Raw genomic sequence first — 259638 nt, forward strand, 5'->3', positions numbered from 1 at the left:
AAATTTCTCTGCCAAAAGAAGAATGAAATTCATGCTCCCATATTCTGCCAGTGAAAATACATATTGGCACAAGCTTTCAGTAATTTAACAAAATATATCAATAACAAAATACTCATATATGTTTTACCAAAATATGTCCCTTGTAGTAATTCCTCCTATGGAGAAAAAAATATCAGAGTATTTTTTTTAAGATTTTATTTATTTAATTGACAGAGAGAGAGAGAGACAGCATGAGAGGGAACACAAGCAGGGGGAGTGGGAGAGGGAGAAGCAGGCTTCTGGCCAAGCAGGGATGCGGGGCTGATGCGGGGCTCGATCCCAGGACCCTGGGATCATGCAGGGCTCGATCCCAGGACCCTGAGATCATGACCTGAGCCAAAGGCAGTCACTCTAACCAACTGAGCCCCCCAGGCACCCCTATCAGAGTATTTTTTTAAGATATATTTATTTTTAGAAAGAGAGAGAGAGAGCCGGGAGAGGGGCACAGAGAAAGAATCTTTCAAGCAGACTCCTCACTGAGCGGGGAGCCACCACAGGACTCCATCCCATGACCCACGAGATCATGACCTGAGCCAAAACCAAGAGTCGGACACTCAACCGACCGAGACACCCAGATGCCCCAGAGTATTTTTTTAAGTCATCTTGTGGTACTATATGTTTTAGAAGAGAACAGAATACCACAACCTACAAGTCTAACAAAATAGACTGATTAACTTACAGCAAGATCACAAAATGTGGTATTATTTGGCCATCAGAAATCATGCTTCAAAAAGAAAACATGTAATGGCACACAAAAATGCAAATAATGTAATGTTAAAAGAGAGTTACAAAAGCATATATACAGCATTATATGTTTTATTTATAAAAGGAAATTTTGCATAAGGAAAAAATTAGAAGGGAGTATCGCAAGGTAGTTATCTCTGGGAGGTAAAATGATAAGGGATATTGTTACTTTCTCTCCCCTGTATATGTCTATTTTTCTCTTTGAAGAAGTATATCTACCTAGACAACCTTGCCTTTTATGACCCATACCTTCAGTCAGGTGATCTCCTCATTGTCCCTCCAAAATACCATGATCTTTCCCTCCTCCACACCTTTGCTGATGCTGATCCTCCTACTTAGAATTCTCATCTCCTTTTCCTCCAAGAGCAAGTCTCAATCTCTCCATCTCTATAAAAGCTTCCCTGACTGTGTTGATCTTTAGCCATCACATCTTTCTGTGGTCAGTCCTCAGTTAGTGGCTTTCTATGCCACTTATCAAGGGCATGAATTAGCTCCTTTAATCCTCAAACCTCCCTGGGAGACTTACATTATTATATCCACTTCGTTGATGAGGATACTGTACAATCCAGAGTGATTACGTAACATGTACAAGAGCACTGTTTCATTACCCTTTAATTATTTCCTGTCTCTACATGCTTTGTCTCTTCACCAAGATTATAAGCACTCTGTGTTCAAGGATCTCATTTTATGCAATAGTGCCTTACTTATCTGGTATCCAGGAATTAGTTTTTGCCATAATTGCACTTCCCAAACAACTGTTTGCTTTAATTATCAAACATTATTTTGTGTTAACCGTGTTGTTATTTTAACAATTCCCTGCCTTTTAAATTGAGTATTATGAGCATAATTAACTTTTTCTCAAATATGTATTGTCAGTCTGAATATCAGGTATGATACGGGGCTGTGTCATAGTCATATTCTCAGAGAATATTGGGGAATAGAAGAATCTGCCTTTAAACCAAACGTCAGCCATAGAATCTTAGCGTGTCTTACATCAAGTATTACCAGTGAGACTCATGTATCTAAATTCTTTTCTCTCTTACCCCATATTAAAATGGACAGGTGAGCTCACTTTAACAAGTACGACTATCATGTCTATGCATTTCTAGCTGTTATCTGTCTGCTGAAGACAGGAACTGAGTACTGAAACACTACCGCTGAGCTAACTGTAGTCGAAACCGTAATGAAAAATCAGTAATTTAAAGAATGGGTCAGATAACAAAAATATGTTCTATTTCAAGAATCCTTGTAGTATTTATACTGAAAATTTCTAGTTCAAATTTCTAGTTAAACTAAATTTCTAGTCCCTTCAGGTAGGGACAGATGGATAGAGAGATGATGATGATGATGATAGATAGATAGATAGATAGATAGATAGATAGATAGATAGATAGATAGATAGATGATAGATAGATAATGCATTGTATTTTTATATCCACTCAGACACATACACTGCAAAGTTTACTGCTACTAAAAGTCTATTCACATTCATTTGTTGTAAGATAAGACTCTCTGAGTTTTCCAGACTTTCTTATGACAATCATTACATAAGGCCCTTCAGAAGTGTTTTATTTAATAGTTTGAAATATTCAGGTCTGAATATTTCAGATCTAGAATCTGAATCATCATGATTCTGTTGACCTGGGTTGGGGCCTGAGAATCTACTCTTTTTTAAAAAGCATTCTGGATAATTTCAAGGTCTCTCTCAAGAATTGGTGTTTGCTGGTAATCTGGTGTGTGGGTCCTTGAATATCAACAAATGTCTTTTTTTTCCTTCATAAAGGAGAATATCTTGGCTGGGTATAGTACCCTTTCCCTTCATTAGACAAATGGAGAGAGCTTAGAAGGGCCTATTCTAGGTGGTAACAATGACATACAAATCCTCTCTTACTGCAGAGCTCATATTCTGGTGGGAGAAAAGATACAATAAACAAACACATAGTAAAGCAGATAGTGGTAAGTGCTATGTAGGAAATAAAGCAGAGTCAGGAAGACAAAGAATGATGGGAGGGGTTCTATTTTATTAAAATACAAGAATTAGGGTTGTTCGATAAGAAAATAATAGAACAAAGACCTGGAGGAAGGAAAAGAGAATATAAGAGTCCAGTGAAGTGAATCCCAGGCCAACTGCAAGAAGGCCATTGTGACTGGGGAGGTGTGGGCAAGGGGCAAGGGGTCATAGATGAAGTGAGAGAAGAAAGCGTTTCAGAAACGGGAACTGTAAGGAGTTTGAGCACAGAAGTGATGCAATCTGACCAATCTTTTAAAAAGGATCCTTCTGGCCACTGTGTGGAGAACAGATTCTATGGTAGGCTGTTGGCAATAATCCGGGTGAGAGACCTGGGTGGCTTAAACCAGCTGTTTGGAACAAAGGTTCACAGGTTTGTTTCTTTCCTCTCTCATATGAATTAGATTACAATAATCTTATCTCTGTCTTCTGTAAATGCTATATTCCACTGTCTTTTAGCTTTCATGTTTCAAAGGGAAAGAACAAGGCCAGTGGGAGTATGTTTACTTTTTTATATAACTTGTTCTGTTTGGAAGTTCTTAGGACTTTCCTGTTTATCTTTGAACTAAGGTTTCCAATGAAGCAGACAAAAGACATATTCAGTGGTGTACCGAAGGATAGAGTTGGGTTGTCAAATCAAGGTCAGAACAACACAAAGTTGGGGACAAGGAAACTATTGGAAGCCCTGGGCCCAGCACCTAGGCAAATGGGTTAAGGGCAGAAAGTCAGCTTTCAAAGAAAGCCCTGGGGGCCTTCCTTACCTGGCTACAGGGTAACGGCCCTTCCCCCACTGGCCTCAAACCAATTAACCTTAGATTCCAGTGGCCAAGCTGAGCTGACGTCCATTCCCATGCTTTTACTATCGCTTTCCTTTGCCACAAGAAAAAACATGGTCAGAATTAAATTTGGAAATATTTCGTTGGCCACATATGTTGCCAACATTTAATTTCTGTATGTCTTCTTTCATCTCTATTCATAAGCATCTGTTCTAGATACTTACTTAGTACATAGATAGATCTAAGTATCTATTCACACATATCTGTGGCCTTAAAAGAACTGGGATATTTATTCAAATGTATAAGTAGAAATTCTGCTTTATTTAGATGCATTTCTTGATTTTTTTTAATTTCATATTTGGCTAAAAGCTGAGTTCATATCTATAAAAAGCTAGTCTCATTTTGGATGTAGGCAGGGAAGAGCCTTGAAGAAAGTATTTATGCCTTGGGCTATTTGGTGGGAGGAGTGGAGCGGATGAGCAGGGAAGCCTGATTGAATACAGGGTGAGACAAGTTCCTCCATCTACTGTGCACGGTGAGGTAGAGTATTGGTTTTAGGAACGATGTCAAGAAATGAGCAGGCACCTAATTGGAGATCACGGCAGGAAAGCAATAGCGTTTGATAATGATTCACAGAAAAATAAAAGTGCAATAAAGACAAACAACTTCTGAATTTATTCTGTGTGTCCTTACCTCCTCTGTTTCCTCGACTATTGAGATTTGTCTTGCTCCCACTCCTTCCCTGTCACCCACAATCACCACAATTTCTCTCTCACTCGTTCTATGAACATCCTCATCTGCTATTTCTGTGTTTTCAGTTGAAGAAACACTTCAGTGCTTGTAACATGCAGCCTAGAAGATGTGTGTGCAATTGTGGATGAAGCTAACTGACCAAGAGGCACCAGGAGGGACACAAAGACCTAGAAATCTAAGTGGGCAGGATGCCCAGGCACTGGACAGAAGACGAAGATGAACAAACTCCAAAGAACCACCTGGAGAACAGATGGGAACCGGAGACCAGAATGCTCTTCCCAAATCAAACGGAAAACAGGAAGGCTGCCCAAAGATTTGGGGGGGCAGGGAGAGTAAACAATGCAGAGGGAATCATGACCAATGAGCTTCTTTCCTAGAGGATATATCTAAAGCAAGTTCCGGCACAAATGGGGGGCAGGGAGGCTTCCCATTAAATGGTTATAACATGCTCAACCAATTCCAGTGGGAAATCTCAAAGGAAGCCACGATTTTCAACCTTAAAATAACCCTTTTCCTTCAATGGGTGTACTTGTTTTTAAGAAGCCAAGTACAATAAAATATTCATTGTGGAGAGTTTTTCGTGGTAAAAGGGTATCCCAGGGGATATCTTCTGGTGCTGCATTGTCACTTTTTGTGGAAATTTCTCTCCCTCACTTCATTCTTCATTAGGTTGGAATTGGGATAAAAGAGCAGAATGGGTCATAAGGTCCTGTTCCAAGTAATTAGAGAGTTTCTTCTTTTATCTAAATGTGCCTTGATAAAGTATATCAGTGTCAGCCAGGTTAATTGGAACTTTAATACATAATTGATGTTAATTTATGGCCCTTTTTGTTCCAGGATGCTACTGCAGACCTTAAAGTCAGGATACAGTTTTCTTGTTATTAATTATATACAGAAAACCAATATCCCTTTTGAGAAGAGACCCATGTCATCTGTAGCTTATTAAAGATACAGTGTGCCAGCCATAGGTCACCTTTACTGCAGAAGTCCTCCCTGAATTCCATATTACTCCATAATAACATCATGCACTAATCACAGAAAGTGAAAATGAAAGTTTTAAGCTAAGGCTCATGCGTACTATATGTTAAGCAATCTAACATACAATGTTAAAGTGTATTCTACTTCCATGGAGTCACTGTATTCCATAGGGCCATGGAATCCTAGTTTCATTTTGGAAATCAGTGCACCATCTTGGAAGCAGAAATGTCTCCAAAAATATAAAAGTGCTAATATTGCCATGACTGAGGCTACCATGAATAAAGAATGCCAAATGAGGTCTATGAAATTTTTATTTTTCTTGCAGAGTTTCCATTTCAATTCTAATTCTTTGTAATCAGTTTTTTCAAGAAAGAGGAGGAAAAATCGTGTGTCTCAAATGTAATAAAAAGCTCTGTTCTACATGTTCTACATGTCTTCCTCTGTGAAAACTAATGCTGACTTAAGAATTTGGCAGACAAAAGTACAGGATTATGCAAGAACTATAAACTACGTAAGCCCATATGTTATCCAAAAGGCCTTAACCGAAATCTCAAGGCAGAAATTGAGGGAAAGACTAAGTCCAATGTATGGACTTACTTGATGAATAGAGTCCAAAATTTGTTGATGGTTAAAAGATGCTGTATTTGCCAGCTTTGCCCAGTGACTATAACATTTTGAAAGAGCAAAGACTGGATGGCTTTATATAAATCTAAAGTACTGGATTTTTTTTCTGATATGTCAACATGTTTTGTTCAACTTATTACCATCATGTGATCAGATATGACATAATGTGATAAAACAGCAGTGTAGTCTCACAGTGGAACATTACACAACATGATGTGTCAAATTTCTTTTGAACTTTTCTTGGGATCCAGTATCAGCCAAAAGGAGGTCATTTTAATTATCAGATGATTAATTAATTAGATAGTTAATTGTCAGAGGTAGATGAATCCAAAGACAATGTGCTTCCGTACATGCATGTTTGTACAGAGGGAAACGTGACATTTTAAAATGTACCTACTAAATGACAAGAAACTAAAGTTCAAGGATTTCAATTATCTTTTATTCAAGTAACATTCATAGTTACTATATATTATATTGTGTGAAGCATGTTCCAAAATAGAGAATCTTTCCTGCCCTCAAAGAGTTGGTATTTGAGTTACAAACACAAAGCCTTCCTAGAAATAATCTGGACATTTAGAAAGTGTTTAATTTGAAGTTAACAATGAAGGAACAAGTTCTAAGGCAATGAATTAAAAAATATGAACTATACTATACTGTAGTACTTTGCTACTGTTTGCGTTTTAGGGGAAGCTACCATATTTCAGAACAAGGGTGACGGGCATAGCAAAAATTTTTTTTTTTAACATAGTAATGAAAACGCCCATATTAAACACACTTAGGCATAACCCAAAAACAAAAACAAAAATAAGATCCTATGTAAAACTTTAATAAATCAGTGTTTTAAAGTTCTTTCCTGCTTTTTCTTTTTCTGAAAAAGGCAGAGAGATTCAGGACATGACAAATATTCAGTTTCACCTTTTTTATCTAACGAAGAATATTTTACCTGTAGGACCAGAAGACCTGGTCCTTGCTTCCAGAATACCTGGAGTATCATAACCCTAATGTAAGAGGCTGCCAATATTATGAGTACCTTTATACATATTTAAAAGGTTTTTTTAGGCAATTGATGGCAATTGATGCATTATGCAGAATCATTGTCAAATACATTTCTTAAGCATTTATTTGTATGAGATTCTGTCCTAGGCATTATACGAAACAAAACAAGCATGTAGTTAGTTAATGATCTGCAATCTAAGATGTAAAGTACTTCACATTATTCTAAATTAATAAAGAGGTTTTTGTTTGATCTTCCCCCCAAATTTGTAATTACCTCCATTGACCTTTGTAGGCCTTGGTCCCTTCATATGCAAAACGAGGATATACTTCCAACTCACAGAGCCCAATGAGTGCCAAAAACTTCTCTAAATTGTGTGTGCTGTTTTTTAACCATACTTTGTTAAAAATCAAAGATTACCAGAATGTTAGGACCAATTTTTAGAGAGGAAAAGAGCACTGGTATACTCCAGTATGTGAGCCAAAATAGTAAGAGCTCTCAGGCCTTCATTTCCATATAGCTGAAGCCATCATAATTTATTGCCTTTTTAGGGTGCTTTTCAAAGCAGTATTATGTTTGATCCCTCCTCCCTTTCCCTCACACCTACTCCTAATCCATCAGCAAGTTCTGAATGCCCTTCCTCCAAAACATGTGATATTTATGCATTCTCTCCATATCTAGCACCACTTCCCTATCCAGGTGCTCAGCATCTCTTGCTGAGAATAACTGCCATGTTCTCTTCAGGTCGACATTGCTCCATCCAACGCATCCCCCACACTGCCACAGAATGATATGCATTAAATACACCACAATGAGTCTACCCAAGACCCTTCATTCTCAGTTGATAAACCTACTTCTTACTTCACTGAGAAAAGAGAAGCAAATTAAAGAGAACTTCTGCAAAGTTCTGTCACCACATCTAGCCACATACCTGTGTCCACACTCACTCATTCTGGCTTTTTTCTTGTCATTCCAGATGAAGTGTTTCTGTGCCTTATCTAAAGGCAACCCTCCAACGTGTCTTCTAGATCCCATCCCTTCTTACCTATTTGATGACATTGATCCAATGATCCTCTCCTCTTCAACATCACCAGTTTTTCCTTCTCTACTGGGTCATCCCCATCAACAAATATACTATAATCTATTATACAATAAAAAGAAAATTCTCTTTAAATCTCGCCCACCCACTATTCCCTCCACACTGAACTTCTCCCTGAACTTCAGATTCATGTATTCAACATTCCATGTAACACCTCTACATGGATGTCTGAAAGCCATCTCAAACTGAGCTCCTAATCTTTCCCCAAACCAGTCCTTTCTGGTATCTTCCTCATCTTGGTGAATGATAACTCTATCCTTCCAGCTTCTCAGATCAAAAAACCTTGATTCCTCTTTTATTCTCATCAGCAAATCCTGTTATTTCACTGCACCTACTTTTGGACTTCTTTTCATCAACTGCACTGCTGGTTTAAGCTACCATCCTCCACCTTTTAAATTATTGCAATAGCCTCCTAATCAGCCTCCCTATTCCTTCTGCCCTTGCTGCCCTTCAGTCTATTCTCAACACAGCAGCTGGAGCAATCCTTTTAAACGTGAGTTAGATGATGCCTCTCCTTTGCTCAAAACCTTGCATGACTCCCTGTCTCATGCAGAGTGAAAGTCAGAACCCTTACAATGGTGTAATATTCCCTACATGATCTGAGCCCATTTATCCCTGACCTCATTGCCCTCTGTTCTCCTCTATATGCATCTCACTCCAGCTATACTGCTCTTGCTATTTTTTAAACATGCCAGGAATGCTTCTGCCTCAGGATCTTTGCACTTGCTCTTCCCTCAGCATGGAAATTTCACCCCTAGATATCCTCAAGGACCACTTTCTCACTTCTTAAGGTCTTTGCCCAAATTTACCAATGGGACCTTGCCTGATGCCCTATATGAAATTGCACCTTCTCCCTACCCCACAAACCAAACACTCTGTATCTTCCTGCCCCTCTGTAGCAACTGCATCATCTAACATACTCCATTTTAGCTTTATGAGCAGGGAGATTTTTATCTGTTTTGTTCACTGTTATACCCTCATGCCTACAATAGTGCCTGATCTACAGTAAGTACTCAAAAAGTTTTAGGGGAGTGAGAAAAAGAATTTTCAAAAACTAATGTCCAGTGTCAGTGAGGGTAAAGGGAAAAAGTTACTCTCATATTCTGCTGATTAACATACAAATGTTAACAACTTTCTGGTGACTCAATTGGGCAGTAAGGATCCAAAACTCCAAAAACATTGCTATTATTCAATCCAGTAACTATAGTTTTATACTGAGCCAAAGGAAACTTTTGTATAAGAATGTTTATTGCATCACTCACTGCAATAACAAAAATATTGGAAACAATAATAAATGTCAAACAAGAAAGATTTGGGAAGATAAACTATAGTATAGTACACCTATATAATGGAATTTTATTCATCTAGTCATGATAATATTTTAGAAAAATAGATAATGATGTACATAGCTGTTAATAGATGCTATACAATAAAATTAAATTTTGTAAGATAACAGTATATGCAGAGAAAATGATTGGGAGTAGATATCTCTTTTTATCTCAGGATGAAGGAATTATGCATGATTTTTATTTCCTTTTGTTTGACTGCATTTTCTTACTTGGCTATAACAAACAGGTATCACTACTATAGTAAGAAAGTGTTGTTAATGACAATAGTTAACATCTACTGAGCATTTGCACTATGCCAAATACTTCATATGCACAATCTGATTCAGTTCTCAAAGAGGCACTATGAGGTATTGTTTTAGTTTTGGTTGCGACAACAAAAATACCATAGACTGGGTGGCTTACAAATAACAGAAATTTATTTCTCACAGGCCTGGAGGCTGGGAAGTCCAAGATTAAGATGACAGCAGATTTGGTGTCTGGTGAGAGCCTTCTTCCTGGTTAAGAGACACCATCCTCTCACTAAGTTCTCACATGACTAAAAGGGACAGGGATCTTTCTGGGGTCCCTTTTATAAAGACATGAATCCCATTTGTGACCTTTATCCTCATGACCTAATCACCTCCCAAAGGCCCCACCTCCAAATATCATCACACTGGAGGTCAGGTTTCAACATATGTGCTTTGAGGGAACACAAACATTCAGTCCATAGTAGGTATGAACTATGATTATCCCCATATTGCTGCTTTGGAAATTGAGGCTTTAAGAGCTTAAGAATTTGTTCAAGGTCCCACAGTAAGTGGCAAAGTCCTGACTGGGAATGCAGTTATTTCTGAGACCAAAATCTGTGCTCTTAGTTATTATAGGGGTATGATAGATAAGAAGTGAAATATTCTCCTTTCTTTTATGACCCAAAGCAGACACACCCTCACAGCCAACCAGAAAAGGGATCAGAAGTTTCTAATTCTAAATTTCCATGTGACTGCTCCCCCTTCAACTCTTTTAGCAGCTATTGTAAGTCGCTAACCTCCCTCTTTCCTCACCTTCCAAAGCAGCAGCTTCTTCTATCACCCCAGGCCTTCACCTAGTGTTAGCTAGGGCCAATATCATAAGCAATTACTGTGAATATCTCAGGATCTACCCAAGCACCTCTGTGGTTAAGGCTAATGAATTAGGAGACTCCAGAATTACAACCATATAAATAGAATATGCAAAAATGAAGGTTATTTATAGTGTACCAACTAAAGATGGAGAGCTCTGTCATCACCCAGTAGAAACCTAGCAAAAGTGGGCAATTGGTTTGAGTAAGCAAACCTACTGAAGAGTGAAGAAAAGTTCACAAGATGAAATTACTAATCTGTTTTTATATAACTACAAAAGTTCTCCCACATTTCAATTACTATATTAAGTAAGCAACAATGACTAATTTCAAAAAGGACAAAATATTCATTGTAGTGAATTCAAGTTAAGAAAACACCACTTTGAGGGAGGAACCAAGATAGTGAAAAAGGAGACTCCTGAACATACCTCCTCCCACAGACACCCTGAATATACAGCTATACACAGAGCACTTCTCTCTGAGAGTATTCCAGAAACTAACTGACTCCTACACATCATGTGAATTTAAAAAAATAACTACATCAAAATAAGTAAGAAAGACTGAGATATACTCTTGTCATCAATCCCACCACCAGTGTGGCACCATACCATCAGGATGGAATCCTCAACTCCCAGACTCTCCCTGAGGAGCAAAGGGATTTGACTGCACATCTAGCACTGTATTTTTGAAGGATCCCACCTGAAGTATGGGCTGTCAAAATGCCTAGCTCTGAAAGCCAACAGGGCTTGGCTCCACAAGACCTCCAACACTATAGCAAACAAAGAAATAGTTCTTAACAAGATCACGACACTCACCACATGTACACCACCTCCCCCAAACAGAGGACCCAGGCCTCAGTGCAGAGGGAGCAGGCAAAAATGCTTTTTTCCAGTTTTTTCTGGAAGATATCCCTTGCCTTAAATACATTTCTTTCCAGCTACTGTTTGAGGGACTGGCTTCTAATCAGACTGCTTCTAGGTATTGACTGCAATCCTCTCCTTTGGGACACTGATGGATCTTGGTATACCCTCAAATATTGCCTGCTGCTAAGAACAAAGATGGTGGTTGGACAATCACAAAAGTTTGAGAAACAACCAGGAGCTCAGGCTGGGCTAATTGACAAGACTTATCTCCTACATGACACCAGTCTGTTAAGAATGGGAGAGGTGGGGCGCCTGGGTGGCTCAGTCGTTAAGCGTCTGCCTTCGGCTTGGGTCATGGTCCCAGGGTCCTGGGATCAAGCCCCACATCGGGCTCCCTGCTCGGCGGGAAGACTGCTTCTCCCTCTCCCACTCCCCCTGCTTGTGTTCCCTCTCTCACTGTGTCTCTCTCTGTCAAATAAATAAATAAAAATCTTAAAAAAAAAAAAAAAGAATGGGAGAGGTGAGGGGTGCCTGGGTGGTGCAGTCTGTTAAGTGTTGGACTCTTGGTTTCAGCTTAGGTCATGATCTCAGGGTTGTGAGATGGAGCCCCACATCAGGCTCCACACTCAGCTCAGAGTCTGCCTGAGATTCTCTCTCTCCCTCTTCCTCTGCCCTTGCCCCTGATTGTGAGCGCTCTCTCTCTCTTTCTCAAATAAATAAATAAATCTTAAAAAAAAAAAAAAGAATGGGAGAGGTGACTGATTTATATAATGTAGAGAAACCAAGACAGAGAACCAAGGAAAATAAAGAAACATGGGAATGTGTTCCAAACAAAAGAACAAGATAAATCTTTAAAACTGACCTTAATGAAATGAAAGTAAATGATTTACCCAACAGAGAGTTCAAATAATGGTCATAAAGATATTCACCAAGATCAGGAGAGCAATGCATGAACAAAGTGAGAATTTCAACAAAGAGATAGAAAATATTTTAAAGTACCAAACAGAAATCACAGAGCTGAAGAAAGTAATAACTAAGCTATAAAATTAAATTGAGGGGTTCAACAGCAGACTAGATCAGTTGGAAGAAAGGTTCAGTGAACTCAAAAACAGGGCAATGAAATTCATCCAATCAGAGGAATAAGAAGAAAAAGAATGAAAAGAGTGGAGAAAGTATAAGGGACCTATAAGACAACATCAACCAGACCTATAATATTCATTATAGAGGTCCCAGAAGGAGGAGAGAGAGAGAGAGAGAGAGAGAGAGAAAACGGGGCAGAAGGTTTATTTGAAAAAATAATAGCTTAAAAAAATTCCCTAATGAGAGGAAAGAAACAGACATCCAGATTCAGGAAGCATAAAGAGTATTGAAGAAGATGAACCTAAAGAAATACACACATACTAATTACAAGGGAGCTCCCATAAGTCTCTGAGCAGATTTTCAGCAGAGACTTTGCAGGCAAGTAGGGAGTGGGATGATATATTAAAAGTGCTGAAAGAAAAAAGCTACCAACCAAGAAAACCTTACCTGACAAAGTTGTCCTTCACTTCAGAATTGAAGGAGAGATAAAGAATTTTTCAGACAAATAAAAGCTGAAGGAGTTCATCAACACTAGACCATCTTTACAAGAAATGTAAAAGGGAGTTCTTCAAGCTGAAATGAAGGCATGTTAATTAGTAACATGAAAATATGCAGATATATAAAACTAATTGGTAAAGGTAAATACATAGTTAAATCCAGAATACAATCATATTATAATGGTTGTAGGTAAGTTACCTATAATTTGAGTATACAGGTTGAAAGACAAAAGCATTAAAAATAACTATACAATAACTGGTTAATGGATACACAATATTAAAAGATGTAAATTATAATACCAAAAACATAAAATGGGGGTGTGGGGGAGGGTGTAAAAACCTAGAACTTTCATATGCATTTGAAGTTAGGTTGTTATTAGCTTCAGATAGACTGGTACAACTATAAAATGTTTTGTGTAAGCCTCATGGTAACCACAAAGCAAAAACCTATAGCCGAAATACAAAATAAAGAGAAGGAATAAAAACATACTACTACAGAAATACATTAAATCACAAAGGAGGAAAGCAAGGGAGGAAAAAATGAACAAACGAATTACAAAACAACTAGGAAACAATTCACCAAATGACAATAATAGGTCTATACTTATCAATAGTTATGTTAAATATTAATGGACTAAATTCTTCTACTAAAAGACATAGAGTGGCTAAATTGATTTTAAAAACAACAAAAAAGACCCATTTATATGCTGCCTACAAGAGACTCACTTCAGATTTAAAAACATACACAGACTGAAAGGGAAGGGATAGAAAAAGATAGTCTATGCAAATGGAAATTTAAAAAAGAAAAAGGGTAGCTATACTAATACCACACAGAATAGATTTTAAGCCGAAAACTGTAACACGAGGCAAAGAAGATCATTATATAATTATAAAGAAGTCAATTCATCAAGAGAATATAACAATTATATTTATGCACTCACATCAAAGCCCCAAAATGTATAAAGCAAATATTAACAGGTTTGAAGGGAGAAAGAGACAGCAATACAATAATAGTTGAAAATTTCAATATCCCATTTTCATCAATGGATAGATAACCTGGACAGAAAATCAATAAGGAAACATTGGACTTAAACAACACATTAAACCAAATGGACCTAAAAGACACATACAGAATATTTTATACTACAACAACAAAATACACATTCTTCTCCAGTATACATGGAACGTTCTTCAGGATAGAGCATGTGTTAAGCCACAGAATAAGTCTTAATATACTTAAGTTTGAAATCACATCAGGCATCTTTTTCAACCATGATGGTATAAAACCAGAAATCAATTACAAGAAGAAAACAGAAAATTCATAAATCTGTGGAGATTAAACAACATACTCCTGAAAAACCATGGGTCAAAGAAGAAATAAACATGGAAATCAGAAAATATCTTGAGACAAATGAAAATGGAAACATAACATACCAAATTTATGGGGTGCAGCAAAAAAAGTAGTTCTAAGAGTGAAGTTTATAATGGTCAGTGCCTATATTAAGGAAAAAGAATAGTCTCAAAAACAACCTAATTTTAAGTTCAAAGAACTAGAAAAAAAAACAAAAACAAAATAAGCCCAAAGTTAGTAGAAGGTAGGAAATAAAAAAGATCAGAGTAGAAATAAATGAAAAAGAGACTAAAAAGACAAGAGGAAAGATAATGAAACTAAGAATTGGTTCTTTGAAAAGATAAACAAAATTGACAAACCCTTAGCTAGACTAAGAAAAACTGAGAAGGCTCAAATAGATAAAATCAGAAATGAAAGAGGAAACATTACAACAGACAACACAGAAATAGCAGAGATCATGAGAAATTACTATGAACAATTATATGCCAAAAAATTAGGAAACCTAAAAAATGAATAAATTCCTAGAAATATACAACTTACGAAGACTAAATCATGAAGAAATAGAAAATCTAAACAGACAAATTACTAGTAAGGAGATTGAATAAGTAATCAAAAAGCTGCCAACACAGAAAAGTCCAAGACCAGATGGCTTCACTGGTGAATTCTACTAAACATTTAAAGAATTAATAGCAATCCTTCTCAAACTGTTCCAAAAAATAGACAATAAGGGAACATTTCCAAACTCAATTTATGAGGCCAGAATTATTGATACTAACTCCAGAGAAGGACACTACAAAAAAAAAAAAGAAAGAAAGAAAGAAAATTACAGGCCAATAACCCTGGGGAACACAGTTGTAAAATATTAGCAAAATGAATTCAATAGTACATTAAAAGGATCATATACCACGAGCAAGTGGGATTTATTCTAGGGATGCAAGCATGGTTCAACATCCACAAATCAATACATGTGATATACCACATTAACAAAATGAAGGATAAAAATCATATGATCATCTCAATAGATGTAGAAGAATTTGACAAAATTAACATCTTTTTATGATAAAAACTTTTAATAAACTATGTATAGAAGAAAAGTATATCAACGAAATAAAGGCCATAGTTAACATCATATCCAATGATGAAAAGCTGCAAGTTTTTCCTCTAGGAGCAGGAATAAGATAAGGATGCCCACTCTTGCCACTTTTATTGAACATAGTATTGGAAGTCCGAGCCAGAGCAATCAGATGAGAAAAAGAAATTAAAAGTATACAAATCAGAAAAGAAAAAGTAAAATTTTCTCATGTTCGTAATACCATGAAGACATGATATTACATATAAAAAATTCTAAGGACTCCACCAGAAAACTGTTGAAACTAATAAACAAATTCAGCAAAGTTGCAGGATACAAACTCAATATACAAAAATCAGTTACATTTCTATACACTAACAACTATCAGAAAGAGAAATAAAGAAAATAATCTCATATATAATTGCATCAAAAGGAATAAAACACCTAAGAATAAATTTAATCAAGGAGGTGAAAGACACTGAAAACTATAAGACATTAATGAAAGATTTTGAAGACAATACAAATAAATGCAGAGATATACCTTGCTCATAGACTGGAAGAATTAATATTGTTAAAATGTCCATGCTGCCCAAAGCAATCTACAGATTTGATACAATCCCTATCAAAACTCCAACGACATTTTTCACAGAAATAGAACAAATAATCCTAACATTTGTATGAAACCACAAAAGCCCACAAATAGCCAAAGCAATCTTAAGAAGAATAAAGGTGGACACATCACATTTCCTATTTTCAAATAATATTACAAAGCTATAGTATTTAAATCAGTATGGTATTGGCTTAAAAATAGGAACATAGGGGCGCCTGGGTGGCTCAGTTTTTAAGTGTCTGCCTTCAGCTCGGGTCATGATCCCAGGGTCCTGGGATCAAGCCCGGCATTGGGCTCCCTGCTCGGCCAGGAGCCTGATTCTCCCTCTCCTGCTCCCCCTGCTTGTGTTCCCTCTCTAGCTGTCTCTCTCTCTCTGTCAAATAAATAAATGAAATCTTTAAAAAAAAAGGAACATAGATCAATGTAACAGAATAGAGAACCAGAAATAAATTCATGCATGTATAGCCAATTAATTTTTGATAAGAGCAACATGAATATACAATAGGAAAAAGATAGTCTCTTCAATAAATGGTGCTGAGAAAACTGGATATCTTCATACAAAAGAATGAAACTGGATCCTATCTTATACCATATACACAATATGGTATGGACTTGAATATAAGACCTGAAATCATAAAACTCCCAGAAGAAAATATAGGGAATAAGATCCTTACTTAACATCAGTTGGCAGTGATTGTTTTGGATTTGACACCAAAAACAAAGCCAATAAAAGCAAAGATAAACAAGTGGGACTACCTCAGACTAAAAAGCTTCTGCACAGCAAAGGAAAACATCAACAAAATGAAAAAGCAACCTTTGGAGTGGGAGACAATATTTTCAAACTCCATACCCTACATGACTACATATCATACAATATTTTCATTACCACTACAGATTACATGTTTTGTTAATTTACAAAATACAGAAGGAACTCATACAACTCAATAGCAAAAAAAAAAAAACAACAAATAACTCAATTTAAAAATGGTCAAAAGATCTGAATAGGCATTTTTCCAAAGAAGATTCACAAATGGCCCACAGGTACAGGACAAGGTGCTCAACACCACTAATCATCAGGGAAATGTAAATCAAAACCACAATGAGATATCACCTCACACTTGTTAGGATATCTATTATCAAAAAGACAAGATAACACATGCTGGCGAGGATGTGCAGAAAAGGAAACCTTTGTACACTGTTGGAAATGTAAACTGGTACAGCCACTATGTAAACCAATATGGAGGTTCCTCAGGAAGCTAAAAATATAACTGCCATATGATCCAGCAACCCCATATCTGGGTATATAGCCAAAGGAAATGAAATCACTAGCTGGAAGAGTTGTCTGCTTATTGCCAAGCAGCCAAGATACGGAAACAAGTTTAGTGGCCATCGACAAATGAATGGATAAAGAAAATATGATACACACACACACACACACACACACACACACGGTATATTATTCAGTCTTAAAAAAAAAAGATGGAAATTGTGCTATTTGTGACAACACAGATGAACTTAGGGAGCCTTATTCTAAGTAAAATAAGCCAAACAGAGAAAGACAAATACTGAATGATACCACTTATATGTGGAATTAAAAATAAGTTCAATTCATAGAAACAGAGAGTAGAATGGTGGTTGCCAGGGTTTGGAAAATGGGAAATAGGGAGAGGCTGGTAAAAGGGTACAAACTTTCAGTTAGAAGATGAAAACTTGAGGATCTAATGTATTACATGATAACTATAGTTGATAATATTATATTGTATAATGGAAATTTGCAGAGAGTAGAATTTAATTGATCTCACCAAAAAAGAAAAAAGGTAATATGAGGCGAGGTGGGAATCCTTTTACAATGTATACCTGTATCAAATCATCATGCTGTACACTTTAAAAATATTATAATTTTGTCAATTACACTTCAATAAAACTGAAGAAAAAATAAAAAGAAAAGACCATCTCTTCATTACGCAGTAACCTTCTTCCAAGGAGCTGAAATCACTAAAAGAATTTGATTCCACACATTCAAGGCAAATGGCAAAAATGTTGGGCCAATTCTACAACCAAAAATTCAGAGGGTCCTCCAAGTCATGGCAAGTGATTGAGCCCATTATGATGCTAACACTCTTAGAGCCTGTAGGAGAAGAAAAGAAAAAAGAAAGGAAGAGAGGAAGGAGAGGAGACAGGGCAAGTTGCTGTCCTACAGGTGCTTGTAACCAGTACTAGGGGAACCCTCAGAGCCTTAGTTTGGAAATGAGCAAGTGCCAAGATCTCAGTTGGTCCATCTGCCTCCAGTCCTCACTGTTCTCTGTTCTTCAGACAGCAATCTCAGTGATTGCTTATAAACACAAATCAGAGCTTATGCTGAGAAGTTTAAAATCTTCTCATGGGTTCTTGTTTCACTTACCAAGCGGGGGAAAAAAAGCATACTCCTCACCAAAGTACCACAAAGGCTTACATGTCCTGGGCCCTGCCAACTTCTGAGACCCCATCTCCTATCACACATCTCCACTCCCATCAGCATCAGACATACTGCCAAGCTCTCACCTCTGTGCAGGCCAGTCCTTCCCCGATACTGCTGGCTGTTTGTTTTCAGTAAGATCTTGGGTCCTGTATTCACCCCTAACCATCCAGCATCAACCAGCACCTCGCCTCACCTGCAACACTCTCTGGCATGCACTTTCTCCACAACACTTTTCACCATCTGAAATTGCCATACTGACTTGTGCCCTTACTTATTATCTGTTTCCCCCTACTGGAAAGTCGACTCCATGAAAACACAAACTATGCCTATATTGTCCACTACACGTTCTTGGCTTCCATAAATAGTTATGGAATGAGTAAATAAATGAAAGGTAGGCAGAAGGAGTATGTCAGTGTTGACTAGAGTTACCTAAGAAGACTCCAGAAACTCAATGGGCCTCAAAGGACAAATAATGGTAAAACACTCAGAATCTGAATTGGCTAACTCTCCTTCACTGTTTTTCTCCACTGGTAACGCCTACCTCCCTTGGCATCTGCAAAAGTCAGGCAAGTAACCCAGAAAACAATGCTACATGCTTATTGAACTGAATTACTTTATTTTTAAACATTTCCATGTGATGTGTTTTATACCTGAGCAGAAGCAATAAGGGCCAGTATAGGGTTCATAGAGGCTTTTCTAGTTTAGACCAGCAGCGTCCCAGATAGAGGCTGCTCTATGTCTAGAGTAAAGACAAGATGAAGCAGGGCAACAGGTTAACCAAACTGTGTGCAGGTAAGAAGAAAAAAATAATCTACTCCACACAGCAACTTTCCCATCTCTGAGCCTCAAGCCTAACCTAACAAAAGTATGTGGAATGTGCAATCTTAGCTTTTGTGACTTAAATGCTGTAGTGTTTGCCTCAGACAAGTTTTTGGCTTCTGTTATCATGCTTTTATTTCTGGGAATGCTTACACAAAGAAAAGAAAGTTAAGGCTTAATCTCTCTCTCCATTAGATATCCATACTCCCAAAGTTTTAAACCATTACTACGTCAAAAAATGGCACTCCATTTCCATCCCATGGTCCCTAACACTATGTCATTTCAACCACAACCAGGTGGGATACCAAAAGGGATTATGTGTTCAGTGCGGATGAGATCCATGCAGAAAACCCCTTAAGAAGAAAAGATCCTTTTTCTATTCATGTCTTTAATAATAATGAACAAGACAAGAAAAGGGCAAATGGAAGAGCAGCGAGAAGCATTTACTGGATAGTTGTTTGGGAACTAAGGAGTTGACAGATCCTTCCCTAGTATAACAACAGGTCTTGAGCTGGGCGTTTGTAAGGCTAAGACTAAGATTGTGATACTATTTTACCCAACACATTATGTCCTAAAAAAAAAAAAAAAAAAAAACTTCAAGGCCAAGGGAAAACATGGTAAATAAGAAGGAAAATGAGCTGTCTAAAATAGTAAAACTGCCTCAAGTCCTAGATTGCACAGTATTCGCTAGAGCAAATTAATTTGTGTGTGCTAGAGTCACAAATACATACTTTGAGATAATTTTTTTTAACTTCTGAAAATCAAAAAGTACTCACACACACACATAAGCACACACACTTATACTTCGTAAAGGGGAGGGAGATTTGCCACATATGCGACAAAAGTTTAAATCCTTATTACATAAAGCAGTTTGTGAAGTAATAGGAAAGACAACTGTCACAATAATAGAGAAATGAAAAAATACAAAAAAGCACTTGACAAAACAAGAAACTCAAATATCTTACTAACATTTATTCATTCGTTTATTCATTCAATCAGTAAATATTTATTGAGTGCCAAATATGTGTCTGGCATTACACAAGACACCAGGTATATATGGTGATGAGCAAAAAAAAAAAAAAAAAAAAAAATGGCCCTGCTCTGAAAAAGCTCTTAGTACAATATTAAACCCGACTCATAATCAACGAAATTCAAATTAAAATAGTGTTTTACCTATTGAATGCCTTCAATTTACATTCTATAAATTTGGCGAGATACACTAAGAAGCTTAAAATTTTTCATATGCTTTGTCCTGGTAATTCCATTACCTGGGTATTTTGCATCAGAAAGATGCAAAAAGATTTTTGAACAAGGATGTTAACTGGGCTGTTTATAATAGTGGAAGCTGAAAATCACCTCAACGCTCCACAATTGAAAATTTTTTCTAAAATATTTAGTATCATTGGAAAATTCTCAACAAAAAAAGTGTGGTTGAAAAAAATAATGATACAGAACCAGAGATAGAGCATACGGATGTGTGGAGAGAGAGATATATATTTTTTCTACACTTTCTACATTAAACTAATGATTAAGAAACTTTTTAAATAACCGACATGAATGCCTTTGACAACCGTGCCATCATGTAACTTAATTGCCAAATAAGGCGTCTAGATACGCTCCTTTGAATGCTCACAATTTGGATACATTTTGGAGCATGCTCAGCCTAAGAGAATCTTCTTAAAGTTGGAAGCAATACAAGTCGGTCCTCTTTATTACTTGAGCAATAAAATGCTACTTTATTGTTTAAACTGTTTTTAAAGAAAGGTTCAAAGTTTAGCCTGACGTTCATCCTGGGAAACACAATCAACGAAATCACTTAAAACCCCAGACCACCGAGTTTGACTCAGGCCTGGGATCTTCTCGGTTTTGCCCAGATTCACAAAGGTCCCCCCTCGGACTTGCGGTCTGCAGATGGCAGCCTCCGGCGAGAAGCCCCGCAACTCCTCTTCCTGCCTGGGGGCGGCACTTCGGGCCCTCGCCGGGATTTCAGAAACCTGTTCGAGCCATTTCTTGATGGCTGAATGTTCTTTAGTAAATATTTATTTAGTTCTCTGGGGATTCAGCACTAATCACTGCCACTTCTCTTTAAATAATATATGGTGAACTTCAAATGCGGCACAAGTCAACCGACTAATCAGTGCTCGCCGGGAGGTGCAAAACTGACATGAAAGACCGAACATTTCCTGTGCCAGCTCGCAGCGGCCCGGAATAAACTTGAACCAAGCGGGAAGATCGCGGCTGCGGGAGCCCGCTTCCATCTGCCCACCGCCGGGCGAGCCGCCCTTTCCCTCTCTCGCCCCGGGGACCCTCACGGCGCCCGGCTCTCCCTGCTCCACAATCTGGGCTGTGCTCCCTTGGGCTTTCCGGGGTTCCTTTTAAACCGGCTGCTTAGTAGCAAAGCAATTAGCCCTTTCCGGGTGCGCGGGCGAGCGGTGGAGAGCGGCGAGCGGCGGAGAGCGGCGAGCGGCCCGCGCGCTCCTCGCCGGCGGAAACGCGTGGGCTCCCGGCGCTGCGCTTGCGGCGGCCGCGCCTCCGCTCGGCGGAAGGGGGCCAGCGCGCTGGGCGCCCTGTGCGCGGGCGTTCCCGGCTTTGGTCTCCAAAGTCGTTCTTTTCACTAGGAAAGGTAAGAGTGGCCCCTGTGAAGGTTTCATTTAAGAACGTGAAAAACGAATTACAGGGGCCACCCTTATCCACGGGTATCTGCGTCCCTCATCCACTGCTGATTGGGAAAAGCTAACGGGCCTTTGGAAATGTTAAAAGATGTCCGTCCAGGGGCGCCTGGGTGGCTCAGTTGGTTGAGCGGCTGCCTTCGGCTCAGGTCATGATCCTGGAGTCCCGGGATCGAGTCTGGCATCGGGCTCCCTGCTCGGCGGGGAGTCTGTTTCTCCCTCTGACCCTCTTCCCTCTCGTGCTCTCTATCTCTCATTCTTTCTCTCAAATAAATAAATAAAATCTTTAAAAAAAAAAAAAGATGTCTGTCCCAGACACAGGGATGGAAATATTGAATACATGTTGGGATTTTAGTTATAGCTGAAATTCTGTGTATCCAAGATGTAATTTGAATTCTGTAGTGTCCATTCGGATGAAGGCATGAGCGTTTGAGGTAAAGCTGCGTCCATATTTCTGATAAACCTTACTGTAGCTTTAACAGAATTATATTGCCCCCAAATTATTCCATCTTTTGTATGATTATTTCATCGTTGTATAGCGGAGACCGAAACATCTTAAGTGAAATTTACTACATTTCTGTTGCATTTTTAATTGTGAATTCATTTAGAATAGGTTGCTAACACCATAGGGATTGACCTTCAAACGGCCTTGCCTCATTCACACAGCTCGGCCAGTGTACTTTTAACGCTACCCACTTAAAAATCCCTAGGTATGGAGAAAAGATTGCCGGCGCTTGTTCTCCAACCGCTCCCTGAAACAACACAAGCGGGCGTTTTCAGTGATGAGCTTGGAGTGCCCCCCTGTGGAAGGAGATGAGCACTGCAATTGCTTTCTTACAGGTGAGTCCGTCGTTGCCTGCGATCTTGGTAAACTTGTGGTTCTGTACCTCTGCGCACCATGAGGTTAGATGTTACTCTCCCGTTAACAAACATCTGCGAGTTGAATCTCACTCCTTTTCTTACATGGAAACAAATATTTGTTGGAAATAACGAATGAGTGAATCCTTTTGTTTCCTCATAAAGCTTTCCAGCTGATAAAACTCGAGAACATTTGTTTTCTCGCAAAACCCATGGCTGTGATAGTCCCCATTCTGACATTTTGGAGCAGATAGAATAAAGTGACAAGCACAGATAGGTGTTATCACGAGATAACAGAAGGATACTGAGGCCAGGTTTGGGCTCAGAAGGAAAGGTTGATGTGATGAGTGAGCAAGGTGCAGAAAGGAATTTAATCACTCAGTGCCCGAGGAGCAGAAAGCTGTTATTGATTTATAATAGTGCTAGACATTGGCTAGTTGTCACCGAGTTTGTTTAATTTATTTCAGTCTTTGTTTTCATCTCAAAAGTCAAAACAGGGTACTCATCGGATCCCTTTCACTGTGCCTCACAATAAATCCCACTCTTATTTATGTGATAATAAATTATTGCTGTAGCCTCTACCCTGTTTCTCCAAATGCTGACTCAGTCCATCCTTATGCTGTTCTATTCCTCAAACTTACTTTTGATCTGTGCACCTCTATGTGCTAGTGTTCCCCCAACCATGCAGCTTTTGAGCAGGAACTAACAGAGGGGGTAATTAATAATTGTGGTCACATAAACTGGGGCTCTTCTGGGCTAACTGGGGCATGTGGTCACCCTGCTTGTAAACCCTGAAGTTCAAGGGCAGGGTCACTCTGCACTCCTGGAATATACTGAGCAGCTGAGTAACCACATACCTGCTAATCTCACATCTTCATGAATTCCCCTCCATAAATGTTCTTTACAAGCAGTGTGTGTTCAGTTCACTCTTGTTTGCTCAACAGCAGATATGTGTAGCTGCAAATCCCAGACTCTGCAAGCTTCCCACTAACTCCTGGAGGAAACTTAGATAAAAACCATAGAAGGTTGCCCACTACTAGACCCTCTGAAGTTGAGCACAGAGAAGACAGTTAAGTACCCAGGAGCGCAGAACAGGTGTGCTTCCATTTTAAGCAAATGGTATGTCCCTGGAAAAATATACATTTTGACCAACTGTAGGCCAGTGTAACTGTTCTGGGCACGTTTAAGGTATGCTAGGCTAAGCTAGGATGTTTGGTAGGTTAGGTGTATTACATGCATTTTCAAGTTATGATACTTCCAACTTTCAGGGTTTATCAGGACGTAACACCGTCGTAAACCAAGAAGGTCTATACAGTGAAGATAATGCATTGCCTTATATAACTGAAGAGTCCAGCTAAAGTTTCAAACAGAGGTTGATCTAGAGGCTCCAGTAGTGTCACCAAAAGTGTTAGTTTCTTCCCATTTCCCATTTCTCTACTCCGTCTTTCCAGGTATTGGCCTCACCCTGAGGGTAAATGAATGAAATCACCAAGACTGTCATAGCTGTATGAAAGTGGTAGCTGAATGTTCTCCAAGAAGGAATAACGGAAGAAAGTGACTTGAGTCGTTTGAATCAAGGTATTTTTTCATGAAATAATCTGTAGATTAAACAATATTTGAAGGGGAAAAAAAAACTGTCCTTGTTGTGAGCCTGTTGAGGTTCACAGTGGAGGAAGCTCTTCTCTCTTTCGGTATGTTACAGTATTTAGTGTGGTAGTAAGGGGAGGCTGTGATGAATGCCAGCATCCTCCAGGCCTCACATATTACAGGAGGCCAGTGTGCGAGGAGAACCCTTAAAGAACAGTTGGTCCTGCCTCTGTAATGTCCTAGGAAGTAACTAAGACCCAGAGATTGGGAGTGAACATGAACTTCATTTCTTGAGAACTAAAAAGACACTAAAACGTAAATGGGGATCAAGCCTCATTGTTTATTTGTCAAAAAAACAGCACTTGCATATCAGAGTCTTACACAGAACTTTAACCACTCAGACCAACCAGGACCCCCAATAAAGACTCTGTGGTACAGTTTCAGAAAGTGAGCTCGCTTTGTTCTTGTTACCCACAGCTTCCTCTTGCTTGAATATGGTCTTTTCTGAACTGAGACACACCTATGGCAAAGGACACATGGTATACTGTAGGAAAATATAACTGGTATGTCAAGCTCATGATTTCACAAAGATTATTGTTTAGGATGAGATTACAGTTGATGTATTGGTGGTATTCCTCTTTACAGCATCCGTTTTTTTAAGTATAGGAATCAGAAAGGCCTATGAATCTTCTACTCAGTTAACCTTAACCCTTGAAAGCAAATTTACACACTGCTGCATTCATGGAAAATCTGTGAATACTCTGGATGTGTATGACAGTTGAAGAGAAAATTTTTATAAATTTTTAAAAACTGTCAACCTTATTAATGTCAAGCCATTGAATAGTAAAAAAAGAAAAAGTTTTGTTTAACTTTTTAAAGAGATGGAGCTCATTGGCTTTCACTCAGTAATGTTCTCACTCTATTTGTTTTGCGAGAAACTTCAAGTCTCTTCTGTATGTAATCTTCAATCTGCCAAATTGTATGCATGACTTGTGTTGGTGTTAAAAGATAATTGCTCATTTGAACATTCTAAATCTAGCCTTCCATGGCAAGTTTACATTCCACATGCAAGATAAAGCAAATGGGAAGATCATAAAACTGGAGCTATAAGGAACACTGCTTGATCATGATGAGTAAGATAGGTTTTGTTGTCTGAATTACCTTTTTCAAACTCAGCTGAAGAACTAGTTGTAAATATTTTAAACCTTATTAAAGAGGCACTTGAACAAAAAAGGCCTCAAATTTCCACTTCCGGCCATAAAAAAACTAAGTATTCTGAAAGGTCTCCCGACCATAAATAAAGTAGATCCTGGATAAACCATCCTGTATTGCATTTCTGAATTTATAAGAAAGAGGAAAAATCTTCAGGATACTCTCTCCAAAAATAAATTTTAAAAATGCAGGATGGTAAGCTGCAGTGGAAAGAGAAAGGTAGACTGTCCTAAAGACAAAAGCCAGTATCAGAACTGTGAAAGCTGGATTAAGTCTTGGGCTAGAAGCAACTACAACAGTTGAACTTGAGAGCCCCACATTAAGCTGATATTCTCAAAGAGAACTAAAATGTTGCAAGTCCGTAGTCTCCCTGTTTCCTGGCAAAAGCAAAAATAAATGTTTCCTGGAGAATACCATCCCCACTGCATTCCCACAAGATTCCCCACAGATTCAGAGCAAGCAAATACAAGTTTAAAACCAAGATCAGAAAATAGACATAAAAGACACCACTATTGCAAATCATCAGTAATGACAAACAGATTCAAGTCCCCAAGGAAGTCACACTTTGGAATTGTCAGATACAGAATATAAAATTGCTATATACAAACTGATTAAGTAAGATATCCAAAAAATGAGTAATTGCTAAGAGACTGTCAAAACTATTCTGCAGGTTTGAAAAATAAAAACCAAAAACTTTTGGAAATTAAAAATGTGATTGTTGAGAAAGAAAACTTAATGAATGGTTTAGATTGCAGATTAGATGTTAATAAAGGAAGAATTGGTGAATTGGACAATATATCTGAAAGAAATAACCAGGATCCAGTATAAAGAAAAAAAGATGATAAACATTAAGATAGATATTGAAAGATGTGGAGGATAAAATAAAAGACTTTAATATACATCTACTCAGAGTCCTAGAGAAGAGAAGAGGGAGAATGGAGTAGCTGCAGTATCTGAGGAGAAAATGACCAAGAACTTTCCAGAATTGATGAGATACACAAATGATAAATAAAAAGAAATCCACAAAGATACACACTGCAGTGAAATTACAAGCTACAAAAGACAAAAAAAAATATTTTAAAAGCAACATGAGAGAAAAGGAATGATGTTTAGACCCTCAACAGTGAAAATAGAAAGCAAAAGAAAAGGAAATATTAACTTCAAATTGTGGAGAGAAATTATCAACTTAAAATTATATATTCATCAAAACTATCTTTTCAGAAATAATAAGAATATGAAGACATTTTTAGTTGAGCAAAAACCTAGAGAGTTTGCCACCAACAGATCTTCACCATAGGAACTTCCAAAGAATGTGCTTCAGTAAAAAAGAAAATTATTGCTAAGGGAAAGTCTGAAATGCAGAAATAATAGTGAATAAACTGGTTAAGATGTGGATAAATTTAAAATGATATCATATTTATGAAAAAGAGAAGGAAAGGACAAGAAGAGGAAGGGGAGAAAGGGGGGAGGGGGGAAGAGAACTAATTTACCATGTTTAGAAAATAGAGCATATGGGGCTCCTGGGTAGCTCAGTTAGTTAAGCGTCTGACTCTTGATTTCAGCCCAGGTCATGATCTCAGGATCATAGGATCAAGCTCCACTTGGGGCTCCGCACTCAGCCGGGAGTCTGCTGGAGATTCTCTCTTTCTCCCTCTGCACCTCCCCCCGCTCTCTCTCTCAAATAAATAAACAAATCTTTGAAAAAGAAAAAAGAAAGAAAATAGAGCAGAGAACTAAAATTCTAGCCTCCAGTAACATCTAAGTCAGAAGTGAGTAGCTGATGGAAAGTGTTCTAAAATCCTTGTATTTTTCAGGAGCACATTTAATATATTAACTTAATTGAAACTTCCTTAAATTTAATATGTATGATAAAATTTCAGTATTAATTACTAAAAGAAAATAAGGTATTATTTTAACTAGTGGAGGGGGAAAATTTGGTTTAAAAAAATTAGCTAAGAGGCACCTGGGTGGCTCAGTTGGTTAAGCGTCTGCCTTCAGCTCTGGTCATGATCCCAGGGTCCTGAGACTGAGTCCCACATCGGGCTCCCTGTTCACTGGGGAGTCTGCTTCTCCCTCTGACCCTCCCCCCTCTCCTGTGCTCTCTCTCTCAAATAAATAAATAAAATCTTTTAAAAAAATAAATAAATAAATAAATAAAATTTAAAAACTAAAAAACTAAATTAATTTTAAAAAGGCAAGAGGAAGACAGAAGCAAGAGTGAAACAGGAAAATTTAAATTGATAGAAACAAGTCTAAGTGTAACAATAATAACAGTAAATGTAAATGAATTAAGCACAAGTTAAAAGAAAAATATTGTTATACTGTTTATAATAGTCATATCTAAAATATAAAGATATAGAAAGTTTAAAAAATAAAGATTAAAAACAAATACCAGACAAATACCAAAATAATGCAGAGATCACTACATTAATATTAGTTAAAATAGAATATAAGGCAAAGAGCATTACTGGGAATAGAGAAAGTCACTATATAATGATAAAAGTTTTCAATTCACTATGTAACTCTAACAATTTTAAACTTGTATGCACATAATAAAATTGCCTCAAAATCATCATAGGATATTTTAGCCCACGTCGAGTAATTGTTGATGGTCTAGAAGAAAAAAATTAATACAGATAAAGAATATTTAAAGAATATATATTGCAAAATCGCTATAATTAACATAGTTAAAATTGCATGTCTGACAACTACAGAATATGCATTCTTCTCAAGCTTACAGGCAATATTTCCAAAACTCAACCACTTAGCCATAAATCAAGTATCAAAACATCTCAAAGAATCAGTATTCTTTGAAAAGACTGTATTCTTTGGCAACAATATAGTTGAAAGTTAAGGGACAATAATACAAACTTGATGCAGACTTCAAACCATGCATTCAAGAAGTCCTGTGATTCTTAATCAGGGTAACTACAAAGAAAACCATAACCAGCGCATCATAATAAAAGAGCTGAAAACCAAAGACAAGGAACAAATCTTAAAAGCAGTCAGAAAGAAAAGACATTACTTTCAAAGGGACAAGATATGTGGATAAATTTAAAATGATATCATATGTATGAAAAAGAGAAAGAAAAGAACAAGAAGAGGAAGGGGAGAAAGGGGGGAGGGGGAGGAGAACTAATTTACCATTAATAGCCATCTTCTCAACAGAAATTATGAAAGTCATAAGACAATGCGCTAAAAGGGAGTAACAGGAACCTAGAGTTTCATATTCACCAAAAATATCCTTCAAAGTTAAAAGCAAAATAAAGATAGATTCAGACACAAAAATTGGGTGAATTTATCCCCAGCAGACATCCATTAAAGGAAATGCTGAAGGGTGTTCTTCAGGCAGAAAGGCAGATAATTCCAGATAGAAGCTCAAAGATGCAAGAAAAAATGAAGAACAATAGGCTAATATGTAGGTAAATATAAAAGAGTATTATATAAACAGGAAGACTATTGCCTTATGGGGAATTAAATAGATATAGTGATAACACAGAAGTCAACAGAGAAGTAAGTAGAGTCAAAGTGTCCTAGAGTCTTTGTATCTAACACAGTGGTTCTCAAAGTGTAGTCCCCAGGTCAGCATCATGAGCATCACTTAACAAATTGTTAGAAATACAAATTCTCAGGCCTCACCCCAGAACTCCTAAGTCAGAAACCCAGGGCCTAGCAATCTGTGTTTTAACAGATTTAAACCCTAAGGACAAGTCTGGTACGTGCTTAAGTTTGAGAATCACTGGCCTAGGAAATAGCAGTGGTCCTAATTTACATAGAAATTTAATGATTCAAGTAACACACTCTTATCTCTTGGGTAAGCACTGTAAGCTGGGGAGTTAGGTCCCCTTTTTCATGCCTGACATTAGTTAACTCATGTCTTCTCTCTTTTCTCCTCAATCTAACTGGAGGTTTATCAATTTTACTAATCTCTTCATATAACCTGTTTTTCATTTCATTGATTTTTTTCTATGGTTTTCTGTTTCCTATTTCACTGATTTCTGCTATCTTTATCTTTTATTCTGCTTACTTTGGGCTTGATTTTTTTCTTCTTTTTCTAGTTTCTTAAGGTAGAAGTCAATAAAGGGCACCTACTTATATTTAATATCATACTTAATGATAAAAGACAGAATGCTTTCCCCCTAAGATTAGGAATAAGACAAGGATGTCCACCTCAGTGCTGCTATTCTACATCATAATGAAGATCCAGTGGAATAAAGTAAGAAAAAAAATAAAAGGCATACATATTGGAAATAAAGAAATAAGCCTGTCTCTATTTGTAGAAGACCTAATTTTCTAGGTAGAAAATCCCAAAGAATATTAAAAAAAAAAAAGACTATAAGTTTAGCAAGATTGCAGAATATACAGTCAATATAAAAAATATCAATTATAATTCTATATACCATTAGTGAATAATTGGAAATTGAAATCTAAAGGTAGAATTATTTACAATAGCATCAAAAAACAGGAAACGCTCAGGGGTAAATCTAACAAAATAGTTCAAAAACTGTATGCTGAAAAGTATACAGCAGTGTTAAGAAAAATTAAAGAACTAAATAAATGTACTAAATTTCACAGAATCAGAATACTCAATATTGTGAAGATACCAATTCTTCCCAAAGAGATCTACAGATTCAACACATTCCCAGTCAGTATCTCAGCATACTTTTTTAGAAATAATCAAGCTGATTCCAACATTTATATAAAAAAGGAAAAGACTAGAACAACCTATTTCCCCATCAGCCACCAGCAGAGTCCCTATACCCAAGTTTCATACTATCTTATGGTTTAGAGTTTTCCCCTAACCAAATCTGTTTGTCCTATACACTCATTGCTATATCTATTGCACATTGAACAGTTGTATATTCTTTAAACCATATACAATCACATTTTATTAAGAACAACAGTTGGGATGCCTGGGTGGCTCAGTTGGTTAAGTGACTGCCTTCAGCTCAGGTCATGATCCTGGAATCCTGGGATCGAGCCCTGCATCAGGCTCACTGCTCAGTGGGGAGCCTGCTTCTCTCTCTCCCTCTGCCTGCTGCTTTCCCTGCTTGTGCTCTCTCTCTGACAAATAAATAAACAAAATAAAATCTTTAAAAAAAAAGAGCAATGGCCAACATAAATACATTCTATTAAAATAATTTTCCCATCTTGATTGATTTGTTGGAGAAAATCAAGAAATTCATATATCAGTATGTGAATTTACCATATAAGCCTTTTTCTAGAAAATAAAAGCATGTGGAGGTGCCTGGGTGGCTCAGTCGGTTAAGCGTCTGCCTTCAGCCCAGATCATGATCCCAGGGTCCTAGGATGGAGCCCCACCTCAAGTTCCCTGCTTAGCAGGGAGCCTGCTTCTGCCCCCTCCCCCCTGCTCATGCTCACCCTCTCTCCCTCCCTCCCTCCCTCCCTCTCTCTCTCTCTCTCTCTCTCTCTGTCTTAAATAAATAAATAAAATTTAAAAAAAGAAAATCATGAATCTATACTTTCTCACTCATAAGCAATGGAAGTAATGAATATTTTCTTTTCCGTATTTTTCACAGCAGCTTTTGTCACTAACATCTGCTGCTTTTTATATGATGTTTATGTGAACATCAGTTATTGTAAACTCTATCAAAAAGGAAGGTAGGTAGACCATGTGTAAAAAAAAAAAAAAAAAAAAAACCTTAAAATGTGAATAGCAAGACCTTATTTTTAAGCACTACCTATATCATTTGCTCTTACAGACTGAACTGTGTTCCCCAAAATTCATATGTGGAAGCCTTAACCTCAGTGTGACTATATTTGGAGATGGGTAATTAAGGTTAAATTTAAATGACCTCATAAAGTGGGGTCCAAATTTAATATGACTGGTGTCATAAGAAGAAGAAAAGATAGCAGAGGGTCTGGTAAGGACAGTCCATGTAAGGACAGAGTGAAAAAGTGTCCATCTGTGAGCCAAGGAGAAAGGCCTCAAAAGAAACCAAACCCAGTGACACCTTGATCTTGGACTTGAAGCCTCCAGAACTGTGAGGAAATAGACTCCAGTTGTTGAAGCCCATCTGGTCTATGGTATTTTGTGATGGCAGCCCTGGAGGACTGAGACATTGTCCATTGAGCACGTGCCTCTAGTTCTTGCTTCCCCTGTATCTACAGATGTTTCTGTAAAATAATTAGCCAAAATTCATGCCGTTTGGCCTCCTCGCCCCTTACATTCTACCACCATTTGTTTGACACAATCATGTCTCCACCTCCTATGTGTGGCACGGCTCCAAAGCGTCCTAGAAATTCAAGGTTGGTTTCTGCTGCACCTATTTGATTAGCTCATTTTGCAAGTTTCTGGGTGGATGCAGACTATCACAAAGCCTGCTTGGCCAAGGGACAGAAATCAATAAGGAGGGAGACAGCAGGAACAACAGCGTTTGGGTTCAGAAACCTTGCCACACAGTGTGCTGGCTTTGTTGAGCTCCATGGCACAGGCCCGTGTGCTGTAAACTTTTCATCTGCTCACAAATTGCATTTCACAGCAATACTAAAAGGGTGGGTTACTGATGCTGCATGTGGGAGGTATGTGCACAAATCCTGTTATCAGATAATAGGATTAACATGCATGCCTCCTGAGCATGCTTTGAAAGTTTACTCCTAACTCTACATATATAGCCACAGGCTAGCCATTTTATTGTACAACAAATAAAATTGCTGCCAAATCATTTCTAAAGCCATTATTATTTTCCTCATTATTTTGGAAATTATGGGTCTTGAGGAAATTAAGGAGAAAAATCAATAGAAAAAAAATACCAGTTATTTTAGCAACACAGATGAGATGTCTTCTACAAAAATTACAACCAAAAAGTTCTTTGAAATGGTCATTTACCATACCAGGTGTCATCGGCTTCAGTTTAACCCTTCCACTGAGTCTTAGGTTATAAACAGCACAGTTGCAGTTCCCAAAATTTCACGTGCATGAACTTCCACCCTCTTGTGTCTAGGAAGATCTCCTGCTGTACCCCAGCTATACCACTGAGGAGATGGCTCTGCGTGAGGAGACCAGAGTCTCGATCCTCAGCGCTGTGGTGACAGTGGCTCAAAGGCCCTGAACCCACAATCAGAATGCCTGATCTCTTAAAAAATTTCCTCTGAAGTGTGAATTGATTTATTTGGAAACTATCTAAGGGCCTTATGTATATATGATTTATATACATGACTTAATGAGTCGTTTTTACTATAAATTATATGAAGATAAATAGAAAATAAATACAGTTAAAATTTGAATAACAAGAGCATTAGGGAGTGCCGAAGCATCCCCCGCAATGCAGTCAAAAATCCCTGTATAATTTTTGACTCTCCCAAAACTTAACTAACAGTCTACTGCTGACCAGAAGCCTTACCAATAACACATACAGTTGATTAACACATTTTGTATGCTGTATGTGTTATATACTGTATTCTTATAATAAAGTAAGCTAGAGAGAAGAAAATGCAATTAAGAAAATCTTAAAAGAACATATACTTACAGCACTGTATGGTATTTAACGGGGAAAAATATCCATGTATAAGTGGACCCATGCAGTTCAAACCCGCGTTGCCAAGGGTCAACTGTGGGTAATGCAGTGAGCACTGTATCTGTTTCAGGTAACATATGAACACTTGGAATCTAGAGTATTCTGAAATATCTAGGTTGTACGATTAACTCCTGCGCAAGACCCAAGATGAGTCTGAGGACAAATTGTGAAATGAGTAACGTTGTATTCAGTACCAACACTGTAACTCCCACTCTTGTATCCATTCAAGACCTTCAATGGGATTCTTTAAACTGGACAGAGCCTCTTCAGCTGCCCTCTTCCAAGAGGGATCCTGTCTCTTCTAGATTACCATTCCCCCTTCTTGCAAGTCCCCTATCCTGAATCTCATTGCCTCAGGGTTTTACTTCAAATCTGCATAGTAAAAGAGAATTCCATCCCATACCCTTCAGAGGTGTTATATTGTTTGGATTCAAATAAATTTTACAGCTCACTACCCTCTTGACCCTGGGCAAATCCTAATGCCCTGACCCACACAATTCTCTTAAATTTTATCATGATTACCCCTCTGCTTTGCATTATAGTTTACTCTCAAAGTACAAATTCCTAACCAATATAATTTAGTTTGGGCCCCTTTTTTGAACCTTGTTTAAATAGAATATTTATAAAATATGTATTTTTTTGCATCTAGCTTCATTTACTCAAACTTATGTACATAAAATTCGTTCATGCACTTGTGTGCTGTTCCTTCATATTTTTCTTACCGTATAGTATTTCATTTCATGATACTATATTTATTTAACCCTTCTGTTGTTAATGGGTTTTGAGTTGTTTCTAGTTCAGGCCTATTTTGATTAATGCTCTATAAACATTCGTGTGCATGTATCCTGATGAACATAAGCACAAATTTCTTTAGGATATATACTTAGGAGAGGAATTTCTGGGTTATAGGCTATGCAAATCTACATCTTTGCCAACACTTCTCAGGGTTAGAATTTTAATTTCACACAATCTGATGGGTATGTAATTGCACTTGACTGTAGTTTTAACTTGTATGACCTTATTTATGAGTCTGAATGCTAATAATATATATTATGGCCATACATATATTATTTGGACCTCCTCTATTGTGAACTGTCTGTTCAAGTCTTTTACATTTTTCTGTTGTGCTGTTCAGTTTTTTCCTTAAAGGAAATTGAAGGAATTTTGGACAATTTTTATATATAGATGTGAGCCCTCTGTTAGATGTGTTGCAAGTGTTTTCTCCTTTTAGTGACTTTCCTTTTCTTAATGTGTCTTGACTGTGTCTTTTGACACATGTAGTAAAATTTAGCAATCTTTTTTGGTGCCTTATTTAAAAATATCTTTCCCTAGCCCATAAGCATGAAGATATTCTCCTAGATTATCTTCAAAACACTTTGTTTTGCATTTGACATTGAGATCTACTTTCCACCTAAAGTTTACTTTTGTCATGGTGTTAATTATGAGTCCAATTTCTTTCTTTTCTCCTTCTCCTTCTTTTTGCATTTATGGCTCATTTGTCCCAACACCTTTTATGGAAAAAATAGTCCTTTCCCTACTATTCTGTATTGCCTTCCTTGAAATAAATAATGTAACCAATCCACAAATATATGTTTGGGTTTTAAACTGTTATGTTCATTTATATTTATTTGTCTTTCTATCCTTGAACCAAAATGATGCTTCTTAATTACTAATAGTTTTAAGTCTTAATACCAAGTAGAGCAAGTCATGTTGGTCTTCTTCCTCTAGATTATCCTGGCTATTTTTGACTCTATGCATTTCCATATCATTTTTGGAATTATCTTGTCAAGTTTTATACACACACACACACACACACACACACACAGATTGAAGGGGAGGAAAGAGAAAATGAGAGAGAGAGAAAACATGTTGCTATTTTGATTGGGATTAAATTGAATCTGCATTTTTTAAAATGTTGAGTCATCAAATTCATAAACATGGCACATTTATTTAAGTTACTTTTATTTTCTTTAAGTTTTGTAGTTTTCTTCACAAAAGTCTTGCACATTTTTTTTTCAGAGTTATATCTGGGCACATGACTTCTTATGCTATTTTTAATGGTATCTTTTGGTTCCTTTCTAAATATTGAATTCTGGCATCTAGAAATGCAATTAATTTTTATATTGATTTTGTATGCATCGCTCAATTTGGGAATATGTTTAATAGTGCATAATTATTTATTAATAATAATAATTTATAGTGTTAAAATAATTGTAATTTTAATAAGGTATTCATAGGTCCTTTTGGATTTTCTATGTCATAATCATATCATTTTTGAATAATGACAATTTGTTTCTTCCTTTCCAATCTATATAATTCTTATTTCCTTTTCTCATCTACCTGCTCTGACTGGGGCTGAGCTAAAACTCTAAATGGAAATAGTAATAGTGGGCATCCTTATACTTTTCCTAATTCTCTCATTTGTACCTGCAAGGATGTTAATTTATGGAGGTGACCAAGTGATGACACAGAGAGGTTAACGACATAGAAAGAAGAGCTTAGAACTTATATTTCCTAAAAGAAGGGGCTACACCACATCATACAGGACCACTGGGGACCACACATGTGGTCAGGAAGCAGATAGAAGGGAGGGAAAAGCCTACACCCAGAACCTTTATTGGAATTACCATGGAAAAGACAGGGCAGAATAAGCAGTTCAGGATTGGCTAGTTTGAATAATAAATGGTGGGCTTTGGGATACAGGGGTGGTCTCTAGCTTCCTCATACTTGGGGATGATTTCAGCCAAGAGAAAAATATTGGCTCAGTGTATGAGAGTTAGGTAAAGGAGGTGGTTAGCTTGCACAAGAGAGGCTGACTCCCAAGTAAATTATTTACTAATTTTAGGAATTAGCTGGCCCTGAGAGGCCAGCCTCTCTTTGACCAGCAAGATATTTAAGATGTCAAAACATCATAAGAGACAGAAAATTTTAAAAATGATCGATATACTGATCTTAAAGAGGAAGATTCCAACATTCAGTTAGTTCTGTTTTTGTTTTGTTTTCAATATTCTTTATCCTTTATACTTAAAAAGTTCTTTTTTATTCCTAGTTTGCCAACAGTATTTTTTCCAAATTATGAATAGACGTTGAATTTTATCAAATGTTTTTCCTGAATCAATTGAGATGGTTATATGACTTTCCTCATATAATCTGTCAATATAAACATTTACATTTATTGAACTTTTATTGTTAAGCTACATTTTATTTCCTAGAATAAACCCAATTTGGTCATGATGTATTCTTTTTTATGTATTTTTGGATTTGGTTTGTTAACAATTTGCTAAAACTTTTGCAACTATATCCATAAGTGAAATTGGTCTTTATTTTGTTCTTTTTGTGTATGAAGTCTTTATTGGATATCAGTACAGGATTATGCTAGCTAGCTTCCTGATACTAGCTGAAGAATGTATCTTTTTCTTTTATACTGAGAAGCAATCCATGGAATGTTGGCATTTTTTCCCTTGTTAGGTAGAACTCTCCAGTTAAGCTAATCAGGCATAGGATCTTCTTTGCAGGATGAGCTTTAATTAGGGACTTTCTTTCCTTAGTAGTTATAGAAGTATTTAGGTTTTCTATGTTTTCTTGTGTCAGTTTTAGTAAGTTGGTAAGCTTGTGTCAGTTGTGTTAAGTTTGCTACTTTCCTAGGAATCCAAACATTTTATCGGAATTTTCAATATTTTGGCATAAAGTTGTTCATATCCTCTTATAATCTTTTTATATATTAATTATTGATTATTCCTAATCTTTTTCTTCTTGATAAGTCCCACCAGAAGTTAGTAGATTTTATTAATCTTTTCAAATGACTGCATTTTGACCTGGTTTTTTTTTTTTATTGAATGTTTGTTTTTTATTTCATTAGTTCATATTCTCATCTGTTTTATTTTCTGCCTTCTAATTTCTGTGGATTCACATTTCTGTTATTTTCTAACTTCTTGAGATTGATATATGGCTAAGTAGTTTTCAGCCTTTTTTTTCCTTCTTAATATATACAATTTTAAAAAATACTTATTTATTTGAGAGAGAGTGGCACACGCACAAGTGGGGGGGTGAGGAAGAGAAAGAGAGAGAATCTCAAAGCAGACCCCCTGCTGAGCTCAGAGCTAATGGTGGGGGCTCATCCCAGGACCCTGAAATCATGACCTGAACCAAAATCAAGAGTCAGCTGCTCAACTGACTGAGCCACCCAGGTGCCCCTTAATATACGCATTTAAGGCAATAAATTTTCTGCTAAGTACTGATCTAACCCTATCTTAAAATATTGAATTTGTAGCACTTTCACTATTATTCAGGTAAAAATATGCTCTAATATCCGTTGTGATTTTTTTTAGACCTATGGGTTATTTTGATGCATAATGATGAAATTCTAAACATATGGGGATTTTTATTTCTGTTTGTTATTGATTTCTAGCATAAAAACACTATGTTAGAGAACATGTTTTTTATGATTTCAGTTCTTTTATTTTTTTAAAGATTTTATTTATTTATTTATTTATTTATTAGAGGGAAAGGGAGCACAAGTGAGGAGCAGCAGAGGGAGAAGGAGAAGCAGGCTCCCCGCTGAGCAGGGAGCCCTATGTGGGGCTGGATCCCAGGACCCTGGGATCATGACCTGAGCAAAAGGCAGATGCTTAACCAATTGAGCTACCCAGGTGCCCCGATTTCAGTTCTTTTAAATTTGTCAAGACTTTCTTTACAGCTCAGTATAGTGTCAATTTTTTTTTTTAAGAGAAAGAGAGAGCACAAGCAATGGGAAGGAGCAGAGGGAGAGAGAGAGAGAGAGAGAGAATCTTAAGTAGGCTCCATGCCCAGCATGGAGCCTGACATGGGGCTCAATCCCATGACCCTGAGATCATGACCTGAGCTAAAATCAAGAGTCAGACCTTAACCAACTGAGCCACCCAAGTGTCCCAGTGTCAATTTTTGTAAATATTCTGTATGATTTTGGAAAGTGTGCGATAAGCAACTAACTGTATATATTTGGTCTAATGTGTTAATCATATTGTTCAAATCATAGCTTTCCTGATTTTTTTTATCTCTTTGCTTTATCAGTGAGTAAAAAAGATGTTTTCAAATCTTTGCTGTGATGGTGAATTTGTTTCTCCTTCTATCTGGGTTTGCTCTATATATGTTGTTATATTCAGAGCATGCAAATACAGAATTGCCATATCTCTCTGGTGAGTTGGACCTTTCATCATCATGAAACAAAGCCCTTTATTCTAGTAATGCTTTTTCCCTAAAGTCTGTTTTCTCTGATATTAATGTAGCTGTTCCAGTTTTAAAATAAACTGGGCAAGGGGATTTAATATTTGACTTCCTGTCTTTCTTTATCCTAATCTATCATCTTTATCATTAAGTTATATTGCTTGAAAAACGTTTATATGTGTCCAGTCATACACATAATTCTTTAACTGGAGCATATAGTCAATTTACATTCAATATAATTACTATTGTCTTTGAGGTTATATATTACTATCTCACTGTGTGCATTCCACTTGTCTACCAGCCCTATGTTCCTTTCTCTTTCTCTGTTCTCTTGTCTTCTTGTGTAGTGATTTTTTCCTGTGTGTGATATTTTCCCTATTAGTTTGAAATATCTACGCTCATTTTACTTTTGTTTTTTACAAAATGGATTAAACTTACAAAATGGATTAAACTTACAAGGTCAGATGTAATTTTAAAAAGAAAAAAAAGAAAAATCCTCTGTAGAAATAATTTAAGGCCAAGAGTAGGATTATAATCTGCCAGGTGTTGTTTTTATTTGCTTCATTCAGGTATCTAGAGGCAGCAGCAGTTAGGATCACCTTGCCTGGGACCATCTGGGCTGCCTATGTGACCGGAAGGGTATAGAGCATACAAGATCTGACTTACTTCCAGTTCACTTTTACTGCTATCTTTCCAGTCCAAGGACCAGGGGTAGTGTGTTATTTATCGGGACACATACTCTTTGCATGCCCTGGATTATAGTTCCACCATCACTGGCTCAGTAAGACCTCAGCTCAGCCTCATGTCTGCCTCTTCTGAATCAGCAGCAAAAGTGATCAAGTAATGTACTCACATTCTGAGCTCCCATCCTCCGCCAGATCTCAGTCCAATAATGGTTCACTATGTTGTTTGCTCTTCCATGCTTTTTAGAAAAAAAGTTTAGGATATTTCATTCAGCTCTTTCATTCCTGTGCCTTAGAGATTACCCCCTCAGTTCTTGGAGCTACTTATAACCTGGTTACCCATTTAACCACTACTTATTGAGAGCCTACTATGTGCTTGGATCGGGTGTAAAGCCTTGCTCTCAAAACTCAGCAGTAAAGTCTTGTTCTCAAAAAGTTGGCATTCTAGTTGGGGAAAGAGATGATAAACAAGTAAACATAATTGAATATAATGAAGGAGTGAACTATATAAAATCCTGGGGAAGTTTCTTCAGCAGTTGAAACAAGTTCAAAGGCCCTGAAACAGGGAAGAGCTTGGTACTTAGAATAACAGCGGCGGGGTGGGGGGAGGGGGGCAGGGTTCCTGGAGCAAAGGGAGTAAAATGAGAGTAGCAGAGATGATGTCAGGGTAGCAAAAGCCAGATGGCATAGGGCCTTGTAAGGTTTTATTCTAGATACAATGAAAAGCTCTTGGTGTGTTTTGAGCAAGAGAGAAACTTGAGATGACTTGTATTTGTATTAAATTGCTCTCGCTGCATTATGGAAAATAGCCTGTAGATCTTTTCTCTGATTCTGATTTAACACACTCCAATAAATTCCTTTTCCCTCTGAAATTTGCTACAGTCATAAAACAAAACAAAACCTAAGTAACATACCTAGACAGGGGACTGCAGAGCAACGTGAGCTATTTCATTAGACTTGGTGAAAGACAGTGAATACCCCTATTTAGTTCCAGGCTAGGAAACTAGCTGCCCTGGGCATGTAGGACTCAAGCCCTGCTGTCCTGGGTCTGGTCCCCCAAGGGGGCTGCTTCTTATTTGACACAGCTATACCTACAGCAAGAGAGCTGAGAAAAGTCCTGCAGCCCCAGCCCCATGCTATTCGAGGAGCCAGCCACTCCCCTGAAATAATCAAGGTCCTATTTTCAGATAACCAGTCCCGATTTCTCCCTCCTTCATCCCCAGAGGAGGCTGCCACCCACTGCTTCAGCTGAGGTCACCTCTGTCACTCGAGGTGTTCTCAGAATGGAAAGAGATCAAGCAAAGTTAAAACAGTTACAGATGGCACAAAGTAGATAACCACTGAGTAGGAGCTGGACACCCGCTCACTCTTACTGCCATGGAGACAGCAAACTAACAGACGATGGCACAAAGTTCACAGAATAGTTTTCTGACCACTCTTGAAAAATGAATTAGGAGTAAAGCAATGATGGCACAAGTAGGAAAGCCAATGCTCATGGCAAACTCTAAAGAAAATGGTGTCCATTCCTAGATTATGTGTGTGAACAGGCGTTAACTGTGACATATCCAAGATGGGCCATGAAGTCAAAATAGCGATTTTATTCTCACGGATGGTAACATTTCATCTCTTCAGAGCCCAGCTATCTAGCTACCTCAGCTACCCAGCATGCAGAGGAGAAAGGTAGTAGATGAAAATGATCCAAAGAATTCAGATAGATTTAACACGGTTTATTCACTCAGACCCATATCTTTTCTTCAGGGGTGAGCCCCAGGACTCTCTATTAGTGATTCTTCTCTCCTAGTTTGTTCACATTTTTCTTAGTTTTCTTTTCTCTTTATTCTTTTCACCTCTTAGTTATACATAGCATACTGATATTACAGGTGAGAAATGGGCTACCGTATGAAATACATAGAAACAAGTCTGACATCAAGAGACCAGAGTAAAAATTTGAAAATCTGGATGTGATATCTCAAAAAAAATGACAGTTTGGTTTCATTTCGTTTATGGGCAAATGGCGCTACAATTTTGAATTATGGCATTACAGAATCACGACAGCTGAAGTGCATAATGATTTTCCTTACAGATGAAGAAAAGTTAAATTGTTTTCTTAAAAAGAGCAAGAAGAGTGTATTGCACTATAAAGAGTCCCACTAAGACATAGTCAAGATTCAGTTTGAAAACTGAGGGCACACGGGAGTGTAACTCACCTATTCCAAACCACTATTTTATTGTAGAGATTTTTTCACTTCATCTCTGCACATGGTGATTAGATGGCACTCTCAGAAGCCATACGGCTATGTAGTTAAGAACTGGAGCTCTAAAATCAGATGGGTCTGCACTCAGCTATTTAAGAGCTGGATGACTTCAAACAAGTTATGTCCCAGATCTCTAAAAGGAGATGAGTAGCACCTCATAGGGTTAGCACGAGGATGAAATAAGATCAAGCATGTGGGGCACTTAGCCCCACAGTAATTGTTCAGGAAATGGAAACTATGACTTCTACTATCTTAATGCTGGAGACAGTATTGCCTAGTGACTATGGACTCTACAGCCAAAATGCATAGGTTCAAACTTCAAGTCTTGGTTTGGCTATTTACTGTGGGTGAGTTAACCTGAATCTCCCTGTGCCCCCATTTCCTGGTCTTTATGATCTTATTTATTTGAGAGAGAAAGAGGGAGAGCCCTGAGCTGGGGGAGGAGCAGGAGGGAAGGGAGAGGGAGAAGAGGAGAAGGGAGAGAATCTCAAGTGGACTCCCTGTGCTGAGCCCGAGGCAGGACTCGATCCTTCCACCCAAGATCATGACCAGAGCTGAAACCAAGAGTCAGATGCTTAACCCACTGTGCCACCCAGGCAGCCCCCCATTTCCTGGTTTTTAAAACGGAGATAGTGGGGCACCTGGGTGGCACAGTGGGTTAATTATCTGACTCTTGGTTTCAGCTTATGTCATGATCTCAGGGTCCTGAGATGGAACCCCGTGTCAGGCTCCATGCCCTGCCTGCAGTCTGCTTAAAACTCCCTCTCCCTCTCCCTTTGCCCTTCCCCCAATGCTTGCACTCTCTCAGTCTCTCAAATAAATAAATCTTTAAAAAAATAAAATGGAGATAGTGATTGTATCTCCCTCATAGGGTTGTTGGAGAATTAAATGAGTTAATGCATAAAAAGTGCTTAGATCAGGCCTGGCACATAGTAAGCACCATATAAATGTCAACTGTCATTGTCATTAATGACTGGCCATACCATTATTATAAAGCATTTTCCTCCTTCAATTTAGCCATGACTCCCTCGCTCTGTCCTCTCCTGGCAATCATGTCATAATACAGTGTTCTCACTGGGTCATCTTAAGCAAGTCTTAGGACATCCTTGTGACACAAAAAGAAGAATCTGACACAAATGTAAATAAATGCCACACAAATATTTGTCCAAACAAATGTTTAACTGAATCATGAATCCTAGTATCAAACAATTCAAGTATCACAATATGTAACAGTAAATTTTTTAAAAGGAAAGAAATTAACAGTGTATGATTACAAAAATAAGTTCCTTATCTCACTAATTCATGGAGAATTATAACTACTAAGTCTAGTATAGTGAAACCACTCTAAGCAGGTGCAATCCATTCAATTAGCATAAGGTGGCGCCAAAGGATGTTTTAATCTGTGGCACAAGGTGCTCAGCCTAGCTAGAAAGTCTGGGTATACAGAAAGATTCCAAGTTAATTTACGCATCCCGCAAGGAGTCTCAGCTATCAGCTGCTTCCTGAAACCTTCTGTGCCCAAACTTTTGAAATTGCTTCATCTTGGGTAAGACCAGGAAAGTTCCTCTACAAAAGTGTGCCTAAAAGCAACCTTTGGTTATACTGATAGTATTAATCTAGGGCATCCATGTTTGACACCTGCTAGGAAGCTGTGCTATTTTCCCCTTGTTTTTTGTTTGTTTGTTTGTTTGTTTGTTTCATTTCCAGTAAAAAAAAAAATGACATATACATCATGTAGGAAAGCCATCAAATTTTAAATACTAAAAGAAGATAATCACGCGTGATACCACAACACAGAGATAAACACTAACCCCTCTCCAATAGGTTAACCTCCCAAACTCCTTCTTTCTGTCAGAAGTACCAATATTCTCCAGTGGCTAAATTCACAATATTTGATGTGTTTTATTCTTCCCTAACAAAAACAATCCTATCCGCCCAGAGCTTTATTTTTTTCAACAGTGTTTAACTATTAGAGATCTGTTGCACAACAATACTTAACACTACTAAAACTGTACATTTTTTAAAAATGGTTAAGATGGTAAATTTTATGTTGTGTGTATTTTTTATCACAATTCAATTTTTTTAATTTGTAAAAAGGAAAAGAAAAGAAACAAAAAAAATTTAACCATTAACATTTTGGTGCATTTAGTTCAAATTAATTTAAGCAGTCTTGTCCTTATATAGAGAGGTGGTGCAAAATGGGCCAATAAGCAAGCCATGCTAAGGAAATAAATAAAAACCTTGTGACTTGGGGATTCACTGGGCATGTGTTCCAAGGAGCATATACCATGCCTAACACTATGCGTAACAAGAAGGCAAGATAGATGTAGAGGTTAAGAGTCGACCTTCAACTTCAATGTCAACTTCTCCAATGACTTGACCACAAGGTTCAAGTGACCCTGAGCACTTCTTCAGGAAGTCAGATGGTGAGCAAAACCTGAAATGTCCTAGATTAGTCTTTGGCACCCACATGAATTATTGGATGCCTAAGATGTGGGCAAGTAATGAGAGAAAAACGGAGCAAGTTGCTTTTTGTGATTCCACTTGGATTGGAGGCTATGTTGGAGGTGGTGGGGGATGTTGTATGATGGGCTTGAACAGATAGAAGTCATACCAAAGTGGGATTATAGAATCTGCAAAGTTCCAGAGGCAGACTGCGTGGGTTCAAAGCCCAGCTCTGCCACTCACTAGGTATGTGACTAGCTTTGCAGATTACTTTATGTTCCCCTTTCCCCCTTTGTAAAGTGGGAATGATCATAGTAATAGGAGTATGTATAGAATTGATAAGTATATTCAATGAATTAATATGTATAAACCTCTTGCTATGGCACTTGACATACAGAAAGCAGCTGCTAAATGGTAGCTATTAGTACGGATTTTGGAGGGTTTGAAAGTCAGTCCTAAAAGTTTGAGTAGTAAGCAGCAAGGAGACATAGTCTGGAAGGTAGGCTAAACATGATAGAAGATCAGTGTGTGGACTGGGGTAAAACGGGAGAAACAGATTCTCTCAGTAACTGGGGCTTAAGGTTTCAAGGGTTTGGCCTGCAGTGGTGTAGCAGGAAGCAATGCGTATGAGAAATTAATTCATTATCACGAGGAACAGATGGCAGAGGCTTTAGAAATGGAAAGAGCACCCAACTAGGGGCTGGGTGACAGGGCATTGGCTGTGGCTCTCTAAAAGGAGTTTTAATATTTTCTTTCCATATTCAAATGGGTCAGCTTGAATCATTGCTGTAGGAACTGAAGCCCACCTAGAAAACTGTCATGCACAATAACTATCGAGATACAAACCCACTGCTATAGACCAAGACTTATTCATTGACATCACAGAAACAACAGCAATGGTTAGAAAAGCCTTAAGGTAGTAAAAGATGACTACTACTGTAGCCAGAAATCTCAGGTGACTCTATGGACTCTTCCAGGTGGCTAAACAGAACCCTCCCAGATCCCTTCACGCCCCAGCCACTCTCTGGTCCCGGGGCACGTTTGCCTAGCTCCTCCCTAAATGTTCTGATTTCCATGGTTAATGTGTGCAGAAAAAATCCTGAAGTGAGGAATAAACCATAGAAATTCGGACTTTTGTTTAAACTTTCGTCATGAAGAATGTGCCCTGAAGTTGGGGTGGGGAATAGGGCAAATCTTAACTTCTATATTGTAGAAAATTAGTCACAGAAGAGCATCCACCCTCTACCCTCATTGAATCTAAGTTTTCTGTCAGGAATAAGCAACTCCTGGGTTTGCCTGGCATTTGGGGTGTCCAAAGCCTTCCTCCACGAGCGAGAAGGCTCTCTGTAATGTCTTTGGAAGTTACCCCTTCTCCACGGCTTGTCTGAGCTAAGGAGAGAGAGGCTGGCCTGGCAGCGTGGCCCCACTAATGGGGATTTCTTTCTCCTGGACCACAGATGGGTCAGATGTTGCAACAACCAAGAAAATTATAAAGACTTGAAAACAAAAAGAGAAGCACTGAGTTGATAGCGAACACACTTGTGAACTGATTTAACTGCCCACATGACTATGATGTTGGCATTCCTTCCAATGCGATGATTTGCTCCTCTACTTTGTGCTAGTTTTTACTGAAATATTTGTTTGGCTATATGTTTTGTGACTCCCTATATAGAAATGTATTAAAATGTATGTTATGTTGTTACTTACTTTGTGCCCATTTTGATTGATCCATTTAATCTGTCTACATAGACTATGCAGAAATTTATTCTAATGTATTTTGTATTGTAACTCACATTTTAGTACTAGGACTTAATAAAATATAGTCTCATTATCTGCTTTTATAATATGATCTGTAGGGTAGAGGACTTAATTTACCAGTCAATTTGTGATGTTTTATTCTCTTCCAAGTACCAATATTCAATAGCAATTAATATATTTCTTTAGAACTATCTTTTATATTTTTGCAATGTTAGTAGAATATTATCTATTGTACACTATATTATATTTAAAAAACTATATTTCCTCTGTATTTTATATTTATAAAAGCCACTTTTAAATCACTTTTTTTTTAAGTTTGTACTTGACACACAATGTTACATTAGTTTCAGGTGTACAACATAGTGATTTGACCATTTTATACATTATGCTATGCTCACCACACATGTAGCTACCATTTGTCACCATACAATGCTTTACAATATCATTGACCATATTTCTTATGCTGTGCCTTTTATTCTCATGGCTTATTCATTGCATCACTGGAAACCTGTATCTCCCACTCTCCTTCACCCATTTTGTCCATCCTCCCATCTCCTTCCCCTCTGAGAACCACCAGTTTGTTCTCTGTATTTACAGGTCTGGTTCTGGTTTTGTTTATTTATTCATTTGGTTTTTTAGATTCCACATACAAGTTAAATCATATATTTGTCTTTCTTAGTCTTACTCATTTCACTCAGCATTATATCCTCCATCCATGTTGTCACAAATGGTGATCTCATTTTTTATGGCTGCATAATATTCCTGTGTGTGTGTGTGCGCGCGCATGCACGTGCACATGTGCACACACGTGCATGCAAACACTTCCTTACCCATTCATCTGTTGATGGACACTTGGGTCACCTCCAAATCTTGGCTATTGTAAATAAAGGTGCAATAAACATAGGGGTGCATATATTCAAATAACTTTTAATACAAATTTAGAAATAGATCTATTTTGTTTCCTATGTTGCAGACAATTTTATGTAGGTTATTTTATTTAATCCTTAAGGCAACCATAAGAGGTAGGTACTATTATCATCCCCATGTTCTAGGTGGTGGAACTAAGACTCCGTGAGAGGAAGTGATGGGCCCAAGTCATGAAGCCAGTAACAGGTTGTGGGAGGGCACCAGGATGCCTCAGGCCCTGTCCCTATCTGTGCAATCATATCTGCCACAGGGGAATCTCCTGACTTCTGTTGTGTGCTTTGGCCAAGGAAAAGAGCAGGTGGAAATCTGATATTTCCATGCCTGGTGATGTCAGCAGTGAGTTGAAAGAGTCACAAACAAAAGTCAGTCCATTTAGGTTCCATTTGCATGTCTAATCCCACCTCTCCTGCCCAAGGGAACCTAGACAAGTCACCACTTTCTCTGGTCTTGAGTTCCTCAAAGGACAAATTAGGTAGTTTGACTGAATGATCATTGAGAGCTTGTCAATTCTAAGCGGTAGGAATTAACTTCCCCTCCACGTCTACAGGTGGAGGAAAGAGGTGCTGGAAAGCTAAATTTCTTGTAAGTCTGTTCAATCCTATCTTCATAACATCTTCACACCATACCCTTTATTCAGCCACAAAGATCTCTTTTAACAATTATTCAGATCATGTCACTCCTTAGCTTGAGACCCTCCAATATCCTCGCACCCCCCCCCACTTTGGATTCAAACTTAAAACCACTTTATGTGCCCCTCTCCTTCCTCGTTTCTACCTCTTGACACTTGTCCACTGTGCTCCAGCTGCACTGGCCTTCCTTCGCTTCCTCGGACACGCTCAGTTCATTTCTACCTTGGGACCTTTGCACTTACTGTTCCCTTTGCCTGGCAGGCTTAAAGGGTTGTTTCTCATACTTCAGGTCTCTGATTGAATGTTGCCTTTTCCAGATTCCTTCCTGGTTCCCCTCCCCCCTGCTCATCTAAAATACCCTCCCTCCTTCTAGTCATTCTGTTTATTTAATGACAGTTACTTCAAAGAAGTGTGAGCCCAAGAAAGGATAACTCAGAAAGGATAACTGATTTGTTTAAAGACACAGCTGCTAAGTAGTAGAATTTGGAGTGGAACTCAGGTTTACCTCCCTCCAAAGCCCCTACCATGAACTATCACGCTCTCCTGCCTTCTGCAGCCATGCTATGCGTGGGTTCAGTAGGGAGATGGGAGAGATGGAATATGCTGGCAGGGAGCCCTCCCTCTTTTCTACCTACGGCTACAAGTTTGTAAATAGGAATATACATTTAGTATGACTGGTAATCTCTCCAAGTGCCCACTTCCTCCCTCTTCCATCCTCTAAAATGGTTAGGATTAACTGCTCATGAACTACCTGAGAGGATGCAGCACAGGGGACTTAGAAAGACCTGGACTCTACCCTGGCCCCACCACTGATGTGACCTTGGCAAGTACAGATACTCTGTAGAATATACTTGTGAAATAAGATTGAGAATATTTCCTCTGCCTGTGTCACAGGACTGTTACGGAAATTTATTCAGCCATTTTTTCATCCATTGAACAAATATTTGTGGAACATGTAACATGTGAAAGGTACTATTCTGAATGCTAGTAATAAAATGGTGAACAACATAGGTAGAACCCTGCCCTCACAAAGCTTATTTCCTCATAGAGGAAAATACAAAATAAAATGTGAACAAATAAACAGGATAATTTCCGACTGAGATAAGTATTGTAACTTACCTCATATGATCCAACTCCATTATGTCATCAATAGTCCATGATACCAACATGGTTCCAGGTACTTATTCTGCAAGAAAAAAATTATGTTTTCCCATGCTCTTTTGCCCTACAAGCATCAGCTTGGACTTTGTAGCCGACTTCCTTGGGCTCACACTTCTTTGAAGTAACTGTCATTAAATAAACAGAATGACTAGAAGGAGGGAGGGTATTTTAGATGAGCAGGGGGGAGGGGAACCAGGAAGGAATCTGGAAAAGGCAACATTCAATCAGAGACCTGAAGTATGAGAAACAACCCTTTAAGCCTGCCAGGCAAAGGGAACAGTAAGTGCAAAGGTCCCAAGGTAGAAATGAACTGAGCGTGTCCGAGGAAGCGAAGGAAGGCCAGTGCAGCTGGAGCACAGTGGACAAGTGTCAAGAGGTAGAAACGAGGAAGGAGAGAGGCACATAAAGTGGTTTTAAGTTTGAATCCAAAGCGGGGGGGACAAGAATATTAGAGGGTCTCAAGCTAAGGAGTGACATGATATGAATAATTGTTAAAAGAGATCTTTATGGCTGCTTGGAGGAGAACGGATCAGAGTGGAGAAAAGAAGCAGCAGGGACCCAGGAGACTAGATTGAAGGCTATTATTGAAGTCAACAGAGAGATGACAATGGCTTAGCCTTGGGTGAGGCTGGACTGCAGAGGAGAGGAGGTGCACAAGGGTAAGGGAGGAATCGAGAGACAATATTAAGTGCAAAGGATTGCTCAACTATGACACACTGTGCCAAACTAAGGAATTATGGCTAAGGAATTATAGCAGAGAAGATTCCTGATGGGAAAAAGGTAGAGGTTGATGCTCAGAACCCCAAATACAAACTTCTCCTACTCCTTGACTGGCCTACGTCTCACCCTGCTATGTGGAAGTTCTGTTTCAAAGGTTTAAAATGAGAGGCCTGATCAATTTCCAAGCCATTTATATCTCCCCCCCCCCCCACTTGTTTTGCTGATGTCCTTTCTTGTGGTAAAAAACCAAAACAAACAAACAAACAAAAACCATTATATTTACCATCTCAACCTTTTTTAAGTGTATAATTCAACAGTGTTATGTTCACACTGTTATGCCACAGATCCCTAGAACTTTTTCATCTTGCAAAATTGAACTCTATACCCATGAAACACTAATTCCCCACCCCTCTTCCCATTTAAATCTTATTTTGAAGATCCAAACAACTTTATTCATTCTCCACTGACTGAGGGGCCATCCCTTGGTACTCATCCTTCATATTTGAAAACGGCATTGAGGGCGCCTGGGTGGCTCAGTTGGTTAAGCGACTGCCTTAGGCTCAGGTTATGAACCCAGAGTCCCGGGATCGAGTCCCACATCAGGCTCCCTGCTTGGTGGGGAGTCTGCTTCTCCCTCTGACCCTAACCCCTCTTGTGCTCTGTTTCTGTCTCTCAAATAAAATCTTAAACAAAAAAAAAAAAAAGAAAGAAAATGGCATTGAAATTAATCAATGTCTGAAACTCCCAACTTAATAGGATTCTGTTTTCAAAGAATCTGATTCATTAAATTAAAAGCCGTGAAGTCTAATACCATGATTAAGCATTCTCTGGTATCTGTGACTCATTGTTTCAACGAGGTGGTATCAGCCATGTTTGATGAGATCATTCTTTGTGTTGTAAGGCCCGGCCCATGCCGTCAGCACAGGACATTCAGCATCCCTGCCCCCCACCCTAACTAAACACCAGTAGCACACCCAATCATTGTGACAACCAAAAACACCCCTTTGCATTTCCAAACACCCATTCGGGAGTGTTGCCTCATCCCACCAGAGATCCACAAGTTGTACATTTATTAGGTTCCTTGACTCTGGGGAATCTCCTCTATCTTAGTCATATGATCCAACTCCATTACATCATCAATAGTCCATGATACTGATGTGGTTCCAGCTACTTATTTTGCAAGAAAAAATTATGTTTTCCCATGCTCTTTTGCCCTACAAGCATCAGCTTGGACTTTGTAGCCGACTTCCTTGGGCTCACACTTCTTTGAAGTAACTCACATTAACTAAGTAAGTCTTAATAAGAGAGTCCCGCCCTGCTTTTCTCACCTGCTCACCCAGTCCTGCCACCACCTGTGCTTTTTATTTTCTTACACAGATGCAAGGAGGGGTGTGTCCAGGAGCACAGCAGGTGCCAGGAAGGGACAAGGTTAGAGGGGCTTGCATGACAAATGACTATTTCTAAAAAGGAGGACTTGGGTGGGGGCTATCACCACCATCACATGACTGGCACAAGCTGCCTTTTCAGGGCAAAGGGCAATGCCTTGAAGAGCAGCCTGATTTTGTCAAAGGGAGATGGTGGGGGGTGAGGGGGGATGGGAATGCAGCAACTTTTATCAGAGAAGACACAATGACTGGTTCCTGCCCAGCAGGTTTCACCGGTTCTTCTGGTGTTGGGTAGTTTGATCTGATAGTATGAATCAAGGATGGACTACCTCCTGGCTCTGCCTCTGATTCATAGCAGGTCTTTCTTCTTATTGTCAAGGATTATTACTCACCAAAGTAAGCCACAGCCACCAAACTTGAAAACTGGCTTCTCTGGGATCTGCCCAGAGAAAGGAGATATTCCACAGCACACAGTTGTGAAATGTGTGACACCTCCAATTACATCTGTACTTTTACTTCATATAAGTGATGACAAATGGTATGTATCATGTCATGATGAGATTGCATTATCTACCTCTTGTCATGACAAGACAGACAATTGCCCCATTTTCACTGAAAGCTAAAAGCTAAGGTATGTGGCAGACTGTGTATCCTTTTTTTTCCTTAGCTTAAACGGCAGTTTACAGTAACATAATCTTCTGTGAAGTCTCATGGGGAGAGAAGCAATTTGGACATCCTCACTGTAACTTGATTCACAGCCCCTGTTGAATGCAGCAGACACCTCATGTTACTGACTTATCGATCCTGGAAACACATGATAGATGCTTCATCTCCTCTCATTCTGCCTGCAAGCATCTCTCTTTACACCTTTTCTTTCATCATCTCCCCCAGTCTCAGACGGGGGATGTATGGCTTCCTTTCCCATCTGCTCTCCCTGCCACTGTCAATCTTACCTCCCTCCTTCAACTGAACCCTCCTTCTCTCTGGCATCTTCACTCTCTTCAAATTCACTGGCCCTTCTCTTCTGTCTGTCCTCTGAAACAAGCCTCCTCTGTCCTAGTCATAAAACAAAGCAAACAAAAAGCCTTGGCTAAGCTGCTCCATTAGTAAACCACCCTGCTCCTGACCTTCTTTTCCCTGCCAGACTTCTGGTCTCCAGCCACTGCCCCCACTTTTGTATCACCCACTCACTTTAATCTGGTTCTGCCTCCAGAGTTCCTGTGAATCTGCATTCTCCAGTGATGTTCACCTTGTCCCTGCTGTTCTCCACTGCTCACTATCCCCTTCTGCGGAGGTTCTCTTTGCATCCCCAAACAGTTTCCTGATCAGTCCTCTTGTCTCTACTTCCCTTGTTCTTCACTACTTTCATCCCTTGAACCACACCCGCAGAAATCTCACCCACACCCTCAGGTCTTCAACTGCGCAATTCTAGCCTCGCAGGGCACTTGTAAAAATTAGCGCCTGTGCCTACCCAAGCGGCATGTCCCCGTTTCACAAACTTCGCTTCCTGAACTCTCGCAGGGGAGACCAGATATCTGGCAGGGGGGAAAAGGCCTGATTCATTCCTAGCCCTGTTCCCTTCGGCGTCGCTGTCCGCCAGCCCATTGCTCATTTTACTGTTTCAGATTTACCTCCCCCTGCAGCTTATCACATGGTTACATTTGGGCAGCCCATTTACTTCTTAGATCTTGGATCCTGAGTTTTCTCCTGAGGCTTAATTTAATTCTACCTTTTAACTACCTCCTAAATATTTCTACTGGATTTTCTTATCATCAGCTCCAACTCAAAGCCTAGGAATAAATGTATTTACCTCTGAGGGAGTTGAGGGACTATAGTTTTCTTTCTGACTCACGAATTTCTGTCCATGGTACCATCATTCACTGCGTCTCAAATTTCCAGTCATTTTTGCTCCATCTTCCTGTTCTAGTTACCAAGCCCTCTTAGTTATTCCTCCATATTCCTCTTTCCTTTCCTTTCTACTTCCACTGCCAGCGTCTTTGACTTCTGTACCCCATCTGCTACTAGACAAATCTTCATACCCTGTTCACAAACATTTGTTGCCTTTCAGTTGCAAGTAACAAACCCAGTTCAAACTGACAAAAGAAATGTATTGGTGCACATCTAACCAAAAAGGCCAAGGGTCTCTACCTTCAAGCACGGTTGAACCTAGGTACTCAAGCATTGTCATTAGGAATCTTTCTACCTTCATCTCTTGGCTATGGGTTCACGGCACTCTTGAGCACACTCTCCCTAAGTGTGACAAAATAGCCACCACCTCCTGCAGGCTTCAACTGAAGATATGTAGCATCATTAGCAGAAAGGGAGTACGCTTTCTTAATTCTCCAACAGAAGTCCTAACACTGACTGCAACCCTAGAGCCCCGGGTGATGTGAAGCCACCCAACCTACATAGATTCAGAGTGGGAAAAGCATGGTTCCTGCAGAAAATAAGGGTGCTAATGGGTGCCTGAGTGGCTCAGTTGGTTGAGTGTCCGATCTTGGTTTCATCTCAGGTCATGGTCTCAGGGTCATGAGATGGAGCCCCGTGTCAGGCTCTGTGCTGGGCATGGAGCCTGCTTGGAATTCTCTCTCTCCCTTTCCCTCTGCTCCTCTCCCCTCTCTCTTAAAAAAAAAAAGAAAAGAAAAGAAAAGAAAGAAAGACAAATAAGGGTGCTACTGCAATGTGAGGCAATGGATTTTCAGTGGGCAAAGGCAGAAGTTGTCCAATACACTCTCATGACTATATAATAAAGTAAAATTCCCTTAATCCGACATTCTAGATTCTTGTCCCTTAATGTGGCTTAAAGCTTCCTTTCCTATTTTTTCACCCTTATTCAACACAAGCCTTTTCCTTGAGCCAGTCTTTTTTTCCAGCTTTATTGAGATATAAGTGACATATAACACTGTGTAAATTTGAGGTGTACAACATAGTGATTTTATACAGGTATATATTGCAAAATGATTACCACAATAAGGTTAGTTAACATATCCATTACCTCACATAGTTACAATTTTTTAAAAAGATTCTTATTTATTTATTTGACAGCACAAGCAGGGGGAGAGGCAAAAGGAGAGGGAGAAGCAGTCTCCCCGCTGAGCAAGGAGCCCGATGCAGGACTCGATCCCAGGACCCTGGGATCATGACCTGAGCTGAAGGCAGGCGCTTAACCAACTGAGCCACCCAGGTGCCCTAAATTTTTTTGAACCAGTCTTAAGTATTTATTATCCTCTGATATCACCATAGTCTTCCTATCTCTACATTTTTACTAATGCCACTACCCCATCATCTCTTCAAATTCTACCCAAGGTTAGTCCACCCTTTTTTTGATCCACCTAACCATCCAGATTGCAGTGGTTTATTATTTTATCCACTCAACTAACACTTATTGACTACAAGCCTGACCAAACAGGGTATCACTCCAAAATCAGAAGTAGGAGACAGTGTCTCTTGTCAGATTGTGGACACTTAACCAAAAGATTGGTAAAGACAGAAAAAACAGCTGTGGATATAAATATTTATTTAGAATGAGAAGATAAATTACAACTGATTACAAATTTTGAAAAGTTGACATGTCACAAAATCACAAGATCCAAAAAGCAACAATATGTTAATTAATTAACTGCCTGGCACCTCTCTATAATACTTGTGTGGTACATTTTTGGCTGTGTACTCTTCAATCAGCTCTTCATTTGACAATTGTTTTGTAATATTTCCTATTAAAAAATAGAATGACAGTTCAGTATTTCCTCTAGGCTTGCTGAAGCTTTTTGCCTTTTATCACTGATACATTGCAACACTTATTTCAGCTTTGCAGCTCATCTTCAGTAATGTCATGTAAGTATTTCAGATGCTGTTAAATTTGTGGAAAGCCCTATCATCAAATATTTTTTCTATTTATGATGTATAATATTTGGCAAATTTTTTCCACAGACTAGCTTCTGGCTCTTTGTATTTTAACACTTGTTGCCCCTCCATAACACACTGCTTATGGTACTGTGGAACACACATATCTCGTGGTAAGAATCTGGCCCTGTACTTCCAGGTGGAGAGTTCTGGGTGTCAGTCAGCACAGAGGTTAATAGGAATATGTTTCCTGCACTGGAATGACCAGCAATAACTTTACCCATGGACGTGACAGGGAGCCATCTAAATATACCTTACTAAAATCTTCACTAAATATATTTCCAGCTCTGCTTCTGGCTCTGACATTTTGTGAATAGGGGTAAACTTGTGTGCTTTGGAAGGCAGCTTAACCCACACTATGTCAGGCTGAAGTTATAAGGTGGAAAAGCCAAAGAGAAAAACAGGAGTTGGGAAACTGATCCAGTCATATTCAGGATAAGAAAAGCTTCCAGCTCCACCTGGGACTGCAGGGGGTGAGGGGGTATAGCACCCAAGAATCAAATCCCAGGTCTCCTTCAGCAGGTTTCTTCTCATACTCCCTAAATCTGACCAGGCACTCTTCATTGCAGAGTACCTCCTTTCCCAAAGGGGAGAATTCCAGATCAACAACTACAGGTATCCCACTGCCGAGGTTTGTCTAACCACCTAGACTAATTCAAAGAAGTGTGAGCCCAAGGAAATTGGCCAGAATATCTGAACTGTTGCTTATAGGGGCAAAAGGGTAATGCTGTGTTAAAATATAGTATCCTATGCCTACATAAACCAGTTCTCAGGCTGCAGTGGCAGCTGACACCAGCCACCCCACACTTGATCACCGAGGGCATCAACTCCCCTTCCCTTTCGCTAAGCTGAAAAAAAAAGTGGGGTTTTTTTTTCCAAAATGAATTTTAATATATGAAAAGCAAACTAGAGCTGCATTTTTCGTCTTCTCCTATTAGAGATGAAACTCGAGTTTTAGGTGCCATTCTCCTTATGTGGGATAGTGCTTCTTCCACAGAAGAAACAGACCTCAAAGAACTGTGCAAAGGAAGGCCTGGCCTAGAATAACCTGAAGTTTTTGAAAACTGCAGGCTTCCATCCTTGACCCTTGATCATCCTTTTGAACGACTTTAAGGATCAAAATATGTGGTTAATACAAACCCAGGAGAAATAGTGAACTCATAAAAGGAGCCTAATGTTTCCTCTTTAATTCTTTTAGGTTTAAAATGCAGAAGAAAAAAAAAGGAAAAAAGAGAAATGTAGAATACTGTAGTCGAGTCAAAAATTCTCCAGAAGCTTGCAGAAGTACAAGAAGATAAAAACAGGTAACAATGAATGTTACTATGTGTCAACCACTATTATAAGGGCTTTGCTGGGTTCAACATATCTAGATGAGTTGATGGTAAAGGCTGTGTGAGTATTAGCTATCATTTACTCACCTGACAAGGTTGTAAGGATTAGAAAAACAATGTAAAGGCGATCTGGCTGGACATCTGTCACCTCACTGATTGCCAGGGTTGATTCAGCTGATCCAGCTGACTAGGCGGGTGTCCCTTCCTCTCTCTTCCTCTCTCACAGCTCCATGTGCATCCCCACCCCCCACCCCCCGCCTGAAGCTGCGTGCTTGGTGGAGGTGGACGACCTTCCCATTTCTGAAGAAAGCTTGAAATCTGTCCACTTTAATATAAAGTGATTCTTTAATCTTGGGTAGAGGGATGTGAATAAAGGTAATAATTGCCTCTAGTTAGTTGTAAGACTATCAGTCTGAGGAGGGGTGGATTTGTTTTGTGTGGCCCCAAAGGAAGGATAAAAAACTAATGGGTGGATGTTACAGGTGCTGGTAAAAAAGAAAGAGGGAGGAAGTGAGGGGAAAAGGGAGAAAGTGAAGAACAGAGGAAGGATTTGGAGGCTGCCTTGAGAAGTAATGAGCACCCACCTGTTTGTAGGGCTATTCTACAAAGGTCTGTACTGCTCTGCTGTCCTTTGTGTAAAGTTAATAGCTAGTGAGTGGTGGATCCAGGATTTGAACCAGGCAGTTAGCTTTAGCACCAACTCATTTTACTACTAAGGACAGGAGCGCAGTACAGACCTCTGACAAGGATAATTGCAAAGGGAACTCAAGCATCAAATAAAGAGCTGTTTTTACCATCTCAAATCTATACAGATGGCTTGAGATATCAAAGTGAGCACCATGGAGATTTTTCATCAGGCCTCAGCTTCCCAGGACAAAGTTTTCCACCAAATGGAGTTCTGATTCATGAAGCAAAGGATAAGACTAATTCCTATATAAATCAGTAAGTAATGTCCACACCATTTGTTTTTAAAAGCTCCTTGAAATTAACAAGAGAGTAAACTTTTCCCTATCAGCCCAACATTCCTGAAGCCAGTACTCAGGGACATATTTTTCCCCCTTTCTGTTGCCAGAGGCAAGTGGATAATATTTGTAAAGCTTTAGGGAATTCATTAGTTAAATGAATGTGATAATGTAATTCTTAGAAAATGCTGGATCTTTTTTGCAAAGTAAAGAATTGCTCCTCCTGTAATAGCAAATTCGACACCTATAAACATTTTAAAAATAAAACACAAGACAAATATAAGGTGCCATTTTTGCCATTTTTTTTAACAGCACCTTCCTTGACAAAGTGAACTTCATTATAGAAATGGTTTTTTCTCCTTTAAAGAACCAACTTAGAGCTTAAAGAACAAAATCTATGTTAACTGGATAGAGTATATTGCTATATAAAATATTTTATAAAAATGTTATAAAAGTTCATTGTAACATAGTCTCAGAGTCACAATTCTGATTTTTCACTTGATTTAAAATCAACTCTATGACAAACGCAAACCCTACTGAGGCATTTTGTAGAATGTTACATTTAACTCACAGATACGTATCTTAGTGTATAGTTTGGAATAGTAGTAAAATGAGTTGGTGCTAGAGCTAACTGTCTGGTTCAAATCCTGGATCCACCACTCACTAGCTATTAACTTTATGCAAGTTACTCAAACTTTTGTGCCTCACCTCTAAAATAGGAATAATGAGTAACCAGCTTACAGGGTTGTTGCCAGTTAAAACAAAGAAAGCACAGGCATGTAGTAGTCAGTCAAACAGTACTTAATTAGTAGTTAGGTACCACTGTTACTAGTACAAATATTAAAGAAGGAAGAAAATACATTACAAAGATTGACAATGCTGAGTTAAAATACAGTACCTTCAGGAAAAGGTAAAATTCTAATGCCTGCTTACCAAATGATGTTCTCCCCCACCCCAAATAAATACCTATGTTGGCAGGAAAAGTTAACATTTTATTGCAGAGACAGAGATTTCTTGTTTGTTCTTGCATGCAAACATCGAGGCAAGCAGTACCTTTTGCTAGATATGTGAGTGTGTGGGTGTTTAGGGGGTGGATGGGCATCAGAGCCTCGTAGTAGAGTTCCATGTGATTCTACAGTAAGGCTTTTCCACTCTGATGATTGAGATCACACTTAATAGCTCTTCAAGGCAATCACACTATATAACACATGGTGAATTTTCTGAAGTTTCAGTATTATGAGAAGCAAATATGTCAAAAATATCATATACAATACTTTTTAGCAAAAGAATAAGTAATAGTTATCCATAAATAATTGGTAGGATGGATTACATACTGTAATCATTTACAGTGGTACCTCTTTCTATAAAAAATAGTAATAATAGCTAGCATTTACTGAGTACTGAATATGTCAGGCAAAGTTCTAAGTACTTTCTTTACATGTATTTTTTCATTCTGTCCCCACAACAACCCTGTGAAGAAGACACTATTATTATCCTCATTTTATGGAAGTTCTGAGAGATTAAGTAATTTGTTCAACATCCCACAGAAGTTGTGAAGGCAGGATTCAAACACCACAGTGGGATTTCTAAGCCCATATTATTAACCATCTCATCATGGTGTAAAGAGATAAATTCTCAGTCAACTCTTCACTTTCCAAAACAAGTTTCCAAGAATGGTTTTACCCACATATCCTAATACTTTTAAAATATAATTTATAAAATTCTATATCATACATCTGAGGAGCACATCATTTGTATAAAATTATTTTTCATTAGTTTACTCTGGAAAAATAGCATATTATCCTTTTAAGATGATTTTTTTACCTTTAAGTTATCTGGTTAAATACCTTTAAATCAATCTATACATTGATATTTATTTAATATATTTAAAATACAGACCTAAAATAAAATGTAAAATATAAACCCCAAAACATAATCATCTATTTGGATAATGCATATATTTTAAACATAGTTTCCTATGCTAGAGAATACTACAGGGTACAAACAAATTTCAAAAAAACTATGATTAGTACCTTCAAAGAAACAAGATAAAATATTGAATCCATGAAACAAAAACAAGATCTGATGTGTGTGTGTGTGTGTGAAGTTTGAAATGCCTCTAGGAGCTGAAGTAAAAGAGAAAATTCCACAACGCAACACAGAGCAGACCTAAACCTGGTCTACAAGTTCTTCCCAGCTCCAGGAAGCACTGGAAATTTACACCAGAATTGTATATTTATCTTTAGTAGTTTACAACAAACTATATAGAACTTTCATTCCAGAGTAGATTTAATCAAACATAAATGCCTTTATTGTCTTCATGAAATTCTCAAGGTAAAAACTCTTTGAAGGACTGGTATAGATCTGTGTCATAATTTTTTTAAATTATAATTTCCCCATTGTTCCTGTTCTCTCCTCTTTCACTTTCAAGTAAGAAGGAAAGTCCTTTGTAACTTCCTGCCTCGGGAATTTTTACCAAGCTGAAAACATGTACATGGGAAGTCAGAAGTTCTTCTGGTCTTTTGACAAACCTAAGTCCATAGAAGACATAACCCTGTTATGGATGTCTTGGAGGGGAAGAAGAGAGAGAAAAGCATTTTTTAAATCAGAAAAGAGAGAAGTGAGCTGAATTTCTGAGAGATTAGGCAGGGGACAGAGGTCAGTGGGTTCTGTGGAGTTCCTAAGACCTGTGGCACAGCTTGATGGCAGAGTCTACAGGATGAAGCAAGACCTCCGAGGGAAAGATTTATAGTGCTCCTAAGGAGGACAGACCCTATGCGCAGGGGCCAGAAGGATCCCCCAAAATTCTGCTTCTCCAGGCATGGTCCAGAAGCGCCTTAGCCCTCAGACCATGCTGATGAGAAACAGGCATGCCAGCAGAAACCAGGGTGGGCCATTGGTCACTGATCAGACAGTCAGTATCTCCCCGGAAACTTAGCACAGTCCTGTGGCCAGAGCCAAACAAGATGGTGAGTGAATTCTCTGCCTGTTCTGCAGGATGTGGGCAAAGTCAGATTTCAGTTGGTTTAGGGAAAATAAAGAAATGTGATATTTCCTGCACAGCTGTTTGTGACCTGAAATTCATTCCAGTAACAGGCATCTGGAATGGATGGATAGCATCACCTGATTTTCACAGACACAGTTTTGGTGACCAGAAGAAATAAATTCAGGGGCATCTGGGTGGCTCAGCTGGTTAAACATCTGCCTTCGGCCCAGGTCATAATCTCAGGGTCCTGGAGTCAAGTCCCGTGTTGGGCTCCTTGCTCAGCGGGGAGTCGGCTTCTCCCTCTCCTTCTGCTCCTACTCTGCTCCTGCTCTCTCTCTCAAAATAAGTAAATAAAATCTTTTTTTTAAGAGAGAATTTCAAATAACCATTCCCTCTTACAGAATTATATCTTAACAAGTTTAATAAATAAGTGGAATGGAAAGGTTTTTAAAAATTACTGAAAGGAGTGCCTGGGTGACTTAGTCGTTAAGCATCTGCCTTCAGCTCAGGTCATGATCCCAGGGTCCTGGGATTGAGCCCCGCATCGGGCTTCCCACTCGGAGGGGAGTCTGCTTCTCCCTCTCCCTCTCCCTGCTGCTCCCCCTACTTGTGCTTGCTCTCTCCTTGTCAAATAAATAAATAAAATATTTTTAAAAAATTACTGGGAGCAGTTATCATTCCAGTTCTGACTGGTTGGGGAATGTTGTCTAGTGAATTAAACTTCAAAGTATGGAAAAATTGGTAAATTGATACAGTTTATTAACTATGATAGCTCAAATATGGAATATATCCGTATTTACAGTATATATCGTGGGCTTTTCAAGAGACTTATTTAAGAACGTTATAAAGGTAAAATATTGGCTTCTAAGAAAGATCCTTCCAAAAGATTAAAAATCCAGTTTTTGTTTCCAACATACCTCTTATTGCTTAATAACATTACGGAAGAATGTAAGGTATATTCTACATGGGTCAATTTTTACATTTTATTTATTTTGACCCATATGGAAACATTGGTTTAATTATTAAAATCTACATTGGAAAATCAAATATTTCAGTTAGTTACTGTTTTCATGCCTTTTTAAATTTCAGAAGTCATAGTTAGGGAGTTTATTAACATAATAAATTTAAGACATCGAGATTAGTGCATAAGACCAGATATGAGATACTGTCTCTTGATCTAAAATTATATTGATCAGCATGGATCCCTTGCTCAAATCAAGAGAAGCATTAATAATAACACATAATCTGTTAATTGCAGATAAACTAAAACTATTAAATAACCTGAAATTAAATTTTATCTCTCATTCCAGAAACATAAATACTATGATATTTTTGCCATTAAGAGGGAAAAAAGAAAGGAAAGAAGGAAACATAGAAGGAAGAGAGGGAGGAAGGGAAGGGTAAAAGCAAGGAAAGTAGAGAAAAAGGAAGGAAGGGGCAGGCTGTCTAACCTTAAAAATCTCATAATCTAGTTGAGAGAGAAAAACACATCTGAAAATAAAACTCATGAACACAATCACATGCTGGGTTTGATGCCACAATCAGCTGATACATTATAGGCTGAAAAATAAATAACCACTTCACATTTATGGAATATTTTATCAGCTTTTATCAGGTGCCAAATGTATGTCAATATCAAATCAAGGGCAAGGAACCTGGAAAAGAATTGAGGACAGTTGGAACAGGTCATCAAGGAAGCAGTTCTCTACCGATGTCATCAAAACTCAAGGTTACCTTTAATATTTTCATGTCTCTTGTTTTGTTTTGTTTTCATTTTCTACTTTTTTCCCCACTTTTGTCTTCCCCTCCAGCAATAAAAGCCAGTAGGCTTGTGTGGTTTTCAAGTAGTGTAAAATGGGCAAAAAGACGTGAGTTTGAGTCTCGCCTGTCCATTCTTCATTGCTCTTGGGCTGGGCAGTTACCTTCCCTTCATTTCTATTTCCTCACAAGTCAGGGGAGACGACAGTGCCAGCCTCACAGAGTGAGGATAAGGGAAACAGCACTCAAAAAACCAGCACCTGGGGGTGCCTGGGTGGCTCAGTCATTAAGCGTCTGCCGTCGGCTCAGGTCATGATCCCAGGGTCCTGGGATCGAGCCCCACGTCAGGCTCCCTGCTCCGCAGGAAGCCTGCTTCTCCCTCTCCCACTCCCCCGGTTTGTGTTCCCTTTCTTGCTGTGTCTCTCTCTGTCAAATAAATAAAATCTTAAAAAAAAAAAAACAGCACCTGACACGGGGTAGGCATGAAACCAGGGGTGCCCATTATTCTTTCCCCCTTGGAAAAAGGATAAAAAGAGGAGTCTTTGTTTTACAGCACTGCTTCTCAAACTTTAACATGTATATGAAACATCTAAGGATGTTGTGAAAATGCAGTCTGATTCAGTAGGTAGGTCTGGGGTGGGGCTTAAGATTTGGCATTTCCAATATTGCTGGTCCTGGGACCACATTTTGAGAAGTGAAGTTTTAGAGGTAAAAAGAACATGGACATGGTCAAAGGCGAAATGTTAATATGTAGGGAAACAAACCAACATTTACAAAATTCCTACTTTATGCTTAGAAATGTACAGTAGATACATCTTTTTTTTTTTTTAATCCTCAAAATAACTCTGAGAAGTGGGTTTTATTACCATTTGACAGAGCAGGAAAATGAGGATCAGGTATACTGGTTCATAAGAGATTTTGTAATTCCAAAGCTCACACTGACTTGTATACACCTTGAGAGAGGAAAGAAGATCAGACAGATCAACAGAAGGGGGTAAGTACAGGAGTCCACCCAAATGGGGGTGGGCATCAGTGACCTTTAAGGAAAAAGTGAATCCCCTGGGATTTGGAAGTGCATTTAATGGTGAGAGCAGAGAGAAGAGGGCAGGTACGGTAAGACCTTCACTTTCCCTCTGTCTCCCATACTCTTTCAAAAGCCAGAAGAGCTGCTGATCAAGATTCAGCCCTTCACCTTTTCTGTCAAATCATCATTGACAAAGCACTAGTGCAACTATCGCCTTCCATGCAGTGCAGGCGTGGATCTGGACCAACTTCTCCTCTCCTGGTTATTTCTCTGGTTACCAAGACAAGAAAGAAAATGCAAAGATGTCAAAAGGAGGAAAATCAAGTACATTTCTGAAGGGAATTTTTTCAACCACCGAGTTTAGCAAAGAGTTCATATCTAATCTACAGTTCACATTGCCCTAGCAAACAAGAGCTGGAGCCAAAGAACAAGTCTATGATTATAATGAGGTCTAACAGGTGACAGTCATATGACAAGAAAAACATACCGCCATAAATGTCTCATTGTAAGGCAGCAAGTATTGAAGTATAAACTGTGGACCTCAGTACAGAAACAAAAAAATAGAACTCTGTGATAAACTCTAACCCAAATAGACTCAAATTGGTCAATTTCTTTAAAATTTTCATGAAACCTATAATTGTTAAATAGCAATAATTCAAGTGATGTGTTTTATTATAGTACCAACTCCTTCCCCTGAGGGCATAGGACCTGAGAGGAATTGCATTGGATGAGTCTGCTTCCTTGTCTTCATGGATAAGATCCGGATAAGATGATCTCCCAGGCCAATCTTGATCAAGGAATCAAAATAATACCAGGAAAATGGTAAAGGGAAATGGTCAAGAGAAAGCAGAACCAGCTTTATGACAAGGGAAACCGACATGTATTTAGTACCATCTACATAGGTTAATTTTATTTCATCTTCACAAACCCGTGAACAGGGTGGTGATATGACCATTTGGTAGATACTAAGACTGAGATTTAGATAAATTCAAAAAAATGAAATAAAATAAAATAAAAAGAGATTTAGATAAATTCATTAACTTGCTCTTGGTCATACTACTGGCAAGTGGCAGAGTCCAGATTTTTAAAAGAAAAAGACAATGCCCTTACAGAGGATGTGGGGGTTGTGGTAGAAAGTGATGATTGCCTCCCTATATCAATTCTCTTCTTCCTTAACAGAATCTCAATTTTTATCTGGGAGCACTGTTACTTGGAATAAAAGACTATTTCCCAACCTTTTGAAGCTAATTGCAGGCAGGTGCCTACATTCTGGACAACGAGAGGTTAAGTGGAAAGGTTACATGGGACTTTGGGAAGTATTGATAGCCATCTCTCCAGTGTGGTCATCCTGACTCATTGGCCTCCCTTGCGAGTCCCTGGTTCTTAGTTGTCAGGCCACTTCCAGTAGGACTGGACTCCAGCTGTGAAATCCCTCACAACTAGCTGAAACCTTTATCCTTTCCCAGCCCCAGCTTAATTTTTACCTGTTCTTCCCCTGGGGATAATGCTCATCTGCTCCTCTGAACTCCCCATGATGAAAGTGAATCCTGGACACCACGTGAGCACTAAGGACCCTCTATTCCTATCTAGTTTCACCAAAACCAACCAAGGTTCACAGCTGGTCCTTGGTGCCTTATCACAACCCCCTCCTGAACCTCTGCGGATCAGAGCCCAGCCCCGGACCTCAGCAAGCTGGCTGGGGAATTCACTATCTCCTGGCTGCTGCACGCTCTGTTTCCAGGGCTGGCCCATGGTATGCCTCACCTCATTACAAATGCACCTCTTGGCTTTACAGTCTTCGGCCCCAGAACATCTAGAACCAGTGCTTCCTGCTCTTCCCCCTTCAAATCAGATCCCCTTTGGCCACTGACGCCTGCCTGAAACAAACTGAACTTTGCTTCATGCCACCACTCCACCCTCAACAAGATATTCCTAAGCCATCATGCCTTCCACAGAGCAAAACACCACATATGCTTCCTAGTTGGTATATTCCTGGCCAGGAAGTTACAGATCTGTCTCAGCTCAAAATGTTTCCTCCTTTCTTAGTGTTATCATTCAGAATGCCATTCTGTGAGGGAAGGAGAGGGAGCAAGGGCCAGAAACCCTTCTATGATAATGACATACACCTAACCTAAACTCTCTAGATCTTATCTATATATAAATATATAAAATTAGGTCAGTTTTAAATCATAGAAGTATGCCTAAAATCTGACCATTATTTTCTACTCTCTTGTCAATAGATGCGAAAATGTATTCTAATATAAAAATTCTAAATAGATCAAGAAAGGTACTAGGAGACACAAGTTGGCAAAGGGTCTAATTTGAAAGCATTGTCTAAGTTGCAGCATGCAATGCCATAATTAAATTTGTTTTTGATTGAACAAATAGACATAAAGGGCTGCTTGTAAACTAATACTTGTCTCATTAATGTCAAAAGATCTAGCTTTTAAGTATGAATTCCCAGGGGTGGCTCATGAGGAAAACTAATCCTGCAAAGGAAGGAAAGTAGAAGAGTTTATTGTTAATTATTTTAAACAATTTCAAAATCCTTAATTGCATTTGAGGGTAGAAAAACCAATGGGGAAATGAATCATTCTTTCTGCTAGTGAAGTGAGAGAGTGACATTATTGATCTGGAGTATATGAGAGAAAAAGGGTTGCAACTCCATTTTGGACATGCATAATTTCATTTAGCATAATGCTGCTCTGAAACCCATCTTCCAGGATTTTCTAGAAGACAGAAAGAGAAAAAAATGAAATTGAGTAGTAAAACATGACTCCCCTGCAGGTATTGAGTTAGACTCCTTAATAACTGTAGAACTAGGTTCGGAAGGACATTCAGCAAGAAAAAAAGTAGGATCAGGAGTCCTTTTATGTTGATGTAATGTAGATCTTGCCTTAAGTAAAGATCTGAAGGTGAATCAGTCTGTGATGACATAACAAAATACATTTTTAATTTTTAAAACTATTATTCTGCTATGTTTTCTTGAGTCTCTTGAACATTTAGGCACTACTTCTTCGCAGCCATTGCTGTTGGGACACACCTCCAATACAGTAGGTGTCATCATACTGTAATGGCTTTAGCTTATCTGGCTCCTTACTAAGATTATAAACTCCTGGGGATCAGGAACTATTTTATCTGTGGATTTTCAGTGCCTGGCATGGGAGCTGCCAATATGTATTGAATTACTAATAACCTTATTCCATAAATTAGAAGTACAAGACCAAAATAAGGTCAATATTTCTACCAATACAATAATTTTGGGGGGAAAATGGTGATGACAAGACTAAAACTTGTTTCCTCTAGTCTTTTCCTCTAAGAAAGAATCAAATATCACAAGTAGGATCATCTGTTCATGACTTTTAGAAGCACATTTTCAGGAACATAATTCACTGGAAGAAAAGACCACTTTCATATAAAATCATGAGGTCAGTGTTACCAAATCTGGTGGTAATTTAAACACTGCTTCTTTCTATTTGGGTTTTTTGAAATACATTTGTATTAGGATTCTCCAGAGAGAAAGAGACTTATAAGAAATTGGCTCACGTGATTATGAAGACTGGCGAGTCCAAATCTACAGTGTGGGCTGACAGGCAGAGACCCAGGAGAGCTGATTGTGCAGATGAAGTCCAAAGGTAGTCTATTGAAGAATTCCCTCCTATCTGGGGAAGGATGAGTCTTCGCTCTAATCAGGACTTCAACAGATTGGATGAAGCCCACTCACATTATGGAGAACAATCTTCTTTACTGATGAAAAATGTTAATCTCATCCAAAAACACCCTCCAGAAACACCCAGAATAATGTTTGGCCAAATACCTGGTCATCCCATGGCCCAGTCAAGTTGACACATAAGATTAACCATCATACCATGAATGTGGCAGTGTCTATATAGGCACTGTTCACTATACATTCTTTGCACAGTGAAGGTTCAGAGTAAATCTCACTAAATAGACTACTATTAGTTTTGTGTAACTGTGCAGAGCATGGGCTTCTGTTTCACAGAGACCTGGGGTTCAGGCCCTTTTAGGCTAATCTCTCTGGGTGATGCTGAGTATGTTATCTTGAGATTGCACACATATTTTAGAAAGAATAATAATAATAGTACCTACTTCATGAAGTCATTATAAGGATTAATATTAAATGCATGTAAAGCACTTAGCTCAGTACTGGGCACAGAGTAAGAGGTCAATATATGTTCATTATTGTTATAGTGATTTCCACATGATGTTCTCCCCCAATTGAATGACCAATTTCTCAAAACAGAGAATTTATTTTTAATCTCTCTCAATCACACTCCATGCTTAATCCATCATATACATCTGATAAGTATGAATGGGTTTAATTGGTCTCAAATTCTATGATTTGCCTTTTATGTTGAGGATGCCAGGGCAGAACTACATTTTAATAACAGAATTTCTGCTCAGTTTTTTTTTTTTTTTAAGAAACAAATGTGGGAAATAGTTCATGTGTTATTGAAGTAGTGGGGGAAGCTAGACAAAATCCATGAAGCAGAAATAAGCTCTCAATAAGCTCTGGTGAAAAAAGATAAGGTTCTTCAAAGGAATAAATATATTTATAAATGGAAAGGTTTGGAACACATGTGCACCATTCCACAGGCTTCAGGCACATAACTAAAGTGATGTGAGTTCTATTTGAAGAAACTCTGGATTATTTGAAGCAAATCCAAGATACCATATCATTTCTTCTACATATATTTCAATTTGAATCTTTAAAAAAAAGGACTTCCCTTTTAAAATAGCCTCGGTATTATCAGTCCCTCCCAAATCAGAAAAAAAATCCTTAATACTATTAATACCTGGTGCTTATATTATCCTTTTTAAATGCCTTTTTATTTTTTATTTTTTAAATTTTATTTATTTATTTGAGAGAGAGAGAGAATGAGCAGGGGGGAGGAGCAGAGGGAGAGGGAGAAGGAGACTCCCTGCCTAGCAGGGAGCCCGAAGCCGGGCTGGACGCAGGGCTGGATCCCAGGACCCTGAGATCATGACCTGAGCTGAAGGCAGCCGCTTAATTGACTGAGCCACCCAGTTGCCCCTAAAGCCTTTTTTAAAAACAGTTGGTTCAAATCCAGATACAAACAAGATCGCTATATTGTTATTAACTGATATATATGTATCTTGAGGGCTTTTTTCTTTAATCTATAAATTTCCTCCTGGATCTTTTTTTTTCCTTGCATTTAATGTTGAAGAAAAGTCACGGTCCCACAAATGGCCTCACTGCCTAGATTTTGCTGATTGAATATCCATGAACTCATTGAACACATTCCTCTAGCCCGTGTATTTTCTATAAATTAAAATCTAAGATGATCATTTTTTAGAGTTTTTTTATCTTTGTTTATTGATTTACTGTTGGTGGAGGACAAAACTACCTCGTAGGTATTTGTATGGTACCATCAGAAAGTATGTGTCCAGTTGTCTCCCTGAATGCAGGCAGCCATTACTGAGCAACGCCTCTATAGTAATATTATAATTCTACTGTTTCTTCCTAATTTATTGGCTATCATATTATAAAAGAGAAAACTTCCCTCATTACTATTGGTCATTCTGAGGTATACAGGTCACAATAGGACCATCAATTATTGAAACTATACTTTCATTAAAATTTTAATAATTAAATTTTATAAGTTTGACATTATTGCAGAATCAATCATTTCTCACCACCGTCAGCTGCTGGATTGTGTCTGGAGTCTGTGTGCACACATTTATATCATGAAATAGATGCTTATTTTCAGTTAAGGTTGATGAAAAAATGTGGTCCCTAGTTTTTAAAGACGATCCACCAAAATTTTAATCTATACCACTAATACTGATTACTTTGTAACAATGTCTTGTTGTGAATAAAGAGATGATGAATGTACTCATCTTTTTATTTCTTTTGAATTATTTTCTTGGAATAAATTTCTCAATGGAACAAAGGGCTTAATTTTATTTATGTCAGTCGTTCTTTATTACCATATTCCTTTCTAAAAGGACTGTGGTAACTTACAGGGCCATCAAGAATGAGTACATAATTTCACTTCAACGTTAACAATTGTTATAATAAAAAGCTATACTTTTTTGCTATTTTAGTAGATGCAAAATACTATTTTAAAGTTGCTTTCACTGGCATTTTTTTAAATTACTATCAAGGATGAACATTATTTCCCATGTATTTGTTTACTAACTGTAGTTCCTCTTGGGTTGAAGAGATATTTTTCTCAAACTATTAAAAGGCATGTCTGAACAATATAACTATACAGCAAGAGCAGGGAATTTCAGAATCTGGTGAATTCTCACTTCTCACTGGCTTCCTACGAGTAGATATAAATATTTCTGATTTTAATTTACTTCTTTGTAAAGTTGGACTGATTAACCACAACAGACGGTTGTTCAGAAAATTCAGTGAGTTTACATACCTTAAATCTTATGAAAAAAAGGAATATCCAATCATTATTTTTAGTATTTTAAAAAACTATGACTTTAAAATATGAATTTAACACTACAAAAAGAAATGTTAATCCAGGAACAATCCTGAATCTTAGTACACTCAATTATATCACTAAACTTGGGGTCAGGAATTTGCTCTAAATAACAAAACTATTTGCCTTTATACATTCCTATTTAGGAAAAAAAAATAGTGTGGATATAAGTTAAAAGTTCTTTAAAAACCAGTTCTTCTGAAAAAATCTATTTAGTTAGCCAACAGTAATTAGTACCTTGGGTTTCTTGAGGATGGGAGCAAGGAGTACTGTTTTGAGAAAGAAGCTTCCCTGAGGGTTTGAGTATATGATGATATCCACCCCCCCCCCCCCGGTTTTGTTTTTGTTTTTGTTTCCATCAGAAAACCCAGAGGATTTAACAACCAGCCGTGTGGACATCCAGAAACAAGTCAGTGTAAGGCCTGCTTTCCTGAGAAACTGACTTTCCAAGCTGAACCGTGGTTCTGGTCTAGTCCAGAAGAGCAAGAAGAGTAGGAGGCTCTGAAGAAAGCATTCACAGAGTAGCTGGCGTGACCTGGCTGTGGGCTAGACCTTGTGTACTCATCAGGGTTCTCAGTTTTAAGCAATCAAATTGACTAGAGTTGATTTAAAACTGACAGGGATTTTTGCGTATCTATTTTGAATGGTGTAGCAATCTTTTGTACCATAGTGTCTCTGGTACAAAATTCAGTGAGAGAATGCACAGGTGACTGTGATTTTACAGAATATTTTATATCTCCCATGGATTTTACTTCTTGGAAATTTACATCAATTGTTTTCCCTACTTTACGATAGACTCTTCTTCTTTTAATTGGCACCTTAGTGCCCAATTAAATAAGCATACTAATTAGAAGAGCAATAATAACATACAATTAACTTTCAAAAACTAGTGAATTTATGAAAGGGTTCAGCATTAGGAAATCCTAATTTTAAACCTAGCTTGTTAATGATGCACTCTATCTCCATGCTTTTTATTTCTTCCATTTTTGAAACTAATGTGAAACTGGAAATGATGTCAAAATAAATAACAGCTAGATGTTCCGTAATCACTCCTATAAGTAGCACATGGGTAAGGAGATATTCTCGAAGAATAGGAAGATTGCCCTCTGGATGTTAAACCAAAAATCAACACTGAGATGCACCTTACAGAAACAAAATAGCCTGCCACCTAATTAATATAGTGAAGGTGAGAAAAGTAGAGACATGATCTGCCACAAAATATAGGAAAATGAGATTCACAGTGTAACATTTGCAGAGCCCAGTTAATTTGTGTCTTAAGGAAAGGGAACCAAGCCAGCTTCTACTCAGTACCTGCTCTGCCTAGTAGGTATTTCCTTAGAGCAGAAATTCATGTTTGGGCTCTCTTAACGTAATGCCATTAAATATAAGTCTCTCTTAAGTACCTCCTCTTCTAAGCCTACACTCCTCAAGGTATCAGCTAATAGTTTAGATTCTTCTGGGGTTTCAGTTCAGACAGTGAGTGGAAGAAAAATGGAAGAGTAGCCTCTCTGATCCCTAAAGGTTTTATTTCTCATTGTAAATTAATAAAATACCTTTCTGGTTTCATATGTCGGTCCTTTGGGAGGTTTGCTAAACTGAACATACCCAGTTTGATCAATTTCAAAATATCGATGAAACATTTTCTAATCTGTGATATTTGGAGCAGACTCTATGGAACAGTTAGGTCTCCAAGTCTTCCCCAGGTAATCCCCTCCGCATCGATGAATATCAAGGAAATCTTTTCTATTCCAAAATGTCTACACGCCTACCAGTGAGCATGGTGCACTCCAGGCCACACTTCAGCCACAGAACATAAACATAATGGTAGAGGCACAGGGATGACATCCAGAAGTTAATTCTTCTATTTCCTTCTGGTGAAACAGGCTTCAATTGCCCCATCTCCTTTGAACGATATAGTGGCAAATATAACTCCTAGCACATAGTAGGGCCTCAATAACATGCGTTGAAATGATGGCTGCCCTTGTGCATGGTTGATGCTCTCACAAAAGATAAGAGGAAGCTTGCCATTCTTTGAGCTTTTCCACGACTATGTGTGAATGGAACATTTAGTCTCAGCGTGCGGCCCTGAAGACAATAGATGTGACCACAACTCGTGTGTTTTGTTGTTGTTGTTTTGTTTTGTTTTATAGACACTCTTCAGGTCCCAGGGGAAAAAAACAATTGAAAGAAATGAAAACAGCATCATCACCAGTTCAGGCCCTCTCCAGGGTACTCTCTAGAGATTCGGCCCTCCCCTTTCAGGTCCCTTCTGTCTTCCATCAGGGTCCCAGGGGATTCCCAAGCCCTCCTTGCTCCAGTCCTCCACCATCACAATAGCTCCTCCCTTGGCTGCTTCCCACCAATCCCAATCTCCCTGAGTGGTGAAGAATAACTCCAGCTTCAGGTGTGATCCTACAGCTCTCTGAGCTCAGATCCTGGCTGCAGCCCAACTTGAACCTGTGAAAAGGTAACCATGTGGCAGGCTGCATTCCTAAACTAAATGCTACCAAAAGTCCCAGAGTTAACCATCGCCAGAGAACAGTGTGGCCACAGCCTTAGGGCCCTGGGTGTTGCTCAGGGCCCAGGAGAGGTAACAGATGGATATCTCATTCCTGCCACTGCTTTGGGGTGAGGTTGCTTGGTTGCTATGGGCTACCTCACCATTGGTCCCAGGAGTTTCAAATAGAGCCCAAAGCCCCCCTGTGGACTTGAACGGGAAAGGAGGGATAGGCACAGACTACTGTCTCAGAAAAAAAGCCAGACTGGGGCCTCCATTAGGAAAACTTCTTGGCCCTGCCCCTAATGCCAAACATACCTGCCAAAGGTTTTTCCTGCTTATTCCCTCTCCCAGTGCTACCTATGGATAAAATATAGTACTTCTCCTACCACATCCAGAGTATTTCCGCTTTCTGCAAGTCAGATTTTTGTTTTGGTGTGTAGATGTGGCATACCCAATTCTGGGAGGATTATCGCGTTTTGTTAAATAAAAGTAAATTTTGTAGTTGGCAAATTTGTTGATTTGTGTGCCGGTGCTGAGTAACTACCTTTAAAAGATACATAGCTGTGTAATAATAGCATTCAAATTTCCTTTAATACTAGCGATGGGGTTGTATGAACAATGTGGACATTTATGTATGCTAAATTGGAGGCTAACTTTTTATTAGAAATGGAGAAAGCCATGATAGACAAGACACAGAAGTAGAAAAGCAAAGTACAATGCCAAGGATTTCAGCCTTCGGTATTAGGACTTTGGGCCCTAAAATAATAAAAGTAAAGTATATAGTTTAAAAGTATATAAAAATGACATTTTTGTAACTTTTAATTCTTGGTTAAGCTGAACGCCAACGTTGCTATATTGGGGACCCAGTAATAAAACGAATAAAATAATTTCTACCTACAGAGAGATTATTGTAAATACAACATTGGCTAAATCAGTGAATATGGGCTTGTTGGCAGAATGATGCAAAGTAATATCCATCATCTTAGTACTTCCATGCTCATTATTATGACTGGGAATCAGGAGAACAGTATTCTCACAGCTTCAAGGTAAATACTAAAAACACTTTGAAATTTAAAATTCACTATACCAGTCATCAGACACAGGGTACAGAGTTCCAAAGCTATTCAGACTAGAAAGTCAATATCAAAAGTCAGCTGGATTTCGCCATCTTTTAGTACAGTGTAGTAATTAAGAACAGGGCTTTTATCTTTTGGAAGACCTGGGTTTGAATTCCGACTCTGACACTCCCTAGGTAGGTGGTCTTGGGCCAGTTGCTTAACTTTTATGGACTTACGTGAATTTTCCAACCTGCAAAATGGAAATGATAATACATACATCCCTGCTAACAGTCACATTACTTAACAACTTGTACAGCTTGGGCAGCAACCAGTCAGAATAGACTCTGGCCTTAGCCCTGGAGCAAAGTCCCGAAGGGCGCCTGTGCCCAGTGTTACCTCTTCAGTTTCTAGATTTGAGAAGGACAAGGTTGAGTGACCCCAGAAGAGCTGGGCAACCAGAGACACAGGGTTGAAAGGGCACTTGGGGAACTGAGGGCAGCAACTCTTCACTGCCCACTATGAAAGTATTTCAGTGTTTTAACAACAGTGTTTGGCCATACAGCTGTGTAACTTCATTATGCAGAGTTAATGTGAGGATTAAATCATATAATATACGTAAGGTACTCAGCACATATTAAGTTCAATAAATGGCAGCTATAATAATAATAATAATTAATAATAATAGTGTCATAATACGAATAAAATTTTTTTAAAGATTTTATTTATTTGAGAGAGAATGAGAGAGAGAGAGAGCACATGAGAGGGGGGAGGGTCAGAGGGAGAAGCAGACTCCCTGCCAAGCAGGGAGCCCGATGCGGGACTCGATCCAGGGACCCCAGGATCATGACCTGAGCCAAAGGCAGTCACTTAACTGACTGAGCCACCCAGGCGCCCATAATACGAATAAAATAATACCAAACTCAGGATTACAGTGAGGATTAAATAAGAAAATGTGTCATTTAGTTCCAGGCTTGGCTCCTAGTAAGTGCTTAACACATAGTAGGCATTACTATTGTTGTTATTACTATGATTATTATTATTATGTAATGCCTCGTGTGGGGATTAAATTGGATGCAGTAGGTTAAATATTGCACATATCAAAACTTTTCTAGCTAGTAAATAGATGACCGAACTCATGTTGTTAAGATTGTGGGAAACAATAAGAAAAACTCGTGAATAATTTTAAGGAAAAAAAAAGAGTAACTCCTACAAAATATGAGAATATGCTTAGTTTGTCAAATAGGGCAAGGGAAAATTAAATTCATAAACATAATTGCATCTGACAAATTATTGACCATAAACCCAGAGAGGGCACCATAGAAAGGAAGTGACAAAATGACCAAATCAATTCTAGCATACTTGAAGCAACTTGAATCTTGATTGTTATCGAGAATTTAAAATTCAATCATATATTGTTTCTTTCTGGAAGTTTATATTAGAGATAAATCATATTTTTGGCTAAATTAGGAAGCAGGTAATGATTTTTCCTTAATGAAATACATCAGCTCAAATCTTGAGAGCCTTCTGAAAGCTTTCTCAGACTATGTAATTTACCAGTTCCTCAGCTGGTTATGCAGAATGAAATAGCTACTTTAAAATCATCTGCTTATTCTTCCTAAAATAGACATTCAAAACAGGATAATTTAATAGATTTGGGGTTTGTGGGTTTTGACCCTCAATCGTGTCTTGGCACTCAATATTAAATCAATTAATTGCCAAATTGCTCTCATTTTACGATGACCTTAAAGACTCCAGTGAACAGTTAGTGGTCTAGCAGTTTGGAAACTGTGGGTGAGAGAAAGTGAGACTCTATTGAGCTTACCTACAACTAAAATGAACAGTATTTTCTTCTCAGTGACTTTATTTCAGTATGATACAAAGGTCGACGAATTATTTTTTAACTCCATAAGGTAACAATTTTCGTCATTGTTCTGAAGGTTTGTCTGAGAATGTCAACCACATAAAGAAACCCAGAGCCGCAACTGAGGGTCATACTCTCAGTTTTGATTCAAAATTTTTTTTTTCACATTTTGATGGTAAGCTCAAAGCTAATTCACATTACTGATTACTCAAAATCATCCCCCATGTTCTGCGCTAGCCTTGAAGGGATTTTTCCACTCGAGTCATCTTGAGAGAACAGAGGTTGCCATCACATAAACTCTGTTTAGACAGACAATTCTTTTTTAAATTGTACTCACAGTAATCAGATTGCACACCATTATTAAACATACAGTGTACATACATAATTTTCAGGCTTCTGTTGATTCGCTAGTTTTCAAAAGGCTCATTCCACCTGAATGAGGAAATAAAGACAATTGCTTGCAGAGAAGGATGCTGAAACCAATTGGGGACACAGAGAAAAAAGATAGGTTAAGAACAAGATACTGAAGATCTGCTATTACCCACAGAATGATATCGTTGGAGAGAAAAGTAGAGAGAAGTAACACTGACTCTGAACCCCCTGCACTGTATATCCACAAAAGACATCTTTCATTCCACAATTATTTTCTCTGAGCACCAAATTGGAGAGACCCCCCTATTTATTAATAATTAAATTGGTTATGAAGAAAACTTGTGTATTATTTACAAGAATGTATAGCATTTAATAGTGTGATTATTGCATCACAGTTAAATTGCATATTTCTGTAAGTAGCCAAATTTAATTTAGTTAAATATACTTTTACTCTCAGTCTGACATTCAATCAATGGAAATTCAAGCCAGGTGAATAAAGAGGTATTAAAGAGCAGGCTACACTTGCTCACCTCTGGTAATTATTACTAATAATATTTAATAAAATATTAATGTTTAAAAATCATCAAAGTTCTATTAAAACAGGTGATTAATAGCAGCAAATGCCCCACTGTGAAGAATGCAAGTACTTTCTGTTGTTCTCCCACATTGGACTCAGGGATATGTCTCCTCAGACTCTGACTCAAGGGCCAGGGAGCCGCTGGGAGCTAGGATGCTGAAAAAGGGCTGAAAGGGCAAGAGGAAGAAAGGAAATCCAGAAAAAAAGAGAACTCCAGGTTTCGAGTGGAGATAAATTCCTTCTATATGTTCTACAAAGAGCTCCAGTGAGAATGGTTAAGACTCTGAAACACTTGTGTGTCTCTAATCTGGCCTCAAATAAGAACGGGTTCTTTCTGGCACTGGATCAGCACACCCACTCTGACGCTGAGAAGCACAAGAGCATGATTAGGGGTTAGTAATGGAGTAATCATCTTAGAGAAGCTACGGGACAATATTAAAACTACAAACTAAGTACTGTATCAGATTTAAATAGCGACTTGATAAAACACAGCAGATGGAGCTAAACGGATGGATGCAACCTAAACTGGCATCTTTCTCGATATACTATTTAATTAATTAACACAGAGAAAAGTTGCATTTTCTTGCCTGACATATCAAAACAATTCAATGAAGTAAAAATAAGATGCCATTCAGAATTCTAATGCAAACTTGTGGAGCTCTTGCATTCACTGATGTTATCATTAATTACTGAGTTGGACTAAGGCCTATTAATTAGAATTCACACTCATATTTTTCAAGGTTAAATTATATTTGCATCTTTCTGTACAGGTACACATATAATACTGAGTGAAATATGCACATATATGTGTGCTTGAAAAGTTGTTTACTTTTCCTATTGTGATTATGAGAGTTTCTTCCTCTTTTTTCTCCACAGGACAGTGGAAGGTCACAGAGTGATGCATCTAACAGTAATCTCCTCCTCTTTATTTACAACGATAATATTGATCCACCATTATATGTTTGAACTGAATTTCTGGTCATGTCATGCTCATGATTCCACTGAGTTACCTGCTCTCTCTTGTCCTATTTTGGGGCTGGAAGTGCAAGCTATGGTATGGGACAAGTTTTCCTCTGTGTAAAGCTAACGACCACCTCTGAGGGTTGAGACTACAATTTTACATTCATTAATCATTCTGGATAAAAATCAAGTGAGCTAATAAAGCATACACACATCACCTCTCTATGTCTTCATATACATGCATAAATACACACACACACACACACACACACACACACACACACTGACAACACCATCACTCCTGCTTTGTGTAGATGAGGTGCAATCTCCTTTTCTACAGACAGGATGTTTCCTCATGCAAGGTCACTGAGTGTGCATATGCTGATTGGCAAGAAATATTGCCCCATCTAGAAGTTACCACGTCTCAGTTGAATTATTGAGGATCTATCTGGTCGGTGAACAAGCAGGTCTTAAGCTGGAGGTGACAGATCTAAGAAATTTCTAAACTTTACCTTCCTATGGACCTTCTTTATGTACCTGTAATGTCCTGCATCGGTATAGTTAGTACATTTCTCAATACTTTCACATACATTTTCATTATATTCAAGATGCAAACATAAAATTATGCTGCTATAAATAACTTAATTCTAAGACAGTACCCCAGGTCTTACACTATGAACTCCTTGAGGGCAAAGTCTGTGGAACTGTTAGCCTAGCACCTGGCATGATGATGAGTATTCGCTGAACGCTCAACAAATATTTGTTGAATAACTGAGTGATGACAGAAGAGGTGAGGGTGGAGGAAGACAGCCAGGATCTAGCATCTGGATCAGAATAAGAAAGCCCTTAGTATGACTTTGTGGATGGGTCTTATAAAACTGTCAACAACAGACTGATTGTAACGACAGTTTTATGATATACTTGTCTAGGAATTATCTAGAGGAAATCAGTTTACTTCACTAGAATAGCAACAATAGTCTGTGAAGTCTTTGATTAAATCAATATTGTGCAGGAAAATACCTCTTATTTCATTTGTCCCTCTCACCTAGTAAGTCTTCTATTTTATTCCCCTTCTACTCATAAAAGTCCAATTTACAGTTCCAGAAGATTCCCTAAATTCTTCACTAATCACTTAAAAGTTGTTAACATTTTAGCAACTAAGTGGTCAAGCAAATTAATATTTGAATTTTTAAACTTCACAAACTGAGTCCCTGCCCTACAGAAGAATAGTGTCATAGGGAAGATAGACATTAGCAGATTGCAGCAAAAAAATTACATGACTACCAGTGTGCAAAGTACGTGGAGAGGTATGGGACACTGTGGGAATACTTAATGGGGAGTGTGCAGAATTACTTGGACAGCTGACTCAGCACCTGTTTGAGGCACCAGCAAAGGCTCAAGAGACAGTGAAAGAGAGCGGGAGAGAGAAAGAGGCAGAGTCTGAGCACATGTAGGACAGTATTTGTGAGAGAGAGAAAAAGGGAGATAATTTGAATGAGAAGAAAATCTAGAAAGAAGTTCTGAATATGTAGACATCATTGTATGTCATTTCAAAAAAAAGTAAATGTTTCACACTTCTATTTTGTGTTTGAATTCATATTTAGGTGTGTGTGGGGAGCCAACAAAATCTTTTAAGTGCTTAGGGTTTATATAAATATTCCCAACTCTGCAAGGGGACCTAACCTCTGAAGGGTAACTTTTACATTAAGATTTAAATGATGAAGAATTAGCTGAGTAAGAAGAAGGTAGAAGGTATCAGAAGGGATTTCCAGATGGTACATGCAGCATGTGAAATGACCCAAGGTGGCTGAGACCACAGTCTTGACCCCATTCATCTATTCCCTCTCCTCTCTAGGGAGTCATGTCTTAAGGCAGACTCAACCAGGTGCTGTCATACATGCACAAGGGAAGGCCTTCTTGCCATTGGAGCCATGTTGGGATATTAACCACAGGCAAATGGGCAATCACAATAACAGAGATACAGGATTCAATTTGGTCCAGTTTTATTTATATGACAAAAAAAATTTGAATACATACTATGTGCCAGGCCTTAGGTTAAAGCAGCTGGAGATACCCAAGGATTTCTGCTGCTCTAGGTTGTTGTGGATCTACTGCTAGATCTCAGCTCTCTCCAGCTCAGATCTTCCCCTCACCTGATTCCCTGAGAAGTGTGGCTTCTCCTGGTTACATTTTGTTTCTGCCCCAGCATCCTATCTCCCATAATCCCAAACCAACCTGTCTTCAGTCCATCCCAGAGCTCTTCTACTCAACCTGAGCACTAAGGAAACAACACGCTTGTTGCCTTTATGTGAATTTCTTACACCCTTCCTTAGTGGTAGGCTATTCCCAAAATCAGATGTTCAAGCTAGCCCTTTCGACAAGTAGCCACCTTCATCCTGTCTCCCATACAGACATCTCTTTGAAGTAGCATTTCTCAATGCTCAACTTCCAAACCATTCTACTAGTTACAATCTTAATGAACATCATTCTTGATTTCACTTTGACTCAGCATGTTTTCTTCTTGCTCACATTTTTTTTCTCCTTTCATTCATTGCGTTACCTAGCTTCAGTTTTTGAATGTTTACTCATTGCTTCCAGTCAATCTGCTATTCATACAAATTAGCATTTGTAGTCACTATAAGGTAGCGAAAATACATATGTAATTGCTGTGGAGGTAAAGGAAATCACATAATCTTCAGATTAAATTATTTGGGATTATCTCATCTTAAAACTTTATGGAAAAACAAACAAACAAACAGGGGTGCCTGGGCAGCGCAGTCAGTTGAGGGACCAAGTCTTGTTTTCGGCTCAGGTCATGATCTCAGAGTCCTGAGATCAAGCCCGCCGCACGTTGGGCTCTGCGCTCTGCAAGGAATACACTTAGGACTCTCTCTCTGCCCCTCCCCCCCAAAATAAACAAATAAAATAAAAACAAACAAAAAAACCCAAAAAACTAATCTTTATGACTTATAATAATGAATGGTTATGTCATATTTTCCTTTATCCCTTTTATTCAGAGAAGACTGGAGATGTCTTATGAAATACATACACTACAATAAGATGTTAAGTGGAGTAACTGAACCAAAGGGAAACTAAGAGTAGACAAGTAAGAACTCAGGGTAAAAGTAATTCCCAAAACGTACAGTGTTGAGTCTGGGCACTTGCCATAAGCAAGCCTCCAAAATTTTAAAGTACCAACACAGGATGGAAGGAAGCACATTCTATTACATAATTCAAAATGCTCACATTATAAAACAAACTCTTTGCTCAAGAGACATGCACAGTTATTTGTGGTAATGAATTTCTGCAGGCTCTTGTTAAGAGAACATGATGAGCAGCAGGAATTCTCACCTGCACCTCCATGGTAAAAACAGTTGTGGGATTCCTCAGGCTGCATCTCTGTGGTCCCTAGACTCCAGCTGTTCATATGGCCGGAAACTGCAGTTCAGTAAAAGTAATCACCGGAGGAGCCAAAACCAGATTTTCCAAAGACAGATTTATCATCACTTTTCTTTTAAAGACAAAATTAAGATCACCCAAAAAGAGTGAATGGTCTTCAGGAAATCCTCCATTAACACTACCGCTGCCAACTGAGCATTTCTGATCATCTCTGCAAAGCAGACAGACGCATTGGCAATTTAGGGCATATTCACTTCCATTAGTACGCAGCAGAACTGGGGAGAGGACTAACATTGTTTTTCAAAAGTGTAAGGAAAGAGAGGAGAACTGAGGAAATATTTGTGGACTAAGCCAAGATTTTCCTCAGAAAACAACTATGGATCTATTCTAATACAGATAAAAGGGCAAATGCCAAGATTCTGCCATTGAACACAACTGTGATGGTTTAGCCTACAAAGTCTATGAAGTGGCTGCTAGCAAACACCGACCTCTGCAGTCAGTGTTCCCCATTTTTTTATTGTGGTAAAATAGACATATAAAATGTATCATCTTAACCATTTTAAGTGTAAATTTGTTGGTATTAAATATATTCATAATGTTGTACAACCATCACCAACATCCATCTTCGTAACTCTTTTCATTTCCAAAAAAATTTTTTTTACTCTTTTCATCTTATAACACTAAAACTCTGTACCCATTAAACAAGACCTCCCCTTTCCCCCTCTCCCAGCCGCTGGTAACCACCATTCTACCTTCTCTGAGTTTGACCTAATGCAGTCATTGTATTTTCTTCTTTTTTTTAAGATTTTATTTATTTATTTGACAGAGAGAGACACAGCGAGAGAGGGAACACAAGCAGGGGGAGTGAGAGAGGGAGAAGCAGGCTTCCCGCTGAGCAGGGAGCCCAATGCAGGGCTCGATCCCGGGACCCTGGGATCATGACCTGAGCTGAAGTCAGATGCTTAACGACTGAGCCACCCAGGCATCCCTAATGCAATCATTTTAATCAGAAAGAAAAACACTCATAAAATGTCTAACATCAAGCAGTGAAACTTCCTCATGATGTCCAGAAGTTAAAACTAATACCTCTAGATGTCTAAATAATTTGATCTATTATGTGGCACAAGTAACCAAAAGTCGGTTAGGTCCGGAGACTGTCAATTAACAGCAGCTTTGGTGTTGCTGCAGCTGATCTGAGGCCATCACTCTTTCTGTCGGTAAGTCAAGCACAGGCACTTGTCTGAGTGCCTCCCCTCTTATGACAAGTAAAACTAAGTCCAAAAGGTACACAAGTTCATTTTTCTATTTTTTTTTTACAAGAGAAGTGACAGAACGCTGCATCTAGTTCACACAAAAGTAGTATTGAGTTATTAAAGGGCAACTTACAATTAAGGAAGAAAGAGGGCACCCGGCTGGCTCAGTCAGTTAAGCAGCTGACTCTTGATTTTGACTCAGGTCATGATCTCAGGGTCCTGGGATCCAGCCCCATGTTCAGCGGGAAGTCTGCTTGAGATTCTCTTGATAGTCCAAGATGTTCTAATCAAGAAAAATATCTTCCTTTGTTTTGTCCCTGTTATATCTATTACACCAAACCAGGAGATGTATTTTTTGCCCTGGGATTAAACATACCTCACAAGTGTAACTAGCACAGAATTATATTAACAGGTTGACTCAAGGAAAATAACTCTATTTACCATTAATTCAATGACTGTTTGATGCTGGTAAACTTACTCTCTTGGAAGGCTGTCACCTCACTTGGAATGGCCGAAGTTTCAGATTTCCTTGTCTGTCACCAGAGCACAACTTCCTACAACATGCTTTATTTACTTCTGGCTCTTTGCCAGTCCAGCACTTTTGAACTCAATGCTTCACTCTAGTAATAATTTCGTATCTGACCTTCCTTCTCTCTCCTACCTATCACGTATAGTATCTATGGAATAGCATTGATTTCATCCTATCATTTCCTTGTTCAGAAAATTCCAGGAATTGCCCACCTCCTGTAAACTCTTGTGACTAATCGGAAACTCTCCCCATGATATGCCTATCCTTGCTCACCCAACGCCACCTCTTAGTTACTACCTATTACTCTTATTAGTGCCACCTCAAACACCTTGAGCTTTCTCCACTCTCTAAGTATTTGCTCCTACAGTTATTTAACTGAATGCTCTCTGTAACTTCTCTTTTCAACTAGGTTATAAACTCCATCCAGAGAGAAAGGGTCACCTTAAATTTCCATTTGTGTCTTCTCCTAATTTGAGGCAGTTGTTATGCATACATTTGGTGCTCAATACTTAAGAAATAACTGAAATGAATAAATTGCCACTGACTCCAAACACATTTTCTTTCTTCCTTTTATAGCTGGTGCCTACCTTAAGTCCTGTTATTCTTATGTCAGTGCTTTTTAAATCTTTCCAACTGCAACCAATAGGAAGAAATTCTTTTTATATTGTGACCTGGTATGCATGCGTGTGTGTCTGTACAAAAGTTTCAGAAAACAATACATATTACACTGTGCAATATATTCTGATGTTTTCTGTTCTATTTTTAAAATACCGATTATGACACACTAAATTGATTTCATTACTACTAATGGGTTATAATCTACAGTATAAAAATACTCTATGCTCCTTGGATTAATATGAGGTATATAATATTGCTCTTGACAAGTGCTTTGAGAGTAAAACAGTGCTTTGAGTGTTCTGTTCTTGACAGTCTGAACTACAGTTAGGATCTTTACAGTTATCTTGAGATCACTTCTTACCACATCCCTCTGTAGCATTTAGAATCAAGTCTTCTTCCCAACTTCTATCTTTTGGAATTTAGGACACAGTTAAATAATAATGCACAAAGTATCCTTTAGATTTCTACTTCTTATGTTGTCTTGATAAATATTAGTGGCATATAAGTAAAAATTTCCAGGCCTAACTTTAATCAGACCACTTGCAGATGAAAAGAAGTTACACTAAGTAGGTATGGTGATACTTTTGTTTCTTTACATATCTTAAGAACATGAGCTTTGTTGCTTGACCATCCAGGATCTGAATCCCAGCTTTGCCAAGTTATTTAAGCCGAGCAAGTTATTTAACCTGAGCTTCCATTTCTGTATCCATACATTGGAAATAATAATTTCAACTTGAAAGGGTTGAGGGAGGTTAAATTAGACCATGCAAGTAAAGAGCTTAGTCCAGGGTCTGGGACACACAAGTGCTCCATGAATGGTAGTGATATTTTATTACTATAACAATAAGTAAATATATCTCAAACTTCCTTTTAGGGTCATAAAGCAAGGTCAGAACAAAAGTGAGACTACTTTTTTCTCTTCATATCTGGCTAATTTCTGTACTTGGATTATTTATAATATAAAATTCCACTGCTAGTTTTATAGATCATAAATATCCCTAAGGAAAGGCTCTATTTGTGGCACTGGATAATCATTATATAATATGGAATGTTTATTGAAACTAAAAGATTATGTATATATACAATAACTTGCCTGGTCACTTACTCTCATTTCTGTTTTCTCTTAATTAAAAAATTGTTTTGGGCGCCTGGGTGGCTCAGTTGGTTAAGCGACTGCCTTCGGCTCAGGTCATGATCCTGGAGTTCCAGGATCAAGTCCCGCATCGCATCGGGCTTCCTGCTCAGCAGGGAGCCTGCTTCTCCCTCTGACCCTCCCTCCTCTCATGTGCTCTCTCTCTCATTCTCTCTCTCAAATAAATAAATAAAATCTTTAAAAAAAATTGTTTTAACCACAAACACCTGTATGTTGGTGAAGTGTTAATTCAGCAAAAATACTGCACAGGATACATATAGAACACTCATGACGTACGTGGGGCTACTTTTGAACAAGACAGAGATCCAGCACTTCGTTTCAACCTTCCAAGTCAAAGCCTTGTTCTAGTTGCTTTTACACTCATTCCTCCTTACCTTTATTTATACACACCCTTATCTTACCTAGGTCTTGCTACTTCTAGAGTGTTTTTGATTGCAGGAGTTTGACAGTTAACAGTAAACAACTACCTTTCCATACAAAATATTGCCCGCCCCCAGCCTGTTCAATTTAGCCAGGAAAACAGAGTATCTCGTCCATTCTCCGGGAAACGGTGGCCCAGACTGGATCAGGCACAGGGGCAGTTGCAACTCTTCTCAAAACTAGAGGCAGTGATCAAGATTTCCCTTGCTCCAGCTCAGTCATTTGCTTAAGAAGAGGGCTGCGTTATGCAATGAGAAAAAGACTTCGAAAATTTAATTGAACCCAAACTGGAGACCTCTGGGAATTAACTTTCAGTCACTACACTCGAGAATGTGCGTGTGCGTGTTGGGGGACCAGGGGACCAAAGAAGGCAGACAGCCACAGACCTGCAACAGGAGGTAGAAAGAGTCGGCAAGAGGCTGCAGACTCCGAAGACAGACGCGATTTAATCCGACCGCTGGATTGGGAGAAGGGGGAGGGTGGAACAGAAGGAAGAAGCCGCGTTGGAGAAGCCGCACCCGGCCAGGCCCGCTGCCGGTCCCGCCCACCCGGCTGACCCCCAGCTCCTGACCACTGCTTAGCGCGCCGGGTCCCTCGGTCCGCACAGCCCCTTTCGTCACGTCCGGGGGCGGGCCGGGGCGCCGGGGGCGGTCCCGGGTGGGGCTGAGGGGCCGGGCTGGGCGGGGGTGGGGTTGTGGTGGTGCTTCGGGTGACAACGGTCAATAATGAAGGTGGCTGCGGCGCGGCGGCAGGCTCAGCTGCGCCGGGCGGGGGCGGCGCCGGGGCCGCGCCTGTAGGACCTCGGGGCCGGCGCGGCGAAATGGGGACCCGGCGCGGGGAGTGAGGTGGCGGCGGCGGCGAGCGGAACTTCAGCCAGAGGGGCACTCCCGCTCCCCTCTCTGGCTCGTCAGCTTCCACCTGCAGCCCCTCGGCCCCCGCGTCCCGCGGGACCGGGACGGCGCCGGCGGGGGCATGTGGCGCTGGGTCCGGCAGCAGCTGGTAAGTGCCTCCTCTCCTCCGGGACGTCTGCCGCCGCGCGGCCTCTCGGGCCCGGGCGGCGGGGAAGGGCCGGCGGCGCGGAGCCGCGAGGCCGGGGCGCGGGCGCCGGGCTAGGCCGCGGCGGAGGCGGGCGCGGGGCCCGAGCCGGAAAGCCCCGCACAGCTCCCGCACGAATCTCGCCTCCGAGCCCGGGACGCCGAGGCCGGCGGGAGGCGGCTGCTTCCTGCCCGCGCTTCTGGCTTCCTTGGTTCTCGCCGCTCCTGGGCGCCGCGTCCGCAGTCGGGAGTCCCGAGCGGGCTCGGCGTCCCCGCTGAGGAAACAGGGCGAGGGAACGGAAAGAGAGTAGGTGCTGGGGAGAGACGAGAGGCTTCTCTTTCCTGCCCCTAACAATTTGGGACACGTTTGAGGGAAGGGGAAGGGGAGAACTTATCTTCAGCTCCTCCTTGTCAGTTTTCAGTTAGGGTGTCACGATTCAGTGTTGCGTTAGTTACCAAGGAGGAGGGTACCTTATCTAATGTGACCACTCGCCTCGGAAGAAATTTTACTCAAGCCCTAGGTGAGGGAAAGAGAAAATATTCGAACACCCCGTCAGCTTTCGGAAAAGAGGTGTACGAAAGTTTTGAAGGACTGGTTTTCCCTCTTACCTTGTCCTCACCCCACCCCAAGTCAAACTTTTGGATTGTGAAACCTTACTTTTTCCCATTCTCTCAAGGCAGTTTGAACGACAGAGGTTTGGGACCGGTGGTTAACTTCTCAGTTTTACTGAAACATTTGGAGAATGTCATTTTATTCCTGTCATTTTATTCTCCAAATAAAAGGGTGGCTTAAGGCATATAAAAAGCGCCACCTTTCTCAGAATTAATTCAGAGAGAAAAATCTTTCCTGCCTCCTGGCAACTATAGCCCAGAAAATACAGCACTAAGGTGACAGTGACAATGAGGACAGAAATTGTTCCTGGCTGAAGAAGCCTAACCTTAGCTCGTTGATGAGGTCTTTCGCTGGTTACTGCTTAATTTCTAAGTTGCATTAATTAATGTTTCTGCAGTTCAGTGTTCTCATTTACTGATTCAAAAGGCAACGCAGCAAAAACGACTTTTGTGGCACGGTAAAGATTTTGTGGGACTGAAACATTTATACCTCTTTTTTCCTGCTCTAGAACAGCATTTTAATGTTAAATCTATTTCAGAGTCAGCCTTCTGTTAATTCATTTTGCAAAGGGCATCGCTCAGAAAAATATAAATAAAACTGGAACTGCCTGCCGTTCAAACAAATGTTGTCTTCCTATTTTTAGCTAATTGTAAATTCAGGTATTCCATATATATGCCTTATTAGGAAACTAAGCTAATGATGTCATTATAATACTATATGGTAATACCTTGGCCTTGTTGCAATAAGCCATAGCACAACTTGACTCTGAAAGTTAATTATTACAGGTCTGATCTCATGCTTTTGATTTGCCAGTCTTCATGTATAGAAGGTTTATTTACCTAGTACTGTTTTTGTGTGGTAGGAAGATCATTCAAAAGTGGTTTTCTTAAAGCTTTTCCTAGTAGATTAAGACATCGCTTCTAAGTGTTAGGTATTTCTGTTAACCTGAATAAAATCTCAGTTGTATAACCACTCTCATCTTCAAGACAGGCAATCTGGTAATGTTTTTTAAAATGGCTTCAAACGAACACAACTAAAAGGAAGGGCAGGAAGTTGTATGGTTAATTTACAAGACACCTGCCTTACTGGGTGATTAACAAGTTGAACAAGTTAGTGTGCATAAAAAATGCTATCTCTGACTTTTAGTTGCTCACCTCACTGGTTTTACTTTTAAGTTATCAGATCTTCTAAGTATGTAATCAGATCTGTGCTAATGTAGGACTTTGTATCTCTGATTAAGTTTATACAGTCACTTAAATCATACATTACGGATAGTGGATACACAGAGTAATGAAAGTATATTTTGCTATCTCAGACATCTATTTTAGTTACTACACCAGGAATTATTCAGCTCAGTGTAGTTTAGATTATGCTTCCGTTTGCTCAATGGATTTTGTCACCATATCTTTTAACAATAGGTTCATTTTAAAAATTCAGGTAAGTGGGACAAACTTGGGGAAATTAAATTGCAGGGACAGTTTTTTTTTTAATTATAAACACTTTATTCATTATATGAATCCTGATTTTCAACAACTTAGGTTGTCTTGCCAAAAAAAAAATTTTCCTGTCATTTTATTACAAAAGTAATTCCTATGCTCTAGTACTTCATAATTTAAGAAAATTTTGACTCCTTATTTCCACAAAGTATTTTCAATTCTTGACGCAATGAGAAAACTCAAAAGGTTGATGTTTTCCAACTTGGGGAAATAGAGTGAAAAGAAAAGATTGGCTTGGGGCACCTGGGTGGCTCAGTTGGTTAAGCAGCTGCCTTCAGCTCAGGTCATGATCCCAGGGTCCTGGGATCAAGCCGGTATTGGGCTCCGTGCTGGGTGGGAAGCCTGCTTCTCCCTCTCTTACTGTCTCTCTGTTAATTAAATAAATAAATTTTGTGTTCCCTCTCTTACTGTCTCTCTGTTAATTAAATAAATAAATTTTAAAAAATCTTAAAAAGAAAAAGATTGGCATATCTTTTTTCTTTTTCTTTTGTTCTTTTTTTGGCTCACAATGCTAAAGTTTGTTTACACTAAGAAAATTCTAAGCAAAATTTCTTATGTTTTTCTGGTACAATTAGTATTCAGAGTGTACTCATTATTCTGACAGCATATTATGTGTATTAATCCCTTAGAGATGATAGCACCTTGATTATAATAGTGGTAATTCTATTAGCTACTCACTGTATGCTAATATTTGGATTTGTATGGTAGCCATTAACCACATTAAAATTAAAATTCAATTAATTAAATTAAAAATTCATGTGCTTATTAGCTACCATATTGGACAGTTCAGAGTAAAACATTTTCATTATCACAGAAAATTCTGTTGGACAGCACTTCTTTAGACTTTTTTTTTTTTTTTTTAAGGTAGGCTCCATGCTAGGCATGGGCATGAACCAACAACCCGGAGATCAAGACCTGAGCTGAGATCAAGAGTTGGATGCTTACCAACTAAGCTACCCAGGCACCTCACTTCTTTAGATTTTAAATGAAAGCCTTTGCTAATGTGTATTTTAGTTGACGTGTAATATTTCTTTACAGGACAGTGTAATGCTGTGCTTTTAAAGCACTTACTGTGTGCAGACATTATAATGCTAAATACTGGAGATACAAATGTAGGCCTTATTCATTGCTGTATGTTCAGTCTCACTGTACTTGACATAGAGTAGACATTGGGTACATGTATGCTGAATAAATGAAAAGGTAAGGAAAGAAAGAATGAATCCATAGTATTGCTTCTGTGTTTAGAGATAAAATGACAAAATTCAAGATTGACTACTCCAGAAGAAAGTTAGAAAAGTACTGTAATTTTACAAAAATACAACTTAATCTTATCATACCAGGATACTGTTTCTTAAATTGTTCTGTAAAGTAGTGCCTTCAGATTTGTGTTGGCAATAGTGAAAGGGCTGGTGAGATTGTCTTCTGATTCGCTGAGAAAGATGGCAAGCTGTTAACCTAAACTCTTTCAACTTTCTGTTCTCTCACACTTACCAAACTTGTTTATATCTGTATTTAATCTTCCCTTTCCACCTGTCACAAAGAAAGGTGTGACTGTCCTCTTTTCCAAACTAACCAGTCCACTTGTGCTCTTAATTTTGTTCTTTCATCCAGCTCTCCACACTCCCTATTAATTATCTATATAGTATGTTTACCCTAGTCTTTTCCTTCAACATGTGAATATGTTCAGGCCTCCCTCTAGTTTACTTTGTCCTATATTTGTAACTCTCAAATTCTTTTCAGTTTTCTAGAAAATAGATCTGTCCTGTATAATTGTGCTGTCCAGTACACTTGAAATGTGGCTAGTTTGAATCAAGACATTCTTAAGTGTAAAATACACACAAGATTTTAAAAACAGTACAAAAAAATAATGTAAAATATCTCAATTTTTATGTTGGTTACATGTTCATATTTAGGCTATATTGGGTAAAGTAAAATATTTCAATTAATTTTTCCTGTTTCTTTTTATTTATTTTTCTAATGTGGTTACTAGAAATTTTAAAATTGTATATGTGGCTTGCATTTGTGACACATGTTATATTTCTGTTAGTGCTGCTGGTAACATTAAAAGTGTGTTCCTGTTTCTGTATAGCACACAATATAAGTCTAAGTATCGCACTCACTAGACTGTGACTATCTTAGGGCAGGGACATACCTTGTTCATGTTTATATCCCTTGTACTCAAGACAGCAGCTGGCCCATTCATTGTACGTACCCACCCACCAAATGTGGGTTGAATTAATGAATCAGTATCATTTATTTCAGCATCAGTTTAGAAGTACCTGTGTTCTTTGCCTTTCTCTCAAGAGTAGGAAAAGGAGGCGCGCAGGCCTATGATAGTATTATTTTGGTGTATCTAATTAAGTTTTAACCTCAGGAATTTAATGTTTAAGAACCCAGATCTTTGAATATTTGCTCCTTTTATCTCCATCTTTAGACACATATTCTTAGATACCCACTTTTTCATTTAATAGGGAGGTTAAGCATTAGAGGAATCCCAAGTATCCCAGCAGCACTGAAGTAGGGACTTTGCTTAGATTCTCCAAAAGAACCTTATGATGCTATTATTGTCATTAAATATCCCTTCAATCCCTGCAGTCTGTTTTCAACATAGCAGCACAGTGATCTTATTAAAAACACAAGTTGGATCATGTAATTCCTGCGCTTAAAACCTTCTAAGGATTTGCTTTCTTGCTCAGAGTAAAGTCTGTGTTTGATCTGTATCTCTCTGTGCACCCTCCCCCCACTTTGACCCCCCAAACAACTTCTCATCTCCCATCACTCTTACTTCACTTTGCTTTATCCACACTACTGCCTTGCAGTTCATCAGAAGTGTCAGGCATACCTCAATCTCAGGATCTTTGCCCTGGCTGTTACCTCTGCCTGGAATGCCACCCTTCCCAACTCCCCCCATCCCCTTATCTGCTGGTTCCTTTACTCCCTTCAAGTCTTTATTCAGTTGTTACTTACCAATGAGGCCTTTTCTGGACATTCGATATAAAACTGTAACCCTCCCCAGTACTTCCCTATCCCCCTTACCTGCTTTTTATTTCTCTAAGTACTTAACACTATTTAACCTACTCTGTAATTTACTTGTCTCCTTTATCTCATGAAGGCAAGGGTTTTTGTCTAGTTTTCGTTCTCCATATAACAAAAACTGTTTCTCATTTATTTCTTTTTCATTTATTTACTCATTCACTCGAACATTTTCTGAACACCTAATCTGTGATAGCATGTTGCTAGGCTCTCGAACTACAAAATAAAGCAACCTCATCCTACTCAGTCTTCCAAGAGTCTCTTCTTCCCAAATGGATATTTAGATTGTTGTCATTTTTTTCTATTACAAAAATTGTTGCAGTGGCCATTCTTATTTATGTTTATGGTTGTTTTTTTTTTATTGAAATACTTAGAAGTGGAATTGCTGTAACGGGGTGTGTACATTATAACTATTACATGCATTGCCAAATTATTTTCCAAAACGTGAGAGTTCCCCTTTCCCTACCTCTTGGTCAACACTTTGTACTGTCAGACTTGAAGAAATTTACCAATCTGGATGGGTGTGAATTGTATTTTATTTTGTTCTTATTTGCATTTTCCTAATTGCTAATGAGATTCAAGTGTCCTGTATTTCACTCATATGAATAGATTTCTCATTTTTCTATTGGATAGTTTGTCTTTTCCCTATTACTTCTTTCTGTAGTCTGTATTCCTATTCTTTGTTGTGGTTGTAAATCTTTTCTTCCAGTTCGTCCCTTTTTGTATTTAACTTTGTTGATGGTGTCTTTTTTTGATAGAGAAATTTTAAATTTATTTGTAGGTAAATTTATTAGGACTAATGATTTTGGTCTTTATTAGTTGTTTAGATAGTCTTTTCCTATGCCAGGATCATAGAGCTATTTTTCTAGTGTTTTCTTCAAATTGTCTTAAAATTTAGTTTTTCAACATTTAGGTCTCTAGTATATCTGGAGTTGATTTTTTTATGTATGGAATAGAGAATTTACTTTACTTTCTCCCATATGGAAATTTATTTGTCCTGGTACCTTTTATTGAATGAGCTATCTTTTCCCCACTAATGGATGTTGTTTGCTTTCTCTGTTATATACCAGCATTCTCTTTCACATATCATGTTCTCTTCCTAGATTCTCTATTTAGTTTCATTCACCTGTTGATCTGGCGTACCAATAATGCACTTTTTTATTAAGTTTTTAATTTTAATTCCAGTGTAATTAACATACAGTGTTATATTAGTTGCAGGTGTACAATATAGCGATTCAGCAATTCTATACATTACTCAGTGCTTATCATGGTAAGTGCACTCTTAATCTCCTTCACCTATTTCACCCATCCTCCCACCCACCCCCCTCCGGTAACCATCAGTTTGTTCTCTATAGTTAAGAGTCTGTTTCTTAGTTAGGCTCTTTCGCCTTTTTCTCCCTTTGCTCATTTGTTTTGTTTGTTTGTTTGTTTTAAAGATTTTATTTATTTGACAGAGAGAGGCACAGTGAGAGAGGGAACACAAGCAGGGGGAGTGGGAGAGGGAGAAGCAGGCTTCCCGCAGAGCAGGGAGCCCGATGCAGGGCTCAATCCCAGGACCCTGGGATCATGACCTGAGCCGAAGGCAGATGCTTACGACTGAGCCACCCAGGCGCCCCTCATTTGTTTTGTTTCTTAAGCAAGATCATATGTATTTGTCTTTCTATGACTGGCTTATTTCGCTTAGCATTATACTTGCTAATATTATACTTGCATTATACTTGTTGCACATGGCAAGATTTCATTCTTTTTTATGGCTGAGTGATATTCCATTGTTGTGTGTGTGTGTGTGTGTGTGTGTGTGTGTGTGTGTGTGTATAACACATCCTTTTTATTTTTATTTTTAATTTTTTAAATTAACATATAATGTGTTATTTGTTTCAGGGGTACAGATCTGTGATTCATCAGTCTTAGACAATTCACAGCGCTCACCATAGTACATACCCTCCCCAGTGTCCGTCACCCAGCCACCCCATCCCTCCCACCCCCCTTCACTCCAGCTACCTTCAGTTTGTTTCCTGAGATTAAGAGTCTCTTACGGTTTGTCTCCCCCTCTGGTTTCATCTTGTTTCATTTTCTCTCCCTTTCCCTATGGTCTTCTGTCTTGTTTCTCAAATTCTTCACATCAGTATAATACATCTTCTTTATCCATTTATCTATTGATGGACACTTGGGCTGCTTCCATAATTTGGCTATTGTAAATAATGCTGCTATAAACATAAGGGTGCATGTATCCCTTTGAATTAGAGTTTTTGTATTTTGGGGGTAAATACCCAGTAGTATAATTACTGGATCGTAGGATAGTTCCATTTTTAACTTTTTGAGGAATCTCCATATTGTTTTCCATAGTGGGTGCACCAGTTTACACTCCTACCAGTAGTGCACAAGGATTTCTATTTCTCCACATCCTCTGCAACACCTATTGTTTCTTGTGTTTTTGATTTTAGCCATTCTGATAGGTGTGAGGTGATATCACATTGTAGTTTTGATTTGCAGTTCTCTGATGACAAGTGATGTTGAGCATCTTTTCATGTGTCTGTTGACCATCTGTATTTCTTCTTTGGAGAAATATCTATTCATGTCTTCTGCCCATTTTTTAATTGGATCATTTGCTTTATGGGTGTTATATAATTTCTTTGTATACTGTGGATACTAAGCCTTTAACGGATATGTCATTTGCAAATATGTTCTCCCATTCAGTAGGTTGTCTTTTAGTTTTGTCGATTGTTTCCTTTGCTGTGCAGAAGCTTTTTATTTTGAGGTAGTCCCAATAGTTTATTTTTGCTTTCATTTCCCTTGCCTTTGGAGACATACCTAGAAAAATTTGCTGCCTCCGGTGTTGGAAAAATTACTGCCTTTTCTCTCTTCTAGGATGTTTATAGTTTCAGGTGTCACATTTAGGTCCTTAATCCATTTTGATTTTATCTTGGTCTGTGGTATAAGCCAGCGGTCCAGTTTCATTCTTTTGCATGTAGCCATCCAGTTCTCCCAACACCATTTGTTGAAGATGCTGTCTTTTCTCCATTGCATATTCTTTCCTCCCTTGTCAGAGATTAATTGACCATATAAACAGGTTTATTTCTGGGCTTTCTATTCCATTGATCTATGGACCTATTTTTGTGCCAATACAATACTGTTTTGATTACTATGGCTTTGTAGTATAACTTGAAATCTGGAATTGTGATACCTCCAGCTTTGTTTTTCTTTTTCAAGATTGTTTTGGCTGTTCGGAGTCTTCTTTGGTTCCATACAAATTTTAGGATTACTTGTTCTAGTTCTGTGAAAAATGTTGTTGTTATTCTGGTGGGAGTACATTAAATCTGTAGATTGTTTTGGGTACTATGGACATTTTAACAGTATTTGTGCTTCCAATCCATGAGCATGGAATATTTTTCTACTTGTTTGTGTTGTCTTCAATGATCTTTCATCAGTGTTATATAGTTTTCAAAGTAGGCTTTCACCTCTTTGATTAAGTTTATTCCTAGGTATTTTATTATCTTTGGTGCAATTGTAAATGGGATTACTTTCTTAATTTTTCTTTCTGTTTCTTCATTGTTACTGTTTAAAAATGCATGAATTTCTGTACATTGATTTTGCATCCTATGACCTTACTGAATTCATTTATCAGTTCTAATACTTTTTTGGTGGAGTCTTTAGGGTTTTCTATATATAATATCATGTCTTCTGCAAATAGTGAAAGTTTTACTTTCCTTACCAATTTGGATGCCTTTTATTCCTTCCTTTTATCTGATTGCTGTGGCTAGGACTTCCAGTACTATGTTAAATCCAGTACTTTGTTAAATAACAGTGGTGGGAGTGGACATCCCTGTCTTGTTCCTAATCCTGGGAGAAACAATTATCAGTTTTTCCCCATTCAGTATGATGTTAGCTGTGGGGTTTTATATTGGACTTTATTATGTTAAGGTATGTTCCCTAGAATCCTACTTTGTTGCAGGATGAATGGATGTCCTACTTTGTCAGATGCTGTTTCTGCATCTATTGAAATGATCATATGGTTTTTATCCCTTCTTTTATTGGTGTCATGTATCACATTGATTGACTTGTGAATATTGAACCACCCTTGCATCCCAGGGATAAGTCCCACTGATTGTGATGAATCATTTTTTTTACCATATCATTGGATTTAGTTTGCTAATAGTTTGTTGAGGATTTTTGCATCTATGTTGATCTGGGATATTGGCCTGTAGTTCTCTTTTTCTGTTGTGTCTTTATCTGGTTTTGGTATCAGGGTAATACTGGCTTCATAGAATGAATTAAAAAGTTTTCCTTTTCTATTTTTTGGACTAGTTTGAGAAGAACAGGTATTATCTCTTCCTTAAGTGTTTGGTAGAATTTGCCTGTGAAGCCATCTGATCCTGGACTTTTTGTTTGTTGGGAGTTTTTTGATTATTAATTCAATTTCACTACTGGTAATTGGTCTGTTCAAATTTTCTATCTCTTCCTGATTCATTTTTGGGAGGCTATATGTTTCTAGGGATTTATCCATTTCTTCTAGGTTGTCCAATTTGTTGGCATATAATTTTTCATAATATTCTGTTATAATCTTTTATATTTCTGTGGTACCAGTTGTTATTTCTCCCCTTTCCTTTCTGATTTTATTTATTTGTGTGTTCTCTCTCTCTCTCTCTCTCTCTTTCTTTTTTCTTTGAGTCTGGCTAAAGGTTTGTCAATTTTTTTGATCTTTTCAAAGAACTAGTTCCTGGTTTCATTGAGCTGTTTTTTTTTTTTTTTTTTTTTTTAGTTTCTATTTCATTTATTTCTGCTCTAATCTTTCTTTTTTCCTTCCTTCTACTAATTTTGGGTTTTATTTTTCTCTTTTTTGATCCTTTAGGTGTAAGGATAGGCAGTTTATTTGGGATTTTTCTTTCTTCTTTAGGTAGGCCTGTATTGCTATAAACGTCCCTCTTAGAAAGCTTTTGCTGGGGTGCCTGGGTGGCTCAGTCAGTTAGGCGTCTATCTTTGCCTCAGGTCATGATCCCAGGATCCTGGGATTGAGCCCTGCATTGGGCTCCCTGCTCAGCGGAGAGCCTGCTTCTCCCTCTCCCTCTGCTACACCCCTTGCTTATACTCTCTGTCAGATAAATAAATAAAATCTTAAAAAAAAAAAAGAAAGCTTTTGCTGCATCCCAAAGATTTTGGACCATTGTGTTGTCATTTTCATTTGTCTCCATGTATTTTTTTATTTTCTCTATGATTCCTTGGTTGACCCATTCATTGTTTAGTAGCATGTTATTTAACTTCCATGTATTTGTGTGCTTTCTAGGTTATTTTCTTGTGGTTGATTTTTGTTTTAATAGCATTATGGTCAGAAAAGATGCATGGTATTACTTTGATCTTTTTGAATTTGTTGAGACTTGTTTTGTGGCCTACTATGTGATCTGTTCTGGAGAATGTTCCATGTGCACTTGAAAAGAATGTGTATTCTGCTGTTTTAGGATGGAATGTTCTGAATATATCTGTTAGATCCATCTGGTCCAATGTGTCATTCAAAGCCAACAAGTTTCCTTGTTGATTTTCTGCTTGGATCATCTATCCATTGATGTTAAGTGGAGTGTTATGCACTGTCTTAATTACAGTATTTTTATAAGTCTTGACATCTGGCTGAGCAGACCCCAGTCCTTTTTTTTTCCTTTCAGAATTGCATTGAACTTTACTATTCCATATGTTATATATATTCAGTTTGTCTAATTCTGTGGAGAATCTTTCTAGGATTTTGATTGGCATTGTATTGACTTTGGTAAGTTCCTTTTCATATTTTTTTCTTTGATGAGGTAGAAGCTATGGATTATATTTCATTATTTTCTACCTATACCTATAAATTGAGTATCTGTATCCACATACAAATAATATAGGGATTTAAGTTTTAACTCCAATATTTCTGTCACCTTCCACATTACTATTATGTAATAGTTTAGTTCTGCTTTTTTCCTTTTATCAACTTTATTAAGACTTATCTCACATACCGTACAATTTACCCATTTAAAATATTCAGTTTTTTTAGTATATCCATAGAATTGTGCAGCCATCACCACCGTCCAATGCTAGAACATTTTTATACCCCCTAAAAGAAACGCCCTGCCAGTTAACTTCTACTTTCCATCCTCCCAAACCTCCAGCCCCCAGCCCTAATCAATCACTAATCTAACTCACCATTGTTTCTTGCATACCACCTGATCTCTCTGGGTTCGCTTTTTTAATAAAATACATCCTTTAGTAATTTTTAAGCAAGGGTTTGGAGGGATGATCTGTCTTAGTTTTTATGTCTTTATTTCATAATTATTATTGAACACTAATTTAGGTAGATACAGCATTCTAGATTAACATTTACTTTCAACATATTGAAGGTACTTCTTATTTAATTGCTTTCTGACATTTCTAATTGCTGGTATAAAATATGTTTTTAATCTAATTGCCATTACTGTTGGTAATCTGTGTCCCATTAATTTTAAGATTATCTCTTTGTCCTTGATATTTTGCAATTTTGCTGTATCTGTCATATTTTTTCATGTTTTTCCTGCTCTGCACTTGTGTCTGCTTTCAATCTGAAGGCTTTATTGCTATGGTTCAGAAAATTTTTCAGCCATTTTTTTTCTTTAAATATTGCTTCTCAACCTTTAATTTTCTCAGTCTAGAACTCTTGCTTGATACTAATCTGTCTTCTATGGCTCTTAACTTCTTTTTCATATTTTTCATCTGTTTTCTCTCTGTGTTGCTTTCACTGTGAATTCCTTAGTTCTAGCTTCCAGTTCACTAATTCTCTCACCTGTGTCCAGTCTATAGAGTTCATCCTGTCCTCCGAATTTTTAATTTAAATGACTGTTTTTTATTTCCAGAATTTATTGGATCTCTCAATTTCATCTTTTCTTGATGCATATCTGCTTGGTTTTTCTCAGAATATTTTCTTTTTTAAAAAAGTAGATATTATTATCTCTTTGGAGGTTTTATACATATTTAAAGGTATACAGCTTTTTTCAGCTTCCTTTTCAGTTGAATCTGACCCTAGGGCCCAGGTACAAAGCGGTGCTATTAATCCTTATCATGCCATAGGAACTGAACTTCAGACTGCTTCTTTCCAGACACAGAGTCCCAAAGGCTCAGCCCCTGATTACAGAAATGGTTATCTTATTTTAAGGCTAGCTAAGTCTTCTTAATTAAAGAAAAAAAGATATTTTATCCATGTCTGCTTTTGTGAAGAAAAGGGAAGAGCTCAAAGTGTGGACTTTTCCAAGGTCAGTAGCTAATGAATACCAGTGTCAAGATGTGAACCCAGAGAGTTTTTCCAGGGAGTTTAGCAGTGTGGAAGAGAATTAGCAACAGCAGCAGTTTTCCCTATATCTCTCATTCCCAGTCCTGCCATCTTAAATCTGTTCAAGAGTGAGGCAAGGTAGAGGAGAGATCACAACCAACACCAAAGAAATACAAACAATTATAAGAACATATTATGAACAACTATATGCCAGCAAATTAGATAACCTGGAAGAAATGGATGCATTCTTAGAGATGTATCAACTAACAAAATTGAACCAGGAAGACATAGAAAACCTAAACAGACCTATAACCACTAAGGAAATTGAAGCAGTCATCAAAAATCTCCCAACAAACAAAAGCCCAGGGCCAGATGGCTTCCCAGGGGAATTCTACCAAACATTTAAAGAAGAATTAATACCTATTCTCCTGAAACTGTTCCAAAAAATAGAAATGGAAGGAAAACTTCCAAACTCATTTTATGAGGCCACCATTACCTTGATCCCCAAACCAAAGACCCCGACAAAAAGGAGAATTACAGACCAATATCCTTGATGAACGTGGATGCAAAAATTCTCACCATGATACTAGCCAATAGGATCCAACAGTACATTAAAAGGATTATTCACCACGACCAAGTGGAATTTATCCCTGGGCTGCAAGGTTGGTTCAACATCCGCAAATCAATCGACGTGATAAAATATATTAACAAAAGAAAGAACAAGAATCATATGATCCTCTCAATAGATGCAGAAAAAACATTTGACAAAGTACAGTATCTTTTCTTGATCAAAACTCTTCAGAGTATAGGGATAAAGGGTACATACCTCAATATCATAAAAGCCATCTATGAAAAACCTACAGTGAATATCATTCTCAGTGGGGAAAAGCTGAGAGCTTTCCCTCTAAAGTCAGGAACACGGCAGGGATGTCCACTATCACCACTGCTATTCAACATAGTATTAGAAGTCCTAGCCACAGCAATCAGACAACAAAAAGAAATCAGAGGCATCCAAATCAGCAAAGAGGAAGTCAAACTCTCACTCTTTGCAGATGATATGAAACTTTATGTGGAAAACCCAAAAGACTCCACCCCAAAACTGCTAGAACTCATACAGGAATTCAGTAAAGTGGCAGGATATAAAATCAATGCACAGAAATCAGTTGCATTCCTATACACCAACAACAAGACAGAAGAGAGACAAATTAAGGAGTCGATCCCATTTACAACTGCACCCAAAACCATAAGATACCTAGGAATAAATCTAACCAAAGAGGCAAAGGATCTGTACTCAGAAAACTATAAAATACTCATGAAAGAAATTGAGGAAGACACAAAGAAATGGAAAAACGTTCCATGCTCATGGATTGGAAAAACAAATATTGTGAAGATGTCAATGCTACCTAGAGCAATCTACACATTCAATGCAATCCCCATCAAAATACCATCCACTTTTTTCAAAGAAATGGAACAAATAATCCTAAAATTTGTATGGGACCAGAAGAGACCCCGAATAGCCAGAGGAATCTTGAAAAAGAAAAGCAAAGCTGGCGGCATCACAATTCCGGACTTCCAGCTCTATTACAAAGCTGTCATCATCAAGACAGTATGGTACTGGCACAAAAACAGACTCATAGATCAGTGGAACAGAATAGAGAGCCCAGAAGTGGACCCTCAACTCTATGGTCAACTAATTTTTGACAAAGGAGGAAAGAATGTCCAATGGAAAAAAGACAGTCTCTTCAACAAATGGTGTTGGGAAAATTGGACAGTCACATGCAGAAGAATGAAACTAGACCATTTCCTTACACCACACACAAAAATAGACTCAAAATGGTTGAAAGACCTAAATGTGAGACAGGAGTCCATCAAAATCCTAAAGGAGAACACAGGCAGCAACCTCTTGGACCTCCGCCGCAGCAACTTCTTCCTAGAAACATCACCAAAGGCAAGGGAAGCAAGGGCAAAAATGAACTTTTGGGACTTCATCGAGATAAAAAGCTTTTGCACAGCAAAAGAAACAGTCAACAAAACCAAAAGACAACAGAATGGGAGAAAATATTTGCAAATGACATATCAGATAAAGGGCTAGTATCCAAAATCTATAAAGAACTTATCAAATTCAACACCCAAAGAACAAATAATTGAATCAAGAAATGGGCAGAAGACATGAACAGACATTTTTCCAAAGAAGACATCCAAATGGCCAACAGACACATGAAAAAGTGCTCAACATCGCTCGGCATCAGGGAAATCCAAATCAAAACCTCAATGAGATAGCCCCTCTCACCAGTCAGAATGGCTAAAATTAACAAGTCAGGAAACGACAGATGTTGGCGGGGATGTGGAGAAAGGGGAACCCTCCTACACTGTTGGTGGGAATGCAAGCTGGTGCAGCCACTCTGGAAAACAGTATGGAGCTTCCTCAAAAAGTTGAAAATAGACTACATATGATCCAGCAATTGCACTACTGAGTATTTACCACAAAGATACAAATGTAGGGATCTGAAAGGGGTATGTGCACCCCGATGTTTATAGCAGCAATGTCCACAATAGCCAAACTGTGGAAAGAGCAAAGATGTCCATCGACAGATGAATGGATAAAGAAGAAGTGGTATATATACACCATGGAATATTATGCAGCCATCAAAAGGAATGAGATCTTGCCATTTGCAACGACGTGGATGGAACTGGAGGGTGTTATGCTGAGTGAAATAAGTCAATCAGAGAAAGACATGTATCATATGACCTCACTGATATGAGGAATTCTTTTTTTTTTAAGATTTTATTTATTTGAGAGAATGAGAGAGAGAGAGAGCACATGAGAGGGGGAGAGTCATATGAGGAATTCTTAATCTCAGGAAACAAACAGGGTTGCTGGAGTGGTGGGGGGGTGGGAGGGATGGGGTGGCTGGGTGATAGACATTGGGAAGGGTATGTGCTATGGTGAGCGCTGTGAATTGTGCAAGACTGTTGAATCACAGATCTGTACCTCTGAAACAAATAATGCAATATATGTTAAGAAAAAAAAAAGAAGATAGGGGAAGAATGAAGGGGGGAAATCGGAGGGGGAGACGAACCATGAGAGACGATGGACTCTGAAAAACAAACTGAGGGTTCTAGAGGGGAGGGGGATGGGGGATGGGTTAGCCTGGTGATGGATATTAAAGAGAGCACATTCTGCGTGGAGCACTGGGTGTTATGCACAAACAATGAATCATGGAACACTACCTCAAAAACTAATGATGTAATGTATGGTGATTAACATAACAATAAAAAATTTAAAGTAAAAGTTAAAAAAAAAGAGGCAAGACTAGAAAATGAGTTAGGAGAGATTTCTAGGTGGCAGCGGTACTCTGGAGTGACAGGTGTATAGAGGAAAAGGAGAGAAGTGATCAAGAGTTCTTTTAGTTAGTCAGCAATGGCCATTCTCAAGTTGACATAATATTTTAGGTACCAGAAAAAGTTAGGACTTGCTTGTACCTTAATGTATATCTCCTCTTGAAAATGTTATCTACCATAAAATGCAGTACATATAAATTGGATTTGAACAGCATGGCAAATTTTTTGGAAGTTTTTCAAGTTTTTAATTTCCATTTTGTCTTGAACCTTAGGGACTCAAAATTTTATTTTGAAGTTTGACAAGTTTGTGGTATTGAAATAGAAATTGGAAATGCTGAAAAAATATACTCCATTTTTATTAATAACTTTTATTATATCTGTAATGAAATTATATCATACATTTAACTCTGTTCAGAAAGGTGTATTTGATAATTTCCTATAAAGAAAAAAGTGAGTCATAAGGGCCAGCTGGGTGGCTCAGCAGTTAAGCGTCTGCCTTCGGCTCAGGTTAGGATCCCAGGATCCTGGGGTCGAGTCCGCATCATGCTCCCTGCTCAGCGGGAAGCCTGCTTCTCCCTCTCCCACTCCCTCTGCTTGTGTTCCCTCTCTCGCTGTCTCTCTCTCTGTCAAATAAATAAAATCTTAAAAAAAAAAATAAAGTGAGTCATCTAATGAGCTACTACTATTTCAGTCAAAATTTTACTAATTTTACTTGATGTTTTGGGGTTTTTTTGTGCTTATTAAGAGGCCTTATTTTTTCTAAATGAAGTTTTATCCAGAACAGAGGCCCTAACTTCTATTTTGATATTTCCACCGTACTGAGCATAATACCTAATATATAGTCAATGCTCATAGTATTTATAAATTGAATTTTTAAAAATTAAGTTATAGGATAATTTAATAAATGACATACTAAGTAGCTTGATATTTCAGAATGTTCAGATATTTTTACTGAAATTTGGTACAGTGCCTCATATAGTATCAAGCACATTTTTCCCAATAAATACTTGTGTTACATATTGGTATTCTAAGATTTTGCTTTGAAGAGTCCTTTGCCTTGAGTGCAATTGTTAGGCAAAGCTTAAGTAGTATATAGTCGGTTCAGGTCTTAGTCATCTGTTACCTAGGAAATTGTTTCTTTACTCTTGCATCTCCTGAACTACAAAGGGAATGTAGATATTCTTGCTTATCTCAGTTCTCCACTGTACTCTTTAATATACAAATTTGAAAAATGCCAACAAAGATGTGAAGGTGGACTTGATTCTTTACTACTGAAAGGTAAGTGGTTCTCTAATGTGTGTTTTCCTATTGAAATTTAAAAGTAAAGGCACTGGCCTCTACCTAGATATTCAGCAGACCCCCTGACTTTATGGCTCCAACTCTTTATGCAAATTTAAAGGAAATTGGTGCAGTGCCTACTTGCCAGTGTTGATCAGCCCTTTTCCAGCACATATTTGCAGAATTTGAAAAAAAAAAGAAACTTAGGAATTTATTAGGAGACAGTAAAAGTCAAAATTCTTAAGTAATCAGAGATGCTTTTAACAGTTTTTATAATATCTCCTAGACCATGAGCTCCCTAATGATGATGTTTCATATAGATTGAGATCAGGTTGTCAGTGATCTATGCAAAATGAGAAAAACTAGGTTAGTGTAATGCACCTGTGGCCGTGTGTGTGTATTTGCTTACATTCGTAGATGTACTTGTTTTTGAGAACTGTATTTTTAACTTTTAAAAGATAAACTTTTTTTATCTTAGAATACTTTCAGATTTACAGAAAAGTTGCAAAAGAATACCGAGAATTCCTGTAGATTCCCTTCACCCAGTTTCTCTCTCTCTCTCTCTCTTTTATTTTTTATTTTTATTTTATTTTTTTTAGATTTTATTTATTTATTTGACAGAGACACAGCGAGAGAGGGAACATAAGCAGGAGGAGTGGGAGAGGGGGAAGCAGGCTTCCCACTGAGCAGGGAGCCCTACACGGGGCTTGATCCCAGGACCCTGAGATCATGACCCGAGCCGTAATGACTGAGCCACCCAGGCGCCCCTCTCGCTCTCTTTTAAATAAGATTTTATTTATTTATTTTAGAGAGAGAGAGACAGAATGCCTGTGAGAGCCTGTGAGCTGGAGCAGGGGCAGAGGGGGAGGGAGAGAAGCAGACTCTCTGCTGATGACAGATGCTGGGCTCTCAGGGCTCGATCTCAGGCTCCTGAGATCATGACTTGAGCTGAAATCAAGAGTGGGATGCTCAACCGACTGAGCCACCCAGACGCCCCACACTCAGTTTCTCTTATTGTTAACATCTTGTATTACTAGGCTACACTTGTTATACCAATGAACCAATACTAATGCGTTATTATTAGTTAAGCTCCATACTTTATTCAGACATTGTTATTTTTTCAAGAAAATTCTTCTGCTTCAAAATCCCATCTGGGATAACATATTACATTTAGTAGTTCCTTGATCTTCAATAATTTTTTCTTTCTCATAGCTTTGTTTTTCTCCCTCTTTATCAGATCCCTCATTTCAAACCTGAATATATGATTCGTTTACACACAAAAAAAATCTTTCATTTGATCCAGCTGTAGTTAATCACTCTCCCCACTTCCCCACTCTCCTCTTCATCCCCATTCAATCAATACATTGTAGCCCTTTTAACTGTTATATTCAAACTGTGTTGACAAAAGCCACCAATGATTTCCTAATTATTAAATTCAGCACTCTTTTTTCAGTTCTCATTTTTCTTTACAGTATATGAAATAATTCCTTCTTGCAACTTCCTGTGTTTCTGCCATACCACTTCTCTGTTTTCCTTCCTATCTGGTGATCTTTCTCCTTTGCTTATTCTTTCTCTCCCACATGTGTCTTAAATGATAGCCTTGAGAATTCCATTTCTTGCTCTTATTCTCTTCTTCCTCTGTACACTCATAATAGGCAGTCGCATGCGTGTTTTTTTTTTTATTTTAACTATCATCATTATGCTTGCTGGGTTCCAATCTCAAGTCCAACCCTCTTTCCTTAACATCTAAACAAAAATATCCAGTTGCTTTCTAGATAACCGTGCAGGGAGTCCTATGTTGAAATCAGAAAATAATTCCAGTCTGATCTTAAATACGTGAGTAGAAATAGGAAGTTAGGTGATATCTGAGGTAAATAAGGCCAAATCACTAAGGTTTTATCAATTCCAAGTGGGCAGGGACCAAGTCATCTGTTTTTATCACCTGTGGTCCTTAGCTTACTACAGAGCACATAGAAAGTACTCAAATACTCTTTGAATGCTAAAGTAAATTCTTTTCATTACATGTAGAAGTCAAGAATTGCAGATCAGCAGTACAATTTTAATAGTCATTATGCAAGGTAAATGAACTGCTTGCTCCCTGGAAGAACTGAAAATAAGCCAAAATACTCTTGTGTTTTTTTAAAAATAAATTTTTAGAATTATGTCAGTTGGACCCAGTGTTGCTAAATAATAATTTTTCTGCTTAAAGTTTAATTTTCAAGTTTTTGTAACAATAGTTTTAAGATTTGCTGGGCCCTGTTTGTTTTACCTTGTATGGACATGTTTTATTTTCTTCATGTTTCTCAGGTTCCCAGCAATATAAAATTAATAAGGTAATTATTGTTTTTCTACCCTGTGGTTTTCTACTCTATGTTTCAATTCTTGTCTAAATAGCTAAGTAGGATTCACTTAGCATCTCTGTTCTTTAACTTCAATATATTTTTATGTTGTTATTGTTTGTAATTTTTTACCTAATACATTATCCTGTTTAAATCTGTACTTGGAAATATTTGTTGTGGTTTCCTGATATGAATACTGGCTATACTATACTGCTCATGGTAAAAGCAGTAGCTTCTAACTTAAGGGATTCTGTTATAGATCCAAAACAGAATACTTATAACTTACATTTTGGTCTCCCAAGTACCTAGTTGCTTTTCCACCATATCAGACCCTAACAAATATTTTATAAATGCTTCATCCCTTCTTATCCTGTGATAAAGTTTAAATACATAACCTGACTGACTACTTAATAACTTATTTAAAAAATCAACATCAAATTGAAGTTGTTATATGAAGGAAAAATAAATACACTTATTAATACCTATTTCAGTATATAAATGTGCAGTCATGATGTTAGTAGACATAATAATCAAATGGTATAATCATTGTGAATCCATGGCCACTAATGCAGACTGCTAAAAGTGTAGTGCACAGGCATACCTTGGAGATGTTGTGTGTTCAGTTCCAGAGCACCACACACAGTAAAGGGAGTATCACAATACAGCAAGTCGAATGAATGTTTTGGTTTCCTAGTGCATATAAAATTTATGTTTATACTCTATTAAGTGTGCAGCAGTGTATGTCTAAAAAAATCTATGTACATACCTCTGTTTAAAAATACTTTCTTGCTAAAAAATACTAACAATAATCTCAGCTTTCAGCAAGTCATAATCTTTTTGCTGGTGAAGGGTCTTGCCTGGATGTTGATGGCTGCTGACTGATGAGGGTGATGGTTGCTAGAAGTTGGGGTGGCTGTGCCAGTTCTTTCCTAAATAACTAAATAGAATTCACACTGTGTCTCTTCTTTGACTTCAATGTGCTTTTTCATGTTGTTTAGAATTTTGTGGTTGTGTCTTTGTGCTTGATGTTTTTAAATATTAAACTTTGGATATACTGTGTAAAAGATCTGTTTTTTGATTGACAACATGTCTCCAGCCTGTCTCAGTTATAACTCATCTGATATTCTAAGGAGGACCTATAAGCCATCTTCATTGCTACTGCTGTGTATGATTGTGAGGGGAGAAGGAGAAGGCTCGGAAGTATTTGAGAAACCTGTGTAGAAATTTCTTTTTAGGGGCACCTGGGTGGCTCAGCCGGTTAAGCATTGGACTCTTGATCTCAGCTCAGGTCATGATCTCAGGGTATTGAGATAGAGCCCCATGTCAGGCTCCATGCGGAGCCTGCTTAAGAATCTCTCCTTTCTCTGCCCTTCCCCTTGCTCACATGTGTGTGCGCTCTCTTTCTCTCCCGTGCGCATGCACTAAAAAAAGAAGAAATTTCTTTTCACCCATCTGTCTCTAATTTGGATACCACAGTTAGAAGATTTACCAGTTTCACTTCTTGTCTAGTCAGTGTTCAACCTGATAGGCAGAACAGCAACAAAAAAATTCAAATTTAGGGTTTTTAGTCTATGATTTTTAAATTTGATCTAAACTAAAACAGCCTCACACATTTATTTTTATTATAAATGTCTCTGTTGCCATACATGGAAATCACCAGTCTGACAAACAAAAGACATTCGTTATTATGACGGTTGAATTATGACCAAATAGGACTCTTCTAATCCATCAGAAAATTTCAAATGGATGAAATTGATTTTTTAATTGATATTTTAAGTGTGGTTATATATATATAACATAAAATTTATCATTTTAACCATGTTTAAGTCTACAGTTCTGTAGCATTAAGTACATTCACAATGTTGTGCAACCATCACCACCATCCATGACCTGAACTTTTTTATCTTCCCAAACTGAAACTCTGTAACCTTTAAACACAAACTCCCTATGCCCCCATTGACTAAACAGCTGGCCGACTGAATTTGGCTATTTCTTGTATAAGAGGAATCGTACAAGGGCACCTGGGTGGCTCAGTCGGTTAAGTGACTCTTGGTTTCAGCTCAGGTCATGATCTCAGGGTTGGGGGATCGAGCCCTATGTTGGGCTCCCTACTAAACAGGGAGTCTGCCCGAGATTCTGTCTCTCGGTCTCCCTTTGTCCCTCCCACTGTTCATGTGTGGATGTGCACGCGTGCACTCTCTCAAATAAACAAATCTTTTAAGAAAAGAGGAATCATACAATATTTTTCTTTTGTGACAGGCTTATTTCACTTAGCATAATGTCTTTCAGGTATATCCATGTTGTAGCATGTGTCAGAATTTCCTTTTTTAAGGCTGAATAATAGCTCTTTGTGTATATGTGCCATATGTTGTTTATCCATTCATCTGTTGATGAACACTTGTGTTGCTTCCACCTTTTGGCTATTGTGAATAATACTGCCTTGAACATGGATATACAAATATCTGTTCAAGGCTCTGGTTTTTGAGTATGTACCCAGAAGTGGAATTGATGGATCATATATGATTATTCTGTGTTTACTTTTTTTGAAGAGTTTCCATAGTTCCACAGAGGCTATACCACTTTTACATTACTGCTGGCAATGCACAAGTATTCCAATTTCTCCACATTCTTGCCAGTACTAATTGTTTTCTGTTTTGGTGTGTTTTTTTTTTCTGATAATAGCCATCCTGATGGGTGGTAGGTGGTTTCTCATTGTGGTTTTGATTTGCATTTCCCTAATAGAAGTAGGTTTCTTTGACATCCGGAAATGAACCCCAATCAACTGTAAAGCTTTAACAAATGGCTTTGATGAGAATAAGATAAATCTAGGAACAGCAGAATGAAAAGCTTCTTATGAGCCTTTCTTTTACTAGTAATGGTAGATTTCACTTTGCAGAATCACTTTTAAAGTTTTTCCATTTTCATTTAAATATCATTGAATTTAAATTTAATTTGGTAGAAAAGTTATTAAAGATATTTAAAAACTAAACCTGGAACCTCAAAACTAGAGAATTTAGCCCATTCCGTAAATATTCATTAAGTAATGAATTGGTACATGCTGCCTTTAAGAATCTTCAGTCTGGAGGGGGAGATGGATATACAGACAAGCAATTACTATTCCGTTTAATAAAATCCATAGTGAAAGTGTGCAAAAGGTTTGGTGAGCATAATAAATAACAGGTGCCTTCCTTTGTTTCTGGGGAAAAAGGAGTGTCAGGTAAAACTCCACTGAGAAGGAAACTCTTAAGCTGAAACTTGAAGGATGAAGAGGCTTTTGCTGGAGGTGTATGTTGGAATAGGAAATCAAGTTTGGGAAGTAATATCATAACCCATCAGAGATGAGCTTCCTGTAGTAAAGCATTGACAGATGATTTAAGAATTTGAGTCAAAGATCACTCTAAATTTTATATCATATAGTTAGAAAGCCAGTCCTAACCCACCATTGCAGTAAGCCAAATTTCCTAGAAGCCCAGACTGGTTTGATATAGATGGCAAACAACCTTAAGTCCTAAAATGAAAATTATATAACATGAAATAAAAATGTTTATTATGTTTGTTTATATCACAGGCATTTTAAGTTATTCTCTGTTGCCATACATGGTATGGCATGTACCATACATGGTATGGCCATACATACAACTTTAACCTTCCTTTCTGTTAACAGTGTAAAATTATCTTGCTCTTACAGTACCTTCATATAGGTATATTTTATTTAAAGTCTATGTCCAGTAAACAGTAATTCACAATTAAGTTTATAGATTTGGTAAAATACACTAAATCATTCTTTCCCAGTATCATTATATTTTTGCTAGGCCATTTTCATGTGCCTTTGTACGTTGGAGCATACAGCCAACAAAAATTACTTTCTGTCCTATAATAAAGTGTGTGACATAAAGCTTTTGTTCATTTCTTTTAATAAAAGTGGTATTGCAATTTTGACTCTGAAGCTTCTTTTTTTGTTTTTTTGAGTTTTGGTGGGTTTTTTGGTGTGTGGTTTGTTTTGAAGCTTTTTTCTTTATATTTTAGAGTAAATAAATCACATAAGAATAAGAAGCACAAATTTACTTCGATCACTGTGAACCCTAAAGATGTTTTCTTAGTTATGTTAAAGAAGTGTAACAATTTTAATTATAGGACTATGGTTTTAGTCTCTTGTTAGTGCTTTTATTTGTAATGTTTGTATTTTTCATAAAATCTTTGAGCTTTTAAGATTATGGAGAGGCTGGTATAGTTGGTATGAAAATGTAAAATGTTGTGATTCATTTCTAAGTACTACTGTGTGCCAAAGACTAACTTCTAAAAATTACAAAGCTGTTTACTAGTTTGGTTTCCCTAGGTCTCATCAGTTTGTGGTTACAAAAGGAGTCTGTTTTCAAACCAGTCCTGTTTGTTGTCAGTTCTTCCCCAAGAAGCCATCCTGAGATTTTTTCTACCTTACCCACTTTTTTTTTAATACCCGTGACTTTAACATATGCTCACAAATTCAGACTGAAAAGAAGTTTTGAATTTCATACTTTCATAGAATATGAGTTTTTTATTTTTAAATAGTTTAAATTTGTGTGTTTCCAAAGCATAGACGCTACTTTTTAGCAGGAATTAAAATAGAATTAGGGTGACTAGAATAGCGTTAATCTATCTTGGTTTCTTTGCCCAGGGCAAGATGGAATCAGAGGAAAACGAAGCAGGCTAGCAGCAAGGAGTTAAAGGTGTGAATGGGTAGTCTGAGATGACAACAGGAAATGTAATGTGTGCCAACCCTGGCATGTAGCCTTGACCTAGTAGTGATTAGGAAGTTCAGACTGTATTTCTTTCTCAGTGCCATGAATTGCGGTTAATCCTTGCTAGAAAAGCATGGAATACTTGAACCTCACACTAACAGTATAGCTGTGCAGTTACTTTTGATACCATGTTTGTTTAGACTCCTTTTGAAAAGAGAGGTGTTAGTGAAACATAGATTTTCTTTTAAAATCTGCAATATTGAGATGGAGAACTGACTATAAAGCAAGTAAAGTAGGTAGGTGGTTTTAAGCTTCTTTACATCATGAAAAACCAATGAAACCTGTGCTCACTCTCATCAGAAAAATGCACATGTTATGCAAATTTGCATACAGTTTCAGAGATTCACAGACCTGAAGCCCATTTATGGATCCTGCTCTATGTCGTTTTTTTTTTTTTTTTGGACAATTTTATTCTTTTATTTTTATTGCTTGTTGCTGACTTAATTTGTTGCAGAGAAGGTGATGCTAATGAACTAAAGTTAGAGGGTTTTTCCATAAGGGATATCTAGTTGTCCCACATATAAAATTTATACCATCATAAATAGAAAATTTAACTATTTTGTGTGGAAAAAAAATACCCACACCTCTAGGCATACCATTGATTATAAAATGATTGAGATCATGTGTATTAATTACAACTGAAAAAACTGAAAACTGTGTAAGTGAATGTTATAGAATAAGGAAAAATTCATCATTCTCCTGGAATTATGTTAAATTATGATATTTTGGAATATAGTGATTCTGCATTTAAAATTCGGTTTAATTTAAAATTGATTTTATTTTTAAAACATGTCAATATATCCCCTTGAAATAATTGTAGAAATTTAAGAAGTTTCAAAACTTTAGTATGTGATTACTGGTACAGCCAGTAGAGATGAATGGAGAAGGATGAGTATTTGCTTCCTAGAAAGTCATGAATGAGGTGTTGAAATAGTAACATATATAAATAACATATGTAATTTAGGGGAGTCTTTGTTTTGCTTTTTGTTTCGTCACTTTAGATGTACATAGTAATACATTCCAGTCATGGTGGAATTTAGCGAAAAATAAAATTCATCAACGGTTCTCAGTCTCAATTGTCTTGACATGTTCTTAAAGGTTTATATATTCTTGAGCACCTGGTTGGCTCAGTCAGTTAGTCATCTATAAATTTCATTTCAGGTCATGATCTCAGGGTCATGAGATTGAGCCTTGCCTCAGGCTCCACACAGAGCATGGGAGCCTGCTTAAGATTCTTTTTCCCTCTCCCTCTGTGCCACCCTCACATGAACACACATGCATGTGCGCTCGCTCGCTCTCTTAAAAAAAAAAATGCAGAACCACAAATTTACTTTTTTTTAATTTAATTTATCCCAAAAGCTTACATACGTGCTATGTAACTTACCATTATTTTTACATGGTTACAGAGTGGATGTGGAATAAATATGCCTCATGCAGTCTAATGTTCCAGTTACCTGTATGTGTGTCCCTCTTGTAACTTTATGAACTTTACTGGAAAACTTCATCTGAACCTCCTTTGAAAAATACAGCCACAGATTACAGCAGTAGCATGTAAACTCTTTGTTCATTCATTTTTATTTATTGAGTTGGAGCATATTGTGATTTACTTGAGTAATTAACAAATCACATAATCCTACATGGATTAACATGGTACTTAAACTCAATAATTTATTTGTTGAATGGATAATGGCATATATCTTTAAGATGATTGCAATATTCTAGATAGAGCAATGAGTTCCAACTTGTTTTGAGACCTGCCTTTTTCCCATGAGTTATTATAGGGAACAATTATGAAATGTTTAAAGGAAAATTTATGAGGAAGATAAATATGCATGCCACATTTTATCTTTGAAGAAACTGATTTTGAAATCAGACACATAATGGCACATTCACATCCACAAAATGTGGTCATCACTATAAATAGCATAAACAAATAAAATGAAACTTCATGGTTTTTTTATGGAGCATACAAATGTATTTAATTTTCACAGTCTTATACTAGCTATTTCTAAGATCACAGAATAAATTTCTTAAAACTAAGAATAACAGAAGTTGAAACCTATAGATAGCACTGTTGATATTCTGATGGACTAAACAAAAATATACCTCTAGGTAATATGGGAATTTCCACTGTCTGTGTATGTATGTGCTTAATGGAAATTTTACAGGGATGCTAAGCATTGAATGGCAGCCACATCACTTAGTAGATTACTAAATTAGAGTCCTTAATATCTGCAAGTGGATCCAGAATACCAACTTTAGTTAACTTTTTAGTAACTTAGTAACAGTAGTAAATAGCCATTGACCACCATGAAAAAAATGAAAATCTGAGAAATTTCAAATCATTGCCAGATAGAACCCCCCAAAAAGGCCTTGCTTTTGGTTATTGCTTTGAGCCTGTCAAAGGATCCCCAAGATCTGCCAAAGGATTATTGAAGATTCACTTGTCGCCTAGGAAAATAGTAAAATACTGTGGGAATAAAGTATCAGTATTCTTGTTCCAGTGAAAACTTTTACATTGGAGATCATTACTAAATGTACCTTGAGAAATGGTTTCCTAATTTTCAGGCCAGAATTATATATCCATATTTCAGGGATTTGATTGATAATATAACGAGCACAAAGAGATGATTGTGTGGAATGAATCTGGGCAAGACCCTACCCAGGGCATTGTGAGGCCTGTGGGATCAAAGCTCTTTGAAACCAAGTTGATCTGGGTGTGGAAGAAATAAAATAACCTTTGTCATCAGATGTGATAGGTGCTGGCTAGGCCATCACTACACAGGTTTTCCACATCACTGAGTAGGAATATGTATTAAGAAAAAAGGCAAGGAACCCACAGGAATGAAAGGGAAGGAAAGACTTATCCTCAGATGCTTCTGTAAATCTTCTATATATGACTTTTTTTCCCCTTATGGTAGCATTTCTAACAAAGTATGGATCATTTTTCATTACCGGGTGTATTACCTTGTTAGTTTATACTTGAAGATAATATACTAGTTTACTTGAGAAAGAAAAAAATATATGGTTTAACTTTGCTAATAATTAGATAGATTGAGCCTATATGCAATTCAAGTCTAGTAATAATATGTATAATCTGATTAGTTAAATAAAACCAACAGTAAAGAATCATAACAGCTAACCTTACTGATCATTATTTTTCTTTTGCTTGGTCTTAGGGTTTTGACCCACCACATCAAAGTGACACAAGAACCATTTACATAGCCAACAGGTTTCCTCAGAATGGCCTTTACACACCTCAGAAATTTATAGATAACCGGATCATTTCATCTAAGGTAAGCATTAACACTTAAAACTATAGATATGTTCCATTTTGTTTGAAAAGTGATTTGTATATTCTAGTATACATTTTTATCCTTAAAAATTCAAGGACATGGTTGGGGCAAATTTATCTTTAACCAGAATTGTGAACTGTAAAGTAAAAGGAGTTGCCAATTGTTAATACCAGTTAACTAACACACCAAAAATTATCCTTAGTTGCAATTAAACTGAGGAACTAATATTTATACTGTGTGCCAGGCACTATGTTAGGTACATCTCATATCATTTAATTCTTACAACTCTGAGGTAGCTTTTGCCAAGCGTTATGCTCATTTTATATTTGTTTCTTCAATTAAAGCGTTGGGAAATAATTTACCTAGGGTTGCACACTAGTAAGTGACAAGATTGGAGTTTGCACTCGGTTCTATATGACTTTAAAGCCTGACTTCCTCCAATTTTACCACTCTTCTGTAAACATTTAATAGTACCAAGGCACTGCTTCACTCACATATTCTTCCTCGTTTCATTTTTTTTCTATGGCTTTTTTTTTTTTTAAGATTTTATTTATTTGAAAGAGAGCAAAAGAGAGATATCAGAGAGGGAGAGGGAGAAGCAGACTCATCGCTGAGCAGAGAGCCTGATGCAGGGCTCGATCCCAGGACCCCGAGATCATGACCTGAGCCGAAGGCAGCTGCTTAACTGACTGAGCCACCCAGGCACCCCTTTCTATGACATTTTTAAGACGTCTTAGTTTATCTTGAAACTGAAGATTACAGGGTCATGCTGTCCCAATAGACTTTTCTCTCATGATGGAGGAAATGTTTTCTGTGCTGTCTGCTATGATAGCCAGTGGCTATACAGGGCTAGTTAGGCCTTGAAATGTGACTAATGCCACTGAAGAAGCTACTTTTTAAATTTTAATTTATTTTAAATTAAATGTCAGCCATATGCAACTAGTGGTCACCTATTGGACAGTGCAGTTAGAGAGGATGTGAATCAAAGAGACTAAGGATAAAGTTCTCCTTAGATCATTGCTGTTGCTTAATAGACCACCTTCAGAAGCATCTTTGTATTGCACACATACTCTCTCTAATAAATAATAAAAATAAGTAAAATCTTTAAAAAAAAAAGGTCCTTCTTGAAAATTTTTTTTTTAATTTGGGTATAATTTAAATACACTAAAATTCACCAATTTGAAGTGTACAATTTGATGAGTTTTGACAAATGTATATATAACAACATGTGGCCATCACAAATCAAGATGCAGAATATATCCACCACTAACAACTTAGCAGCCAGTCCTCTTCCTCTTCACCTCTAGCCCTAGCACCCACTGATCTGCTTTCTGTAACTACAGTTTGGTCTGAATTTCATATAAATTCAGTCATATAGTATGAGTCTTCTGTGTGTGGCTTCTTTTGATGTAAAAATAATCCTGAGAGTCATCTTTGTTGTTGCGTATATCAGCAGTTCATTCGTTTTTGGTGCAGAGTTTAGCTGTCAGCCTACGTTTGGAGAGTTTACATTCTGAATTTGGGTCATTTTCCTTGCATGGTTCTTTCACTACCAGTATTTTCCCCTTAAATGTCCATCTACCTTTCTAGTCCTAAACTCAAATCTCTGTCATATTTTGTGATAAGGGTGTAGTTTTTCCCTACTGTTTGCTGCCATAAGTGTGAGAGTTGGATAGTGTCTGTAGGGTAAAAAGCCATAGTTCACAATTCATATTCCCTCCATTTACATTTTTTTAAATTAAACTTTCTTCCAGTTTCTATCTATATTTTGGATACTTTCCAGGATCCATTTTTAAAATCTAGTTTTTGTAATTCTTATCTGCTGGGAGTTACAGGACCACTTTAGTCCTCTGCCAGTATTGAAAGCTGAGTGTCCTGGAAAACTTTTGGGATTAAATATCTTTACATGATTGTATTCAATGCAGCAGTATTAGGTTTATTGTTTTTGACCACAATTTCAAAAATGTAGATATTTAAATAAACATTCCTTTTTTTTTTTAGCATATGAAGACTCTCTCTCTCATTACTACCTTATTCCACTAATGCTTTCTCATACTCCTTCCAAACTAGATTACCTGCTATTCCATAAACCCATGTTGAACTTCCCTACTATTGTGCCTTTCCTGTGATGTCATGTTGATAACCACATTTTTTAAATGTAGATTTTATGTTTCTGCAGAGATTGTAGATTTCATGTTTTTATGGAAATATAAAATTCATGGTTTTGACCACAGATTCAGGAATGTAGGTATTTACATAGACAGTGTCCATTTTTTTCCTGACCATAAATGGGGCTGACTTTTTCTAAATTCTCTTTTAACTACCTTTCTACTCCCTTATTATTCCCTTAAACTCTTCCATACTGTATTATTTTCTATCCCACAAAGTCATGATGAACTTTCCTCCTCTCTGCCTGTGTTCATGCTGTCTTTTTTTCCTGAAATGGTCTCCCTCTAATTGCCCCCTATTTTCAGCCTATTGAATATTTACCTCTTAAAGCCCATGTTAAATACGACCTTCTTCATTAAATTTTTCTCTCACTGACTGCTTTTCATTTTAATTCTCTACATATTCCATCACTTAATCTTTGAATATAGCTATTGATATTTTGTTCTTAATTTCCTCTAATATTAAAACTTCTTGGTTTCTCTCATAGTGCAAGTGTCTTGCACATTGTAGGTACATGATATCTCTGTTTAATTTACCATAGTAACTACCTTTCTTAAATTTTAACTTCTTTGGAAAAGATTTAATTTCATAACTATGTTTTGTTTTTCTTACTAATGTCAGAATTTGAGAAAAAAGGTCAATTGTATAGTCATATATATAGCTCTAAAGAAGTTGTACTTCTAATTTATTTTTATTGACCATTATTACATAATAACTAAAATTTAAAGCATAATAAATCATTATTTTTCTTATAATATTTTTATATTGTTTAATATTTATTCTATAGTTCCTCCTCTACATATGATAGGATAAGCACAGAACTTAGACTTGTTCAGTCTATTAATATATTTGTATTTTAGAAAACCTGGAAACAATTCCTAATATTTGTAAGCTAGTTTTCATAAGAAATTATTGTTTATTCTGAGTTTTTCCATGTGTTATTGAACTAGCCAAAGAAAATATCCTGAGATCAATTACCCTACTTCCAATTTATGTACTTGTTCTTTTTGAGATTCTGGAAGACAAAATGTATTGTCACTGTTATGATTTAAATAGATTGATGTAAATTTAGGACGTAGCCAACTTGATTCCTATGAAATTTTGTATATTTGATTTGGCGACTAAGGGTGTTACCTGGAATACTCTGACCCCTATAGGGACAACTGTCTTTTTACTCCAGTTAAGATCAGCTGGAGATGATATGACCCAAAGTTACCATCTTATATGTACACATTGAGCAGTGAATAGAAAGCATCTACTTACAGCTCTTCTCTCTAGAACCCTGAACATAATCCCCACTCCCAGATTCTGGAGCCACTGGTGGTACCACTACCATGGGAAAATATGTTTCAGATATTTCAGACTAGAACTGAAAATATAATTTCACCTGAGAGAAATGTTGTTAGGTATTGTACTGCTTATGTATCCTTGGGTCAGACAGGCTTTTGTGGGCTCTTCTGGGAACCTAACTCTATTTATAAAATTATTCATATGGGAAAGGACATTTCAGGTCTCAAACTAACTGATGAAGTGAATTTTTCAAATAAGAAAATTCAGAAATTAGAACCATCTTAAATTGTACCAGAGAAAAGTAGGAAAACTGCATCCTTACAAATCTCAAAATGGTCAATAACTATTAAGGCTTCATTGCCTGACATAGGATAGTTATCTGAAAAAAAATTCATTTCAACCGTGTGTGTGTGTGTGTGTGTGTGTGTGTGTGTGTGTGTGTGTATTCATTCGTTCTGCTAAAGTTTTGATCTTCAGCTATGTGCTGAGTAGTAGTGGTAAGTCCTGGAGATAGAGCAGTAAATAAAACAATGTCCCTAGCCTCAAGAATCTTACATTCTACCGAGAGACTGTATATGGGATAAAGTAACAGTACTACAAAGTGTTTTCCTGTTTCATATATGAAGTTGTGAGCAGTTAGTGACACAAGTAGAATTTGTACTGTTTTACCCTACCCCTATAATATAGCATTATAGGCTTATATGCTGATTAGTAATATAACAACAAACACATAGAGGTTAATATGAGCCAGTTTCTGTCCTAAGTCCTTCATAGATATATTAGCTCATGTAAACCTTATAACAACCCTATACACTATGGTTATTATTTTCCTCATTTTATAGAGGCATGAAGTGGGGTACAGAGGGATTAGTCCAGGGTCATTTAAGTGACCGTCTTCCTTTAAAAATTGACATTGTGACAGATTTTTATGCCTTTATGAGATATTCTTGGTGGTTATACTAGTGATCACTTATGTATTTTTAATCTTTTTCACATTCTAGGTTATTTTTCCATATTCTGTACTTAACAAAAAATAATCAAATAATTATACCATTTCCTTTATTTCTGACATTGAGCTACATAAAATAGAAAATAAATTGTATCTAGTGTCAGCATTTTTATCAGCTCTTATTTATTTTTAACATTAGTTCATTTTGTGTCACCAGACTCCAAAATAAATTATTAAATGTTGTTTTAGATCTGTCATCTCCAACTCCTAAAAAATTAAGAATTTAATAGCGAAATTGGTAGGTTTCAGTTTATCTCATCTTTTTAAATTACCCTAAAATTGCCAATAAATAGTATAAGAAAGAAAAAAGTATAGAATAAAAGTTCTGAAACTCTTAAAAGCCAGATAGTTTTAGTAGCATCAATATTTACATAATTTGTCTAAGGACTTAGTAAATCTGATTTTACTTTTCTTATTATTACATCGATACAGTGTATATTATTTTAAATATTAATTTATCCATCTCTCTCTTTTTTTTAGTATACTGTGTGGAATTTTGTTCCAAAAAATTTATTTGAACAATTCAGAAGAGTGGCAAACTTTTATTTTCTTATTATATTTTTGGTTCAGGTAAGCTTTCTCACTCAATAGATTAAGTTTATAGAATGATTTCTAAAATTATGTCTTCAGGGAAAAGTTGCATTGCATTCTAAATTATTTTACTATGGGATCTTTTTTTCTTTTCTGCAGAGCTTCCCAATTGTGATCAGTGAATATTGTGATTTAAACCACATGCAGATTTCTAAAAAATAGCCTATGAATTTTAAGATTAATTTTATTTTGTTTCATCACTGCTATGCTGTGGTGTTGATAACCATAATCAAAGCCAATTTTACATTTCAGTTGCTCTGCCTCAGAACATAAATATTTTGGCTTTTAATATATAGCATATGTTTTTGGCACATTTCTGCTTACGGAACCATCTTTGTCCATGAAAATCTTTTTTTGGCTTTCCCTTTGTTTTCAGTTTAAATTCTACTTTTATTTTAAGGTTTTTTTTTTTAATTTTAATTTTTAAATATCCCCATGAATATAGATTTTTGTTCTTGGGACCATTTTCTTAAATCTGTATTCATTATAAACTCTTTTACAGTTTTTTAATTTTCATATTGTTTCTTTTTTCTCTAATGTTAAAGTGTCAAGAGAACAGCTTATAAAACGAGTATAAGTCAAAATTTAAAAATAGTGATTGCCATTTTCTTTTAAAGGGGTTATTCTTTTCTGATGATACATTAGCAATCTCTTTCAGTGTGGCATTGAATTTTTGTATAAACTGAACTTTTCTCTCATAGAACCTGGAATTTCAGGGAAAAAAATTGTCAAGTGATTAAAGCTTGAGGAAACATTTACTTTTTTAAAAATTTGCTTTCCTTCATGAACAGAGAAGGAACTTCTGATTTTCTGTCAATAGAACATCAGCTTGGTTTTTTTTAAAAAGTGAGAATTTATATTAACCATGTCCATATAACACATGCATTTGTGAAATTACCAGCTAAGATCAGGAATTCAGCTTGTCTGTGGAGTAGAACAAATTTAATTGGCCTATTCAGGGTAAAGGAACATTAATAAACCATTAGATCCATTTTTTAACTAACCAAACATAATTACTGCAAAAATTACTTCTCCAGCAATTTATTGAAACCTCAGTTGTTTGATTTAGATCATAATTACGGCATCATTTTCTGAGCTCTACCCCGCTGGCTCTGTAGATGTGACAAAAATCACTGTAGAAAAAAAAAATCCTTTTCCTAGTCCCATTCCTTGTTCTCTCTTCGTAAGTGGTGAATTTATTCTGAATTCCAGCGTAAAAATTGCTGACAGACTTTTCAGCATTTACCAGGATGGTAAAGAAATGTAAAATGAGATTCTGAGCAGCTGTAGCTCTGCTTCTAGGCAAATACTGAGGAGAAAGACCTTAAGTACTCTGTGTTAAAAAGGCAGAGGTGACTGAGTCCATTCTAGCAATATTTGTGGGTATGCAGTAGGTTTACTCTACTAACTTCATATAATAGCCAACAAAATGAACTTGGTGAAACTGTGAACTAAACTCTGTGCATGATATCTCTGTCCTGTTTTTTACTCTGGACCATGATACACATTTTATACAGTGTTCTCAGAATTCCCAATAAGTATGAGATTTTAGATGTTAATAGTGTGATGTATACAATATAAAAATATTAATATTCTGCATTCTTTTTTTGTTGTTGTAAATCTAGCTTATGATTGATACACCTACCAGTCCAATTACCAGTGGACTTCCGTTATTCTTTGTGATAACAGTAACCGCCATAAAGCAGGTATGAAAATACTTCTTATTCCCCCCCCCAAGTCATTTAGAAGTTGCTAAATATTTCCACTTCAAACTAACATTTATTGTTGTGAAAATAATTTCCATAGGAAAGCAACAAATTTGATGTTGCATATGGTAAAGTTAAACTGAGTTAAGCCACTTTTATATTTCAGGTACTAGGGACTCATGGAATGATTACCATTGTTAAAATATGTTGTTCCCTTGACACACCTTGGAAGCATCCAAAAACAAGCATTTTATATGTACAAACCAATTTATATGTGAAACAGATTAATTATTATCATCTTTGTAGGTTTGGCAATATTTAAAGGAAGTACAATTCAAAAGGGATATATTTCTAGGGAGTGAAGCATGTACTTTTGGCATGACCATTTTGAATAAAAATTGTATAGTGTTTTCCTACTTTCTACAGCTTTCCCTGGTGATGTTGATTTTTATATAAAGTAATACCCTAGGTTGAAATAGCTTCAACCAAATCTTGAATTGATATTAAAATGTAGGTATAGAAAAGCAAGATTATTAGATACACATGCTGAGTAAGAAATAAAGAAATTTATAGAAATGTCATGTCTAAATTGCTATCACTTCTCAAAAAATCGTGTCAGGGGCCCAGTTAAATAGATGACCCTTCCACCTGAAAGGAAGTTAATTGAATTATAATTGTAAATATGATAAATTTCCATTTTATAAGATTTAGGGATAAGATTTAAATTGACACGGACAATTTCACTACTGGGCATTTACCCCAAAGATACAAATGTAATGATCTGAAGGGGCACGTGCACCCCAATGTTTATAGCAGCAGTATTCACAATAGCCAAACTATGGAAAAAGCGTAGATGTCCATCAACAGATGAATGGATAAAGAAGATGTGGTATATGTATGTGTGTGTGTGTACACACACACACACACACACACACACACACACACACACACACACACAATGGAATATTATGCAGCCATCAAAAAAGAGGTCATCTTGCCATTTGCAATGACGTGGATAGAACTAGAGGGTATTATGCTAAGCAAAATAAGTCAATCAGAGAAAGACAATTATCATATGATCTCACTGATATGAGGAATTTGAGAAACAAGACAGAAGATCATAGGGGAAGGGAGGAAAAATGAAACAAGACAAAACCAGAGAGGGAGACAAACTGTAAGAGACTCTTAATCTCAGGAAACAAACTGAGGATTGCTGGAGTGAGAAGTGAGAAGGGTGGGGTGGCTGGGTGATGGACATGGGAGAGGGTATGTGCTTTGGTGAGTGCCGTGAATTGTGTAAGACTGATGAATCACAGTCCTGTACCTCTGAAACAAATAATACGTTATATGTTAATAAAAAAATAAAAAAATAAATTGACATGGAAATAAAATTGACAAACATTCTTTAATTCTGGGATGTAGTATATTCTTTATTACTTACATAGAAGGATAAGAGGAATCTATGGATTAACAGTTACATTATAAATCTGGTGTGTCAGAATACCATGCTACTGCTTTCACTAAGTTTGATTTCCTTTTACTGCTTTATTGGAGGCTTAAAAGCATCCGAATCACTTCATACAGTTACATATTTACTTGGTTTTGTAGATGTCATTTATTTCATCAAAGTAACATATATTTGTCCCTTGGACCTCTTTTCTATATATACTTTACTTCTTAGGTGATTTCATTTAGTCTAGTGGGTTATAGTACCATTTATATGTTGATGGTTCTCAAACCAACATGTATTCTAAAACTATTTCCTGAATTCCAGACACATATATACAAATGTTTGTGCAACATGTCCACATGGATATCTTAGGCTTTTCCTGACCACCATGTTACTCTCTCATTTCTGGTCTGGTCTTTTTTCTTCATATATTTGTCACTATCTGTTGCTCTCTTGAATAAATGTTTATTAGTTTATCTCTTATCTTCATTTGAATGTTTAGTTCTATGAGCGCAGAGACTTTGTTTTATATACCAGATTATTTCCAGTGACCAGAACAAAGTCATGCACATATTGGGCCTTCAATAAACATTTGTTTGATAGATGAATAAATGAATGAATAAACCTATTGAATATATTTTAAAGCAATGCAATATGTTGTGAAACTTCTTACCCTGATTTCCCAATGTATTGGCCAAATATAGACTGGGTTTAATTGAAATGTGATGCCATTAGCTGAGTTGAGAAACAGTGGTGAATTTATATCTGCAAAATGAGAGAGTTTAATATGATAATGACAATTGACAACCTGTCTTCTTCCAAAATGAGTTAAGTAAAACATAAAATCTAAAGATAGGAAGTGGGAAGATTATACTTCAAACCTGTGTTAGTATGGTTATTGCAGTTGAGTACTAAATTTACTTGAGAGCTTTTTGACAACTAAGGCAAAAGAAGAAATATGAGAGGTCATAATTTTCAAAGAGAAAATTTGATCTATAAGGATTTTTTCCCTTTTTCAGGAACGAGATTTCAGAACTCATAATTTTCTCTTGTGCAGTAACTGTTCCTAAGTTTCGTTCATTCAGGAAACACACTCATACCAGAGTGTGTACTGTTCAGGTTTATATATCCATCACTATAGATTAGTGGAACACAATTTTGGAAAAATTATAAAAGTGGAAGTTGCCATGTTCCAATCTTCCTTCCTTGTCTTCTCCCCTTTTAGTCTGTCTTTGTACTTTTATCAAAATAGGAAAAGCTTTATTATCAGTTATTTACACTTTAATTTGAATGAAGTTATTTTTTTGTTTTTTAACTTCTTCCAATCATACTTACATATTAAGTCTTCTCTCTAGTTGTATAATGCAAGATATATGCTCTGGTAAGTATCAAAGTCTTTGCCTTCTGTGAACTTAAAACCTATGAAGTAGGGAAGATAAGACCAAATACAATAATAATTATAGTTTAATAAAGTACTAGTAAGAGCCAGTGAGCTGGAGGTATTCAGAGAAAGGATGGAACACTTCATCTGATAATCAGGGAGGTTTTGTGGAATAAATAATAGAAATGAAACTTGGAATATTGGTAAAATGACAGTTGGTGAAGAAGGTGAGACAGAAAGAAACAACTTAGGCAAAGGCTAAATGCAGGAAAAGCCAAGACCTATTTTGGGGAATGACATGTCTGACTAAATGTTTGACCCTATAGAGGGAAGTATTAAAAGATAATACTGGAAACGTAGGTTGATATTAAATTAAAGAGGTTGGGGGCGCCTGGGTGGCTCAGTTGGTTAAGCGACTGCCTTCGGCTCAGGTCATGATCCTGGAGTCCCGGGATCGAGTCCCACATTGGGCTCCCTGCTCAGCAGGGAGTCTGCTTCTCCCTCTGACCCTCTTCCCTCTCATGCTCTCTATCTCTCATTCTCTCTCTCTCAAATAAATAAATAAAATCTTTAAAAAAAAAATGTCATAAAAAAAGAGGTTGGAAGATTCTTTGCTGTAAGCATTGAGAGTTATTGAGGGGGTTTTGAACAAGACAGTGAATTAAAACAGTGTTTTGGAAACATTAATCTGGCAGTAATAGGTAGCGTAGATTAGATTTTGTGAATTTGTGTTTTAAAAGATAATGTTTTTATCATTGTTGCTCAGCTATTAATGCCATCTGACTATAAAAGGAATTGTGCTTTTTGACAGTTTCAGAAAAGATGTTTTGACTCTCAGTTAAATTTCTCTAAAATTGACATACTACATCTTAAATGAGGTCAATGTAATTTAAGTATCTTAAGAATGCTTTCCCAAAGGTTTCTCCCTGAAAAAAAAAAAAAGACCTTCAAAGTGATCCTTAATATTTGTTTTATATTTTGTAGTATTATATTTTTAGGAAATAGATGCATGTATTTTTCAAAAACAGAAACAGTACAAAATAGCATATAGTAAAAGTTTTTTATATTCCTAAACCCCCAGTCCCCTGTTTTCCTTTCCTGATATATTTGTACATTAGTCCTGATATCTAGGCAGAATGTTCACATAGGCAGGCATACTTTTATTTTCATATATGATAGCATAGAACACAATACATTCTGTACCTCATTCTATCACTTAATGCTATCTCTTGGATATCATTTCATTATCTGTATTTATGCTACACCCCTGAGTTCTTGAATATTCTCTAAAGTAGCATGAGAAGGGGCGCCTGGTAAATCTCAGTCGGTTAAGCATCTGCCTTCTGCTCAGGTCATGATCCCAGGGTCCTGGAATCAAGCCCCACATCAGGCTCCCTGCTCAGCGGAGAGCCTGCTTCTCCCTCTCCCTCTGCCCCTCCTCCCCTTGCTTGTGCTCTCTCTTTTTCCCTCTCTCTCTGTCAAATAAATAAATAAGATCTTTTAAAATAAATAAATAAAATGGCACAGAAAGCCATTTCCACTTTAAAAAAATTGCCACTCCTTAAACATTTAATCAAAGGTTTCCTTCTGAAATGCTTATGTCTGTGCCCCTTTTTAAATGGTGATGCATGTAGCCTACCATATTTTTTTAAGTACATATTATAATTAGTTCTGTTGGCCTATTGTTTAAGAAAGTGAAAGAACTCAACCTCTGTTTAAAAATCTGTTCATTTTTTTTTGCTGTTGTCTGTAATAATGCTCTGTGAATTTATATTTTATGATTAAAATATCATTTTTACATAGAAGCAATAGAACTTATAGATTGAATAAGCATAGGAAAAGGTAAGAATCAAGAATGACTCCCCAGATTTCTGCTAAGAGCAATTCAGTAGATGTTGATGTCATTTGTCAAGATGGGGAACATCGGAAATGCAATAGATTTGGAGGGATAATATCATCAATTTGGTTTTGAAATGTTTACTATGACACATCAAAATGGAGATATTAAGGATGCAGGTAGATATTAAAGTTTGAGTCCAAAAGAGAGATATGGGCTAGAAATATAAATTTCAGGACTTTTTGAAGACATGGGGATAGAAGAAATCTTGTAGTGAGAAAGTGAAGGGTGAAAAAGGGGCCCATAAAGCTGACATGGAAGGAGTCTCCTGTAAGGAAATTGAGGAGTAACGAGAGAGGTACTATGAAAACCAGGAACATGTGTGTAAGGACACCAAGAGAAGAGTGTTTTTAGTAGGAATGAATGTCAGATACCATGAGTTATGTGCATCAAACTAGCCTAATATAATTCTGGTAAATGAAATAAATGTTTTGAGGAAGTGTTTATGTTTCTTTTTCTCATGCAATAAAAGTACCTTCTAGTTACATTAAAAAGGTATTTTTTTGTTCTTTTGATATTTACAGGGATATGAAGATTGGTTACGACATAACTCAGATAATGAAGTAAATGGAGCTCCTGTTTATGTTGTTCGAAGTGGTGGCCTTGTAAAAACTAGATCAAAAAACATTCGGGTATGCATTTAGTAAATAATGGAAGTCAATTATATTTTGGTATCACAAATTCTAATCTGATTATATTTTAGTTAAAAGCCTACTTTCTACATTAAAATATTGTGATAGGCCATCTGTTTAGAAATCAATAAAAATAAGTCTCTGCCTCATAAAATCTGTATATTTACTTTTCTCCCATAATTCCTTATAGGTGGGTGATATTGTGCGAATAGCCAAAGATGAAATTTTCCCTGCAGATTTGGTGCTTCTGTCGTCAGATCGACTTGATGGTTCTTGTCACGTTACAACTGCTAGTTTGGATGGAGAAACTAACCTGAAGGTTTGTACATGTATGTTTGTACATGAATATGTATAAGTGTTGCTCTGGGTGAACAAAATGTTTTTGGGTCATGGTAATATTTTCCTTTGTTTGACTTGCTAAGGAAGAAATTTTTTAAATCACTGAAGCTTTTAAAAATTATAAGTCTTTTAAAAGAAATAATGTTATATATGTATTTCAAGGGTAGCCTCATGTGGTTTAATCAAGTTAAAGAAAAATGGAATGTGTTTTTAGGAAAAAATGTTATCCTTTAATATTTTGGTGCTTTTTTAGATAAGGGACACCTTTAAATTGTTCTTAAGTTTTCAGAAGATGAAAGTGAAAATTTGTATTTTTTCCTATTAAATTGCTTTATAATAAACTTTGAGCAAATAGTGACTGTTAATACAGACTTAATTTTTTTTATAAGCAAATGGTCTGTCTAGACAGGTAATCATAGCAGCTCCCTTAGCTATTCGTTATTTTGTAATCTTTCTCCTCTGCTATCTAGCTAAGTGATCTCAAGTACAGTGTACTATGATTTCATCTGAAAAGAGATTTGAAATAGATGATATCTAAGGTCCCATTTGGCTCTTGAAACTGCAGTGTAATCCTTTTTTTTTTTTTTTTTTTTAATTTTCCCAGACACACATGGCAGTTCCAGAAACAGCAGTATTACAAACAGTTGCCAGTTTGGACACACTCATAGCTGTGATAGAATGTCAGCAACCAGAAGCAGACTTGTACAGGTATGGTATAGTAGTGGATTATTTCCTAAGAAAAGACAGAGCTGCAAAAGTAGAATTGTTGGATTAAAATTAATCTATGGCCTTTACAAAAACATTGGACTAATTTTTATTGCCATGAGCAAAGTATAAGTTTAGGACGGGACCACTCTTTACACCACACAAAAATGGATTAAAGACCTAAATGTGAGACCTGAGACCATAAAACTCCTAGAAGAAAACATAAGCAGTAATCTCGTGGATATCACCTCTATCAACGTATTTATAGATATGTCTCCTCAGGCAAGGGAAACAAAAGTAAAAATAAACTGTTGGGACTACACCAAAATAAAGAGCTTTTGCACAACAAAGGAAACCATCAACAAAACAAAAAGGGAGCCTAGTGAATGGGAGAAGATATTTGCAAATGATATACCTGATAAGTGGTTAATACCCAAATATATAAAAAACTTAATTCATCTCAACACGAAAAAAGAAATTTTTTTTTCAATTAAAAAACAGGTAGAAGAGGGGTGCCTGGGTGGCATCTGACTCCTGATTTCAGCTCAGGTCATGATCTCATGGGTTGTGGGATTGAGCCCCATCCATGCTCAGTGGGTGGGAGGGGGGTGGCTGTCATCTGAGATTCTCTCTCTCCTTCCCGCTCCCTCCACTTGAGTGCACTCTCTCTCTCAAATAAATCTTTAAAAAAAATAAAATAAAATGGGTAGAGGACCTGAGTAGACATTTTTCCAAAGAAGACATGCAGATGGACAACAGGCACATGAAAAAATACTCAACATCACTAATCATGAGTGAAATGCAGATCAAGACCAGGCAGAATGGCTGGTATCAAAAAGGCAAGACATAACAGGTGTTGGCAAGGATGTAAAGAGAAGGGAAACCCCCTCAGGCACTATTGATAGGAATGTAAATTGGTGCAACCACTGTGGAAAACAGTATGGAAATTCCTCAAAAAATTAAAAATAGAAATACTGTATGATCCAGTAATTTCACTCCTGGGTATTTAAAGAAAATGAAAACACTAATTTGAAAGATATATGCATCCCTATGCTTATGACAACATTATTTACAGTAGCCAAGATCTATTGATAGATGAGTAGATAAAATATCATATATAGCAACCCAAGTATCTAATGATAGATGAGTAGATAAAGATGTGGTGTATGTATACAGTGGAATATCACTCAGCTATAAAAAAGAATGAGATCTTTCCATTTGCAACAACATGGATGGACCTCTAGAGGCATTATACCAAATGAAATAAGCTGGAGAAAGACAACTACCATATAATTTTACTTATATGTGGAATATAACAAAACAAACAAAACCAGATTCTTAGGTCCAGAGAACAAACTGATGGTTGTCAGAGGTGAGTTGGGAGGGGGATGGGCTCCTTTGCTCCGTTAGTTCTTTCTATTTTTACAACTCTTAATTTTTTAAAGTCTGATTCAGTACCTGCACTTCTAGGAATTTTTTTCTAATGAAATAATGAAATTCTCCTAGGAATGTATCTTAATGAAAATATGAAAAGATGTATACACAAGGTTGTTCAAGGCTACATTGTTTAAACTATCCATAAAGTGGAAAAACCCTACACTTCCCTCAGCAGTGAATTATTTATATTATGCAGTAATCCCCAAAATGCAGTGCTGTACGTGGCCATTAAAAATAATGATGTAGATTTACGTTTTTGACAGGACATGTTAAGTGAGGGAAAGTGTTACCAACAGTATTTATGGCATGATTCCATTTTGTTTTTAAGATATATGCATGAAAAAAAAAGTCTGGAAAAGATACTCCAAAATATTAACAGTGTTTATATTTGAGTAGTGGGATTACCAGTGATTCTTATTTCCCTCTTGATGTCTTTTTAAACTATCTAAATTAAATCATTTTATAAAATGTGTGTGTTTTAGTGTAGGTAGTCTTTATAATCAGAAAAGAGAATAATGAAACCATGTCCATTTTGAATCAAATTAAAGTGTGGGTTTGGAGAAATGGCTAGGGAAAGTGCAAGATGAGTTAATCCAGTATGGAACCAGCATAAATAGATAGGAGTACCTTAGAATCAAGGATAACAGGACAGATGAAATGAAGGAAAATAGGTCTCTTTTTGGAATTTAGCTCAGGGAAATCAAAAGACTGATCACACATCATCTCCAAAAGATACCCAGGGAAACAGCAGCTGAATTGGTTCTTTGACTCTAAATCCAAAGTTGAGGCTGGAATCAGGACTACATAAAATTCCATTATGTGGAGATAATAAAAAACCTCAGTGCTGCTCCCTGATACAGGGAGCTGAAAGAAGTAGAAGTAGGAGATTAGCAAGAAACAATGAAGCCGAAGTCTATAAGCATCTGTGACCTGGAAACAGGGCGGATAATAGGGACATTTGGAAGGAATGCTTATTTCTTTGCTTAGGGAAATGATTAACATGAAAGTTCTGTCTAGAGTTTGCTTCAACTTAGAATTTACCTCACCATAGTAGAAAGTGATTGTACACTTGAATTGACCCTGTGCTATGGAGCTGTTCTGGTTGTGGAAGTTGGAACTGAAAGGCCAGGCTGTGAAAATCCATTATGATAACCGGCCACTTACTCTAGATTTCAGGCAACCAAAAGTTAAAGAAGGTCTGGAGTTCACTGCTAGGTTTTTGCTTAACTACTCTATCCCCACCACTTAACTCACACATGGTCATCGTTCAGTGAATATTTATGAATGCATGCATAGAATCAATTGGTGAGTGAATGAATGGTTCTAGTCAGGAGACTTTACTTAATAAACTGTGGTGTGTGTGAGCATTCATTGTTGGCTAAATAATATATGCATCTTTGTGTAGAAATTACAAATTAGATCACTAAACTAATAAGACATTTTCATTGCCATTTTGGGGTTTTTTTTTTAAGTTTTTTTATTTATTCATTCGAGACACAGAGAGAGAGAGAGCATGAGCAGGGGGAGAAGCAGAGGGAGAGGGAGAAGCAGGCTCCCCGCTGAGCCAGGAGCCCGATGGGGGACTGGATCCCAGGACCCTGGGATCATGACCTGAGCTGAAGGCAGACGCTCAACCATCAGAGCCACCCAGGCACCCCTTCATTGCCATTTTGAAAACATTTTTTTTATTTTTTACTTCATTCATAGCTGGATTGGAGATGGCAAAAATATCAGTTTTTTAAAGCTTAATGAATGATAAGTATTTACGTAACTTCTAACATAAAAAATGGACCATTCCAAATACAAAAGATTAGTTTTGTTTCATGTACAAGAATAATGCCAAAACTATTAAAAATTTTTCACCCATTGACGTCCTAAGTATTATTGGTTTTTTTGTAACATGGTGAATTCTTTGATAGATTCATGGGACGAATGATAATAACTCAACAAATGGAAGAAATTGTAAGGTAAGAATAATTTGCATTGTCCAAATACTATTATGTGAGAATTGTATTGGGGAGGGACTAAAATCAAGTTAAAGGGAGATTAGGTAAGTAAGCAGCACATCATGAAAAAGGGTTAATTTAAACGCATTTAACATTTCATCTTCTAATAATTTGTAGCAGCAATGAGTAAGGACAAAAAAAATCCCATGAAATAATATCAAAATAGTTTAGTAAGATTATTTGTGTACTTGTATTTCTTTTTCTGGTAATATTAGGTAGTAACATAAAAGGAAACAGCCATTCTTATTCAAGTTCTTACACATTTAAACCACCACACTTAAAGTCTAGAATACAAAAAAACATTTTATATAATGTGTGACCAGTATAAATGTCATATTTAGTGGCCAATCTAGAACCTCTTCTTTACTCTTCTGATTGGTTTTTTTGTTTAGTTGGTTGTTTTGGTGTGTTTGCCCTCAATATTCAGGTTAATTTCTGGCTCCTGCATGAAAAGCTTTGAGTTATTTCAGAAATGTGCTGATATGATGAGATTATATTGTTACTCATGACCACAAAGCCAAATCAAGAATAAATCTTGGAATCAGCCCTTGAACTTCTAGTCCAATTAGCATTCCACCACTTTTCTGGAGTTGTGTTCAGTTAATACAGGCTGCATGAAATAAGTCACTAACATGAAGAGTTGAGCATTTTTGAAAGGAAGTTCTCAAAACAGCCACCAAAAATATCGTGATACTTAGCACCAATTCACATTTTTAATAAACATTAACATAGGAGCACATGCAGTAAACTCCTTAACAAAGTCTTTGTAAGTGTAGGACCCCCTGCTGAATAACTATGACTAGGTTTTATTTTGATTTCTAGAGTGATATAGTGGAATATATATGTGGATACTAATCTGAATTTCATTAAGATATTGTGGCTGGTAAAGCAAAAGATCAGTTATGTTAACCCAGCACCTAAAATGGTTAAAAAGGTTAGCCCATTTTCTTTTGCTAAAGCAACCTGAGTGAACTGATGAATTTTCTTTTAATTTGAAAGCTTTCTATCATTATATCCCAATTTTATATATCAACGTGAGCTCAAAGTTTTTCTGTTCATTGTTGGAACCAAGACCAAGTGAAAAAGCTATTTTATGCTTCCTGAATAATTGATTTTGGAATATCCATGGAGTGTGCTCTAAATATGACTAATAAAATCATACTTGTTAACCATGTCCCAAATACCTGATCCTCCTTGGTTCATTTGGATTTGTAGATGTCTTCAGAATTAGTTCAGATTCTGTTTGATTTGGGTAACTGTATGTGCATGTTTCAGAAAAACATAAGGAATATCAATAAAACTAAGGCTTTTTTACTTATCCATAACAGTCTTATCATTTTGCTATCACTAAGAAAATACAATTGCCTTTCTAGTTATTCCTTCTTGTTTTATATCTCCTTTATGGAGAGAAATTCAAACAGCAAGAAGACCCGTGCTCCAAGGAGTACGCAATGCAACTACTCAAGTTGTAGTGTCGATCTTGCCTAGAGAAAGTAACGTTATGTTTTATTATCCAGTGTAATTTTAATTATGAAGAATTGATGCATTTATATACAAATCATTATATAATTCATGTTTACATTGCATTTTAATTCTTTGTTTTCCATTTAAAAACTTTAATTTTGCACAAAATTTTTAAATTTCATTATGTTAAACATTTTTAAATCATTGGTTAATCTTTTGTTGTGTTTTATGTTTAAAAATCTTGAAACTGATGGCTTTGTAAGTTTATTTATAGGTGTAGGCTTATTTCTGAGCCACTGATCTTAAAGTGCCTGAAATGCTAAAGCAGATAATTGTTGTTATGGTCACTAACATCATAATTGACCTAAACAGCTTTATAGTAACCAAGATTTTGGTTTTGTATGGAAGCAGTGTTGTAACTCTAGCTTAGGGACTTTCTGCTGTAGATGCCATTTTAGAATTTAATTTAATTTTTAATATATTCAATGCTTTTTTTTTTTTTTTTCCTCCCTAGACCTCTGGGGCCGGAGAGTCTCTTGCTTCGTGGAGCCAGGTTAAAAAACACAAAAGAAATTTTTGGTTTGTATATATTGAAAAAAAATTTTTTTTAAGATTTTATTTATTTGAGAGAGAGAGAGTGAGCACTTGCAGGGGGAGGAGCAGAGGAGAGGAAGAAGCAGACTCCCCTCTGGGCAGGGAGCCCAATGTGGGACTCAATCCCAGGGCCCTGGGATCATGACCTGAGCCAAAGTCAGATGCTTAACCAACTGAGCCACCCAGGCACTCTATATTGAAAATTTTTAATTATAGATTCATGTTCATGCTTTATATAAAGTATTTCTTTTTGAAAGAGAGAGAACACACACGAGTGGGGGTGGGTGGGCAGAGGGCGAGGGAGAGAGAATCTTAAGCAGGCTCCATGTCCAACACAGAGCCTGACACCAGGCTCAATCTCACAACACTGAAATCATGACCTGAGCTGAAAACAAGTGTTGGACACTCAACTGACTGAGCCACCCGGGTGCCCCTATATAAAGTATTTTTTAAAGCATAGCATTTGTGGTCTTTTGATTGGATAATTTACTTAGTCAAATGTCTGTAATAATTTTCTTGCAAAGACTGTGTCAATAAAATTTTGTATTGTATTTTTTTGTTGTTAATCCCTATTTTTTAATAATAGAGTAGAACCTTGCTCTTTTGTGGATACTTCTGAAGCACTGCTAAGAAGATAATTCTGATTTTAATGGTGGTATTTAATGGCAGGTATTATTGGAATGTATACTGACTGGATCAAAAGGATGAATAAATAGTGTTCTAGTGTTGGAGATCTAAATTAATTCACATGTTCTGAGTCAACTCTAGGCAAATTGGGAAGTCCTGATAACCTTTAGCTGTCAGCTAGCTCCTTCCATTTTAGGAATGGCCTTTCATATACTGCCCAGCCTGTTATTCACTGAATGTTTACAGCTTTCGAGGTTCTCTTCTTCATTCTCTTCTTTCCTATTAACTGTGCTATATTTTATTTCTCAGTATGAGGCTCTCTGATAAAGATATGTATATCCTTTAAAAAGCAGAAAACAGCAAGTGTTGGTGAGGTTGTAGAGAATTTGGAATCCTCATACAGTGCTGTGGGAGTATAAAATGTCACAGCCACTATGAACAATAGTGTGGCAGTTCCTCAGTAAGTTAAACCTAGAATTGTCGTATGACCCAGCAATTCTACATATTGTATGATCCAGCAGTTCTACTCCTAGATATATAACCAAAAGAATTGAAAGTAAGTGTTCAAAGACTTATACAGGATGTTCACAGCAGCACTCTTCAATAGCCAAAGGGTAGAAACTGCCCAAATATCCATCAACTAATGAATGGATAAACAAAGTTTAAGATGCCTGTATAATGAAATATTACTCACCCATAAAAAATGAAGTACTAATGCATGCTATAACATGGATAAACATTGAAAACATGCTGAGTAAAAGAAGCCAGACACAAAAAGCTACATATTGTATGATTCCATTTACTTGGAATACCCAGAATAGGCAAGTTTATAGAGACAGAAAGTAGACCTGTGGTTCCCAAGGGCTGGGGAGTGGAGGGGAATGAGAAATGATTGCTTAATGGGAACAGGCTTTTCTTTGAGGGTGATAAAAATGTCAAGTTAGTGAGGGTTGTACAACATTGAGATTGTACTAAGGGCCACCAAATTGTACACTTTAAGATGAATAAAATGATAAACTATGTAATGTATATTATAGTTAAAAAAAAAAACAAAAACCATCATCATGTTCTGATGGCCAAGGCCAGAGAACATCTCCAGGGCTTTTAGACCCTCTCATGCAATGCTGTATTTTAACAGATCTCTCTAGCAGGAACACCTTTCACATTCTTAAAATAAAATGTATATTTGAATGCCTTTAGCTGGGTTCTGCTGTTGTCACCTCAGCCCCACCTGTCTGTTGCATATCATTCTGGCTGATTGCTCCCATTTCTGTAATTTCAGTGCGCTTTGTCCAATCTGAGTTATAATCCCTGCCTCTAAAGAATACTGGTGAAAATTCTAGGACAAATCTTTAGAAAGAGAACATGATGAATCCTACACTGCTTCTCAGACTTCACTCTTTAAAGATGGGTGTGAATACTTACTGATCATCTCTCTGTTTCTAGGCATTTTGCTATTTTGTCATACAAATCTCACAACAATTCTGAGGGATTTTTTCCTATTTAAAGATGGGGAAATTGAGACTTAGATTAAATAACTTGCCCAAGGACCCAGAACTAATAAGTGGCAGAGGTAGCACTCAAACTAAGGTCTAACTCCAAAGTTTTTTATAAAGCTGGTCTTAACTAATTTCATTCACTCCCCAATTTAGACCGTTGTTACTGTCATTCTTATCTCAGTCATTCATATAGGCACACATTTTTAAAATAGTGTTTTCCTTTTGTTTACTTCATTTACTCTGACAGATTTCCATATTATCTCTCCAGTGGTAAAAAATGATGTCTTGACCCCAGTTTCTGGCATTCAGGGCCTTTCAAATTCTGACTGCATTCCATTTTTCAAGGTGCTTTTCCATTTCTGTCTTTGTTAACAGTGTTTACTCTATTTATAATAGCCTTCCCTGCTATCTTTACCTTTCCAAATCCTTTTCCTCCATCAGTTTCAACTCTAATAATATCTCTTTCATTCAGATATATTAATAATAACTCAGAAACAGAACCCTCATGCCTTTCCCATCCAGCAGGTTGAGTGACTGGAGTTCCCCAAAATTGGACTTGGAAAGCCTTTTAAAAACTCCAAAAAGATTTAAAGGCAAATTGTAACAATAATCAAATAATACATTTCCTTTCATGCTAGTGAGTAAACCTCTCTTTTGGAATATGCCAATGGATTATTTTAAAGAACTGTTTTGTTTTGCAGGAGTTGCTATCTACACTGGAATGGAAACTAAGATGGCATTAAATTACAAGAGCAAGTCACAGAAACGATCTGCAGTAGAAAAGTAAGAAAACTATTTTCATTTACTTACACATGAATATGTATTATTCATATATGTTTAAAATACTAGATTTATAAAAATATATGTCAGTCAAACAAAAGATGGTATCCTTGAGAATAGAGATGTATACATGTAGCATTTTGCACAATGTTTGGCCTATAGTAGGTGTTACCTTATGACTTTCAAATAAATACTACTGGATAATATCAGAATCACTTGGTAAGACTAACCCTCCTGCAGATAGCAATTATAAAATCTGGACAAAATTTTTTTTACATAAACACGTATTTGAAAATACAAGAGAGTGACACAAAAGAGACAGAAAATGGCAGAGTCTACTCCTGAAAGGTGGCAGAAGCAAGGGGAAAGATTTAAGAGTGCAGATTTTTGCCTGAAGGCATTCCCCAATTCATGTGCTGCATAGGGCATCAGAGAGCCTGATCTTTACAAGATTTAAGTGCTAGAGGAGGTTTAAAGCTGGAAGAACAGCTAGACAGAGGAAAACCAGGTAAGGGAGGGAGCCACAGAAGGGAATGAACTCCAAAACCTGCACATAAATTATACCCAAATCTTTGGCTGACTGTTAGAACTATACATGTGCATAGGAGACCCCAGTGGGCTTGACAGAAAAACAGTATCAGGAAGCTGAAAGAACAGAACAGAGAATTTTGCTGTTGCCTGTTGCAGTGGAGATAGACTTTGATATTTGAGCCTAGCCAACTTAACTTCTGCGAAAATGAAAATCAGCACTCTTCTGAGGAACATAAAAGAGTACAGAATCTGTACAACCAATTATTTATAAAATCCAATAATGTAATCAAAAATAAGTAGACCTGTAAAGAAAATGTGACTTTTATTTAAGAGAAAAAGCATTTGATAGAAACTGTCACCATAATGTTCTATATCTTGCAGTTGGCAGGTAAGTTCTATAGAGCAGATATTGTAAGTATTTTCAAGGGACTAAAGGAAGATGTGAATAAACATGTAAAATATCAGCAATGAAATGGAAACTACAGAAAACAGTATGGAGTTTCCTCAAAAAGTTAAAAATAGAACTGCCCTATGATCTAGCAATTGCACTACTAGGTATTTACCCAAAGGATATAAAATTACTGATTTGAAGGGATACATACACCTTGATGTTTATAGTAGCATTATCAACAATAGGCCAGATTATGGGAAGAGCCCAAATGTCCATCAACTGATGGATGGATAAAGAAGAAGTGGTATATATACACAATTGAATATTACTCAGCCATAAAAAAGAATGAAATCTTGCCATTTGCAACAATGGGGATGGAGCTAGAGAGTAATATGCTAAGCGAAATAAGAGAAAGATAAATACCATATGATTTCATTCGTATGTGGAATTTAAGAAACAAAACAAATGAACACGGAGGGTGGGGCGGGGGGGTGGGCAAGAGGCAAAGCAAGAAACAGACTCTTAAGTATAGAGAACAAACTGATGGTTACCAGAGGGGAGGTGGGCAGGGGATGGGTTAAATAGGTGATGGCAATTAAGAAGGGCACTTGTGGTGAGCACTGGGTGTTTTATGTGGGTGATGAATCACTAAATTCTACTCCTGAAGCTAGTGTTGCACTGTATGTTAACTAACTAGAATTTAAATAAAAAACTTGGGGGAAGAAATGGAACTATAAAAAAAAAATTCAGTGGATATTCTTGCACTGAAAATATAATTGCTGAAATGTAAGTGCCATTAGGTGGGCCCAACATCAGATAGAAGAAGGCAGAAGAAATTGTCGGTGAATTTAAAAAAGCAATAGAAATTATTCATTCTGCAGACCAGGGAGAAAAATGATTGAAGAAAAATGAACAGAGTTTCAGAGCCATGTGAGACAATACTAAGCTATCTATCTAATTGAGTCCAAAAGAGGAGAGAGTAAAAGGGGCAGAATAAAACTATTTGAAAAAATAATAATTGAAAATCTCTAAAATTTGAGAAAAAATAGAGTGTTAATTTAAATCCAACAAATCAAAATTTGTGGACTCAAGGCAAAGCCTAAGTTGGAGAGAAATTTTAGCTATATATATATATATATATATATATATATGGAAGAAAAGCTTCAAATCAGTCATCTAAGTTTCTGCCTTATGAAGCTAGAGAAAGAGGAGCGATTTGACCCAATCAGAGAAGAGAGAACAAATATTAAAGATGTGAGCTGAAACCAATAGAATAGTAAACAAATAATAGACAAAATTAACAAAGCCAAAACTTGGTTCTTTGGAAATATTAACAAAATTGGTAAATCTCTACCTAGATTAAGGGATTAAGGGGAAAAAGAAGTGGTAGGAGAGAAAACTACAAAATTACCAACATCAGGGATGAAAGAGAGGATATCAGTATGGATCCTATCTACTGTGGTCACTTTATCCACAGGTAAAGAAATATTGTGAGCAACTTTATGTAACTACATTTTTCAACTCAGATGAAATGGATAAATTCTTTGAAAATACAACTTACAACAGTTGATACAGGATGAAACAGAAAATCTAGATAGCCCTATTATCTATCAGAGATTTTATTTAAAAAAAAAAAAAATGGTCCACACCAAAGGATAGTCTTTTCAACACATAGTGCTGGAACAATTGGATGTCCATATGCCAGAAACCAAACTTTAACCCTTACTTCCCACCATATGCAAAAACCAACTCGGGGGCACCTGGGTGGCTCATTCAGTTAAGTGTTTGCGTCTTGGTTTCAGTTCAGGTCATGATGTCAGAGTTGTGAGATGGAGCACCGCATGCTGATTGCAGAGCCTCCTTGAGACTCTCTACCTCTCCCCACTGCTTCTCTCTCTCTCTCTCTCATTCTCTCTCAAATAAATAAATAAATCTTTAAAAACGAACAAAAAACTAGCTCAAAATATAAGACCTAAACATAAAAACTTAATCTATAAAATGTGGGAGAAAATATTTGTGACCTTGGGTTAAGGAAAGATTTCTTAGATAGGAAGCATACAAAAAAGGAATCAAAAACAAAACCAAAACTTGATAAACTAAACTTCATCAAAATTAAAACTTCAGCACACCTGAAGCTAATATAACACTATGTCACTGTTTAAAAAAATAATAAAACTTCTACATTTCCAAAAGAACTGCTAAAAAAAGAAAATGAAAAGAGAAGCCACAGATTAGGAAAAATATTTACAAAGCACATATTTTGTAAGGACTCATCTCCAGAACATGCATGCATTTTCACCACTTCTTTTAAACATTATCCTAGAAGCCTTTTTCAGTGCCACAAGACAAAGAAATAAAAGGCATAAGTACTGGAAAATTGTCCTTACCAGAGGACACATGATTTTTCACGTAGACAGTTGTACACATTCAACAACAAAACTATTAGGATTAATAAGTGAGTTTTAGCAAGGTCAAAACTACAAAACATGGTGAGAGATGTTTATTTAATGGAGAAATCACATTAATAGATTGGCAGGCTCAGCACTGTTAAACTGTAGTTGATGTGAAGATTCTTTCAGTACTAATTAAAATCCCAGCAAGCTTTTTTGTAGTAATTGACAAGATGATTCCAAAATACATATCCAGGGTGCCTGGGCGGCTTAGTCAGTTAGACATCTGACTTGATTTTTGCTTGGGTCATGGTCTCGGGGTCGTGGGATCAAGTCCTGCCTCAGGCTCCATGGTTGGCACAGAATGTGCTTGAGATTCTCCCTCTCCCACTTGTGCTGTCTCTCTCCCTCTCTCTAAAATAAATAAAATCTTTAAATAAATAAATAAAGTGCATATTGAAATGTAATAGCCCAAATGCATATGTAGAATGAATAAAGAAAACAGTCTCTTAAGAAAGCTGGAGAAGTTATATTATCTGACTTTAAGACAATATAACGGTACAGTAAATGTAGTACAGTATTAGCAAAAAAGATGTTTCAGTGGAGTTGAGAAATAGATCCATTTATATATGGCCAATTGATTTTCAGCCAAAGCATTAAGTAAATTCAATGAAGAAAATGAATGTCTTTTCAATAAATGATGTAACAATAATTGGATATCCATGGGGGGAAAAATAATAAACCTCAATTCCTACCTCATATCATACATTAAAAATTTTTTGAAGATGGGTCATATACCTAAGTGTAAAGGCTAAAACTATAAAACTTTTAGAAGAAAACTTAGGAAGAAATCTTAACAACCTGGGGATACGTAAATATTTCCTAGGACACAAAACCAATAACCACAAAAGAAAAAATTGGTTAACTGTTCTTCCTCAAAATTAAAAACTTCTCACACTTCACAATTAAGGAAATGAACAGGGAAGCCACAAACTGAGAGACTATATTCATAAAACATATATCTGACAAAGAACTTGTATCCAGAATATACAATGAGCTCATATGTCTATAATAAAAAAAAATGCAATGAAAAAATGGCTATAAGACTGGAGCAGAGAAATTTTCACATAGAAAATACCCAGATGGCAAATAGACATACAAAAAAGTGTACAACATCATTAGTCATGAGAGAGATACAAATTAAAACTACAAAGAGATGCCTACCAATATATACTCAATGGAATGGCAAAAATTAAAAAGCTTAAAAGTTCCAAGTATTGGCAAGGATATGGAGCAGCTGGAACTCTTAATTCTAAATAATCAATGGGTCAAAGAGGAAATCTCAAAAGAACATTTTTTAAAATATCCGGAAGTTAATGAAAATACAGTATCAAATTTTATAGGATGAAGCTAAAGCACTGCTGAGAAGGAAATTTATAGCACTTGTGTTAGGGTTTTCCAGAGAAACAGAACCAGTAGGATATATATGGCCATATATAAGAGGAGATTTATTATAGGAGTTGGCTCACGTGGTTGTAGAGACCACGAAGTCCCATAGTCTGCCATCTGCAAGCTGGAGAACCAGGAAAGCTGATGGCATAATGCAGTCAGCATCCAAAGGCCTGAGAAAAACCTGGAGCTCTGATGTCCCAGCTCAAGAAAAGAGAAAAAAATGGTCTTTTTTATTTCATTTGGGTCCTCAGTGATGATACCCACCTACATTGGTGAGGGCATGTCTCTCTACTAAGTCTGTTGAATCAAATACTATTCTCTTTCAGAAACACCCTCAAAGACACACCCAAAAATAATATTTTACCAGCTGTCTGGGCATTGCTTAACCCAGTTACCTTGACGCATAAGATTAACTATCACAGAACTAAATACTTACATTAGAAACACCAGGGATGTCTGGATGGCTCAGTTGGTTAAGCATCTGACTCTTGATTTCAGCTCAGGTCATGATCTCAGGGTTCTGGGATCGAGCTCCACGGCAGTCTCTGCAGTCAGCTAGGAGTCTGCTTGAGGATTCTCTCCCTTTGCCCCTCCTGCTGCTCCTGCTTGCTCTCTAAAATAAATAAATAAATCTTTAAAAAAAGAAAAAGAAAAAGAAAAACACCAAGGACAGAAACTGAGATTAAAAACAATACCATTTGCAATAAATAAAACATTAAAAAAAAGAAAAACAGTACCGTTTGCAATCATTCTCAAAAAGGGAAATACCTAATTGTACATCTAACAAAATACATACAGGATCTGTGTGCTGAAAATTACAAAACGCTGATGAAAGAATCAGAGATGTAATGTTCACCTTGCCTAGCGAAATACTATAATACCAAGCTTCCCTGGTGAAAAGAACAGGGATTCTAAAGTTAATTCCTGACTTGTGTGATTTTGGTAAACTTATAGAATGATTTCTGGGCTTTGATCTTCATCATTAAAAAGGATGTGATCTCACAGAGGTTTTACAAAGATTAGACAACTTAGTGGATGTAACAAAGTTTTGTAAAGTCTTAATACTACACAAATGTTAGTTATATTTACACTTAAAATTACCTGAAAGTGTAAAAAAATTTTAGAATAATTATGGCAAGAATAACTGGCCAAAGCTGTCATTTACTGGAAGCATTTTGAACAGTAATACAACTAATTCAAATAGGCTTATAATCCTATGTATTGGTTATTTTATCACTGGTAAATAGATTCTGTTGAATGGTCATTTCTTAAAATATGAAGACTGTTTCCTTTATTTTTTTTAAATTGTATTATGTTAATCACCATACATTACATCATTAGTTTTATTGTAATGTTCCATGATTAATTGTTTGCGTATAACACCCAGTGCTCCATTCAGTACATGCCCTCTTTAATACCCATCACCAGGCTAACCAATCCCCCCACCCCCCTCCCCTCTAGAACTCTCAGTTTGTTTTTCAGAGTCCATCATCTCTCATGGTTCATCTCCCCCTCCGATTTCCCCCCCTTCATTTTACCTTTCCTACTATCTTCTTCTTTTTTTTAACATATAATGTATTATTTGTTTCAGAGGTACAGGTCTGTGATTCAACAGTCTTACACAATTCACAGCACTCACCATAACACATACCCTCCCCAATGTCTATCACCCAGCCACCCATCCCTCCGACCCCCACCACTCCAGCAACCCTCAGTTTGTTTCCTGAGATTAAGAATTCCTCATATCAGTGAGATCATATGATACATGTCTTTCTCTGATTGACTTATTTCGCTCAGCATAATACTGTCCTGTTCCATCCACGTCGTTGCAAATGGCAAGATTTCATTCCTTTATATGGCTGCATAGTATTCCATTGTGTATATATACCACATCTTCTTTATCCATTCATCTGTTGATGGATATCTTGGCTCTTTCCGTAGTTTGGCTATTGTGGACATTGCTGCTATAAACATCGGGGTGCACGTACCCCTTCGGATCACTACATTTGTATCTTTGGGGTAAATACCCAGTAGTGCAATTGCTGGGTCATATGGTATCTCTATCTTCAACTTTTTGAGGAACCTCCATACTGTTTCCAGAGTGGCTGCACCAGCTTGCATTCCCACCAACAGCGTAGGAGGGTTCCCCTTTCTCCGCATCCCTGCCAACATTTGTTGTTTCCTGACTTGTTAATTTTAGCCATTCTGACTGGTGTGAAGTGGTATCTCATTGAGGTTTTGATTTGGATTTCCCTGATGCCAACCGATGTTGAGCACTTTTTTATGTGTCTGTTGGCCATTTGGATAAGACTGTTTCCTTTAAATAGCTACCATGATATCTTATATATTTTTATCTCTTAATACCAGTATAAAATTTCCAGGCAGATGAATATAGTAACACATAATTGACATGTTTTATATTCTTTTTTTCCTTATTTCAGGTCAATGAATACATTTTTGATAATTTATCTAATAATCCTTATTTCTGAAGCCATCATCAGTACTATCTTGAAATATACATGGCAAGCTGAAGAAAAATGGGATGAACCTTGGTATAACCAAAAAACAGAACATCAAAGAAATAGTAGTAAGGTATTTTATGGTGTTCTTGACTCTGCTGTAAAGGAAACTTTATTCTTTGGCAGTTACTGATTCGATAGTGACTTCTGATAGGAGTGACCACTATAATCTAAAACCATTACTGCTGAAGGGTGACAAAAAGACACTGTAAGTGAAGAGTGACCAGCATGTTTATACTGGTATGCTTTTTGCATTTTAGGGCATAAGCAATTGTATTCCATATGGCATGACTTGAATAGTTACAAGAGATCACAAAAATTTAAATCATCTATAATGGCATTCCCCTTCAAAACTACAAATTCAGTTTTTTATTCCATTTACTGTATGTTATAAAGTGAATGAAAAAAGTAAGTTGATTTTCAGTTCTGTCAGAATAATTCAAGGAGTCTGTCAGTCTATTGATGGTATGAAGTAATAACACAAAATATGTCATATTAAGTTTTAAACTGAATAAATATGGACTACCAGGAAAATTTAACCTGCAATTTTGGTAAATAATTATTCCCCAGATTGCACATTAGATTAAAATACAAGTATTGGAAGACAGATGTGGATCTCAAGAAACCACAAAGCAGATCACAGAACATATTTTCCCTATTATTCATAATTAGGTATTTTACCTTTCACAGAATATACATTAAAATATGATACTGCTATGCTATTGAAGTAAGCTATTACTATATAATCTAAGTGTTTTCATTGCCAGCAGTTCTGGTCTAGCAGTTCTTGAAATATTTTTTTTAAGTTGCAGTAAATTTGTAGTTACCTGTGATTTCAAAGGGTGGAAATGGAATGGTAAGTATACTCCAGGGGTTACAATTATAATTTTTTTTTTCTTGAGGTTGTTTCAGTCACACCAGGCTTTTTGGTAGCTTCTGAAAAGTAACAAGTAGTTCAAATTTAACCTTTTCTTCTTTTACTTTGTTCAAGATTCTAATGAACAATAAAATAAAAGAAATGTATTAAAGAAACAATTCAAAAAATGAATTTCAATTCATGAGACTTTTGCTTCAGAATATAGTTGATGGTCTGTTTAGACTTGAAACTTTCTGATAATGTTCTTCAGTATTACTAAGGAAATTCTCATATGTTTTCTCTTATCAAACAATCATTTTTCTCCCTAGATTCTGAGATTCATTTCAGACTTCCTTGCTTTTTTGGTACTCTACAATTTCATCATTCCAATTTCATTATATGTGACAGTCGAAATGCAGAAATTTCTTGGGTCATTTTTTATTGGCTGGGATCTTGATCTCTATCATGAAGAATCAGGTCAGAAAGCTCAAGTCAATACTTCTGATCTGAATGAAGAGCTTGGACAGGTAAAAGGATCTTTTTATTGTGTTTTTCTAATTTGTTATTTTTCTTGAAACAGTCTATGTACAAAGAAAAACGTTATGAGGCTTATACCAAAAAATAGCCCTACTTTCCTCCACACCTAACTCTTGTTTCCCTTTAAAAAAAAAGATTATTTGAGAGAGAGAGAGAGAACGAGCAGGGGGGAAGGGGAGAGGGAGAGGAGAAGCAGGCTCCCCACTGAGAAGGAGCCAGATATGGGGCTCGATCCCAGAACCCTGAGATCGTGACCTGAGCCGAAGGCAGACGCTTAACTGACTGAGCTACCCAGGCGCCCTTGTTTCCCATTTTTAAACCTGAAATCGTTTCTTCCATTAGTTAGCACTATATAGTATTCTTTCTTGATTTTTAAATTTTAGACATTTATTATGGGATATAAAGATATAATCTTATGCTACTGTTTTATATATATATACATACCCAGATATATACTCACTTTGCCTCCCCATAACCCCCTAATATTTTTATATCACAATTAGAGATTTAATAAATATTTATTTATTGACATTATTTTGACTCTTTTAGTATTGCTTACTAATTTCAAGTTCTTTAAGTGTGCCCTATGATACTATAATTACATTTTCTTTTTTATAATTTTCCCTAGAATTAATTGCTCTGTTTTTTCATGCTTAATTGCTCAAAGTTTCTGATGAATATATGAAACATCTCTCTACATATTGAAACACATCAGGTAATTTAGGATTTCCTTTCTCTTTCTCTCTTTCTCTTCTTTTGGTGGCAGCTTTTTTGGAGACTTCTGTCTTCTTCAGTATGGGCTTATGTCTGGGCCTGCTTCTCGGCTGTCACCCAAGGACTTCCCTTTACTATCACCCTAGAAATTCCTTTGCCTCTCTCCTGTTTTGGATCTCCTGGATCCTGTGTCAGCCCACCTAGGGCTTATTCTCTTATTTTGGTAGAACACATCTTCTAATAACTTCCTGGAAAAGGATGCATGAGAGGAAAATATTTTGAGGCTTTGCATGGCTGAAAATATCTTTATTCCCGTTTTTTTTCTTTATTCCTTTTTTGTACTTGATTAATAATTTAGCTGTATAATGCATCCCAGGTTGGAAATTAGTTTTCCTCCAAATTTTAAGAGCATTTCTCCATTTTTTTCTAGCTTCCAGTGTTGCTGTTGAGAAATCCAGTGCCATTCTGATTCCCAGTTCTTTATGTGCGGTCTATTATTTTATCTCTGGAAGTGTTTAAGATCTTTACTTTATGTGATAATTCTGAAATTTCATGATGATATACCTAGGTGTGAGGTTTTTTTTTCCTTTCATTGGACAATGAGCTCTGTGAGCGATTTCAGTCTAAAAACGTGTACTTCGATTCTAGGAATTTTTCTTATATTATTTCTCTGATAACATGTCTTTTTATTTAAGTTAGTATTTGGATATCTCAGACCATTTATCTTGATTCTCTGATTCTTTGACTTTCAATTTTCATTTACTTGTTTATAATTCTGGGAGAATTTGTCAACTTTATCTTTCTACCTAACTTTTGGTTTCTTTTATTTCTGTTATAATACTTTTAATTTCTTTTTTTTTAAGATTTTATTTACTTGAGAGAGAGAAAGTGAGAGAGAGAGAGAGAGAGAGCACAAGAGGGGGGAGGGTCAGAGGGAGAAGCTGAGCAGGGAGCCCAATGTGGGTCTTGATCCCGGGACTCCAGGATCATGACCTGAGCTGAAGGCAGCTGCTTAACCAACTGAGCCACCCAGGCACCCCTATTTTTAGTTTCTGATATTCCATTATATCTGAATAGTCTTCTTTTAATTGCATCTTACTCCTTTTCTTGAATATGATCTATTCTTTTAGTTCTCTGAGGATATTAATGATGGTTATTTAAAGTCTTCTGTTCCCTGCATTTTCTGTTTGCTCGTAGTTCCTTTTTCAATACAGTTAGTTCTGCTATAATGTGAAAAAGCAATCCTAAAAATTACTCTTCTATGTAAAGAAAGTAAAAACCACAGGGCTAATGGGATTGGGAGTGCAACAAAAATTTCGTTAGTAACACCTTTAAAATAAATTGTTAAGAATTACATAAATACTGGGGTACCTGGGTGGCTCGGTCAGTTGGTTCTCCGACTCTTGATTTCTGTTCAGGTAATGATCTCAGGGTCCTGGGATCCACGTGGGGCTCCACACTGGTGGTGAGTCTGCTTGAGGATTCTGTCTTCCCCTCTCTCTGCCCCACCCTCCCCATTCACGTGTGCACCTGCATGCGCTCACCCTCTCTCAAATAAATAAATCTTAAAAAAAAAAAGAAGTACATAAATACTATAATATATGTGGCATTTTGTCTTGAAAAAGACCAGAAGGGGCGCCTGGGTGGCTCAGTTGGTTAAGCGACTGCCTTCAGCTCAGGTCAGGATCCTGGAGTCCTGGGATCGAGTCCCGCATCGGGCTCCCTGCTCAGCAGGGAGTCTGCTTCTCCCTCTGACCCTCCCCCCTCTCATGTACTCTCTCTCTCATTCTCACTCTCTCAAAATAAATAATAAATAAATCTTTAAAAAAAAAAAAGAAAGAAAGAAAAAGACCAGAAGGTTAATTGTGGAAGTGACCATCAGAGAAGTGTTGCAACCTGTGTGTCATTGTGAAGTATTGAAAGGAAGGTTATCTGAAAATAGAAGTGGATGTCTGTGGCTTTTAACACCTATGGTGACCTGAGGTGGCTGGTAGCTGTTTGAGACGTGTACATTTCATGTGTTCCTTGTGTGTAGTTTGCTGGGATTTCTCACAGAGGAAATTGTGCATAACCAAATGCAAAGCCCACATTATGCTCAAATTGTTTTCTCATATATGAGTTACATTGTTATAGATTCATGTTTTCAAGACAGTGTTATAGCAGAACTGACTGTAATTTGTTTTAGACTCTACCTTTCTTTTAAGGGGTGATCCTCAAATGAATGCTAATCTTTGGTTTTCCTTACAAGCTTAAAAATTTTCTCTAGAAAAGCCTTGCCATCCAGTTGTTTTTTTGACATATTCCCTAGTGTCAGTATTGGTCTTTCCTCAGTTTCCCCAGAGAGAATGACTACAGTTAGTATCTCTGCTGCTTGTGATTGTTAGAGCCATCCAGTAGAAGTCTCCCTGTTTTTAGCATACTGTCAACACTTCTGTTTTCAGCTGTCTCAGACCTGTTTTCAGCTTTCCATGGGGCTCAGATTCCCTTTGGTTCAGTCCCTTCTTAAAGAATAAACCTTCCAACTATTACTCAGATAGATGAAGGGCAGTCTCAGGTTTGCAAGTTATCAGGAGATTTCAGGTTTCAGACTGTCCCTGGTACCTTCATTTTCAGCCTCATCCTATGCTTTCACATTCAGTAGTAGCTGGTACATCTACTTCCTGCGAGTTTTTGGGAAAGGGTTTCCCCCATTGCTTAGGTTTCATATTCTAAGTTTTGTTAAGTCACTTACCACTCATTCATCTCCTTTCCATCTTCCAAACTTGTCATATCTCCCTTTTCATGTTCTCATCTACCATTATTTTTGTTCTTTTTTTATTCCTTTACTCTTATTTTAGTAAAGTCTCAAGAGGAACAGAGATAATTGTATTTGTTCAACCTACCATTTTTAACCAGAAGTTGATCCATTTATTTTTAGCATTTAAGAGACTTTAGTAATTTATGCTAAATATTAATTCATGTCACATTTCTTTAATTATGTATCACCTATTCAAAACCTAAAAACATAGCCTGTTTTTAGTGCTTCTTTGAATACATTTTTTTCCCATTTTTTCTTTACTTTGACCTTTTCTATCCCAGTTTTCCCCTCTTCCTCTTTTCTTCATGTTAGAATATTGTTTTTCTGGAACCTCACACTGTTTATGCATATACTCCTACTTGCTCTCTCTATAAGAAACTTTAAATGATAACTTTTTAAAATTTATAATTCATCTAAGTCTCTCTTTTTACTTTTAAGCCTGCAAGTATTTCATAATATGTTTATTGCCTCTATTCTTTTATCTATTTTTATACCAATGAAATCTACTTTGTCGTATTCTGTGCCCTTTCATTTCCATACTGTAGAAGAAACTGCTCTTATGATGGTGTATAGTGCCCTCTCTATAACTAAAGTTAAGAGTTAAAACTTGATTTTATATATATTTTTATTTATTTTTTAATATTTTATTTATTTATTTGATGGGGGGGCAAAAAAAGGGAGAGGGAGAAACAGGCTCCCTGCTAAACAGGGAGCCTGATGTGGGGCTCAATCCCAGGACCCTGGGGTCATGACCTGAGCCAAAGGCAGACACTTAACCCGCTGAGCCACCCAGGCGCCCTGTATATTTTTAAATATCAAAGTAATTTCTTTTATTTATCTCTGTCTAAATTCTAAAGAGTCCTCCATGACTGATAGGTCTGTGTCTATTCTAATCATCTTTGAAATATTATTTCTCTCTGACTGCTGATGTATTTTATATCATAATTTTTTTATACCTTATTCTTACTATTCTTTCTGATCTAAAAGTTTTTTATTAACTTGTATAGGTAAGTGACATCTCTCTGTATCCATCTTTATAATTCAACATTTGCCATAAGTAGTGGGCAGTCTTTAATACCACATAGCAAAGATAAAATAATTCTTTTATTTCTAATTTCACCATTTGCTAGCTCTGTGACTGGGTAAGTTATTTAACCTAACTCTTTCTTTGTTTCTTTTTCTCTAAAATATACATAATAATAGTACCTGCCTCATGGAGTTGTTGAGAGGATTAAATGAGTTAGGACACTTAGCAGTGCTGGCAATATAGTGGTTGCTGTACAATTATTGGCTTTTATTATTATTACTTTACATAGCAGAATTCCTACATCTCAGGTGTTGTAGTTATCTTTACTATTTGCAAGAAAATGAACTTTAAGGTATATTTTCTCACTTTATTTCTTGGTCCTAACAATTTTTTCCGGTTTTAACTCTGCCTCCCTTTTTGTATGTTGAGCTTTTTATTCTGCAGTCTTGCTGAACTCATTTATTAGTTCTAGTAGTTTTTTAGTGGATTCCTTAGAAATTTCTATATACAAAGTCGTGTCATCTACAAATGGTTTTACCTCTTTTCTAATCTGAATACCTTTTATTTCTTTTTTCTTGCCTGATTACCCAGGCTAGAACCTTCAGTACAATGTTGAATAAAAGTGGCAAGAAGAGACATCTTTGCTTTATTCCTGAACTTAGTTTAAGGGAAAGCATTCAGTCTTTCTTCATTAAATAGGATGCTAATTATGGGGTTTTGTAGATACATTTTATCAGGTTTAAGAAATAGCCTTCTATCCCTAGTTTGTTGAATGTTTTTATCATGAAAGAGTATTGGATTTGTTAAATGCTTTTCTTGCGTCTGTGAAGATGATCATTTTAATAAAGGAATAAAGAATAAGTACCAATGTATTATTGTGGTAGGTTTCATTGACTGATTTATGTTGAACCTATCTTGAATTCCAGGGATAAACCCCACATATTCACGGTGTATCTCTTTTGTATATGTTCCTAGATTTAGCTTGTGTTTATTTTCACAAGGGGTATTGGTCTATAGTTGTTGTTTTTCCTTGTGATGTGTACCTCCCTTTTTAAATGACAACTTTCTCAGATCACTGTTGCATTAATCAAATCCTCACCACAATCCTAGTTGTATCAAGACTTGACTATTTCATCCTTCTCTTTTTGGACCTACCTTCTTATAGGGTTAATTTTCCAGAATTAGTCTCAAAAGAGTAGTAAAATTATTTGTCTTACCTACTTTTAAAAAAAATATTTTCATTTAGGGGCACCTGGGAGGCTCAGTCGGTTAAGCATGTCTTCCACTCAGGTCATGATCTCAGGGTCCCGGGATCAAGTCCCGCATCGGGCTCCCTGCTCAGCGGGAGCCTGCTCCTCCCTCTCCTTTTGTCCCTCCTCCCTGCTTGTGCTCTCTCTCTCTGTCTCAAATAAAGAAAAATCTTAAAATATTTTTTTTTCATTTAAACACTTTCCTTTTCCCTGGAGTTTGTTTTCTACCCTTGGTTTCAATTTCCTCCATCTATCTAATATTTTAGACAACTTTCCATCTCTGACTTCTTGTGTTGCTATCACTTTGTGTCCCTGATCCCAGTTCTGTACCATTTCCTCTGGACCACATACCATTTCACATTTCTAGGTTATTAAGCATCCCTTCCACCCTTGCTCAAAGATCATTCTTGGTCCTACTGCTTCAAAACACCTTATCCAGGAGATGGAAAAAAATATTAATCCCACATTATCAGTCAGCTGTACACGTGAACATGCACCTAAAAATGCCACAAACTTCAAAGTTTATAAAGATTTGAAATATTTTATGTTATCCTGTTTTGTTTCTGTGCATCTTTATTTATTTGTGCTTAGATTATAAAAAAATCTCAGCATCGGTATACTAATGTTAGTAAGTAAACTTGACTTCAGGGGACAGAGGAGGACAAGGTTTTTTTGTTTAACATAGGACCATAAACACAAAAGTTTGTTTTCTTTTATCTTCCATCTCTAGGTGGAGTATGTGTTTACAGATAAAACTGGTACACTGACAGAAAATGAGATGCAGTTTCGGGAATGTTCAATTAATGGCATAAAATACCAAGAAATCAATGGTAGACTTGTATCTGAAGGACCAACACCAGACTCTTCAGAAGGAAGCTTATCTTACCTTAATAGTTTATCCCATCTTAACAACTTAACCCATCTTACAACCAGTTCTTCTTTTAGAACCAGTCCTGAAAATGAAAGTGAACTGGTAAGCAACTTTTAAATTAATAAATTGGAATTTCATTTGAAAGAATTCTCTTTGGTAGTTACTGGGGTAGGAGAAAAAATTTAAGTGTCAGTGGGGCAAGGAATATGTACTTGAAATGTATATCCTTTGATTCAGCACTGAGAATTTGTAGTCACGACCCAGTTTAACTTGCAAATTAATATGTGTCTGCCTTAGTTCTCTGAGTATTTAAATGAGACTAAGTGGAGAACCCTTACTGCCTTGAAGTAAAGAAAAGAAGACTTTGCTAAGAAATAGAACTTAAAGCTGCCATCTTGCGTCCCCGCGTGTGTGCACCTAATCTCAGCTGGTCCGCCCGAGACCCCCTGAGCGCCAACCCTATTCCCCCGCGCGGTCCCATTTCCGCTCCAACAAGATGAAAGAAACTATCATGAACCAGGAGAAACTCGCCAAGCTGCAAGCACAAGTGCGCATTGGTGGGAAAGGAACTGCTCGCCGAAAGAAGAAGGTGGTTCATAGAATGGCTACAGCAGATGATAAAAAACTTCAGTTCTCCTTAAAGAAGTTAGGGGTAAACAATATCTCTGGTATTGAAGAAGTGAATATGTTCACAAACCAAGGAACAGTGATCCATTTTAACAACCCCAAAGTTCAGGCATCCCTGGCAGCGAACACTTTCACCATTACAGGCCATGCTGAGACAAAGCAGCTGACAGAAATGCTACCCAGTATCTTAAACCAACTTGGTGCAGACAGTCTGACTAGTTTAAGAAGACTGGCTGAAGCTCTGCCCAAACAATCTGTGGATGGAAAAGCACCACTTGCTACCGGAGAGGATGATGATGATGAAGTTCCGGATCTTGTGGAGAATTTTGTTGAAGCTTCCAAGAATGAAGCAAACTGAATTGAGTCAACTTCTGAAGAACATAAAACTTGAAGAAGTTACTGGGAGCTGCTATTTTATATTATGACTGCTTTTTAAAATTTTGTTCATGGATCTGATAAAATCTAGATCTCTAATATTTTTAAGCCCAAGCCCCTTGGACACTGCAGCTCTTTTCAGTTTTTGCTTATACACAATTCATTCTTTGCAGCTATTTAAGCTGAAGAAGCCTGGGAATAAAGTTTGAAACAAGGTTAATAAAGTTCTTTGCCTAGGGAAAAAAAAAAAAAGAAATAGAACTTAAATGTATTTAATACTTTTTGAGATCTCACTTTTTCCACAAAAGAGTTTTCATCTTTACTTACAATTTGGCTATGTTTCCTAAAAAGATACTCTTATGTTGAAGGGTTATAAGCAATTTTACTCTGTGGAGTCAGAAGCAACCAGCTAGCATTCAGGCAGTTCAGGATTGTAGCACTCCTGTTGTAGATCTAAGATAACCAAATTATGAACTGTATTTATTGACATTTTTTCGAATTCTGCTTACAGTTTACTAAATGTTACTTGGTAATGGAATTTTTATTGAGAATATTATCTTTCTACAGATTAAAGAACACGATCTCTTCTTTAAAGCAGTCAGTCTCTGTCACACTGTACAGATTAGCAATGCTCAGACTGATGGCATTGGTGATGGTCCCTGGCAGTCCAACTTTGTACCCTCCCAGTTGGAATACTATGCATCTTCACCAGATGAAAAGGCTTTAGTGGAAGCTGCTGCAAGGTAGTTTGATCTAATTTCCAAATCTTCAGAAAAACACCTTTTAAATGAAAATGTGCATATACTAGAAAATTACTTTAAATTGTCAGACAAAATTCATAAACACATAAGGTAGAAGTGCACTTTAAATTGTAAATGAGAATTTTATATATGTTATTAATTTTGTTGTCAGGCTTGCATTGAATCATATTTTGAAGAGATCTTTAAAAATCTGGTTACTACGAAATATAAAGAATATAATTTGTGAGAAATACTTGTGTATGTATTGTTTTGAACCTACTCTGATTCTTCACGTTCTTAAAAACAATGCCATATTCAAAGAAACATTTTAAAATACATCTTAAATGTATACTTTAAATATTTTTATTCATGCTAAGTTATAATGACATATTATGAAACATGAAATGTCATCCTTAAATCTTATATTTCTTTATCTTTTAATCCCTAGAATTGGCATTGTATTTATTGGCAATTCTGAAGAAACTATGGAAGTTAAAACACTTGGAAAACTGGAACGGTAATTTTTTTCTATACTGTAGTTTTCTATGTATTTAATATAGAACAGGAATCCGTAAACCATGGCCCATTAGTCATATCTGACCTACAGCTGGCTTGTACAGCCTGCAAACTTCATTACGTTGTTGAGAGGTTGTTTCCGTTTTGTTTTTTTTTAAATGCAACAGAGACCATATATGGCCTGCAAAGCCTAAAATATTTACTATCTGGACCTTTATAGAAAAAGTTTACTGACCCCTGCTCTAGAATGATCTAATACTATGTTTACTTCATCACAGTAATAACAATATCCTACTCTGACTCTTTCGTTTGTATTTTAGCTTAATGTTTCTTGAATTTACTCATATGTTTATTTTTATACACTCTTGGGGTAATAAGTTTCATGAGTTTTCTATAAATAAAAATTTCTTCATATTTCCTATGATTTTATTTTTCAAACATTAAGGAACAACTGCCTATTTCCAATATTTACAAGGCTTGATAAATTAGTCCATTCCTATTCTATTCATACCTTTCATGGTTTTACCAATTCTAGTCATATGTCAACTCCAGCTGTCCCTTTCCAAACTGTGCTTTTCCAAACTAAAATAGAGCTCGTTCTTTGCTATTTTCATGTAGAAGCCTGTCTAGCTCATTTCATCAACTTATGAACCATCATCCCACTGTTTTTTTTTTTGAGATGTATACATCATTATGTATGTATATCACTATATAAATCTATCCAGAAAACTTCAAGCCACACCTGACCTATCCACACACACTCTTTTACTACTCCTTATAAAGGCATTTGTTCCCCCACCTCTATATAACGTTCACCGTGTCAGGTTCAGAATCACTGCTATAATGATCCTCTGTTACTAATGTGAGTGTGTTATATTTCTCAGGTATGTTTGGGCAGAAAAGAGGGTTAAGAATCAATTACCTTTTTTAGTGAGAAAAACGTGAAGCTGGGCAGATCTGGATTCCAATCCTTGCTGTGCCACTCACAAGCTTATTTGACTTTAGGAAAATTACTTAATCTTTCTGAGTTTAATAGTCCTCATCTGTAAAATGAGATAAGACCTACCTTCTTTGGTTCTCATGGGTATTAAATGACATAAGGTATGTAAAGTACATGGCATTTGGTAAGTACTCAATAAATGTCAGTTCCTTCTATTTCTATCTTGTGTTGTTATTAATGATTCATAACCCATCTTGAAAATGTAGTTGAGATTAATTTCTTGTTCTAAATCTTACTTTTATAGGGGTTCTTTTCAAATATTCACTTAATATTATTCAAAAAAAGTAAGCTTTTGGTCTTATTTTTTTCCTTAGGTACAAACTGCTTCATATTCTCGAATTTGATTCAGATCGTAGGAGAATGAGTGTAATTGTTCAGGCACCTTCAGGTAACCTATCTAAACGTCTATGAATTTTTATTTATCTAATATTAAGAGTTTGATAACTGATTTTTCTTTTTAGGTGAGAAGCTTTTATTTGCTAAAGGAGCTGAATCATCAATTCTTCCTAAATGTGTAGGTGGAGAAATAGAAAAAACCAGAATTCATGTAGATGAATTTGCTTTGGTGAGTGTAAATCTCTAAGATATATAAAACTCTAAAAGATATACATATGAAAGATTTAAGGCTTCATTTTTGCATTAGTAATTTATCAAAAAGTATAGAATTTCTGCAGATCTGTTACATTATGTGTTGGCTTCTACATTCTTTGGTTAAAAATTGACTTTTAACCTGCTAAAATACAAGTCTTTTCTTTGAAACTGTTACAGCCAGGGCTTTTTTGGCTGCAAAGACCATTCAAATTAATATATTAAAAAGAGGAGTTTACTTAAAGAATATAGGGGAATCCCAAGCATGTGGAGATAATGGAACCTTTGTACATTGCTGGTGGGATTATAAATGGTACAAACACTTTAGAAAATACTTTAACGGTTCCTTATAAAACATAGAATAATATAGTTACTATATAACCCAGGAGTTCACTGCTAGTTATATACCCAAGAGAACTGAAAACATATGTTCACACAAAAAGTTAAAAGCATTCCTAAATAGGCAAAAGGTTGGAAACATCTGAATGTCCATCAGCTGATGCATGGATTAAGCAGTATGTCATATTCATATAATGGAATGTTGTTTGGCCATTAAAAGAAATGAAGTACTCATATGCTATAACATGGGTGAACCTTGAAAAATTCCTATGCGTAGTGAAAGAAGCTAGTCACAAAAGGTCACATGTTCTGTTTATATGAAATATCCACAATAATGGAATTTATAGGGACAAAAAGCACATTAGTGATTACCAGGGGCTAGAGGAAAGGGTAAAAGGGAAGTGTCTGCTAATGCATATGGGATTCCTTTTGGGGGTGATGAAATTGTTCTGAAATTAGATAGTAGTAATAGTACAACTCTGTAAATACACTAAAAAACCACTGACTTGTACTCTTTAAAGGAGTGAATTTTATGGTTTGTGAATTAGTTCTCTCTTACTAGAAGAACATAGGAGAATCTTATGAAAACACAGTGCTACAATTCATGTGAAGAGGAAAATTTTTAGGCAGCTCTTAAGAACTTATGATCTCTCATTTCTGCATTTCTGTAAATGATTGCTCTATACTCATCTCTACCCACCTGCCTCCTTTACTTACATATGGTTTATTTTCTCCCATTACTTGTTTCCTAATTGTTTATGATCTGGTTCATCTATCACACTGTAACATCCATGAGAACAGAGACATTGTTCTACCTTACACTCATTTTAATCCAGAACAATACTGGCACATAGTTGGCATTCAGTAAATATTTGTTTTAAAATGAATTAGTTTCCTATATTAATAACTCTCATGGTCCCTTAACTGTTGTTTAAGAAAAACAGTTATTTATAGGTGTGGGTCATTTGTAAATCAAGGAACATCAATATTTAGAAATCTGAATAGTGTCATGTAGTATTTTAAAATGTACCCTTTCCAAGTTCTGTTATTAGAATATTTATTTTGGGGGGTGCCTGGGTGGCTCAGTCAGTTAAGCGTCTGCCTTCGGCTCAGGTCATAATCCCAGGGTCCTGGGATCGAGTCCCGCATCGGGCTCCCTGCTCAGCGGGAAGCCTGCTTCTCCCTCTCCCACTCCCCCTGCTTGTGTTCCCTCTCTCGCTGTCTCTCTCTCTCTCTCTCTCTCTCTGTCAAATAAATAAACATTTAAAAAATATGTTTATTTTGGGTTTTTCTGAGGAGAATGTACAGTAAGAGAAGGAACTTGTATAGCTCTTAGCTGTAGATACCAACTTTCAAATAGTAGCACCTAAGAAAAATTTATGCCCAGGAGAATCAGATAATCGAATATATATTCCTAAGTGTTGTGTAATTCCATTTCACCAGTGAAGTTATATAATGATACAGTTTAAAATCATTTGGTGACTATAGAAAGTATTGTTTATTTGACTTCATTATTTGAACTGTAAATTCATTATACCATAAACTCTCAGGAAATTATGGTCCCCTTTGCTTAAAAAATTTTCTTATGAAGTATATAAAAGTGGATTTGTAAGTGTTAAAACAAGAGTAGAACCTGGGGCTGCCTCTCTCTTGACAGTCCTGAAGTTACCCCTATAAAACTTTCTGGCTTTCCAGGTAAAACAGTTTTAAAACCACAGTGAGATAATCTTTATGATCCTGTCTAGGTTTTAATATGCTACAATTTAAAAACTTTAATTATTTTGAGCAACTTTTAAGAACGCATCAGAAATTAAAAGAGCTATGATAATATGCGTCCCATAACTCAGGTCATGAGGGCTTTGTGACACTTCATTTATTTCCTATTACTAAATGATAGTACTTTTTAAATTTTGTGATTGATTTTTGGTAAGGCATCCTCAGTTTATTTCAGTGACTTCTTGATTTCCCATTAGTTATTTTTGTTCAATTTTTGTCTTTAATTTTTCTGTTTTAGAAAGGGCTGAGAACTCTGTGCATGGCCTATAAACAGTTGACATCTAAAGAGTATGAGGAAATAGATAGACGTCTGTTTGAAGCCAGGACTGCCTTGCAACAACGGGAAGAGAAATTGGCAGATGTCTTCCAGTTCATAGAGAAAGACCTGATATTACTTGGAGCTACAGCAGTGGAAGACAGGTAAGCATCAAACAGGCAATATCCTTTTTCTCATGTAAGAATTTTCTTAGCCAAGTATTTCTAATTTATGACATAAATTCCATTTATTAACATCCTATAATAATGTATTTTAAATCAAAATAGAGAGTTAAAGCCTTAATTTTTCCCAATCAGTATATACAGTTTTTACTCTAGCCAGATATCTTAAATAGATGAAAGAATTCTGCTATGTACAGTTTTGCCTATAGGCTTGAATTTTTAGAGTACTCCTCAGTGTGCCATACAGAGGCTTTAAACGCCTGCTTAATTCTCCAGCGTCATTTCCCACCTTAATTCTCCAGCGTCATTTCCCACCACTGCCTGCTTCCACTTTCTGCTTCAGCAGTACCAAGCTGTATGTAGTTCTCTGAACAACTATAGTTAAAACTATTCTATTTTGTGCCTTTGTTCTTTGGCAAGGCTGTTCCTTCTGCCTGGATAATTTTTCCTTTATCCATTTGTGAATGTCTTTACAAAGTATAGCTCAGATAGTACCCCCACTCTTAGGTCTTAAGACCTTTCCTTACCACTAATAGGATTAAAAATTCTCTTCTTTGTGAAGTATTCATGTTTTGTAGATAGTTCTATGTTGTTTTTGTGGCAGTACATTACAATTATTTCTTTAAAGACTTTCTTCTCATTAGTTTGTGAATTCCTTGAGGTCCATTTAGTCTTTGTTCCCTACCACCTGTCTCTAAGAGTGTTTGTATTTTTTAAAATTTAGGTTTTCATTTACCTTTCATTTGGCCTCATGAGATTTCTGAGACTTACCTGAAATTACATCATCCTTTATTGTCCATAATTTGATTTTTAAACTACTGATACAAAAAATTTTCTTATGAAAAAAGAGAAAAATCTAATTTCAAATTTAAGACTTTCTAAATATGAGTTATGAAGACCATATATTTAGTTTGGTTCTATAAAAATCAACTTTGAAGATAAATTCTTAAAATATAAAGTTATAGATGTTATATTAACCAGATGATCACTAATTTGATTATTCCTTTTTCTTCCCTAATGGGAAAAAAATCAGTTATATCACTATACTATAACATTTTTAAGTCAGGGAGTCTAGAATTTACCTTACATGTACTATCTGGTTTATATTTAAAATGGTCAAAGATGTATTCTCTACTGCTAATGTTGTTTCTTTTATTTTCAGGCTGCAAGATAGAGTTCGAGAAACTATTGAAGCATTGAGAATGGCTGGTATCAAAGTATGGGTACTAACTGGTGATAAACATGAAACAGCTGTTAGTGTGAGTTTATCATGTGGACATTTTCACAGAACCATGAATATCCTTGAACTTATAAACCAGAAATCAGACGGCGAATGTGCTGAACAATTGAGGCAGCTTGCCAGAAGGTAAGAATGTAATTATCTGATGAGTTCAAGGGTCATCAAACTATGGCTCATGGGTCAAAGATGGCCCATTGCCTGTTTTTTATAGCCCATGAGCTCAAAATAATTTTTACATTGTTTAATGGAAGAGAAAGAACCTAAAGAAGAGTAATATTTTGTGATGTGAAACTTAGGAAATTCACATTTAAATGTCTGTAAGTAAAGTTCTGTTGAAACACAGGCACATTAGTTCATTTACATATCATCAGTAAAAGATTTTACACTACGATAGCCTGGTTGGATAGTTGTGACAGAGACCTTATGAAGCACTTTTATAATTTCTCACTGCTGCTTGATTTACTGCAGATTACAGTGACACCATTCTAAATCAGTAGCGTTTTGAGTGCCACCCATATTGCCCTATGACATTTTACTGCATTTTTATTATCAGTATTTATCCATCATGTCCAAACAAAAGAAAAATGGACTTTTAATATACTTTTAATGCACAGTGAAATATTGATTATTTTATCAAATTAGATGGTATTGTATTTATTAATCAGTGACACTTTATTTTTTTTTCCACCTTCCTGAACTTTATTAAAGAAAAAGCAATGATGGTAAATCTTGAGAACATAGTCAATTTTCTAGGATTCTTCCCTTGAAAATGTGACATTTGATTTCCAAACACATGCCAGAGCATACATGGTTCCCAGTTGTATTAAGTAGGTGAGAAGCTGAAATCCTAAAATGTTCATCTTCCAACTTTCCGCAGTCTGTGGTCTGTCTTTGGATCAGCAATAATTGCTTGAACAGCTACTATGGCTTCATTAATTTTTGTCTGTAGCTCTCTGAGCTCTTCTATATGCAGCAATCACAGAATTTGAGCAGCTTCATTAAGAACTGCATCTCCTGCGTCAGAACCAAGAATATGTTTGTCTAAAGCAACAGGCAAGCCCTCTTTCATTTGATTTGCTTTAGCAACTGCATCCTGGGTCAGGCGCTCCTGGACCAAAATGCGAATTGCCTTAAGCATTACCAGGTAATCATCATGACACTGAATCTAAAGAAGGTTAGCCAAAGCCATTACTACACCAGCCTTAAAATCAGGATTATTTACATCCAAGTTGATCAATGGCTCTGCATTTTTAGCTGCATTGTCAGCATTTTTTGTATTATCAGGTACCAAGTCCTTGTATTTTTCAGCATTATCTCCATATTCAAGTCTAACAGCTAAACCAAGAAGCGAGTTAATTGCTTCTTGTCGATCTTGAATCTTGAAAGGACAGTTAACATCTTTGAGGTACTTTTCAAAGAACTTGGGCCAGTCACTGCTGTGGATGTTTCTTAAATTACCTCTGTCTTCAATCTTGTAGTGTCTGATTTTCTGGTCTTCAAGCCAAACAATAAAGTTTCTAAATTCTCTTTCATCTTTGCAGTTGAAGCCAGCCGGGTTGTGGTAGTCGAGGGCCGTCAGCTTGCGGCAGAACATGGTCCCTGCATCTCGCTCTGGTCCCCTGGGCTTCAGCCGGGAGACGACACTTTATTTTTTTAATTTTATTTTATTATGTTAATCACCATACATTGCACCATTAGTTTTTGATGTAGTGTTCCATGATTCATTGTTTGCGTATAACACCCAGTGCTCCATTCAATACATGCCCTCTTTAATACCCATCACCAGGCTAACCCATCCCCCCCCACCCCCTCCCCTCTAGAACCCTCAGTCTGTTTCTCAGAGTCCATAGTCTCTCATGGTTTGTCCCCCCCTCTTGATTTCCCCCCCTTCATTTATCCCTTCCTACTATCTTCTTTTTTTTTTTTAACATATAATGTATTATTTGTTTCAGAGGTACAGGTCTGTGATTCAACAGTTCTTACACAATAGTGACACATTAATATACTACCCGTTTGAAAAGACATATTCAAAAATATAAAATCTCATTAAAGATATTTCTATTGTGTTAAAATGTAAAATCTCGTTATAGATCATCATTAAGAGGTAGACATTTGCAATTGATATTGATGATAGGGAGCATTAACTTTAAACCCCAATTAACCAAATTTTATCCTCCCGCCCCCAAAGAAAAGATTTCCATTCTTCTCATTGGTAGATTTATGTTATTTACAAAATTGTGCTCAATTAGTATTACTACATTTTTTTACTTAGTCAATAAAAATTTTTGTCAAAATCTGTTTTCTCTCTTTTAATATCTTGGCTCACAAAACCAAAAATTGAAATATTTACTCCTGTCTCTTTACAGAAAACACTTGCCAAATCCTGATCTAGTTTATATGACTAAACTGGAAAATGAATCTGCATTTTATTGTTCAAAGATAATTACCCAAGTATTTATACTCTAAATTCATTTTCTTTTTTTCTAAGTCTGTTTTTTGTAGTCAGATCAACTTTATTTAGAAGCTCCCTTTAACATTCTGATTTTTCTCAGTAAATTAGGATTGCTTCTGTTAAGCATCAGGGGTGCTCATATGTAGGTATCTTAGGTCTCCTACAGGTACCTGTCATTTGTGGTCTTGTGATGCTAATACAGAAAAAGAAATGTGAAAAGACTGTGCCACAGTTATCAGTGTATTTTCAGAGCTTTATTCACATTTGATATGCAGGCACTGGTGTGGTACTAAACTCAATTTCACCAAAGGAAAACTTATTTAAGGAATGTTTTAAAGAGACAGTACAACTCTCAGAAGGTTCTTTGTTTGGAATTCAAAAACGGGGTTGATCTAGGTAATTATACTATAGCTTGGGAGTAGCGACAACACCATTGTGGCTGCTTAAACATTTAAGTACCATAATGTCAACAAGAACTCCCTAAAACATAGAAATTAATTGCTCAGAATCATTTACTTTATATATGCTTTCTAAAATATTAATTCTGATTTTAAAAGTAATAAGTGTCCATTTAAAAAATGCTGAAAATGATAAAGAAGAAGATACCCCAGAATAAACCTAACCAAAGAGGTAAAAGATCTATACTCTAGGAACTACAGAACACTCATGAAAGAAATTGAAGAAGACACAAAAAGATGGAAAAACATTCCATGCTCATGGATCAGAGGAATAAACATTGTTAAAATGTCTGTGCTGCCCAGAGCAATCTATACCTTCAACACCATCCCGATCAAAATTCTAATGACATTTTTCTAAGTGCTGGAACAAACAATCCTAAAATTTGTATGGAATCAAAAAAGACCCTGAATCGCCAAGGAAATGTTGAAAAAGAAAAACAAAGCTGGGGGCATTACGTTACCCGATTTCAAGCTTTATTACAAAGCAGTGATCACCAAGACAGCATGGTACTGGTGCAAAAACAGACATATAGACCAATGGAACAGAATAGAGAGCCCAGATATGGACCCTCAACTCTATGGTCAAATAATCTTCGACAAAGCAGGAAAAAATATGCAATGGAAAAAAGACAGCCTCTTCAATAAAATGGTGCTGGGAAAATTGGACATCTATATACAGAAGAATGAAACTCAACCATTCTCTAATACCATACACAAAGATAAACTCAAAATGGATGAAAGACCTCAACGTGAGACAGGAATCCATCAAAATCCTAGAGGAGAACATAGGCAGTAATCTCTTTGACATCGGCCGCAGCAGCTTCTTTCAAGAAACATCTCCAAAGGCTAGTGAAACAAAAGCAAAAATGAACTTTTGGGACTTCATCAAGATAATAAGCTTCTGCACGGCAAAGGAAACAGTCAGCAAAACAAAGAGGCAACCCACAGAATGGGAGAAGATATTGCAAATGACACTACAGATAAAGGTCTGGTATCCAAGATCTGTAAAGAACTTCTCAAGCTCAACACCCAAAAAACAAATAATCCAGTCAAAAAATGGGCAGAAGACATGAACAGACACTTCTCCAAAGAAGACATACAAATGGCTAACAGACACATGAAAAAATGTTCATCATCATTAGCCATCAGGGAAATTCAAATCAAAACCACATTGACATACCACCTTACACCAGTTAGAATGGCAAAAATTGACAAGGCAAGAAACAACAAATGTTGGAGAGGTTGTGGAGAAAGGGGAACCCTCTTACAGTGTTGGTGCGAATGCAAATTGGTACAGCCAATTTGGAAAAGTGTGGAGATGCCTCAAAAAATTAAAAATAAAGCTAACCTATGACCCAGCAATTGCACTACTGGGTATTTACCCCAAAGACACAGATGTAGTGAAAAGAAGGGCCATAGGCACCTCAATATTCATAGCGGCAATGTCCGCAATAGCCAAACTGTGGAAAGAGCCAAGATGCCTTTCAACAGATGAATGGATAAAGAAGATGTGGTCCATATATACAATGAAATATTACTCAGCCATCAGAAAGGACAAATACCCAACTTTTACATCAACATGTATGGGACTGAAGGAGATTATGCTAAGTGAAATAAGTCAAGCAGAGAAAGTCAATTATCATATGGTTTCACTTATTTGTGGAACTTAAAGAATAGCATGGAGGACATTAGAAGAAAGGGAAAAATGGGGGAATCGGAGCGAGAGACGAATCATGAGAGACTATGGACTCTGAAAAACAAACTAAGGATTTTAGAGGGGAGGGGGTGGGGGAATGGGTTAGCCTGGTGATGGGTATTAAGGAGGGCACATACTGCATGGAGCACTGGGTGTTATACGAAAACAATGAATCATGGAACACTATATCAAAAACTAACGATATATTGTATGGTGACTAACATATATAATAAAATAAAGTAAAAGTTAAAGATATGATGGAACATAACATAATAATACAGCCATCTAAAGATAATTATTATATTTTAGAATGTTTTCTTCAAGTCTTCTATATATATGCTTTTAGTGAATCTGTTAAGATTAATGGATATTATTTTTTCCCCTTTTTGTTCAAAAGCTATATTATAAACACTACAGTCTTTCTTTAGGCTTGCTATATGAAGTTTATACTATATTTTTAGATATATCATCTTTTTGGTAGAATATGTTTCCTGAAATAACCAGAGAAGTCGATAGGCTTTTGATTTACAGGCTTCCAGGAAATGTCTGTTCTAAAAATCTTGGGTAGAACAAAAAATTCCATACCTTTGAAAGTGTTAGTTTATATACCTATGTTCCTTCACAAACATATATTGATGGTCTGCTATCTAGAATTTGGAATACAGAGTCATATAAGGCATATTGTTTACTCTCAGAATACTTACAGTGTATAGGAAAAACAGAAGTGGATATATTGTCCTAGACCTATCACAACTGGATTGTAACAAGCAAGAACAGAAAGCTGTGGGTAGATAGAAGAAGGAAGCTTAGCCTAGACAACAGAGCTCTGTGGAAAAATTCAAGACTCTGTTGTTTCCCAAAAGAAATGTTAACTGGTCAGAGAGTAACACAAAAAAGCATTAGGGGCAGCATATGCAAATTTCCAGAGCTGAGAGAGAGGTGATGGTAGTTGAGTATGGCCAGAGAATACAATAGGTGGAAAAGAGGGTATGGGAAATATTGAGACATGAAGCTATAGAGATGAACAGATGCTGCCTACTATGTGCCAGAACTGTGAGATGCTTTCCCATCGTTCATAAATATCTCATGGATAGTGAGGTAATATGGTGACTTATAAAGCCTGTCCAGAGAAAACCTAATTTAGTGTGCCTTGAGAAGGTTCCAGAGGAAAATTGATCTGATCTCTCCCCCTGTTGGCTGCTTGCTACCCCTTCTTCTGAGACTTCTGCTCAGGCAGTGCTTAGACTGAACACATTGGAGGGAGCACAGGTTGCTAAGTAAAGATTGACCAGTAGGGAGGAAAAACAGTCAATGTGGTGTTGCTTTCAGATACTGGGCAATTAAAAACAAAAATACATTTTTTAAAATTTTACATTGTAAAAGATAATTGTTGACCACTTATTAGTTACAGTGCAACACAATGGTGATAAGGCATACTGTGAAAGACATCATTTTAGCTCATAAAAGATTTTTTATAAGACTAAAATCTGTTGATATATATTTTTTATAGCTTGTTGCTCATTTGATAGTGTTCTCACTTTTGATTTAATGGAGGGTATAGCCACTATGGAAAACAATATGGAGGTTTCTCAGAAAACTACCTATAGAACTGTGTGATCCAGCAGTGCCACCTCTGGATATATATCCAAGGAAAATGCAGTCACTACCTCAGAGATATTTGCACCCCCCTCCATGTTCATTGCAGCAGTTTTCACAGTAGCCAAGAATGGAAACAACCTAAGTATCTGTTTTTGGATGAATGGATAAAGAAAAGTGTGTGTGTGTGTGTGTGTGTGTGTGTGTGTGTGTGTGTGTGTAACTAAACACAGGAATATTATTCAGCTATAAAAAAAGGAAATTTTTTTTGTGACAACATGGATGGACCTTGAGGGCAGTATGCTAAGTGAAATAAGTTAGACCAAGAAAGACAAATACATACAGGTGGAATCTAAAAAAGCTGAACTCATAGAAACGGAGTAGAATGGTGGTGTCTGAGGCCAGAGTATGCGGGAAATGGAGAGATGATGGTCAAAAGGTACAAACCTTTAGCTTATATATAAAATGAATAATTTCTGGGATTCTAATGTACAGCATGATAACTATAATTAACAGTACTGTATTATATATTTAAAAATTGTTAATAGAGTAGGTCTTAAATTTATCACCACACTAAAAAAATGGGTAATTACATGAGGGGATTGAGGTGTTAACTAACCTAATGTGGTAATCATTTTGCAATATATGTGTAGCAAATCGTCACGCTGCATGCCTTAAATAATGTTAAATGTCAACTGTATCTCAACAAAGCTGGGGAAAATGGAATAAAAATGGAGGGATATGTCCATCGACAGATGAATGGATAAAGAAGATGTGGTATATGCAATGGAGTACTACTCAGTCATCAAAAAAATAAAATCTTGCCATTTGCAATGGCGTGGATGGAACTAGCGGGTATTATGCTAAGTGAAATAAGTCAGTCAGAGAAAGACATCATATGATCTCACTCATACGTGGAATTTAAGAAACAAAACAGAGGATCATCGGGGAAGAGAGGAAAAAATAAAACAAGACAAAATCAGAGGAGACAAACTTTTGAGACTCTTAAGCATAGGAAACAAACTGAGGATTGCTGGAGGGGAGGGAGGTGGAGGGATGGGGAAACTGGGTGATGGACATTAGGCTTGCAATGTTATGAGCACTGGGTATTATATAAGACTGATGAATCACAGACTTCTACCTCTGAAACTAATAATACAATGAATTAATTGAATTTAAATAAATTGAATTTAAATAAAATTTAAATAAATAGATTCGATTTAAAAAACAAGGCACCAAGTTAAAAAAAAAAAAAAGGAGGGATATTTCTCAGTAGCAGTCTGCTATACTGTGAACCCAGTGGTGAACTATAGTATTTTCTTTATGGATGTAGCACAGCGCTACTTTGAGTGCTGGCCTTCAACTACATAAAGGAGTTTGCAGCAGAATATAAATCTAGACACTGCTTCTTTTATCACAAAAGTCTTATTACTAAGGTAGAATGGGGAGAAACAGTTGAACAAAATAATGTGCCCAGTATTGTAGTTGATTCACATACTGATGCAAGCTTTTTGTCTCTTCCTGGCAACAGTTTGCCCAGCTGTCAGTAATCAGATCATACTTTGAGTGGTACTCATATAGCATATGCCCACAGAGAGGTGTTATCCATGTTCCACCATGGTAATACCTGGTGTTACATAGAAGGGGTTAATATCAAAAGACAGTTTTGATTCCTTCATTCCTTCCTGCTCACATGGTAAGTCTAGCACATGAATTTTCCTGAGCATTGTTGATTGCATTTAATTTTTTAAAATTAGGATTTTCTAAATGTATAACTAATAATGTTTTTATTTTTATAAGATTTTTCATACTAAAAATAGGGAAAGTATCCTCTGATTATATGTTATAATTCACATTTTAGAAAATATAGTTACTATCTCTGTATCAATTCATTGTAAAACTGAGTATCATCTGTTTTACTCACATCAGTCACTCTCAGTTCTGTTTAATTTCAGCTTTCAGGTAATCATAACTTAGTTTCTTCCCTGGCATATCAGTTTTGTAACAATAAAGCCTATGGGTAAATGGTCCATCTTTTTGTAAGAATTTTTTATTTACTAAATAACTATAAATAATATGGCTTCGATGTATCTAACAGAGGATATAATTATTTTCTCTTAGAATTAAAGAGGATCATGTGATTCAGCACGGGCTGGTGGTGGATGGGACCAGCCTGTCTCTTGCACTCAGGGAGCATGAAAAACTATTTATGGAAGTTTGCAGAAATTGTTCCGCTGTATTGTGCTGTCGTATGGCACCACTGCAAAAAGCAAAGGTATGTTTGTGTTCTAAAACATTACAGAAAGATATTTAGATCTAAAAGTATTCTTGGGGGTTCCTGGGTGGCTCTTGATCTCTGCTCGGGTCTTGATCTCAGGGTCATCAGTTCAAGCCCCACATTGGGCTCCACGCTGGGTATGGAGCCTATTTAAAAAAAAAAAAGTGAAGGTATTCTTTAAGGCTAATGCTTTATCTAGTCCTATTTGGTAGTAAGTAGTATATGAATGTTACTAAGTCAGTCACTTCTCACATTTTGAATGTTAACCAAGTGCATTATCAGACCTTTGGAATTTTCAGAGTGAATATTAGTTTCAACTATTCATAATGACCTACAAAGTCTTTGATGGGTATCAGTTTGTGATTTTGCTGAGACACAAATTGAACTATGATACTATAGTTTCATAAGTTATTTAGCTGTGAGAAAGGCTGTTAGACTTCAGTTCTTCCACTTCAGGTGGTTCTCTGCTTATTCCTGCATTCTCTTTGTTAAAAGTGGCTATTAAGTGATGAAACTTTAGTAAAAAGTTGAAAAGTCAGTTCTTGTGATTTAAAGCTATATACAAAAAATATTTAAATTTCAGCTGTGATTCAAGTGAAAGCCTATACAGATATTTTTTATAACTCTTGATTTAAAATTTGGGTCTTATACTGTATCTTTCACAAATATCCTTTGAAATCCACATCTACACACTGCTTGTTTCTCATATGGGTCTAATAAATTAGACATCAACATTTTTTGGCTTAATGGGATTTTGTTAAAATGCCAATATATATTGTTACAATTCATGTACCCCAGTCTGTGGAGACTAAAACTGGAGACCAAACAGAGCTAATACCTAGGTTCTTTAAGTATGTTCAAGAGTTCCAAAGAAACCTTTCTTTTGATTTTATTAAATTTAATCTTGGTTGCTTTTTAAAATTTCTTTAGATTTTATGACAAGAGAAAATAATTATCTTTACTTTAAATGAAAGAATAATTTCCTGAGAAAGAGAAAATTTTGCCTGACAAAGTTTAATTATATGTGTAATTATTTTCTAACACAATTATTATTGAGCTTTTTACACATTTAAGCTGTATTTAAGATTCTTGCTTCCCATCATAAAATCCAAAGATAATATTCTCTTTTGCTATGACATTTCTGAAAGACATTCCTAACATCTCAGAAAATGAACCCCAGTGCATATTATTGTCTAATACAAAATTAATTTTTTCATTATTCAACTGTTCTTATAACAGTCATTTCAGATAAATGACTATCTAATATAAGAAAATTGAAATTTTATAATAAATAACTAATTGTATATCTTTCAGGTAATAAGACTGATAAAAATCTCACCTGAGAAACCTATAACATTGGCTGTTGGTGATGGTGCTAATGATGTAAGCATGATACAAGAAGCACATGTCGGCATAGGTGATTAATTTTTTTCCTGAATTTTTAAAGTTGGTATAATTATTTAGTGATTTTGAATTTTACTTTTGTGGGCGAAAGTGCAATATCAAATATATGAATGCAATGTAGTAATATATCAGTGTATCCCCCTCAGAAGCCCATTATACTTAAGCCCAATACTTAGGATTTTTTTTTTTAAGATTGATTGATTGATTGATTTGTCAGAGAGAGAGATTGAGAGCACAAACAGGGGGAGTGGCAGGCAGAGGGAGAAGCAGGCTCCCTGAGCAAGGAGGCTGATGCGGGACTCGAGCCCAGGACCCTGGGATCATGACCTGAGCCAAAGGCAGACGCTTAACCGGCTGAGCCACCCAGGCATCCCTAGGATACTTTAATTACAAATTTTCAAGGGAATAAATACCATGCTAGTGAATTTTATCTTTGCCAGTTCTCCTTCATAATAAAGTAATTTTATTTTTACTTGCCATTTTGTACCTTTCAAAGTACTTTCTCACATTACTTCATCATTTTTAAACTCTAAATTTGTGGTTTACATAGAACTCCTCATGGTTTCAATTTTTTGTTTTAGAGTGTTATTATTATTTACTCTGTTTTTCAATCTAAAGATTCTGCAACTCATTCTAATGACAATTTTAGAAACAAGAAATTATACTAAACTATAATAATAAATATAAAATTTCAAATAATTTTCTGACAATAACCTTTATTCTAATTTCTTTTCTATTTTTGCCTAAAATTTTTGTTGGATTTAGATTACTAATATCATTTCATTATGTTTAGCAGTCATTTTATATTTAAACCGTATTCTGACCTGTCTTCCTAAATAACTTTATTTTACAAATAGAGACGCAAAGGTAAAAAGTATGAAGGCTTTTTAATGAAGTAGTTAAAGTTTTAGAGTTAGAAAAGAGGCTTTCCTCTTCTGGAATCACCTCTATATTGTCCTGTGAAGTAGTTCTCAGTTCTAATATTTCCAGGGTAGCTCTTAGATCAATTCCTTACTCGGGGCTAATTTAACTCTTCATTATGATAACTAAATTTTCTTTCTAATTTGTATACTGTCATTTCCCATAAATCTCCATAACAATTTGATAATAATTTCCTATACCATACATTAAAGCATAAAAAGCTACAGTATAACAGTTTGATTCTAATATGGTAACAGACCAGTGAACAGAATAGATTCAAAACATGTGGAAATTTAGTTCATAACAAAGGAGATGTTTCAAATAAGTAGGGAGACATTATTTGATAAAAAAATATTAATAGAACTGGTTTGGTTATTCAGGGAAAAAAAGAAGTTGGATTCCTTTCCATTGCTTATAGCTAAACAAATTCTGTATGGATTAAAGATTTAGAAAAACTTTAAAGAGGGGTGCCTGGGTGGCTGAGCATCTGACTCTTGGTTTTGGCTCAGATCACGATCTCAGGCTCTGTGAGATTGAGCCCCAAACCCTGCGTTCATGCTCAGCAAGGAACCTGCCTGGGATTCTCTTCCTCTCCCTCTGCCCCTCCTCTGCTCACATGCTCTTTCTCTCTCTCAAATAAATAAATCTTTAAAAAAAAATTTGAAGACCACAAAAAGTAGTAGAAGAAAAGATTTAATGAGTAATCTTGTAATTTGAGGTATGGAAGGATCTTTTTAGTAAAAATATCAAAGAAAGCAAGGAAGTAAAGGAAGAGATCAGTATGTTTGGCAGAAGTAAATACCCCCAAATGCAAATTTTAAACATGAAACTAATAAAGAACATTTGCAAAATAGATGACAAGTCTTAATATTTCTAGTATGTGAGGTCTTAACAAGTTAAGGAGTATAAGAAAAACACTTTGGTAAAATATGTGGAAGGATGTAAGTCATCAGTTGTCACAAAAGGAGATACCTAAAATGAATACTAAATGCATGAAAAAAGTGTTCAGTCTCACTAATCAAAAAACACAAGTAAAATTGCCTATGAGATTGGCAAAAAATACAAAAAATGATAAGCCTGGAATTGGCAAAGGTATAGAATTAATGAATCCTTGTATACAATATTAGTGGGAGTGTAAATTGGTATGCCCTGCATTATTATGTATAACAATTTTAAATGTGTGCCTATTGACCTGGCAATTATGCAACCAGGAATTTTTTTTTGAGAAAATAAATGAATATGTTGACAAAAACACAGTATAAGCAATGTCCATAATGTGTTAAATGACAGCAGATTACAAAACAAATAATCTCATTTTGTACACTTGTTTATATATATATTAAACACACACCAAAAAGTGCAGAAGGAAAAATTCTAAAATGATATAGACCAAAAATAGTGGTCTTCTCTAGGTGTTATAAATGTAATTATCTTTATCTATACATTCTGGAAAATTTTAATCCTTTTATGACAAAAATAAAAATTAAAATTTTAAAAAATGATTTTTCAAAGCTGTTTGCAGATTGAAAAAACAAACTTGGCAATAACTCTTTTGAAACCTAAAGTTTACTGTAACCTTAAAAATGTAGTCATATTTATCAGATAAAATTATGTACTAATTTAAGTGATATTGTACACTTTTAAAAAGCACATTTTGTCCCATCTCAATTAGATAAGAAACAAGTAGGGAGCAATATTGTCACAAACATTTAAAATATATGTATAGTTGGCATTTGTTCAGAGTGTGCACATAGACATTTAAATATGGTGAATTGCTATTTCATGTGTAACTTTTTAGGTACAGTTGTGGAAAGATAAAAAGTTATGAGTGTGATAGCTTTTATTAGTGATACAGGAATTTTTAGCAGACCTTACATACAATTTTTGTAAGTCTTTTTGTTTGCTCTATAATGTTTGTTCCAGTTATATTTATTGAAATAATTTCTTACCTGTTGAATCCAATAATGAACAAAATCATGGGTTCCTTTTTAAATAAGTTCAATAAATAAAGAGCACATTTTGTTTGACTTGTGTGTGAAAGTTTAAAACCATTAAACATGCTCATTTTTGCTAGGTTCAAATCATTCAGTTTGGATATTTTTTATGTTCATTGGAAATAACAAAGTTAAAGCTGTTTTATAGCATTTCTCTCCATTAGAAATCTGTTAACTAGTACTTTGTGTCTATTAGTGTAAAACGATGTTATTAGATCCTGAACTTTCAATATTATTTTTATATTAATTGTATTTTATTATATCCTGAGTCTTTGAAACTTGATGTTACATGCCTAGTATATATTGTAGCTTTGTATTAATTACCTATTTGATTTAAGTCGAACAGCCTTTTGGGAATCTACTATTTGCTATATATTAGGATATAGTGATCCTAAGTCCAGGTTCAGCTGCTATAGATAATTAAGATATTACAGATAAATTATGAAAATCACACTTAACAGTTATCAGTGAACTTGCCGTTTTGTCTTCTTTATTATAGGAATCATGGGTAAAGAAGGAAGACAAGCTGCAAGAAACAGTGACTATGCAATAGCTAGATTTAAATTCCTCTCCAAATTGCTTTTTGTTCATGGTCATTTTTATTATATTAGAATAGCTACCCTTGTACAGTATTTTTTTTATAAGGTGAGTTTCATGGAGATATTTTACAATCGTTTACTGACATAGTAATACGGGTTTCAATTTAAGATACGTGGTTACCATTCAAATTATTCTTTTAAAAATTGTTTCTATAAGTAAAAACAGTTTTGTGGAATATATCAAGATTTTTGTCATAAATCTAATGTTTACTGACAGAAAGCAAATCAGTGGTTGCCTGAGGCCAAGGGTTCAGATGATAGCACCAACTGGAAAGGGATATAAGAGAACTTTGCATGATAGAGAAGTTCTCTGATTTGATTGTGGGGGTGGTTACATGGGTATATACATTTGTCAGCATCAAAATTCACACTTAAAATTGATACATTTTATCCTGTGCAAATTAGAATGTAATTAATTTTATTTCTTTCATGTTATTTTGTCCTGAACCAGTAATAAGTTTTAATTTAAGTCCAATACAGTGGTTTCAAGCAGAGGTTCTTCATCTTTTTTGTGCCATGAATGACCTTTTGGTAGTCTCGTGAGATGTATAAACTACTTATTAAAGGGGCTTTAAATGCATAAAGTAAAATACATAGGATTACAAGAAAACTAATGTTGAAATACTGTTTTATCTCTTAACCCTTTTGGGGAAGGTGAACTTCAGTGGAACCCATGTTAGGAGCTCCTGAGTACCAAGACATTTAGTACAGCAGAGTATCCTATATTGCATATATTCTATAAATAATAGCTACAACCCAATGAAAGAACACAGGTAGATTGCATATTGCTAATAAATGATGGTGGCAGTTTTTCTCTACCTTATTAGCTTTTGCTGCGATATAAGTATATTGAAATGGAAAGACGTTTTCCTAGTTCCATTTATTGTTTTAAATATTTTTTATTTTAAAGCTATTGTAGCCTAAAGTTTAATAAATAAACTATACTTATTGTATTATATATGAAAAGTATTGAATAATAGCTGGAAAGTTGTAAATTCAAAATATGGCATTGCTTAGCAATAAGAGTCCAAGGTGTTTTCATTCTGACATTTGTGATCCTGCTTAGAATTCTTTTAGACATTTTTAAATAATGGGACAAGTTCTTATGAGCAGATCTTCTACTTACCATATCAACTGGAATTGTGTTTCTGGCTCTTTAATAGCTATTTTTAGAAATCTTTTCTCTTTCAGACCCAAATATTTTAATTATTTCCATTTAATCTTGTGTTTCAGAATGTGTGCTTTATCACACCCCAATTTTTATATCAGTTCTACTGTTTGTTTTCTCAACAAGTAAGTAAATAGAAGCTTTTGATTTATCCTTTTAGAATAAGATATGTGTATTCAGTTTTTGATAGATAGCTGGAGGGATTTTTTTACGTTTTTCCTATTCCTTCAGATAAATAGACAAAACTTGCCTAATTAGTGTATTTGATCAATATAACACTGACAATATTTCTTCTAATTTTCAAGTTGAAATGAATGTTAATACCAAAATATATTTAATTCTGGATGCTTTCTAAAAAAAAGATATTAACTCTAAACAGCTTATGAGATAATTTGGGTAACTTTTTTCAACTTATATTTAATATTTCTGTAAACTCTGTATCAAGCCATGTCAGGGTAACTAATAGGGAGATTACCTCATTTATTTTTTGATAGAATTTTTTTAGATTGGGAAGAAAGCTTAGTGACTTTGTCCAGGAATGACATATAAGCTTTATCTCAGAAGCTAATTCTAAATAATGGATAGAGACCACCAGGAATGCTACATTCAAAAAGGTTCTAAAGCTGTAGGCTCAGAGAGAAAACCCTGTAATTGGTTAGTAGTAAGCTATAATGAGCACATGTGGGTCTATGGTTGTACACATGTCACATATTTGCCTTTCCTGATCTACTCTGTCTTATTTTATAGAAAATGAAATTGAAATCCACAGAAATTAACTTGCCCAAGATCACATAGCTAAGTTAATAACTATACCATACTAGAACCTACAGCTTTTGACTAATTGAGCATCCTTTTCACATACCACACTATACATCTCTAATTGATCAAGACTTTTGTTCTAATTAATTGAAATAATAAGAGCTTGGGTGCCTTGGTGGCTCAGTTGGTTAAGCATCTATCTTCAGCTCCGGTCATGATCCCAGGTGCTGGGATCAAGCCCCATGTTGGGCTCCCTGCTCAGAGGGGAGTCTGCTTCTCCCTCTCCCTCTGCCCCTCCCCCTGCTCGTGCTCCCTCTGGCTCTCTCAAATAAATAAAATCTTTAAAAAAAAAAAAAGAAATTATAGTTTATCTTAGGTTTTTCATGGGTTGTCTCTATCCTTAATCACTGTTTTCACTTCTGTTTACAACCTGTAACTCTAAATTCCAAATATCTGCTTGGGCATTGGAACACGCCTTAAAGGAAATGTAGGACTTAGATAGGAAGACAGAGATATAAAAGCAAAACTATATGTGTAGCATATCAAAGGAATAATATAAAGCTTAGGATGCATGTAGGAGAATTATGTGAAATTACATCACAGTGACCAAATTGTAAGAATCTTGAAATGTAGCTCCAAGTCACTATAAATATGGATCACTTGACATAACAAAATGTTCCAATTCCCACAAGAATATAAATCTGAATATTATGTTTATGTCTATGTAAGAAGCAAATTGGAATTATTACACACATTGATTTTTGTGTAAATTGAAAAAGCTATATAACTCTAATGCTTATTTTTAATATACTTCTTTATGATCATATACATAACAGTAATACATAGTTTAGAATCTCAAAATTCCTACCAATTTCTCTTTCTAGACACTATATGACAGCGTGTACCTGACTTTATACAATATTTGTTTTACTTCCCTACCTATTCTGATATATAGTCTGTTGGAACAGCATATAGATCCTCATGTATTGCAGAGCAAGCCCACCCTCTATCGGTAAGTATTTTCCAGTATTAAATGTCCATAACACTTTTGATTGCAAATAATATATTACCTAGTTACCAATTTTTGAAAGCACCTTATAAATAAGCAAATATATTAGGTAGCGTCTTGGTGATTAATACTTTACTAAGGCAAGTACTTTAGTTTATGGCTTATAATTGTTGAACATCAAAGAAAAAATTTGAATAACTTTTCTAGTGTTTTTAAGAATGAACACTTTCATAATAGGAATGCATTGGACAATTGTGTAATTTCCATTTACTGTTGAAAACCAGTAATATTCCATCTTATGTGCACAAAAGAAGTTATTCAGTAATTGGTTGTCTCTAAAATTTCTAAAAAATTAGTTCATGTTCTAGCATTGACAAATTAATGAGTCATAATCTGTGCAAAAATGAGGGGTTGAGGACATTAATTCCCATTCCAGATCTTCTGGGTTATCCCTGCTTCTTCAGAACCAAGTAAGTAATCCCAGAGTTGTGGAACTATTCCTCGGGACCAGCTAGCTTATGGTTCCCTCATCAACCAGATGTCCACTCTTATAAAGGTATTCAGTCATCCAGAAATGGCAATAAGTCACCTTGATTTCCCAGGATACCTTGGACTGGGCTTGACCTAAGATTAGCACAGGCTGTTCTTCCCATAATAGCTGTTGATGGATATGAAATTGATGAGGAGCCTCAGTGCTGAACCAAACTCAAATGACTCTACTAAAAAGAGACAGTCTTCGCAGAGTGACTGAATGTTTACAACAGAACATAATACAAATAGATCAGCTTTTCACACCTAAACCGAATTATTATGCCTATATTATGTTCCTTTCTTAAATGAGAAAAGGTATTTAAATACAATAAGTGAACTGTAAGCTGTTACACAGATGTATATTATTATAAACAGTGATTTATAAATTCAGGTTTATTCTTTCTGCTAATATTTTCAAGCAATTTTAAATAATATATCCATCTTGTTTTTTAACTATCAAATTGCAATAGTCCGTAGGTAATAAAAATGAATCCTAATATGTTCCTTTTTCTCTTTTTTTTTAATATACAGAGACATTAGTAAAAACCGTCAACTAAGCATTAAAACATTTCTTTATTGGACCATCCTGGGTTTCAGTCATGCCTTTATTTTCTTTTTTGGATCCTATTTTCTAATAGGAAAAGATATATCTCTGCTTGGAAATGGCCAGGTAAAATATATCATTTTTTTGAAGAATATTTGTTAATAACCTGATTTAGTTTGATTTTTCATAACTTTCATTAAAAAAAGTAAAATTCAATTCAAATTATAAAATTGTAGATATTAAAATGCAATTATAAAAAGATTTCAAATAAAAGTTAAAACAAAGGCAATACAATGTAATCTTAATATGAGACTCAAGTTACTAAGCAATTTTGATATTCAAAAATTAATTCAGGGATGCCTGGGTGGCTCAGTCAGTTAAGCGTCTGACTTTTGGTTTCAGCTCAGGTCATGATCTCAGAGTCATGAGATCATGCCCCACCTCAGGCTCTGTGCTCAGTCAGGAGTCTTCTTAAAGATTCTCTCCCTCTGCCCCTACCCCTACGCACACGCTTTCTCTCTCTCTCTCTCTCTCAAATAAATCTTAAAAAAAAAATTCACACAAGGGTATATACCTCTGAATGCTGTTCACTTCAGGATTGTGTTTTAATAATAATCACTATCTATTTAGTGGTTAATATTTTGCTAAGTGCTTTACATGCTCCATCTCCATTAATCCTCACGATAATCCTGTTGGAGAGAGATTATGACCCATATTTTTCATATGAGAAATGAGGACTTAGTGTTTAGTTTTTGCTTTTAATTATGTGAATTTTTTTTTGTATGCTTAGGAAGTGCTACCTTACTCTTCAGTACATACTAGCAATTCTGAGAATGTTATAAGTTACTATTTAGAATGGCCACTTTTCTGAAATGTGAAATTGAGGAAGAGTGCCACACAGTACCTTGTGACTGTGTCCTGATTGGAGAGCTCATGTTGACTCCTGATGGAATTAGACCTCTCTTTCTAGGCTTAGCTCCATGAGTAAGGAGGAAAGGAAGTGGTAGCAGTGGTACTGTGGTAAATTGGAAATGCTTGTCACCTTTAGTTTACCTTTTCCAGTAACTAAGTATTGCAAAATATATTTTGAGACACAGAGATACAAGATATGCAGTTGGGAGAATATGAAGTTTTATCTGTTTGACAAACGTTTATTGAGGACCAGCCATACCTGTGTATTATACTAGGCTCTGGATGTATGAGATTAACTAACACACTTAGTCATGGAGCTTAGTCTTGTGTGAGATCCAAAAAAATAAGCAAATGAAATAATAACAAAATATAGCAAGCATAATGAAGGAAATGGATTTCAATTGTAAAGAGATTTAAACCATGCAAATCCCTTTAGGATGTAGTGCAGGAACATACATAGTACTGCCACTTCACTTTTGAGGATATTTTTAGCCTGTTTTGGACAAAAATATGATCCGAGTTTGTGTAGCATAGAGATTACAGCACTTCTCAAATACTAACTACCTTTTATTGAGTTTCTTTGTGTCAAATGTATGTGTTTGCTTATTAAATTATAATAACCCTCTGTAAGGAAAATATCATAAATACTTTTTGCATATTAGAAAATTAACCCAAGAGAGGTTAAGAAACTTGCCTCAGGTCACACAATAAGTAAACTACAAGAAAGGAATTCCAGCTCAGTTCTGTGTGACTTCAAAGCCTGTGTGCTTAGCCATGATCCTAAGTTCCTTTGAGAAACAAGTTATTAGCCCAGTGCTTTTCTGCATAATAGTGCCACCTATGCAAGGATGATCAAACTTATAGAAATATGAGTAAGTATGCCCATTTCTACCTGAAATATTGGGGTGAAAACTGAAAGAAAATGAAGAAGGAACATGTCATCCATGAAAGGAAATTAAATTTTTTGTTGCTAGTTACTACTTTTTTCCTGATTTTAAAAATAGTATGTGTCCATTATAGTAAATTTGAAATGTATGGGAAAAAATAGAAAGAAAATTAAATCACCTGTTGTCTTCCTAATTATAATTATCTCTATGATTTTAACATGTTTCATCCATCCTCTTATTTTTTGCTATTTTCCATTAACCTCACAATTTATATCCCCCTATTTCTCAATGATAGCCTTATAATTACCCCCTATTATAGCCTAAGTGATTTTCCATGTTATTAAAAATGTTTCAAAAATATTTTTCATGGCTGCATAATATTCTATTACATAATTTAAGTATTCCCTTAATTTGAGAACTTATATTTGTTTTTTGTGTTTAGTGACTCTTCTAAAATTAAATCTTGAGCATGCTGTACACAAAAGAAATTTTTTTTTAATTTTAAAGAGAGAACCAGGGGGCAGGGGGAGGGGCGGGCAGAGCGGCGGGCAGAGCTGAGGGGGGGAGAGAGAGAGAGAGAATCTCAAGCAGGCTCCATGCCCAGTGCAGAGCCCATTGCTGAGCTTGATCCCAAGACCCTGAGATCATGACCTGAGCCGAAATCAAGAGTCAGATGCTTAACTGACTGAGCCACCCAGGTGTCCCCAAAGATAAAATCTTTATGAAGGTAAACTGTTTGGCCTCCGGTACAAAAGTTCTCTTTAGCACCCGTATTAATTATTGGTTTCCTTTTTTTTTAACTCAAATTATAAATCATTAACTTCTTTTCCCTTTTAGCCTACCAGTTCTACCACTCTGATACCACTAGAAATTAATCTACTACTCCCTGCCACCAATACTAGGTACAGTGGAAAAGAAGCCCACATTGGAATCAGGTGCATTGGATCCACATCCTGACACCTGAAATTGTTAGAGTGATTTGAGATGAGTTAGTTAACCCTGTCTAAGACTCCATTTCCTCACCCACAAAATTATAAGAGCATAATCCTTACCTTATAGGTTTGCTATGAGGATGAAATGATATATGTAGAGCATTAGGCATAGTGGCTAGCATATAAAAGTACTCAATAAGTCTTGGCACTGTTAGTTATTTTTACCATCCAATCATTATTTGGAAGACCCCATCCTTCCCAATCCCTTCTGATCTACTTCTCCCAGAATCTCTGCTCCTTAAATGTGTCGGCTGTCCTTGCTGGCTCTCTCCAAATGTGCTGCGCTTGTTTCTAGTTCCAAGTCATTGTTACATTTCCTCTAGAGTGTCTTGCCTCTTTTTCCCAAAGTCTCTCTTACGACCATCAGTTCTTCAGGGTTGAGCCCATAGAGCATTTGCTACCTCTTAGGTCTTCCTGGTCTGAAAATCTTTTTAGACATCTAGCCCGTGTCCCATTGTTCAGCACTGGATGTGTTGAATGCTTTCTGTTTTCCAGTAATTATTCTTGTATGCCCAAGGAATTTACAAACAGTTGAAAGCCTGAAGTAGAAAATATTATTACGGGGAAGTGCTGGGAGAGGAGTGGCTCATGGTAAAGATGAAGTTGATGCAAATAAGTGATCCTGAGAGAGGAGCAGGAAAGAGTTGAAATGGTTTGGAGTCCAGGTAGGGTAGGACAGTTCAGGGGAAGTTAAGGTTCTACTCCCATTTTTTTTTTTGTATGAGGGTCTAGCAGTATCATAAATATTATAGGTGTGAATTTTCAACAAGTATTTTTGAGGTATTCTCTCATTCTTAATTTGTCTTTAACTTAGGAAAGAACTTCTCATTCTTCATATATTCTCAGATCTTTTTGAGCAGGTCTTCCTTTCCCTTAGTAAAATACAAGAATCCTGATAAACTTTCTCTGAGATTTGGAAAGACTGGAAGAATGTGTATGACATGGCTGAGTATTTGTGTGTGCGTCTAAAAAGGTGCTTTCCTATGGGCAGATCTTCAGAGCACCATTTAAAAAAGACATAGTGACTAATTTTTAATTGTTTTTCTTCAAAATAGTAAAAGAATTAAATTCATGTAGAATTTGCCTAGCCTTATGCAGGCTTAAGATACTCATAGTGTTTGGAATATGAGTTAAAACCTGGGGCTTCTCTTAAAATGCAGTAGTGTCATTTTATCACAAATATCAAGTATTTGAGCAAAAGTCATAGATTACTAATTTGGGGAATATATTGTAATCTCATTTTATTTTCAAAGGTAAAAATGAGCTTAACATAAAACTTTAAATAATTTCTGTAATCCAACAGGATCACATTTAAAGAATTTTGACAAAAGGTAACACTTATAAAATATTTGTTAGAGATCTTGATGTTACTTTGTTTTTGACAAAAACTTTAGTTTTATTTTTTTAAGTTTTTATTTTGATTCCAGTTAGTTAACATACAGTATTATCTTAGTTTCTGGGGTACCATATAGTGATTCAACACTTCCATGTTTCACCCAGGGCTCATCACAACAAGTGCACTCCTTAATCCCCATCACCTATTTAACCCATTCTCCCACCCCTCTCCCTTCTGGTAACCATCAGTTTGTTCTCTATAATTAAGAGTCTGTTTCTTGTTTTGTCTCCCTCTCTCTCTTTTTTCCCCTTTGCTTGTTTTGTTTCTTAAATTGCACAAATGAGTGAAATCATGGTAAGTGAAATGAGTCAGTCAGATCTTGATATAACTTAAAAAATTTTTAAGTCCTCCAGGGGCCCGTGGCTGGTCCAGTCAGTAGAGCATGTGACTCTCAATCTCAGGGTCATAAATTCAAGCCCCACATTGGGTGTAGAGATTACTTAAAAATATTAAAAAAATTAAAAATTAAAAAAAAATTTTAAGTTCTCCAAAAATAATAGAAAAACTGACTTCCATGAAAGCATTTTCTTAAAAACAGCTTGATTAAGGAACACCTGGGTGGCTCAGTTGGTTAAGCATCTGCCTTCGGCTCAGGTCATAATTGCAGGTTCCTGAGATTGAGTCCCGCATTGGGCTCCTTGCTCAGCGGGGAGCCTGCTTCTCCCTCTGGCTGCCACCCCCCCCCCCACTTGTGCTCCCTCTCTCTCTCTCTCTGACAAATAAATATGTAAAATCTTTTTTAAAAATAAATAAACAAAAACAGCTTGATTGAGTTGTATTTGATATATAGTAAACTGCACGTATTTAAAAATATATAATTTGAGGGACGCCTGGGTGGCTCAGTTGGTTAAGCATCCAGCTCTTGATTTCAGCTCAGGTCATGATCTCAGGGTCATGAGATTGAGTCCAGCGTCCAGCTCCATGCTGGGTGTGGAGCCTGCTAAGATTCTCTCTCCCTCTCCCCCTCTCCCCCAGTCCCCCTTGCCCCTCCTCACGCATTCGCATGTGCACACATGTGCTTTCTAAATAAATAAATATATATGTATATATATAATTTGATACTTAAAAGGTTTTTAATTCCAGTTAACATACAGTGTTATATTAGTTTCAGGTGTACAATATAGTGATTCAGCAATTCCATATGAAACTCAGTGCTCATCACAACAAGTGCACTCCTTAATCCCCATCACCTGTTTCACCCACCGCCCCCCCCCCCCACTCATCTCCTCTCTGGTAACCATCAGTTTGTTGTCTATAATTAAGAGTATGTTTCTTGTTTTGTCTCTTTTTTCCCCTAGTTTGTTGTCTTAAATTCCACATGAGTGAAATCATACGGTATTTGTCTTTCTCTGACTTATTTCACTTAGCATTATACTCTCTAGTTCCATCCATGTTATTGCAAATGGCAAGATTTCATTCTTTTTTATGGCTGAATAATCATTGTATATATGTACCTCCTCTTTATCCATTCATCAATCAGTGGACACTTAGACTGCTTCCATAATTTGGCTATTGTAAATAATGCTGCTATAAATAGAGGGGTGCATGTATCTCTTTGAATTAGTTTTTTTGTATTCTTTGTAAATACCCAGTAGTGCAAATTGCTGGATCATAGGATAGTTCTGTTTTTAACTTTTTGAGGAACCTCCATACTGTTTCCCACAGTGGCTGCTCCAGTTTGCATTCCCAGCAACAGTGCAGGAGGGTTCCTTTTTCTCCACATCCTCACCAACACCTGTTGTTTCTTATGTTGTTGATTTTAGCCATTCTGACAGGTGTGAGGTAATACCTCATTGTAGTTTTGATTTGTATTTCCCTGATGGTAAGTGATGATGAGCATCTTTTCATGTGTCTTCTTTTTTTTTTTTTCTTGTGTCCTCTTGGCCCTTTGGATGTCTTCTTTGAAGAAATACCTGTCCATATCTTCTGCCCATTTTTACCTGGGTTATTTGTTTTTTGGGTGTTGAGTTTTATAAGTTTTGGATGCTAACCCTTTATTGGCTTTGTCATTTGCGAATATCTTCTCCCATTCCATGGTTGCCTTTTAGTTTTGCTGATTGTTTCCTTTGCTATATAGAAGCTTTTTATTTTGATGTAGCCCCATAATTTATTTTTGCTTCTATTTCCCTTGCCTCAGGAGACATATGTAGAAAAAAGCTGCTAAGGCTAATGTCAAAGAAGTTACTGCCTATGTTCTCTTCTAGGATTTTTATGGTTTCAGGTCGCATATTTAGGTCTTTCATCCATTTTGAATTTATGTTTGTGATATAAGAAGGTGGTCCAGTTTGTTTATGTTACATGTTGCTGTCCAAGTTTTCCCAACACCATTTGTTGAAGAGATAGTCTTTTTCCTATTGGATATTCTTTCCTGCTTTGTAGAAGAATCTGATACTTTTTTTATCTAAACATTTTTAAGAGTACAGTTCAGTAGCGTTAACTGTATTCATATTGTTGTGCAACAGATCTTCAGAACTTTTTCATCTTGAAAAACTGAAACTCTATAAACAACCACCCATTTCCCCCTCTTCCCAGCCCCTGGAAATCACCATTCTACTTTCTGTTTCTATGAATTTGACTACCTATGAAATCACTTTTATAAAAAAGCTAAATAATTGGGAGGTAAACACCAATGAAGAATGTTTATTTAAGTAAATTAAGAGGTACTAAAACAAATGACTGTGTTTGTTTTTTTAAAGAAGAATTTATCTCTTCCTCTGTTGATCTGTGAAGAGTAAGTCATCTCATCTTGGGACACACTTGCTCTGACAATGTTGCTGTTCAGAGTATTTTTGGAAATAGCTTATATTGTCTTTCTGTGATCTCAGCAAGTTAACTCTCGGGGGAAAAAGCTATTTAAAATTACAGATGGGGAAGATGCTACTTAAGATTAAGATAGGAAAGAAGGTGGAGGAACAATTCAAATTCAAAGAGTTCACCTCCAGTTAAAGCAGAGTTCTATAGGATGCAAAGGCAAGGCATGCTGGCTTGCTTAAGAGTATATTAGAAAACTAAAACACTATAATGAAGGAAACAGAAAGGAGAGAATTGTAGGCATGGTGAAAGTGGAAAACTATGATATAGGGAGGAAAATATCAGAAGAGTTTCAGAGGTAGCTGAGTTCCCATCCCAATCCTACATGACATTCTGCTGCTCTGGTGGTTTCAGCCCAGGCTCCATAAGGAGAAGGATTAAAGAAAAACAGTTCCTGTTACCTCAGGAACTCAAATGCTAATATCTACTCCACTCATTCTCAGTGGTCTGATGTGAAAATTACAAACTTAGGTAACTACTATTTAAAATGATATCTGGCCCAAATAAGGGTTTTTTTAATTTGCTTGGTCATTTCGTTTTTGTTCTACTGAAGTGTACAGGAACTCAAAGGAAAATGTCTACCATAAATGATTTTTGCACTTTATGAAATTATACCCAGTTATACCCAAAACTAAAATAATTGAAATTCCAAAAATACAGGATTGGGAGAAAAGCTATTAGAGTATTCTAATTCCAATTAGACTTCTCCAGTGGAGATGTTGGAATTGTTAGAGCCTTAGTACTCTTCTAAAATATATGTTGTATACTATTCCACCACATTAAATATTTAATGAGATAGAAAGCATTAAGGAGGAAAAAATAATTCACCCCTTCATCAGCCCTTCTAGGTGTGGACCATTTGCCAGATTAATTAGCAATACAAGGTAGAATGAGCAGATGAAATTTCAGGTTGTAATTTTGAGAGAAAGAGAAAAATCTTTTATACTATTTTTTCTTGAAATTATATTGATTTTCCCCTTATTTTGTGTCCTTAATTAATTTCTTTTTTGTGCTGTACATGTCATCAGCTGTTGAAACCTAACCATCAAATGCTAAGACCTCTGTGTTAAGACTAGAAATATACCATTTTTGTATCTGTATTCTCCAGAGAATACAGTATCTTTTATTTCCGTATAAATGATTTAACCACTGTTATTACCAGCCAGGTCATTCAAGAACACATGCAATTTAATTCCTATAAGTAAATACAGATTTCTTTGAATAAAAGGTTGTATGATTAATATAGCTTTGATTATCTAGTTCATTATAGAATTTCCCTGTATGTTCACGTATTCATGAGACAGATATTTAAAGAACTAGTAATATTCCCAGCAACTGATAGAAAATGAAATGTAGTATACATTAGAGGAGAACAGAAAAATATACCTTGCTTCTTATGGTATCACCCAGCAATTGGTCAAATTTTTAAAATCTATAATGAAGAAAGTTTGTACTAGAGAACTGAACAACTGATTGAAGGTAATTCACTTATAGATCACTGTATAGTTCAGTTGAACCTAATACAGAAAAAGTTTTCATCTTTTGTTTATTCTTAAACTCCTTCTTGCCTAACCTAGGACTTTACTTCTGCAATTATCTTTTCTCTTTTCTTCATCATTAATCTGTTGTCCTCTATTAGATCCAACCAGTCACATTCTGTTCCAGTATCTCCTATCTTCTAATAAAAACCATGGTTGCTTGACCTACCGCTTTGCTGCACAGCTTTCGCTGTATTTTTTTGTGTATCTTTAGAGCAAAATTTGAAGAAGTTATCGTTTTTTGCTATTTCTACTCTCTGCCTTCTCTTCTCCCTTGAACATACTCCTATGGGGCTTTCACTCCCAGTACTCCATCAAAACCATGTTCTTTTTGGTCACCAGCCAACTGCACATTGTTAAATCCAAGAGCATGTCTCAACCCTTATGAACTCAACCACCGGGCACAATTTACAAAGCCTTCCTACCTGCCACATTATCTTCTCTCAGGTTCTGTTACTTTGGCTTTCTGACTATTCCTTTTCAGTCTTCTCTTCCCACCCCCAGAATCAGAGTTTCCCACCCTCTGCACTAATGCTATTTTGAGCCAAATAATTTTTTATTGTTGGGGTTCATCCTGTGAATTGTAGGATGTTAAGCAGCATGCTTAGCCTCTACCCACTAGATACCAGTAGTGTACACGCATGCCCTCCCCGGTTATGACAATCAAAAATGTCTCCAGACCCAGCCAAATGTCCCTTGGGAGGAGAAATCACCCCCACTGAAGAACCACTATTCTAGATGGAGCAGTGGCCCAGGGCTCAGTGCTACGACATTTTTTCTTCTTTATCCATATATGGGGTAAACTCATTTTTCCCATCATTTAAATACTGCTTATATGCTGAGAACTCCTAAATTTCTATCTCTGCCAGTCTCTCCTCAGATTCAAATAACTACCTTCTCCACTTAACAAATCACATAGGAATCTCAGACTTTATGCAGCTAAATAGAATTTTATAGCTTCTGCAAACCCATTTCCCTTCCAGTTTTCCCTATATTAACAAGTAGAACCCACTTTTTACCCAACTGCTCAGGCAAGTCCAGGAATCATTTTTTATTTCCCTTCTCTCACAGCTGATACACAGGCATATTGGTTCTAGTGTCACCTATATCTTGACTGTTTCCACTTCTCTCCACACAGTCCAGATCTCACCATCTCTTTCCCGCACTGTAGTACTGCCTCTGCCTGCTCCTGCTTTTATTACTCCCCTTTCTCCTGTCTCCTCTCCACACAGTGGCCCAGGCGGTCTCTTGAGAATGAAAATTTGATCGTATATCTAATGACCTGCACAAAATCATCCAGTGACTAATTACAGTATAAAAAAAATCTCATCCATCCTCACTCCATCTGCCTATTGGACTGTATTTCCTACCACCGTTCCTTTTGTTCACTCTACTCTAGCTGTACTAGTTGTGTTGTTCCCTGACGAGATCAGTTTGTTCCTGACTTAGGACCTCTTCACCTGCTGTTTTTCTACTTGGATGCTTTTCTCTCCCATGGGCATGTGACTCACTCCCTTATTCATTTAGGTCTGCTGAAACATTACTGGATTGAGTAGGCCTCTCTGCCCACTCCAGTAAAATGTTATCTCCCTCACCTTCCGTCACTTCTTGACACCCACCTCCCCTACATTTACTTTTCTTCATAGCACTAATCTCTACCTAAAAGTATATTTTTCGTTTGTTTATTACTATGTCCCCTCCACTATGTAAGCTTCATGAGGTCAGGAACTTTTTCTTAGCACTGCTTTATTCCCAAGGCCTGGAATGGTTCTTGGCTTATAAAAGATGCTCAATTAGGAAGGGAAAAATTGCAGGGGGAAAATCGGAGGGGGAGACGAACCATGAGAGACTATGGACTCTGAGAAACAAACAGGGTTCCAGAGGGGAGGGGGGCGGGGGGATGGGTTAGCCTGGTGATGGGTATTTTTTTTTCTTTTTTTTTTAAATTTTTTTATTGTTGTGTTAATCACCATATATTACATCATTAGTTTTTGGTGCAGTGTTCCATGATTCATTGTTTGTTCATAACACCCAGTGCTCCATGCAGAACGTACCCTCCTTAATACCCATCACCAGGCTAACCCATCCCCCCACCCCCCTCCCCTCCAGAACCCTCAGTTTGTTTTTCAGAGTCCATCATCTCTCATGGTTCGTCTCCCCCTCTGACATACTCCCCTTTTCTTCCTCTCCTGTTATCTTCTTCTTTTTCTTTTTTCTTAAAATATGTTGCGTTATTTGTTTCAGAAGTACAGATCTGTGATTCAACAGTCTTGCACAATTCACAGCGCTCACCGTAGCACATACCCTCCCCAATGTCTATCACCCAGCCACCCCATCCCTCCCACCCCCAACCACTCCAGTAACACTCAGTTTCTTTCCTGAGATTAAGAATTCCTCATATCAGTGAGGTCATGTGATACATGTCTTTCTCTGATTGACTTATTTCACTCAGCATAACACCCTCCAGTTCCATCCACGTCGTTGCAAATGGCAAGATCTCATTCCTTTTGATGGCTGCATAATATTCCATTGTGTATATATACCACATCTTCTTTATCCATTCATCTGTCGATGGGCATCTTGGCTCTTTCCACAGTTTGGCTATGGTGGACATTGCTGCTATAAACATAGGGGTACACGTACCCCTTCGGGTCCCTACATTTGTATCTTTGGGGTAAATACCCAGTAGTGCAATTGCTGGATCGAACGGTAGCTCTAATTTCAACTGTTTGAGGAACCTCCATACTGTTTTCCAGAGGGGTTGCACCAGCTTGCATTCCCACCAACAGTGTAGGAGGGTTCCCCTTTCTCCACATCCCCGCCAACATCTGTTGTTCCCTGACTTGTTAATTTTAGCCATTCTGACGGGTGTGAGGTGGTATCTCATTGAGGTTTTGATTTGGATTTCCCTGATGCCGAGCGATGTTGAGCACTTTTTCATGTGCCTGTTGGCCATTTGGATGTCTTCTTTGGAGAAATGTCTGTTCATGTCTTCTGCCCATTTCTTGATTGGATTATTTGTTCTTTGGGTGTTGAGTTTGATAAGTTCTTTATAGATTTTGGATACTAACCCTTTATCTGATATGTTATTTGCAAATATTTTCTCCCATTCTGTCGGTTGTCTTTTGGTTTTGTGGACTGTTTCTTTTGCTGTGCAGAAGCTTTTTATCTTGATGAAATCCCAATAGTTCATTTTTGCCCTGACTTCCCGTGCCTTTGGTGATGTTTCTAGGAAGAAGTTGCTGCAGCTAAGGTCGAAAAGGTTGCTACCTGTGTTCTCCTTTAGGATTTGGATGGACTCCTGTCTCACGTTTAGGTCTTTCAACCATTTGGAGTCTATTTTTGTGTGTGGTGTAAGGAAATGGTCCAGTTTCATTCTTCTGCATGTGGCTGTCCAATTTTCCCAACACCATTTGTTGAAGAGACTGTCTTTTTGCCATTGGACATTCTTTCCTGCTTTGTCAAAAATAAAGCCTGGTGATGGGTATTAAAGAGGGCACGTACTGCATGGGGCACTGGGTGTTATATGCAAACAATGAATCATGGAACACTACATCAAAAACTAATGATGTAATGTATGGTGATTAACATAACAATAAAATTTTTTTAAAAAGATGCTCAATTATATTTGTTGAGTATACAAATAAATAACGAATGATCCTTTTTAAATTGGAATATAAATTTGGCTTTATTAAATAATTAGGTAACAAATTCAGCTGGAAGAAGTGATCTAGAGAAAAAGCAGATTGTGATAAAGGGTTTTGAGCATCTTTCTCTTCTGAACAGGGGTAGACCCAGGTTTAGGAAAGTCTAAACATTACACATTTTGGCAGGCCCTCTTTAAGGGAAAAAAATAGAACTATAAATACAAACATAAGTGTACATGAATGTAACTGAGTGACATAAATGGTTCCATCCATCCCACTTAACCAAAGCCAATGTAATGTGCCCAGCTCAACTTCTCTGTAGACCTGATCTCAAAATGCCCTCTGCCCTTCACTTTATCACCAACTGGCTCAAGTGGAAGTCAGAATGGAAAGAGACAGGAGTCTTAACTGATTGGTTTGAAATATATTACTTTTGCTAATTTTATAAAACAACAAAAAAGACCATGTGAATGTGTTTCTACAGCCCTCTCTGGGGCCTTGAATGCAAGAGGGAGCCCTAAATTCTCTGTTTCTAAGGAAGATACCACTAGCCCTAAATCTAGGCCCAGTAAAACCAGAATACTGAGGGATAGACATGTGTGGTTGTTACCACTTCCAGGCATAGGTTCCTTGGCTGTATCAAATATCTCTCTCCAAAGCCCTGAAAGAGGTAGCAGGCATTCCTCCAAGAGCAGAGTCGAGTGAAACCGATTTGATTTTTAGTATTTCCAGGTCATTTCTAGAGATGATAAAAGCAGGAAAATGAGAAGTTTAATATGACTTTTGCATTCCTTTACTCTTGAAAATCAACTCCCAATATACCCTCAAATGAAGGATTATTCATTGATGTTTCATCGTTGATGATAGTAACTACTATTTATTGATTGCTTATTATATATATATATATTATATACTATATAATATATATAATATATAATATATATATATTATATATTATATACTAGGCACCCTGTCATTTTTACATATCCCAATTCTTAAGGAAACCTGTAAAGTTCTTCTCCATTTTCCAAGTGAAAAAAGATACAGAGAGGTTAAGTAATTTTTCAAGTAAATGCTAATTGTTAAACATCAGTAATAAAAAGAAACAGAGCCTTTTAAATAATTTTTTAAACCAGTGGTAAAAACTGACTACTTGGTAAACTTAATATTAACATAAACTTCTGGTTCTGTTCTTATTTACAAGTGGAAAATAAATCCTGACATTCTTTGGGGATTCAGCATTTTTAATAAACCTTATTAAGTTTTGGCTATAAATCCCAGAAAAATACTTTGACTGGCATTAACTTCATTTTTACATAGAATCCTTTGAGGAATAATTCCATTGGCCATTATCTTTCCTTTCAGGTATTGGTTTTATATGTAAATTTCTTTTCTCCTGCTCTGCCTACAGTGTGTCCAGAAATACAGTGTCAAGTGATCTGTCGTAACTTCTGGTTGGAATGGTTTCAGAAAATAATTGTGATTGAAGAGTTATTTTTATTGTATGACAGGAATAAAGCAGTCACTAACAACTATATCATTCGAACTAAAAACATTCTGTGTCACACAGTCTCAAAGCCATCTTTTTGGGCTTCCAATCTCATAATGTTATCCAAGGATCATTTTACATGATAAAATAAGCATAATAATATGCTTTATGAATTTTTTCATACTGCTTTAACTTTACTAATGTCACAGATTTCAAATATAACTGGCTTAAATAATGCAAGTGATTTTTAGTACTTTTTGCCTTACCATCTGATGTAGCATCATCTTAACACATAATACAGTAATGAATTTGTTTTTTTTTTTTTTCTGTTTAGATGTTTGGAAACTGGACATTTGGCACCTTGGTTTTCACAGTCATGGTTATTACAGTCACAGTAAAGGTATGGTGCAGAAATTAGAAACATGGACGACACATTTTGCATCTGTGTAATGCATAGTTAACTTTCTTTGTTTCTTTAACTGTAGGTAGATATTTTTCCCTTTTTTCATGAATAATTTCACTGATTACTATTTTAATAATTAATTTTAATTTTTATAAAAAAATACAACTTTAAGTTCATTATTTTGGAAAGCCTCAGCTGATTTTTATGGTCAAATAAAGGTTAACCCCACAATATTCATCTCTGTATATAATGCTAAACAATATGGGTTGTTGTAGTCCATGTAGTAGAGAATAAAATACTCATGAAAATTTCAATGCTGCTTCCTCATAGGAGAAAAGCATTATAAACTTGAAATTATTCAATTTCATACTGGACTCTTTCATTAATATTCACCTTCTGAGGGACTTTGCCATAGGAACTTTAGGCACTTACAATTACGACATTTTATTCTTGAATTTTATCTGAGAGGTTTAATATAAGTAAATATTACCTTGTATTAAGGATTTAAAAAAATTTTTTTTTAGATGGCTTTGGAAACTCATTTTTGGACCTGGATCAACCATCTTGTTACCTGGGGATCTATTATATTCTATTTTATATTTTCTTTGTTTTATGGAGGGATTCTCTGGTGAGTGACTATATTTTAATTATATTGATTCAGCTGTTTATTGTGATAGATTATATTATGAACAAATTCCGCTCAGAATAATTTTGAGACCCTGTCTGATAATAAATTTACTTCTTTCAGCTGATCTTACTGATATGGAAAAGAAAAATTAACAATTACTGAATATCTACTATGTTCTACCTTCTTTCTTTGCAGGCCATTTTTGGGCTCCCAGAATATGTACTTTGTATTTATTCAGCTCCTATCAAGTGGTTCTGCTTGGTTTGCCATAATACTCATGGTTGTTATGTGTCTATTTCTTGATATTGTGAAGAAAGTATTTGACCGACAGCTCCATCCTACAAATACTGAAAAGGCACAGGTAACCACTCTTTATATACAATACCTTTTTAAATTAGAATTGTTCTGTAACAATGAACAGCTGTCATTATAATTTGCTTGTATCACAGAATAGGAAATTATCCATTCTTGTATCAAGTATTTTGTAAAACAAATATTGTTAAATATGATATATTTAAGTTGTTTATTTCTGTTTTGACTCCTGACAAATTAAAAAAATTTTTGATTATATTATTAGTGGAACTTAAGACTTTTAAATACAAGACTATCAAGTAAAAGAAAAAAAAAAGACTACCAAGTCATGTCCAGATAATAATAGTAAATATGTTTTAAGTAACATTATCACAACATTCTATCCAGAGGTATATAATGGGGATATATATCCATGTCTTTAGAAACATTAGAATTCTAGTAATACTTTTTCAGGTTACATTGTTTTCAACAAGAGTATGAAATAAGTTCTTTAACCTAAATAATTTTTACAGAATGGATTTTTGTAAAATATATTTTCTTACTAAACATTTATCAATAAATACTAAGCTACAGCAAATATTAACAGTATGTTATATAGTGTGTAAGAATACAGGCTTTAGGGCCTGATAATTCTCAGTTCAAAACCCAGTTCTAACACTTGGTAGCTCTGTAACTTTAAGTCTCAGTTTCCTCATGAATAGTATTGTATTACCTTTGTAATGAGGATTAAATGAAATAATGTTCAGTAACAAAGTAGATGCTCAAGAAACAGTAACTATTTAGTTGAATGTGCCATTTTGTGTATTTGACTTGTACGTGGTTGAGATTTTTTGACTTGTACTAGGTTGAGATTTTTTTCTGCATGTTTGCTATAGGCCAAGCAAATTTTCTTTAAATTTTGAAAATTTAGTTGCATATTCAAAAATAGAATAACTGTTCCCTAAGTACTTAGTGATCTGGGTTAGGCTTCCTAAACGATGTACTAGCTTTAATCTCAATTGATCATGTCAGCATGTCTTTAGCAGTTATTTGCCTTGGTAACTCAATACTAGCCAATATACATTTTAACACCACTGAAGCAGCGTACGTCTCTTGAAGCCTGAAAATCTTAATTCAAGTACTATTTTAACAATTTGTAAAATGTATGTCCCTAATCAGGTCACATCCCTCGGCCTCAGTTTCCTTTTCTGTAAAATCAGAATAGTAATTACTACCATACATGATCGTTGAAATAATGAATATAAAGCACCCAACCCTGGGCCTGTATGTAGTGACTCCTCAGTAGAAGCATCATAACTATAAGGACAGTGAGGATGTTGCTCTATGATACTGATCTCCAAATGGGGCTGGAGAAATTTGCATAATTGATTACTCTGCCTGCCTATCCATATATTTATATCAGTATGCTACTAACTTTTCTACTTTGCAGTATATTGCTTAAATATATATCAGAAAGTTTTGACTTTTTTCTAATCTTTAGACATAAATATTTACAATAAGAGAGTACTATTTTTAATACATTGTCTCTTATACTTTTTCTAGATCTTTAGGGATAACACACTTTTCTCCCCCTCTTGGCCTATATAAAGTTATATTGCACCAAAATATATTAACAACATCACGCTTAAAACTTAATTCTTTATAAAAGTAAATAATCAGATTTATTTACATTTATCTTTAGAAATCTACATTAGAGCATTTGCAAACTTATGTGTATTTATAGAGCCTTGTTAATGATAAGAAAAAGTGATTTTTAGTTCTTTCTACCTTTTCTATAGCTTCTTTTTAAAGGATTACATAGGAAATATTTGTTACCTTAGAGTGGACCCTTAAACAAGAAAAAGTTAAAAAGTATTTTATATATATTTTGGTTCTTTTACCATAGGTTAAAATTGATTAAAAATGAAACGTGTGGTAAACTAATCCTTTTATCTGGGTGTGAAAGCTAATCTCCCTTTTGTCCCACTAAACTCACTTTTAAATAACTTGACCCAGACGTCCTGTTGTGGTCTAATCCAAGGAGGAAATCTCTACTTCCACTCAAAGATCTTCTAGCCTGCTAGAAGGGTTTTTTGGGGTTTTTTTCTTTTTTCCTAAAACAGTATATGGCCTAGTCACATCCTATGTGTGACATTCTTCCTTTGCTACAGGCAGTAGTCTTTATTATTTCAGATTTATACTATTACCACTGATTTCAGATGATGAAGAAATGGTTAGAAAGTTATCAGGTACTTCATTGTTTACCAAAAGTAGCAAGAAAAAACATCAAAAAAGGGTTGTCAGCATTTATTTTGAGCTTTGTTTTTCTCCAGAATAACCATGTGGTATTAAGAGTGAAGAATAAATTATTTTGATAGCAAAGCCAACAGCCCTACAAATGGCAGTCATGTATGTGTACCATCTATGATATTTCCTATTTTTGGAGGAACAGATGTCTTTACAGAGTTTGTCCTGTGTCTGTCTCTTAGGTGATGAATGCAGCTCACTGACTTGTTGTATGTACCATCCCTTTTCTGTCCACTTATAGATGTACTCCAACACAGTTGCTTTAAGTGACGAATTCATCGCACTGCAGCCATTGTCGAGGGCAAGGAATCAGCTGAGCAAACTTAGGTAGAGTAGGAGGAGTAGAACCTTGTTAACTCTTCTGCATGCTAAAGGTCAATGAAACAATATTCAAAAGATGGGCAGAGGCATGAATTAAGAGTGGGGCATTTTTGTCAGCACAGCTCTGTCTCTAATTTGACCTTTATTAATATGTATATTAAAACTTAAAAATATACATCCATTTCTTCTTTGAGAAGAAAATTCAGATGAAAATTCAGCATAACAGGACAGAGATCTGTATCTTATTATACATTTTACACCTTAACTACCTTTTATAGTACAATTCTAATGCTTCTGCTTGTCATATTATTTTCATAACTAAGGATGCTCCTGCATGTTGAGTAACTTAAGCTACAGAAATTCATCATAAGGTTTAAAGCTTTAAGTTTCAGTTACTTGGAAGTGAGAGTTGCCCATTTTTTATCTTGCCTTAATGTGTGCTGTAAATACATGTGTGTATTTGTCTTTGTACACTGTAATGGCTGCTGAAGCATTTCATATTCTTGCTACTGTTTAGTGCATCTGTAAATTGCACAATATATTTTGTACCTCTTAAATATATATCTTTATCTCCATAGACAGATCCATTCTGTCAGTTTCCACAAAAATAATAGTATAGAGATGTCTTTTGATGGAAGAGAATGAAAGCTTAAATCCTGAAATATTTGATATTAAGATACCAGAGCTATTTATTAACTTTAACTCCAGTCTTCTTTGAAGAGGAAAAGTAATATAACTAAAAAAAAATTTTTTAACTTTTGACACTCTTCAGTTTCTCACCCTCTCAGTATCCTGTGTATTCTTAATTATATTTTTTTAATTTTTTTTATTCTCCAAGTTTCTGTGTTCATTTGATCAAGCAAACGGCCTTGACGAAACATTGCTTGAATAATGTCTTATGGAACTCTGTGAGTTCATAATTTTGAGCTGTTCTAAAGTTTTGTCAAACCTTTTGATTTTATTATTATTAAATTCCAGATTTTTTGAATATTCTACTTTGAATTACAAAGGTGTAATAATTTTACATGAATATAAAAATGGATGTTTAAGTGGTTGTCAACTAAATTTTATGTTTAAAACAAGAACTAAAATGAAAACGAACTTGAGGATTTTCCTTCACCTTTGGTTGAGTCAAATATATATAACACATTTTATCCATATGTGCCTTTAAACATCTAATTATTTAACTCTAAGACAATAGGAGAGCTTGTTATTTAAAAGAACACCTGGCAAACTCTTTGGTCAAGGGAAGATTAATTTTTGCATTGTGAATAGTCTTGCTGTTTTTATGAAATCATATTTTCACATATCATATTGGCTTAAATCAAGCCATGTGGGTTTTGGGGTTTTTTTTTTAAGCAATAATAGACTTAAAAAAATGAGGTAAGGATATCATAAATTAGAGAGATCCCAGTTTCTGTAACAATGTGATAAGGTAGTAAGTTTAACATTCATCTGTGAAAAAACACAATGAGAACAGGATACACTGGTCAGGTGGCCTTTGCTGCAAGCCACTCTCCAGTCAGGTAGTATAGCAAAAGAAGAGCCCTGTTGGGGAGGCCTGGGTGTTAGCGACACCCTTGGTACTACGGCTTGTGTGTCCTAACCAGATCAGTTCACCTCTCTGAGGCTCCAGGTTCTTCACCTATCAGGTAATCATTTTACATACTGTGGTCTATTTACTTACTGTCAGCATCAGAGAACAAAAAGAAAAAATACTATGCTCAACCAAAGGCCGGGCAGAAATACCAGTTGTTTCTAAAAAAGCAGTGAGTTACCACTGGGTGGGCATTTTCTTATAGCTGCATGAAGAACAAGTGCTCACATACATCTGTCTACTATGCATCCTGTGAATTTTGAATACATCTTTCTTTTTAATTGCATTAAACAGTATTCCTGGGTGTGATCTATGGTAGCTTAATTGTTTACTGTTGTGACAAAGAGGAAAATTATGCAGATATAAAATATCTTTAAGAGTTTTCAAATCTTTAATCAGGTTAGTACTTCTTAAGAACCATTAACACAAAAGTATTAACTTTTTTAATGAAAGAAAACTCATTTTGAGTATTTTCCCATCCCCTGTATTACAGGCAAAGCTATAATAATAATAATAATCATCATCATCATCTATCTTCACATAAGCTTATTGTACTCTTGAAACCAAGGACTTCTACTTTATTTTTTATACATGTAAGACATTCACCATAGCATTTTTTTTTTGATAGAAATAATTGTTGGTCCGTCCTAAGACAGAAAACACATAACGAGGAAAAACTTTTTTTATTCATTGAGGACATTCTCTTACAATTTAAAAAAGGTTCAAATTAGCATGGCTATGGGAACATACTCCCTAGAAGAAAAAAAAAAGCAAAGAATAAAAATTTGTGTAAATTAGCACTCACTAAAAAGCTACATTTCAAATTAAGGATTAAATTAATTTTGTTAAATTAGTCAAGCCCCCCACCCCTTACCCACATGTCTAGCATTTGAAAGGCCGTGTGAGTGACCCTTCTACTCTGCTAAAGTTCACTTTGAGTAGAGAAGTCTTGAGAAGGGAGCATAAGAGTTGTGAAAAAGGGCATACATACCTTTGCGATAAGAACCCTAAATCTCGGTGGCAAGGAATATAATAGAAGAAATTGAATTTTTTTGAAGGAAATCTGGTTTTAATCTAACTTTGTGCGCTGGAAAATCATGGCTTAATTTTGTGTGCTTTGTTGTATTCCCCTTAAGAAGCTGCTGTTAGCTCTCTTTTGTGACAGTAAATGAATGTGGTGTTGTATGAACATTCATTTTCCCTCGCAGATTGTGGACCCCAACTTGCTGTTTTGATTCTAAACCTATTTTACAGTGAGAGTATTGTTCTGTAATGTGAGACTTACTGCTTTTCTGTCCTTCCAGATGGAAGAAGATAAGGGTTCAGTCAGCTCAGCATATGAATTTGCTGAAAGCAAGCACAGAGGGGAGGACAGTAGGCACCTGCTAGCTGAGGCTTGCAGCCAGCAGGACAGTTCTTGCGTGCACTAGGTAGTACTGCGCTGGACCTTCCTGGGGACATATCCGCTAAGTTCTCATGCTTGGGGCATGCTATGGGAGAACTGGCCTGACTTTCAGTTTTTACTTTCCTAATCTTTCATTGTTCCTCATATGTTTACTGTTTTTCTTTACTTGTCTTCCTTTTTTTGTGATCTTTACATTTTTTATATGTCCATCCCTGAATATTTTTTTAGTCTTCCTTTGGAGTTACAGTGTTAAATCATACTTCACCTCGAATTCTAACCTAGTAAGGTATTCTCACAACCTATTTGATATTCAAGAAATTATTCCTTTTCCTTTTTGAAACTATGTCATACTACTTCTGTTATTTCTGAAGTCAGTTTTCCCATTTGAAGAGGTAGTTGTGTATCATTTTATATATCTTAATGTAGTTAGACACCAAATTACTTATCTAAGTCTAGCTCTTGAGTTGAATGATCCAATGAATGAGTGCTTAGACGTGGTACTGAATAATTTTCTGCTGACTAATATTCATCAGATTCATCAGACTTTCACTTCTTACTTTTCCTAAACTTTCATAGTTATATCTTTGTAATAAAAAAAAGTATGAATTGATGAGGACTTGATTCACTCACCTCTTGAGGAGTAAACCCTAACAACCGCTTCTAGACCTTATTGGAATACACAAAATATTTTGATTGGTAGTAATTATGGAGGATAAAAATTCTTACTACTAATAATTATATTTTTACTTGGATTATTTGCCATTTGTATATTATAATTACTGGTCAATAAGGTGCTGTTACCCCATTTGAGATAAAACATTGTAAATGGTGAAACTTTGAAACAAAACTACTTAAATTATAAATCTTAACTCTACCATGGAATCAGACCATAGAATAGGTACAGTAATTTGAAAAATCTGAATTATTCTGGAAGACATATTTTTAAAATTAGATTCCTTTAGTGAACTGCTCTAAATGAAAAATGTTGAAGATCAACTCTTATTATTAATTGAAAAGAAATTCAAAAGAATTCAGAACTTTTGGGATGCTCCGTATGATTATTTTTACTGTATTTTGCTTTGATAAATATAGAAAAATTGTTAGTTTTTTAAAATATGCCCTGATTGAGCTGTGAAGAAAACTCAGCTGAAGAGCTCACTGGTAAAGAGGGGGAGCTGGCCTGGATTTATATTATGCCCTGGATAATCCACAAAGCAGATAATCAGTCCACTTGGGACCTGACTAGACTAAAGCTATAAAACTATATCCTCTGTGATAAAAGTTCCCCAAAGGTTCAAGTGGATATTTCAGAAGACATGGATCTGGAACTGCTTTGCTTTAATATGTCCATTAAAATATATAATACAGTTGAGAAAGGGGTTCTTAGAACCCTCCTCGTAACAGGGGCCTTGTTATGGTCACTTTTACAAAAGGGTGATGAGTGAAAATATCTCATCATCCTGCGATAGTAGGTCTTTCTTCCTATAAACAAGAAGCTAGAAGAACCCTGAAACCATGAGTATGATTTTAGTAAAATTGCTGGCGTTATTACCCTGACCTTCAATTTTTTCTGCTGATTATCACTGAATTTTCATTGGCTGAGTGAAGTATACCTTGAATATTTTTCTTATGTATTTCTGCCTTTGGCATATATTTTGAAATAATCAGTTCAAAAAATAAATGTTATATAATAGCGCTCTTCTATTTTTTCTGTCTTGACATGGCAGTTGTTTTTCTCTAATCGAAATGTGGTGAGCCTTGCCAAATCAGGCAGAGGATGATGCTGAGCCCTAAATGTTGTCATGGGCTAGGGCCTTCTAGTCATCTCCCTCCACTGTGACCTGCCTCTTTGGCCTCCATTGTTTTGTCATTTCTCTGTCCCTAGATTCCTGGCCTGCTCTGGATGCTCTCTTTTCAGCTATACCTAGCAACTATAGGGGTATCAACAGGATGTTAGGGCTGTTGACCTTTCTCATTGTGGACCTGGATGCTAAGCCCCAAACCTGAAACTTGCCACCACCTACAACAAAAGAAAACATTTTGAATAGTTTCAGCCAACTACAAGTCACCTTCCTCTTCTGTGACAAAGATACTTACATCTACTGTCTCATTTAACAAAGTGGTGAACTACAAAAGGAACAGAAAACTTTAATGGCCCAGATTCAGTTGTTTGCCAGTAAAAGCTATATTTTCCTGAGTAAAATTCTGTGAGCAAATAAAAGTGAACATTTAAAAAAACTAATAATAATAAGGCTGCCATGAGTAGCAAGACCTGCATGTATACCTGATAAATACAACACTTTACAAAACTAATGTTATTTTCAAATCTGTGCTGAGTTATTTGAGCAGCTTTTCCATCTGGTGGTCAAAACAAAGAAAAATATTAGTGTTGACATTATTCTATGAAACAATTACCCTCTGACATTCTTTGAACGATCATACTTAGAAAACTGAATTTTTTTCTTTTTTTTTTTTAAGAAAACTGAATTCTTAACATCAGCTATACCATGGGTTAGTTCATTAATTAGTGCTATTCTGATTTACCCTCTCCGTTAAAATAGGTGATTTTATCATTTTTTACAGATACTTGATACTCTTCTTAACCTAAACTTCAGATTCCTGGTCAGATATTGTTAGTTATGTAACCCCATCATTAAAATAAAGGGGTCTCAGTTCTTAAACTAGAATAAACCAAATTATTAAAATAACCATACCTGATAAATGTAATTCTTATTGTATGCTTATTTTCGTAGTTAAATTTAGGCAACACATACAGAAATCTCCTCTCTGGAGATCCCTAAAAGACAGTATGGAGGTATTTATAACTATCTTCCAAAGTTGTTTATTTTCCTTGAGGAAAAGGAAAGAGGGAAGAGAATGTAAAGGAGTGAATGTGAGCTTTTGAGGCATATTTTGAAGAAATGGGCCTTGAGTAAGAGACAGCAGTCTTCTAAGTGCCATTGCTAAAAAGCTACCTCTTGCAATTCTGAATAATGAGTTGAAGCCATTACTTGTTTTAAGGGTTTTATTATTGGGTTTTTTTAAGATTTTATTTATTTATTTGAGAGAGAATGAGAGATAGAGAGCACAAGAGGGAAGAGGGTCAGAGGGATAAGCAGACTCTCCGCTGAGCAGGGAGCCCGATGTGGGACTCGATCCCGGGACTCCAGGATCATGACCTGAGCCGAAGGCAGTCGCTTAACCAACTGAGCCACCCAGGCACCCTGGGTTTTATTATTCTTAACCAGATTTGGAAATCAGTACTATTTGACGGCTTTTGATTTTACATTAAAAAGAAAAACATTTCCTTGAACACAACCTTTTTTTTTCCTTTCATAATTACAGTTTTCAAATATCTCCTTTAAGGCTATACAAGATTCTCACTTTGATTATATATTTGTTATAAAACTGTTTTAAAGACTAAAGAACAAATATGGTTAATAGTTCAGTAATTCTTATCTAAACTTAAAAGGACTTTTTTGATTTGATAGGTAAGATGTCATAAGAAGGACTAAATAATTTAGAGATGTATGACAATTTTCTAACATCGAGAAGATTCAAGAAAGATAGAAGTAGAAGCACTAGGAGAAACTTTTAAATGTTTACTCTCATTGATATGAAAATAATGGAAACGAGCAGTGAGTCAGAATTTATTTCAAAAGGCAAGTTCTTATATAAAGATGAAAATTTTTATTAGCCATACATAATTATGTTCAATCTCCGTAGTTGTTTTGCTTGGCAGCCCTTTCAGCTCTAAATCATATGGTCATTCCTGGGAAGCAAATGTGGCAGAGGGTCTTACCAATGAATCAAAATTTCTGGTAAATTAAAGTGCCACCAAGGAGGGTCTCACTCCCATTACTTTGCTTTTTTTTTTCCTTGTCTAGTATTTATAAGCAGTTTAAAAAAAAAAAAAAAGACACACACAAAAGGAATAATTCCCTCTCCTTACTTTGAATGAAATGAGATTTAAATGTTCCACCCTTTTCCTACTCCCACTTAATTGGCAGCTGTGGCTACATGTATCTGGCTGGTCTCCCAGTTCCTGAATATGAGATCAAAGATATGTATATGGGAAAGTGATAGAGCTTGGACGTTTGCTGGAGAACAGTGTAGTTTTTTATATAAATAGCAGCTTTACAGAAGCACAGTTAACCAGCATTCAGCATTTTTAAAGCAACTGGGTTTTTTTTTTCTCTTTAGAGAAAAAAAGGAAATATATTTTTGCTAATTCAAAAGGTGATCTTAAGGAAGTCATTTTTTTATAATATTTTTAATATTTCGAGATGTTTACTCTCTTTGGGGTTATCCATGTAGTAATACCTCTCCTTAGATTTTAAGTGAGGTAATAAGTGCAAAGCAACATAATTACCTAAAGTCAGATCCAGACCTAAGTGGTGTTGTGCTCATATGTGGTCACTCAAATGCTGCTAACCTTATGGACTTCATCTTCAGTGAATCCTTGAAAGTTGAGCACCAGCTATATAAGCAAAGCACAAGTTGTTAAGAAGTACCAGGCAGACTCCTTGCTCTGTATAGTTTCTGGTCTAGCTTACTGTTCTCCAGCCAAATGTGAAAGACCAGTTTGTTCTCTTGTTTTGTTTTGTTGTTTTTAATTTCCAGTCCATCACGGACAAATACTTTGGTAAAATACAATAAAAATGAGTTACAGTTACCCTTGAACAATGTGGGGGTTAGGGGCGCTGACACTTCATGCAGTAAAAAAATCCAGGTATAACTTTTGACTCCCCAAAAACCTAACTAATTGCCTACTGTTGACCGGGACCTTATCAATAACATAAAAGTGCCAATTAACACGTATTTTGTATCTTATAGGTATTATATGCTCTGGTCTCACAATAAAGTAAGCTAGAGAAAAAATCAAAAAGGAAGAGAATATATTTGTAGTACTGTATGTGTATTTATTGAAAAAAATTTATAAGTGGACCTGTGCAGTCCAAATCCATCTTAAGAGTCAAAATGTGTACTAGGAAATGAAATTTAAAAGATATATAAAATAAGCTCTGATTTTTAAATTACTATTAGATTCAATAGTTATAAAAGTATTCTGTCAAATTGCCATAAAATTTTCTAACCTCTTATTCGTACAGACCAGAAACACTTATCTCCTCATAGGCCAGTAACAAATGTTTCTGGACCAACACTGATGCGTGGATCACACTTAAAGTCACACTAGTCTTTTTGCAAGGGGGCAGGTGTAACAACTACTTTCTTATACGTAGGCTAAACATGTGCTGAATACACATCATACTTTTCTACCCACATATAATTACTCATTCTCTTTGCTTAGCCTAGAATGCTCTTTCTCTCCCATCTCCAACTACTGAAATCCCACCCAGTCTTTAAAATGTGTCAGATGCTATCTTTTTCATCAACTCTTTCAAATGCCCTCCCACCAATACCAACAACAACAGCTGGGTTTGAGCTTTCCCTCCTCTTTGTTAATATTTGTAGTCAGCCTCATTACCATAATTATAAGAAGGCAGTATAATGGCATGATAAAGAGGTTTGAGCTCTAGAATTAAAGAAACCAAGACTCAAGCCTCAGCAGGGTGATCTTGAACGAGTTCTCAACTTCTCTCTTTCCTCAACTGTAAAATGTTTCTGAATATGGTGCTTACCCCAAAAGTTTGTTATAAGTTTTAAATGAGAATAATCCATGAGAAGCGTCTTACATAGGAACTGGCACATACATAGTAAGCATTCCATTAATATAACTACCATTATATGTTCCTGACTTATCTCCCATCCTTTCTTTACCCTTATTAACTTACTAGATTGCCATCCCCTCTGGGAATCAGCACAGTGCCTTGCTCAATAAATACAAGTTGAATTTAAGTGCTTGTAGAATTTAAGTTATGCAAACAAGCAGTGCAATAGAATCCAGAGAGAGATTACTGGTAGTTGGAGAGGTGAGGGAAGTTTCATGGAGATGATGGTATTTAAACTGAACTAGGTGTAGGGGTCAGCATTCTGACCATAATTGGTGACAGGCCCTGACATCTGCCCGAAGACAAGGAACACTGCACTGGTTGGCTGTGTGAAGACTGTACAGGAGCATTGGGAAGTTGAGCAAGAAAGGCAGCCTGAGGTCAGGTTATAAAGGGCCTTAAGGCCTCCTTGCAGTATTGTACTTTCACCTTTGAGTATGTGGGAGCTTCCGAGTCCTGCTTCTTGTGGAGGGTGATTTTGAGATGGAGGAAATGGGAGCCTAAGGACCCAAGGAGGAAACTGGGAGACGATAAAATCCTTAAACCTGGTTTAATCCCTAAACCAGCATTTTTTAAACTGTTCCTCTGGATATTAATGTTCTTCCTAGTGTTGATTGATTCCCAGGGGCAGTGGGGGTAGGAGGGAAGATTTAACTGAAAAAAAAAAAAAAAGTTTGAGAATTGCACCATGTCCAGCTCTCCCCCTGGAGACTGACCATGCATCCTGACTTATTGACAGTCTTTTACTCAAAAAGTCTGTTTAGACTCATTGAATTAGTGTTTCCCAAACTTAATTAATTGGCCACAGAACATTTTTTCACGAGACATCTGTAAACATCTCTCAAAAAACAGTTTAAGAAACAGCACCATAAACAGTCCTAAACCAAGGGTATTGTAATGAAAGAACTAGTAAAATTTGGCTATTTCTCAGTTCTTAGCAGACCCTGGGACGTTGGTGCAATTAGGTAATTGCCAGACAGGAACCATGTTGTCTTGCACTGCTTGGTATTTGGCAGGATTACTCTGAGCAGGGATTTTGCAGGACCTCACCCGTTCCTTATATTCCGAGCACCAGGTTATTTATGTTCCATCATACCCATCTTATGTCCATTGTGTGCGTCTCCACAAATGTCCCCTGTTGCCATGCCTTTGTGACTCCCAACCTTTGTGAATTGGAACCCTCTAATGAACCTATTTTTGTTCTCCTTCCTCTATACTTTCCAAAGATTTGTTATACAGTATGTTATATATGTAAGGAAAGTGAATGAAAAACAGTTTGTTTAAAATGATACCCCCCAGGGCTCCTGGGTGGCTCAGTTGGTTAAGCGACTGCCTTCGGCTCAGGTCATGATCCTGGAGTCCCGGGATCAAGTCCCACATCGGGCTCCCTGCTCAGCGGGGAGCCTGCTTCTCCCTCTGACCCTACCCCCTCTCATGCTCTATCTCATTCTCGCTCTCAAATAAATAAATAAATAAATAAATAAATAAATAAATAAATAATAAATAAATAAAATGATACTCCCTGAGAAATTAAGGAGTACACTTGATCATGTCAAAACCAGGTTGGGATTCACTGGGCTATGTGATCATACCATTTCTTCCCCTCATTTTAACAGGATTAAAATTAGTAGTAGTAATGGCTTTAAGTTATTTTGCTGGGTTATTTATGCCTGAATCAGTACAAATCTTGCATACCTTCAGAAATTAGTAAAAATAGTAGTTAGTCATTTGTTTAGTGGATTTTAATACAGTAGATTAAATTAATCAGTAAATTTTTTAAAAGCAAGATAAGCTGATTATGGGCATAATTGGCACTTAATAGTTGCTTAGCAAATTTCAGGTAAATGATGCTTTTTTCAAGGAGAATTATAAAATTATAATACATTTTCAAGGATTGTTTCAGTGGATATATGTAGAGTGCTACATATAGAACCCGGCACACAGAAAACATTACATAAAGTATTTGCTACTGTTGTTGTTGTTGTTGAAGATTGGGGTTAAGTCCTGCCTGGTTATTATTTCCCAGTCTTCAGAACGGTTCACACTCCGTTTTTCTCAATTGCTAGACATTTTTCATTGAAATTGCAGGAGCATTTCACCTAAACAAAAACTCAAGAATTAGAATTCAGTTTGAGTCGTTGATGTAAATCATTTTGGCTATAATAAATTGTTAAAGTAAGACATTAAAATCCAGAATCTTTGCATATTTAAATAATAACCAGCTACTTATTTTTATATAATTATTTCATCCATTTTCCAATTTAGGACACAGTGCCTTTTAAATATTTTTGTATATTAGTCTTAAAGCCTTCCATACATTTTCATATTATAGAAAACATGTATATTTATATACATTACTTTTGATTTTAAAGTGCTTGTTGTAGTTTTTTTTTTTTTTAGTGCTTTTTGGAAATCCAGATCTATAAATAACTAATTTTTTTCTGCTTCAACTCCTCCAGCTTACTGAAACAAATTCAGGTATCAAGTGCTTGGACTCCATGTGCTGTTTCTCAGAAGGAGAAACAGCGTGCGCATCTGTTGGAAGAATGCTGGAACGAGTAGTAGGAAGATGTAGTCCAACCCATGTCAGCAGGTGTGAAATTTCTCTAAGTAGCCTTTGCTGCAGATGAGTGTCCTATAAACTGGAACAGGATGAACCTGCATCTCTAGATACCTAATAAATCAGCAGCTGGTTTTACCAACTGAAGCGGGAGGTGTGCTATTTATTAGCACTCTTTGATGGTAGATTTCATTTTGTGGCTTTGGGGTAGGGGGCTTTTTCACTAACAAAGGAAGAGAAAGCACCTTTGAAGAGACTTCATCTAATGAACAAAAAGTTTTGCTTTACAGTCTTTCTAAAATATGGTGAATAGGAGTGTGTATATGATACTTATTTGGTTTTTATAACTTTCTTTTTTTGATTATACCTTATATTACTGTTTTATTTCCTGTATTTGTTTTTTGTTTGTTTGCTTTTTGTATTTACAAAATAGTCTACACATAATAGTAAAATCAAAGGATTTCGCTTCTCTTACTCTTCATGTATATTTTCTGGTCAGTCATTTGAGACTTTGAGGTATTTATAAACACAAAAGGCTGTATTTCTGCTCTCCTACACCATTTTATCTCTGTAATGAGGTTTTTAAAATGAGTTGTGATATTTTTTTACTTGGTATTCATGGTCTAATTAAAAGTTTTTAAGTTAGAATAGGCACATTAAATTATGGTTTAGAAGAATCTTAGCATTTCTGTCCCCTCCCAAATCTATTTCTTGAATTAGATTTATCAGTGCTTGCTTTTGTGGATCATAACAAAAAAATGCCATGTTTTGTTAAATGCCACTTAAATTTATTTAAAAGTGAAATGGATTCATTTCTTCATTATTTCCCCAAGAGACATATTATTCAGGGGACATTAGGAAGTAGCAATAACTTTTTTCATGCTTTGGTGTTAAGGTTAATTATATCATATTCCTAAAATTAGAGCAGCAGTGCACTGGTGTGCAGGAATAGTTATAGATGGGCAGGGATAGATAGATGGTGATTTCCATTGTCCACCATGTACCACATGAATAATCACTTTCTACATGTGCCATGGCCTGGAAAAGTTTGGAATATACCCCAGGGGCAGGGAATAGAGGGGGTGGAGGAGGCACTATTATCTGCTGATAAAATAATTTTTAATATTTGCCTAGCTTTTTGTTTTAAAAATGATGAGTAATTATCATTCATATGTATCATAAAATTCAGGTAACATTTACTGGCAAACTTATTAGTTCCCATTTTGCCTTTAGTTATGGCCATGTCTTTGTGGTACAGTTGCATTTATAAATAACATTCTTAAAACATCTGTGTTTTCAGTCTCCATTTATTGATTATAACATGTGATCAAAAATATTTCCATAATGCTGTGGTATCATTTTGTAGTAATTTTATTCTCCATAAAAGAATTACTATGAACAGTTAAATTTATTGGGACTTATGTATTTTGACTTACACAAATGTATTATAAAATGCATTATTAGAAAGGAGCTCTGTCATGTACCCAGGCCACCAAGTTTTCCAAAAGAAGTTCCAGAAGGACCTACTTTATAGTATTATTTTACTTATTAAAACAGCTTTACTTTATAGAACTAAGGTGGGAGTTAGACTAAGAGACTACTATAGAACTTCCACAGAATTTTTTAAATTTCTGCTTCAATAGGAATTTTAATTTTAATTTAATTTTAATGACAGTATACATCTTCACTATTAAAAAAACTGTAATTAATTTTAAATAAGCCAAAAATATTTTTGCTTTATATATATATTCTCATTGTTTGATACCCATTATTCAGGTAATAGACCCCCATTTTTCTTTACATAGCCATTTTTACACTGTATTATCCCTTTGAACCTGCCCCTGGAAATAGGGGATTTATTTCAGCACATTCTCCTGAAGGTGGCTGTTATCATCTGTACTTTTTTTCACTTAAAATTGTATCATAATATTTTCTTTTGTAAGATTTTATTTTTTATTTTCCTAATAAAATGTTTAACAGTAATATCTTGTTTGACAGACTATAAATATCTTACCAGTTTTGTCCAACATCTCAGGTTATGTTATTGGTTAGTACTGTCATTATCCTTTTTTTTTTTTTCAAATGAATAATCTAAAAAGTCCTTTAAGATCTATTCAGTTTTTTTCTAGTGGATAAAAATCATACAATATGAAAAACCACTTGGTGCTTTTCAAAGGGCTATATGGAAATTGCCATATATCCATTAACATATTTAAACTTTGAAAGTCATTTTGATATGTAGAGTTTTGTTTCTGTTTTTTTCCATATAATTGTATTAGAGAAAGACATTTGGCATTTCTGTTTTGATATTGAGACAGCCTTTATACATTTCTATTTCATGTCTAACTTAAAAGGTGAAACAAGACTACTACTTCTGTTACAAGATGTAGAAGCCCTTGGATATTTGTTCTATTAACCTATTAAGCATAAGATGTAATGAGCATCACTTGAGAAATACAACTAGTGCTTTCATATGCACATTCTACTGATTAAAAACTTTTACCGTCCAGGCACAAAAATTCTTACATTTTATTAATTGATGTTTTCGAAGGAATATGCCATATTGCAGGCTTGGTTTCAAATGTAGCATCATGGTGCTATATGAAGAATATGCCGTGTTGTACACTAAAGGCTGTACTTCAGCAATAAATGATTTCCTTTGTGCATTTTACCAACAGTTACTTTATCCTAATCAAACCTATTTTCTGAATAGAAAGGACTTAATAGTTAATATGTAGTTCCAGTATTTAATGTTCTGTCAAATATGATATTTAACATATGAGTGCACATGTGTGCTTTGGAAAGATCAAAAACAAAAGAAACCTTACCTAATAAAATTCTTCTATGTAAGCAATGGTTGGAAAAGAGGAAAACTAATATAAAATATTGGCAATTTGGGAATGGAAACTGAGTGACTCCCGATAATTAGGGTGTTGGGAGCTATGTTTTGTCATATGTATCTAAGCATACTTTTTCTTGGATAAATACTTTTAAGAAATGTTCATAGACTCACTTCATTCATTTATTTATTTTACAAATACTCCCTGCTATGTACCAGGTGCAGTTCTAGGTACTAGAGAGAGACAATAGTGAACAGGTCCTTCCTTAAACTAAGGTGTTTAAAATTAGAGAATTTGTAAACTACCAGTATGGTTGTAGCTTATTTGTGTTTCTCTTTGCCAACTTTGTAAAATTTCTAGGTTCCAAACTTCATTATCACTGTGCTTGCTTAATTGATTTAAACTTAAACGACATACAGAATCTCAAGGAAACAGTGGATTATTTGATGAGTGAATTTAAAAGCCATTTTAAATGCTAGTCTCTTCCTCTAACATCTTTGTTTAGGAAAGTAGGAACCCTGGAAAAAGTTACATAAAATGTATTTATTGTTTAGTGCTTTTAGTCTTCTCTAAGAAAAGCCACCTTTGACTTGGTAATCCTGATACTGTCCTTGAAATGGGTTAGGCTATTTTAAGCATGGAAGGCTATTTCTGGTCTTGAGTTATTTTAGCTTAAATTAATAGAGCTGCAAATAAAGCATTATGTAATTAATCGCTTATAGTCCTTATTATTCAGACAGTAAATTTTCCAGACCATTAAAGGTTTATTTGTTCTCAGTTAAGTGAAAACTGTACTGAGTGACAGCTGTCTTTGATACCTATTGAATAAACCATTTACTGCATTCAAGCTAATTATGTTAAAATCTTTAGAATAGAATTTATAGCTGAAAAGAAATAGTATAATATAATATGAACATATTACTATTTCATTCCAAAGCTTTTGGTAAGTGGGATGTTTGTTTGCTTCTGTAATGTCGAAATATAGCCTAGTTGCTTTTCAGTAAAACTGATTGTGCATAACTCTTAGTAACATACTTCTTATTGTATTGTTAAAATTTTAAGAGCATCTCATGCTTTACTACTTACAGAAATTGTTTTAATGCTAATGAATGTCTGAATTTTGGCTAATATTTAAATAATGACTAGAGCATTATTTTTTTTCCAAGTTCTTGTATTATATAAATAGACTGGTCATTAAAGGCTAGTATGAAGAACTTCTCTTAGCATTTAAAAATGAATCAATAAGTGATTATTTTAATATTCAAATTTCATTTGATCCTAAGTTTTAGAGTAAATTTTTGTCTCACTTAAAACATAGGTCCTGGTGAGCCAAACTTTTCTCTTATTGTTACTTTAGATCTTGGAGTGCATCGGATCCTTTCTATACCAACGACAGGAGCATCTTGACTCTCTCCACAATGGACTCATCTACTTGTTAAAGGGGCAGTAGTACTTTGTGGGAACCATTTCAACTCCTTTCCTAAAATTCAGTGTGATCATCCTGGTAATGGCCACACTAGTTCTGCAGAATTACTTTTTGAAATTTCTCAAGTATTTCATACCCACTCAGAGTTATAATGGCAAACAAATAAAAAGCATTGACATAAACCCCTTTCAACCCCTTTAATTTAAATCTGAACATGTCAGAATTTGTGAAAGAGACATTTTCCATCTCTTTGGATTGTCCCTTGTGCTTATGGGACTCCAAATGGCATTTCATCCTCTTGCTAAGGCCACTATATTTTAATATCAAGGTAGAAAAGGGAACTAATTCCTAGTTAATTGTATTTTTTAGTATTAGCTTGGTTATTGAATCTTCTATTCAAATCTGCTTCTGTAAATTTTGCTGAAAAGTTTGCCCTGAAAACTCTATTTTTTTATTAGAGTTATATTTGAAGCTTTTCATGCGAAAAGTTAATGTGAATAGAAAGGAATTTTGGTCCCTCAGTGACCCATGTTGTTAATTCTTTAGTGCTTTTTAAGTTCACAGAGCAAATTAGGAGAATGCATTTCCCACCATTATTTACTGCATTGTGGATAGTAAATATATACCAATACCAAACTTCTCTAAATACTGTAACACAATCAGTAAAATTAAGCATATACATGCAAAGGGTATATTATATATATAAATCAGGAATCAAGTCCATTCACCAAATTTCAAGTTGATGTTTAATATTTTTGTGACAGAATACAAAGAACCTATAGTGGGTAAATTACATACCATTAGCATATTATTTAATGTGTTTATCATTGGATCTTTTGCATGCTTTAATCTGGTTAATATGTTTAAATTTGCCTTTTTTTTCCCCCTCTATCTGCAGGCTCTGTTTATAGTATTTTATGACACTGTTGTAAAGTTCAACTATATCAATAAAAAACAAGTTTGGACAGTATTCTAATATTGCAAATATTTTTAATCATACAAATCAAAATATTAGGGTAATTAAAACAAAAAGATAAGAGCCTCTTTCTGTGGCTAATTTAGAATTGCTCTTGCCTTTCAGTAAGCTAGAGTGCAGAATAAAGGATTTCACATAAGAATCCTATTATTCTTAGATTAGTATATGTTATCTAAGTTACAGTAGACTACCACAGTGAAGTGAAATCTGTTCAGTGTCCCATTACTAGGTATATTTTCAGGCATGGCTACAGGATGTAAGTGAAACAAAAGTTTAAAATGCTAAATCTTAAGGGGTAATGGCAGCATAAATTAAAATGCTAAGAATGATTAATCAGGTACATATTGCTGTAATTGACTCACTGTACTTCAGTACTTAATTTCCATCCTGAGTTTATCATATGATCAGTGTTATCATTTGTTTTGATAAAAACGTCATTTTAAAATTTGGAAATGATTATTGGTTAAAGAACTTACCGAGCTCTAAGTATGTGATTGTGTACATAACATTTAAAATTGTATGGAAATGGTTAAATAAGGTTTTCCAAAATTTTCTCTTGAGAATATAATAACTCCTTTCTGTGGATATATTCTTCAACCTTCCACCTCTTCCCATCTCATGAATATAAGACTTCTGGAATTGGGCTAGTAGGGAAAGAATGATAGAGTCAAGAATTAAGACTTCACCTTGTTTGCTGGTAAACTATTTTTTTTTAATTTTTATTTTCTTGCTAATATAACATTTGTCTGTTTCAGTAATACAAGGATATTAGATTATGAATTTCAGCTTAAATATTAATTTTCATTAGTAGCCCTTCTTTAACTTAGATATTCCAAAATTGAGTTTAAGAATATACTGTGATTCTGGAAATACATTAAAGGGATAATACAGTGTACAATATATATACTTACCAATTCATGTTCCAGAGGAGGAAAATTGCAGAAAATATTCAGTTAGGGTAGTTTAGTGGAAGATAACTCAGAATTTGTTTCTTCTTAGAATGTCTTATAAAATATTTATCTAACAAAATGACATGTTAATAGTCCTGCATTACATCTTCCTTAACAATTTACAGTGTTTGTTTGCCATAAACCAAACTGACTACTGACACTAGAGAAGGACCACAAAGCCATCCAAGCAGTCTCTGACCAGCTGCCGCAGTGGAGGTCACCCAGCCTATGTGGTGCTGAAGGTGGTGATGTAACTGTCTGCATTGACTGTTTGAAGTTATTTAAGAACTTTATGTCAAAAAAAAAGTAAATGTCATCTACTGATAATGCTCATCCTAATCTGTTGAAAACCTCTTTTTAAAGGAAAATTATTATAAGAAAAGAGCTTTCTTCAATTTAAGAAAGTAACTGTTGTCTACAAGCTTTAAATAGTTTTCTAGTGCTAATACTCATATTTTAAAACTTACTATGTAGCCAGTAATCACAAAAAGATCCCCTTTGCATATTTCTTTAAAATTCTTTGGAAAGTATGATGTTGGTAATTAAGTTACTCTTAAACCTGCCAAAACCAGAGTAAGATGCTACATGTGTTTTTACTAATTGATGGTCTCAGATCTGTTTGCCTCACTTTCTTACCTTAGTCTGAAGGCTATAGCCCTGAAGATAGTAGTAAGCACCAAGACGGTTTTCAAAATTGCCCATCAGCTGCTTTAAAAGATAACTCAGTACCCTTCCTCAGCTTTAGCGAGCAATAGGCTCACTTTAGGAGGATTAGAGTATGGGCCAGGCAACTACACCTACCAAGCTTGCTGTGGAGTTGAGAAGAAAGAAGGGAGAATTTAGTTTGAATTTCTCTTAACTGCCCTCCTCCTTGGGTCTCAATCTCCATGAGGTCCAAAAAGGCTTCCCAGACCTATACAGACGCTGGCACTGTCCTGAGTAGGAGATTAAACTGAGGCAAATCACCACATCAGGAAATTCCTTTACTCAGACCAGGTCATTTCTGCTGTAAGATTGTGGATTGTGGAATCGGGCTTGTGTTTGAAGCTTGAGACTCCTATCCGATAGGCAGAAGTCAAAGCCACTAAAAAAATTGACAGTTGATACCAAAAAAAATTTTAAATATGCTACTCTGAGAAGTTATTGGGGGCAGGGGAAAAGGGAAAATCATCTATGCTTGTGTTTTCCTGTAAAGATCACGTTGAAGTATGATATCAGCAGGTATTCATAAAACAAACACACCAAAGAGTTATGTAAAATATGTTTTATTAATTTTGGTCCCACTTCTGAGACATTTTTATTTCTATTTTGAAATGAGTCATCTATTTTCATAAAAATGGAACATTATTAAAGTGCTGTTTATGTGAGAACACTTGAATGATTTTCCTACAAAAAAATAGATCACAATTAATGATATGTTTGTAATAATGGTGATTGTTAGATTTTTATGGGGAATTAGTAGTTGGCAATACTGTAGCAACATTTAGTTTAAAATCCAGGACCTCAGACACTGTGGCTGTCTAATAAAATCCTTTAACATTTCTCTGCATTGTCAGTAAGTGTAGTTACTTATTGTATAGCTCTCTAATTTTTTAAAGTTTATGAAATTATATTTATGGAATAAAAATTTTCCTACATAATTAAAAGTGTTTTTTCATTATTTAAGCATTTTAAGCCTCTATCTGCTTGTCACAACTAACACTGCCAAAAACTTTTTGATGAAATTTTATTACATTTACCTTCCATATGGTACAGGGATGCTATTACGCCATTCACTGACTCCAGTGTCAAAAATCTGTAAGTTTTTCATTTGCCCAGATTTTATAGATCATCAGTACAGTTCCTGAAAAGCAGCCTGATAGAAGTGTCCCAGCTGTAAAGACCAACACACTTCAACTAGAAATTGCATCACTCATGAAAAAACAGCCACTATGAACTTGGAAATGAAAATATGTGCTTTTTAAAAAATACAGCTGATATAATGTCAATTTATATATAAAGTATTCTAACCTAATGGCAATCATTATTCCTTATGCTTCCTCAGTTGCCATTTAAAGCACACATAACGGTCTAATATACGTTTATTATAAGGTAAGCTGTTATATTTGCCCAAATGTTAGTATATGCAAAGAGTGACAATGTATGATATATACTTTTTTATTTCTGAAAGGAAATAAGAATATGATCCTGGACAAATCAGTTTAGGCATCTGTTTTTATTTAAAAAGTAGTTGAGGGTTTGGACTGTATCTATGGTAACTTCAGTCTTTAACTTCTATGGTACAAGATGATGAGTAATGTTTTTTGAATTAGAAATTTAGGACAAGAAATAAAACTTTATGAGCAACATTTCACCAGAAGACTTAGTGAATTCGGAAACAAGTCAAGTTTTCTTTTGAAGAGCTGACTCAAGGACAAAGCTGCTATAAATGGGGATAAGTAAATATGTCTCTGTGAACAACTCTTTTTGGAAGTGATAGATAGCTCTCTGATAAATCAGGGGAAATGATTTGTCCTCAAGTAAAATTTGTGGACCGTGGAGTGCATAGATTTTAGAATTCTATCACTTTTGACAAATCTATATACATCTGTGTGATCCTTACCACAATCCAGATAAAGAATTTTCCACCTTCCCTTTTGCCACTTTCCAATGAATTTATTCCTCCCTTTCTCCCTTGCAACCATTTTTCTATTTTTTTATTGTCATAGAGTAGTTTTACCTGTTCTTGAATTTCATATAAGTGGAAGTATACATGTTCACTTTTACATCTGGTAAAAGTGAACATGTAGAACTTTACATTTGCTCAAAATGACTGAGATTCATCAACATTGTTGCATATATACTTGGTTCCTTTTTGCTACTCAGTCATGTTCCATTTCATGAATATCCTGTAATTTGTCCATTCTCTTATTTATGGACCTTTGAGTTATTTTCAGTTTGGTGTGATTATAAATAAAGTTATGAGCTTTCTTTCTGAACATGTTTTCATTTCTCTTTTGAAATAACTGGGATTGCTGGGTCACAAGTTAGGTTTATGTTTAATTTTATAAGAAACTGCTGAAAATTTTTCCAAAGTTATTGTATATGCCATTTTATGTGCATTCATATGCAATTATGAGAGTTCCAGTTTATTATATCTAGCATGATTATTAATGATGTTTAACTCCTTTTCATATGCTTATTGGCAGTTTTATATATTTTCTATTACAATTTTCTTAACTTTGTAGAATATAATACATATACAAAGTATATGTTAATCGACTTTATGTTATTCCGTCCAATCCAACAGTTAAGCTGTTAATACTTAGGTTTTGAGAAGTCGAAAGTTATAAAGTGGAAATTCGTGCACAGGTGGTCAGTGCCCTTGACCCCTGTGTTGTTCATGGGGTATTTTCTTAATGGCGACTTTGGTTTGCAGAAGAAGTGGTGTATTTTGATGAAGTCCAATTTTTTTTCTTTTTATGGTTATATGTTTTTGTGTCTTGTCTAAAATATACTTGTCAAACCCAAAGTAATGAAAATATTTTCCTGTGTTTTCTTCTGAAAGCATTACAGTTATGTTTAACTGTATGTTTAGGTCTATGATCTGTCTCTAATTCATTTATATGTAGGGCGTGAGGCAAGGACTAAGGATCTTCCTTACTCCTAACCCCTGTAAGGCTGTTTGGTTTAGCTACATTTGTTGAAAATATTCTGTCTCCATTGGATTCATTTTGTGTCTCTTTTTAAAATAAACTGACTGTAGGGGTGCCTGGGTGGCTCAGTCGGTTAAGCATCCAACTCTTGGTTTCCCCTAAGGTCATGATCTCAGGGTTGTGAGATTGAGCCCTGTGTGGGGTTCTGCGCTTAGCACTGAGCCTGCTTGAGATTTTTTCCCTCTCCCCCGCTTCTCTACCCCTCCCCCTGCTCCTGCACGCCCTCTCTAAAATAAAATAAGATCTTTAAAATTAGCTGACTATAAACATAGATCTACTTTTGGGCTCTCTGATCTATTCATTTATTCTTGTGCCAATAACACACTATCTTGATTACTATAGTTTGTTTTTTTTTAAGATTTTATTTATTTGACAGAGACACCGCAAAAGAGGGAACACAAGCAGGGGGAGTGGGAGAGGGAGAAGAAGGCTCCCTGCTGAGCAGGGAGCCCTATGTGGGGCTCTATCCCAGGACCCTGGGATCATGACCTGAGCTGAAGGCAGACGCTTAACCGACTGAGCCACCCAGGCGTCCCTATAGTTTTGTGTTTTTTTTAAGATTTTATTTATTTATTTGAGAGAGGGAGAGATAGAGCACGAGCAGGGTGTAGGGGCAGGGGGAGAGAGAAATGCAGACTCCCCACTGAGCAGGAAGTCCAACCAGGGCTCCATCCCAGGACCCTGGGATCATGACCTGAGCCAAAGGCAGACGTTTCACTGACTGAGCCACCAGGTGCCCCTTGATTACTATAATTTTATACTGAACTTTGAAATCAGGTAATCAAAGTTCCCCAACTTTGTTGTCAAGATATTATGGCTATCCTAGGTCCTTTATTCTCCATACAGATTTTGAAAAATCAGCTGATGATCAATTTCTAAAACAAAAAATCATGGTATGATTTTGATTTGGATAGTTCAATTTGGAAACAAGTGAAATCTTAACAATATTGAGTCTTCTAATCCATAATCATGATGTATCTCTCCATTTATTTTCGGTCGTCTTTAATTTATCTCAGGAATGTCTTATAGTCTTCAGTGTTGACATCTGGCAAAACTTTGTTAAGATAAAATTTTATGTTTTCTGATGCTATGGTAAATGGAATTGTTCTTTCATTTATTTTCAAATTACTCATTACTAGAGTACAGAAATGCAATTTTTATACCTTTGACTCTAACTTACAACCTTGTTCAATTCATTCAATTCTAGATTTTTAATTTTGTGTAGAATCTTTTAAGTTTTCACATACACAGTCATGTCATTTGAGAAAAGTGACAGTTTTGGTATTTTTTTCCAATCTTCATGCTCTTTGTCTCTTGTTACTGCCTTATTGCTCTGGCTAGAACTTCCCTGTGTAATGTTAATTAAATAGACATGGTGGGAACTGTGAATAGGTGTTGAATTTTGAAAATGTTTTTTCTCCATTTATCAAGATGATCGTATTTTTTGGTTTGTTTCAGTTTGGTATTATGGTAAATTACTTCAGTTTATTTTCAAATGTTAAGCCAACTTTACATCCCTGAAATAAATTTCACTTTGTTATAAAATGTTATTCTTTTATATATTGCTGTTTGGTATAGTAATATCGTGTTAGGGACTTTTGTATCTGTGCTTATGAAAGATATAGGGTCTGTAATTTCATTTTCTTATAATGTCTTTATCAGGTTTTGGTATTAGGGTTATGCTGGCCTCATAAAACAATTTATGCAGTATTCCTCCCTCCCCTCTTTTTTGAAAGAGTTTATGTAAGGTTGGTGTTATTTCTTTTAATATTTTGAATTCACCATTGTGGGCCTAGAATTTTTTATATGTGGGAATATTTTTTAGTAGTTATTACTTTTTATTGCTATTATAACAGATTACCACAAACTTAATAGCTTAAAACAACACAAATTTATTATCCCAAATTCTATAGGTTAGAAGCCTGACACAAGTCTCACTGGAATAAAATTAAGATGTAAGAGCAGGACCATATTTGTCTTCTGAGGCTTACAGAACTTTTTTTTTTTTTTTTGAGTATAGTTGACACACAGTGGTACATTACTTTCAGGTGTACTACATAGTGATTTGACAAGTTTATACATTATGCTATGTTCACCACAAGGGTAGCTACCATCTGTCCCATTACATTATATTCCTCATGCTGTGACTTTCATTCCCATAACTTGTTCATTCCATACTTGGAAGCCTATTTCTCCCACTCCCCTTCATCCATTTTGCCCAAACCTCCCTTCCCTTCTGGCATCTATCAATTGTCCGTATTATTGGTCTGATTGTGCTGTTTGTTTATTCCTTTTTCTTTAGTAGATTCCACTTATGGAGTAGAATCATACGGTATTTATCTTTCTCAGTCTGACTTATTTCACTTAGCGTAATACCCTCTATGTCCATCCATGTTGTCTCAAATGACACAATCTCTTTTTTTATGGCTGCATAATATTCTGTGTGTGTGTGTGTGTGTGTGTGTGTGTACACATACCACATTTTCCTTATCCATCCTTTTTTTTTCAATTTTTTAGTTTATATTCAATATATAATGTATTACTGTTTTCTGAGGTAGAGGTCAGGGATTCATCAGTCTTATATAATACCCAGTGCTCATTACATCATATGCCCTCCTTAATGTCCACCAGCAGTTACCCCATGTCCCCATCTCCCTCCCCTCCAGAACCCCTCAGTTTGTTTCCTATGATTAAGAGTCTCATGGTTTGTCTCCTTTCTGATTTCATCTTGTTCTATTTTTTCCTCTCTTCCCCTATGTTTTGTTTCTTAAATTCTATATATAAGTGAGATCATATGATAATTGTCTTTCTCTGATTGACTTATTTTGCTTAGCATAATACCCTCTAGTTCCATCCAGGTCATTAGAAATGGCAAGATTTTTTTTTTTTTTTTTGGTCCATCCGTCTACTGATGGACACTTAGGTAGCTTCCATATCTTGGCTGTTGTAAATGATGTTGCAATAAACATAGGGTGCATATATCTTTTAAATTAGTGTTTTTGTTTTCTTTGGGTAAATACCCAGTAGTGGAATTATTGGATCATATGGTATTTCTATTTTTAATTTTTGGGGGATCCTCCATACTGTTTTCCACAGTGGATGGACTAATTTACATTCCCACCAAAAATGCACAAGGGTTCCTTTTTCTCCACATTCTTGCCAACACCTGTTATTTCTTGTCTTTTTTATTTTAACCATTCTGGTGTAAGGTAATCTCTCATTGTCTTTTGTTTGTTTCAAATTTTCATTTAACTTCTAGTTAACATATAATATTAGTTTCAAGGTGGAATTTGGTGATTCATCACTTACATATAACACCCAGTGCTCATCACAAGTGCCCTCCTTAATGCACCATCACCCACTTAGCCCATCTTCCCACCCAGCTTCCCTCCCGCAACCCTCAATTTATTCTCTATAGTTAAGAGTCTGTTTTATGGTTTGTCTTCCCCCCTTCTCTTTTTTTCTTTCCCCTATGTTCATCTGTTTTGTTTCTTAAATTCCGCATATGAGTGAAATCATGTGGTATTTGTTTTTCTTTGACTGACTTGTTTTGCATAGCATGCTACACTCTAGCTCATCCACGTCATTGCCAATAGCAAGATTTCATTCTTTTCTATGGCTGAGTAATAGTCCATTGTATATATATATATATATATATATATGCATATCTTCAGTAGATGCATATTTGGGCTCTTTCTATAATTTGGCTATTGTTGATAATGCTGGTATACACACTGGGATGCACGTGCCCCCTGGAATCAGTATTTTTGTATCCTTTGGGTAAATCCCTGGTAGTGCAATTGCTTAGTCATAGGGTAGTTCTGTTGTTAACTTTTTGAGGAACCTCCATACTGTTTTCCAGAGTGGCTGCACCAGATTGCGTTCCCTACAACAGTGTAAGAGGGCTCCCTTTCTCCACATCCTCGCCAACATCTGCTGTTCCCTGGGCTGTTAATGTTAGCCATTCTGACAGGTGTGAGGTGATATCTCATTGTAGTTTTGATCTGTATTTCCCTGGTGATGAGTGCTGTTTAGCATCTTTTCATGTGTCTGTTAGCCATCTGTATGTCTTCTTTCCGTTTCTTAACTGGATTATTTGGTTTTGGGGTGTTGAGTTTGGTAAGTTCTTAATAGATTTTGGATACCAATCCTTTCTCAGACATGTCATCTGCAAATATCTTCTCTCACTCCAAAGGTTGCCTTTTAGCTATATTAATTGTTTCCTTCACTGTGCAGAAGCTTTTTATCTTGATGTAGTTCCAATAGTTCATTTTTGGTTTTGTTTCCCTTGCCTCCAGGGATGTATCTAGTAAGAAGTTGCTATGGCCAATGTCAAAGAGGTTTCTGCCTGTGTTCTCTATGATTTTGATGGTTTCCTGTCTCACATTTAGGTCTTTCATCCATTTCGGATTTGTTTTTGTGTATGGTTTAAGAAAGTGGTCCAGTTTCATTCTTCTGCATGTAGCTGTCCAGGTCTCCCAACATCATTTGTTGAAGAGACTCTTTTTTCTATTGGATATTCTTTCTTGCTTTCTCAAAGATTAGTTGACCATATAGTTGTGGGTCTATTTCTGGGTTTTCTGTTCTGTTCCATTGATCTGTGTGTCTGTTTTTGTGCCAGAACCATACTGTCTTGATGACTACAGCTTTGTAATATAGCTTGGAGTCCGGAATTGTGATGCCTCCAGCCTTGCTTTTCTTTTTCAAGATTGCTTTGGCTATTCGGGCTCTATTGTGGTTCCATACAAATTTTAGGATTGTTTGTTCTAGTTCTGTGAAAAATGCTGGTGGTATTTTGATAGGGATTGCATTAAATGCGGAGACTGCTTTGAGTAATATAGACATTTTAACAATGTCCTTTTAATCAATGAGCATGGAGTATCTTTCCATTTGTGTCATATTTAATTTCTTTCATCAGTGTTTTATAGTTTTTGGAGTGCAGGTCTTTCACCTCTTCAATTAAGTTTATTTTTAGATATTTTAATCTTTTTGGTGCAATTGTAAATGGTATTTTTTTAATTTCTGTTTCTGAAAAAATATATATTTCTGTTTCTGCTACTTCATTATTAATATATGGAAACACTACCAATTTCTGGGTATTAATTTTGTATCCTGTCACCCTACTGAATTTGTTATTACTTCTAGTAGTTTTTTGGGAGGGTCTTTAGGATTTTCTGTGTATAGTATTATGTTGTCTGTGAATAGTGACAGTTTAACTTCTTTACCAATATGGATGTCTCTTATTTCTTCTTGTCTAATTGCTGCGGCCAGGACTTTCAGTACCATTTTGAATAAAAGTGGTAAGAGTGGACATCTTTGTTTTGCTCCTGACCTTAGAGGGAAGGCTCTCAGTTTTTCACCATTGAACATGATGGTAGCTGTGTGTTTTTCATATTATGGTCTTTATTATGTTGAGGTATGTTGCCTCTGACCCCACTTTGATGAAGGTTTTTATCATGAATGGCTGTTGAATCTTGTCAAATGCTTTTTCTGTATCTATTGAGATGATCATATGATTTTTATCCTTCATTTTGTTGATGTGGTGTATGTTGATTGATAGGCGAATATTGAACCATCTTTGCATCCCCAAAATAAATCCCACCTGATCATGGTGAATGATCTTTTTAATGTATTGTTGGATTCAGTTTGCTAATATTTAGTTGATTTTTGCATCCATGTTCTCAGGGATATTGGCCTGTATTTCTTTTTTATGGTGTCTTTGTCTGGTTTTGGTATAAGGGTAATGTTGGCCTTGTAGGATGTATTTGAAGCTTTCCTTCCTCTTCTCTTTTTTTGGAATAGTTTGAGGAGAATAGGTACTAACTCTTCTTTAAACACCTGGTAGAATTCCCCTACGAATCCATGTGCTCCTGGACTTTTATTTTTTGGTAGTTTTTTTAAATTACCAATTCAAATTCGTTACTTGTAAACTGTTCAGATTTTCTATTTCTTTCTGGTTCTGTTTGGCAAGATAGTATGTTTGTAGGAATTTATCCATTTCTTCTGGGTTGTCCAGTTTATTGTGGCTCAGCCACTTTTTTCCTTCAGTCCCATTGTCTGCAGTGACTCTCTTTGCCTTTTGTGGGCAGGGTTTGGTTCCTCTGTTGTTAGTGGGCCAGTCTGGGGCCACCTTGGGCTTTGCTTGAGTCTGACCAGGCATTTGTCAGAGATGCAAGCAGCAATGAACTTCAAGGCACTTTCCCTGTTTTGTCCTCTGAGAAGCTTTTGTTGATGGATGGAGCCTGCAGCCAGACCAGCTGTCTGCCCTCAGTGCACTGCTGGGGCCACAGTCAGATCGTTGTATGTGGCTATCTTTTGCACTCTCTGGGTCAGGAGTCACTTTCGAGTGGTACTGGCCCCATCAGGGGTGCTTGCACACTGCCAGCCTTGTGGCACTGCTTTGGATGGGCTCCAGACAAGAGCACGTTAGAGGGGGCAGATCAGAGTGTGGGGCAGGACGTGCAGGAGCGTTAGCCAGTTCTGTGTGGGTCTGCTGTGGGAAGAGATCTGGAGCAGAGGCCTGTCTGGAGGAGGCGTTTCCACAGGAGAGAGTGTGATGGGGGGCACTGTTAGCAAATTAGGTAGGGAGTGCTGGCACTGCTTGGTTCCCACAGGTGGCTGTGTGTTTATGCTGGCTAGGGAGGTGGGGAGGAATGGTGCCTGCCAGCTCCTTTGTTCTGGAGAAGTCTTCCAATGATCCCTGCCCCTCTAGCACATGCTTTGAAATTAGTAAACAAATCTCCTCCCTGTATACTCCAGGCATTTTTCGAACTGCTGCTTCTATGCCTCATCTCTGCAAAGCTTTTGGGCTGTCTCTTTAAGGGCAGGGATTCAGTTTCCTCCTGCCCTCCTGGCTCTCTCAGAGCCAAGCACGCTGATTTTTAAAGTTCCAGATTTTAAGTCCCACTGATAATAAGAACTTATGAAATTAAGCCTCTCTGGGTTTTCAGACCCAAATATTATATGAAGATTCATCTTTCCTGTGTGGGCTTCCTGGTTAAGCCTGTTTCACTCCCCTTTTCCAGCCCGCAGTGTCCCTCCCTCCTGCTGACAGTCCCACAGGTCCCTTTAGCTTCCAACTGCATCTCCACCCTTCTGTCCTCTTTCATGGAACCTCTTCTCTATATGTAGGTGAAGAGCTTGTTCTGCCAGGCTTCCAGCCATTTTCTGGGTTATTTACACTGATGGGAATGTTATCTAGTTGTATCTGTGGAACGAGGTGAGCTTAGGGTCCTCCTACTCAGCCATCTTCCCCAGAAGTCAGTGTTTTTGTTTTCTTCTGATAAATACCCTGAAGTGGACTTGCCTAATCATATGGTAGTTCTATTTTTAATCTTTTGAGGAACCTGTATACTGTTTTCCACAGTGTCTGCACCAATTTATATTTTCACCAGCAATGCACAAGGGTTCCCTTTCCTACACATCCTTACCAACACTTATTTCTTGTCTTTTTGATACTTGCCATTCTAACGGGTGTGAAGTGACATCTCGTTGAGGTTTTGATTTGCATTTCCCTGATAGTGATATTGAGCATCTTTTTATGTGTCTGTTGGCCATGTGTATGTCTTCTTTGGAAAAATGTTATTCAGATCCTCTGCCCCTTTTTTAATCACATTATTTGATTTATTTCCTATTGAGTTGTAGGAGTTACTTGTATATTTTGGATATTAGCTCTTTATCATGTATATGATTTGCAGATATTTTCTCCCCATCCATTAAGTTACCTTTTCATTTTGTTGATTTCATTTTGTTCATTTCCTTGGCTGTGCAGAAGCTTTTTAGTTTGATGTAGTCCCATTGTTTATTTTTGCTTTTGTTGCCTTTGGTTTGGGGGTCAAATCCAAAAATTCAATGCTAAAACTGATGTCAGGGAGCTTAACTGCCTTTTTTTTTTTCCTTCTAGGAGATTTACAGTGATTTCACGTTTTACATCAAGACTTTTATCCATTTTGAGTTAGTTTTGAGTATGATGTAAGATAGTGATTCAGTTTTCCCAACATCATTTGAGATTGTCCTTGCCCCATTGTATGTTCTTGGCTCCTTTGTTGTAAATTAACTGACCATATATATGCATGGGTTTATTTCTGGGTGCTCTACTCTGTCCCATTAATACCATACTGTTTTGATTACTACAGCTTTGTAATATACCTTGAAGTCAGGGAGTGTGATGCCTTGAGCTTTTTTCTTTGTCAAGATTGCTTTTGTTATTCAGGGTCTTTTGTGGTTCCATACAAATCTTAGGATTATTCTACTTCTGTGATAAATGTCATTGGAATTTGGTTGAATGGAACTAGAAGGTATTATCCTAAGCAAAATAATCAGAGAAAGACAATTATATGATTTCACTCATATGTGGAATTTAAGAAACAAAACAGGATCATAGGGGAAGAGAGGGAAAAATAAGACGTAATCAGAGAGGGAGACAAACCATAAGAGACTCTTAACCATAGGAAACAAACTGAGGGTTGCTGGAGGGAAGAGGGGGGTGGAGAGATGGGGTGATGGGCATAAGGAGGGCACATGATGTAATGAGTACTGGGTGTTATAAACAACTGATGAATCACTGAACTCTACCTCTGAAATGAGTAAGACACTATATGTTAATTGAATTTAAATTTTAAAAATGTCATTGGAATTTGGATAGTGATTGCATTGAAACTGTAGATTGCTTTGGGTAGTATGAGCATTTTAACAATATTAATTCTTCTAATCCATGAACATGGAATATCTTTCTATGTATTTGTGGCTTCAGTTTCTTTCATCAGCGTTATAGTTTTCAGTCTTTCACCTTCATGGTTAAATTTACTTCTAGGTATTTTATTCTTTCTGATGCAGTTGTAAATGGGATAGTTTTCTTAATTTCCCTTTCTGTTGGTTTGTTATTAGTGTATAGGAGTACAATAGATTTTTTTTATATTGATTTTGTATCCTGCAACTTTACTGAATATATTAGTTGTAACAGTTTTTGGGTATAGTCTTTAGGACTTTATAATATGTCATCTGCAGATAGTTATTTTACTTCTTTCTTTCAGATTTGGATGGCTTTTCTTTTTTGGGCCTAGTTGTTATAATAAGAACTTCTAATACTGTGTTGAATAGAAATGGTGAGAGTGGACATCCTTGCTTTGTTCCTGATTTTAGAGGAAAAGCTTCCAGAATTTCAGTATTGCATATATTAGCTGTGGGCTTGTCATATATGGCCTATATTATGTTGAGGTACATTCCCTCTATACCCACTTTGTTGAGAGTTTTTATTGTAAAAGGATGTTGAATTTTGTTAAATATTATTTTTGTATCTATTGATATGATTTTTATCCTTAATTTTGTTAGTGTGGTGTATCATGTTTGATTTGTAAATGTTGAACTATCTTTGCATTTGTGGAATAAATTCCACTTGATCATGGTGTGTGATGCTTTTAATGTATTCTTGAATTTGGTAATATTTTGTTAAGGATTTTTGCATCTATTTTCATCAAGGATATTGGCCTGTAATTATTTTCCTGTGGTGTCCTTGTCTGGTTTTGATATCAGGGTAATGCTGGCCTCATAAAAACAGTTTGGGAGTATACCCTTCTCCTCTATTTTTTGGAAGAGTTTGAGAGAGATTAGTATTAATTCTTCTTTAAATGTTTGGCAGAATTCACCAGTGAAGCTGTCTGGTCTTGGACTTTTTGTTTGTTGGGAAGTATTTGATTACTGATTCAATATTGTTACCCATAAATGGTCTGTTTAGATTTTCTATTTCTTCCTGATTCAGTCTTGGTAGGTTGTATGTTTCAAGGAATGTATCTGTTTTTTCTAGGTTGTCCAATTTGTTGGCACATAATTGTTCAGAGTATCTTATCCTTTGTATTTTTGTGTTATCAACTGTAATATTTCATTTCTGATTGAGGGTTTTTTATTTTGTTTGTTTTTTGGTGAGTTTAAAGTTTTGTCAATTTTATCTTTTCATAGAACCTGCTCTTATTTTCATTGATCTTTTATCTTTTCTTTTTAGTCTGTTTCATTTATTTCTACTCTGAGCTTTATTTCCTTCTACTAACTTGGGGCTTCATTTTTTTTCTTCTTTTTCTACTGGAGGTATAAAGTTGGGTTGCTTGTTTGAAATTCTTGTTTCTTAATTATCACTATGAACTTCCATCTTATAGCTGGTTTTGCTGCATCCCAAAGTTTTGTTATGTTGTATTTCCTTTCCATCCATCTCAAGGTATTTTTGATTTCTCGATTTCTTTGACCCTTTGGATGTTCAGTAGCATGTTGTCTAATCTCCACATATTTGTGATTTTCCTAGTTATCTTTTTGTAATTTTTAGTTTCATACCATTGTGGTTGAAAAAGATGCTCAGTATGATTTCTGTCTTCTTAAACTTATTAAGACCTGTTTTGTGGCCTAACATGACCCATCCTGGAGAATGTTCCATGTGTACTTTAAAAGAATGTGTATTCTGTTGCTTTTGGATGAAATGACCTATATATCTCTATTAAGTCCATCTATCTAGTCTAATGTGTAACGTAAGGCCAATGTTTCCTTATTGATTTTGTCTAGATGATCCATTGATGAAAGTGGGGTATTAAAGTCCCCTATTATTGTACTACTGTAAATTGCTCCCTTTAAATCTGTTAATATTTGCTGTATATATGTGAGTGTACCTAGATTGGGCACATATTTATAAATATTTACAAATGTTATATCCTCATATTGGATTGGCCCCTTTATCATTATGTAATGCTCTTCTTTATTAGTCTTTGTCTTAAAGTCTATTTTGTCTAATATAATAAGTGTAGCTACCCTGGCTTTCATTTTATTTCCATTTGCATGCAATAGCTTTTTCTATCCCTTCACTTTCTGTCTGTATGTTCCTATATCTGAAGTGAGTTTCTTGTGGGCCTTATATAGATGGATATTGTTTTTTTAATCCATTTAGCCACTGTGTCTTTTGATTGGAAATTTAGTCCATTTACACTAAAAGTAATTGTTGATATAGATATGTCCTTATGGTCATTTTGTGAATTGGTTTCTGGCTCTTTTGTAGTTACTTTGTTCTTCTCTTGTACTCATTTGTGATTTGATGATTTTGTGTGTAGGTGGTTTACTTAGATTCCTTTCTCTTATTTACTATAGGTTTTTGTTTTGTGCTTACTGTGAGGCTTACATATAACAACTTAAGTTTGAATGCATTTTTTTAAAGTACTTTTTAAAAAAGATTTTATTTGAGAAAGCACAAGCAGGAGGAAGCACAGAGGGAGAAGCAAACCCCCAACGTGGGGCTCTATCCCAGGGAGCCTGCCCAACATGGGGCTGTATCCCAGGACCCCAAGATCATGACCCAAGGTGAAGGCAGACACCTGCCTGAGCCACCCAGGCACTCCTGAATACATTCTTAAAGCTCTACATTTTTACTCTTCCTGCCATGTTCTGTTTTTGATGTCAATTTTTGTAACTTTTTGTCTATCCCTTTTTACTATTAATTTTTATACTAATTAAGCTTTAAATTTAAATTAAGCTTTGTCAGTGTTTTAGTGATTATTGATTTTTAAATATTTGGGGGGGCTTTTTTTTTTTACCTGTTACAATTCTTTTATAGTCAGGGAATATCCTCTGTATGATTTCAATCATTGGGAATATATAAAAACCCAACATTTGATTTTCTTGGTAAGTGTTCCAAGTGCACTGTAGAGTTTGTTTCTGGTTCCACATTTATTTAAAGAGCTTAGAAGTCACCACTACATCCTATCAACAAGTAAAAAGCTGAACAGTTTGAAAGCAAAAAGAAGGAGCAGAAGCCAACACAGGAATCAGTGCTGGAGTAAGAAAACCTGAATTGTGATTGGCAAATTGCTGGAGGCTCAGCATGGACAAATCTGAGCATTAAACTCCAAGGAACCCAGTCATAATGGGGCGCCATAAACATTGTGAGATTTACATTCAGAAGCTTGGATAGGTTCCCACAGTAAATAGAAGAGGAAAACTCCTTTGTGCTTCCAGCAGCTAGGGGGTGTGTGTTGGGAGAGGGGTGGATGGAACAACTTTAAAATATGCCAAAGTACTGTGTTTTTAAGAAGGCCTGCCCTCAAAGGAAACCAGTTAACCAGAACCTGTCATGGAGGGAGGGACACACCCAACTCTAACCCACTCTAGCCATCCTGTCCCACCTAAGCAGGGAAGGAGCTACTGTGAAACACTTGTAAAGTTGATAGTCTTGTGATACAGGCTCACTAAAAGACTGAGACCTAATCATAGACCTATAGCATACTTCTCCCTCTACCACATTACTAAAGGCCTATTTACAGCAGTTTCTTTGGTCCAGTACATTTCCAGCTATCAAAAAGTTACAAGCCATACTAAAAGGCAAAAAATACACAATTTGAAGAGACAGAGCATCCATCAGAACCAGACATAGCAGGGGTATTAGAATTATCAGACTGGGAATTTTAAACTATAATCAATATGGTAATGGCTCTAATGGATAGACAGCATGCAAGAAATTGTAGGCAATATAAGCAGAGAGAAATCCTAGGAACGAAAAAAATTCTAGAGGTAAAAAACACTAATAGAAATGAAAATGACTTTGGTCAGCTTATTAGACTGGACACAGCTGAGGAAAAAATCTCTGAGCCAGAGGATATATCAACAGACTACTCAAAAGCAAAGAGAACAAAGACTAAAAAACAAAAAAACCATATCCTAGGACTGTGGGACAACTGCAAAAGGTAGGACATATGTGTAATTGGAATGCCAAAAGAAGAAAGGAAAAATTTGAAATAATATTTTCCCCCAAATTAATGTCAGACAACAAATCACAGACTCAGGAAACTCAGAATACCAAAGAAGATAAATACTAGAAAAACTACACCTAGGTATATCATTTTCAAATTACAGAAAATCAAAGATAAAATCCTGAAAGAAACCAGAGGGAAAAACATCTTAGCCTACAGAGGAAAAAAAATAAAGATTACATCCAACTGTTCAGAAACCATCTAAACAAGAAGAAAATAAACTATTTAGTATTGAGAGGAAAAAGTTACCAACCTAGAATTCTGTACTCTGCAAAACTATCCTTCAAAAGTGAAGGAGAACTTTTTCAGACAAACACAAATTAATGGAAGTTGTTGCCAGTAGACCTGCCTTGCCAGAAGTGTTAACATTTTTTCTTTAGAGAGAAGGAAAATAATACAAGTCAGAAACTCAGATCTAAATAAAGGAAGAACAATGAAGGAATAAGTAAAGGTAAAATAAAACTTAACAGTTTGTTCAAAATTCCAACAATGTCTTTGATTATGCTATATTATTAACATACTTAAGTGCAATGAATGACAGCAATGACATAAGGGACTGGAGGAAGGATTTTTGTGTTGTTATAAGGTCCTCACACTACCTGTGAAGTGTTATTTGAAAGTTGACTTGGATTAGCTGCAAATGTGTATGGCAAATTCTAGGACACCCACTAAAAAAAATATTTGTAAAAGAAATATAACCAATATGTAAGGAAGGAGGAAAAAAATGGAATCAGAGAAAATGCTCAATTAAAACACAAAACCAGAGAAAGAATGGAAGACAAAAATAGGAAAAAAGATCAAGTGCAACAAATAGAAAACTAATAAATATGATAGATATTAATATAACCATATCAATAATCACTCTGAATATCGGTCTAAATATACCAATTAAGAGATTGAGTGGATCAAAAAACAAGACCCAACTATATGTTATGTTCAGGAAACCCACCTTAAATATAAAGACACACATAGAATAAGAGCAAATGGATAGAGGAAAATTTATCATCCTAATCAAAAGAAAACATGAGTAGCTATCTAATTTTCAAAAGGAACAGACTTCAAAGCAAGGAAAGGTATCAGTGATAAAGAAGGACATTACATAATGACAAAGGGGTCAGTTCTCCAAGAAGATATAACAATCTAACAACAGAGCATCAAATTATGTGATGCAAAAAGAAACAGATGAGTCTAATCATCAAATGGACAGATCCAGCAGGCTGAAAAATCAGTAAGGATATAACTGAACTAAACAATACCAATCAACTGAAATATAGTTGGACATACATGGACTGCTTTATCCAACAACAGAATACAAATTCTTCTCAAGCTCACATGGAACATTCACCAAAATAGACCACATTCTGGGCCCTAAACACACCTTAACAAATTAAAAAAAAAAAAATCATACAAGTCTTCTCTTGGACCACAATGTATCTAAACTAGAAATCAATAACAGAAAGATAACTGGAAAATCCTAAAATATATAGAGATTAAACAACACTTCTAAATAACGTATGGGTTAAGAAATCTCAAGATAAATTTTAAAATATTTTGAGCTAAATGAAAAAGCAACTTATCAAAATTTGTGAGATGCAGCAAAAACAGTGCTTAGAAGGAAATTTATAACATTAAATGCATATTAGAAAAGAAATATCTAAAAATAATCTAGGGGTACCTGGGTGGCTCAGTCTGTTGACCTTTGGCTTAGGTCAGGGTCTTGGGATCGAGTCCCTCATTGGGCTCCCTGCTCCATGGGGAGCCTCCTTCTCCCCCTTCTCTCCCTCTCTCTCTGTCTTTCATGAATAAATAAAATCTTTTTTAAAAATTAAAATAAAATTAATAAGTTTCCACTTTATGAAACTAGAAAAAGAAGAGCAAATTAAGTCCAAAGTAAGCAGAAGAAAAGAAATAAGAATTAAAGCAGAAATCAATGAAATTAAAAACAGGAAATCAATAGAAAAAAAATCAATGAAGCCAAAATTTGGCTCTTTGAAAAGATCAATGAAATTGGTAAGATTCCAGCCTGGCTAACTAAAGGGGAAAAAAAGAGGACACAAATTACTAATATCAGAAATGAAAAAGGAGATCTCACTATAGGTCCCAAGAACATTTAGAAGGATAATAAATATTATCAACAACTATATGCCCACAAATTTGATACACTTTATGAAGGGACCAATTCCATGAAAGACACAATATGCCAAAACTTACACAAGAAATAGACAGTTGAATAGACCCAGATGCATTAAAGAAATGGGATCAATCAATAACCTTCCAAAACAGAAAGCAATAGGCCCAGGTGGCTGAATCCTAACAAACATTTAAGGAAGAAATTATACCAATTCTCTACAATCTCTTTCAGAGGATGGAAGCAGAGAGAATACTTCCTAACTCATACTATGAAACTAGCATTACCCAAATACCACACCAAAGACATAGAAAGGGAAAAAAACAAAAAACTACAGAACAATATTTGTTACGAACATACATGTAAAATCCAAATTTTAGCAAATCAGGAGGAGTGATGTCAGGGTCATAACAGCATGTCTTTTTTTTCTTTCCCCTTCAATTTACAACTAATCACACATCCATAACCCAAAAAAGGGGCTTCTGCATACAAAAAAGTGACACCCTAGGAGATCCAGGAACCTGTGTACCTCAGAGGAGGCTGAGGATCCAGGGGAGTGGTAGGCAGCAGCAAGCCAGGACAACATTTCTGGCAGTGGATGTGGAGAGTGAAAGTGGTGAGTGGGGGTCTACCTGACCATACATGCTGCAGCTGGAGAAACTTGTTGCTCTGAGGAGAGATTACAATGACTGGGGTGGGTAGGGAAAAGGAAGAAGGCAAAGAAAACTGAAGGAATGCATTTCCTGCCGTCTGCTCTGGGATTATCGCAAGAAGACTGCCTGTGAACCTCAGGGAATCCCCACTACTGGAGGGTCCCCCTGTGGGGCTGTGGGCACACCCAAAGCCCCAAATATCAAACACACCTCCTACCTCCCCTGACTCTGTTGCCACTTTTTTTTTTTTTTAAGATTTTATTTATTTATCTGACAGAGAGAGACGCGGCGAGAGAGGGAGCACAAGCAGGGGGAGTGGGAGAGGGAGAAGCAGGCTTCCCGCCGAGCAGGGAGCCCGCTGCGGGACTCGATCGCAGGACCCTGGGATCATGACCTGAGTCGAAGGCAGAGGCTTAACGACTGAGCCACTCAGGCACCCCACCACTTTTTTTTTTTTTTTGAATGCTGCTCCCAATCTTACAAAGGAGTCAGTGCTGGTAAAAAGAAACTGAAAACTTGTGCTATCATGCCACCTTCTGGAAAACAAAAGGAAGGCTCCTAATTGTGGACTTAATTGAGCTGTTACAATCAAAACAAACAAAACCTTACCTACATATGAATGGTGTTTGTGCTACTTCAGATGTGGTGATAGAGGCACTTATCATCAAACACCATGAAAAATCACAGAAATATGGTATCACAAAAAGAAAATGAGAATTTTTCAGCAACTGAACCCAAAGACATGGAATGCTGTGATCTGATAAAGAACTCAAAATAGCTGTTATCAAGAAATTCAATAACATACAAGAAAATTCAGAGAGCAGTACAATGATCTCAAGAATAAAATTAATGAACAGGAATACTTTACCAAAGAGATTGAAATTCTAAAAACAAAAATCAAATCCTGGAGCTAAAGAACTCAATACATGAGATGAAGAATGCATTAAAAAGCATTGGTAAGAGAGTAGATCAGTTGGACAAGAGAATAAGTGAGCTCAAAGATTGGAATACAGAAATGTTTTGGGTGGAAGCGGAGAAAGATTTTTTTTAAATGAAGAAACCCTAGGAAAATTTTCAAACTCCATTAGAAGAGCCAACACAAGATTAATGGTACACCAGTAGGAGAAAAGAGGGAAAAAGGAGCAGAGAGCATATTTAATGAAATAATACCTGAGAAATTTCCAAACCTAGGGATGGAACTGGATATACAAGCCCATGAAGCTAATACAACACCTTATCTCAACACAAAAAGACCTCTAAGACACATTAAGTTAAAACTGTCCAAAGTTGATGATAAAAAAAATTTTTTAAGTAGGCAGGGGAATAAAGACAGTAACCTACAAAGGAACCCACTAGGCCATCAACAGATTTCTCAGCAGAAACTCTACAGGCCAGGTGAGAGTAGAATGATATATATTCAAAGTACCGAAAAATAAAAATTTCCAGCCAAAAAGACTATCTGGCAAGTTATCCTTCATATCTGAGGGAGAAATAAAGGCTTTCCCAGATAAACAAAAGCTGAGGGGGCTCACAATGACAAGACTGTCTTAAAGAAATGTTGAAGGGAGCTCTTCAAGGTGAAATGAAGAAAGTACACAAAATACTGATTAAGGTGATAGAATTAGAAAGCCATAGTCCTTTTTTGAATAGCATATTAAACAATTATAACAAAGGTAAAAGGAAAACAACATTTATAAAATATCATTACTATAACTTGGGAATAAAAATCACAGCATAAAAGAGATAATTTGTGGCACCAAAACAAAAGGGAAAGAGTTAAAGGGTGATAAAGGCAAATGAAGATAAATTGCTATCAGCCAAAAAAGGGCTATTGTATCTACAATAAGTTTTATGTAAACCTTAAGATAACCACAAAGCAAAATTCTAGAGCAGAAACACAAAACAAAAAAGAGGGAGTCTGAGCAAATCACCATAGAAAGCCACAAACTTAACAAAGGTAGAAACAAGGGGGAAAAGCAATGCAGAAATAAAATAACCAGAAGGCAAAAGATAAAATGGCAGTAGTAAATCCTTACCAATCAATAATCTCCCTAAATGTAAATGGATTGAACTCACCAATCAAAATGAACAGAGTTGCTGGACAGATTAAAAAAAAAAAAAGGACTCAACTATATGCTGTCTAATGGAGACTCATTTTTAGATCTAAAACCACACATAGGCTCAAAATGAAATGATAAAAGATGATATTCCAAGCAAATGGAAACCAAAAGAAGGTGGGCATAATCTTACTTATATTTGACAAAATAGGCTTCCAGCAAAAAAGGGTAACAAGAAACAAAGTCATTAGATAATGATAAAGGGGTCAATACATATCAAGAAGATATGTATCAATATATCAAGAAGATATAACAATCATAAATATATACATTCCCAATACCTAAACACCAAACTATATTGAGCAAATACTAACAGATCTTAAGAGAGAAATAACAACATTACAATAATGGTAGGGGACTTCAATACTCCACTATCAGCAATGGATAGATTAAGCAGACAAAATCAACAAGGAAATGTTAGAATTGAGCCACACATTAAAACAAATGGATTTAACAAATATATACATAACATTACATTCAAGAGCAGCAGGATGCACATTCTTCTCAAGTGCACATGGAATATTCTCCTGGATAGATAGGACACAAAACATTTCTTAACAAATTTAAGAAGATTGAAACCATAATAACTATCTTTTCTGACCACAATGGTAAGAAAAGTGAGATCTACCAATATGTACAAACTAAACAACACACTTCTAAAAGCCAATGAGTCAAAGAAGAAAATAAAAGGGAAGTAAGGGGTACCTGGCTGGCTCAGTTGGTGGAAAGTGTGACTCTTGATCTCAGAGTAGTGAGTTCAAGCCCCACACTGGATAAGGAGCCTACCAAAAAAGAAAAGAAAAGAAATAAAAAACTATAACTAAAAAAATGAAAATAGAAATAAAACATATCAAATATGGGGTGCAATAAAAATAATTCTAAAATTTCAGAGCAATAAACACATATATTAAGAAATTACAAATATCTTAACATAACTTTACACCTCAAGGAACTATAAAAGGAACGAATTAAGTTCAAAGTTAACAGAAGGAAAGAAATAATAAAGATCAGAATAGAAACAAATGAAATAGAGACCAGAAAAATAATGAAAAGGATCAACTAAGAGCTGGTACTTTGAAAAGATAGATAATTGACAAACCTTTAGGTAGAGTAAGAAAGAGAGAAAGAAGACTCAAAATGAGAAATGAAAGAGACGACATTACAACTGGCGCTACAAAAATACAAAGGATCATAACAGATTACTATGAACAATTATATGCCAGCAAATTACATAACCTTGAAGAAACTGATATAGTTCTACAAACATACAACCTACCAAAACTGAATCAGGAAGAAATAAAAAAAAAAAAAAAAAAACAGACCAATAGTAAAGAGACTGGATCTATAATCAGAAAACTCCAGGACCAGATGGCTGCACTAGAGAATTCTACAGAACATTTAAAGAAATAACACCAATGCTCCTTGAACTTTTCCAAAATATCAAGGAGGAGGGAACACTTCCAAACTCATTCTATGAAATCAGCATTATATTGATACCAAAACCAGATAAGGATGCCACGAAAAAAGTACAGACCAATATCCCTGATGAATATAGATGCAAAAATTCTCACCAAATATTAGCAAGCCAAATTGAAGAACACATTAAAAGGATTATCTACCATGACGAAGTGGGATTTATCCCTGGGATGCAAGGATGGTCCAAGATATGCAAATCAATAAGTATAATGTATCACATACATAAAATGAAAGATAAAAAGCACGTGATCATTTCAATAGGTAGAGAAAAAGCATTTGACAAAATATAACATCCTTTCATGATTGAAAACTCATAGCAGATTGGGTATAGAAAGAACTTACCTCAACATAATAAAGATTATATAAAACAAACCTACTGCTAACATATACTCAATGGAGAAAAATCGAAAGTGTTTCCTCTAAGATCAGGAACAAGACAAGGATGCCCACTCTTACCACTCCTATTCAACGTAGTACTGAAGTACTAGGTAGAGCAATTAGGCAAGACAAAGGAATAAAAGACATCCAAATCAAAAAGCAGTAAAATTGTTACTATTTACTGATATGATCTTATATATAGAAAATTCCAAAAAGTCCAAAAACTGTTGGAATTAATCAATGATTTTAGTAAAGTGGCAGGATACAAAATCAACATACAGAAATCAGTTGCATTCCTTTGAACTAATGATGAACATCTGAAAAAGAAATAAAGAAAACTCTCTCATTCACAGCATCGAAAACAGTAAAATACTTAGGAATAGAGTTAACCAAGGAAGTAAAAAAATCTGTAGAATGAAAACTACAAGACTTTGCTGAAAGAAATGGAATAAGACACAAACAAATGGAAAGGCATCCATGTGTGTGGATCAGAAGAATTGTTAAAATGTCTATTCTACCCAAAGTCATCTACAGATTCAATGCAATCTCCATCAAAATACCAAAGGCATTCTTCACAGATATAAAAGAAAAGAAACAATCCTAAATTTTGTGTGGAACCATAAAAGACCCCATATAGCCAAAGCAATCCTGAGAAAAATGAACAAAGTCAAAGGTATTACACGTCCAGATTTCAAACCATACTACAAAGCCAAACTAATAAAAACAGTATGCTACTGGCACAATAACAGACACATTGACCAATGGAACAGAATAGAGAGCCCAGAATTAAATCCAAGCATGTAAACTAATATTCAACAAGGAAACCAAGAACACCCAGTGGGAAAATTATAGTCTCTTCAAAAAAGGTGCTGGGAAAACTGGAGAACACATGCAGAACAATATAATTGAACCACTGTCCCATACCACTCATAAAAATTAACTTAAAATGAATCAAAGACTTAAATATATACCTGATACCATAAAACTCATAGAAGAAAAATGTAAGGAAGCAGCTCATCAATATTGGTCTTGGCAATGATTTTTTGGACATGACACCAAAAGCACAAGCAACAAAAGCAAAAATCAACAAATGGGACTATTTCAAATGCAAAAGCCTCTGCACAGCAGAAGACACAATTAATACAATGAAGAGGCAACCTACAGAATGGGAGAACATTTTTGCAAACTATGTATTGGATAAAGGGTTAATATCCAACATATACAAAGAACTTACACAACTTAACAAAAAGCAATCCGATTAAAAAATAGGCAGAAGAGAGGGGTGGAGCAAGATGGCAGAGGAGTAGGAGACCTGGATTTCGTCTGGTCTCAGGAATTCAGCTGGATAGGGATCAAACCATTCTGAACACCTACGAGCTCCACAGGAGATCAAAGATGAGAATAGCAGCAACTGTCTGAACAGAAAAGTGACCACTTTCTGGAAGAGTCATATTCAATCCCTTCATAGTAGTTACCCTTATTTTTGGCATATATATATATATATATATATATATATATATATAAGTTATTCTCTCTTTAATAGTTTAAGGTACAGTTTCTTCTAACAGATCAAAATATACCCTAAATATCTAGTGTACGGCTTTGTTCTAGTCTCTTGCCTGATCACATTCTCTCCTTTTTTTTTTAAATCCTCTTTTTTTAAACAACTTATCAATTCCTTTTATAAAATTTTTTATAATTTTCATCTTTACAGTCATATTCCATCCCTTCATCATATCAACCCTTATTTTTGTACATACATGTTTTTCTTTCTTTAAAATTTTGGGAGGCACTTTCTTCTAACAGACCAAAATACACCCAAAATCTAGTGTGTGGCACTGATCTATGCACCAGCCTGATCATATCTGATCATATTCTGTTTTTTTTGTTGTTTTGTTTGTTTTTATCTTTTTCTTTTTCTTTTTTCTTTCTTTCCCTTTCTTTCCCCCCGGCTTCAGGTCTTTTCTGATTTGTTTAGAGTATATTTTCTGGGGACGTTGTTACCCTGTTAGCATTTTGTTCTCTCATTCATCTATTCTCCTCTGGACAAAATGACAAGACGGAAAAAATAGCCTCAACAAAAAGAACAAGAGGTAGTACTGACTGCCAGGGACCTACTCAATACAGACATTAGTATGATGTCGGACCTAGAGTTCAGAATCATGATTTTAAAGATACCAGCTGGGCTTGAAAAAAGCATGGAAGTTGTTAGAGAAACCCTTTCTGGAGAAATAAAAGAACTAAAATCTAACCAAGTCGAAATCAAAAAGGCTATTAATGAGGTGCAATCAAAACTGGGGGCGCTAACTGCTAGGATAAATGAGGCAGAAGAGAGAATCAGTGATATAGAAGACCAAATGATGGAACATAAAGAAGCTGAGAAAAAGAGAGATAAACTACTGGATCACGAGGGCAGAATTCGAGAGATAAGCGATACCATAAAACGAAACAACATGAGAATAATTGGGATCCCAGAAGAAGAAAGAGAGAGAAGGGGAGAAGGTAGATTGGAGCAAATTATAGCAGAGAACTTCCCTAATTTGGGGAAGGAAACAGGCATCAAAGTTGAGGAGGCACAGAGAACACCTCTCAAAATCAATAAAAATAGGTCAACACCCCAACATCTAATAGTAAAACTTACGAGTCTCAGACACAAAGAGAAAATCCTGAAAGCAGCTTGGGAGAAGAGATATGTAACCTACAATGCTAGAAACATTAGACTGGCAACAGACCTATCCACAGAGACCTGGCAGGCCAGAAAGGACTGGCATGATATATTTAGAGCGCTAAATGAGAAAAATATGCAGCCAAGAATACTGTATCCAGCTAGGCTGTCATTGAAAATAGAAGGACAGATAAAAAGCTTCCAGGACAAACAAAAACTAAAGGAATGTGCAAACACGAAACCAGCCCTCCAAGAAATATTGAAAGGGGTCCTCTAAGCAAAGAGAGAGCCTAAAAGCAACATAGGCCAGAAAGGAACACAGACAATATACAGTAACAGTCACCTTACAGGCAGTACAATGGCACTAAATTCATATCTTTCAATAGTTACCCTGAATGTAAATGGGCTCAATGCCCCAATCAAAAGACACAGGCTATCAGATTGGATTAAAAAATAAGACCCGTTGATATGCTGTATGCAAGAGACTCATTTTAGACCCAAAAACACCCCCAGATTGAAAGTGAGGGGGTGGAAAACCATTTACCATGCTAATGGACACCAAAAGAAAGCTGGGGTGGCAATCCTTATGTCAGACAAATTAGATTTTAAACCAAAGACTGTAATAAGAGATGAAGAAGGACACTATATCCTACTTAAAGGGTCTATCCAACAAGAAGATCTAACCATTGTAAATATCTATGCCCCTAACATGGGAGCAGCCAATTATATAAGGCAATTAATAACAAAAGCAAAGAAACACATTGACAACAATACAATAATAGTGGGGGACTTTAACATCCCCCTGACTGAAATGGACAGATCATCTAAGCAAAAGATCAACAAGGAAATAAAGACTTTAAATGACACACTGGACCAAATGAACTTCACAGATATATTCAGAACATTCCATCCCAAAGCAACGGAATACACATTCTTCTCTAGTGCCCATGGAACATTCTCCAGAATAGATCACATCCTAGGTCACAAATCAGGTCTCAACCAATACCAAAAGATTGGGATTATTCCCTGCATATTTTCAGACCACAATGCTTTGAAACTAGAACTCAATCACAAGAGGAAAGTCGGAAAGAACTCAAATACATGGACGCTAAAGAGCATCCTACTAAAGAATGAATGGGTCAACCAGGAAATTAAAGAAGAATTTAAAAAATTCATGGAAACCAATGAAAATGAAACCACAACTGTTCAAAATCTTTGGGATGCAGCAAAGGCAATCCTAAGAGGAAAGTATATAGCAATACAAGCCTTTCTCAAGAAACAAGAAAGGTCTCAAATACACAACCTAACCCTACACCTAAAGGAGCTAGAGAAAAAACAGCAAATAAATCCTAAACCCAGCAGGAGAAGAGAAATAATTAAGATCAGAGCAGAAATCAATGAAATAGAAACCAAAAGAACAGTAGAACAGATCAACAAAACTAGGAGCTGGTTCTTTGAAAGAATTGATAAGATTGCTGAACCCCTGGCCAGACATATCAAAAAAAAGAAATGACCCAAATCAACAAAATCATGAATAACAGAGGAGAGATCACAATCAACACCAAAGAAATACAAACAATTATAAGAACATATTATGAACAACTATATGCCAGCAAATTAGATAACCTGGAAGAAATGGATGCATTCCTAGAGATGTATCAACTATCAAAACTGAACCAGGAAGAAATAGAAAACCTGAACAGACCTATAACCACTAAGGAAATTGAAGCAGTCACCAAAAATCTCCCAACAAACAAAAGCCCAGGGCCAGATGGCTTCCCAGGGGAATTCTACCAAAGATTTAAAGAATCAATACCTATTCTTCTGAAACTGTTCCAAAAAATAGAAATGGAAGGAAAACTTCCAAACTCGTTTTATGAGGCCACCATTACCTTGATCCCCAAACCAGACAAAGACCCCATCAAAAAGAAGAATTACAGACCAATATCCTTGATGAACATGGATGCAAAAATTCCCACCAAAATACTAGCCAATAGGATCCAACAGTACATTAAAAGGATTATTCACCACGACCAAGTGGGATTTATCCCTGGGCTGCAAAGTTTGTTCAACATCCGCAAATCAATCAACATGATACAATACATTAACAAAAGAAAGAGCAAAAATCATATGATCCTCTCAATAGATGCAGAAAAAGTATTTGACAAAGTATAGCACCTTTCTTGATCAAAACTCTTCAGAGTATAGGGGGGATAGAGGGTACACAACTGAATATCATAAAAGCCATCTATGAAAAACCTACAGCGAATATCATTCTCAATGGGGAAAAACTGAGAGCTTTCCCCCTAAGGTCAGGAACGCGGCAGGGATGTCCACTATCACCACTGCTATTCAACATAGTATTAGAAGTCCTAGCCACAGCAATCAGACAACAAAAAGAAATAAAAGCCATCCAAATCAGCAAAGAAGTCAAACTCTCACTCTTTGCAGATGATATGATACTTTATGTGGAAAACCCAAAAGACTCCACCCCAAAACTGCTAGAACTCATACAAGAATTCAGTAAAGTGGCAGGATATAAAATCAATGCACAGAAATCAGTGGAAGTCCTATACACCAACAACAAGACAGAAGAAAGAGAAATTAAGGAATCAATCCCATTTACAATTGCACCCAAAACCATAAGATACCTAGGAATAAATCTAACCAAAGAGACAAGGATCTGTACTCAGGAAACTATAAAATACTCATGAAAGAAATTGAGGAAGACACAAAGAAATGGAAAAACGTTCCATGGTCATGAATTGGAAGAACAAATATTGTGAAGATGTCAGTGCTACCTAGAGCAATCTACACATTCAATGCAATCCCCATCAAAATACCATCCACTTTTTTCAAAGAAATGGAACAAATAATCCTAAAATTTGTATGGAACCAGAAAAGACCCCGAATAGTCAGAGGAATGTTGAAAAAGAAAAGCAAAGCTGGCAGCATCACATTTCCGGACTTCCAGCTCTATTACAAAGCTGTCATCATCAAGATAGTATGGTACTGGCACAAAAACAGACACATAGATCAGTGGAACAGTATAGAGAGCCCAGAAATGGACCCTCAACTCTATGGTCAACTAATTTTTGACAAAGGAGGAAAGAGTGTCCAATGGAAAAAAGACAGTCTCTTCAAGAAATGATGTTGGGAAAATTGGACAGCCACATGCGTAAGAATGAAACTGGTCCATTTCCTTACACCACACACAAAAATAGACTCAAAATGGTTGAAAGACCTAAATGTGAGACAGGAGTCCATCAAAATCCTAAAGGAGAACATAGGCAGCAACCTCTTGGACCTCAGCTGCAGCAACTTCTTCCTAAAACATCGCCAAAGGCAAGGGAAGCAAGGGCAAAAATGAACTTTTGGGACTTCATCAAGATAAAAAGCTTTTGCACAGCAAAAGAAACAGTCCACAAAACCAAAAGACAACCGACAGAATGGGGGAAGATATTTGCAAATGACATATCAGATAAAGGGCTAGTATCCAAAATCTATAAAGAACTTCTTAAACTCAACACCCAAAGAACAAATAATCCAATCAAGAAATGGGCAGAAGACATGAACAGACATTTTTCCGAAGAAGACATCCAAATGGCCAACAGACACATGAAAAAGTGCTCAACATCGCTTGGCATCAGGGAAATCCAAATCAAAACCTCAATGAGATACCACCTCACACCAGTCAGAATGACTAAAATTAACAAGTCAGGAAACGACAGATGTTGGCGGGGATGCAGAGAAAGGGGAACCCTCCTACACTATTGGTGGGAATACAAGCTGGTGCAACCACTCTGGAAAACACTATGGAGGTTCCTCAAAAAGTTGAAAACAGAGCTACCATACGATTCAGCAATTGCACTACTGGGTATTTACCCCAAAGATACAAATGTAGGGATCCGAAGGGGTATGTGCACCCCGATGTTTATAGCAGCAATGTCCACAATAGCCAAAGTGTGGAAAGAGCCAAGGTGTCCAACGACAGATGAATGGATAAAGAAGAAGTGGTATATATACACAATGGAATATTATGCCGCCAGCAAAAGGAATGAGATCTTGCCATTTGCAATGACGTGGATTGAACTGGAGGGTGTTATGCTGAGCGAAATAAGTCAATCAGAGGAAGACATGTATCATATGACCTCACTGATATGAGGAATTCTTAATCTCAGGAAACAAACTGAGGGTTGCTGGAGTAGGGGGGTGGGAGGGATGGGGTGGCTGGGTGATAGACATTGGGGAGGATATGCACTATGGTGAGCGCTGTGAATTGTGCAAGACTGTTGAATCACAGACCTGTACCTCTGAAACAAATAATACAATATATGTTAAGAAAAAAAAAGAATATAGCAGGAGGGGAAGAATGCGGGGGGGGGGGGCAATTGGAGGGGGAGACAAACCATGAGAGACGATGGACTCTGAAAAACAAACTGAGGGTTCTAGAGGGGAGGGAGGGTGGGAGGATGGGTTAGCCTGGTGATGGGTATTAAAGAGGGCATGTTCTGCATGGAGCACTGGGTGTTATGCACAAACAGTAAGTCATGGAACACTACATCAAAAACTAATGATGTAACGTATGGTGATTAACATAACAATAAAAAATTTTTTAAAAATAGGCAGAAGAACTAAATAGACATTTTTTTCCAAAAGAACATCAAAATGGTCAATAGGCACATGAAAAGATTCTCAACACCACTAATCATCAGGGAAATGCAAATCAAAACCCCAATGAGATGTCACCTCACACCTGTTGGAATGTTAATCATCAAGAAGACAAAGAGGCAACAGGTGCTGGCAAGGATGTGGTTAAAAGGAAATCCTCATATTGTTGGTGGGAATGTCAATCTGTCCAATCACTATGGAAAACAATATGGAGGTTCCTCAAAAATTTAAAAATAAATCTACCATATGATCCAGCAGTTCCCAAAGGAAATGAAAACAGGATCTCAACAAGATACACACATTCCCATGTTTACTGTGTAGCATTTTTCACAATAGCCAAGATATGAAAACAACCCAAATACCCATCAATGGATGAATGAAAAAGATGCAGTACATATACACAATGGAATATTATTTAGCCATGAGAAAGAAGAGTAACCTGCCATCTGCAACAGCAAGGATGGACCTTAAGAACATTACGTTAAGCGAGATAAGTCAGAGAAAGACAACTATTGCATGATACCACTTATATGTGATATCTAAATGAAGAAATAAATATAAAAAAGTCAAATCTGTAAAAAAAAATAAAATAAAACAAATAGTAAAATGGTAATCAACAGGGGATGGAGGGGATAAGATTGATGGTGTTTAAGGGTACACACTTGAAATGAGTAGTAAATAAGCCACAGAGATCTAATGCACAGTATAATGAATATAAACAATAATATTGTACTATAATTATATAATGTGATAAATGTTGCTACAGTGACAATTATATTACACTATATATAAATAAATGTATCACCTTAAACTTACACAATGTTCCATGACAAATTTATTCAAATAAATAAGATGTTTATAAAAGTGGCTAAAAAATTAGCAAATCAAATATATTTATCCCAGATATCAAAGCTGGTTCAACATTTGGAAATCAATAATAAAGTTAAATCATTATGCTGTATACCTTAAACAGTGCCGTATGTCAGTTATATCTTAATAATTTTCCTTTTTTTTCCCCTTTCAGTTTTAACATAATCCATTATATCATCAGGTTAAAAAAGAAAAATCACATGATCTTATCAACAGATGCAGGAAAAGCATTTGACAAAATCCAACAACGATTCATGGTAAAAACTCAACAAACTAGGAACAGAGGGGAACTTCCTCAACTGGTTAAGGAATATCTACAAAAAACCTACAGCTAACATCCTTAATGGTAAGAAACCAAAGTTTTCCCACTAAGATCAGGTACAAGACAAAGCTGTCCCCCTCACCACCCCTTTCAACACTGTACTGAAGTTCCAGCTAATGCATTAAGAGAAGAAAGAAATAAAACTGTCTTTGTTCATAGATGACATTATTGTTTATGAAGAAAATCTGAAAGAATCAACCAAAAAACCCCTGGAACTAATAAATGATTATGGTAAACTTGCAGGATACAAGGTTAATATGCAAAAGTCAATTACTTTCTTACTTACCAGCAATGAACAAGTGGAATTTGAAATTAAAAACACAATACCATTTACATTAGCACAAATGGAGTACTTAGGTATAAATCTAACAAAATATGTACAAGATCTAAATGAGGAAACTGTAAAACTCTAATGAACAAAACCAAAGAAGAACTAAATAGATTGGAGACATTCCATGTTTATTAATAGGAATAATAAATATTGTCAAGATGTCAGTTGCTCCCAAATTGTACACATTCGGTGCAATCCCAATCGGAATCACACCAAGTACACGATAGAATGTGTAGAATGTACCAGCTATAGAATGTGTATTCTACAGGTATTGAATGTAATGTTCTATAAACATTGATGTTATCAATAATCACTCTGAATGTAAGTGGACTAAATGTTCCAATCAGAAGACATAGGGTATCAGAATGGATTAAAGAAAAAAAAACACCCATCTATAAGCTGCATACAAGAGACTCATTTTAGACTTAAAGATACCTGCAGATTGAAAGTGAGGGGATAGAGAAACATTTATCATGCTAATGGACATCAAAAGAAAGCTGGAGTAGCCATACTTATATCAAACAAAGTAGATTTTAAGCCAAAGACTGTAACAAGAGACAAAGAAGGGCATTATATCAAAATAAAGGGGCTATCCAACAAGATCTAACAACTGTAAGTATTTATGCCCCCAACTAGGGAGCACCCAAATATATAAATCAATTAGTAACAAACATAAAGAAACTTATCTATTACAACAATAGAGAACTTTAACACTCCACTTACAGCAATGGAGAGATCACCTAAGCAGAAAATCAATAAGCAAACAATGGCTTTGAATGACACACTGGACCGGTTGGACTTAACAGATATATTCAGACCACACGCATATTTTCAGACCACTACACTATGAAACTTGAAGTCAACCACAAGAAAAAATTTGGGAAGACCACAAATACATGGAGGTTAAAGAACATCCTACTAAAGAGTGAATGGGCGAACCAGGAAACTAAAGAAGAAATTAAGATACATGGAGGCAAACGAAAATGAAAACATGACACTCCAAAATCTTTGGGATGCAACAGAAGCAGTCATAAGAAGGAATTACATAGCAATACAGGCCTACCTCAAGAAGCAAGAAAAGTCTCAAATACACAACCTAACCTTACACCTTCAGGAGCTAGAAAAGGAACAGCAAATAAAGCCTAAAGCCAGCAGAAGAAGGGAAATAATAAAGATTAGAGCAGCAATAAATGATATAGAAACAACAATAACAAAGAAACAGATCAGTGAAAATAGGAGCCGGTTCTTTGAAAGAATTAAACTGATAAACCTCTAGCCAGATGTATCAAAAAGAAAAAAGACCCAAATAAATAAAATCATGAATGAAATAGGAGAGATCCCAACAAACACCCCAGAAATACAAAAAAATTAAAAGAATATTATGAAAAATTACATGCCAACAAATAGGGCAATCTGGAAGAAAGGGATAAATTCCTAGAAACATATAAACTTTCAAAACTGAAATAGGAGGAATAGAAGATTAGAACAATCCCATTACCAGCAAAGAAATTGAATCAGTAATCAAAAATCTCCCAACAAACAAAAGTCCAGGGCCAGATGGCTTCCCAGGGGAATTTTACCAAACATTCAAAGAAGAGTTAATACTGATTCTTCTGAAACCATTCCAAAAAATAGAAATGGAAAGAAAATTTCCAAACTCATTCTGAGGCCAGCATTACTTTGATTCCAAAACCAGACAAAGACCTCATTAAAAAAGAGAATTTACAAAGCCATATCCCTGATGAACATGGAAGGAAAAATTCTCAGGAAAATACTAGCAAATCAAATCCAACAATACACTGATCATTCACCATGATCAAGTGGGATTTATTCCTGGGCTGCAAGGGTGGTTCAATATTTGCAAATCAATGTAATATACCACATTAATAAAAGGATAAGAACCATATGGCCCTCTCAATAGATACAGAAAAAGCATTTGACAAAGTACAGCATCCATTCTTGATAAAAAATCCTCAACAAAGTAAGGACAGAGGGAACAAACCTCAATACCATAAAGGCCATATACGAAAGACCCATAGCTAATATCGTCCTCAATGGGGAAAAACTGAGAGCTTTTCCGCTATGGTCAGGAAAAAGACAGGGATGTCCACTCTCACCACTGTTATTCAACATAGTACTGGAAGTCCTAGCCTCGGCAATCACAACAAAAGAAAATAAAAGGCATCCAAATTGGCAAGGAAGAAGTCAAACTTTCACTATTCACAGAAGACATGATATTCTATCCAGAAAACCCAAAAGACTCCAAAAAATTGCTAGAACTGATACACAAATTCAGTAAAGTTGCAGGATACAAGATCAATGTACAGAAATCTGTTGCATTTCTAAACACCAAAAATGAAGCAAAAGAAAGAGAAATCAAGAAATCAATCCCATTTACAATTGCACCCAAAACCATAAGACACCTAGGAATAAACCTAACCAAAGAGGTAAAAGATTTGTACTCTGAAAACTATAGAACACTTATGAAAGAAATTGAAGGGGCACCTGGGTGGCTCAATCGTTAAGCGTCTGCCTTAGGCTCGGGTCATGATTCCAGGGTCCTGGGATTGAACCCCACGTTGGGTTCCCTGCTCCATGGGAAGCCTGCTTCTCCCTCTCCCACTCCCCCTCCTTGTGTTCCCTCTCTCGCTGTCTGTCAAATAAATAAATAAAATCTTTAAAAAATAAAAAATAAGAAAATAAGAAATTGAAGATGACACAAAGAAATGGAAAGACATTCCATGCTCATGGACTGGAAAAACAAATATTGTTAAAATGTCTATATTACCCAAAGCAATCTCTGCATTTAATGCAATCCCTATCAAAATACCACCAGCATTTTTCACAGAACTAGAACAAACAATCCTAAAATTTGTATGGAACCACAATAGAGCCCGAATAGCCAAAGCAATCTTGAAAAAGAAAAGCAAGGCTGGAGGCATCACAATTCCGGACTCCAAGCTATATTACAAAGCTGTAGTCATCAAGACAGTATGGTTCTGGCACAAAAACAGACACACAGATCAATGGAACAGAACAGAAAACCCAGAAATAGACCCACAACTATATGGTCAACTAATCTTTGAGAAAGCAAGAAAGAATATCCAATAGAAAAAAGAGTCTCTTCAACAAATGATGTTGGGAGACCTGGACAGCTACATGCAGAAGAATGAAACTGGACCACTTTCTTAAACCATACACAAAAACAAATCCGAAATGGATGAAAGACCTAAATGTGAGACAGGAAACCATCAAAATCATAGAGAACACAGGCAGAAACCTCTTTGACATTGGCCATAGCAACTTCTTACTAGATACATCCCTGGAGGCAAGGGAAACAAAACCAAAAATGAACTATTGGAACTACATCAAGATAAAAAGCTTCTGCACAGTGAAGGAAACAATTAATATAGCTAAAAGGCAACCTTTGGAGTGAGAGAAGATATTTGCAGATGACATGTCTGAGAAAGGATTGGTATCCAAAATCTATTAAGAACTTACCAAACTCAACACCCCAAAACCAAATAATCCAGTTAAGAAACGGAAAGAAGACATACAGATGGCTAACAGACACATGAAAAGATGCTAAACAGCACTCATCACCAGGGAAATACAGATCAAAACTACAATGAGATATCACCTCACACCTGTCAGAATGGCTAACATTAACAGCCCAGGGAACAGCAGATGTTGGCGAGGATGTGGAGAAAGGGAGCCCTCTTACACTGTTGTAGGGAACGCAATCTGGTGCAGCCACTCTGGAAAACAGTATGGAGGTTCCTCAAAAAGTTAACAACAGAACTACCCTATGACTAAGCAATTGCACTACCAGGGATTTACCCAAAGGATACAAAAATACTGATTCCAGGGGGCACGTGCATCCCAGTGTGTATACCAGCATTATCAACAATAGCCAAATTATAGAAAGAGCCCAAATATGCATCTACTGAAGATATGCATATATATATATATATACAATGGACTATTACTCAGCCATAGAAAAGAATGAAATCTTGCTATTGGCAATGACGTGGATGAGCTAGAGTGTAGCATGCTATGCAAAACAAGTCAGTCAAAGAAAAATACCACATGATTTCACTCATATGCGGAATTTAAGAAACAAAACAGATGAACATAGGGGAAAGAAAAAAAGAGAAGGGGGGAAGACAAACCATAAAACAGACTCTTAACTATAGAGAATAAATTGAGGGTTGCGGGAGGGAAGCTGGGTGGGAAGATGGGCTAAGTGGGTGATGGTGCATTAAGGAGGGCACTTGTGATGAGCACTGGGTGTTATATGTAAGTGATGAATCACCAAATTCCACCTTGAAACTAATATTACACTATATGTAAACTAACTGGAATTTAAATAAAAACTTGAAACATTAAAAAAAATTGATTTTGTTGATTAACAGTGATTTTCAGTTCTGTACTTATGCTAGTTTTTTTGTTATTGTTTTGGTTGTTTTATTTTTGTGATTTGTTTTTGGTCAATTCTATCAATTACTGAATGATGAATGATAAAATCTCCAAGTGTAATTGTGGATTTGTCCATTTCTGTCAGTTTTGGCTTCATACAATTTGAAGCTCTGTTATTAGGGATATACATATTTAGGATTGTTATGTTTTGATGAATTGTTAATTTTATCATTATGAAATGTCCTTTTTAAAATTTATTAATTAGTGATATTAATATAGCCACACAACTTTTCTTATGCTTATTCTTTACATGGTACATCTTCTTCTATCCTTTTAACTCATTTGTGTCTCTATATTTAAAGCATGACTGTCATATAAAAGCATTTACTCAGGTCTTGCTTTTTATCTACTCCAACAATCTCTTTTTAAAGTTAGGTTGGTTAGCCCATTGATGTACACTAAAAATATTGATATATTTGCCTTTAAACTTTCCATCTTGCTCCTTATTTTCTATTTATTCCATCTCTACTTTGGGCCTTTCTTATTCCTTTCCTACCTTCATTTGGATTTTATTAGTTTTCAGCATTCAGTCTCCTCTTTTGGCTTTTTGGTTATATCTATATTTTCAGAGGTTCCTCCTAGTATTTAAATATATCATCCTTACTTTGGACCAGTCTATCTTGATTTATTACACCACTCCATCTATAATGTAAGAAGTTTACAACAGTATAATTCCATTTATCCCTCTTCCAATCCTTTCTACTATTGTTATATATATTTACTTTTATATTTTATAAACCCAACAAAATATTTTTTGCTTTTGAACAATTTAAGAAATTAATATTTTATGAAGTCTTTTATAGTTATCCACACTTACCATTTCCAACATTCTTCATTCTTTCCAGATTTGTACTTTCAAAAAGACTAACAAATGTCACTACTTTGTGATTTTTACATGGTTCTTTTTCTAATACTTTAAATTTCTTGTTAGTAAAAATGAACAATTCATTGTGGTGGCATAAGACAGATAGTTAAGAATGAGAATAATAGAATGAATTGGCCTGGACAATGAACTGGCCTGGGCAAAGTGCCCATAAGCATAATGCAAAAAAATTTACAGAATTTATGGTATAAGTTGTACTTTTACTATTCATTGCTTGAGAAAACACACACATGGGACCATAAGGACCCCTTGCACTAGCAAAGGTACACTAGAGTTACAACCTGGAATAGAACTACCCTGCAAGCGCATTTTAAAATATGTGTGCATTTTGTGGGGCGCCTGGATGGCTCAGTTGGTACAGCATGAGACTCGATCTCAGGGTTGCGAGTTCAAGCCCTATACTGGGCATAGAACTTACTAAAATAAAATAAAAATAAATAAAATAAATATGTGCATTTTGGATTGTCACACTGGGAAAGAAGGAATCTGCCAGTAATTCATTTCCTGGGGTAAAACATGCAGGACTCAGATCCAGTGCAGAATTATCCTACCCAAAAGTGCTCACAGCATCCAGACAAGAAACATTAAAAAGATCTGGCTATACTTTGGAGCATTACTTATTTTGACTTGTTTGTTTTGAGAGAAGAATAAGAAACATGCATGTCTAACCCTAACAGAATTCTTGATTTTCTTCCCATTTCTAATCCAGTTTTCTCCCACCATAATAAATGACACCATCATCCACACAACTGTTCCCATTAAAAATGTCTTTCCTTCTCTCCCCTGACACATAATCCATTGTTACATTCTTTGATTCCACCTTTAAAATATATCCCTAATCTGCCCACCTCTCTTCTACCACTGTCACCAGTTCAAACCAGTGTCACCTCTAGTCTAGACACCAAGCTCTTATCTACCTAGGAACCACTCTCCGCACAGCAGAATCTGTCCTCTTTTTACTTAAGTATGCTCTACACCCAATGTGGGGCTTGAACTCATGACCCTACGATCAAGAGTTGCACATTCTAGGGGAGCCAGCCAGGCCACCCCTAGAGTCATCTTTTAAAAGCAAAACTCAAATATTTTGCTTCCTTATTTTAAAATCCCAACAGGTATCCCAATGCACTTAGAAATTCAGACTAAAAAAAAAATTTTCAGACTCCTTGGCTCACAAAATCATAATCTATGATGTGGCTCTTGCCTGCCCCTCTGATTTCATCTCGTGCCACTCTCTCTCACTCACTGAGCTGCCACCTCATTGCCTTCCCCTCTGTTCCTCAAACTTACCAAATCCATTCACACCTCAGGGATTTTGTAGTCCTATTCTCTCTGCATGGAATGTTCTCTGCTAGGTCTTCATGAGGCTGGGTCTTTTTCTTTTGGAGCTCCAGCTCTGATGAACCAATTCAGAATCTCTAGAAGTAGGACTAGGGGATTGCATTAAAAATAAGCTAAAAGAACTCAGATACACTGAATTTTGTGAACAAGTGAGCTAAACATTCTTTTCTTCATGTCTGTAAGCAAGTTACAGATTTGCTAATAAATCTGGAAATACAAAGCATCTGATTATCTATTTCAAAATTTTTCTTGTTTCCCTTAGAAAAATTTTTCACATTCAGCACATGTAGTGGTTATATAAGGCCATATTGCTGCAACAGACACCCAACAACAATAAAGAGTATTAAAGAGAAGAGGTATAACATTTTGTGATTACAATCTGTGGAGACTTCCAGTCAGCAGCTAGCCCTGTTCTGTGAAGTCATTCAGGGATTTGCATTTTTCGTCCTGATGATCTACCATCCTAGGGCACTGTCACCATCTGCATGGGTGGAGTTGAGTTGACATGGGTTCTAACTGACAGGAAGAGAATATTTGGAAAAATAATGATGGTTAAGGCACTAATCCAGAACTAAGACACATCAAATCTGATTATTCTATTGGTAAGAACTTAGTCATATAACTACCACCTAACTATAGGCAGGAACCAAGCAATGTCCCAGACAGGTAACCGTTTACCAGCTACAAGTAACTATGGAAATAGAGAAGAACCGATTTTGATGGACTTTGTCACTGCATTTGTGGAACTAGGTTTTATTTAACACTTCAGGTTACTCAATTACCTCTGTTCCACCAGAAAATGATCCAACAGATTGGAGATAGTCTGTTGCATGTGTCTCACATGAGGGCATTATGGAATCAGAGATTATTGATAGAGAAGGATCCCTCATTTGACAGACGTAAAAACAGATTCAGCTGAAACACACTTACCCTCAAGTTCACAATGATCAGTAGTGGAATCAAGGCCATATCTGTTTTTCTGATACTTGCCAGAATATAACCATGGAAAGACAACCATTCTCAACAGTTGCCACCTCTACTAAGCTAATATCCAGATGTACACATTAAATAACTGGTTATTCATATAACCACCTCTAAAGCTGCTTATGGGAAATAAGCAGAAATCATCCCATGATGTCTCTATCCCATATATCAAAAGCAGTATGTTCTCACTATGGTGAATTCATAAAAACCCTAATGATAAAAAGTAAATCCATCCATTCCTTTAAAAGAAAAAGTACTGAGAATTTAGTGATTCAAAAATTAAAATGATCTATAAAATGCAATATGAAATAGCTACTCTGCGGTAGAGTTCCAGTTCTTTCAGAACTTTTAAGACTTCTCATTCATGTGTTGATTGTAAGGTAGATAAAAGGTTCTACAAACTGGAAAACTTTAACAATGTTTAAAGGCTTTGGAATTAAGCCTAGGTTCAGATCTTGGCTCTGCCATTTAATAGCTAGTTATAAGTTACTTAACCTTTTGGAGCCTCCTTTTTCTCCTTGTGAAATGGGGAAAGAATACCTGCCCTTCACAGTATTGTGAAGGTTGGACAATATAGTGTCAGTAAAAGCGCTCGGCACAATATGAAGCTTAGTGAGTGTTCAAAAAATGGAGGCAAAACACAGAAGAGGAGGGGCACTTCACCAAAAAAAGCTACACTTTTAATGCTGGAAATGTTTTTCAAAATCTCAACACTAATACTAATTCTCTTTTTATGTGAAAATAGTTAACAATGTCATTCATTTATCAAGCATGTGATGACTCCAAATTTCTAGAGTCTGGGAAGCCAAAGATAACCACAGTCTCTGGGCAAATTTACTTGAGAACATCTTAGGCACTCACATCTGACCTACCTGTAATAAGAGAACTTCATGGCTACCTCACATAGCTCCAAGATATTACATCTCTTTGGGATTACTGCACTGCCTTTCCCCCTCAGACTGAGTGGGGTAGCTTCAGATCCAATTTTCATAATAGGAAGTTATGAATGAAAAGTCATTTTGATTAGGGTTACTTTCCAATTGACTAATACCTCTGAAACTAATAATACACTGTATGTTAACTGATTGAATTTAAATTTAAAAAAATGTCTATCTAAAAACTCACCTCCTTTCCCATCTGTAGGGAGCAGTGGGAAGAATGTGACCCGCAACTTCAGAATGAGGCCAAACTGTGGTCAGTTCTCATTCACAGTAGTTATGTTATAAAGTTGCTGCAAATAATGAACCATTGCTCCTAGAGAAAACAGGGTTAGGTTCCTACAAGCCTCTGGTCACATTTTCATCAAGCAATCAATACATAAACTTGCTCTGTGTTTCTCTTTAAAGACATTTCAATATATGTTTGTGTGTGTGTGTATGTTTTAACATAAGCTCTACGTCCAACATGGGGCTTGAACTCACAACCCTGAGATCAAGAGTTGCATGCTGTACCAACTGAGCCAGCCAGGCAGCCCAATTTTTATTTTTAATGTATATTGTTGATTCACTAACATTGAACTCACAACAAACAGAATTATAGCTCATGCCTGAATGAAGCTTAGCTGATGCATGTATTTTCTCCGTACGGCACATCACAGCCTTCTTGAACTAGGAACACCAGACAGCACTTCAGCATGATACTTGTGGGCATTTTAAGCAGCAAAAGCATCCCCTGAAAAAGCATAAAATATGAAAAATGTGGCACCGGATATATCAAGAAAAGGACACTTGTTTACAGTATGAGAGCTAAAACATGAAAGCAGAGTATCACCTTGTTTGACCTCAACTAGGAATGCGCACAACAGGCAACGCCAAATTTTTGCCACTCTGGACAAGGCTGCAAATGCCTGCCTAGCTGCTGCAACCACTGATTTGGGGGTTACGAATAGAGTTTAGTGAGTAGGCAAATTCGCAAACACAGAACCCACAGACAATAAGAACAATTATATATTTTCTCAATTAGTCAATACCATTTTCAAATCTAAAGTCAACTATCTTTCATTGCTAGAGCTTTTATCTACCACAAGAACTGAAGAAACTTCAAGGGTTCTTGAGGTTCTTCTTTCAAAGACTTAGTGTATATTCACTGTGTGTGAAACACTGTATGTGCCAAGGATTCAGAGTCAAGTAAGCCATGGTCCTTGTTATCAATATTGCCCTCATGGTCTAATCAGAGATACACAAGTAGTCTCAGTGTGGTAAGTACTGTGGTAAGTGCTATAAGAAGAATAAATATAGAGAAAGTGTACAGGAGCACAGAGGAAAACCATTTAAATCAGATTGAGGCATCAGAGAAAGCCTCTCAGGGTGATAACACTCAAGCTGTGCTATTGTAAAAATTAATATGAATCATTTAAAGGAAAAAGTATAGACAGTGGAAACTGCACACCGGGGAAAGAACATGAAAAGCCTCCAAGGTGCAAAAACCCAACTACGCAAATGGTGCACATGAGCTGGGAGGCAGGCAGAGGGTAACATGCAGAGGGTGTTGGATGTTAACAGTCAGAACTTTACCCTGCTTATCTAGGAAAACTCACCAGGGAACCTCTCTCCTATAGCATCCATCTTTCTACCCAGTGCAGCTTTCTCATACAACCATTTTGTTTTTCCTCCCATCTTTACAAAATCTACTCTTCCCCTTCCAGCTACCACACTGTTTCTTTGCTCCTCTTCACTACAAAACTACTTGAGAGTTGTCTGTACTTGATATCCCAACTCCTCTTCTCCAGTTCTCTTTTGAGCCGACTCCAAACAGGCATTCTCCTTCTATTACTCCACTGAAGCTATTCATCAAGGTCAAGAATGGCTTTCATGTTGCTAAATCCAATATTCAATTTGCAATTCTTATTTTTCTTGCACTATCTACAGCCTTGGACATAGTTTATCACTCCTTCCTCCTTAGAATAATCTCTTCACTTGGCTCCTACATCACTTTTCTATTTTTCCTCCTCCATCACTGGTAGCTCATCCATTTTCTTTGCTATTTCCTCCACACTCACCCTTTTTTTTTTTTTTTTTTTTTAGTATTTATTTGAGAGAGGGAGTGCACACGGTGGGGAGGGGCAGAGGGAGAGGGAGAGAATCTCACGCAGACTCCCTGATGAGCAAGGAGCCAGACGCAGGGCTCAACCTCATGACCCTGAGATCATGACCTGAGCCGAAATCAAGTCAGTCGCTTAACGGAGCCACCCAGGCGCCCCTCACCCAATCTCTTAATATCGGAGTGCCTCAGGGCTCAGTCCTTGAACTTCTTCTCTTTTCTGTCCACATTCATTCTTGGTGATCTCTACTCAGAATTTCACTGGCTTATATAGGCATCATAAACATGTACCCTGAACTGAGCTCCTGATCTTTTCCTACAAAACCTGTTTCTCCCGTATCTTCTAAATCTTGATTAATAGCAATTCCATCCCTCCAATTTCTCAGGCCAAGAACCTTAGAAAAATCTTTGAGTTCTTTCTTGCTACACAGTGACAACCTCTCCTCTTCTATGACATTACTCCTTCCTTCACTTACACCTAGTTGCTCAGAAAATCCAGTTAGATCTACCTTTAAAATATATCCAGAATTTAACTACTTTTTTTTTTAATAGCTCCACTGTTATCACCCTGCCCTAAGTCACCATGATCTCTCATCAGGATAATTGCATTAACTTCTTAGTTGACATACTAATTATCTATTGCTGTGTAACAAATTATCCCAAAACTTTAGCATCTTAAAACAACAGGCATTACCCACATTTTTTGTGGATCCAGAATCTGAGTGCAGATTCAAGTGGGTACCTCACAAGGCCGCAGTCAAGCTGTTAGTCAGAATTGCAGGCCCATCTGAGAGCTCAACTGAGAGAGGATCAGCTTCCAAGCTTATTGATATGGTTGTTGGCAAGATTTAGTTCTCCGTGGGTTGTTGGGCCAAGAGCCTTGGGTTATTGGGCCAAGAGCCTTGGGTCCTCACTGGCTGTTGGCCAGAGGCCACCTTCAGTTTCTTGCCACATGGGTCTCTCTTAAAGGCAGGTCACAAAATGGCAACTGGCTTCCAACAGTGAGCAAGTGAAAGAGCAAGAGAGAACATGCAAAATGGAGACTATAACCTAATCTCAGAAATGACATCCCATCACTTTGCCATACTCTATTCACTAGAAGCAAATCACTAGGCCCACCCCACACTGGAGTGGAAGGGATTACACATGGGTGTGAATCTCATGAGGCAAGGATCATTGGGGATGTTTTAGAGACTGCCTACCACAACGGTCTCCTGCTTTCACCTTATCCTTCCCACACACACAAACACACAGTCTTTTCCCAACATACCAGCTAAGGCACTTTTGTTAAATCTCAAGTACTGACCTGATATTACTCTGCTCAAACCCTCCAATGACTTCCCACCTCACTGTAAAAGCCATAGCACTAACAATGACCCACAAGGCCACACACGATTTGCTACCTGTTATCTTTTTTTAAGATTTTATTTTTTTAGGGCACCTGGGTGGCTCAGTCAGTTAAGTGTCTGCCTTTAGCTCAGGTCATGATCCCAGGATCCTGGGATCAAGTCCTGCATCGGGCTCCTTGCCCAGCAGGGAGCCTGCTTCTCTCTCCCCCTCTGCTGCTGCTCCCCCTGCTTGTGTCAAATAAATAAATAAAGTCTTTAAAAAAAGAAAAAAAAAGATTTTTTTACATAATCTCTACACCCAACGTGGGGCTCAAACTTACAACCCCGAGATAAAGAAATGCATGATCTAAGCCAGTCAGGCACCTCTCTACCGTTATCTTTGATCTCATCTCCTATTATTCTCCTCACTCCTTCCTCTCCTGCCTGCTAGCCTACTTGATGTTCCTCATACGTGCTGCCAACTCAGTCTTTATAGCTGATATTTGCAATGACTGCAAGCTTTCATTAGATGTATGCATGGCTTATGACTTCATTTCTTACGTATTCAGCTATCTCAATGAAGCTCTCCCTGGTTACCCTATTTAAAATTGCACATTCCACTGTCCCCTTCCCTGCTTTTTCCCCCTCCACAGCACTTCTCACTATATATCACAATATATATATTTTATACTAGAATGTAAGCTCCATGAGGGCAATTATTTCTCTTTTGTTCACTGCTGTATTCTTAGGATAATGCCTAACACATTAAGGGATTAGAGACATTCATTTAGAATATTATTAGAATGAGTGAATAAATTCTAAAAGATCTGAGGAGTCACCAAAGGATCTTAATTAAGCCTTTTAGGTAAGTAATGCTGGTAACAGCAAGAATAAGTGATTGGAAGAAAACCAGACTAGGGTGCCTGGGTGGCTCAGATGGTTAGGTGTCTGCCTTCGGCTCAGGTCATGATCCCAGGGTCCTGGGATCGAGTCCTGCATCAGGCTCCCTGCTCCTTGGGAGCCTGCTTCTCTCTTTCTCTCATGAATAAATAAATAAAATCTTAAAAAAGAAAGAAAGAAAAACAGACTAAAAGTATATAGGAAGCCACAGGAACTTAGGAAATCCTGTGATGAAAACTTAAAAGACGGTGACACTGGGAATCAAGAACATCATATGGACACAAAACTTACAAATGCTCCAAAACTGTTCTACAAATTCTACACAACCACCAAAATCCCAGCTGCATTTTCTTGCAGAAATTGCCAAGTTGATGTTAATATTTGTATGGAAATGCAAGGGACCTAAAATAGCCAAAAATTTTTTTGAAAAACAAGTTGGAGGAGTCCTACGTCCTAATTTCAAAACTTAACTACAAAGTTAAAGGAATCAAGACTATGTGGTTCTGTCATAAGGAAGGACACACAGACTGATGGTAATTAAGAATCCAGAAATACACCCATACATTTATGGGCAATTGGTTTTCAACAAGGGTGCCAAGACCATTCAATGGGGAAAGAAAGAATAGTCTTTTCAACAAGTGGTAAGGGGACAGCTGGCTATTCACAGGCAAAAGAATTAATTTGCCCCCCTACCTCATGCAATATACAAAAATCAACTCAGAATAGGTCAAAGACATAAAAAGCTAAAACCATAAAACTCTTACAAGAAAACATAACTGTACATTTTCTGACATTGGATTAGGCAATGGTTTCTTAGATTTGATATCTAAAGTGCAAGCAACCAAAGAAAAAAATAAATTGGATTTTATTAAACTTTTGTGCCACAAGGCACTATCACAGTAAAAAGACAATCCAGACAGAATAGAAAATATACGTAGAGGGGCGCCTGGGTGGCTCAGTTGGTTAAGCATCTGCCTTCGGCTTAGGTCATGATCTCAGGGTCCTAGGATCGAGCCCACATCGGGGTCCCTGCTTACCAGGGAGTCTGCTTCTCCCTCTCCCTCTGCCCCCTCCCCCCGCTTGTGTGCTCACTCTCTCTCCCAAATAAGTAAATAAAATCTTAAAAAAAAAAAGGAAAAATATTTGTAGATCATATACCTGGTAAAGATCTAGTATTTCAAATATATAGAGAACACTTACACATCAATAATAAGTAACTCAATATAAAAATGGGCATATGACCTAACCAAACTGAATACTGAAGAAACAGAAAAACTGAGCAGACCAATAACTAGTAAAAAAAACTGAATCTGTAATCAAAACCTCCCAACAAAGAAAAGCCCAGTACCAGAAGGCTTCACTGGAGAATTCTACCAAACATTTAAAGAACAATAATCTTCCTCTAACTCTTCCCAAAAATTGAAGAAAAGGAATTCCAAACTCTTTCTGTGAGACCAGCAATGCCAATACTAAAGCCAGACAAGGAAACACAAGACAACTACAGACCAATATCCCTGAAGAATATTGATACAGAAGTCCTCAACAAAATATTAGCAAACCAAATTCAACAGCACATCAAGGAATTATACACCACAAGTGGGAGTTATTTCTGTAATGCAAGGGCGGTTCAACATACGAAATTCAATCATTCTAATATACCACATTAACTGAACGAGGACAAAGCCACATGATCATCCTAATTGATGCAGAAAAGCAATGGACAAGACTTAACACCCTTTCCCGATTTAAAACAAACAAAAAACTTCAACACACAAGAAAGAGAAGGAAATTATCTCAACATAATACCATATATGAAAAACCCACAGCTTACATTATATTTGATGGTGAAAGACGTAAAACTTTTCCTCTAAGAAAAGGAACAAGGATGCCCACAGTTTTTTTTAAAAAGCAAATATTAACAGACAGGGAGAAATGGGTACCAATACAATAATAGTAGGGAATTTCAATATCCCATTCCCATCAATGGATAGATCATCCAGGCAGGAAATCAATATGGAAACATTAGACTTAACATGTTAGACCAGACAGTTAATATCTTGAATATCAAAAGAACTCCTACAACTCAACAAGAAAATCAAATAACCCAATTCAAAAATGGGCAAAGAACTTGAATAGACATTTCTCCAAAGATATACAAATGGCCAACAAGTATATAAAAAGATGCTCAATATCACTGATCATCAGAGAAATGCAAAATAAAACCATAGATGTCGCCTCACACCCGTTAGGATGGCTAGTATAAAGAAAAAAGTGAGAATGTGGAGAAATTGGAACACTTGTGCGTTGTCAGGATTGTAAAATGGTATAATGGTATAAAATGGTATAATTGTTATGGAAAACAGTATGGGGGTGTTCCGCAAAAAATTAAAAATAAAACTACCATATGATCCAGCAATCCCACTTCTGTGTATATATCCTAAAGAACTGAAAGTAGGGTCTCCAAAAGATATGTGTACACTTCATTTCCTAGCAATAGCCAATGTCCACTGACAAAAATGTTGTATATACCTACAAGGAAATATAATTCAGCCATGAGCAAAAGAATCCCTGTCACATGCTACAACATGGATGACACTTGAAGACATTATGCTAAGTGAAATAAGCCAGTCACAACAAGACAAATACTCTGTGATTCCCTTATATGAGGTATCTGAAACAATCAAATTCATAGACACACAAAGTAGACGGTGTTTTCCAGGGGCTGGAGTGTGAATATATATTTTTCAATTCTCTTATATTCTTAGAAGTGGAATTGCTGGATCATATGCTAACTCTGTTTAATTTTTTGAGTAACAGCCAAACTGTGCTCCAAACCAGCTGCACCGCTGTACTCTCCCACCGAAGTGCAAGGGTTCCAGTTTGTCCACACCTTCAGCAACACTTGCTATCGTCTGTCTTTTCGATTAAAGCAATCCTAGTGGGTGTGGTCACTGTGGTTTTGATTTGCATTTCCCTAATGACTAATAATGTTGAGCATCTTTTCATGTATATAATGGCCATTTGTAGATCTTTTTTGGAGAAATGCCTATTCAGATTCTTTGCTCATTTGTAAAATGGGTTGTCTTTTTATTGTTAAATTTTAAGAGGTTTTTATATAGTCTGGATACATGACCCATTGTATTTTTAAATTAAGGAAACATCTTTTGATTAAAGCTTTTTAAACACTTCATTAACTTTCAAAATATTTTCAAGTTAGACATTTTTTAAGCACGTCACCTTAAATATAAATTGCATAGAAACTTAAAAATTTAAAGCAACCACTGCTTTTTCAAACTTACGTATTCCAAGGCAAGGAGTTGGGATATATGGGGACCCATAGGTGAAAAGATTTACAGAGATAAATGCAATGTATGGACCTTATTTGAATTCTGACTTGAACTGGAAAAAGAATAAGACAATTTAAAATACTGACTGGATAATTACTAAGAAATTGTTAACATTTAAGTGTGGTAATAGTATTGTGATTATATTTAAGCATCCTTATCTTTTCGATATAAATACTGAAACACAAATGGAATTATCTGCTATGTGGGACTTGCTTCAAAATAAATCAGGGTTGTAAAGATGGGTGGCATATAGACAGGTAAGACTGGTCATAAATTCATCATGTTGAAGTAGGTTCATTATACTATTGTACTTCTGTGTATGTCTGGAATTTTCTATTAAGAATTTAAAAAGCACTACTCCAATGTCCACTATGTGTAAGAGCACAAGTTGCTGGCGGCAACTAAATGATACCAACCAAATTTTTACAAGTTTAAGAAATTCCCAGTTATCTTAAAGCAAAAGAGCTCTGGGAAACTTAAAGAGACTGTGACATATCCGTGCAGTGCAATGTCTGTACAATGTTTTAAATATTACCACCAGTCGCAGGCTGACTCGTAGCTTTATCAACTATGATCCACACAACAGCACCAAGCACCAGCCATGAGCACTACTCACCTACGCACTTCATCTCCTCAGCAGAGTTCTAGGGGACCAGCACACTCCCACTGCAAGGCTAGAATAACTTTTCTCATTGGCTACAGAAAATACTACCTTCAACTAAGTACACGTCTATAGTAAGTCATTTTACAGTGATCCTCAGGGCACCTTATGCTCACCCACACTGCATATCCAATCTATGGACACACGAGTTAGGATTGCGAGGTATAATCTGCACACTTAAAATTCCCACTAGAATGACTACAATTAAAAAAAGACAAGTATTCTCAAGGATGTGAAGAAACTGCAATGCTTATGAATTGTGGCAGGAGTATTTTTAAATAGTACAGCCACTCTGGAAAAGATTTGGCAGGTTTTTTTTTTTTTTTAGGATATTAAACAAAAATTTTCCAACCAACCCAACAATGACATTCCTAGGAATCTACCTATGAGAAATGAAAACATTACATCCACACAAAGGTATATATGTGAATGTTCATAGCATCATTATTCATCATACCCCCAAAATATGAACAATCCAAATGTCCATCAACTGGTGAATAAACAAAATGTTGTACAGCCACACACTGGAAGATTATGCAGCAATTAAATGAACGAAGTACAGGCATAGGCTACAACCTGAGTGAACCTCAAAAACATCATGCCAAGAAGCTGGATGCAAAAGACTTCAAATTGTCTGACTCTATTCATGTGTAATTTCCAGATAGGGAAAATTATGAAACAGACAAAAGTGGCTGCCTGGGGCTGGGGGTAAGAGAAGGAATCAACTGCAAAGGACCATGAGCGGAGATTTTATGGGCTGATGGAAATGCTCTAAAACTGGATTGTGAGGATGGTTGCACAACTCTATAAATTTACTAAAACCATCAAATTGTTTATTTACAATGGGTGAATTTTATCATGTGTAAGTTATACCTCAATAAAGCTATTTTTTTTTAAGTACCATTACACAAAAGTCTTTGGAACGACTATTTTAAAGTTCTGGCTGACAGCCCTATTTATTTAATTTCAATAGAATGAGTTCTAACCTACTCTCAGGATTAAAAATAGTATTAGCATTTGCTTGAAACCTAAACACGCTATTTTTAAAGGATTCCAAGTACATACATCTCTAATCTTTACTGATCAAGTATTACTCTTTTAGCTATCTATGTGCCTTGTTAACTATAAGACAAATCCTTGTCTACAGACTACACTAGCATTTTCTCTTAGCCATTTTTCCCCCTGAAAGTATGCCCGACCCTATTCCTTCTTGTAAAAATCTTGTTTGGTATTGCCTCATCCGTTAAATACAAAGTTTTCTTAGAGTATTTCATAGCTTGAGCTAGAATTTTAAGTAAATATTTATATTGAACATGCTTCTAAACATATACATTCTAAATACAAAATATCCCTTTTGTTTTGTTTCATCATTAAGCCATTCACATACTGCCTCTGGCAAGTTTCAAACTTCACTGTTTCAAATCAAGCTTTGCTTTCAACTACTTTGGTTCAAAATTCTTCTTTAAAATTATTTGATGGATTCTTCTTTCAAAGCAGTTGCTGTCTTCTATGATCAGACCTGCTTTAATTCTGGTCTAACTCCATCTCTTTCCATTCCGCTGAAAATTCTGCCAAAGGGGTAATGTTCCCGCTTATGCCAGACATTAAAAAACAATTTCTTTTAACCAAACATTTTTCTCAAACCAAATTTCTTCATATGAAATGCCATTAACCTGCC

General features: G+C 36.4%; 2 protein-coding genes and 1 pseudogene across 3 annotated transcripts; 2 read left to right on the top strand and 1 right to left on the bottom strand.

The window, feature by feature from the left end:
* Positions 1-84073: 84073 nt before the first annotated feature.
* Positions 84074-207963, top strand: ATP11B (ATPase phospholipid transporting 11B (putative)). 2 transcript variants are annotated; one of them, XM_027582777.1, is made up of 30 exons: positions 84074-84378; positions 111736-111852; positions 116801-116890; positions 118537-118617; positions 123870-123977; positions 124168-124296; positions 124921-125024; positions 128378-128425; positions 130443-130507; positions 133350-133431; positions 140634-140784; positions 141897-142094; positions 148623-148865; positions 150333-150508; positions 150954-151022; positions 152336-152409; positions 152483-152586; positions 154963-155144; positions 156325-156528; positions 164726-164879; positions 166197-166299; positions 169701-169846; positions 171034-171093; positions 172612-172739; positions 173799-173937; positions 187818-187883; positions 188411-188514; positions 188710-188875; positions 202627-202760; positions 206925-207963. In XM_027582777.1, the coding sequence occupies exons 1-30, from the start codon at positions 84352-84354 to the stop codon at positions 207004-207006; spliced, it is 3534 nt and encodes a 1177-aa protein (XP_027438578.1). In that variant the 5' UTR covers positions 84074-84351; the 3' UTR covers positions 207007-207963. The 2 variants fall into 2 exon arrangements, with proteins under 2 accessions (XP_027438578.1, XP_027438579.1); XM_027582778.1 differs by lacking the exons at positions 202627-202760; positions 206925-207963 and adding exons at positions 191354-191439; positions 194335-194434.
* LOC118356799 (transcription factor BTF3-like) lies at positions 149155-149990 on the top strand. The gene has a single exon (XM_035726544.1). The coding sequence runs from the start codon at positions 149260-149262 to the stop codon at positions 149746-149748; it is 489 nt and encodes a 162-aa protein (XP_035582437.1). The 5' UTR covers positions 149155-149259; the 3' UTR covers positions 149749-149990.
* On the bottom strand, positions 156546-158158 carry LOC113916440 (annotated as a pseudogene).
* Positions 207964-259638: the final 51675 nt, after the last annotated feature.

Source organism: Zalophus californianus, chromosome 1 (assembly GCF_009762305.2).
Source record: "Zalophus californianus isolate mZalCal1 chromosome 1, mZalCal1.pri.v2, whole genome shotgun sequence".
Lineage (NCBI taxonomy): Eukaryota > Metazoa > Chordata > Mammalia > Carnivora > Otariidae > Zalophus > Zalophus californianus.

Bases quoted from the DNA above. Each gene is read 5' to 3' on its own strand.
- ATP11B (XM_027582777.1), top strand. From the start codon at position 84,352: ATGTGGCGCTGGGTCCGGCAGCAGCTG. The intron at 142,095-148,622 runs GTAAAAGGATCT...TTCCATCTCTAG, and splicing joins TGAATGAAGAGCTTGGACAG to GTGGAGTATGTGTTTACAGA. The intron at 188,876-202,626 runs GTAACCACTCTT...CAACTCCTCCAG, and splicing joins CAAATACTGAAAAGGCACAG to CTTACTGAAACAAATTCAGG.
- LOC118356799 (XM_035726544.1), top strand. From the start codon at position 149,260: ATGAAAGAAACTATCATGAACCAGGAGAAACTCGCCAAGCTGCAAGCA.